Source organism: Bombus vosnesenskii, unplaced genomic scaffold, assembly GCF_011952255.1.
Source record: "Bombus vosnesenskii isolate JDL3184/JDL3185 unplaced genomic scaffold, Bvos_JDL3184-5_v1.1 scf7180000013302, whole genome shotgun sequence".
NCBI classification, from domain to species: domain Eukaryota; kingdom Metazoa; phylum Arthropoda; class Insecta; order Hymenoptera; family Apidae; genus Bombus; species Bombus vosnesenskii.
This window is the reverse complement of record NW_022882951.1, coordinates 2,510,049-2,756,845: the sequence shown is the minus strand read 5'-3', so window position 1 is coordinate 2,756,845 and position 246,797 is coordinate 2,510,049. Positions and strand designations below refer to the sequence as shown.

At 36.3% G+C, this 246,797-nt stretch overlaps 19 protein-coding genes across 25 annotated transcripts; 10 read left to right on the top strand and 9 right to left on the bottom strand.

Moving 5' to 3' along the window:
- Positions 1-3,505: 3,505 nt before the first annotated feature.
- On the bottom strand, positions 3,506-13,318 carry LOC117234054 (transcription factor E2F2). Of its 4 annotated transcripts, none has more exons than XM_033494892.1 (8): positions 11,337-13,312; positions 7,190-7,287; positions 6,953-7,110; positions 6,632-6,773; positions 6,343-6,556; positions 5,989-6,262; positions 5,538-5,898; positions 3,506-3,740 (listed from the first exon to the last, which is right to left on the bottom strand). In XM_033494892.1, the coding sequence occupies exons 2-8, from the start codon at positions 7,266-7,268 to the stop codon at positions 3,616-3,618; spliced, it is 1,353 nt and encodes a 450-aa protein (XP_033350783.1). In that variant the 5' UTR covers positions 7,269-7,287; positions 11,337-13,312; the 3' UTR covers positions 3,506-3,615. The 4 variants fall into 4 exon arrangements, with proteins under 4 accessions (XP_033350783.1, XP_033350786.1, XP_033350785.1 ...); XM_033494895.1 differs by having other exon boundaries at positions 3,616-3,740; positions 13,032-13,318; XM_033494894.1 differs by lacking the exon at positions 11,337-13,312 and adding an exon at positions 8,332-8,725 and having other exon boundaries at positions 3,616-3,740.
- Positions 13,319-13,495: 177 nt separating this feature from the next.
- LOC117234058 (protein archease-like) lies at positions 13,496-15,249 on the bottom strand. The gene is made up of 4 exons (XM_033494911.1): positions 15,099-15,249; positions 14,842-14,866; positions 14,443-14,647; positions 13,496-14,194 (listed from the first exon to the last, which is right to left on the bottom strand). The coding sequence occupies exons 1-4, from the start codon at positions 15,148-15,150 to the stop codon at positions 14,009-14,011; spliced, it is 468 nt and encodes a 155-aa protein (XP_033350802.1). The 5' UTR covers positions 15,151-15,249; the 3' UTR covers positions 13,496-14,008.
- A 3,753-nt stretch (positions 15,250-19,002) lies between these two features.
- Positions 19,003-24,636, top strand: LOC117234046 (circadian clock-controlled protein-like). Its single transcript, XM_033494880.1, has 5 exons — positions 19,003-19,157; positions 20,512-20,604; positions 20,937-21,203; positions 21,370-21,528; positions 24,111-24,636. The coding sequence occupies exons 1-5, from the start codon at positions 19,082-19,084 to the stop codon at positions 24,257-24,259; spliced, it is 744 nt and encodes a 247-aa protein (XP_033350771.1). The 5' UTR covers positions 19,003-19,081; the 3' UTR covers positions 24,260-24,636.
- A 675-nt stretch (positions 24,637-25,311) lies between these two features.
- Positions 25,312-29,371, bottom strand: LOC117234045 (circadian clock-controlled protein). Its single transcript, XM_033494879.1, has 5 exons — positions 28,906-29,371; positions 27,752-27,885; positions 26,496-26,668; positions 26,049-26,257; positions 25,312-25,761 (listed from the first exon to the last, which is right to left on the bottom strand). The coding sequence occupies exons 1-5, from the start codon at positions 28,982-28,984 to the stop codon at positions 25,610-25,612; spliced, it is 747 nt and encodes a 248-aa protein (XP_033350770.1). The 5' UTR covers positions 28,985-29,371; the 3' UTR covers positions 25,312-25,609.
- A 2,316-nt stretch (positions 29,372-31,687) lies between these two features.
- Positions 31,688-37,025, top strand: LOC117234047. The gene is made up of 4 exons (XM_033494881.1): positions 31,688-32,206; positions 34,228-34,490; positions 34,886-34,997; positions 35,099-37,025. Exons 1-4 carry the CDS (start codon positions 32,134-32,136, stop codon positions 35,389-35,391), a joined length of 741 nt encoding a protein of 246 aa, XP_033350772.1. The 5' UTR covers positions 31,688-32,133; the 3' UTR covers positions 35,392-37,025.
- A 2,102-nt stretch (positions 37,026-39,127) lies between these two features.
- On the top strand, positions 39,128-44,972 carry LOC117234128 (protein takeout-like). The gene is made up of 4 exons (XM_033495052.1): positions 39,128-39,429; positions 40,998-41,285; positions 42,172-42,321; positions 43,079-44,972. The coding sequence occupies exons 1-4, from the start codon at positions 39,264-39,266 to the stop codon at positions 43,228-43,230; spliced, it is 756 nt and encodes a 251-aa protein (XP_033350943.1). The 5' UTR covers positions 39,128-39,263; the 3' UTR covers positions 43,231-44,972.
- A 5,308-nt stretch (positions 44,973-50,280) lies between these two features.
- Positions 50,281-56,962, top strand: LOC117234143 (circadian clock-controlled protein-like). The gene is made up of 3 exons (XM_033495074.1): positions 50,281-50,590; positions 52,398-52,629; positions 56,173-56,962. The coding sequence occupies exons 1-3, from the start codon at positions 50,524-50,526 to the stop codon at positions 56,612-56,614; spliced, it is 741 nt and encodes a 246-aa protein (XP_033350965.1). The 5' UTR covers positions 50,281-50,523; the 3' UTR covers positions 56,615-56,962.
- Positions 56,963-57,440: 478 nt separating this feature from the next.
- On the bottom strand, positions 57,441-62,306 carry LOC117234144. Its single transcript, XM_033495075.1, has 3 exons — positions 62,150-62,306; positions 58,872-59,234; positions 57,441-58,168 (listed from the first exon to the last, which is right to left on the bottom strand). The coding sequence occupies exons 1-3, from the start codon at positions 62,208-62,210 to the stop codon at positions 57,864-57,866; spliced, it is 729 nt and encodes a 242-aa protein (XP_033350966.1). The 5' UTR covers positions 62,211-62,306; the 3' UTR covers positions 57,441-57,863.
- Positions 62,307-66,609: 4,303 nt separating this feature from the next.
- LOC117234141 lies at positions 66,610-71,805 on the top strand. The gene is made up of 6 exons (XM_033495072.1): positions 66,610-67,109; positions 69,043-69,083; positions 70,506-70,708; positions 70,835-71,006; positions 71,079-71,228; positions 71,418-71,805. Exons 1-6 carry the CDS (start codon positions 67,084-67,086, stop codon positions 71,570-71,572), a joined length of 747 nt encoding a protein of 248 aa, XP_033350963.1. The 5' UTR covers positions 66,610-67,083; the 3' UTR covers positions 71,573-71,805.
- Positions 71,806-72,957: 1,152 nt separating this feature from the next.
- Positions 72,958-78,124, bottom strand: LOC117234142 (circadian clock-controlled protein-like). Its single transcript, XM_033495073.1, has 4 exons — positions 77,754-78,124; positions 73,837-74,217; positions 73,618-73,767; positions 72,958-73,189 (listed from the first exon to the last, which is right to left on the bottom strand). The coding sequence occupies exons 1-4, from the start codon at positions 77,815-77,817 to the stop codon at positions 73,041-73,043; spliced, it is 744 nt and encodes a 247-aa protein (XP_033350964.1). The 5' UTR covers positions 77,818-78,124; the 3' UTR covers positions 72,958-73,040.
- A 4,572-nt stretch (positions 78,125-82,696) lies between these two features.
- On the bottom strand, positions 82,697-87,711 carry LOC117234136. The gene is made up of 5 exons (XM_033495066.1): positions 86,583-87,711; positions 85,365-85,637; positions 84,939-85,065; positions 84,506-84,664; positions 82,697-82,939 (listed from the first exon to the last, which is right to left on the bottom strand). The coding sequence occupies exons 1-5, from the start codon at positions 87,672-87,674 to the stop codon at positions 82,818-82,820; spliced, it is 1,773 nt and encodes a 590-aa protein (XP_033350957.1). The 5' UTR covers positions 87,675-87,711; the 3' UTR covers positions 82,697-82,817.
- Positions 87,712-89,004: 1,293 nt separating this feature from the next.
- Positions 89,005-91,532, top strand: LOC117234140 (protein takeout-like). Its single transcript, XM_033495071.1, has 3 exons — positions 89,005-89,234; positions 89,873-90,113; positions 90,573-91,532. Exons 1-3 carry the CDS (start codon positions 89,159-89,161, stop codon positions 91,012-91,014), a joined length of 759 nt encoding a protein of 252 aa, XP_033350962.1. The 5' UTR covers positions 89,005-89,158; the 3' UTR covers positions 91,015-91,532.
- Positions 91,533-95,166: 3,634 nt separating this feature from the next.
- Positions 95,167-102,631, top strand: LOC117234139. The gene is made up of 4 exons (XM_033495070.1): positions 95,167-95,670; positions 100,261-100,353; positions 100,816-101,097; positions 101,312-102,631. Exons 1-4 carry the CDS (start codon positions 95,553-95,555, stop codon positions 101,614-101,616), a joined length of 798 nt encoding a protein of 265 aa, XP_033350961.1. The 5' UTR covers positions 95,167-95,552; the 3' UTR covers positions 101,617-102,631.
- A 931-nt stretch (positions 102,632-103,562) lies between these two features.
- LOC117234137 (MFS-type transporter SLC18B1-like) lies at positions 103,563-114,619 on the top strand. The gene is made up of 8 exons (XM_033495067.1): positions 103,563-103,673; positions 109,024-109,119; positions 110,246-110,536; positions 110,967-111,087; positions 111,171-111,394; positions 111,560-111,735; positions 112,114-112,282; positions 113,081-114,619. Exons 1-8 carry the CDS (start codon positions 103,563-103,565, stop codon positions 113,381-113,383), a joined length of 1,491 nt encoding a protein of 496 aa, XP_033350958.1. The 3' UTR covers positions 113,384-114,619.
- Positions 114,620-119,011: 4,392 nt separating this feature from the next.
- Positions 119,012-175,442, top strand: LOC117234135 (titin-like). 2 transcript variants are annotated; one of them, XM_033495064.1, is made up of 11 exons: positions 119,012-119,272; positions 157,276-157,701; positions 160,196-160,361; positions 162,682-162,822; positions 163,684-163,808; positions 163,954-170,685; positions 171,834-172,242; positions 172,864-173,283; positions 173,632-173,833; positions 173,923-174,117; positions 174,313-175,442. In XM_033495064.1, exons 2-11 carry the CDS (start codon positions 157,356-157,358, stop codon positions 174,490-174,492), a joined length of 8,916 nt encoding a protein of 2,971 aa, XP_033350955.1. In that variant the 5' UTR covers positions 119,012-119,272; positions 157,276-157,355; the 3' UTR covers positions 174,493-175,442. The 2 variants fall into 2 exon arrangements, with proteins under 2 accessions (XP_033350955.1, XP_033350956.1); XM_033495065.1 differs by lacking the exon at positions 162,682-162,822 and having other exon boundaries at positions 119,013-119,272.
- Positions 175,443-175,548: 106 nt separating this feature from the next.
- LOC117234146 lies at positions 175,549-177,325 on the bottom strand. Of its 2 annotated transcripts, none has more exons than XM_033495078.1 (2): positions 177,128-177,325; positions 175,549-176,196 (listed from the first exon to the last, which is right to left on the bottom strand). In XM_033495078.1, exon 2 carries the CDS (start codon positions 176,193-176,195, stop codon positions 175,629-175,631), a length of 567 nt encoding a protein of 188 aa, XP_033350969.1. In that variant the 5' UTR covers position 176,196; positions 177,128-177,325; the 3' UTR covers positions 175,549-175,628. The 2 variants fall into 2 exon arrangements, with proteins under 2 accessions (XP_033350969.1, XP_033350968.1); XM_033495077.1 differs by lacking the exon at positions 177,128-177,325 and adding an exon at positions 176,548-176,717.
- A 32-nt stretch (positions 177,326-177,357) lies between these two features.
- LOC117234138 (heparan-sulfate 6-O-sulfotransferase 1-B) lies at positions 177,358-181,683 on the top strand. 2 transcript variants are annotated; one of them, XM_033495068.1, is made up of 4 exons: positions 177,366-177,922; positions 178,648-179,051; positions 179,445-179,624; positions 180,866-181,683. In XM_033495068.1, exons 1-4 carry the CDS (start codon positions 177,484-177,486, stop codon positions 181,181-181,183), a joined length of 1,341 nt encoding a protein of 446 aa, XP_033350959.1. In that variant the 5' UTR covers positions 177,366-177,483; the 3' UTR covers positions 181,184-181,683. The 2 variants fall into 2 exon arrangements, with proteins under 2 accessions (XP_033350960.1, XP_033350959.1); XM_033495069.1 differs by lacking the exon at positions 179,445-179,624 and having other exon boundaries at positions 177,358-177,922.
- Positions 181,684-185,253: 3,570 nt separating this feature from the next.
- On the bottom strand, positions 185,254-186,686 carry LOC117234145 (SPRY domain-containing protein 7). The gene is made up of 4 exons (XM_033495076.1): positions 186,341-186,686; positions 185,807-186,084; positions 185,644-185,746; positions 185,254-185,572 (listed from the first exon to the last, which is right to left on the bottom strand). The coding sequence occupies exons 1-4, from the start codon at positions 186,444-186,446 to the stop codon at positions 185,475-185,477; spliced, it is 585 nt and encodes a 194-aa protein (XP_033350967.1). The 5' UTR covers positions 186,447-186,686; the 3' UTR covers positions 185,254-185,474.
- Positions 186,687-187,051: 365 nt separating this feature from the next.
- LOC117234148 (60S ribosomal protein L35a) lies at positions 187,052-188,335 on the bottom strand. The gene is made up of 4 exons (XM_033495079.1): positions 188,268-188,335; positions 187,495-187,754; positions 187,204-187,362; positions 187,052-187,129 (listed from the first exon to the last, which is right to left on the bottom strand). Exons 2-4 carry the CDS (start codon positions 187,750-187,752, stop codon positions 187,106-187,108), a joined length of 441 nt encoding a protein of 146 aa, XP_033350970.1. The 5' UTR covers positions 187,753-187,754; positions 188,268-188,335; the 3' UTR covers positions 187,052-187,105.
- Positions 188,336-246,797: the final 58,462 nt, after the last annotated feature.

Sequence of the window (246,797 nt, the reverse complement as noted above, 5' to 3'; positions counted from 1 at the left end):
TAGATCGCGTTAAGTGAAGATCATAAAACTGCCACTAAACGAAAATAGAAAAGAAAAAAGAATTGAGGAAAGGCTCTGTTGTCGATTGTAAAATACGAGAAGCGTCTTATTCGACAGACTGCCAGAAGCGAGCCAGAAATTTCTTTTTTCGCGGATAATCGAGTTTAAAAAATGAAAACTGATGGACTGCCATCTTCGCGATAAGTTATTGTAAACAGATCCCGGTAAGTCTGAAAACGTCACAACGTTATTCGTAGCTTCGTCCTTTTTCTTTTTTCTTTTTTTTTTTTTTTTCTTATAATCGATGTGTTTTTTACAACGTAGCCCTTCTTCGAACAGAATAAAAAATACAATATGAATAAACCATTATTATTATACTTCTTAAAATCCCGGACGCGCTCAGACTTCGCCGAGATCCCCGCAAACATTCAGGTAGAAAATATCGCAACTTCTCACTGGCGTGTCGGGATCGTTAATCGAACCGTCGACCATCGAACATTCGTATCAATTATCATCATTCGATCATCACGTCCATTCACACACGCTCACGCACTCTCTTGATTCGCGTTTTCTTCTTCTTCTTCTTTTTCTTCTTCTTTCCTTTGTTTTTCTTTTTTTTTTCCCTTTTGCTTACCCTCTCGTTGCACGATGCGTATGAGAAAAGCACGATACCATCAATTGAATAGAAAGAAAAAAGAAAGAAAAAGAAACGAGAAACGAAACTAATACAACCCTCTCTGTTGCAGACAGGTATTGCGCGCTACGAACATTGTGCAAAATAACGTTATCCAAGGATTTTCATCTTATTTATTTCATTCGACGGTAAAACGACGAGAGGCAAAGTTATATTTAATAGTTTCTCTTTTGCTCTGAAAAATGAGCTATTCGTTATGAGTTATTCGTTGAAATAAATACACGTACAGCTAGAAGAAACATTTCGCGTTTCTATGCTTTTGGAAAAAGAGAGAAAATAAGTTTCCTAGTTTTGCAAGTAATCAGAATCCAGCGATTATTCTGCACAATATTCGCTTGACTATAAAACATATGTACTTATTACATATACATATACATCGTACATATATATATATATATAATATATATATAATAAGTGAATTTATAAACTAACATTTTCCTCGTGTAATGTATCAATAATTAATTATTAATCGTAATTAAAACTAACTAATCGATATATCGTGATAATCGCAATGAGGTGTCCGCAGCATCCGGTTTTTCTTTCTCTATTATTTCCGTTTTTGTCCATCGGGGTCGTCACGTTCTTACATTTTGCCTGTCTGTGTGTATGTATATATATATAATATATATATATATTCATATATTTTTGTATAGTATGTAAATTATTTACAGTTCTTTTGCAGAAGGGTGTGATCATTATTGTGTAGGCACTATGGCTTTGGACGTACACTAATTGTAAGTTGTACGTTTAGGGTACATCCTTAAGAGATTTCCAGTTGAGATAATTCCCTCCAATGCGCTCTCGACTTCCTCAAGGAACAAATATTCGTCATGTTGATCCTCCCTCGTACTTGATCAAATTTTTCACTGAAACACCGACTCTTTCAAACTTTCTTTCTTTTTTTCCACGCCGTTTCACGCGGCAGAAGTCAAGGCTGACACTGGTGCAAAATTCTCTTCGAAAAATCCCTTTTTTCTTATAAATCAGGTTCAGAATAACACTGTATCCTGAAAAAGAATCTTAAACGTTCTTCATCGTTACGACTCGAATTAAATATACGTGCGTTTGCATACAACGATACGCCCTAAGGTTTTCTGCTTTTACACGATTTTTCCTCTGCTTCCTATGCTCCTTCTTTCCCATCGTACGCTCGAGTTCGTCTCCGTGTTCGCTACGACATCGTCAAAGAAGCTAATCCAACACGACGATGATTCGACACGATGATCATGATCTATTAGCCAGACTGAATAATATTTTTTTCGCTAGGAGATCGTACTGTAAGATGATAATGTTTCGTATATGTACGTGTTCGTTATGTGTGTATTTTTTCTTTTTTTTTTTTTTACATGTCACAAAATGTTCTTCATCCGCACCGATAGATAAATTCAATTATTATAGATATACTTTTCTTTTTTTTTTTTTTCTTCATGCATCAAACTGTACAAATTGTCGCTCCCTATTCGGAAAATTCGACCGATTACAAAAGTATATAGAATAAAAACTATGCCTTCAGCCGCTCGCGCTTTTCATCTTCTTCGTCTCTTTCTCTCTCTCCCTCACACTCCGTTTTTTTATCATCATTTTCTCTTTTTACAAACGATTTCTTCGTCGATAAAGCCTACTGTACGCATCGATCGCCTCGACAAATATTTTAATAATTACAATTCGACCATTCCGGACGGCGGTCTCTCGGCGGTAAAAGCGCACGATTTAGAAAAAAGAGAACAATCAGTCAGTCCAAGTGACAAGAGAAAGGCGACCGCCCGGAAAACGTTTTATCCGTTGCTCTTATCTTTTCAATTATATATATATATATATCGATAGAAACATTATTCTAGGAGGGATCTTTTTTCATCGAAACTATTTTCATCTTCTTCTTTTCATACGCTATCGATTCTAATAATAATAATTTTTCATTTTATACAATTCGATTAATTAACCATAGAAAGAAACAAAAGAAAAAGGGAAACATCGTAGTTGTTCGTACCAGTCTCTCCTCTCTTTGAAACTTCAAATATATCTTCTTCCTCCTATATCAACCGTTCTTTTTCACAACTAGTCTTCATACTCTTACATCATTTACAATATTAGTACACACATTGCACAAGAAAGCGGCGCTTCAACTCCACCAGGGCTATTTTACGAACTTATTAATCCCATAAACTCAATCGGCTGCGACCGTATCAAGCTGGAAGTGTTCACCGCGCGCGTTCAACATTATCGTGATATGTTTCTCCCCCCACCCCTCCCCCACCCAAATCTCCGTTTATTCGATACTACTCTTATCCACGCACAGGCCGAATTTCGAAACTTACGGGCCGACCGTGATAACAACTATGTGCAGTCGATCTCTCGCGGAAACTGCTTTAAAAAAAAAAAAAAAGAAAAAAAAAAATAAAAGAAAAGAAAAATCACCGCCCGTGAAACACACCTTTGATAAAATACTATCCGGTACTCGAATAACACGTTCTATCTGTATACTTTTTAATATATTTACACACGTGTCCATCTTTCTTTGTCTTTACAAAAACTATATAAGAAGCAGAATTATTTATTATTGATAAAAAAAAAAAAAATTGTCAGAGCAACGTGTCGATTTCCATTGTAACGTGAATTTGATCGCGTTTGAAACATAATTGTCGGAGTATCCCTGTTCTTATATTTTCCTTATTTTTATCCCAATTTGTATAATGGGCCGATGGATGATTCGTACGTTACTACGTTTTCTGTTCGATCGTTCCCTTTGAAGTTAATAAAACAAAAATTGTCAATCGATACGAAAGCGCTAGCATTATTGGATTAACCAAGTGATCTCTATCCGTTCGAATACTAAGGAGGCGAACTCAGAGTGGTAGTCCAAAAAAGACAGGGGTCTTTGCTTGTATTGCGTGTCACGACGACGACGATTAGGACGATATCCTTTAGAATTTGAAATCAAAGAGATCCGAAAGTCCCTCCTCCGTGCCTAACGCGAACGAATAGTCGTTTTCGGAAAGAGGCGGTTCCAGAGACAGCAGGTGCTCACCGAAATCAAGAATACTTAGATCTGCAACAAAAGAGAGAGAGCGAATGCTGGGTTTGTCCCGTCTCATCGAACATTTTCGCGTTTTTCATTTCTTTTCTTTCTCCTAAGACTTCTATCTCTTTTAGTTTCATAGAACGTTCTCGAGAAAACGTCCAGTTACATTTGAACATTAAAACTTATTTGATTTATTTTTGGAACACAATAAGCAAGAATATTTATTATTTAAATTAAATATTAATTAGCGACAGTTAAACTGTTAAAATCGTTATGTTAATTTATTGTCCATTTAATTGTTTCGCGATGATATTCAAAGATTCATGTACATATTTTTATCACGCTTATACGTATAGTCACGTAATAAGTAAATTACGTGATTACGATTGGTTTTGTTATTTATTTTTAATAGTATTAAAATTTCGCGAGTTATTTATACAGCCTAGTAATAAATAAATATATTGCTATTGACTAATTTATTACAAGCAGAAACATGCTATAATCAAATTTCTACAAAATTATAAAATTAAAAGTTTAAAAGGTTGCCTACTTTTGTTTAGATTATTATTATTAATAAACTACCAATGTACTGGGTATTAATATAATATCAAGATAAATAGCAAGATATTCTGTGAAATAGAGTGGAAGGATTAAAAGCAATTTGTTTCAATAACGAGGTGAATGCCAGAAGAAAAAGAACACATATATAATTGCATTGAAATACAAACAAGCCAATAATTATTTTATCCATGAAACGTACCTTCGTGCGACACGAGCTTTGCTGTTTGAAACCGTTACCTAACTAGAACTCTGCCTGTGATGTGACTTTTATTTGGTTAATACACAAGTCACAGCCAGAGCTCCATCAGGGTACGGCTATCCTCCATTGTTGAAAAGGTAGAAGACCAAGGAAAAAAAGATAGCTCGAGTTAATGGAACTCGATAAATAATGAAAAGTCAACTCTTACTATCTTTTTTTTTAAGAGATTTTTTTATTAGAGATGTTCTAAAATTCATCAGTGACATGCATAACGTTTCTTTCAAGCATTTAAATAAAATTTGAATATTAAGATGATAAATATTTCTTTTATGCAAGAAAGAAACGTATTTGAAATATCTCGGAAGTATACAAACAAAAAAGTGCAGTGTAAAAAGCATTTATTAAAAAATAAAGTAAAATAAAAGTATATTTGTGTTAACAAGAAAGAAAGAAAAAAGACAAAAGAAAGAGAAATAAGAACTGGAGTGGGAACAATGTTGAAAAAATGTACAAGAGAAATATTAATTAATTAAAGCCTAATAAAAGATTAATTAGAATCTTGCACTAAATTGTTAAAGCCTTGTTATAAATTAATGTGTTAATATACATTAATAACAAACTTAAAGAACTCAAAAGTAATTGCAAGAAGATAAAAACAAGCCTAATACTTGTATTCAAGATATATATATATATATATATATATACACTATTTTTATTTACATATTTACGTTAAAAAGGTTGTATTCACCTTCTTGCAATTATTAGTACCCTGTACCCAACATTCGTGATAAAATATGCGATACATTTAAAAGCGTGTGTACAAAGAAGGGCAGCATAAAAAAATAAATAATCATGATACAACTTCATAAAAAAGAATAAAAATTAATATTCATGCGGATGCATTGGCCTTACTTTACTAAATCTTAAGCTCCGTTTATCTAAAACCATTCACAAATTTTATTAAAAAAAAGAAAAAAAAATTGGAGAAATAGAAAAGAAGGCAAAATAAAGAATAATAAGTAAATCTTAATAAATCCTGGTTTTGAAGATATACGCCATCCTACCTGAAGTGCTAATTTGATCCTCCGTTTGGAGTTGGAATTTGCCTCCACCCATTGGTCCATAATCATCAGATTCACACAAAAGTGCGTCCCTCATGCCTGCTAAACTGGTAACTGCAGATATAACCGGTGTGGACAAACGAGTATTCAACGAACTCTCGACAGAAGGTACTGGTTCAACCCGAACTCCGCTTTCTTCATTGGTTAGAAGTTCAGGAGGCAGACAAGGTATTTCGGATTCTTTTGACGAAGGCACAGGTTGCGTCGTCGTGTAACCCGGATTGGGGGACGTTTTGACTGTAGGATCATCAGGGCAGAGGAACACCTCTATCTCGCCATGAGATGACCTCATATGCATTTGAAGCTGTAAGCGTAGAAATAACACAATAAATAAGTGATAAAGAAATATGGATGGTTCTAATTTTCATTGATTTTTATGAAGAAAAATAGCTACCTTTTGCTGACCAAGGTTATTGATGGGTTGTGGAACATGAAGTGTGGCTTCTGGCGGAGCTTTTACTGCCATTATAGCCTGGTCTTTGTACATTGGGACAGAACGTAAATCGTGATACGTTACATAAGCGTATTGTCTGTCTGCACAGAGCTCCCTAAGATTTTTGTCTGCGCCGTGAATCAATCGATCCAGGGTGTTTTCCTTAGCTTCTAAATCTGCCACTTCCCTTCTGAGATCAGCGATATCATTCCTATCGTTTGGTAACTGACCACCTCTATAAAATAAAATAATTACATTTACCATTCGAGTAGAAGAATTCGGTATTTAATTCTTGATAAACGATGAATAACGTACTTCCATTGTATATTGTTTTTACTTTTCTTCTCCAAAATACCTATGCCTTCCAATACATTCGTAATGTCGTATATACGACGTTTCTGTACTTCTAACTTTTCAGACGCTACGTTCAAATCTACAACGCCGTCTTGACTGCTCTCGACTAAATGTATGAACTTTTTTGTAAGTAAGCTCAGTGATGTATCGTACCGCGTTCTTTCTACCGTTTTACCTGCAAACGAAGATAACATTTCTTTTCCTCGAAGATGTGAAGGATATTATTTTAGGTGAAAGAAGGGAAATTTACTTTTTGTAGGAGTGTGGCCAGCCAGAGAACTCGATCCAGATCTCCTACGTTTGCCTCTAGGGGCTTTGAAGGCAGATTGGCTAGGACCGGTAGTTCCCATTTCCAGATTCAGTCTTCGTTTCACTGCTTGAACTGATATTTGCTATAAAAACATAACAAAACAAAGTAATATTAATATGTTGCAATACTGATTTTACTATCATAGAATTTAATCATTTTTTTAAACAATGTTGATTGAAAATATCATATTTGATTAATATGTTTACCAGGAAATGTTGTTTGATCTAAAAATTATGTGTATGTAAATATAGCCTTATTTACTTCAGTTCGTGGTGGTGGTTGTGTGGGTTTCCTTGTTACTTGATAACAAGGTGTTTGTCCATATTGATGGTCTTGAAGATGAGGACTTGGTGTTTCTTCAGCCACTTTTTGTGCTTGAACTTCATCCAAAGAGCCATCGTCCAAAAACTCTTGTTTCACTAAAAGTAATTCATGCGTATACCAAGTATGTAGCTAAATTAAATGAAAATTATGAAATGACTAGTAATTGATACATACATAATTTAGTTTCCACCATGTCTGGTGTGACAGGCCTGGCAGGATCTTCCAAGACCACTTGTCTCCTTACTCGAGGCATCTTTATTGTTTAGGAGAACCTATAACAGCCATTTATAAAAATATAAAATAATAAGCTTATGGAATACAAAGTTCATTATATAAGATTGAAGATAAGTAAGATCGGGAAAGATAATATCAAAGTTATAATAAATAATAACTTCTTTAAACACTTTTAGTCAAGAATTTCAAATATTACACAAATATTTCATAGGAATCGGGTACAAAAAGACATATCAAGATTATATCACAATATGTTAGAAAGTTTTATATCGTATTACATTGGTCCTATTAGATGTGTATGTTTGTAATAACAAATCGTAAATAAAATTTTCTCCGTCTGATATGAAATACTATTTTTATTTTATATTAAAATTAGATCTCAGTGACAATTATAGGGAAAAGTAATTACTTAGAAATTTCTGTCATCATATATAAATATTACTACATACGATAGAAATACATAGAAATAATGTTATTGAATTCATACCAATAAAGATATTATCAAGAAAATACAAATATTCCTAAACATAATGTATATTTTTAAGAGAATACAATGAAAGATACATATTGTAAGTGTTCCATTTTGCTTCTAGAATATATGAAATACTACAATAAATTTATTAGCAAATACAAAATATTAAGAAATATTCCTATATTGCTTAAAAAAACAATACTATTTATTTTGTACGTTTAAAAAATTAATTACATTCAATATTGATAAAATCTTTTTTAATATCATTATATATATTTATCAAATCTATCAATGATGAAACGAATGTTAACAATAATAATAATTAACAATAATATTCATAAGTATTTTTTCCTACTTTTGATTGGTTAAATCGAACTGTCGAAGTTTTTAGAAAACGTGTCATACACTACACACCGTCCATGAAGGTTAATAAGTGTATACTATTTTGGCGGATATGTATTTTTTATTTCATATCGTTTGTCGTAAAAAAATTGTGTATTGTGTATTTTGAATGTATCTGTTACTGAATGTTCGTTAACAATGATTGCAAGAGTAGAAGAAAAATTGATAGGAAAACATGAAATGTAACATTATAACTTGATATTAGTACCTTGTTAACCTTGCCAGCAGTATATGCTTTATCAAAAATATACCATTTATATGTGAAAATTATTGACAGCGAGGTGTGCGGATCCGATAAAAATTTCTATCGATCGTCGTCCCTTCATTCTCGAGTTTTTGTCAGTGCCACCCATTTGTGAGTGTATTTTATTCGGTCGCGATAGCACATTTAAGGAGAAGCGACTTTTTAGATGCATATCAAAGAACAGACAGCATAGGGGAGAAGGTTTTTGTTCTTGAATCAAGCAACATTGGTAAATCCTAATAATAGAACTCGTATTCCAAAGAACTTCGCATTTGTCTTCGCGAAGGAAATGACAAACTTTCATGCTACAATAAAACAAAAAGATAAACAAGAAATAGACAAATAAAAAGAATTCTATCATTATACTATTAATAGAATATTTAAAATGTATTTCTACATTTTCTATTTGTTTTGGATACTTTTAAAATAAAATATTTTTATTTATTATATTTGAATTATATCTAAATATCTTTTTTTGAGAAAATATTAACGATGTTTTAGAAATAAAATGGTTTAGATATCTATAGTATAATAGTATATAAAAATAGTAGTTGCATGGAACAACGAAACGGAAGTGGTTGACCAAACGACAAGGTGACAATTTTGTAAGTACTGAACATCTGGTGAAACCTACAGATCAATTTCTGTATTGTACTTTAAGTTAAACGTGTACAGCAGCTGCAAAGGTCGAGACCAAATGAATGGAAAAACAAAAAGAAATTAAAACAGGCATTGTTCGTTATATGACTTTTGTATGTATTTGATTTTCCTAGATTTTTAAGAACCACTTCCTGTAATGTTTATAAAGACGATAAGGTTAGACGATGTAGCAACTTCGACGATCAATTACTTCATAAACAAATTAAGAAAATAACTATATATTATAAATATATGCAATATAATTTTCTATTATTGTTTAAAATCACTATTAAAATAGTTTCAACTATAAGCAGATAGTGCATATATTATTAATTCCAAAGATTAACTAATAAAATAATAATATAATTAAGATAATATAATATAAATTTTACTTTTAGAATAGTGACATTCGAATTATTATTTCTAAAAACAAGTGATTCAGCGTTATCAACTGTGGCAAGTATTTCAAAGTCGATTAGAATTCTAAACTAATTTCCAACGCGTCGCCTCAGAAAAAATTCCCTAGAGTCATTTCCTTTTGTTATCCATTTGTTCCGATCGTACATGGTACAACGTTTTTTCGCCGTTTAGAAGCAAAGATCACAGGAAAACAAAATAGCCGCGAAAAACAGGAGAAAATCGTTCCTAAGGCCCCCGTTTTCAAAAGTCTCGTTACGCGCCTGAGCGGAATGAGAGACCCACGGTGCGGACGCGTACGAGAATTTTCGAAAAAAAGAGCAAGCGTCCCGAGAACACGAGGCAGCGTTCCGGGTGTGGTTTAAAGAGGCACGCCGCGCCGCAGGATCGTCGTGTTACAGCAGCCTTGCGTTGTAAGCAGTTTTAGAAGCAAACTCCCGGTCGAACTGCGTGGTTGTCTCGTTTTCGCCTGTTTGGCCAAGTACACACCGTACCACACCGTATAGAACGAGCGATCGTGAGGCCAATAGCATGGTAAAGCGCATTCGAAGGTTGGGAGCAATGCACGATGCTGAGGCATTGATTGGTAGGATGTTATCTCGAAGATAAAACCCGACTGGTGTAACTTGCGTCGACGGCATTGGATGTAGAACTAGCCTAGAGCCCATCGATTGGTAGGAGTGAGGTCTTTAAAATACGAGATATAACGTCTGTTCACAAACGTTCCACACGAACGACCTTTAAGGAGGTATGCAATAAATCCAATGCTCTTGTTTGATGCAACAGTTTCTTTTTCAACTTTTTCTTTTCTATTTTTTTTCTTTTTTTCAAATTCATAGAACGTCCTGTATATGAAAAACGTGCAATGCACCACAGACGGGAAATATGGTAAAAGCTTCAAATGGATAATCGTACAAGCATGCCTTGTGTGCATGAGGCTTCAGGCCCCAGATGTTAGCGACGAACCTTACTGTCCTCCTTTTTTTCCGTCCTTCCGCTCGTGGAAACCGCACAGGTCGCAGGGTCTATCAGTGAGACCCGAATAATCGCTCCCTATCTCTTATCATTTTACAAAAAGAAAAAAACGTGCATCCATCACAGTGGATCTGGTCTTACAGATCGTTCGTTACAGAGTGACCGCGATCAGCTGTTAACGTTGATTGAAGGTTCAGAGGTTGTTTTCTTTTCATTTTTGCTCGACTTATTCTCGTGTATTTGCGATACCACGTAAAATGTTCGATCACGACCAAAGCAACGAACTTATACCGATTTTATTGAACTCGGGTAATGCGTACTCGCGATATAAATCCACACGCCACGCACCGAAGCGGCCATGCATACGAGAGCGAGCGAGTGAGCGCAAGCGGGCGGACAACGAGGGAGCGCGGTTATGCGAGCGCGCGCACACACACTATTCCTGCTCGATACACATACATAGAAACGCCACGATTCGCACGCAATACGTAGAGCCGTTTAAAGAGCCAAGCCGGGACTAGAGTATCCCTAGTTAGGCGTGCTACCGGCACGGTCATGAGGAAACCTAGAATCAGTGCACGCTTTCGCGATTGATCGCGAGAGATGCCAGCGACTTTCGACGCACCAAATCGGTTGCGCTCGAAATAACGGGCCATTCTTTCCTTTTCTTTTTTCCTTTTTCTCTTTTTTTCTTTTAATTCTTTCCTTTCTGTTTATGCGCTCCAGTAAGCACATCTTTCGTACGCGATAAATTGCGATAGAGAAAAGAAACGCGCACGGAAAAACGCGCTCGACTTTTCGGATGGGGACTTGGAGTATGAATGTTTCGAAACAACTCTGTTACTATTTCCTCTAGGCAGGGAATATTTTTTTTTTCCATCCGATCGGAACAAATGGATATCGAAAAACTGATTGTACGCGTGTTTATTTCCACTTACTTGGCTCTCGAGCGTGCGGTAGAAACTGCACAGTATTTTGAGACGGAGGCCCACGCTCTCTTCCGGGAGGTTCAGCCAGCACACGGCGCGGCGCGTGTCACAGCGCCGACGAGCGAGGCATATCCGTGCCTCCTCGATAGAGGCAAATACGTCGCCGTCGTGGTCGTGATCGTTGTCGTCGCGTTGCCGATATTTCTAGATGCAATTTTCACTGTATGCCTGTCGATGACAGGACAAGGAAACGTGTTCGTCTGGGGAAACGACCAGACGACGAGGCTTCTCCTAACCCGGTCTTCCGAGGCTAGCCCGTGCACGAAATGTTTCTCTTGCTTTTTCGCTTTGGTATATTATATACAGACTTCGTACATATGATTTACTATTCTCTCGCCCTCGCTCGTTTTCTCTCCCTCTGTCCTTCTTTCTCAACTTGTAAACGGTTGTCGTTGTCCTCGTCGTAGTCGTAGTCGTAGTAGTTGCGTGGCCTTTATTTCTCACACACACACTTTCTCTCTCTTTCTTTCTCTTTCACGCTCGTTTTTCTATATATCTGCTTCGTTCTGTCTCTCTACCGCACTGGTGCGGTATCCATTTTCTGCAGGGCCGATCTCAGCAATAGGAACGACAACCAAGCACCAGCACCAGCAGCAGCAGCAGCAGCAGTAGACTGAGGACCCGAAATAATCGTGCGTAAAGGGCCGAAACTGTACGTGCGTTCGCCGTGTTTTCAGCTTCCAAGGAATGTATAGGCTCTAAAGTTCACGATAAGCCCCGCCTCGACATGATCGGTCGAGCCACCGGCGAGGAAAACGAACCTTTTCTGTCGGGGTGTCGCGCGCGCACACGAGGCCGGCTCGTGAGCTGGGCGATTGGATGGACGGGGCTAGCTGGCGCGCTGGCAACTGGCTCGGGCTACGAGGCAGATAGACCCGTCTGTACCGGTAGTAGTAACACCGAACCGCGTGTCCGTGCGCTCTACTGCGCTCTCACCAACGCTCAGTGTCAATGTGGTAGTGGCCTTCTACCACTGACTCGATATGCTCTTGAACGCGTCTCTGTCATGGTGGTAGTACGTGCTTAGGCGCCTGTCATGTGTCGGTGCGTTCGTGGACGCGCGCGTATAACGTACCGGCGCACCGGCCATCTGCCGGTCGTACACAGGAGTCGAGTACGCGCGCCAAAACCGTCACTTCGCTTTTCTCCGTCCGTAACCACCGCGCCGCCAGCGATAGCAGATATCCAAAAAAGTTCCTAGATCGTGTCACCTTTCCTCAGTTTTTCATGAAAATTATTCACAGGTTCACTTGTTTTTACTTGCCTCTCGATGTTGTTTAAACGGCTATGATCTTTCAAGCATTCGTGATAACGTTTGTTTATATCCGTTAGGGTTAGATGTCCCACGATGGGTACAGGATGTCACGCTTTTCCGTTACAGCATGTCGTTTATGTTGATTGGAAAATGGAAGATTGAAAATTAGAGACACACCAGTTACACGAACTTTTCATGAAGATAAAAGACACACGCGCCAAAACTGTCCCTCTCGTTTTCCTCGAAACTGCCACGCAAGCTCCGGCATGTAGGTGAAAAATCCCTATATCACGACTTTCCCGAGACACGTTCAAGCTTGATGTATCGGTTATTCGTATTTGACAGTTTAAAACGTCACGATATATCGTTTTGATAGATTATTACCGTACCAGTCCGCCATGGTTAGGGGTGTACGCTTTCGAAACAAACGGCCACGCTTGATGTTGGCAGTGAGTCCCTTTAACAGTGGGCCTTATCGCGAAGGAAAGGGGGCAAGAATCAAACGAATAATTAACACAGTCTCCTATTATGTAATTTTCGAAGCTTTTTGATTCTCTTCCCTCGAGTACACGCGCTTCCGAAGATTGGGAGGATCCCACTGCCTATCGTTTCTTGCCCGAAACTAAGCGGGCGGTCGTCGCTTCCTTCACGATGGAGGGGTGTTGGATGCCAGGGCCGTACCACTTTGCACGTGCGAAAGTACGCTTAACTATGATTTTCTATTCTATTCTATCGTATGGCGAATCTCAACGTTAGTCGATGACTTATATTCTAATTCATATTTTCTTCTAACAATTTTATCGTAATAATACAAGCATCGATCTTTCTATTTTTTAGTAACGAAAATTTTCACTGACGCGAAACATAAAGAACATCTTTATTATACGTTTATAAAAATATACAAACATTTTTATATAATACTTGTTATACGTGTCTGGCATTTATAAGTTACTATTAACAGCTTTCGACAACAATCAAACATTTGTTGATATAGATACAATATATAGAGAATTAACAACCAAAATGTTTACGTTATTTAAATAAATTGTGTACGGTTATACATTGGTGGTATAAAATTCTTGAGCGGTATCCTCCACAAAACGCAGGGCTCCATGGTACGTTACTACGTACTTATGGATCGCCAAGAAGGGAGCCCGGTGTTTTCTTCATAACGTATTTATTTGAACCCTACGCAAGTACAAAAGGATCGTACCCTACGTAGGACGTAAGAGAGGGTATATACCCTCCCTTCTTGCTTCTGTATTCATACGTTCCTACATACTGTTCTGTCTCAAGCCTTAACCCGAGCCAAATTATACGGGGGCGCCAAGAAATCAAACAAGACACCAAACTGAACCCGAAACGGCTATATGTCTACGATCACGAAAAGTTCGGGACGTTCTGATTCAGGACGATCGAGGATCTGCATCGCTGAGTACGTAATCGCTTTCACCTCGGCGTTTTGCGTATGTTTGCCGATCGTGAACTCTTCTCCTAACGCCGTCGCAGAGATCTTGAAGTTCTCGCGGTCGAAATTAGTAATCTTCACTTTCTGACAACACAAAGCGATACTTCTTTTTTAAAAAATCACAAAAAACAGCGTTTTAAAGAACAAGGTACTTTATTTCGATCTCTGAATAAATAGTTAAACAACATATTAAACGGAATGGTCTATCGAATAAATGATATCATATAAAAGGTAAAAAGAGACGTAAAAATGCAAAGTAAAGCGTTTTCGTAATCGAGGAGGGATTTTAATTATAATAATGATGTAATCAAAGTTTAATGAATGCAATATACCTTCGCAACGATAAACGGTTCGGCGCTAAACATGAATAACAATTCGTCGAGGAAATGAAAAAGAAGACTTTCCATATCGTGTCCTTCCGCTTCTACGTAATGTAACTGTGTCATTTGAACTCGCTCTAAATCCGTCATGTACCCAAACATGGCCACCGCACATTGCTCGAAAGCCTCTTCCATGGTATTGCCCCATGCGTGCAGTCTATAATACGTCATGAGTATTACGATATATATTTATTTTAATAATATAATATTGTTAAAGCAATGTAGCGATATATAACTTGTCTCTGTATCAACAGTAATTATTGTCCTATTTTTCGTTTTAGGTTATCTTTGCAAGTAACCTCTACAAAATATCTGCTTTAATTGCGAAGGATTTACAAACTTAATACTTACTGTACATCAGCCGTGTGGTCCAAATCTGAAACAGAAAACGCGCGCATATAATTGCAATTGTCTTGTTATGTAATTTCTTGTACAATTAGGTGTGAAATAATGTTCTAAATTTTGATTCCGACTTGTTCACATGTGGCAAAATGGACGCCGGTATAATGGCGCGCCGGCTGCCGGTTATATCATTCTAGTACGATGAAAGTGTTTACTTCGTGAATTTAATGCGTTATTACGCTCAAAGTATGATACTGGGTACTTACATTCGTATTTAGCCGGAGGTATCGCAAAATCTTCTTCGCTTAACGTGTCCATGATTGCGCACAGCTGATCTCACGTACGTGAATAACCGATCAGCTGATTCTCTGACAGGTTTAATCAATGGCAGTCCCGGTTGTGCGTGTACGAGATAATACTACGTAGATGGCGTTACGTAAAAGGATACTCACGATCTTGATTACCGATGGAGCAAAAATGGTAAACGCAATCATAGAAAAAGTACGTATACATACGTATGTATATACATAATTTGAATTAATAAAAATTTATCAACATTCAAAGGTAGGATAAAGAAAAGATTAATTACAATTTTTTCATTGGTATTTCCAGTTAATCATGATATCACGTTCGTGTAATCTTTTTAAAGGCGCAGTATGTTTGTTTAGCTTTGTGTACTTTTTCCAATCTTTATTTTTGCAATTTCAATGGAAAAGTAGCTTACATATCTCCAGATTAGTTTCAATACACTTACGGTTGCTCTCTTGCCGGGTTTATCGAAGCATTTACTAATCACTACGCTACGCGCGATCGAGCGTAGATTTCGAATTTGTGTCATTTGTGCGCATTAGTTTTCATGATAGCGGCAATCACCGATCAGTGAATGGTGAACCGCATAACCAGCCTTTAAATGCCAACCAACAGACCTACATATTTTTCTTCTGAATAAATACGAGATGCAATTGACTCATTTTTCGAGAAGATGTAAAAGAAGCGGCATCTTAAGTTTTAATTAAATTGTTCTATTCTTATATTTTTATTTCCATATTAACTGAAATTATTTTGTCCTAATAATATATAACTTTGTTTGTTCAGATTTTTTTTATTGTAAATAGACAATGTAACGAAAATTTACGATACTGCACTGAAATGGAAATATATAATACACAAGAACATACGAAGATATTCAAAGTATAGTACTTGTTATAATATTTGCTGGATGAGATGAACTTCCGCACAGATTCCATTTCTTCAGTTGTACCCACAAAAATATGATTTTGCATAAATGTCCGCAGTCTATTATTATCGTTATATGTTAAAAACTACCGATAAATTCATCGATCTAATCATTCCAACAGAAATATCTATTTGATGGCTTTCCCGATGTTCGAACAAATTATCGAACGATTTCATCGACGATCATCGGGCCGCTTCGACGATTAACTGTGTCGATTGATCCTATCGATCAAACGAATGAGAGTCGGATAGGCTGATCGGGCATGTAAGTATGTGGTACAGTTTCGTTGGGCATTTTTCCTTGTCAGTCGCCTCCCCGATGAAAACTAGTTTCTCATATCGGTGCGACGTGATCCAAGGGCGTCTGGTTCGAGCTCTTCGTAATCCCCTGTTACATAAAACTGCGTAGACGGTACCATAGCAGTTCCATATGAACATCTTATCGTCATTTGTTTACAGTATCGTTTTCAATTAGCTACCGCTAGTGGCAGGTATGTACTTGCAAGGTCACAAGGTCATGGGTGCCTATATTTGCTCGCATGTGATTTATACGCGATCTTGGTACCACAGGCCATGTCTCTATCGTTATCTGCTTTTTTTGATCGATTGTCTTGTATACTCTCTTATTGGTAATTTTCTGTTGGATGATGTTGGACGAGCTTAATGCATCTCAGAATTTTTATAAATAGAATTCATGTAATTAGATGTTTTTATTTAAGCGTTTATCTCTTTTCCTAGAGAGACGAGTTTTCAAAGAAACGATCTGCAAGTACATATATTTTAATAATAAATTACAAGATCCGTTAATAACACCCTGTTTATCATGTTAAGACGTAGGCCATTAATGTATCTTGCACTCTAATGGTCATAGCTCGAAATAAAGTTTCACGTTTAACGGGGAACGGTACCAGGTGCAAACTAGCGACTTTAACGAGTCTCTGCATCACGATAAAGCTCGAAAAGTTGCTTTCTTCTCTTTATGGCTTAATTTACAATTGCTTTATTATACCGGGTGGTACGCATTGGATGAAAGCCATTAATTTTCCCAGTAATTCTTGTACAAGTAGTTCCTTAATAAAGAAAAGAGTTTAAAAACAATGTATGCATAACAATCGTACTGCAATATTAGAGACTCTTCAGTTAATAAATACAATCCATGATTTGATCGATTTGAAATTAACAATACCATAATATTATAATATTAATATTAGTATAATAGTAGTATATACGCAATTAACAGTGATATAAAATATGAATTAAAATTGGATAAATCAGGTATTGTCTTTTAAATTTAAAGAAAACAATGACAGCGCAATAGACCCTCGTTCAAGTCCGTTTTGTCAGCGTTCGTCGTTTTTTTTTTACGGTTCTCGGTATCTTGAAATCGTACTATAATTTTGCACGCAGTGTCGCATCATCTGATAATTAAATGATTGGTGGCATCAGAGTCCATTCGTTACACACGCGATGCATTAAGACAGTAATCAGAAATAGAAGGAGCTAGATATTGCTCGATGCGGAAGCGAATAAGTATAGTAGAGCAGTAATAACAAGAAATTTGATAATGTTCTATCATTAAACAAACAGCTCGTGATAATTACAAGATTATATCCATTGATCGTTGGTTTGTGGATATTTGTATATTTACACAAAATAGTGCAAAGGTATGTAAAATATACACTATCCGTATATAAAAGATATACATTTTTTCTAAATTTTGAAACGTGACACTCGTTATAACATTTAGTGAGTGAAACGAATTTCTGCCTAGATTTTTTCAAGCGTATTTATAAAAATATTTATATAATTTATTTTTATTTATATAAGTTATAATAAATAACACTCAACGGCTCATGAGAAAGGTTCTATTAAAAATATCGTAGGATTTCATTTCATATTTATCATCTGGCTAATATTAGACCGTTGCATAAACTTCTAATTTCCATTGATAAAACAAATACCTGTTTGCAGACTTTAACTATGCAGCAGGAGTTGTTTTTGTGTTTCTGCAATTTTGAATATAGTATGAATCTCATTTACATTTTTACGAATAAAAGTGTTTGTTCGAATTCCATGACTATTTCGTTTTAAGGAGTCATCCTATAAATATTTTATTTCTCAAAACAGAGGTGAACATTTTGTACCTTTATTTTTTTTTTTTAACAAAAATGTATTACTTCGTTTCGCAAACAACTCGACACTTTGGCTTATAAGCGATACAATATATCTCTTACACCATGCTTATCGACTCATTACCAATATAATTGCAATGTTCTATAAAAAGTCGAAAGCGATCTAATTCTACCGTAATAATCGTATTTAGTCCTTGCAAAACCAAAAATACTAAAATCTTCCTCCGCAACTTCTCCGCCATTCACCCTCCATAGACTTTCTAATCGAATCATTCGTTCATCTTTCTATAATATTTTACCAAATGTCCTACTGGACAAATTGTAAAATGTAAATAAATAAAAAAAAAAAAATTCGTTCATCTTCATGGTCCAACATCCCAGATCTACTGTCATCAAAATCGGCATGTACCCGTATAATTCGTCATCGTGGTTCGAGAAGTATATCGCAGTAAAGCAAAAGTGCTAGAAGGTAAACAAGCGTAGAAATTATTCCGATAGCGGTTCTGAGAATGCCTATGCAGACCATCGATCGCGAAAGCCAGCCGGCACGCCAGAGATGCCGATGTAGTGACAGAAAAGTCGAAGCTAGATCAGCCTCCTCCGATAGAACAACGTTACCTGTGTAGCTGGTGTTCAACAAAAGAAGAGCGGATTTACGCGTTCTCCGGAATTCGCGACACCGATCGTTACTTCGTTGCACTTGTGTGTATCATAGGCCAGGCGTAGCGCGCTGCTTCTCGCCTCTCACGTGTTGGCGCGTTTTAATGACATGCAATTTTGCAACGTAGCTCTCTGCCTGGAGTCCTTGGCGCTGGAAACTATATAAACGGACCGCTTATAATTGGCTAGGCTAGCTGGGAGATTTTTAACCAAAGTACGCCATGTCGTTCCACACCGTTCGTGCAGTTGTCATCGCGTTATGCGCTATCGCTATCGTCGCTGGGGATTATCAGCTCCGTAAGTTCACGTTTAGGATCGTTCTATTAATCTTCTGATCATATTCAGAATTCTCACTCACTTCTGGTTCATTGTTTATTTTCGTATTCGGTTGTTTGCGTATTATGGTTGTTTGAGGTAGTCAGGATTTCTGCGGAAGCGCGAGTGAAAGACACCGAAGTAAGTTGGGCTTCAAGACGCTTTATTTTCTCTGTTAGCTCTTTTTCCGTTGGGGTGGTAAGTTAGAGTTTCGAGCTTCCTCTTCGGAAGATTGATGACGGCCCTAGTAAAAGCGCGAGAGTGGTAATGATGGGTTGTAGGGGTAAGTTTTCCTTCTCCGAAAGCTTTTATTCTATTTGATTATACCGTATTCCTTGATTATATCGTAAAGTTTCCTTGCTAGTTAAATCGTATTCGCAATTATTACTATAGTTCTTTTTAACGCTAATTAAGAGCTAATTAAAATAAACTTCATTCGAATGGACAAAACTTCCCAGTCCAAAATTTACGTAGGAAGAAATTATCATAGGAAAATTGTTATAATTTTGGGATTGGACGGTGTAATATCTCGGTGTAATGTATCATTGCAATATAAATTGGATGTAAAATCGTAATTATTCGCGATAATCGACGCGCGAAATAGGTTTGTTTTTACCTCGAATTACAAGTAAAAGTTTCCTTTGTTTGTTCCGTAGAACTAGTGAGTTAGAAAGTTAACGTGGATCGTTTCAGCGTGTTAGTTAGTTGAATTTTAGCGATATCTGAAAACTGCCGTTCACTGTGTTTATTCGTTTTCCCTTATGAATCGCGGAATAACACGAATGGTTTTTCGTTTAACGAGTACTAATGTCATATTAATTAGGCAACTATGGTTACAAATGACCATGATACGTAAGTTTAACTCACGAAATAAAATTTTATTATAGAGCATTGTACTAAGGAGGAGATGCTTTAAATATTTGCTTATAATCGTTGAAATTTTCTCTCTCAAGATATCCCTAGTGTAAATGTTATTTTTCCAGAAAGACGATTGCAAAATAATTTTATCTTTTTGCTTAAACACTTGGAATAATAAATTAGTAATAAAAATTTGATAAATGGTCGAACGTTTTACGTCTCATTAAAAGAATGTTTCGATAGTTACAAAAATCTCTGGCATAATATTTAACAAATTAAACACGAGCGATTCTTTTTTATTTTAAAGTTAATTTGAAATATATTAGGAGATGGGCAGTGCGTATTTCCAATAATATAACAGAACGTATCTCAATTATTTGGAAATTACATATGCCGAAAATTGTTTCTCATTATTGCGTTTAATTTAATTTCAAGTCTTTTCTATCAATGAGTAATTTGTATTTATTTTATTCCTCAGCTGCAACCGTGAAAACCTGCAAAAGAGATTCCGATGACTTTTCATCTTGTTTGAGGCTAGCCATACAAGAAGCATGGCCCACGTTCGTTTCAGGTAATATAATTATCTCTAGCTTACATCTCTGTCATTTTCACGAAGGTAGATCAATTGATAAATTTATTCATCGAGTTGTTTTCATACGCGTCACAATCCAATAATTACGAGTACTTTTTTGCTTAAACTTATCTCGAATTCGTCCTTGCAACGATTGATTTTTCCATTTCTCTCTTGGATCGCATTAAAGCGAGAAGGATTACATAACGCTGCGTAATTTCAAAGACTACGTTAGACTTTTTACCGAATATAATACCATTAAGATAGTAGAGGTTGATTCGTTTAATTTTTTATTCACGAGTTACGATTAATTTTTGCAAACTTCGCAACAGGATTGCCAGAGTTCGACATACCCGTTTTGGATCCTTATTACACCGAGTCTCATTCCATGGAATTCGAAAATGGCCAGCAGGGTGGAAAAATGCTTGCCACGGACATTCGAACATACGGTCTTGCCAAAGCACGTTTCTTATCTGTGAAACCGGAGATGGTAGACGATCTCTTCCGCTTGGAAATCGACGTTGAGATACCAAAGATTTTGATCGATGGCAACTACAAAGCCGAAGGTTACCTGGCATCTTTTAGAGTGGGTGGAAAAGGTATACTGATTAATACAACAGACTTTAATATCTTCTTTGGATTTTACGATATAAAGGCAGAATTACGCTGTTTCACGCGACTATTTCGTTACTATTTCTTACAGCGTAACAAGACAATAGGATTTAAAATAATTCGTACCACGTTTCTCATATTTGCATCTAACAGGTTTCTTCAACATTAGCATGGAGGACCTCAGAGTCACATGGGACATCTCCGGTCACGTAGTAAACGATATATGGGTTGTGGAACACTTCAAACTATCGCCTACAGTTGGAGATATGAAGATCTGGTTCAGTGATCTCTTCAATGGAAACAATGAACTGAGTAAGTACATTAGACCATCGTTATTAATAATTATAGCGAATAAATTGATTTGTTACGTTAAATAAAAATACTGTGGAAAATAATGTGGATGACACGATCATTATACGATTGCGACAAAAAAGCACGATTACTAATAGAACTAAGTACTATGGTAGGTACAATTTGCTGTTTACTTAAGGTAACTGCCTTAAATCGACAGGAACTTTCATTAGTTGAACGACGTTGTCTCGACATTCCATCATTGCATAATGTTACGTTGCCATAAGTACATGTACACCGGGACTCGAGTTTCAAGAGAATCCTGTGCCGCTTAATTAGCATAGAATCGCTATATCTTGCTGTTATTTACTGCTTATCCTAGTACTTTTGCCTCTGCGGACTTCATTCGCTTTTTCTTACGATATCGTCGGGTTGTTACGTGACCATCGACTTTGGATGAGCATCGAATGTACAGCTTTGTGTCTCGCTGTAGCGCACATATTTACGTTATTACATCGTTGTTTAATCTTTTATGTCGAGGTAGTAAGGGCGTGTTGGGTGTTATTAAAGTATTCCGGTGTTTAACTTCGACGATGTTTATTTCGATTTCGAATGCGCGTCATTTTAGATCGTAACATGACGCACATCGAGCTCGAGCGATGACGATACAGAATTTTTTTTTTATTTAGTTGTTTACATTCACAATTTGTCCGATTTGGACATTTGGTAGAATGATACAGAATTGACACAGACTTGATACAGAATCGATACAAACTCGGTACGAATTAGCTGTGACTATCTGTCCGATTGACTAACCGTACTGATTGACTACCAACGACTACCGTCAGCTACCGTCAACGACAATGAACGACGACAATGATGGATTGTCCCTAGCTTTCCCTCGTTTTCCCTTTTATAAGGTCTCCTCGGAAGAGAGAGTTTTTTCCAAGGTGGGAATGGAAAGCAATAAAACGATAAATTTTCTTTTCGAAGGCCCATGGGTTTTCTAGTAAATCCCAGGATTTATACTTTTACGACGTCCTGTCGTCGGACGTTGTTTCACGGGCCATGTGGCCAACACATGTACTTCAATTCTGGATCTTTCTCTACGGCCACGAGCCGCTACAGTGTATTGGATTACGATGTAATTGTTTAAATAATTTTGTATTTTCTCAAAACAATGAGATTCTTGTTTTGGTAGCGAATGGAATTTATGCGGCAGTTTAGTGCGATTTATTCATCCGATGATGATGTCACGTAAAGTTGGTACTTGGGTGGTAGTAAGAAGGCTGAGTCGTAACCCAACTACTTATTTTCCTTTATAAAACTTTATTATAAATGTTAACACTTACGAAATAACACCGAACCGGAGAATAGAGGTTGTATGTAACTAGAAGAGGAACAAGAACTGCTCGAGCTGGGTGAAGTCTCGGTTTATATACGTTTTGGTTTTAGGATGTTGAGGGGCTGGGTGTAGTTTATGATGTGGAAAAGTGTCCGACGGTCGGGGGTCCATATCCTATCTCTGATGTGGACTAAGGTGCGTTACAGCCTTGGTGTATGCTATGATGCTAAGGTGGTGATGTGTCCAAAAGTGTCCGAAGGTCGGCGGTCGATGTCTTATCACTGATGTAGGTTGAGATGTGATTGATGTCACAATGGCATATTAATGGCTGTGTCAAGTAACTACATTTATATTTAACGTTTGTCGTTTGACAATGACTGTTGATTAATTTTCTTCTTCAGAGAATAGCCTTTAGCCTCTTTGTCTATGTAATTGTTGTAGATTTATCAGCATGAAAGTTAGCTTCTAATTGCTTCTTATAAAATGATTATAATGTATAAATCGATACAATATTCTATTCTTCAAAAGAGTCATTTTTTTCTATTTATTAAAATTTACAATCAATTCTCGCATTGAGAATTTTCAGTAATTTTTTCTGGCGTGGCGCAGTGACATGGCTAATTATTTATAATAAGTTAATACTTATTATAGATAAGTATAATTTATAAGTAAGTATTATAAATAAGTAAATATTACTTAATTTAGATAACTAATTGGATCTAGCGTTTAGGTCTAGCGGGTAGTGTCTCTTCAGCCAGCGGATCTGGTCCGACGTATCGAGTAGTCCAGTGATTAGGGGGTTTCGGTGTTTGTCGACTCTTTTGCTATATCTGTCGCTATAGTTTGCTATTTCCTCTTTGACTGTTGGTATCTTGAGGTCGCGATGTATTAGTTCGTTGATGACATACCAGGGTACATTTATAATGGATCTTAGCGTTTTCGATTGGAAGCGTTGAAGCATTTTAATGTTGGAATTACTTGCTGTTCACCATAGTTGGATTCCGTAGGTCCAGACAGCTAAAAGATTCATGACAAGATTTGACTATCTTCAGTTTCTATTTAAGCAATCGCTAAATAAAATAAGGCATTTAGAACAATTCCTATAAGAACTTTAACAAGGCTCCAATAATACGATTTTTATAAGTTCGACAAGGAAGATACATTACAAAGCATATCTTTCTGTGCACTTTTTTGATTCCGAATTTTTCTTAGTTATTATTTTGATTACGAATAACAAAATAAACAATTCTGTTTTCAGACCGAGCTGCTCTCGTCTTCATCAACGAATACTGGCCTCTAATATACCGAGCAATATTGCCAAAATTGACAGAATCTTGGGACACGTATCTGACCGAATTCACCAATCGTTTCTTCTCGAAGATACCTTTCTCAACTGTGTTTCCTTGAGTCACGTCAGAACTATAGCAATAAAATAATTGTAAAAAAAAAGGAAAAAACATAGATCTAAGAAGAAAGAAAGAAATTTGAAGAAAATTGAAGAATGGAACCTGGATAGATTTTTCGATGGAGTTAAACGTGGATTGAAATGGGAGAAAGGGACGCAGAACTGATTGAATTATATAAACGACGTAAGACGAATAATTTTATGGACATTTTGTAAGATTTATTTGATACACAAATTGTATGGGTTTCGAGGATCCTTTTTTAATTACCGAAGACACAGCTGCTAACAAAGCGGTGATTATACACATGGATTGTTAACTAGTGTTGTTATTGGATGAAGCATCATGTAAGATATAAATAAACGCGATGTCGAGTGTTAATCGAGGTAACTTTAATTCGATAATTCCTGATCATTTCGGTTTGATGAATTAATTTAATTCGACTAATTTAATCAATCAGGATAAGTAGGCAGATGCCTGGTAGAAAGTTATAAACAGATTACAAAGTGTCAAGGCTGATCGTACACGTTCGTAAAAAGTTAAGAGTAAATTAAAAAAATACACAAAAATATCTTTACAAAAGTTGTTTGCTATTCTGGAATTGTTACAATACTTCACAGACCTATGTTAAACAATTTTTATTTATTCAATTTGTCGAGCATGACAAACCGTTAATACTTTTGTTTTTTCGACATCTCTCGTATAATGAATTATTTAATCACTCATCGCTGGATTAAGCGATCAAAATTCAAATACAGGTGCAAGATACCGTAATCACAAAATTAATTAGAAAAAAAAAAAAGCGAAGAGCATAGGTACGTTCGAGTCGAAATATTTGCACAGATTCTTGTAAACATCCGTCTACGTATTTTTAAAATGCAAAGTACATGTAAATTATAGAGAAACGTATTCACAATGTTGTAAGCATAGAAATCTTGTAATACAAAACGATTGTACTTTGCAAAACGATTCTCCTCCTGTCATTTTTATTGCATGAGTGATCATTGCGTACAATATTATCGGGTCAAGGGTAAATAGTTGATAAAAAAACAAACCTACGCTTTTATAAATATATACAATATACATATATTTTGTTGCCTTCTCTACAATAAATTCAACCTTATACTATCAGTTGCACTGAAACGAATTAAACTAAACGTCGTAACAATACTGTTCCTTGTTTATCTTGTTCTACTCGAAGTTATTAACCCGAAGTTATTATTAAGTTACTCGTTACTGTATCGTAACCCTCGGTGAAACGCACTAATCTGGACTATTTGTCGTTTTCTTAGATTTTTTTTTTTTTTTTGTTTCTTAATCGTATCTTTCCTTTTTCCGAGAAAAAATGCGAAATTCAAGGCAGTAGGAAAACTTCGACTGGCACGTGACGTAACAATTGATTAACGATTCCAGCGAAGAGTACGGACAGCTTCCTTTTCAACTGCGGCTCCATCACTTTTAAAACTTCCTGTCCGTTTTCGCGGAGGAACAGGTTGGTTGCCTCGGCTGTAATCATAGTCAAATTTGTACAAATTATACTTTTAGTCATCGGTTGTTAGCGACATGACGTAGCATTCTGCTAGTAGTGTTCTAGGTAAAGTTTTACAATTGTTATCCGTCTAGGAGATGTTCTTAGAAATCGTTGTATCAAAATTTAATTCAAGTTACTTAAGAAACTCAGGGAAATGGATATGATTAAGGAGCATGGAAGACTAAGAGCTAACGATATAAGAGGAACAAAAATATAAATATCTATATTTATAAAACCATTCTATTTTCAACGAGACACTTACTAAGGATTCGATTGTTATTAAAAATCTTTCGGACCCTCATATTCACATTCTTCACTTCCAGAACAACGTCAAGGTTATCCACGTTAAGGTACGTTTTTCCATCCCTTTCTTTCGTCGAAACGGTGCCTTTGACCAGAGCTCTGACATCGTCAAACCGAGCGTGGAACGTTCCATTGCCACTGGCTGGTAAGATAATTAACACTCCTGAACTGACATATTAAACCAAAATAAATGACAATATCGCTGAAAGTTGAAAGTTAAAAGAAATTTTTTTTTTTGTTTCTATTTCGTTGAACATTTTAATGTAAATTGTTAATATTCCATTTCGTCTTTTCTTACGTACAATTGCCATACCATGTTTTATGTATGAACGTAAGAAGAAGTTAATAAAGTAAACGGTTAGAGAGCAGAATCTAAATAGAGCAGAAGCGTTTGCAGATCGTGAACCTGGAATAATGCGCGTCCAAAATGAGGGCTGGCATTCGTACAATGGCTTCGAAGGGTGAGCCGAGTTTGATGTCTTCCACGGTATAGTTGCTCGCTCCCTTTACGAACAGTTCACGCAGTTGAACCTTGTAACCGTTTGTACCACCTGTCAGGGAGAGAGTCAGCTCGTCCATCTGTCAGAATACGCGGAGTCGTAGCAGATACGTGGGATAACCAGTAGTAAACGGGTGAATATTAACATTTACTAAATTCCCTGTCATATTTTAATTTTCATTGCTGTAAGTCGAAAGCCATGACCATGAGAATTTATATCCCTTTGATCTCTGATTCCAGTTGTATTAGATTGGCATGAAAAGTCTGTAGATCAATTGTCCCTGGACATTTTTAACATCTTTTTTCCATACATTTCTAAGTATCTTAACGTAATTGACTAAAATGAGAAAATTTGCATGTCTGATGTAAATATTAGGTCGCCCCAATAGTTTCTTTCGTTTCATAAGCGAAATAATAGATGTACAATATTTTTTATTTTATATCATTTTATGGATTTATGTACGATCCCTTTTGTGGCAATAGAATAAAATGGATCAAACATAATTCAATAAAATAACAAAAAACAAAAAATGTTGTGTATGGACTACCTCCTTAGAAACTTTTGAGCAACCTAATATTTACATCAGACATGCAAATTTTCTCACTTTAATCAATCACGTTAAGATGTTTAGAAATGTATGGAAAAAAGATTTGAAAAATGTCCAGAGAGAATTAATCGATACGCAATTGATAACAAAATATCAAAATTTTCTAATATTAATCGTTAGACGGTGCTGCATAGTTCTCTTGCGTTAGGTTTCAATGTTTCCTAATGCATCGATAATATTAGTATAAAGATCGAAAATTCGTTATTTTTTACTATACTATTATAATCCCAAGCATACGAGAGATTTTTAATTAAAAGATTTCCCAATTGTATTATACTTTTCGTTCGTAGGTTCTTTCAAACTGCAAAATTCACGATTTTAACCTGTTACTTGAATTGCAAACAGCGATCAAAATTACAAGTGGTATAATTTAACGAAAAACGACTATTCTAATGACACATTTGCATGGAAATTTGGCTTGACGTGACGTTGCTAATAAAATTTGAAATATTTATTGGAACCAAACGAAGGATCACTGTGCGCGATTCTGTTAACGAAACAGGAAACATTAACTTTTAATGTATCAGGAGACTATTGAAAGCGGTGAGAACTTACGCGAAATGGTTCGACGGAAGGCAGCTCGATTTCCGGTATTCCGACACTCAAATACGGTCTCAAATGGTGTAACGCATCGATTAAACATGTTTTCAGCTTTGGATCGCTTCTCGAACACTGTTTCACGTATTCGGCTGTAAATAAAGAGAAATTCATTAAACCATTAAATCGACGAGTTATAAGAAATATTTTATGCGCGAATAAATAGTTTTCTTGAAATTGCTGATAGAAAGTTTTAACGAGTTGTGGCAATTGAACGAACGCAAAAAGAAAGAGGATTAAAACGAAAAAATTAGAAAAACTCGTTGAATCGATAATTATAATCAGAGAATGAAAGGGAAATTAACAATTCTCGATCAAAGACGGTAACAAGCGGAAACGCCGTGTCTTTTACACGAAAAGATAGTTGCCTGGCAACTTGTTAGTTTCAACCGCACATTGTGAAATTCAAATGAAATTTCTGAGGGATATTCGCACGAGTGACCTCTTTACTTCGCGTAGTGCATTTATGTAACGTTTACTTCTATCGCTCTAGCCTCGGCAAAAATCTACAACCACCTACTCGTAGCTAGAAAAGTAGAAATTCCTATCTAAAACGGTAAGGCCACCGTCGTCACAGTTATCGATCATGCACGCATTTCTGTAACATCTAACTCCACTATTATGAATAAAACATCAGTATCCACCTACTTTTATGTAAAAAGAAAAAAAAATTAAAAAATAGGAATTTCTACGTAAAAAAGAAAAACAAGGGAAAAGGTCCATCCTCATCGACAATTTAACTGCATTTGTGCAACATATACATTACTTCCACCATTCTAGAACCAAACAAAAATCGGCCTATTCGTTTTCTACCTTAGGGAAAGAACAGAGAATCAGCTCCATCCTCGTCGATATCCTAAATTAAAAAAATTAAAGTTCCTGAAAGTGATCAACCTGCCGTCGATTCGTCGCCGATACGATTAGCAAAACCGACCAAAATTGATCAAGAATGTAATTGAAAGAAATCTCCGATGCACCGTATCGCATCTACCTTATCGGACTTTCACTCGGTTTTCTACAAATTTGGCTCTAAACCTTCAGCTCGCTTGAATCGGCAAGCAAATCCATTGCCGTGCAAGAGGTCCAGCAGTCGAAAAACCTCAATTACTCACGATTCGAGTCGATGGAGAGAGTGGTGACACCAGTTACGACCAGTAGAAAACACAACGTCGCGATGTTCATCGTGCTCATCCTGACAGCTTCTTTCAACGCGAGTTTCAAAGAGGAAAAAGGTTTTCAACGTCGTTAAAGAGCTTTCGTGGACTCGGTCGTTCGGCAAAGAGGATTCACCAGGTATAGAAGCTGCTGACAGACACCGACACTTTCGACGAGCGAACTGAAAATCCCGGGTCCTGGTCAAACGGCACCGCTAGACTTCTACCGACTATGCAAGAGGGCATTGACAGATCGTAACTGCACTCGGATACTTTCACTGCTGTGCAACATGCACCTGCGCCTTCTTCGTCTGGGAAGAGAGACGAGTCTCTAGGCTAGGCCATGTTAGACCTAGTCGAAAGTATATACCCCAGATACTCTTCGATCTTTTCCAATCTTGCCGCGCTCTCAGCAGGACTGGAAAGTTGCTTCGCGAAATGCTCCAACTGCGTCCTGTTCACGCGTCTCTATTTTTATACCAATGGCGCTTGATATTGATTTTTTCCCCTTTTTTTAAGCTTTCCCTCGTCTCAACTCGTTTACGTAGGAGGATACTCTGGGATTTCTTTCAATATTAAATTATTGTTTGACGATGTTTGTTGTTTGCAGAGTTTCGTGAAATTTTTATTTATTTTATAAATGTGAGAAGAACAAAACTCTTTAGGCGTGATTTTTATTATCGATTCGGACGTGGCTGATATTAAGGCTAAAACAGAAACATTCGATTATCGGCCAATTTACTTTTGTTTTATCTTTAATTTAGTTAGTTTGTTTAGTAGCTTAATTTAGTTTTGTCTCGCGTGCCTTTTCTACGGACGAGTACTTAATTTTCAAATTTAAAATCGATCGTGGTCGATCCTCGTATTATCAAAATTATTTCTTTGCATGATTTTACCATTGTATAAGCTTTTCTCTTAAGGTAACAAGAAAAGAGAAGCTAACATAACGAACTCACTTTACAATTAGTTATTAATGGAAATCGCGGATTTCTAAATCCAATGCAGGTATTTGATATAGAAGATGATACAACGGAATGAAAGATTGATTGCTATAATATGACGTTCCTGATAATGCTGGCAGACAATTTGCATTAATTTGTAATCATGCTTGTTGTATTTTGTAATCAGATTTTCGGTAGACTGAACGCTCGGTATGGATTCATATAAGAACGTATATTTACCTTCGATTTCGCTCCTGTTTTGATGTGCAATGAATGCGAAGAGATGTACATGTTGAACGAACGAAAAGTAACGTTTTAGCGAAAGCTAGAAATTGTTATTCAAATTATTTTTATCGCAAGTCCAAAGTCATATGCTTTATCTTATAAAGTTTGAACAATTTTTCACACGTATGACGTCGAATTATCCGTGAACGTTCGTGGTCAGGTTTTACTCGATTGTATGCATGGTGGTCTTCAGGAAGGTGCAAGGAAAATTCAAAATCGTTTAACATTAAATAATTCGATTAAAGGCGACTTTTTTAAAAGAAAACACTTCTTTAAATAAAAAAGAAATATTTCATTTTCTGTAAAAGAATTCTCAAGTTCAAAACCGTCCATATCATTGCAGTATCTTCATATTCGCTCTTGAGACTGTTCCATCACGTCTAATAAAAGAAACTTTCTTTTTCTTTTTGAGTTTACGAAATCCGAATTTGTATCAAACTGATACAAATACAATTGAAAATTATAATGGATATCGCAAAGTAAGTTGCAACAAATGCTATAAATAATATACCTAACGCTGCGGTGCGTATATTCAGTCTTTAGAGTTATACTTCGAAGGCGATAGTCTCACATTTATTTAATTTCGAAAATAGGGTCCTTTTAAGTCGGTTATTTTGGAAATTTTGTTGCTACATCTCGTATAACGCGGATACATTATGTAAGGAACTTTCGCTTACTAAAGAGCTTACGTATTTTCTCACGTATGATACAAAAGGAGTCGCGATTAATTAAAAATCAAGTTAGTTTGCAATCTCTACATCATCCGTACATTCACGCGTTAGTAGACTCAATATTATTCGCGTCTATCCGTTCTTTCTATTTGATTCCGTTCTCACTATTTATCCGCCGTTTCTCGCACCTATTTCTTCGTTCTAATCTCTCATTAATACTTATTCGTTCTAATCTCTCGCTTTCTATTTATACATACCGAATATTTCACAATGCTAATACCGGTTACTTCGGTAATATCGATTATCGTTTGTAGGAGTAACGGTATTTAACGTTATATTTTACATTTTATAACGTTACCTTAAATAAAATATTTTCTTAACGAAAATTGAAAATAACGTAAAGATCATTCGCGCGTTATTAACATCTATCGATAAAGAAAAGTGACTAGTTTCCCTGGAGTCGTGTTAGTAACGTTTTATTATGAATGCAAAACAGATTTGAAATCTCGGAGAAAATTTTTACAATACTTAACGGGCAGTCCAGAAACGTTCAAACTTTATTTAGAAAATTTTCATTTCGTGCAGATGTTTTGCCACAAATTGTTACTCTTGCGTGTCACACGTTAACAGTACTTAACATTTACCACGAGCTCCATTGAATCTTGTTTCGATCAAGTGTCCCTATATATATCCATCTATGTATACGTTCTTTTCACTTTCAAATCGAACTTCTTTCAAAATGAAGCATAGTTCGTGAAACGTTGTATAAATCGACGACTTCGCCACTAGAAGTTTAATAAGAAGACAATTTTAGTCTTAGATATCAAAGATGTCTTACGTTAGCTAGCAACCTGTTTACAAAACAACTCCTTCTTCGTCGCTAGATCTAATTCTCTCCATTTACGCCATCGTTCAAGGATGTTGAAAATCCTTCAGAAAATTGTGATTGTACCAGTCATGTCACCATCCACGAACAAAAAAATACACGTTCGCTAGATCGCGAGAAAATAGAGCAGCAGAAAGTACAGTGTAAAATATTCCACCGTGGAAGATCGTTCAATTTTTTATTACTTGGTGTCGTTGATAAATGCGAACTGTGCCAGTTCTCGACGCTGGATTGTGTAGGATCGACCGAAAATCTTAGTACAAAAACCCAATACAGTTAACCTTTCTCTCAGATGTATGGTCGAGAGTGAAAGCGTAAGCATCGTTCGCGTTGCTCGGGATTACATTTTTCGTGCGTTTGGTCGCGAACGCGTTGCACCAGCAACACGTTATCGATCGTTGAGATGTCATCGCCGATCCAGATTTTCGTCATATTCATCTCCTTGTTTTGTGCATCATCGATAAGTGCAGACTTTGGTAAGCGAATGGCATTTCAAAGTTGAATTTCTTCCATCCAGACATTTTCGTTTTCTCGAAGCTGGAATCGAAACAGTGCTGTTATTGGTATTGGTATGATACGCGGATTCGATGGACCGAAGGATCGATTGGTGATAAGAATCGATCGTATCGCTAGGAATAATTGGAAGAATTAATTGTAGATTGGTTCGATAGTAGCAGTAGCTTTAATTTTTTTCAGTAGCTTATCGTCTTCCTTTTGGGATTACAAGAGTTTCGTTTCTTGCACGATGGTTCTTTATATATGGAATATTGTTGCTTATTTGGCTGAGTAGTATTTTGCTGGTTTTTTCTCTTATGAGTATAGAAAAGAGAAGGAAATGATATTCATGTTTCTGCCAGTGCGAGTAAAATTACGTTGGCCAAGATCGTACAGGCAAAGTGTAAAATCGTAAATGCAGTTTTCGCAATTCTTCATTGTTATTTGCTCGCGATGTTCGTTGTTTCTCTTTACGGGTTTTCACGTAACATCTTGACGAGTTACGCGAGAGAAGGTTTCGAAAAATGCCTCGTTAAAATATTACCACGATATTGAATAACACGACTTTCACCATGGGCCAACCTATTATTATCATCAATGCTTCCATTAAAGTAATAACAAGATTATAAAGTAAAGATAATAAGAACAAAATATTAATGTATTTAGCGAATCGACAAGAAAGTTTATTGCGATTAAACAATGAGTAATTGATTAAACTAATAACAGTGCGAGTTTTATGGACGAAAACTAAGGCGTCCTCAGGCGATCGATAATATCCTCGATATTTCAAGGTTCTCGATGAAAATGTGGTTTATCAATAAATATTGACAATACATATTGATCCTTTTAGCCGACAATCTCGAAATAATGACAATATACAGAGTGATTGGTAAACATTTTTTTTTATTTATTTATCAAAATTACAATCAATTCTCGCGTTGAGAATTTTCAGTAATTTTTCTGGCGTGGCGCGGTGACATGGCTGATTATTTATAATAAGTTAATACTTATTATAGATAAGTATAATAACATTTTTTTTAAATTCTTTTTTCTAATTTTTCTATCGAGACAACGATCTACAGTGAGATCCGTTATAACGTACCGCACGCGTACCGAACGAAAATTCAAAGTCGATTTTCTCGAAAACAAAGCTTCGAACGAAAAATTGTTATTCTATATTTTCGACTTCTTTTTTCGCGTAGAATCACCCCCTTTCCGCTTGTACCACCAGTTACAAACCACTTTGTATATTGATAGGGCCCTAAGGAATGCAATGAAGCGTAAGCGATGCGAGTGAAATTTTCTCAAATGATTCGGAACAATTGTAAGGAAATTGGGGTGAACGGACGGTCTGTTGCGAAAGAGGAAAACAGCATTTGATATATATTTTAATTTCCTTGTGGTATTCGAAGAATAATAAAGCGTACGGAGTTTCGATCTATTTTCACGTTGTTTAGAAGAGAATTGCTATTTTTCAGAAGAAATAGAAAAGTATCGGAGAGTATAACCGATTAATACCTATTTTACAATTAGAATAATAATTATTTACATCTGTCACTAACATGTTTCTAAATGGTAATTTCGTATTCTCTCAACAGTAATGCCCCCTCCCCCCATCTTGTTGCGTTACTGTTTTTTATTGAAATAATAATTAGAATATTGCACGATATTGATACCACGATAACACTTTATATCTGCTTTTTTTTTCTTCTAATTTTCATAATTGCATGTTGCATCAAACACGTTCAAACACGTTCAAACTATTACGAACTAGATTACTGTATACTTAAAATGGTAACATAATTCTATGGTTTTCATGTTTCCAATTTATCTTCTCCTTTTTAGTTCAGGTAATCTAAAACGCCGTATCTAGCTTCATATTTCTTTTCTTTTTTTTTTTTTCTATTAAGAATTCGAAATCCTACGCGAGGTTTATTTCAGCTGTGCAAGTTTTAATGGATTTCTTCAATTACAGCATCCTAACAGTACTTTCTTTTTTTAGAGGACTATTTCAAGAATTGTCATCCAAATGTACCAGGATTCGATGGATGCATACGAGAAGCGTTAAATGCGGTTCGACCTTACTTCAAAACTGGCCTTCCCCAATACAATGTAGTCACCTTTGATCCACTTTTCGCCAAAGAAGTATCAGCGTCACGCGGAAATGCCAAATTAGGCTTTACCTTAACGCTAAGGAACGTTACCGAGAGTGGATGGACTAACAGTAAAGTGACGAAATTCGTCAGTGACATACCGAATTACAAGGTAAGCAAAGATGCCTAAGCACTAAAGCCAAGTAGTAGAAAGCATAGTAGTTCCAACTTTCCCTTTTTCGAAATGTTTCCAACATAAGATCTTTATCTTTCTTATTGCAATGGTCTTTAAAGACTCGAAGGCAATCTATCAGCGCTGCTACAGCTGCGAACTAATAAAAATACACATTGGCCATCTGTAAATCGTTGCAACGAAATTTCAAAGTTTCTGCAAATCGGTTCAAAGTGCGTCTCAACGCGATTCCTCTCTTACAGCGTCGAAACTGTCTATCTCTTTCGTAATACAAACGATAGATACTAACGTAACAATCGCAAAGAGAAAGACGAAGATTTACTGCGATACTAGTTACTAGTAACTATTAATTAAAAAATGATATTAATTTTTAGATAGTGTACACTCAGAGTTTCCCAGCAAAATTCCTGTCAGGTTGGTATGAGTTTAAAGGGACAGCACTAGGCTCCAGTATAAACAATAAGGGAAAATTCACGTTGGATCTTTGTAAGACAGAGTTTCGATATTACCTTTTTATCTGCGAACGATTTCAGAGTAATTCAACATGCACGAAAAATATAAAATTATCTCGTCTGTCTTGTTCTTAGATGATTACTTTCAAACGACCGTCGTTACCAGAAAACCAGGACAAAAGATTCGAGTCGATGTGGATGTACAACAGATCGGGGATTTGAAGCTTCATATCACAAATTTGCTATCCGGTCATAAAATACTCGAGAATATTCTCGATAAAATAATAAATGGCTCGTGGCAGCCTGGATTTGTGCTTACCAGACGTATAATCAACGAACTCGTTTCGAAAGGGTACACGGAGATTTTTGACGGCTCTTTTCGTAATTTTCCTTTCGACAAAATCATCAAACCGAGACCTACGAGATAACTCTGCGAGGATTGTGTCACGATTCTTTGTTTAATTCTTTTGTAAAATGTAATTTTCGAGAGATAAAGACGATTGTGATATCGAAGTTGTAACTTTTTAATTTTGGCTCGTTTATTACGAAGAATAGAAATTTATTTAAGTAGCTTCCAAATTATTTTCTTTTTGTTCTATATGTGCTCTATACTGTTCTATGTGTTGGTAAAAATAGTTCATTATGCAGTTTACGTTATCTAGTTTTATTTCAAAACTACTTCGCGACTTATGACGCATTTGAACTTTAGATCGAAAAAATTATATTTTATACGAGACTTTTATAAAGAATCATACGTGTTTACAGATTTCGATATAATTTTATTGAAGAAGCTGGTGAATATTTTTGGGCATCACTTGGTACTTCGTATTTTTGGATATTTTGTATTTTTGGTCGACACTTTGGTATTTGCCAGAAATATTTCTTTATCGTTTGATTTTATTTTATACACGTTTTGTAAGAAATAGGAAAGGGGGAAAATGATAAAACATAAGTGAAAAAGAAGGATACGAATCTCATGTGTGAGGCAAAAGAAAGATAATTACAAATCAGCTAGATTCTTTTTAATTCGGAGAATATCGATTACTTATACAAGTGAGATCGATAAGAAGAGATGTGTTTATTATGTAAAAAGCGAGATTCTAATTAGAAGACTGCAAATTCTCTGGACTAAACTAAACGTGGAGAGACATTTTTTCATTTTTTTGAAGAAAGTCTTCATACAAAATGAATCACGAATGACATACTTATACGTTCCGATAAAAAACCAGGATACGGAAATTATAGGTTTCCGTAAACGTTTGATACGTAGAAAATAGCGATTTTAAGAGAAGTAGAAAGGGCTGATTGAATTTTTAAAAGCAAACACAAATTTATAGTTATTTCCTGATTGTCTCTTACGTATTTTTAGTTACTCGACCTCCTGATCTTTTGTCAGACAATTTTGCAACAGATAATGCAATTAATTCTAGTTATTCCTCTTTTTCAAGTGTTTTTATTTTCTTCGCGGTCTAATGCAAATATTCAGACCTGTTAGTTTCATACGAACGAGAAACTGAATTTTCATCTCTTTATTGGCTATTCATCGAATGAAAAATCCCATCGGTCGATACATCTATTCTATTCGTAACTTCTATTCTTCGATCGTATCTATCGACATGTCCATTGAGTAAGACCACACAATTGGCTTTTTACGATAGCAAATTACGATTCAAGGATTATTCAAGAGCTTCTCGGAAATCGCGAATCTTCTCTTCTTCCGTTCGTACTAACGAACGTAACGAAGCGAACACGAGACTTTCTTCCTCTGTCAGGATAGCTGTTCGCCTTGAGAGGCTGACGGTCTCTGACCTCGCATTCTCATGGTGCGTCGACTCTCATCGGACACTGTCGATAATTTGCGTTAAAAGGAAGACATTAGGTAACAGAGGTACCGACTTTGAAAATGCCCCTGCGAAACGTCGTTGTCATTTTTTGTAACGAAAAATAAATGGACCATCTTGTACGGTTTCTATCGAACGATCTTCGTGGATTAAAGTTGAATCGTTCTTTAATTCGACGATATGTTTGGAATTGGAAAAACTTGATTTTTTAAAAAACGAAACATTCGATGTAATTTTGTTATTCTTCGTTCTCCTCTTATTTCCAGCCATAGAAATCTCACTGGTTATCTACTTGTAGAATTAATTACGAGTAATTTTACTCTACTCTCAAATTTTCGATTCTTATAGGGGTAGAAGGTACGATAGTCAGGGAAACGCGATTAAACTTCGGAAAAATATCGCTGCTAAAGTATCGCTTCTAAAAGATATCGATGTTTCTAATACGATTTTATTACGAATCGTTAACCTTAAGATTTCAAATATTTTAGATTCGTGCGTTTGCGTATAATGTAACACCGTACGAAAGCATTACGGTTAATAACGCTCGATCATGATCGATTCCTATCGTGAGCACGAGTTACGGTGCTTATTAACGGTGCTTAACATTCTTCGCTAAACGCGCCAACTTCTCTGACGTCTACCATTCACATCCGCTTACTTTCATCGTACCTTGATCAAACTTTTATCGTTCGTTATAATAAATGTGTTCCGTATATATTAGTAATATATAAATGTGTTCGGTGTTTTAACGTATGTTAAACAAATATTGTTGGTTATATTGTATTTTAATAAAGTTATGTTATATTTTTCAAGTTGAAGCTATTTTTAAAACGAATTATTCCTTCGCAGAGGATCAGAAACTTTACTATCATAGTTCTCGAAACGATAACAATCTTCCAGAGAATTAATTTCTGTAAATTAATTTCTTTCTGTAGAAAATTCCCATTTACTTCGAAGATCAGCAAGCTTCTCAAGGGAAGATTAGTTCATTGACAAACTGTGTTTCCAAGATACTTTGTTATCTACTTTGTTAAGCCATATACCTAGTTGTAACTAGAAATTCGTAAGAATCTCGACAATGTCGGTGATTAACGCCACTTTTCGTATATCAGTTCGTCTCTATCGTTTTCCACGCGTAGAAGAAAGTCGCGACTATGGAAACTGTGAGAAAGTTAGCCACTAAAATAATTAACACGTATCGTGCTCTGTATCGATCGCGTCGATGCAATGCTTTCAGAGAAGAAAGAAGGAGGAAAGTACGAATTTATGAGAATTGTTTCTTCGGAGACCAGCTTGCGCTTTCTAACGCCATCACGAGAAACGCTGTAAACATCGACCTCTATACAACGTAACGATCCTGAACGAAATTAATCCCGAAGGAGACGAAATCTTTTTACCAGCTTTTATTTTCCATGTATCGATATACGACATTCGCGGCTATAATAATTTTGTAAAATAAGGATCGTTTGCAATTACAATTTTTCTTTTTAAATAACATCGAAATAAATTCGAACGGAATAAATATATTAATACGATACTAATTTATAATATACGCTTAATATTGTAATGCATTTGGATACTTTGCTTTGCAGAAGAAAACGCTATATCCATGCTAATTTAATTTCTCTAACGGATAATTTTTCGTATTACAATTAATTTCTAAATAACCGTAAATAGTTTAGAAAAAGCATTGTACAAATTAAAAAAATTGTAGGTTTAAAAATTCTAGTCCGCGATCTAATCGTCGAAGCCTAACGGTTGCTTCTTTATACGCGCGTTGAAGTCACCAGCGGTGCTATCGTTTACCGGCGGCGCTGTTTTACCGACGTTGACTTTCGACTGTGTCATTTCTGAACTCTTTCAAAAACTTCTGTACCATTGCGTTAAGTCTGTTCGTTGTTTTACGCGCATTGAAAAATACATTATTGTATCGGTATCAATATCGGTATGCAAATATCAATATAGTAAAATAAACGAACACCACATTAAATACAAGAATATTCTGTTACATACTAATAGAAAATAACATGTTACGATATGCAATGCTAAAGCGCTTGACCTATGCTTGTCCTAATATAATTTCGTCGATTTTCTTTACCTTTTGTTTCGTCGATTTTCTTTAGCTTTCGTTTCGTCGAGTTAATCGATTTGCTTATCTATAACTATGCTACAAGGAAGCCCGTGTAACGCAATGTTTTCGGAACTTAATTCACAAACAACTCGTCAGTGCTTAATTTCGAAGAAAGTCCTTCAAAAGGGAGGTGCTCGATCCATCGTTGGATTCTGTTTTGTTCTTCGTGTACAAGCGTCGAAGGCAAAGCGGGGGCAATGTCAAGGTGCTATAAGGCTTGGCGCATCCCTGACCGTCGGTCATTCCACGCGGAGAAATTCGATCGACACGGAGAAGGTTCGGGGAACGTCGACATACAGGAGCCAACGATCTGAAACCGAAGACAACGATGAAGAGCATCTTGTTGGTGTGCGCGTGTTCGTTGCTGATCGGCGTACAGGCCATCGGTAGATACAGAGGATTAGAGTTTTTAGAACCTTGCTCCAGCAGGGACTACAATATCGAGAGTTGTCTCGCTAGGTCAGCCAATGCTCTCACCGAACACTTCCGGCATGGTAAGAAATTATTTGCGTTAAACTTTTTGGCCAAGTTTAGTGGAATAATTAATTTAACCTAGATTAACGTCTGATTTTTAATATTGTTAATATTTATCATCCGCGTGTATTTACGTTTTTAACGGAATATATCGATTAAACGTTTGTTAGCAGAAATCTTAAAATAGATAGGAAAATTATACTCGTTGAGTATCCTTCGGATTGTAAATTTTTAGCGAAAGCAGGATTTTGAAAAAGTTACGCGTGTTTTACACTTTTTAGTGTTGCTACAGAGACTACCTCGGGAAGAGTGCCGGGATCAAAATCCTCTTCTAACGGTACCTATCTTGTAGAAATTCTCATGGGAATATCGATATTCTACTACGCATAATTACGTAATTGCGGAATTAACGTAACTCTAGAACTAAACTGTAAAGTTTAATCGTTAAACAAATGTTTAGTTTAATTATCTTCAGACATTTTACCTGTTATTTAACAAGTCGATAATCGTCTACACGTTTTACGATTTATTTCGATTTATTCCGATTTATTTATTGTTACTTAAACATACACTAATCTCGTATACGTTGAGTTCTTGCTTAATACGTATAAGATTTTAAAAGGTACAATGATCGCTTACGTAAAGGTATCTTACTTTTTCCAAATGTATCAAAATAATTTCTCCGATATTTATAAATATATTTGCAAATAAACAATTGTTCTCTTCTACCCTTAACAAACTGTTTTCTGAAAATATGAAAAAAACACGTTCTCCGATAAAATTTTATTTCGATCGTTTCATTCAACTCTAAATTTCGTTCGTATCTGGAATCTGTGACTTTTCTCTCGATCATTCGCCGCAAGACACCTGATAGATCGCAGTGACCAAGTTGCATTACACACTTGCCCGAGATCCGTAGACCCATTTTCTAAAAGTAGGATTCGCGTGTCATGCGGTGAAAAATACGGAAGTCGAAAGTCGGGAATTACAGATTGCGGGAGCACGTGGTATCGTTGAGAACGAGTGAAAAAAAGAAACATCGAGCGCCAAAGAAGCAGGTTATAACGGTGTATTCGAATGGTCACCCAGTGTCCTACATTCCACTAGAACTACGCGTTGCAGTACGATGGAATAGGCTCGGTTTACTCGAGAACATCGAATAAAACATCGCAGGAATTTTTAACATCGAAGCGTTCATCTTTATCTGACATTTATAAGAATTTTTTTTCTCGTTATTCTTGATAAATGATATAACAATAAACAAACGTAGACAGAGCTGCAATCGATCGATTAATCTTTTTCCTCCTTTCGCTGTTCCTTTTAATTATAAGCACAAAATTGACTTTCATTCACATCTGCAACACGTGAAATGGAAAAAAGATATCCTTTATATCTCTCTAAATATAAATCGAAACACATCAATTTTCTCGAGTATTTTCAACCATCCCAAAATTTTCTTTCGCATCGTTCGATATTTAAACGATATTTAAATTACCTAATTTCGACGATAACCAAAGAAAATACGAAATTAACTTCAAACTGCCTGATACAGATCGAACGTGTTAATTTAGCGATTATCGAACCTCAGGTTTACCGCAATTGGGCTATCCAGAGGTGGAACCCATTATCCTTGACGAACTCCATATCGCACTTGGTGGGGGACCGGATGGCTACAGGGCTCAGTTTAAGAACATTACAGCAAGAGGAGTTTCTACGTTACGAGTGACTGGTTTGAGGGCCAGATTATCGGAAGACGAGGTGCAGCTGCAATTAGCCCTCAGCATTCCGAAAATCAGAGCTGCTGCCAAGTACAGGTCTAGCGGTACCTTGCTGTTGGTGAAAGCCAGCGGTGCTGGTGACTATTGGGGTGAATATGGTAAGGAACGATAGTTATTTTTAACGTAATTGTCAATGGAGAATGTAGTGGTAATCTGTGATATTTACTGATTATTAACGTGGTAATAAAGAGTACAGGATGGTTGGTAACTGGTGGTACAATCGGAAAGGGGGCGATTCTACGCGAAAAAAGAAGTCGAAGATATAGAATAACAATTTTTCGTTCGAGGCTTTGTTTTCGAGAAAATCGACTTTGAATTTTCAGTCGGTACGCGTGCACTTTATCGCGTCTCGTTATAACGGGTCTCACTGTAGATCGTTGTCTCGATTGACGTTATTTTTTTAATTTTTTAAATTTTTATTCTATATTTTCGACTTCTTTTTTCGCGTAGAATCACCCCCTCTCCGCTTGTACCACCAATTACCAACCACCCTGTGTATACATTTTTAATTTATCATACATTCGTTCATTTCAAAGTATTGAGAGATAGTTTTCAATGAAAATATGGTAATAAATTGTTGAAAAAGTGTGAAAAATACAAGTTCTTTTCGTTTAATGCGACACAAAATGTTTACCTAAAGAAACGTAAAAAGATATGGACAATGTGTGCATCGTGAGAGACACTGAGCTTATCTTCGCGCGAATGGTAACGTTGACCTCTAATTAATTCGCCTTGTAGAATGCAACCAGTTTGGTATAATTGCACTTTGCTGTTTGCAACGCAGAGCGCAAACCTCTTGGTCAATGTGCAGATCTTCAAACATAAATTTTTGCTATTGGTAGGGAAATAGTATAATTTTTGCAGGATTTATAAGCGTATAAATTCTGTGATTAATGGAAAAAAAATTGTTTAGAATTCTACTTGTCAAGTATATAAAAAAAAAGATCTACTTAGATTTAAAAGTAAATCTTTTTATGATTACAGAAGGTGTAAAGGCAAAAGTATTCATCCGGGCGAAGCCATTCGCTGCTCAAGGTCGCAATTATTTAAGGTTGCAGCAACTTAAAATGGACTTTAGCGTGCAGAATATTAAGATGGGCGTCGAAAATGTTCGTGACAGCAACGCCATTATTCGTAAGTTTTTTTCTACAGAATTAATGGATTAAATCACGTAAATGTATGCACTAATCTTAACTAAGGTTTAACTGTTCAAAATGTAATTTAATTCGGTAAAAACTACGTTTCAAATTTGATCGACCTTTGATCGAATGTATTATAGCGTTGCCAATTTTGTAAAAAGGGTGACGAATATATCGATAGAGATCTTTACAGTCAGTTTGCTAGAAGAACGACATACGCGTATTAAGCGTACATATCTATTTATATTTAAAAGATTCTTGATTTTCTCAAAAATTCATTCTAAAAGCGAACTCTTCCAACAACAGAGTCGTCTTACTTGATAGAATTATGATATTTAAAATAAGAAAAACGTTAGAAGTAAAACATTATTTTATTTCTTTGTTTAACTACTAAGCGAGACTGTTACGTAAACGGCAAAAGCGGAGAATCTTCTTCACCACCAAATGATATAATTATTAGTAATTTACTTTAAGTTTATCTTAGTCTTTCTAATGGTGTGTTCTTCTTCTACAAATCAACTGAATATCTATCTAAGCAATCAGTTTTTGATGGAAATCAACGAGTAAATTGCTGTATGTATAACATGCTGTATGTACATGTAAACATTCATGAAAATCGTGGTATTATGCATATAAGCTTACATAAAATCTTGGTTCTATCGGATGTGAGCGTTAAAGTCGATCTCAAACAATCTTAATTACCGTGTTTAATCATGTATAATAAGAGTTTTTCTTTCTCTATGTTATTTCAGTGGCAGCATTAAATCTCTTCATTAACACCAACAGCCAAGAATTGTTAAAAGAGATGAAACCTGATCTAAGGAGGAAATTAGTTCAGGTAATGACAAGCTTCGTTGAGAGGATCTTTGCTCAGGTACCGTACGATGCGTGGATCATCGATTGAATCGATTAAAATTGCATCATATCTGTCCGATAGTCACTTAAGGAAAAAGGATCACCAAATATCTTGCGACGCATCGATTAAAAAATAAAAAGTTTATGCATACGAAAGATACAACGACGAAAATGTTATCTTTATGTTCTTTTCTTTTTTAGAAGATTTTTTTGTCCACTAGAAAACGGATGAAATGGGCAGCAAAATTGAGTTTTATAAATATTTATTAATTTGTATATAATTTGTATTTAAATTTGTATTTTGTTAAAATCGACGACTGAGAATCACAATGTTGAAAGCCAGTCTATTGCTAATTTTCATAAGATAGTGTCCTGCATTTATTATTATAAAGCAGCTGTATTGTGGTGTAAAACGTACCGTGGCTGAGATTAAAGTTATACAGTTAACTTTTACAGTTTTTTTATTAAACATAAGATTAAATTAGTCGAGCTGCGATAATTTCGAATCTTGAAGTAATTCGAACTTAAGATATTTCAACCTGATAAGCTTACTTTCGCATTATTTATGTCACTTATACGAATGTAAAATGTTGTAGACATTATGTAAGTGTATGTATGATAGTTTTAAGGAATGGATGATTTGCAATAACAATTTAAATGCCATCGAATTGGACTAATCACGTTATGTTATGTATTCGCGTGTTCATCGATTGCATTGTTACGATTATTTATGACTAACTGAAGAATGAGAATGACGGAAGCTGAATTATCGTTCAATATTCTTATCGTGCCAGTAAATTGGCATTCGTAACGATCGCAGCTTTCTCCGTTTTCATTTTTTAGTTTATAACGTGTGCTTTACACAATATATTTTTGTATACCTTGCTTCATGTTATACGTTTCGCGTTATCATTCGTTTTATATTCTCCCATGTGTTTTAACTATTTCGTTTCTACCGAATTCTATAATGAGCTTTCAAATCTATTTTAGACTGAAAAACAGATCGAACGACGTTATTAATACGAAGCTAAAAACAGTTTATTTTCTGGTATTTAAGAATTATGATGCAATGGTCGTTACATATGTATGTATGATTGCAAATAACACGTGTAAAATGAATCGAAATTGCAATCGCTAATTACATATTAAAATAGGAATTTCCACGAAGGAAAATCCTATGATTTATGAATTATTCACTATACGTGTACACGTTTCGTATTTAGAACGTATACAATCTTAAAATCCTCTCAGTACGTCGACGAATAGAATATTAGAGAGAAGAAGGCAGTTTGAAGAAATAATCGTTTGTAACATTACGGCAAACTTACACATTTAATACGAGAAAGCATCGTTCACTTTTGTCATACACGTTTGTTAACGAAATAAACGAAAAGTCGTCATTTTTCAAACTCAAACAGATGAATCCACGGCGTTTGCGAAAGGTATTTGCGCATCGTTGTATTTATTATGATATTTACGTACTAATTAATTATGTCCAGGTATATGGAATTTCGTATTATTTGGTAAAACTTTCATACGAGTGCAAAAATGTAATATTACGAAAACGAAATGTAAAACCCGATGAAAAGTGCATCATTGAGAAGCAAAGGTGCGCGTAATTATTTTTCGTAGCTACTATACGTACAAAATTTAATAGCCTTAAATATAGAATCGGAAAATGTTTTCCAAGTTAACGTTTTAAATTCTAAAATTGTATATAGTCGATATTCAACTCGTGCTATTTCCATTTACATGATATTTCACGCATTTGTAATATTTACAATCCATTTAACTAAGCTAATTATATTGTATTGTAACAATTCATGATATTTGAATAGAAATTTAATGCAACACACGGTAAAAGATAAATGACAACTATTACGCTGCTTGCTTCACTAAATTTAATAATTTCTTCAATGAAACGTCTCGTTACAAGGGAGTCTATTTGTCATCTTGCAATTTATCAATTTCAATGAACGAGTGTCGTGACTTCTAATAGAGTTCGTGGAAACTATACAAAATAGAAGAAACGAGAAGAATAATTAATGATTTCGACGTTTGCGACGTTCCGAAGTTCCGGAGCCTTTCGTGAAGATGATTATGCACGCCCGTCATTGTTCCTCGGATGGCAGATGAGGAAAATTAATGAAATTACCAATATGATTGGTCACATGATCTAATTAATATCGAATCATGCGCACGAAATGACAAAATAAACTTACAATGCGATCGGTTGATCGTTTGAAGATGACTTAATTTCACTGTTTTTCCTTTCCATGTCTTCTCTTATAATATGAAATATAATATTTGTACGTTGTACAAGGATAGAAGATATTCTCTTCTTGTAATAAAAACCGTATCACTTTTGCAACGTATCACGTCTGCAAAGAACGGAGAAAGGTGAAAAATAATATTTGTTAATTTTTAATCGTAAATGACATTGTTCGTCGCTGAAACAACTCGTTACCTTCAGATCATTTTTTCGGTCTTGTCCAGAAGAAAAATTAAACTTCCGATTTTTTTAACTCGTTCCAATGTAGTAAACAGAGAAAGTACCAAACCGGATATGATTGTTAATTACACGACATAAAATATATATAAAATATACATAGGTATATATATTGCACGCAAAAATTATTCAGGTTATAACAGATAAGATGCAGGAAAATTTGTATTCTTAATCTAAGATGTTGTAGTATTCCTCGATTAATCATAAAATAATTATTTACATGCATAAAAGTACTATACTTGTAAGAATATTTTCACGTGTAAATTAATACACACACAAATACATGTAAATAATATTTCTGCCAACGTTTATAAAAAAAGGTAATCAATAATTCATGTTTTTAAAGAAGCAGATAAAGACACTGGTACTCCTTGAGTTTATGCTTTTATTGTGGTTTAACTCGAACAACACGATTCGAAGGTGGCAATTTTTATAACGCAATCCTACAATTAACGAGAAAGTATTCGTTTTCGGCATTTGCTTTTGGATATGATAATGGAAAGAAACACGAATGAAATTAAACAGTAGGGGACACGAAACTTTTTTTCTCTCAATATCGACCATTTATTTCTTATTTTTCAACAGTAATTTTCTTTATGATCATTTTGATATTTCCATGACATTTTGCTGAAATTTTTTCTGAAGGAATGCTCGATACATTGATTCATATTTATACGTAAGCTTGTTATTATTTATGTGTAATATTATATAAGAAGCGTTAAAACATATCCAGAGAAATAAGTTCGTTATTTTTAATAATCTAAATTATAATATAATTGAAATAAATTATCGTTACATAAAATACCGTTTTTGAGAGTTTTGTTCTTTGGAGTAAATAACGTTAGATTACAACTAATGGAGAATCGTTTATCTTTGCTGAAATTTTATAACTCGTTATGGTAAATAGTTAAAAATAGGCATCCTTGCCAAAACTGTATTACATTTAATTATATTTCACAAACGTTTATAGAATTCGGCAAGAAATTTTAATGAAATTTGACAAACTCCATTTCGATTCTATATTTCAAATTGTCAATTAATTCTTTCAACGTTAAACCGTTTACTCATAAATAGACCAATTAAGATGTATTAGATTTATTTGTTTTCTTCTTTAACTCTTCTACTCCACTAATGGCATGTTTAAAGCAATGGATTTATTTTTTTTTACAATCTCTTTTTCTTTTAAAAATCGCTATTCACTTCTGAGAGAAACCTGTTTTTGCTAATTATTCACAAATACGAATTCAAGTAAGCTGGCAACCTATCTTGTTATTCATATTTAATTTGGCGAAGAGTCACAAGTGAAATTTTACTTCTAAATAGGTTTTCGGGATTAAATTTTAATTTGGTAAATGAAATGTTTTTTAAATGATTGCTTATCTATAGGGGACAGTATGTTTTTACGTTCAAGCAAAATTTCATTAAAAATTCCTAAATCAAGCAAATCTAAATACGAAGATATTCTCTTCTTATTTAAATCTCTGTCGGTCGTTTATATACAGCGTGATGAAGAGATCCTAATAACGGAGCATTGTTTCCCTGTCGTCGCTCCATAGCGTTGATTTCATCGAACAGATACGCTCTCGAAGAATCAAAATGGACAAATCATCTCTATGACGCGTTTCAATGTGGCGGACGCGCTAAAAAGCACGACTACGCTACCTCGATCTACTAATATTCTAAATGCGTATTGTCTTTCCTCTAGCAACGACTGCTGGTCGTTGCCTGTTTTCCAAGAAAGGGACGCGGACAAACGAAAAACCGGCCAACCGGCTCGTGATACTCGACGACGTCGTCGAAGGACAGGGTCAAAATACTATTTCTACCTTGATACATCACGTGCATATGCTTCCCTGCAAACATTTGCTTCTTTTCGAGCACGTTCACTCCACGTGTACGCACGTTTTTCGTAAAAATCATTCCAATTATACGCGATACAGTAAATTTGCGAGGTTTCTTTCCGTGGCGAAGGATGGCTATTTTTATCCTATCCTCTCTCTCTCTCTCTCTCTTTCTCTTTTTACTTTTCTTTACGAGGTCATTTCGTATTTCCGCATAATCAGAATTTTGTTCCTATGTAGAATAAAATGCACGAATATATAATTAAAAATTATTTACGAAAATATCAAATTATCTTGTAGGATAGATACGAGATATGAGTAAATATATAGTTTTGTATTGTAATCCTACATTTATGCAAGAATTGATAATGGTTATATCGTAAGTGGATTTTCTGATGTCGGCATAATGCACGGTGATCGGTAGATCGTGTATCTTTATGTATATTTATGGGAAATGTAATGCTACAACATTTATGGGCAATATATAGATATCTGATGTACAAAATAAATAAACATGTAAAAAATATTCAAAACACAGTTGTCCTTGTAATATATTCAGTAGTTAAAAAAGAAATATATCTGCGGAAATATCCTTGTTCGTAAAAATATGCATTTGCATAAACGACCGCAGTCTAATGATCGGAAATGTAACTTTTATACATGTAAAAAGACGTATGAATAAGCATGTGCAATTATTCGGTATACATCAGGCATTGTATACTTGAGCTAATAATGTTTTTCGCGTAGGAACAAGAAAGCGTAATTGATCGTATTTTTATAGAAATTGATACATAATTTCATTCTCTTCTTCTCTTCGGTATCGTATCTTCGTAAACCTTTAATTTTGATAAATGGTTTTCTTAAATTTCCTTAATACAGTCGCACGTGGTGAAATCGTAAAAGGATACAACGTAACATAGCACCGTGATCAGAAAGTAAAATTATAAAAATATCGAATGAAACACACGAAATGATAGTATGGTTTTAGTCTGTGATAGCAGCAATAGAAAGAAATAAAGCTAATAGACTTTTGTTGTAATTGTAAAAAAAATAAGGGAACCACCAAATTATTAGAGCCACAGCGCGATGATAAGAAAATAACGCGCATGTAAAAGATCATTTTTCTAACGATCTTGCCAAACGTATGTTTACAATCTGCAAAAACAACAAAAACTAGGCACGACTAGATTTTCATTTGAAAATTAGTGTGAAATCATCATTTAATGCAAGTGGCTTTAACAACAATATGATCATCCTACTGCATATGGATATTGGTATTAAGTAATTAAACAGTGCAAGATGACGATTAACCACCTACTTATTCAATGTTTTTATTGAAATAGTAGCGAATTGCGTCGCAGGCGAGATAGTTTATCAGTTTTTATGATGGAAATTGAAAAACACTGTAGGTGATGATGACAAGACAGAAAAAATCTTGGATAGGAGAAAAAGTTTTCCTTAGGTGTCGTTGCATTTTTCAGGAATGAGTCAACACGAGCCAACAGTTTTGTTTCTTTTTGTATTGCATAATGATGGAAATTAATCGAAAAAATATGAAGATGTATGGTTAACTCGTTGTAAGGAAGATCTATGGAAACATCATTATACGAATGAAAATGTGAATTGAAAATCTTATGAATAAAACAGAAATTTTAAATGTTCGTTGGCGAATACGAAGGTGAACAACTATAGATGAAATTAACAACGAGATGGAAGCAAAGTAAAGTATTATCATTATTATGCTCAGATTTTGAAAGGTTGTAGATTTTTTTATAATCGTTTAAACCATATTCTGCATTAATTTCGATTAAATGTTTCTTGTAATTTGTACGATACTCGAAATAAAATTCTTGTACTCGACACGCCAAAGTAAAATGAAAAAGTCAAATTTAAGAACGTATGTATTAGAAATTCAAGCATTAGAGCACTCTAGGATCCATTAGATCTTGGAATTTCCTCTTAGACACTGCTTGTACATCTCGAACGAATCTTTAAATACATCAATGTAATAGAATTCCATTTACTTAAAAGTCAACGAAGGACAAATAATTTATGTAACTAAGGTTCACTGACTTCCCCCGCAATCTATCATTTCTCGCTGAAATAATACAATTTCATGTTCGGATAAGCGAATTCGCTCAACAGGAAGTTCATTATCGATCACGTAGTGGCGTAGTAGGTACAAGACATAATAACGTGGAAACGCAACATCATTGGGAAACGGAAATGAAGTAATTTACAAACTATAAAAACAGAATAGATTTCCGCGATTAAAAAAATAAAGCTAGTCTGTCATACTTGCATAATGTAGGGTAAATGTTTCGTAATTCGTAAATCTCCGATAAACATTGAAATAGTTTGGTCGAGAACGAATTATAATTGGAAATTTCAAGAATTTTATGAATTTTTTCTTTCGTCGTTATTATATAATATTATTATAGTTATATCACGTGTATATTATTACAATACGCGTGTGTTATTTCATATGTAATAAATAACGTAGATAAACTAACAAAAATTGCAAATAAATCGCGTTAATACGACACTGACCTTTAACGGATTAAACTTCGTCCGAGTAATTAATGGAAAGATAAATTGAGTTGTAGAATGTATAACTCGCATGAATATGCACATTTTAACGTGTATAAGATAAAAAAATATCGCAACACACGCCTTGTCAAGATCACATGTTGAGAATTCGTAATGTCCTCCAGCACGTTGATCTGGATGCTCTAGAGCAAGTATCATCGACGAATAACAGCAGAGAGGGGAGAAAGGTAGAACTATAAGGACTTGAGACTGACCTCCGCGTTATTCACTTGTAGACCGACGATCTGATCATTCGTGGGTGACTAAACAGCCCTGCTCTTTCATTCGCGATCGTTCTCATTCGAGATTCTCCGTTACAACGATCGAGATATACTTTTATATTTATTTTAACTCTTTAACAAAATTTTCTTCCACCCAAGAAATTAATCTTTAAGAAGAAGAAATGAAGACAATCGTGCTAGCCGGATTGATCGTGACGATTTTTGGCGTTACTTTCGCGCACGAACTACGTAAGTGACACTTTGCAATTTTTATTCTTTCGATCAATCTCTTTTAATTTTATCGCTTAGGTTTTCATTTATAGTTCGGCTACTGGTTGAATTTTACGTGCAACGTAGCACGAATTTTGGTGATTTATAGTCGAAGGTTTATGATCTTCGATGATTTATCGATTTACGATATTTTTGGAATACACCGTGGATTTTGGAATATTTTCATACGTGATATTTTAACGTGCGATCGATAAGTTTTTAGAACGAGTCTGAAATTTTATTCTACAAGAAAATTCGTTTACGTGACTATTGTAGTTTTGTAGGAAACTGTTAAACGAAAATGTGTCGTATCGTCTGGATCAACGAATTGAAACACGCGAGTAATTTTGACGTTTAATTTGATTTGCCAAATTATGGATATGTGTGCACGATAATTTTATCGTTTGCGAGAATTTTATAAAACGACAAAGCTGTCATTTAAAAATTAACGTGATGGTATTGTCAAATCTCATTTCCTATTTAAGAAGCTACCTTACTTTTAGATTCAGTGTAGTTTTCAAATTATAAGTCAGATAGGGAAGATTATTTTAAATCGTAATTAGTCATTGGGTGCACGTAGTCGATGAATCACATAATTAATTTTAATGTATGTATGTACACCTACTACGTACGCATTTCAATGGACATTCTAATCTTAATAATTTAGCCGAGTATGTGAGCAATATAATACAGGAAATAGTTGCATTTTTCTCGAAAGTGAGATGCATAGGAACTGTATTTACAAAAAAAATTGTATTATTGATTTTCAAGTCTTTTTAATTGTGTATTTTCATATTTGAAAACATATTTGTTTTTTATCTATTCTATATTTTCTACAATTTTTAATACATGCAATACGTTAAATCACATAAGTTACTTATGATCAATCAGTTTTCTTCTTCTTTTTTTTTTATTTATTTATTAAAATTACAATCAATTCTCGCGTTGAGAATAATCAGTTTTCTAAAACGAAAAGTTTCTATTAATCTTTGTCACAGGTAATTTACATTGATTGTGTTTAGTCATTAATTTGTTACAAAGTACCACAAGGTAAACCTGACAAGAATTCATACATTTGTAAGTTGTAATTAGTATCGTCATGTTGCTTTTTGAAAATTTCAGAAGATAAATAATAACTTATCTCGAGTTTGTATTTGCATTACAGAAAAAGCAACTGGACGTATAGGCATATAACTAGATGTATGATTTAATTCTATGAAAACGATATAAATATTGAATATTAATTAACTTTCTAGTAATTGAATCCAAAGAAATTGTATTCCAGCAATTTTTATCGATTTAGAAGAATATTAAAGACATTTTTGAAATTTTTCGTAAAATTGCTTTTTCTCCGATTTATCGTTCACAATTGTAAATTAAACGTAAAATAAAAATTATTTATTGCTAGCTATATTTTCGGGATTACCGAGATTTTAAATGATTATATTTCTTCGTAGTCTTCTTTTTTATCTTTTCGTTTTATTCTTTCAGCTGACATTTGTTTGTTAACATATTCTACTTACTGTCGCATTTCACGCTCCATGTTCGATGTAATTTACATATTTATGGAAAAACGTTACTATTGAATTTATCTTCGATTAAATAAAAGTCATTTAAATTTTAATTTCCATTCTACCATTTTGTAGCAAGAAGAAGAAGAAGAAACATTTTCAAATGAAAAATTACAGTCGACATTTAGATTTAATCATCGATTTAGATGTTTCGTCATTGATATTGATTTCGTGATTAAATAATAATTAATACTTGTTTGTTAAATTGCATGCAGCCGATTTCATTCACGTTTGCAAGAAGAACGATCCGAACTTGGCCGATTGCATAAAAGCAAGTGTGAATAGCCTTAAACCCAAATTGAAAACTGGAGTACCAGAATATAAAATACCATCTTTAGAACCATTGGAATTGGACGAATTGGTAGGCACGTCAGGAGGGAACATCAAATTGATGCTGAAGAATGTCACCGTTCATGGCGCCAGTAACTTCACGTTATTGAAGTTGAAGTAAGTAGCAAAATCAATAAGAAAAGAAACTTTTCATAATTTGTAATATCTGAAAGATTCAAAGTGGAAGAAAATTGAAAAATTACGATTTATTCCTCTTAATCCAACCAGTTACATATTTGAAGTTAGAATTATTTCGACGAGATTAAATAGTGAAGTTCTTCGTGTTGTTTGCAGTTCGCGTGGTATAAATGTTCACGCGATAACTTTTCTTGAAATTCAAGATTATATTATATCGTTCAAAGATCTATCAATTGCCATAATTGCAACATTTCCCATCTTGATAATATCTTTGTTGCTTCATTCTCGATCTCACTGAATCCCGCAATTACAAGATGTTTCGATAAACCGAAGCGGCTGAGAATATATCCGATCGTAAACTATTTATGTTTCCAGTCAATATACAATGGTCATTAGATTCTAAATTGTTGTAAGAATACGATGATACGTCCTAACAAGTCTGATATTTCCACGCTTAAAGAGAGATACATTATATTTTGCTGTGATATTTTTAAATACTTTTAACAACTAGATCGTATGATATACATTTAAATACGCAAATATGCAGGGTGGTTGGTAACTGGTGGTACAAGCGGAAAGGGGGTGATTCTACGCGAAAAAAGAAGTCGAAAATATAGAATAACAATTTTTCGTTCGAGGCTTTGTTTTCGAGAAAATCGACTTTGAATTTTCGCTCGGTACGCGTCCACTTTATCGCGTTTCGTTATAACGGATCTCACTGTAGATCGTTGTCTCGATGGAAAAATGTTTATTCTATATTTTCGACTTCTTTTTTCGCGTAGAATCACCCCCTTTCCGCTTGTACCACCAATTACCAACCACCCTGTATAAGTTTTGTACGAGAAGAATTTCTATTTAAGCTTCGGTTCTTTCCCGGTGTTTGTAAAAATATAAAAATATTCACAGTATAGGCATTGTTGATACACGTATTTTAAAAAAATTAGAATTAAAAGAAATCCCATAAGTAAAGATATTACTAGCGAATTTTTATCGACGAATTTTCCACTTTTACAGTTGTAACGCGTTACGTCGTTTATTATAAAATTTAATGCGCTACGAATTATGTAAATGCGACTGATTTATGATATAATTAAGTTTGCGTAATAGAAAGTCGATAGGATCAGGGAAAATGTCAGATTCGAGCATCATTGTTGTGTCTGAGTTGTAATCTTGATTATGAACGATGTGTCTATATAACAGTGAAAGAATCGTTGTGTCTAGACGCTATAACGTGTCGTTGATTCATCAATCATCAGTTTTTATCATAGCATGGCATTCATGTTCGAGAAGTGACAAGATCACGATTATTTAAAATTTTAAATAATTAAAATAATTCACTTTAGCTTTTGTACCTCTGCGCCGTAAAGATGAAGTTATTAATATTTCAAGTATTCAGTAAATTTCACAAGTATCAAGTATCGTATATAATAGAATTTTGACTGTGAATTAAAATTGCTAGAAACTTGCTATGTTTTCCTTTACAATAGACTGTACAAAGTTTGTTTATTACGAAAATAATGATGTTGTTGCAAAATTCGATTTACCTACTGTCAGTACTGTAAGTTAATTATTCGAGACGAGTTTCAGTGAATATGAAGGAAGATTGCGTAGCAGGTTTCATAAAACAAACTTGGCTTCCGTCATTATGTCAAATTAACCGGGTAATGACACATGTTATGAACTCGGCGATGAACGACCTGCCTTGAAATGACATTCGGAAATGACGACGTCGTATAGCGTAGCAGTTAAGTATGTTCGCGAAGACGAACTTGGACTCGAGGAGAAACGAATTAATTTCAAATGTTCCAGAGAATTCGGATAATCGGAAACTTAAAAAATTCCATTCTTTGGTATCGGGATTACCTAATTTATCGTAATTTTTTAAAAATATAGAAGAATGAATTATAATGAATTATACGCAGTAAAAATTCGAAAAACGCGTGGCAAATTGTACAAACCGAGGAAACTGGTTAATTGGGATTCGATGAACAGATTGCAGGACCCTTTTACACTTTGACAAGTACCAGTAATTTTCACTGGTAAACTCATTATATTATTCTTTTAGTTATCTTCGCGAAAGTCATTATATCATTGCGGAAAAAAGATATAACATAAAGTAGGAATTTTCAAATAAAACTGTAAAACCAGCCAATTTGACTGGTGTGGTATTTTTAGTGTTAGCATCTAGCGATCGATCCGGAATTTTCCCGATAACCGATATCATCATATCGAATGATAGACGGTAAAAATTTGAAAAACGCGTGGCAAGTTGTTGAAAACGAGGAAACTGATCAAATGGGGTTCGATAAACACATTGTAGGAACCTTTTACACTTTGACAAGTACCAGTAATTTTCACTGGTATTGGTATAAGTAGCCTTGATACAAAATTAGTTTCAGTTTGAATACATAAAAAACAAAATAAAACTCATTATATTATTCTTTTAGTTATCGTCGCGAAAGTCGTTACATCATTGCGGAAAAAAGATATAACATAAAGTAGGAATTTTCAAATAAAATTGTAAAACCGATCAATTTGACTGGTATGGTAGTTCTAGTATTAATCATCTTTCACATTTTTTATATTTCCCCTTTTTCTGGTTTATATCTTTTTCAACGTTTCGTCTCATACTTCGTTATTTATCGTCCTTAAGTCTTGAAAATCAGATGCAATTCATTGGTGATGATTGATTCCCGACGGGGTGACTCATAAACGAATAAATAAAACAACAGTAAGAGATCCTCTCTTTGTATTCCGCATATGCGCGAGTGACCGTGACACGAACTGCTGTGACTCTAGTTGGAAATAATTTGTATGGCGAACGTGACAGGTGAATTGCAAAAAGGGATGGAAACCGTATGTTTGGAAACGATGAATGTCAGTGACGTGTAATTTATTAATCAAACGATTCTCCTTGTTTCTATCAATCAGAATCGTTTCTATTTTAACTAAAAGTTCTTTACGAGCATAGGAAATTATATAAAATTATAAAAGGAAATATTCTTCGATCGCCACGAGATTTTTATACATTTTATCCTGAGAATATCGGAATAGATCGAGATATACTGCACCGTAACGTATATTTTCGCAAAATATACAGGGTGGTTAGTAACTGGTGGTACAAGCGGAAAGGGGGGGATTCTACGCGAAAAAAGAAGTCGAAAATATAGAATAAAAATTAAAAAAATTAAAAAAATAACGTCAATCGAGACAACGATCTACAGTGAGATCCGTTATAACGAGACGCGATAAAGTGCACGCGTACCGACCGAAAATTCAAAGTCGATTTTCTCGAAAACAAAGCCTCGAACGAAAAATTGTTATTCTATATTTTCGACTTCTTTTTTCGCGTAGAATCGCCCCCTTTCCGCTTGTACCACCAGTTACCAACCACCCTGTATATACCATATCCGCGCATCTTTTTCAACCTGGCTCATCGGAGTCCACGTTGACGTTCAATGCTTTAAAATTTTAAGAAATTCTTGTATTCTTTCAATCCTTCATACACTCAATTTTCCGCAGAGCCAATTTGGACACCCTAAACTTCGTAGTCGAGCTAGACCTTCCACATCTTTCTATCGAAGGAAATTACGACGTGGATGGACGAGTAATCCTTCTTCAGATTCGAGGAAGCGGGCCGATGACTGGCGACTTTACAAATTGCAAGGCGCTGGTGAAACTGCAGATGCAGGTGTCAAAGAGAAGCGACGGTGAAAATTATCTGAAACTGACCGAACTTAAGACCAGAATCTCGGTAGGAGGTGGTAAACTGAATCTGCGAAATCTGTTCGGCGGTGATCCAGTTCTTGGCGAAGCTGTTAACACCGCCATCAACAGCAACTTCGACTCCTTTATGAAAGAGATAAAGCCATCTATCGAGAGCGCTATTTCCAACACGTTCACAGGGATTACAAACGGTATCCTGCAAGAGTTTACTTACGAGATGCTTTTCCCAGAATCGTAAAAACGTACCAAAAAATATCGTAAATCAATGATCGAGCACTGACCACAGTGAGATGATCTATGTCATTTTTAAAGAAATTCATTGAAGTATGTTAGTAAACGACAAAGAAGATTTCTTAGTATTCTTAAATCTGGAATTATGATTTTGCTTTCGAATTATGTTGGCGAGATTGCAGGAAATTATTGTACTTATTCGTTTGAAAGATGAAAAAATGCGAGTGTCGGGTACATTACGGATTTTTGTGCATTTTATGGGAAATTGAAAAATGTAAAAATATGCATAGAATACATGTAATACGGCAAATATATGAAATATCCAAATAGTATATGTACATAAGTAGTTTATAACGTGTGGATGGAACAAATTTCTGCATAAATTCTATTTTTTTTTGTTTTGTTTTTTTAGTGTAAATGCATCAATACTCGCAGTCTGGTGACGAAATATATAAGACGAACTTATACTTTTTCGCTACCGTTCGTAATAATCGCGTTAATATGTTAGTTTCTTTCATTGAGTTTTCTATCTTCCGTTTGCAATTATTATTGCGGTATCGTTTGTATTTTCTTTCTTAATTAATTTAAAAATACATTTGTAATATTGTAATTCTTCAGTTGCCATCTTCGATGTTTTGTGATTATTGCAATACTTTGCGATGAATTTTGAAAAAAAAAAAAAATAGTTATCTGTATAATGCTTAAGGGGGCAATGCGTGAGTCAAATAAAGAAATTAATTTTACATCACGTTTACAGTTACATCTGTTTTTGGTTAATTATGTAGAACGATATTAATACAAGAAATTGGTAAGATAATAAACAAAAGTATAAAATGATTTTATACAATTTATTATCACAATAAACAATTGTATCAAATATCTTCAGAAATGCGTATTTTTTACTAATAAGCGTGTAGGGTACATTTTTTACAGAATATCGTAGAACGTTTAACAAGGAGATAATTTCAATAAAATACATAAAAAGAAAATTAATTACAAGAATAACGAATATGTGATTTAAATCACTCACATAGTTGACAATTTTTTAATACGCGAAATTTATGTTATTTCAGTTGCTCTAAAGATGTTGACAAATTTGTCATCGATAAACGCCGTGGCTAATATATGGTTAAAAAAATATTCGAATAACGAACGGTTTATTTCATGGGAAACGTAACTCAACCGCTTATTTCGTTCCAACAGCTATTTCCTTTTATTTCACAGGGATTTTCGCAGCGATCTCTTAACGATCTCGTTTACTCCCGATCGGGGAAAAGTTCGTCGTAAGAGAAATGCTTGCAGATCTTGTTAGATATTTCTAAGCATCTCTGGGAAATGGCTTTCTCCAAATGAGGTCTGGTCATTTCCAATATTTCCCGATTATTGTGGCCAACCGCCTGTCTGAACGCATCTTGCAGAGTTTTGTCGAAATTTTCCGGCTCGTATTTGATGGTATAATCCTTGACGTTCAAGTGCGTGGTCATCGACGAGAAGTAGACATACTGTTTTCCAGCGTGTTCGACCAGGTTGTACAACAATTTTATCTTTACGTTTACATCATCTGTAAAGCGAGTTTGTAATTATCGTTACGGAAAAATTTTTCAGTTGCGGTTTTGACGGTGAACGCGAGGCGAGGGGAATGGCTAGAGCGGATCGATGACAGTCGATTTCTTCCGATCTTTTCTCGAAAGAATCGTATCTAAGCAATTATAAACCGACTTTGTAAAAATTGCGAAATTCAAAGGTTCGTATTTCTTAAACAAATTCGAAATCAATAAAATATCGATTCAAACTCTGGCTAATTTCACATGGACTGTAGCATATTTCATCTCTAAGTGGCCCGTTTGACACGGAGCAACCCTCTTGAAATTTATACAGCGCATACAATATGCGTACAGAATTTTTCTATGACAAGTATCCAAATATGTAGTTTCTCGAGCCAATGTACCCGTATCCATAATTTTATAAGTTCAACTTCACTTTGGCTTACACCAAATTTGTAGCTGTTTCTTACAACACGTTACAAGTTTTTACGAATAGAATCCAGAAATACTTCTTTTAACGCGCGGATATTGTTATTTTGAAAATGACGTATATACAAAGTTCGTACGTATTCTACAGTTTACTTGAATTATACTCGTATAATAATATGCCTTATGACTCGTGCGCATCGCCAGGAGTTAGACCGAACGAATTAATATTTTCTAAATATAAAAAAATTACATAACGATACGATGAAACGTACGTATAATTCTTTAACTTACTTGTGGTAAAGGTGAGAGGTCCTCTTCCATTTATAGGGATCAAGATCTTAGCGCTAATATTGTAATTGCCATCTATTTTAGCTTCATCCAAATTCAGATCGATGTCTACTTGGTGCTTCTCGAGATCTAAGTGCAGACTATTTATATGATACGTCAATAAGCCAGTGAGTGTTACGTCGGATCCAATGGCCTTAAAGTTTTCGACGTCAATAAGTGTCATGTCCCCGATTGCCATTGGGTCTGTTCGTGGAACATCCAACTCTGGTATACCAGCGGCGAGTTTCTTGGCTAAACCAGCCACGCTCTTGATGACGCAGTCATCGAGATTTGGATTTTTCATGCCGCAAATATGTATGTAAGGAGCTGCAAAGATGGTTATCAGATTTATCAATATTTATCTTTCAATCTTATTCTTCGAAACATCAGTTACTAGTGTTTTTGTAATATCGGGCCCTGAATATTCTTATTTCGATCTTTGTAAGATTTTATATTCTTTTATACTGTTAAACAGAGAAAAAAGAAGAAACGAAAAATGAGAAGTGGCAAAAGGAAAAGGAAATAATCAGAGTCGCCGTTGGCACGAGATATTAGAGCGTAAGAGGAAATGGAAATCCTGGGAACACTCGATGTCCGTAGAACCTAAGCGATTGGAAGCAAGATAGTTGGCCAGGTAAATATTGGGTTGGTAACTAAGTGATTGCGGATTTTGTCATTAGGTGGTATTGATAAAATCCGCAATTACTTAGTTGCCAACTCAATAATAAGAAAATAAGTTAGTTGATAAGGTAACTTAAGGATACTGTAAGGCATTTTGTTAAGGACACGGAAATCCCTCAAACCCGTTAAGGGGAAAGAGCAGTAAAAGAAAATTATTATTCTTAATCCTTTTCTTGTAAGGTATATTTTCCGTAGAATTATATATTTATTTCTGTGAAGAAAGTGGTTGGGTCGATAATTAAAAATTTATCATCCTGCCACTTGAAATTATTTATTACGTATTTTCATTCCTCTGAAGTTTAAAGTATACGAGTTCGTTCGCAATTTTTTGGCAATTTGATATTTTTTATTTCTAATCTTCTTTGTTTTCTCCTAATTCATTTTCCCTAATATTTTATCATAAAGACGAAAAATCAAGATACTTTATGCAGGACAGGAGGGAGGAGAAACATGGATTTCCAGGAACACACGCGTTTACTTTTTTTTTGCAAGGAAATTAATTTTAAATGTTGTACAAATGCAGAATGATTAGCAATTCCAAGTCGATTACGTAAAGTACTCTGATAATTAGTCTATTTGGATAGATATTCCCCTTTTTTTACTTTTTCTTAAGAATATTTTTCAATAGACTACCATTCTTCTTAAAAATTCAACACATGATATATAAAATTGTTATTCGTTTATAGGTGTTATTGACCGATTAAATAACGATCCCTCTAGGGTATGTTTCTGCTGGCACGAACGATTACTTTATTTCCTGTTTTTCAGATTTTTAGTTTTTATTTTCACATTTACGACTAAGACGATAGCTACGTGTAATAGCTTATTTATGTTATATATTCAATTCAATAAGGAAAATTTTATTCTTCGTAAAGAGATGAAAGGAGATAAAAGAGATGTAGATATTTCAAATTCTAGACCGATACGTTTGATGCATTCCTTTTTCTTTATATTTATATCTTATATTTAAGTTATTACATCTACTTACATATGTCGGTGTTCTATTTTCATGCAATGAATTTAATTGTGAAATACATCATTTAATATACAGTGTATAACGTAATGTACAAATCGCGTAAAATATTCTCACTTTAATACTACTTTTCAGTCGACTAGATCATCTTAGATAAGTTAACATACAATTTCGTAAAATGTTTTCACCTACGCAAATAAATATTCAACACTCAAGGTTTAACATATTTTACCAATCTGTTGTAAACTGTAATTCTTTAAATTCTATGCGCAATCGGATTTGCGAGCTTCCTGGTTTTCGACAGCATTGATAGTAATTGTATGGCATGCAAAGTTTTCTTCTGTGTTACGATGCACAGCCTTCATGTCGTCCATGATATTTATTCATTTATGGATATCCTCGACATATCCGTGTATTAATCATCTATAACCGCTTAATTAAAATATCAGTATGAAAAAGCCTTTTCCTCATTTTTTTATTTATCTTTATTTTATGTCCTGTTACATGATTCTGATTCATTAGCTCTATCGATACGATGCGTTTAAGTCACGATAAAATGATTTCTTCTAAATCGTATCTATCCGTATTATGCACTTGAAATTGTATTTTGATAAACGTTGCTTGTATTTTCGTTGAATTCATGGTTGTATTCGTTACAGTGGAATTATATTTGTTTTACCGTTGAATTGACTAAAATAATTCACAGTAAAGAATATTAAATTTAGAGGAAGTTACAACGTGTTTGTCTATTATTTTAGCAACGCTTCAAAGTGTCTGTTTCGCGTTGCAGTGCGAGTTTTCAGTGTCAATATTTAACGTAAAATTATACTTAGTGTACGTATATATATTTCTATATATTGTGACATTTGATACTTTATTCTGCTTTACGTCTTATTACACATTTATCGAATATTCGATAAACACTAATGCAGGATTATAGATTTTATCAAAGATTAATCACAATATCAAAGAGTAAATTAAATATTAAAGGCTTTCTCAAGTTTTACTGTTTTTCCTACTAACTGGTTTACCGGAAAATGAAGAACGAGAAGAGATTTGAAACAACTCCCAAACTAACTAACTCTAAAATAACAAATAAGCGAATTTTTCACCGATATTAATTGGTAAACTGTAGTTTAATTAACTGCTATGATTTTTACAATAATATTTATACAATCTATATTTGTCTGTTTATTTAAATTAACGTTTGCCTTCTCGGAATATATGAATTCTGCTTGATCTATACGAATATTCTATACAATTAATATTTAGTAATATAATAATATAGTACACAATATAATTTATATATGTAAATTAATTAACACACCACATATGTAAGTAACTGACGTTTTATTTTCAACTTTCAGCTATCCTATTCTTTTCCCTTCTTTCAACTTTCTGATCACCATAATTTTCTAAATCTTATGTCTAAAAATCTAGAATCTTATTTATAAGTATAAATTTTTATTTTAAAGAAATCTAAAATATTATTTAACAAGCTTTCAAGTGTATAAGAAGTTTAAGTGAGATATATTGTTTTATTAAAAAAAAAAACGAAAAAATCATATCGAACTTGAAATTTACTTACGAACTTCAGCTGCCACAAATCCAACAACAATCGTCAGAAAGAGAAGCGACCTGGACAACATTCTTTCGTTCTGTCAGATTCAATATTAAGAGCGGAAATGATCACAGATCTCCGTTTTTCTGCAGAAATCGGAACTGATCTTCGGCCGTCTGCCAACCTCTTATATATACTCTCAGGGTATGCTGAATCGACAACGATTCTGAATCACGACAACGAATCACGACAGTCGTGATTACAAAAAAACATAGGAAGAGTCTTCCCCCACTGAGTTTGTTTTATCAATTAGTCCGTTTCAATTTAGAATTTTAATGAGTATAATAAATATTTATGTAATTGATATTTCACGCTATTCCTCTTTTTTCCATCTTGTTTTTCTTCTTTGTTCCATGTGTTTACGTGTAAGTACTATTTAATATAATATTTATATAATTGATATTTCGACTCACGTTATTTCTTTCTTTTTTCCATCTTGTTTCTCTTCTTTGTTCCATCTGTTTGCGTGTAAGTGCTAGATTTATTTTGTTGTTATCGTAATATTACAATATTTTTGTTCCGAGACGACGGAATAGGAAATATTTGACAGATTTTTAGGTATATTATTTTTACAAAGAAGAACAAGGAATTAAATTATCATTGTTATTGAACTTATCTTTCATTGAACTATGATATGGTTATGGTTATTATAAGAGGGGAGGAAATATAAAAGAACGTGAGAAAGCGTATGGTTTGTAGCCAGAAGTACTTCTCGATTCACAGACCAAGAATTATGACTTGTTTTTTTAATTGTACACTAGTACAGAAAGCATAATTATTTTTTAAGTACTTTAAGTACTGTATTTAGTACTCTTTCTTTCCTACTTTTTTTGTAAGAAAAGTTTCTTATCGTTATTCTCGTGATAAAAAAGTGAAAAACTACAAGCGAGTAGGGTGAAATGGATTGGTAGTTGTCAGACTATCCTCTGATCTTTTGCAATATAATATTTTACTTTAAAAAATAACGTCTCTTGATTTAATCATTATCCTAATTTTACACCTCGAGTTTCATATTCATTTTCTAAATTTATTTCTTTGAAACTTATTATTAATATGTTTTATTCATGCTGAACAAACATGTTTATTTTCAGACATTTCGCAAGATACGGGAGATACCACATTTTATAAAATGTATGATATTTATCATACATTCGCGTATAAGCAAAGAAACAATATTTTCTTCTCCATTGATCCACGAGACAATTTCCCAATTATTCTTTTACTATAATTTTACTTTAATACGTTAATCGCTTCTTTGTATTATTTATACAGTGGAGAGGGAAGGAAGAGGAACGGAAGGAACTTTTTGAAACCATGAAAATAGCCGCGAAGCTGGGCATAATCGTCGCAGACGATACGATAAGGAACAAAGAGATCGCTTGAAAATCTACGTAGTATTTGGTTGGCAACTAAATGATCGCGGATTTTGTTTTGTAAATTGTGTTGTAATTGTAAATAAGATACTATATCTGGTACTATAGTTAAATTCACGCACATACGAATTATATTCAAACTGAGTAAACTATGCGCATAACTTATTCCCGTCATAAATCGATGATTTGCTGTAATCTCTTAATAAATCTCAAGAGTTGATTCTTCCTCTAGTAAAAACACGAAAACATCGCGAAGAGGATACTCGATGAGAAACTCAAACTTGTTTCTTAAATTCATCAATTTAAGAACGAAAAGAAAAGGGAAAAAAGGGAGGAAAACGAGAAAGGTAGAGAAACAGCTAATAAAATCCCTGATCGAGTTGCAACATTATTCCACGAACGTGGTACGATGATTAAGATCACGCTTCGAGGTAAGTGACCGGGTTTACTCGCATATTTTGTCACGGATCGCGGAATTTAGGGCCAGTACCGCGGCGATCGCTTTTGCAACTTTCGCCGTCGCTTAACGATCCTCGTAAAAACCGCAGAAATCGCCACGACCGACTGTTCCTCCCTTCTTTCATCCCCTTCCTTTGCCGCTGCACGAATACACTAATTTGCAATGGTGGAAGAACATCGAACTCACACGATCTCAGTGGATCGTTCTCTTGGAACAATCGTTTTTTTACGTGACCACTTTGTCGTTTCGATCGATTAGCATAGCTATTAACGATTGGTTGGTAGTAAAACTGAATATTTACTTGGTTGGTGGTACTGAATACTTACTTGGAATCGCGATTAGTATTCAAACGTCGACAACTCGAAGATAATTGCATGTGTACGTCATTGATGGAAACGTGTCTGGTTCGATTAAAGTTGATCGTTGGTTCTGACAATAAAAGAAGAAAAAATGTATTAAAAATTATGAGAATCCTTCGATTTTTTGTTCGGGAAACTAGGCTTACGGGTTTTGCTGAAGTTAAATGTGTACGTCATTGATGGAAACGTTCGATTAAAGCTGATCGTTGGTTCTGACAATAAGAAAAGAAGAAATGTATTAAAAATTATGAGAATCGTTCGATTTTTTGTTCGGGAAACTAGGCTTACGGGTTTTGCTGAAGTTAAATTGAATTTTTTTTTTTGGTTTTGGGATTTTTGATAAATCAGAAGCTAAAATTAGATGAAATCGAACGGCGAATTCCCTTTAAGAGGAGAAAAAGAGCTAAAATACTACGAACTAATGGTTACCCGCATAACTCTTATTGTCCTACACGCAAAAATTGTTATTAACCGAGCGATATGTGGCAAAATATATCCTAAATCAATGGCAATATCTGTGGACGACAACGGTAGGGCTTTCTGGTTCACGTAACAATTTTGGACATTGTTCGATTTGTTATGCAAAAAGTAACAGGCTGTTGTAACGATTGTTAATTGTTATGCCCTTGGTATAATATGTTTTACTGTTATTGCAACCCTGTGCAATTTAAAAAACGTGATATCAATTTAAATAATCTGATAATATGCACAAGAAATTCATTTAATATAATAATTAATAATATACAATAATTGGAAATTTGCAATTGTGTTTCTTCCAATGACACAGAAGACAAGTTAATCCCTTCCTCTTATGGGATTTTTGATAGTTAATGGTATGGCAATGGTGTTAATAAATAAAGATTGTTTTTATTTTATGAAAAGCGTAAAATGAGTCATTTTTTCAGAATACTTTTATTAATATGGTATTTCCTCTTCCGCCAAAGATTAAAAAATTAATGTACGTGGTACTAATAGTTCGAGTATTATCTACAATTCAGCATGTGACGAGTTAATCATCGCGCGTTTTGCAATTGCAATTATCTTCAAGTATCTTTATGTTTATTATAAATTTTCTATCTCTAACGTGGGCTATAGAATTATTCAAATCTCGCGTCCCCGTAAATCAGCCATGCCCGTTCCTCCTTTCACCCGTTTACTCTTCCATTTCTTTATTAATTTATTAAATCTCTGGATGTAGCAAGGAGCTACAAAAAACTACATAAACAAGTAACCTAAATGAAAGCGTGACGTAACGTTTACCGTGATTTACAACTGTTTACAAGTTTTTACTCGGTTCGTCAATTTCTCTCGCACAACATTCCTAGTTCTTGCAATAAATGCGTATACACTTGCAACTGTACATTCTTCACGTTATAATTCTCGTGTCTGTTATTACACAATGAATTCTTAAGATAAAGTTAAACGTTTCATACGTCTCTCTGCGTTCAGAGTCATTTGTATCGCAAATTTGTTATTCTTATTTTGATAGTATTTCTTCCCCATTCAGTAATAACTTCTTCTTTGATTAACGTACCCCATATGGAATATAATTTTTTTTATTTACACGTGTTTTTAGTACCATTTTCAATTACAAGCATCAACAACCCTTTCCAAGAGGAGACAAACAAACTACGATCACAGAACCTTAAGAATTCCGTAAATTCTCTCAATTTCAACTTCTCCTTCTACGAAGGTTTCGAGCTGCTAATTTCTACGTTTCTTAATTTAATATCTTTCCTCGATGTTCTCTTACTTCAAATCTCCCAAAACGTTTCAATTTTTTCGTCTCTCAAACGCTACAAACTATCTACACTTAAAAACTCCATTCTCCTGAATGGAGAATGGAGAATGGAAAACTCTTCATTCTCCTGAAATTATCTATGCCTAGCCATCCTTCAAAAATTCCAAATCCGCCTTTGGCTATTAAAACCCGAAAATCATCCCAACCGCACGAACCGTAAACCGTTGAAACACTTGAAACGTGCCTGCCCTAAAAGTCTCCCATTTTCACTCTGCCCTAATTTCCCTCGAGAATTCTAAATCTCCTTTGATTATTAAAATACCAAGTAACAAATAAAATACGAATTATTAAATCACGAAAATCTGGCGAAACGATGTTTCGTCAAGAGAATCGTCTTGTTCGAACGATCCACCGCCCCTTGACTCTCCACCCTTCTACCGTAACCACCACCTACCTAACTCTTTGAACTTTTAATCTTCCCCTAAACTGCTCCAACGTGTTCACTGCGGCGCGGTTTTCAAATTCGAAGGAAGCAAAATTAGGAAACGCGGATAAACAACTAGTGGCAACCCGTTCGTCGCGATAGTTGCCGCGTTCCGCCAAACAGGAAAGTCGAGTGCGCAGCCCGCTTGTTCGGTAGCGGCGAACGAGAAAGTTCTGGAAAGCCGCGACAGCGAACGCGTTAAAGAGATAGAACTCGAGCATCGAGCGAGTCGTGAAAATCGCGAAGAAAGACGGATGGATGGAGGCAACAGGCGATTCGACGGTGTGCAACACCGTTCTCCAGAAGTTAGCATCGGTGTGGCGCGAGCCACGGGGCTGGACCAATGACCGACAAGTGGCACGAGGTAATCAGCATGCTTAATGCGATAAGGCAATCCCTGCAGTCCTGTCCGGGGATCGTGGCTTTACATATCATCCCCGTCTTTCGATCGGTTAGACGCCAGAGAACCTGCTGACCGGCCGTGATGTACGCTCTTCTTGTGCGCCTTTGGTACGACCAATTTGTCTTCTTTCTCCTTCTTAGTTTCTTTCGGTTACGGATTCAAAATTAACTTAAGCCACTAAGGATCGATCTTTAACTGTAATCGCGTTTAACCGGTTAAAGGGAATTTTGGCTGCTTGTGTTACGTCGCAATTGTTACGGTTGTATTATCGTATTACACGATCGAGGGTCGATGGGCGTGTTATTTTTTTCTCTATTTTCTTGATTTTAATTTTTTTAATTTTATTAGCCGATCGTGAGTAAAAGTTTCCAGTGAAATATGTGTTCAGTGAGAGTTTGCGAATGTGCGGTTAGGGGAGATAAGTGCGTACTGTTAACGGGGTGTCTTTGAAAGCTTGAAGATTATATTGTATCGTACTATAGTTATCGAAGAATATGAGGATCTTGTTGATAGATTCGAACGTTGAGATATCAAAGTGGAAACATTTATAAAGGAATATTCGAAATCTACCATGATATTCTTTATTTTATAAATATATATTATATAAATATTTTATTTGTTTAAAAAGGGAAATATCCGCATCGATGTACTGGAAAATTTTATGAACGAGGCGACACTTTGCGAGCACTTGGGGAAATAGACGACTTATATAAGTAGAATTTCAAACCCACAAGGCAAAATTTTATTGAAATTAATGTAGATTCGTAATTATATATTGATCTTGATCCGGACGATAATCATAGCGCGAAAAAAGTGGTCGTCATTCATCAAATACTCGTGCAGACTGATTTTATTCTCGATTTTATTTTACAAGCAGCTAAGGATATTTCTTAACACTTCGAGGTGTTACGTTTTCTTCGTGCGAGTTAGATGGATGTGATATTTTTCATCAAATCAAACAAATAATTATTTATTCGTGTCTTCTAGCTTTGATCTTCTGAATTTATCGATGTCGTGAAACGATAGAAACATGTACATTACGCGTGATAAAGTGCATGAGAAACCGTGGAAAGTTTAAAAGTAAAAAGTTGTGGACATAAGAAATGTTTCTTTAATGACTAACTCTCGACGAAAATTTGCAAGATCGTAAAACGCGGAAGACATAAAGTTACACAAACCGCGGGTCGAGTATGTTGTGGTTTGGAAATGCTACACAGTGATGCAATACTAGTCTCGGTTCAAGCCAAGCAGCAGCTATTCCCTTTCTGTTTCAATCGATCATTTAATGATGTACTACACGCTCTCCAGTTGATGGATTATCTTTCAAATAAATGTTTCTAACTGACGTGTTTTCAGACGATTACTTACGAAAATATCTGATACATTACTATAGCAAATTATTTTGGATTATATAGTTGAAATACAATGTTTCGTTAATCATAGTAATTACAGATGTGTTTAAGGCGTCTTTATGCAAGGTATATAAGACAACCTTGGCATCGTTCGTTTAAAGAATCTTACCAGCATACAGTTTCTTCATGAAGCGTACACTTACGATTTACGAGCTAATCTCTGATTCGATAGAGTCCTTTATTCAAGTTCGATGTAAATAAATGTGACAAGTTAATTCAATAGTTCGTAGTTCGTAGTTTATTTATGAAGAAGTCTTAAATAAAAAATATATAAAGATGGTTTTATTTAAGGTTAGGTTAGTTAAGGCTAGTTATTTAAGGTTCGTTTTATTTTAGGTTAGGTTATATTTATAAATAAAACCATATATATATAGCTATATTCGTTTAAAAGTCAAACAATTTGTATAATATAAAATAATCACCTTTTATGCTACTTTTTCTTCTCTTTCGATATCTTTGCCCTAAATAAAGCACCATTCGTACTTTTCGCTTAAACGAAGAAAATTAGATCGATAAAGGTAAAGTACCGAGATTCTATAGTCTTTTGTTACAAAAACATGGAATGAAACTAGAGATGTACTTTACGATGCAATAAAATAGCAATTAATATTTTTCTATTTTTTTTCAGCTTAACAGCCACTCTGTTCTCCGCAGTCCTTGCTGTTTTGCGTGAGTATTTCCATAACAAAAGCATATAAAATCAGAAACGAAGGATTGCAAAATTGAAAACAGAAAAATCCTAAAAATTAAAATTAAAAGGAAAATTCCGAAACGATCTCTACTAAGAAATTCTATCCACTTCGAATCACTGTTCCAAGTAAAAGGAAATTTCGCACAAATCGCGCATCGAACGATCGGTCATCCGCGAGTTTCAAAGGAATTAATCTCCTTTCACCAGTCCTTATCCTAATTTTTGTGTCTTGCTTAATGCCAACGAGATCTTCTCGAGAATGTGTTGATAGGTATTAAGGATCGATTGCAAAATTTCAGTAGTGGCTCTCCATGAAAGACAGAAGTGAGTACACATGTAGCGTGCATTTTAAACGCGTTTCGACATCTATCGTGCCGCTTTCGGTTTTTTAAAACAGGACTGCATCCACGACATTGAACTCGATTAACAACAAGAAACAAGATCGCCGATTTGGTTCGTTTCGACGATCTCTCTCTTGAAATCTCTGGTCGATTAAGAATTCATCCCCTTGAACCTTTAACGAAAAACGATATTTCCGTAGTAAATTGGATGAAATAGAAGATAGAATTTCGTAGTAGAAGATACGCCGAAGACAATAACGAAAATAATAGTTAAAGGTGATATTGAACAAGCGACGGAACGAAAATCTTCTTGCGTTGTATAGTGGATTTCGTAATTAAGTAGGTGCAAATAGATATTGTGGAATAAAACCTTACACTTTTTATTTAAAAACGTTAGCTATATGAATTGGCAATCCTTGTTATAAGTGTAGTAACTTTTTTATCATTTGTACGTGTTGGACTTTGAAATTGTTAAAGAGATCGAAGATAATAAATATTTCCTTCTATTATTCTTTTTCATAGAACAAGTAACGTGAAATTGATCTGAATAATAAAATTAGAATTTAGAACGATACAGTTGATATAACGTGATAAATAAGTGCAATCTTATATTTTCTATTTCCATCAATGATGAATCAAACAAATCACAATGCAGGTTCTATTTTTCTTTGTATCCCTAAGAATTTAAATTTGCTTAAACGCGCATGATCTAATTGTTAATAATCACGCTAGCAAAATAGCAAATATTATGCAGATTCCAATCTCGTGCACAAAGTAACACAATTTTCGCTAAAACGACATTGTCAATTCCTGTTCCAAGTGATCCATAATGATTCCTTCTTCATTTCTGATTTTTAATTCCAGATCTCCAATTCTTAATCTTTGATTCTTGATTTCTAATTGCCTAACTTAGTCAACCTTTCAACTTCTTCGACCAAAATACGCGTTTGTACAAAATTGCGCGATACATTTCTCCGTATTACTTTGACCGTTCGAATCGCACGAGACGATTTCAACGCGTCAACAATTAATCCAGCTTGAGCAATCGTTCAATTTCAGCGTCTTACATAAAGCCGTGCAAGAAGAGCGATCCAGATATCAACAAATGCATCACCAGGTCCATCGATCAGCTTCGTGATAAATTATCAGTTGGGATACCAGAACTCGGTGCACCAGCCATCGAACCCCTAAACCTCAAACAAATTCATCTGTCTCGAGGACCAGTCGGAGCGAGGCTCGACGTCAATCTCACGGATTTGCGGGTAAATTTGTAGAACGGAACGCGATCATTTGCATAGATCGATGTTACTTGCTTGATCCTCACTTTCTTTTCTTTTCTTTGTTATAATTTGTTTTTTTTTTTTTTTACATTAATAATCGAAAATTAGGTGTTTGGTCCATCTTCGTTCAATATCCGGGACCTTAAAGCTGACGTAGAGAACGTAGTCTTCACCTTCAAGGTGAATTTCGATAAGTTGAGCTTTCAAGGGAAGTACCAGATCGACGCAAGGCTGCTTTTGCTGAAATTGACAGGGCAGGGTGATATCACTGGATCTTTCAGTAATTAAATTTCTTTATTTCATTTCTAAATTCTATCTACCGTTTTTGATTTGATTGATTTTTATTCCAAAGCCAATTACGATTCGGACGTCGTCCTACGAGCACGCAAAGTGCACAGAGATAACGACGTCTACCTTAATTTTGAGAAGATGAAGATGAAGATCAAAATCGGCAAGGCACATTTAAATCTCAGTAATTTGTTTGGCGGCGATACTGTTCTTGGTAAGCCAATTGTTAGCTTAACTATATATTCCCATCAGTAAACTACATTGGTAATTTTTCTTAATTGCTTTTGTAGTATCCTAATTATTTCTCAGATCCTCGTAACGGTGAATAATTATTATTCGATCGTGAATTATGAATTGCATTAATACGTTTTCGAGGTGTTAATCGCATTTTTCGTTCGATCAGCCGCTACCACCCACGAGTTGTTAAACAACAACAACGCTCTATTTCTGGACGAAATCACACCGGTGCTGGAAACATCGCTGGCAACACTTTTCACGGACGTGACCAATAAAATCACAAAGACTTTCACCTACAAAGAACTATTTCCGGACGATTAAACTGTTTAAATCGTTAAGATTCGGTTTCGATAATCTTGTAAAAATTTGTACAGCTACTTTTGTTATCTTTTATTGTCAATGTATATTCATACGGGCATACATTTGCATACGTCGTATATTTTATAAACGAATAAAAGAACACATTTCGACAGTATTATCTTGTTAAAGAATTATCAACGAATAATTGGAAAATAAAATAAATATATAACATTTGGAAAAGCATTTAGGCGTGCTTTTAAAATTTATTATTAAATGTTACTGTAAAATCAAGGTAAGGTATATTCAGCTTAGGATTTATTATAACACTTATTAGGCTTATTACAAAAGTTTTCGATCAACGAACGACAAACAAGAAACCAGACAGAAAATGCGTCAACATGATACGTAGTTGCAACAAATGATTTTACAATGAAGTTATGAAATTGTGTAATTACGTTCTAACATGTCAAACGATTTGTACAAAAGTAGGCGAATAATTTTAAATGTACAGAGGAATGTCCAATTGTAACGAAACATTTTGCCCCATGAATAATAAAATTTTATCAAAAGATCGCAAAATGATTTGCTTTAACAATTACACCTGAAAATTAATAACAAGCGTATAATATTCGATATCTATATGAAAGTACACATTTATAGTATATACAAACAGATTCTATGTTGTTTCATTGTAATCATATTTTATAACAAATAACGACGAATTAATTAAGATTTTACAATAACAAAAATAACGTATATTCAGTTATTTAAAGTATAATGTTCAAAATTAAAAATATCTTTCTCCTTTTTGGTTGTTTAAAAATGCTATTTCCAATGTAGGCTATGACGACAACAAACTACCATTCGTTACTTGCTATAGTTAATCACATCAAGCTATATCTAATATGCAGTATAAAAACGATCTAAGTACGTACTTACAATTTAAAAAATTCTCTGTTTTTCACGTTTCCTGTCGGACCTGATTTTCCATATCGAAATCGACAATTTTGTTCGTGATATTCCAGAACGTTGCAAAAATGTTCATTGAACCAGAAAGAAACGTTTATAGGACTTAAGAAATTATGCAGTATATGCGTGCTAATATTTATAATATCGAAAAGATTATTATTAGAAAAAAGAAACTCTAGTATTTAAGTTACATCTGGACAAATAACTTTGCTCAGTGAATATGCTTTCAAATATTTATAAGATTATTAACAAAGAAAATGTGCAAATGCGTCCAAGTATAAAATTACAATACCTTGCAAAATACAAATGCTTGCTACTTGACATAATCTGACACCAAGCATTTGACATTTTACAACACCTTTCGCGTGTATTAAATACAATTGATAATTTAATTTGCCAAACGTGTATCATTTGAAATTGATAATTTCGAGTTGAATAATATTCATAGTCGACGAGACAGGAGACGCGTTAAACGCACTCTACCATTACTTATGGGATCGCCTAACGTAGCGAACGTGGACTAGGGAAGTAATTCCTCTTTTGTGAGAGCCCCTAATGCTCTGGCGGCCAATGCTCTGCTAACAGTCGCGGCTGTGTCCTCGATAATCGGGCTGGCGATATCCAGGACTAAGCGTGGATTCGAGTTGAAAAAGGTGGCCGCTGCGTCAGCTGAAAAGACGAAATTGCAGCGAAAGGTGAGAAAAAGAAGGGAATGAGGGAAGATCGAAGAACGAAGGGGAAGTTGAACAAAAGCCTCGCAGATTGTGGTTGCCGGAGCAGATTTAAAGTTATCGAGCCAAAGAAAAGGAAGTATTTCATACTATTGAATTTCGATTGTTAGGAAGAATGTTATTATGTCTGTTTAACGGGAAATTTATGCAGAATTCACAATTGGCTTTTGTATTTGTATTTTCGTTTAAGCGATCATTCAAATTATCTTTAAGAAATATGGACAGATTTGGTATTACAGCGGTAGACGATTTTTTAAAAGAATGAAATTGCCTAGCGAATTAATCTCTTTTAACGAATTAAGCTCACCTTCCCTTCGTTTTTCGATTCGAGACGAAAGTTAAGTTACAGATTAAGCAGATAGTTACCAGCTACAGTGTGACTAGGGGGTGCTTTTAGTCTGATGTTTCCGTCTCCTACGCGAATCTTTGTCACCAGCTTATCGATCTCGATCCTTTGTATTCCGTTCTTATCGGTGACTTCTTTGCCTTGAGCGGTTACTTGCGCTTCCGTGCTAGCTGTAGCAATAAATCAATTCGATAGTACGAGAGGCGGAAATATTTAGATACTTAGATTCAGATACTCACTGAAGTTTCCTTTGAAACTACCAGCTCCATTCAATGGAAGTAACAGCAATCTTCCTTGTACATCGTAATCTCCGTTCACATGGACATGGGGCAGCTGAACTTTGAGACGAACCGACAGATCATTCGGATTGGCCTTCAAATCGCTAATAACGAAATTCGTTGCGCCGTACACGCGAATCTGGCTCATGTTCGCCTTGATCTTCAGCGAATCCAGGTTTCTATCCACCGTTAACGATGGTAGGAATAGAGGATCTAAGGCTGGCAACTTCAAAGACGGGATTCCCTTGGCCAGGTACGGCGTTATAGCGTTCAATTGCTGCACCACGCATCTGTCGTATTGCGGCAGGTCGAGCGCTCGTGGACAAGACTGCACACCAGGTGCTGCAAAGCAGATGTAATAGTGTAATTTTGGCCACGACGAAAAGTGAAACGTTTCTTCGCAATAGATGATATCGATGGAAGGTTTCTGAACGAAAGAATCTGGATTTTTTAAATATGGACGCTGTTACAGGGCATCCAAGTCTTTTCGTAGACGATAATTTGGCAGTTGATAATAATAGCAAATTGACAAGTTATAAATTATGTGCTTCTCCTTAACGATTTTATCATTTTTCGTTGAATAGGACAATCAGATAATTTATGAAATGTCTAAGAAATTTGTTTACAAAAATATGTCATTTGTTTCGTTATGAAAAATATTCGAATTACGTAAGGGAATCTGCTAAAGATCTCTTCTTTCTTGGAAATTAAATATTTGTGAACATGGATAGCGAAGTAAGAAAATGTTTGTTTTATATTATTACTTAGGAATTCAAATTATGTTCGTTTATCATATAAAACGTTTAATTAACAATTTCTTTAGATGCAATATGAAAACGTTTGCAGAAGAATGCGTCTAACCGACGTGACATAGCAAAACTTCCTTTTACGTTGCGAAAGGGGTCCTGACATTCCAATCGGTGAAAAGCAACGACTCGCGTGTTTGTAGAACCTATAATTATTTTAGCTGGACGCAGCTTAAGCAATTTAAATGACCTACTTTCCTACCAGCTAACCAACGCAAACGCTTATTTTAATATCCAAGACGAATTCGATTAACCTCACTCATTGAACGATTAATCGGAAACACTGCGAACATTGTTATAAGTAACACGTTAAAAAGGCAAACGAAATTCTGCTCAACGTGTACCTATGTAAACGAAAATCGCATTAGACTTTAAGCCTCGCTACAATAAATAATATACATACATTATTAAACAGTTCAGTATCTATGTAATTACTTTTCATCTATTATTTCAGTTTCCGTGATATTTCCCATAAACTTTTTACCATACCGATAATAGTCGTCTATTATTAAACGTAACAAACAAAAAGAGAGAGATTAGAAATAATTGCTCCTACCAGATATAAATCGGTTTTGAAAAATGATCGCGTCTTTTCATAATTTTTATTCTACAAATTTCCTTTCGTCCACCACCAGATATAAATCGATTTTGCAAAATGATCGCGTCTTTTTATATTTCTTATTCTACAAATTTCCTTTTGTTCACCACCAGATATAAATCGATTTTGCAGAATGATCGCGTCTTTTTATAATTTTTATTCTACAAATTTTCTTTTGTCTACCGCCAGATATAAATCGGCGTTGCAAAATGATCGCGTCTTTTTATACTTTTTTTTCTATAAATTTCCTTTTGTCCACCACTGTACGAACGACGAATATATGCAACGCACTACGTCAAGAGTCTACGAACAACGTGCAAACCTTGGGCGACTGAACGATCAACGATGGTTGATGACCAAAGAGTCACGGTGAGCGTCTTTTTGCCAGTTGCTGCAGGCCAGGCTTAAAATCGAAAGTAAATAGACGTTCTGTAGAAAGTGAAATTACGTTGGCGAGCGTCCATGCTCTTTCTACGACCGTAAAGGCGAATTCTCAATGCTGAAGAGTCCGAAGGCAGGAGAGAAGAAAACACACGCGTTCGAGAAAGGATCGATCGATACAGGGGATCAACGGGATAGGCGCGGCGCCGCGTTGTTACTGATTGATAGATCGCCCATAGCTAGAAAGAGCGGACCGTTGTGGACGATTGATCGTTCTTTGAGAATGTCCTTACAACCTGCAGCCGGTCCGTTCGACCCGAATTTCTAAACGACCGATAAAAAGAGTTCCATCGTAAAACTCGAAGCATGAAGTTGAGAGTGAAACGAGGTGACAATAACGTTGATTGGGGCTAAGGGTTGGTTTAACAGTAGAATTACCGTTCCTTCATGCGTATCCCACCCTATTGCGCGTGATTACAACTCGAGAGATTCGTACGACAAAATTTGAGAAATATGTACAGTGACTTGCGAAAGTATTTTAATGCTTGGTAGAAAAAGTATTTTATGAAAATATTATATTTTGCCTTTTGTTTCTATTTTCTTATATTTTAACATTTAGCTCCCTTCTTATCTTTTTATTTTTATTTTCTATAAAACGTCGAATAAGGATCGTCTGAGATTTCGTATGTAAAATAATTTAATATTTTGGAATATTTTGATGACATTATTTTCAACCTTCCCCCTGTAGGAAATTTTTCGCGTTTCGTTTGGATATCCGCTATCGTTGCTTCCTTGTTTCGCCAACGTTTTCTATTTTTATCGAGCAACAAAATTCATATACGCTCGAAAGTAAAAGACATTCGAAGAACAAAGTTTGATTTTGTTCTTTGAGCAATTTCTTTCGTCACGGTCGATTACATTCACGTCGAAAACCAGAACCGTCCAACACGTTCGTTACGTCACGCAACGTCATTTTACACGACGCACCTTTAACAGATGTTTACAGGTGTCAAGTTATAGCTACACAACATCGAAAGTTCTTCGAACGATAAATTTTTTAAATATCGCATCTCGCTTGTTCCATCTTTTTTCCCAAACGTCGTACGTATCTTATTGTTTTTTTTCTTCATTTTATCGAAGCAATAAGAACTTAGCTACGTTACATCGTAAATGAAAAGGATTTAGTGGGGTAACTTTTTCAGGAACGTTTTAACACTGTTGGTAGAAGAAATTTTGTCTTATAAGTTTTACACTTTAGATCCGTAGTAATTAAACTAGAGACAGATTTACCAAAAGGCTTTGTAAAATATGTACTTACGTTTATAACATTTAAACTGACAATATACTTGTAAAATAAAAGTGGTACAAAAATACTTGAAGTACTTTAACCATACTACTTAACTACTTTATTAAACTACGTATTTCGTGTTGCGACATAAACTACTCTAAGCAGGATATTCTCCTAAAGACGAACAATCTTAAATTATTTTATTTCTCAAAATGCTTGATATTCTTGTAAGATTCCCAGAAAATCCTCAAACTATGAGAAGTTAATTTTATTATGTACGTAAATACCTATCAATAACGAAGTCGAACCATGACAATAGTTACCATATTAGGAATCAATTTTCATTATTATCGTCCTTGAAACGTTTCTATACACGAGTCGTGGATAATCGCGTGCCCGTATCAACGTTTCAACACTGAGAAAGATCAGATCAACGTAGTAAAGGTATCATTGACGTTTCAGTTTACTCAGCCAGGACATGGCAAACGTTCTTCTTGGATGCAAGTTGTGTTAAACATCTTTCAAGTAACAGCTACGAAGTATCGCGACGTTTGGAATCAAGTAGCGTTTATTATGTTGCATTAGTAATTACCAAACCGCGGTTTTTTATCCATCTGTGCGAAATTCAAAGATGCGAAACTGTATAGAACGTTCATAATATGCACGAAATGCTCCTTAGAACATCCAATGGATGAAACATGTCATCGTTTCCCAAGATACAACGACGTTCGAACAAAACCAGATGCAAATGTTACTTCAAGTCCGTAACAGGATTCAGAGGCGCGAAGATGAAAATGGTACTCACGTAGTTCGGAAAAGGCAGCTCCGGTCCAGCTGGCAATCAGGAACAATCCGATCAACAACGTCATCCTGTCGCTGGCCGGTGTCAGGAGGACGTGATTTATCTCCACCGATTGAAATTAGCGAGAGCGATATTGAAAATGCGTGCGATGGCCCGCGTTGCCTGGGTATATATCAACTAACGCCACTTTCTCCGACTGTATGCCGCCCCACTCGCCGTAATGGTGAATTTATCACGGTAGAATGCCTTCTTTTAACTCAGTCAGGGCCGTAGCCATGCACACCGTATTCCATTTGATAGAATTCGCGGTGCTTCTACGCGGAATCGCGCGAAGGTAGGTCAGGATTAGACGCAGAAGGTAACGACGAGGTAACGTGGGATTTTTCATTGTTTTCGCTCGATACCCTGTATATTTTCTTCTTCTTCGGTGAGAAAAATTAATAAGATGTTTCTCTATTTTTACTCGATAAAGTATATTCAGTGTTAATCTAGGTCTTGTTTTGTTTATTCTTGCAGCGGTGAATTTTTTAGTATTTTCTTTCCACTTCTGTTCGTCAGAATAGTAGATATGAATGTTTACCATATCCGTTTAATAAAATATTTTGAATATCTTTATCTTTCCTTCAGATTGTATACTACCATTTATTATCATTAATTAATTTTATTTATTATTATCAATTGTTCTGGCAGAGTTTTTGGTATTTAGGCATTCCTGTTCCTTTTTATTTACTTGGTCCCTTTCCTATGTTTCTATTACCGTAATATCGTAATTTGCGAGACCGTAATGGCAAGCTTTTAGTTTTTAATCCCGTGCTAAAAACATGGCGAGTGTTATCTTCTTCTTCTCTCTAGTCTTTCTTAGAAGAGTAAATTTCGTACAATATCTCTGATAAATAAAATCAATCGTTAACGATATAACCCTAATATTGAATTCAACTTTGTCAATTCAATTTTATCTTTATGTAAATAAAAAGCAACTTCCGTTCTTAAGTTTATCGTATCGCATTTTATGTTAAAAAAATAATATGGATTCAAGCTAATTGGATAATCTGCGCTTTGTCCATGTTATTTTCCTTCGTTGCATGCATTTGCATTTGTAATTGGCTATTATGTCAGATACGTGCAAAGAAAATAAAAGTCGGGCCATTGAAATTCGTGCAGTCGGACTTTGGTGAGGGTGTTCGAAGGATGTTCTCGCGAGTAGAGTGCTCGAGCGAATTTTTAACGTATTATACTGAATCGATTGATCGATTGATCTTATCAAGGTTCCTTATGATCAAAAAATTGCAAATAATTTTTGGAAATAGCATAATGAACACAATTGCCGAGTAACTCCGTAAATTAAATATTTATATATTGAATGGAATGTGTAACTAAAAGGATTTTGTTTGTGATTTGAATTAATCAGGGTTAATCGTTTAGTAATAGATTTTAATTTCGATCTACCATTGTTGAAAGATTCAATAGCGAATGAAAAAATTAATTGGTACGTCGAGAATGAATTATATGATTAACGCACGTTGCACAATTGTCACAAGCTTCCCTGTGGCCAACTTTTGGAAAGTAAAACTCATTAATTATTTAAAAGACTTGTCATGTTTAGGCTATAAATTCCAAAGTAATCGATTTTACATTTATATAATATCATGCTTACGATAATACAGTCGAATCGAATGTAGAAAGTAGTAATGTCTCGCGCTAAAAATCGTCGAATTACTCTCGGTTAATAATTTACCTCTGTAAAACATGCTAAGTATATAATAAGTAATATATAGTAAGCAGGCGATATACGTTTATAATATATTCGTAGAGAGAAGAAACATACCGACTTGACAGATATTTTTAATTGATATTCATAGCACAAAAGAGTGTTTACTGTAAGCCAGTTTGTGTAAATTTTGTTAAAATAAGTGAGACATAGCTGAAAAAATTGAAAATATAAGAAACTTAATCCTTTTCTGTAAGGGAAATTTAAGAAATTATACTCTGTTTATAAAAATACTGATTTGTCTAGTTATAAAGAACGTATTCTGTATGTTTAAAAATTAATTTCTGCTATCTATAAACAAATACGTTTGTCCATAAATAAATGTAGGTAATCATAAAGTGATTGGAAAGAAAAATTCTCTGATAACAATCCTCTAATAGAATAAAATGGATAAAATAATAGCAAGTAAAATTCTCACTAAATTATAATCCATCAAACACCGGAATTCTAATTCGAATTTTTTTTGCATCAAGTAATTTCTTCCGTCAATTACGGTTTCCTTTAGCGGCATCCTCCCATCGCAATAATTTCTCTCGCAACTGGCCAAGAATCGCGATAATAATTCTCCTTGCAATGATTCGTCGTTAATCTAACAATCGTTGCGTCCTTGTCGCAAATTCCGCCTAATATTTCGTGTAATAATTCGTAATTTCGAAAGAGTAGGATAAAAGATAATAGTTCGAGCAAACGATTGTTCGAGAAAGATGTTATCGTTGGGTGTGAAACGATGGAAAAATTTCGAGTGCTTTCCTAAGCTTTTGCAATAGTTGGCACGCAAACCCTTGCCACATTTAGGTCAGAAATATCGTGAATCACTTTATGCGATGTTTTGCAGAAAGTTCCAGACGTAAAACTATTAATTATCTTTTTCTGTTAATGCTAATCGTGAAGTGACGCAAACCTTCTGTGTTTCGGATTGTTGAAACAGAATTTCTTTCTTTTTCAGACGCGATGGAATCCTTCGGCGTTGAAAGTTTCCTAACTATTTTTTTCATCCGTTCTATCGAAAATATATCGTAGAAATTTGACATTATTTTAACGATGTGTTTATTCCCTTTGTAATAAATTTCCTTCGCCAATATGTAACGTTGTTCGAAGGAGAAATTATTATTTTAAAAAATATAGTTTCATGTCTGGCATAAAATAAAATCAACAGACTGACAGATAGAAATAGATTGTAACGAACAATTTACAGGCTGTGAAAAACATATTAAACTTATTGCCTAGATAAATCTTTTTATTTCACATCTTAAATCTCCAATACGTTAGAAGATTCTTACATATCAATATGTGTATACATATATACTATAATATTAGTACATTTATGTATTCTTATGCATGAATTATTTCTACAATTATTATATGCATTTTGTTAAGAGTATATATTTCTATTTCGTGATATAAATTCTACATTTCTTTTACTTTATCATTATTATCGTTATTATACATAACGGTGTAACCATTTTCCGTAATTCAGTTCTAACTTTATAGCATATTCTCCATATAAATATTATCTATATTAATGGTATTAACCCTTCCATCCTGGAAAATAGCTCTTAGATGTATATTGCACGATCTAAGTTAAATCGTTGTGCGATCAATAAATGCAGGGGCCACTGTCTTGGTACGCGTTACATTTAATTCATTCTTTTTTACATCGTTCGTGTTCCATTGTTCAAATACCTAACGATCTAACGATCTACATCTCCGTATAACGCATAATTGCTATGGTCGACCAATGGTCGACACGGTTTTGACCAGCGATCAAAAAGAGAAGAAAAGTTTGAAAAAATTTAACACGTATAACGCGTGCCACGTTCTAATGCAATTACTTCTCTCTCGAAAGGAAACCATTTCCAAGTCCTTGAATATTATATTTCCATTTTAACGCTAAAACTACGAAACTAAGGAGAAACGACTAATTCGTGATCTTCAGAAATTTTATAAATTTGCTACGGTGCGTCTTTTGAAGATTCCAACGATAATTTAATTTTTTATATACTACTGGTATTTTACTCTTTATATTATCAAGCGTCACGCTAGTGTTTCTTGCGTTAAAAGGTCGAAAAACGTAGCCATCTTTTCTTTCGATTTACAGCATTGCAAAAATCAATAGCTAATCGATATTACTTCGCGTTATTCAACTATGCGTCATAATGAAAGCGTCGAAACATTATTTACCACCTACCATACCCTAATTACATGTAATAATTCTCAGCAACGACATTCTAATATTCTGCTAAAAATGATATTGATATTCTAAAGCTAACAGCATAACACTAAAACCGATGTTTCCATCGATATCTAATTCTAAGGAAAATTACGAAATGCAGAGCAACGATAAGATTGCACGATCGATTAAAAAACGAAAAGCGTAAAGAAAAATCGCTGCAGCCTCCAGATTTTATGAAATTTCTACACGTTTCACAACTACTTTCCCCGAGTCGATGAACGTTATTGCAACTCGCTGAATTTCCCAAATGCGATTATGTAAAATCCGACGGATCCCAACTGGTTTGACGATGGTGCCGCGTATGGTGTAAACGGCACGTAACGTTCGGGAACCCGTTTGCAAATCGCGCCACTGCAATCACACGGTGACACAACTCGGGGAACGTGATCGGCTACGCAGAGGAGTTTCCGGTTTCTGCGGCTAAAGGTCGTGAGATAACGCGTGTACCGGATCGTTTCCATATTGAACGAGCTGACAGTTTTATTTTTTAGCAACGAAGGGACAAATGATTTAGCAGTCTAAGTACAAATTCTACAAACTAAGCTAGATTGACTTGTGGTATATAAATTGTAAGGTATTTCTAATACGCGTATGTAATGTAAAACATGTGTGTAATAAATATATGTATAAACTTGAATATAACGTTAAAACACGAGCTACGTTGTAGAAGATAAAATAGAATATAACGTTACTAATAAATTAATCGGTTCTGTAACTATGAACAGAAACAAATAAATAAGTAAATAAATAGAAGCATGCATTTTATTGATTAATATTTCAAACGATTATTTAAGAAACCTAACGTTGAAGGAAATGAAAATATTTGCCTAAGTGAAGTCTAAAAATCTTTCGGTAATTCAATGTTAAAAATTCATGGGAAATTCCTTAAACCTGTGCTATCTTTTTGAACCTGTGTGTGCTTTTTCTATTGTCTTTTTTTTTTGTTTTTGATGCAATCATCTTGAAACAATTGTTTTGAGCATTATGCGTCAACGTACTTTATACGATATAAACCTGTGAGAATTGCAAAAGTCCAATTGAACGGTAGAATGTCCTCGACGCCACTTTAATTGACCGGAAGGTTTTTGTACATCCTATAAATCATCGCGTCCGCCGTTTTGTCGTTGAGGGCCTTGGTAGCCAGGTCATCGGCAAGCATGGCGGCTACCGCTTCTGCAGCCATCAAACCTATGGTCGAAAGTCAATCGTGAATCTATGATTAAGCGAGTTAATACGTTGGATGTCGCGCATGGATGGTCATGGGGTGCATTAAGACGTCCACTGAAAGTGGACACACTTTTACTTCGCTCGATCGATGTCAATACACCCAACTACTTTTACTTTCTTCCATTGTTTCCTAGTAACGTGCGCGAACGTGCATTTCTTTCGATAGCGAGCGAAATAATGCATCGCGACAACGGAATTAGTGAAATCGATTAGTTTTCGTGGAATAATTGATCTATAATAATTATGAAAATGTTTGTCGAATATTTATACAAGCTATTTTTTATGCATTTATGGGAGATTTAATGATATAGCCCATAGAAAGCACATGTTATGGGAAACTATATAAAATATCTAAATTAAAGTGTTGATCGTAATATCTAAAGTGTGCAACAAATTCGTCTTTAGGTTTCTTACCTATATGTCGATCTGTTTTCTCTAAGACTACTAATTTGCATAATTGTCCACAGGCTACGTACGAAAGATTATGAGGATATTTTTAATAATTAGACGCGAAGATGTTTGTGAATTTGTGAATTTATGGAAATTTAAAGATTTGTTGATTGTTAAAAAGAATCCAATGAACGTATTTTCGCGTTGATTCTTTTCAAAGGAAACGTTTTTCTTTCTATGATTCTCATATTTTATGTAATTACACGCATGCCTGCCACGTTCCACGATTTTAACATGCAGCATACATCATCGATCGTCGATATTCAACCGCAACTTTTTAAATCCATTCACGTCGCTTTTCTCTATAAAATTCCACATTTTCCGGCGTTTTTCACGTCGCCTGCTAATTAAGGAAGAATACCGGTTCTATGACGTAACGAGGACAAATGAAAAGCTTTTACATAATGTCCCGTAATTGCTTTGTTCCCACCGTTTGCCACTTACAGACGAAATAAATATTTCCTCAAGTACGTAATATGTCATTGTTATTAACTCCATCTTTGATCTAATAATCATTTTTAATCAATAATTTGTGGCAATAATTTTTTAACGACCAATTTTATTTCTACTTTTGCATTATGCAGGGTGGTTGGTAACTGGTGGTACAAGCGGAAAGAGGGTGATTCTACGCGAAAAAAGAAGTCGAAAATATAGAGTAAAAATTTTTTTTTTAATTTTTTTTAATTTTTTTAAAAATCTACAGTGAGATTCGTTATAACGAGACGTGCACACGTACCGAGCGAAAATTCAAAGTCGATTTTTTCGAAAACAAAGCCTCGAACGAAAAATTTTTATTTTATATTTTCGACTTCTTTTTTCGCGTAGAATCACCCCCTTTCCGCTTGTACCAGTTACCAACCACCCTGTATATTCACTTCGAGTTGAAATTTTATTTGTAACGCGTTATGTTTTCGTGGCTGTTTTAGACATAGCTTTTTACCGCTTTGAAAGATTAAAATCTCCTTTCAAAGAAATACTATATTTAGTATGACATGTTAATATATATATTGTGTGAGTCAGATTTAATTAGAAGAGTCAATGATTAGAGAATATATATAAATAACACAAAAAACTCACTGTGACTTAGAATGGACTTTACCGGTCCCTCTTCGTTCATTCCTTGAAGAGAGACATTTTGCTTCCTGGAATTCAATTTGCTTCTTGCTGCACGAACAATTAACGCATCCTGTCCACTGGCTTTTTTCAATTCGATCGTGAAGTCGCCAACAACATCGGCTGCATTCGTTCAAATCAACAAATATTATTTTAAAAATATCGACTAACTTTTATAATTATTCTTCTCTGTTTAGAATAGTTCTTTTAATTCTTTCTCGATCTTTAACCTTATTGTCATTCCCTTTGTAACAATAAATTTCCTATCATAAAACTTTTCTTTTCGCGACAAAATTTCCATCATAAGTAAAAATATTACGCACTAGGAGAAAGTAACAATCAAGAACCAACACTTTTTTCCCGCAGCCAATAAACTTGACACAAAGAACACACTCACTGAAGTTGCCATTCAGCTGCCCGTTTCCTCTCACTAGTTCCTGGCCAACTTTACCCATCAGATGATAATCGGATTTCACGCGAAGCAGGGGAATTCTGATTTTCATAATGACGTGCATAACATCATCCTTGGAAATCGGTAGAAAAGAAATTGAAAGATAATTAGAAACCTTACCGAGAATAATAATAAATAGAATAATAAATAGAATAACAGAATTCGGTAGAATAATAATATAGATTAATTATTTAAAATAAGAAAGGAGAAAAGTGACCATGTCGATTTGAAAATCCGTGAGAAATTCTTCTCAAGTTCTAACGAACGACAAAAAAAAAAAAAAAATAAAAAAAGAAAAAAGGAAAATAACTCCATAACTAAAACAAGTAGAGATACGAATTGCACACTAAGAAGAACATAGTGCGTACTTACATCGGTATCATTGCCTCTATGAGCGCGCTTGTATCTAGCCCCTTGAGCAAGTTTCTCTTCCCCAGGATTCTTTCGATCCATTCCACCATAATGATAGACCAATTGCATCCCTTCTTCGAAGTATCCTTGCTTCTCCTGATAGTTTTTCGCGTATCTAGACAAACCATCCAATCTCTTCGCCTCTATGGCCGCCTTAACCGCGTCGTTCCTCTTCGTCAAGGATTCTCCCTCGGTACAGTTGCGACTAATAACCCGTTTATTCTCGAGGATATCCTGTTTACATCGGTTAACTACTTTACCACAGCTTAGCAACAAGATGAAGGTATATATATACAGCAATATCTATTTATAATAGTAAATTGCTATTATGGTGTTTACGAATAACGAGGTTGACGTTAAATTGTTGGTTCGAGTACCTGCTAATTTTCTGATGATTAAATGCTGACTCTGACAAAGGTACGCATTATTGCCTCTTTCTAAAGTTTTTTCGATCAGCTTCCCGGAAAGAAAATTTTAGGATTTCACGGAGTTTAAAAGTTTGTCTGGCGGTTTATTTCAGAAATTTTGCTGTTCTTAACATTTTAAGAATTTTCTATTTCTTAGGAACTTTTAATGCCTTCGTAGGATTTTTAAAATGTTCTGCAAATTACATTCGAGAGTTTCTCGATACCGTTTCTAAGATTTCCCGCGCAACTTTTAAAAATTTCCATACAATGTTTCTAAAAAAATTATTATACGTTTTCATCGATTTCTGGCTGGATTTTTAACGTATTAAAAAAATTCGTTTCATCGTGATGGTAATTTTACTTATTTACAAGACGTTGGTCCTAACATAATCGCAAGAAAAATAATTCTACAATTCTATCTACTATCTCAAATTAACGTATCTGCGACAGTAGGTTCACACGTATCTTCGAACGCTGCTATTTAATGTAGAATTGTTATACTATCTCTCTGCCTAATCGCATTAGTATAGCGGCATACTATTTATTAAATACCAGGAAGTTATAGAAAAATGAATGTTATCCCTTTTTATTTTACTTTCTAGCGGAAACTCGCAACATCAAAAGCAGGAAGAGGAGTCGATTAACTTACAGGAAACACGTAGGAAAATTGTTATCATCGACTTTTCTACGAAATTAGCAAATCAAACATCTCCTCTTCGAAAGAACATTACACAAATCTTCGTTCCCTCAACGAGTAAAATCATTTCGTTACCTTTGAAGCATCCTTCGTACCAAACACTCTTGCATCCCCCTTAGATTTCATTCTGTCGTTCCCAAAACGTCTCACGCCGCCATTACGGTTCTCATCTGCGTAAACTATATCGATATAACCTGGTTGTTCCTCTAGACGTTTCGATTCTCTGCCATACGCCTGTTCTCTGCTAATCTGTCCAGAAACAAACCTCTGACCAGTCACCGTACTCTCCACGTTCTCCGATGCCGAAGTCTCAACATCCTCGTGACGTTCCTCGGTTCTTCCCCTGGCGAAATTCTCTCTTCTATAACTCTGTCTGCCGTGTTCTTTGTTCCGACCATCGTAAGCACCCGATCTGGATCTATCGTAATCCTGTTTCTGCTCAGAATTCTTCGAGTTGAAACCAGAATTGATTGCGCTCATCGCGTAAATCATTTGAACGTCCGAAGGATACCTCAAGTTCTCTATAATTCGACTGGTGTCCGATTTTGAGAGAACCTTTGCGTCTTCCATGCTGTAAGTCCCAAATCCAGATTCTCGATGCAGTTTGTGATTACTCTGAGGGCGATCAGTCGCTGGTTCCTTCATCTTCTCCGCTTGAATCTTCATCAAGAAGGGATCGTATTGTCTGAGTCTTTCGAAACGACTCTCTTGCTCCCTGGCACTAGCCACGAACTTGTTCTCTTGATTAGTGGCAGAGACAATAGCCTCGAAGCTTTCGTTTTGTTCCTTAGGTTCCTTGATCAATGTATGGAATCTGTATCTGATGGAGTCCAGATCTCTCAGGTCGCTGTAGCTCACGTAGCCAGCTTCTAGCTCGCTGAGGTTCGATTTCAATCGGCCTCGAGCTATGTGGATGCTGTCCAGTGTGGATTCGTTTAGTCCAGTGATCTCCACGTTCCGAAGAATTATTCTGTAGCTGGTATTTCCTTCGGATTGATCCACTTTGATTACCGGCACCTTTAGTGGATCTAGCTTGCCAGCTTTGGAGAATCCTCCTGATAAAAGCTTCGTCCACAGTTGTTGAGACATCTCTAGCAAGGACCCCTGACAGTTCGCCAGGGTCAGCAGACCCAGAGCAAGGAATATGACAGCTACAACCTTCGTCATCGCGTGTATTTATTTCTTGAACCCTTGCTCGCTACCGTAGATTCAGTTCTTTAGCGCTCGAGTACTTCTAAGTATCTTTAAATACTATTTTTGAAATATCTCGATCGAATATTTCGAAATAGCTGTTCAGAAGTAAACAATCTTCAAAGGAAGTGCACGAAAGTATCATAGGTGTTTTATATTATAACATTTCTAAGTGTTACGATTGAACGTTTAGAATCTCATTGCTGAAGAATCAGAAGTCTTCGGACAAGTTTCTATTCCACGCTTTTCATCTCCCAGACGTAGATAGGCTTAAACACCAAGAGAACAACGATGGCAACCACGATGAAGACCAGAAGGAAGCAGAAGAGGGCGGCGCACATCAACACTTTGGCACCTGGACCGATGATTCGTTCTTCTTCCAGGCTGTTCTCGATTAATCCAAGACTAATGTCGAGTCGACAAGATCCTTCACGATCATTACTATCACTGGTTAATGTCGTTCGACGTTTGTCCCTAAGGCGTGTGCTCGTGCAAAAGCGGCGATCGCGAGTGGATGATGCGTTTTATACAGCATCGTGGAAGGGCATCGGATCTGGGCCATGGACCACTCTGATTCTTCTGATACTCGTTAACTAGGCGTTCTTTCTAGTTGTCTATACAACTTCTTTTCTTTCTTCCTCTAGCGACTTGAACATCGCGTTTCGCCCTCGATGCGACGTAATAGGGGGCAAGGTCCTTCCCCGACCTTAAGTGGAAGACATTATGGCCGCAAATAGCGCACCACCGGAGTTGTTCGCTGTTGCGTAATAGCTTGTTCTTAAATGTACATCGCAGTATGTGGTAGCTGCGACATGACGCTTAATGGGGAGCGTAGTTGTGCTTTGTTCGATGATTCGGTGGGAAGGTTGGGAAAAATGTGGGGGGAAAATGGGGAGGTGCGACGAACTTGGTTTTTGGGTGAAGGTGAGGCTAAGTTTTATTATAAAAATATCGTTGAAGGTTTCCTTCGGATTTTTTATTTAGATTCGAACATGCTGATCCATTTTCGCGTGTTTTGTTACGCCTCGATGAAAATTTGTTAGATTTAGGTATTTTTACGTGCCCGATGTAACAATCGTATTATTATCACAAAGAAATAATGGTCAAATAAAAATGTATCTTATTATTTCAAGTCGGTGTAAAAGCTTGGTATTTTGATGGAAAATTCATATCCGATTAAAAACACTCGCAAGGGAACGTTCGTTAGGAAGATTCGAAACAATATCTTTCAGTTTCTCGAGTCAATGAATTAATTTGCGAGGAAATTCCTTCACGAAGGAATGACAAGTGCGATAAAATTGACGCAAGACAAATATCGGAACATTAAATTGCGTAACCCGTAAAAGGAACTGCAGGTGTAATAGAAATGACGATGTCAGCGGATTGGCAATCAATAACACGTTGGCAATTTTCGATGGCACAAAATTATTTCGCGATCGAACACCGTCGTGACAACAACAATGCGGTTCTACGGATTTTTCTTAATACTTTTGGTGACAAGTCGCTCGTCGATTTCTTTACTTGTTCCAGAAATCCGTAAGTACCCTATTTTTCTCGTAAATGTCGCTACGCGATTTCTACTGTATCTTCTTTTTTTTTTCATTCTATCTAAACGCAATATTTGAAATAATATTTACATTGTTTGACCGAAACTATATATTGTCTAAGATTAATCCAGTGTAATTTTATTCGACGAAGCAATTTATAGGAATATTTTAAATTAAAATGAAATATTTGCTTCTTAAATATTTCGCTGCTATATGACACAACGACATATTGTCAGGATAGATTCTTAAAACACCCGGTATGCAGACGTTATCATTGCAAACTGGAACACTAGCATTTAATTCACGATGAATCGTATAGAAAATCATGCGATCTAATTGTACAAAGAATTCAGGTCTAACTTGAATTCTGGACGAGATCGAAGGCTAATAAACAGCGAACATAATACTTGGATTTTTCTTCTAACGAAGCGAAAACACCTACTTTATTTATAATCGATGAAAATGAAATGTTTCATGCGAATTTTTATATAAAGTATAATTCGTATCGTTTCTTTTTCGGACATTTTATACGAGTAACGGATAAGAACGAAGTATTTAACGAATAAAACATCGAATTTTATTTTTCATTTTGAATCAACGAAATAAAACAATGTGCTTCCTTTTTAGCATCGTTCTTGAAGATATGTCATCAAAGTGATCCATTCCTCGACGATTGTATAATGCAAAGTGTCGTTTCCTTGAAACCGTATTTAAAAAATGGAATAACAGCTCTTGGGATTCCAACGTGTGAACCGCTTCGCTTAGAAGAAATCCAAATTGACCAAAGTTCCGGGCCAATCTATATTCACGCGAGGTATAACAACGTGTCCATTTATGGTGGCACTAACTTCGTACCTAAGAGCATCAGGTATGTCCTTGAATTTCAATCAATATCTCTATGTATTTTTCTTCCTTTCTAATACTCACACGTCGCTCGAAATACGTACGATATATTGGGTTGGCAACTAAGTGATTTTGTCAGTTTCACCTATTGATAAAATCCGCAATCGCTTAATTGCCAATACAATGGTTTGCAATTCCTTGTATATCGATTTGTCGGGCTTTGATCATTCGTCGGTGAACTTCGTATATTCCGAAATATTTAATCGCAATAATTTTCGTCGTATCTTTCGCCTGTACTGTATCATACCTGGATTAATGAAAAACTAACGAACCATGCGTCGCTAATCCTCTAGGAAATTAAAAGAACAAAAAATAATAATAAATATATATATGTAATGATAATAAAAATAAACCATTTTCTTAAAAAATGATCTCGTAATCTTAGGTATTTAGATTAACTCTACGAATAATATCTTTTTACCAGCTTCGACTTAGACAAAAATGTAGTACACCTGGAACTCTACATTCCACGACTGGAAATGGTAGCGAATTACATCATGGATGGTAGAATTATAATGCTACCAATCACAGGAAATGGTATCGGATACGGAAACTTCACAGACATCGATGCCATTGTCGCTCTACAGTTGGAACGTTATCGTAACGAGAGAACAGGGTTGATTCATCAGAAGGTGGAGGACATTTACGTCGATTTTGAGATCGGCCATGCCACTGTACGCTTAGATAATTTGTTCAACGGCGACGAAACGCTTTCAGCCGCCATGAATCTTTTCTTGAACGAGAACTGGAGCACGGTGATAACGGAGATAAGGCCGAAATTGGAGGAGACCGTTGCCATGTTGGTCACGAATTTCACGAATAAGATTTTCTCGGTGTTTCCGGAGGATGTATTATTGCCACCTTGAAGTAAAATATTATATATTTTTTTTTCTCTCCTGTAAACACGTTAACGCGATGTATCGATTGATTTTGTAAGTTTTTCTAGATTTTTATATCTTGTTTTTAAATACTGTTTTCGAAGTTGCTATAAAATTACAAATTGCAGTTATTTCTATTTTCTCCTAAAAATTTCTAAACATTTTTTCAAGATAGTTTCCAGATTTCTTTCAACGTTTCTCTAATTATTTGAAAATACGTAATTAGTATTCGATAATTAATTTTACAGTTTCCTACAACTCACGAGCCTAAACGAAGATAACCGCACGACGAGTGTGTAAATCGTAGAACAGCATTGTAGGCGCTAATAAAAGTCCTCGCTCAGTTTTATACCGAAAGTAAATCGTTATATCATATTCCTTGTATTCTTATTAGAATTCTATAATAAATAGGAAATAAAACTATCTAGTTTCCAGATTATAAATTTTCTTACTTCGAAACTTCAGTTTTTGAAAAATATATTAACAGTAGATTCTCAAATGGTGTCAAAAAATAAAAGCAATCACACGTGTACAATATTATTTTAGTACACGATAAATAAGACTTGGATGTTGATATTTTTGATTAATTTACGATTGAATTTTATAACAATATAAGTTCAGTTAACTTATATTTGTTATTTCAGGAATTTAAATAGATTCATATGCATGGTTTTATAAATATGAACAAGGCTCTTTGTTTAAATAACGTTTTACCCGCAGCAGATTCGAATTACGAATCAAGGGTCGTAATTCTTTGCTGCTCAACTATTGTCGTGAAGTAATGATACTATTGCGAAAGACGCTACGAAGAAATTAAAGACTGAGAAATCAACGGGTCTGTTGATGTAATTTTAGGTCAGCTAATCGGTTGCTTTTAAAAATTGTTAATTTACGAGACATTTATATTATCCTGTTTCCTTTCAGCGTCAATCATTGCCATTGGTATTACCGAAAAGATCCTAACTGCGCGAATGATTATGTGCGTGAAAACTGTTTTTGTTGCTGCAATGTTCCAATGCATTTGCTTCGTTTTCTTTGCTTGAGATAAGAAATTATTTAAAAGATTCAGAGATTAGAAAAATTAAGAAAAACAATGTTTTATAAAACTTTTATTTTATTTAATAAAGTTTACAAAATATTGATTTTTCTAAGCAGTCCACAAGAATGAGTAATTTCCTTTGCAATTATGTACCGGTGTCGCAAGAAAATAGCCTTTAAAAGCCTTTCGTTCATCTTCGCGAAAGTATGTATAGTCACGTTCAAGCCAATGTACCTCAGCCGACTACAACGTAACGCATTCGTAAATGATTCCCGTTGGGAGTTTGCATATATTCCGAAACACCTTCGCAATTCTGATAATACGTTTGACATTTTCAATAATCGATGTGCGATGGTACTGCCAAACAATGGTCGAAACAATTTCATGAATATCGCAGGATATAGTGTACTCGTTATCGCAATTGTACAGTTGAATAATTGTTACGAGATCTGTTTGCATTTAATTTAATTATTGGTGATAGATAATTGATACTCCTGTCTTCTTGTCTATGATAATTTTCTGTCGAATTTGAAATTTGTAATTTTTCTTCTATTTTATAATTTGTAATTTCTGTTGAAATTTGTAATTTTTTATTATTACCATTGCTCGTTTTGTTACAAGCTTTAATCTGTCGCTTATATCACATACTTACACTTAGAAACTTTAGAAAAATTATTATGAAGATTTTCCATATCCTTCTCAATGTTCCTTATTTCCAATTGTGGAACTGCTCTTTCATTTTTAAAGTATTTATGTACATTTATAAGAATCTCGTATTACAAAGCATTGATGTCGACATTTGGTTTCTTACGAGTTACAAATTGGGCAACAGCGACAAGTTCTTTCGGAATTTCTTCAAACACCGTGAAACATCCGAAAGTTTCAAGGTGCCTAAGCGACTAGTTGGATCATTAAAACCAGAATAGGTTCGTGAAATATTTACTCATATAACGCCTATGTTTTCCTTTGTTAAAAGTAGAGAATTCAAGGAACTAAATCATCGTTATTTTGTTTCTGATATTTGAAAGGAAAAATTGCTAAATATTTTCTTAATATTTTTATACCAAAGATATTTGCTTGAAAATGTATCTAAATAATTTAAATTATCTAAACTAACGAAAATCGATAATTAATTTAATGAATTAAATAAAAGACCGTGTTCACTAGTGGGGTATTTAGAAATATAATAACTAAATTCTTCCAATTTTTCAAGCAAAATCTTACATTTTCTAGCGGTAAGTATATGCATTTAAGGCAGATTCGTAAAGTAAAAAATTAAGTTATTTCTTTGTAACATCTCTATCTACGCAATTTAATTAAATTTAATTAAGGATCATACGTGAAATATGAATTTCTGATCGTGAACTTTTGAAAATAAATTGCAGATTTGGGTATATATTTATTCTATCAGATTGAAAGAAGTCTTGCAAAATGTAGCTTTCTTCGTTGCTTATTTCCGAGTAATTTGTCAAGCATGCAGTGCACGATCTCTATCAAGGACCAATTCGAAAAGACAATGCCGCATTATACATTCATGGCCAGCTATGCAACGAACATCGTGACTTACTATTATCAGCCATTAATACTTCTCGCCAGAGGCTTAAAATAAACTAGCAATTTTTACATAATACTTTCAACCATTAAATTCCTGTTTCTTCTCTAATTTTGTCCCAATCGATTTACTCTTATTACATATAACTCATATTCAAGCACTTTCTGTTCAATCACTCTGGGAGTAAAATTAGTTCGACGGGTTAAAATTTAGTTAAATTTAATCTTATCGCATTCTGCCTAATTTAATCGATGCTAAGCGAGGAAATAAAGACGATTTTATTAAATTTTATTAAAAAGAATTACGCGTCGAAGATATTGGGATTTATGGAAATAATATTTATCGATATGAATGAAAAGAAAATTTGTAAATAACCGGTTTAAGAATAACAACGGTTGAGAAGCACTTCATAGAGAATTCCAATGTTCGTCGTCCTTGCGATCTCGAAAAAAACAGACGATGATGAATGTTTCCCAATAAAATTTCGCTTGCCACAACCTCGATCCCTCTCCTATAAAAGCCAACCTAAACGTTTCATTTATTACACAATATTTCACGCACCGAACAATTATTCGCACGAACATCTATTTTTCCTTTAATTTCGACGATTCTCCAAAACTGACTTTCGTCATTTATGAAAATACAGAAGACAATGGCGCGGAACAAAATGAGTGAAATTACAAAGAAGAGCACGAGCAAGCGAAACAAGGTGGTTTCGCAATGAGCATTCTCCATCTGCTTGAATTAATATCATTAAAATACTCGTAATAGGTCGTCCGGATGATGTAGAGCTCTCGCAATGATCCAACGAAGCGCGATTGCGCAAATTATACCGTTCGTTCGGCAGTGCATAGGTATACGCTTTTTTGGGTCCGACTGTTATGTTTCCTCGACACCATATTGCGTAACGTTAGACTCCTAAAATTAAATGTCGTCTATAACAGGTAAATTCGATCTGAAAATTGCACGGTCTCGATAATTCTAATATAACGAGGGTTCTAGATCTACCTACGGTTTATCGAACCACATAAGCGTGTAATAATAGACTTGTGACAGAAATGCGTGACAGTGAATTGCAGACACGTTTCTTTATTATTCACGGTATGGCAATAGCGATGTTAGTTGTATGACAGACGAATATTATGACTTTTTAAATAACGTGACAGGATAATTAATTTAAATTGAAAATATGTTATAGACATGGTATTCGTTGATATTCAGTCGGCGTTAATTGTTATTTTAACCTATGAAACAATGCTGTAATTAATTCTATTTCATTAACGATATTTCAATTACCAACCAGGTAAAGGTAAAATATTGTTTTACTTCGGCTAACATATGAAATGGAAATAAAAGGAATGCGAAAACACGGAACCATCCGATGAATTATTTTTCAATTTTCGTCAGAAACTTATTTTTCCAGCTGCAAGATAAAAAGTATGGATTACACCTGTGAGATACAAAAAGCAGAGTCGAATACGATGGCGTTTACAGCCGAACAGAAGTCAGAGTAGGGGAACCCTCGCATATAAGACAGAATACGAAGAGAACGCGTGTTTAGTTTACGAGAATCGATCCATTCAGCTACCACCCTGATCCCTCGCTTCCATTCACCATTTTTCTTTATACATCTCGTGTCGCTTTCGAAAGAAGATTAAAAGATCCTCGAATTATCGAAAATTAAAAGAAAGAAACAAATTGATTAAAAGAACAGTGAATCGGTGTACCGGAACGGTTGATAAAACTTACAAAGTGTATTCGTCGACAAATTAAAAAGGGACCATCGACTGTTGGATATTTAAAATAGAATTTCTAAGTTGCACCTTAACGTTCGAAGTTGGTGGAAAAATTTAGAAATATTTCAAAACACGTACAACGTCCAGGACCGATTAAAAATCTACCAGGGGACCTCGATCGAGGTCGAAGTTCTCCGGAATGTTACAACAGCGAGGGATACTCTGTGTGGTGATATTTGCACTGTTCTCTGGAGAACTCGTGTCCTCTGACAAGGAGCAAAACAATCCTGTGCCGAATGAGCCGAACTTCGAGATACGTAAGCCTCTTTAGTGCCTCTTTTACGCTACGGTGGAACTTTGTTTATGCAAACTCCATTTACCGAGGATGTACGCGAATTTAACGAAATCTTCGTTGAATCTGCTCGTTTGAATGTGCGTTCCTACGATATAAACGAAAAGTCACAAGTGCCTGGAGGATCAGTGAATTCCCATTATATAAATAAATAGAATTCTACCACAATTTTGTGAGACGCACGTGTCTCGATCATTTTCTTATCAAGTCCGTAAAGTAATTTGTCAACGAAATTCATTTTTTGACATAATTTAACGGTGACAATCGGTCGATAAAATAATTAATTGGCAACTAAAAATCAACGACTGACGTTCGAGAGTTAATGAAACAAATGTCGTTATGCAACCACTTTCCACGATATTACGATGACTCAAGAGTCGACTCTTATTCAGACGAACGTTGGATAATAATTAGAGGGTGTTGGAAATTCCGGGATTCTATGGAAGGTGACAAGCGTCGTTCTCGATTAGCTGGCAGTTTCGTTTAACAAGAGCGTACGTAACTGGCGTAGAATGAAGTTAAATCACGTTACGAACGAGTAATTATTACTCGTATTTTCCTTTTACGACCATTGAGCGTATCTACCTTTCTCTTTCCACGCGGACGGCAATTGTGGGAAACGATTATATCGCGAAAGCGTATTGCATCGCACGCGTTTCCCTTTGTTATCAAATCCTTTCGTTTTCTCGAGGAATCGAGGCTTCTGTGCGACGCTTTGACCGTGTCGGTTGTCCGATTATTTTCATTTCCTCTTGGATGTTTATTGGAGACAGCTTAAATTAGAGAATTTCGTTGTGAGGATTTAAAGCGAGATTGAAGAAACGCGTGGGTAGTATAGGTGTACGTGTGTGAAAATTACTACGTAAGTTTGACTGACAATGAGTTGATTGTTCGATTATTTAACGTTTCGTTAGTTCGAGAATAAAATTGCAGATTTTGACAAGATTTTTAACGAAACTGAACAACTCTGACTAACTTTGCCATGCGATTATTTATTTTCTCTATAGAAAATTCTGCTTAAAACTGTAATCGAGGAACTGTAATTTTCACGTAGAATTTTGGACGAGTCCATCGTTTATTGCTCGTTGAGGAAATTTCTTTTGAAAATCAAATCGAAGAATTGCGAGATCTGTTGTAGAATTCTAATCGATTGGGATTAGGTTTGTGTTCGATTATTTTCGTTTCTTTTCGATGACTTGTCTTCACTCTGGTATTAGAGATTCTTATCGCGATAAGAAACATAAGACGAACGAATACCTACAAATTGAATCGGACATTTTTCTTGACATATTCCTGGCATGATACTTTCTCTTTCTACGTAGGTAGAGCACAAGGAAATTGCACATTAGTTGTGGAATGCTAGCGAATTTTCTAATTGCGTCGTTACATCGAACGAAGGTCGAGCTTTCAAACTCGTTTCGAAAACCACGGACGCTTCATCATCGATGAATTTACGACGCCAATTCACAGTACGTTGTTCAATGTATTCGCTTGAAAAACTGCTGGACTATTGCGGTGTTTCGTTTGATTCTTTCGAGCAAACAAAAACGCATGTTCGTCAAATCAACGAAAAATCAATTCCGTTAACCATTTGATCCCACGAAATCACTCGGCGATATTAAAATTCTTGTGGCAACTGTCACGCAACGACCCAAAACCGTCAATCGCCGAAAATTCATAATGGCAAAAATTCTAAAAGCTCCTCTTCGTCCTGAACCGAACTCTGTGAAAAATTCGATCGCACGAAACTGAGGAAAAGCCTCGATCTCTACCCTCCAACCCCTCTCACGGTCCACAAGAATGACCTGTCGTCGTTAAACGCAACATCGTCGTTCTACTTCGATAAGAATTACAATTTAAAATTCCTGGATCGTACAGAGGCCAGTTGGACCGGCCAAGCGAACGTTCAAAAACGTCAAAGGTATCGTTGGTCAGCGCGTCCGACGTAATGGTAGCGAGCATGGCGTAACGGCTCTCGATGGCGTGGCGAAGGTTATGTCAGAGATTGCGTAACGGGTCCGTGGATCGACGGTAATCGGCCGGAGAAAGTGGCAACGCGGTCGACGCTTACGTAGAGTCGGTCTTACGATGGCGTATCCTCGATCAACCGCTTACACGCTCGTCTTCGCGCGAGTCCGACCCTTGCTGCGATTCCTCGAGAGTGAAAGCCTATACACGCAACCGGGACGGTGCATCGAACGGTCCAGATCGTTTCTTTGGTCGTGGACCTTGTATGGCACGTTGTTGATGAGCGTGGTTTTGAATATGGTTGACGGTTTTATCGATTTTCGCTGTTCGCCAAAAAGGTGACGTTTGATCGTCTAGTTTTGCAGAGTTTCGTATGGTCGATATATACGTATGTATAGATATTTTGGATAGAGTATGAATGTAGATCCGAGTGTTCTTAGTCGACGTAGCAAACAATTGTTGAAATATTAGCTTTCCTATGTTCGTGATAAAATTCACAGGTGCGATGCTAAGGTAACCTAATAATTTATGGGAAGTTTTAGTATAAATTAATCTTGGTATTTATCGGTTGTATTACTCGAAGGTAATTAATATATGCACGTTGTACCACAGTATCGATGATACCCTACTATTGCATTCACGACGCTGTATATTATTAGGTCGTCCGATAAGTTTCTTTCGTTTTATGAGGAAATAATAGACGCACAACGTTTTTTGTTTTATATCATTTTGTTCTGTTGAGATAGACACCGCGACATTTCACAGACTTGCTTTCACGTTTGTGCGAAGGTGCATTGTTGTAAAAAACACTTTTCGGACAACCTAATATTTCAGCGTATTTCCAGGCAACTCCGTTTGAACTATTAACACATTCAATGTTATACCAGCGCGCATGGATTTTAGTTCAAACATGTTGATACATTCGCAAAGACCGAAACTGACTTATTTCCATTTACGTTTAATTCCACTGTTTAAAATTGGTTAAAACTTCAGGATGGACGATGGACGAACAACGTTGCGTCGAAAGTGACATAAAGAACGTAACAGGATTAAAGTATTCCATAAAATTTCAAATGTTACAACATCGGGCCATTGCGCGTTATTCTCGACCATTACAGCAATACGTCAAACGAATTTAACGCAAGAACCGATGCGTTTGTGTTTAATGGCATAAATTTCTAGCCAGTATGAAGCATTTTACGATTTAACGATTATTCAACGAGTAAACGAATTGTTCTCGAGCCAAATGAGAATAAAAGTAAGAAAACTAGTAAATTTCAGTATAAACGTTAAGCTTGTCAGCTCTTTGTATCCTTTTGTAACGTATAGCGTAAAAAAAAAAAAAAAAAGAAAATAGAGAAAACCAAGCGTCGTAAATTTTCTCCACTGACGTAACGTACAATCATTGTGATTGGTTCTCATTCGATGCTTTTAAGAATTTGTTGGGATAAACGCAGTTCCTACGTTAGAGGAAAATAAATAGTGCTATATATTCAAGCAAATTGTTCGATGACGAAACGAGGGAAAATTCCAATATAAAAAGACGTTTTTAAACGAAGTTATTATTATTTAACTCCTTATAATGCTACGTATTAGGTTGCGCGACAAGTTTCTTTCGTTTTATGAGGAAATAATAGACGCACAACGTTTTTTCTCTTATATCATTTTGTTCTGTTGAGATAAACACCGCGACGTTTCACAGACTTGCTTTCACGTTTGTATGAAGGTGCATTGTTGTAAAATACACGTTTGCGAAAGAAAGACACTTTCCGGACAACCTAATAATTTCAAAGTTATACATATTCAAGTACCTATACCTTATAAATTTTATCTCTTTGGTTGATATTGTAACGTCGTACTCTACCATTGCGTCATTTCTTCAATATTAGTGCATAGAAATTAATATTCTACAAGTTCTCTATTACGCATAGAAAATTTGCATTTATTTATCGATAAGAATCAATTTTGGGAACCTTTAAGGAATTCTCTGAGCGTCGAATTGAATTGTATGTCAAGATCGATCGACCATTGGTGCTTTGCATTTCTATCAGGAAAAAGCACATGGTTAGCGTCATTTGTAAACTAAATAACGAAAAAGATAAGAAAATGTCTACGAATTTTCAGGATAGACGCAAAATTGAAACGATGAAAAGTTTGAAATATTTAATTTAATTCGCGTACACTTCGTCGATTATCTTTTCCATCAACATGAATTTCGAAAACAAACAGAAAGTCCTTCGAGCGTTAAACAAAGAGCTTCGTAATTAAATTAAAAGCCTCGAAACGCAAAAGCCAAGCTAAACTCTTTTAAAAAGCATAGATAATCGTTAAATAATTATAAAATGCCTGATAATCGCTCGGCGAATAATTAACTAGCAAATTGGCTCGCTAGAAAAATTAGGTTCGTTTACCGGGAAGATCGGAAGTGAGAGTGGTTGCATAAAGGTACCGGAAGTAGGAAGACACGCGATAACTTAACAACCGAAGTTAGGATCGCGTGACTGAAAATTTCACGGGTCTGCCGTCGTGTAAAAATAATTGTTCAATTTTCTGAATCTATTCTTCCAAAATTTGTCCTTTTCCACAGCCGAGTACATATTACCGTGCAGTAGGTCAGATCCGAAGATAGACGTATGCTTTCAGAAAACTTTGAACCATCTGCAGCCGTATTTACTTAAGGGTAAGTTGAAGATTTAGTTTCGAGACCGAATTCTTTGTGTTGAATCGAAGCGAGTATTACCATTGCACATCGAAGTGAATCGACTCTTTCAGAAATTAAAAGTACGCTATCGAATTGCATTAGAGCGAAGGTGTGTTGTGTAATAGATTTCTGAACATCGGTTTAATCGCTACGTATAATATTTTAGTATTTATATAACCTGTGATTAATAAGCGCATGTAATTTGAAATTCTTATATAAACTAGCGGCCTTTCCATCACTTTGAAAGCTTGCCTTATTCGTGTCCTTATTCCCAAATATCACTTTGTCTACCGCTCGTACTAAAACGCTAATTGAATAGAAGCTCCGTTATACCTTTTTACAGACAAACGGAATTGCGAATATAATATATGCATAAAGAGAGAGAAAGAGAGAGAGAGAGAGAATTAATTATTTTCATTACACAGAATTCCACTTTCTTAGGTATTCCTGATCTGGATTTACCTCCGATCGAACCACTGATCATCCCGGAATTAGGAATGGAGAACGGTCAAGGAGCCGTTCGTATTAAAGCGCTGTTCTCTAACATCACCGTCATAGGAGCGGGAAATTATACAATTTCGAAAACACGAATCGACATACAGACATATAGGCTTGATCTTCATTTGGCATTCCCAAAGATCGAACTCGAAGGCCGCTACGAAGTGGTAGGAAACGTGCTGCTCTTCCCAATTCAAAGTCATGGGGAATTTTGGGCGCTTTTTGGTGAGTCGGTTACATTTCTAAAACTCTGTTCGAAAGTTTTCGAAAATTCTCTACGTAAGTTCTATTAAACACACACACACACACACATATATATATATATCCCCGTAAAATATCCGCAAAATATTTTTTTCTCCCGTATATCCTTGGAGGACAAAGTTTGAAAAATCTGGTTCTCGGATAATCCTACAAAAATCCAGGGAAATGTGTTTTCCAGGCGACGTTCAAGCCATCGCTCGTGTCCAAGGAGCAGAGGTGATCCGCGATGGGATTCGTTACTTGGAAGTGGCACGAATGCTGATCGATTTCAGCCTGGGTCGAGCACGATTCCGCGTGGTCGATCAGTTAAACGGTGACAACGTGATCGGTCAGGCGATGAATCAGTTCCTGAACCAGAACGCGAAGGAAATCATCGAAGAAATGAGACCAGCCGCCAGTGCCAGCATCGCCAAACACTTTAAGAATTTCCTTGGCAAAGCCTTGACCAAGATCCCGTTGAAAGTTTGGCTTCGTGACACGTAGTTTCTTCAGATCGTTCCTTTCGTTCGTCCCGAACGTTATCGAAGAAAGTCGCGCTTTTTCCTTATTTTCAAGCGCGATTTGAACGTGGAACAGACGAACCGTGTTGCACGTGAAACAGAAGAATGATTGAAAATCGAAGATGGATTTCGCTGGACTAAATTCGTATGTATCGTGCATTTCTGTGCATTTTATCGTCGATGGTAGGTAAAGAAGATTAATAGAGAGAAATTTTTTGTAGGAATTATCGAGTTGCGAATACTGTTGTTGTTCGGTTAGTGTTAGGGTGGAACTTTGATTGCTTGAACCGTAGTTGAAGGATAATTTATTCCAAATGCATCGTAGTGTATAGAATACAGAAGAAATTTCCAAGTCATCGTCGTAATTTTGATTCGTTTATTTTGATCAGTTTAATATTCTCATTACCGTTTACTTTCCTTTATTTTTCTTTTTTTTTTTTTTTTTTCGAAGTTTTAAGTATTTTTTCAGGTACTTTCAACCTTTTATCGCTTTTTCGTGAAATTTTTTAATTTTCTGTTCAAACAATCTTTGTCACACCGTATTACTTTCTGCTGCTTTTAACAAGGAAGTAAACTTATAGCGTAATATACTTATCGTTAATTTCAATATGCAATGATCTCTCGCTTAACTTTTGCGTTGTCTTATTTCCTGCTTTATATAGAGAAAGGAAAATAAATGAACTTTATCAGCGTGTTTGGATCAATAATTTATCACGCGACTGACTAAGACATTGTAGATAAGTTGTCAAAGACGAGTCACGAGATTTCAAGATAGTTCAATTTTCTGTGTACATTGTATAATAATAGCTGCCGGTTTTCTGACAGTTTCTTGTTTACAAAGCTATATTATGAAAATAAGTTGACTGTATTCGTCGCGTCTTAGTTATATGAAAATATTTGTAAATCTTATATTTTCATCGTGACTGTCGCGTTTACGTTTATGGAATATATTATACTTGGTTTATATACACGTTAATACATCCTACGAACGAAACTTCTTCTAGAGTTTCAATACACTAGCTAACCAGAATTTCCTTTCCGTACGTTCCACAAATCGATCGAGAGGGTAATTTTTGATCGAACGACCAATCAAATTTTCATAATAATAATCATCTCCAAACTTCTTCTATAGGTTCGTACACCAACCAATCATATTCATTTTCTAAAAATTTCTTAAATTAATAAGACAGCAAGTTTCTCCGCGTATCGCATTTACATAGAAATCAAGACAAAAATCGTCAAAGGCTTCGCTAATTCCATTTCCTCTATCCGTACGGTTAACTAGTATTTTGTTACAAAAAAATAATGAATCATCGTTGTCGTCGCTGTATCACATAAATCATATTCCCTTAGAATTCTCGCAAATCTTCGATAAAAAAAAGAAAAGCTAAAAAACTCCCTTATTGCGTCCACGAATGATCGCCTAAGAAAAAAGGAAGAAAATTCCTTCGTACGTCGACCAACGATCTATTAGCACGATCATGAAGCAATTGAAACAAGAAACGAAACGTAGAGGTTGTTTAATATTGGCTGATAATGGAAATTAGAATCGTGGTAGGCTGGTAGAATGCGTATCGTTCGACCTCTGACCCTGCTTCGTTCTCCCTCTTTGTCTCTTCTGTTGCTTGCCAAAGATTGTCTTGTTGAAAAGTAACTGGTTCCTTGGATAGTCGAGTCACAAGCGTTTCGAGATCAAACCGGGAACAAACTGTTACACGTTCGCGTACTCTCGTCGTTTGCCACGACAAATCGGTGATAAGGGTGGGCCGAACGATCAACGGTCAGTCGAAGACCGATCGATTCCGACGTTGGTGGTTGCTGATGCAACGCGACGAACACGATTTGTAACGCGCGAATCGTCGAGACAGAGGATCGTGAAAGCCGTTGGTGTTGTCTTTCGAAGGAAGTTGTTGGGAAAGGAAGGCCAAGATGATGGCACAATTCACCAAGAGGCAATGGCTCACACTGATCGTCATCAGCATCGCCGATTTCGCGAACGCGATCTGTGTATCGCTACAGGCGCCGTTCTATCCGCAGGAGGTGAGTAAAAAGACAGTAGGAAATCGAGGGAATTTCTACTTTCGTTCGAGTGGAACACGCGTGAACACAAATGTTGACCATTGTAGTTTAGTATTGTTTGTAAACAATTTGTTTGGACGCCATTTTTAAGTAAATCAAACGCATTCGTGAGTCAAAGTCAACCTTGTTGACCTTATTATCAGCGAACGAATTGAAAATAATTGTTCTTTCGAGTTAGCAATTAGTTTCTTCTTACAAAATGTTATTCCTAACCTTTTTTCAATTTGTATCGTTATCGTTAATTGATAGAACAAATAATGAAACATTGTAGCGTACAGTTATTGAAATTATATTGCGTTTACGAGGTTACTCGAGTTTGTGCAAGATATTAAATTACGATCAATGAGTCCTGGCGAAACGATAACACCACGATCACGTTCGATGCTATTCGTGGAAGGAAGAATGCTGTGATAAATGAAAATTATCATTACAACGATGGAATGTAAATTCGTTCAACTTGTTGAGGAGCAACCTAAAACTCCCTAAAATGTTTCGCCGCTATCGAATCTGTTTTATCAAACTGTGTCGACAGAGGCGTATCGGATAGTGGAGAAACACATTTGAAAATATGCGTCAAGAAAACGCTGTAAAGATGCGAACAAGGAAAAGAAATTTTGCATACGTTGATAAGTTGTTTTGTGATCGAAAGAACGTTTTCCATAATAATCACCGCTTATCGATCCGTCTGGCTAAGGGTTAAATATCGTTGCTCGAGTACGAGTTATCAATTTACGTGGTTCATTAAGAAACATAATCGCTATCCACGCGACGCTTGCTGAAAAATCTACAATAATTCTGCACACAAGAATCACGTTGTCGCGAAACATTCAGGGACATAGTGCAAAAAAAAAAAAAAAATGAAAAATATCGTCGTTTCTTACCGAGATTTTTTACCTATGTATTTCGTTGTTTATGCAGAATTGTCTTAATTAATCGCATAAAAATAGAGAAATACGAACTACGAGGATAGTCCTTCAGAATTCGCGATCGTTTATCCGACGGTACAAAAATTCAGTGAAGAAATTATCCTGATAATACACGAAGTTTGCTCGATCCGATTCAAGCGTTTGAGGGAAATTAATCTCATCGTCAATGACAGGCTAACATAAATCGGGACGCAATTACCAATTAACGCAGCATGCATGATCTGTCGAGTCATTAATTTACTCAGTTGCGTTTGAAAAATGCGAAGAAAGAATTCCAGTTTTTGACATCGATGTTTATTCGATGAATTTTTATTATGATAATATTGTCTGAGCGTTTAATCATCGTTTAACAAAATTGCAATGTCTATTGAAATAATTTTGCGCGTACGATTCATGGAGACCGTACAAATTGTGTAACGTAGACGTAAAAATGTCTCGTTGTGGCGTTGTTTACGTCAGTCAGATTTGAAAGTTTATCGATACTACAATTTTTTTCTTAATATTTATAAATAAATCTGTAACCCTGCTGGAAAACAAGTAATCTTTCTTTCATAAAGAGGAACGATGGTTTAACTCTCGTAAATTATACTACATTCTTCGTATGCTTGATAAAAAAGATTGTAAGGGAAATATGCAAAATAACAAATTGGCTGGAATATAGCGGACGTGGAAGTTTCTCTTTTGCTACACGGAAATTGTAATTGTAATGTTATCTAAATTATTGAAATTGTTTTTTGAGGTCATTGGTCTATTAAAATTGTATCGTCGACAATTAAAATGTTGCAAAAAAAAAAATACTGTATTTTGATACACCATATAATCCCGTAACTATTAACTTTAAATGGCTACGATTCTATTCGAAAATAATATTAATTAAGAAAGATTGAAATATCGCGAATTGTTCAATTTTACAAACTTAAATACAAGAGCTTCCTTTGGTGTCCAAATATTAATTTCAAGTACTTTAATCTGAGGTTTACGCTCCAAACTCAACTTGACTTAACAAAATGAAATTCTTCGATATCAAAAATAAACAAAATATTAAGAAAATCCTGACGAAACTGGCCACGATCATTGCTGATGCTTACGTGATGTTACTTTTTCTAAATTCCTCCACGTATCTCGTCATTTTTTGTTTATACGTTATAAAATTAAAGAAAATACAAATTTTAGATGTGAAAGTTCAAGAGATATGACGCGAATTAAAATGTTGCCTTTGATAATCACCGATAACATAACTTGGTTGCTTCTTGGTTGAATATTATTCCAATCATACAAATACAGTAATTCAACGGTTATAAAAAGGAATTTATTTTTGTTCTCTGTTTTCAATGATTCAAACTGAATAGCGGCAAATGTAATTTTTGAAAAGGTAGAACAGCAACTTCCCAGTATGTAAATTGAAATGTATCATCCGATAAACGAATTGTGCGATGCACAAGTGTATCGCGCTATAATCTCAGAAATACAAAACGTAGATTCCTCGTCGGATAAACGTTTCAATCTCTTTAACTAGAGATGTTAATGACATTTTCTGATAATAAACTAATGTACGAACTTTTGTATTGCTCTTGATTTTCTGCTTAGAAATTTCCATTTTACGCAAGTCGAACAAAGCTATCGTCTATACTCATTTTCTTCTTTGAAATCAATGAATCACCTTTATACGTTTATATAACACTAATTAGAGGAAATAATTTCGAACCGGCTTAAGAAATTTCGAAGATTAAAACGTTGAATCTGATATTAAGAAATTTCACAAGATTAAGACGTAGAAATTGTTTAAATTAAAATCTTCGTAGGTGATGTAAGATAGTTTGAAGTAACAAGAAGTAACTGTAAAAAGGATTTTCGCGATGAAACATGCGAAGCTTACGTGTAAATGATAATTCTGGAACGATAATCGGTCGTGCCACAAATAAATTAACCATGAGTTAGACGCTGCTAATTATGGAATACTGAAATAACAGTTTCGATTATTTTTTCGATGATTCACATCTCAGACAGGGCGAGAGTTATCGATGACGCATACTCGTGTACTAAGCGTTTTATGTACGATTCTAGATTGAAATTATCGCAAAGATCGAAATGTTACGCACCAAAGAATAGAACAGAATGTTGCGTTTCCTACGAAACTATCCTAATTTATTTTCTAATTGTATTTGTAGAAAAAAAAAATTTTTTTAACGAACTTTCTTTTCCATCTTTCTTTCCATCTTTCACATCTTAGGAACTGATCAAGTCGTAAAAATTTGTTTATCGAGTAAAATCCTACTTTCGTTTTACTACTTTAGTAAACATACTTGCTTATATGAAGATACATCGTAAACTTCGGCGTATTACAATGATGTGACTTTTGCATATTTAACGTAAATATTTACTTGTCCGTTTTTCCAGATTTCTAGTCTTGTATCGATCTCTCAACTACTTTTCCAGTCCTTTTTTAAACGACATTTACCTACTGAAAAATGATCTTAGATCGAATATTCCGATACCATAAAAGGTAGAAAAAGTAATTTATTTTTTATTAGTAATTTAATTTTTTAATTAAATAATTTGTAGGCTAAAAAGTTACACTATTATATGTAATATATATAACGTATATCTTCCTGCCACGTATCTTTGTAATTATGCTATCCTCTATATGTAAGAATTACTTCTCTTTGTTATCTCTTGTTATTGTTAGAGTTCTATTTTAGAATACACTGTACTCATAATGAAGGGAGATAATTCATGTTTTGATCTCTATTCCAGATTTTCAGGAAGTCTTCATTATAGTATTACCACATATGTGCGCATAATCCCACTGTACGTGTACTAAACACTTTGATTAGAATACAATCGTATGTACACAGCACAGCACGTGCAGATTCTAATTATCTCTTGCGAAGATATTAGAGAAATATGAATGGTAATTTAGATACAAGGAAGTAATTAACAACGAGCTTCGTTTTAATGACGATTAAAACATAGATACAAATGAATACAAGTTAATTCTGTCTCTAGCGCTGAAGATGTTTCGCGCGTTTATATTTTATTAAAAGAGAAAATAAAATAACATTTTGCAAGTGCGCCGTTGCCTTAAGGATAAAGTTAAGGAATTGGGAAAAGTAAATTTATGAAATGGGTAAATAACATTGAAATAGAAAAATATTTATTTATAAACGTAATTTTCAACTTACAAAAGCAATATCCTTTACACAATTTCCTGTCTACGTTTCTAAATCAAAGCAAGGATCTGACGCATCCTAATCACGTTATTTACTCCTGTAACACGAAATACACGATTCTTGTCGATCAACGAGTTTTTTTTTTCATTGTCAGAACCTCCTATCACAACGATTAACACTCTGCGAACGAAGATTTCACGAATGAAAGAGCAACAGGGCAACGTACACGCGTTTAAAAATTAACTTTGATCAGTTTCATCGACTGATCCACCGTTTTTGCGACTTAGTAGGTATAATTTGTCTGTGGTAGACAAGACACCGTGTAATATGATTACATGCGTATAAAAGACGATTATTCGTCGAAATGGAGCACAAACATTCGACTAAAAGTCAAACGGATCAATCCAAGTATGAAGTTTCATCAGCTTTCGTAGCCATAGCGAAATTCTCCTCGTAAGTTTCATTGAATACTGCTCCTTATCTCATTCCGATTAATTTAATAGCTACATCATCTAGAGTACAAATTTATTTAGGCTAATCATCCAAATGTACTTAAATATACTCTAAATTTGTTAATCTTAACTTCGAAGCATAAAGATTATATGTTTTTTCTGAATATTTTATCAAGCTATATTTAGGTAAAGATGATTTTGATTTGAGAAGATGTCGAAAAAGTGTAACACAAAATCGTACACGTTATATATAACTTTGAAATGTTATATACATATAATACTTTGAGATTTATTCGAATAATTTAGACTTTATTATTTTTCGAGAAACTTGGAAGCTTTTCCTGGCATTCGACCATCTCAAAATTTCCAAGTCTTCGTACGATTCGTAATTTTCATTTTCTATCTTCGTGAAAAATATAGAACTTCTTGTAAAAGTTATTATTTCGAATCAAACATCAGCGACAACGAGCCTACTGTTAAAAATCCAATGACAGAAGATTTCCTTGCTTTCTGAAATCGTTTCCTATCCACGTTCGTGATTCTCTGCTGTTGTGAAGTGTCTAAAGTTTATCGGCATTTATCATGGCCAGCGTTAATTGCAGTCGAACGCGTGATAATGCGACGAAATGCGTAGCAATAACACGGAATCGTCTAACATTTCGTATTCCTTCGCGTGAAATCGAAAATTTGTATGAAAAATTGCACGCGTTTATTATACTTTGATCGATCGTAATTCATCATTTTCTTATCTGTTCATTTGCAGGCTGAGAAAAAAGGAGCATCCCCGTCAGAATATGGATTGGTCTTTGGAATTTTCGAGTTCATCGTCTTTATCATCAGCCCCGTTTATGGACAATACGTGAGTAAAATAATTATTACACCATAATTTTGTATTGATCCTTGGATAATATTTATAACAGTTAATTATTATACACCAACATATATAACAAATCTTCATTCTATTATATTTACAATTTTAGAATTTACTCTTCAAATATATTACTTTCTTTATGATGAAATCTTCTTCTTTTATTAGTTGGTGACAGAAAGTTTAGTCGAATTTTTGCAAATTTTTTAGAAATTTTACGCTGATTTCATTTTTGCTATGTCAAAGAGAAAGAAACTAGATATATATATAGATTATACTTATAGTTGAAAAAGCATATTCAAAATGTATATGTGTATAAGAGAGACGTTGGTTCAAAAAATTGACAAGGATTGAAAAAAGAACAATTGAGCGAGCAATTCTGTTTCCTTCAAATCCTAAAGTTTTAAAGATGTAGGAAGATACGAGACCCTAAACGACGACAGCTTCGTATACTTAGATGTCGGAGATTGCCTACTTTTAGGCGGTCACTTTTATCAGCGTTGTTTTTCCCCTTACTCTGACGAAATACGCGGACGATCGCGTTCATGGGTCTAAATAAAGCTATTAAATTGAAATAAACGAAGGAAAGAAACCGTCTAAAATTAATCAATCGTTTAATCTATATGGTACACACAGCAAATGTCCTTCCTCCTTATCGTATTTACGGAGAAAAAGTCCCTTTTTCAATAAAAGAGTATCTTTATCGGTAAGAAAGAAAAGAATAACGCGATCAAAAGGTCTGAACGATAAAATATCGCCCGTCGGCTACCAAAACACTTGCACCATAGCTATTCGTATTTCTACTCGTAACAAATCTATTTTTCGCTTTGAACTATAGATCAATGTTGAAACCAGAGAAACGCGTAACTACTCATTTATGATTTGTTTTGACGAACAAGAAAACCAAGTTTTAGAATTCTAAATGTAGAGATATAATTTTAGACTTTTGTTATTCATCGGGTTTTCTATTTTTACGATTTAAAAGGAAGTTAGAGAAAATGGATTTTACTTACATTACCTACACACTAGAATATTCGTTCAACTTTTTGTCTACTTTTATCTACTTTTCCTCAAGTACTTCAACATTGATTGCATTCACTATCATTCACGTGCTTAGTTACATCGAATCGGACCAAAACTATTGTTCAACGGCGGCATCCTGACGACAGGAACCTGCGCCATCTTCTTCGGTCTACTGGACAAGGTGAACGGCCATTATCCCTTTATAGTCCTTTCGTTCGTGATTAGAATCGTCGAGGCTATAGGAAATGCGGCGTTTCTCACCGCCAGCTTCGCCATTATCGCCAAGGAATTCCCGGATAGCGTCGCTACCACCTTTGCCAGCTTGGAGACATTTTTTGGCCTGGGTCTCATTGTCGGGCCAACCGTTGGCGGTGCCCTTTATCAGGTAGACCAATGCGCTTCCAAATATTTTTGTATCGATCTACTGTTTTTCTTGAAATCCATTAAGGGTAGTACGTTGTGAATTATTCGAAGATGTTTGATCCTTTTTCCTCGGAATGATCGAGGTTAATGGCCTTAAGTAACATCTAGCGGTTCTAATTTAAAATAATGAACCTTTTACGATTTACTCGGAGAAAAAAGTGGAGCATAGAGAACTTGTTTGTATGTTAGGATGTTAGACACTCTCTGTTTCGATATTTTGTTTTGTTTAAAGAATGAGTATCATTGTAACGACTAACTGAATATCAGAATTTTCTCTTAATCGAAAAATTTAATAAATTTAATAGAATACACATGAATTATTAAATTGGATAATTAAAAATCGATATATGAATAAAGGGTATGTAATCTTTTTGTCAATATTTTCAATACAGGTCGGTGGATATACGACGCCATTTGTTGTCTTAGGATCAGCCCTCTTTACGACTGCAGTTATGACCATTTTTATTCTACCGGTTCACCCTAACAGCAGCGAAGCAACTCAAAGTACAGTGGGTAAGGTTTTAACAATAAATTATTATACAAGAAAAAATAGCAGAGATGCAGATAAATATTGTGAATTTAAAATATTTTTACAGGCGTGACGAAGGCGTTGAGAATTCCAGGCGTACTGATCGCCACATCATCCATAATCGCGACGAGCATGAGCATAGGATTTTTGCAAGCTACCCTTGAGCCACATTTAAGGCAATTTAACCTAAGCCCTATCGTGCTGGGCTTAATGTTTGTCATTAACGGTGGCACTTATGCCATTACCGCTCCTGCGTGGGGCTGGCTCTGCGATAAGCATTCACATCCAAAAGTAACTATCGAAATGTTGCACTAATTATTCATTAACCACCCTACTAATACTACTAGATCTTCACTAATTTAAATTCCTCGTATTTCACGATTTTCTACGTCAACTTATCTCATTCGTAGTTTTCAATCCTATGTGATTTAATTTCAATTTGAATTAAATTTCCAGGTGGCCACCGTAGCTGGATGCATTCTCGTGGTCGTAGGATTTTGTTTAGTGGGTCCAGCACCTTTCATACCGTGTTCGACTACGCTTTGGATGACAATTTGTGGTCTGGTAGTTCACGGCTTAGGCATGGCTGCACAGCTGGTTGCCAGTTTCACGGATGCATTGAGGACATCGATGTACGTTAACATAACAAATTATTAATTCTCTATCTAGTCTGCTTGCGTTTAGATATATTTATAGCTATTTTTAATAATGGACATTAACCCTACATAGCTGAACTCTTTCTTATGCTTAAAGAACCACGATTAAAGTTCTGCGTTTAGAATGAATTTTAGAATACGCAAATTTAAAAATGTAAACTCAAGTGCTTGCAACCTTGAAATTGAAAAGGGAGTTGCGAAAAATAAATTGAAATTAGTAAAAAGTGTTAGGATCGACAAATTAGTGATGAGTTACGTGTATTAAGATTTGTAGTTCAAGTTTTTAGCACTGAACAGAAATTATAACTACTTCATTGTGGCTTGACTACTGAAAATAATGTTTGTAATGTTTAGACAATACGGATTTTCAAATAATCTGGAGACCTACGGCCTAATCAGTGGACTATGGACCAGCACGTTTGCTCTTGGAGCATTTATTGGTCCGAGCGTAGCAGGAATTTTATTGGACAATATTGGATTTCGAAATGCTACTATGTTCATCGTGTTTCTTCACATGCTTGTGGTAAGATATCGTTTCTCTAATGGCAACGATTAAATTTAAACCCTTCCTCTCTAGTAATAAAGATTAAATTTAAAACTCCCCCTAGCGACAAAAATTAATTTTGCAGTTTCTTAATCATTCGATAACGATCTCTCAAAGTTGAATTTTAATATCAATATTTAAGATCCTTGTGAAAAAAAAGTTCCAAATTCATCAAAATAATCGCACCAATCAAATTCCCATCAAATTCAACACTTAACGACACGTTCCAAGAAATTCTAAAGACACCCGATTGTTATACAGTCGGACCTTCATTACGATGTTGCGAACACAGAGCAGATTTCTGAGAAATAGGTCCCAGATGAAAAAGATAAAAATTGCGCGGCCTTGCCGGCCGGATTTACACTCTAAAAGGAAGAATGTGAACGAAAGTCGTAGAAAACGATTTCACTAGGTAGAATGATTTAGAATGACGCATCATTTGAAAGAGTGTGCGTGTCTTTTCCCAAAGCGAACACATCTTAAAGATTTAAAGGCCAATTCTCTTGAAAATAAAAATATAGTATCTTAATACATCATGCATATCTTAATTAGCAATCGTAATCCTTACAGATTAAATATACAATTATATTCTGGAATATTTTTAACGTGTTCTCACTGTCTTATTCGATACGTTCCTTCCTTAAATTCGAAGGCGGAGATCACAGGTTTTATTTACCTATTATAAAAGATGGTCGCGATTCAAGAAAGGATAGAAAACATTGCCTTACAACGATCTTCAGATCGATTCTAAATAAAAATTCTCGGATTATCTTTCAGGGCGTGATGGCGGCAGTGTTCTTAAGCGTCTGCACACAAAGCCATAAACAATACACAGAGATCAGCGCGACGGAACACTTAAGGATACCGTTGACGGACAGCGAACGCTCGCGGAGCGGAAGTCATCGTCATGTTCGCGGTCAGGGAGTGCCGATCGATAGGCCCAGCGGCACGAACTCCCTGATCGTGTGCAACAGTTATTCGAACAGAGCCGGTGCTTGGTCCCGAGCATCGTACAGCGGCCGTTATTCCCATAGTTATGGTTCGATCGAGACGAAAAGGTATCTAGAGTTGACCACGTGATGGCTGCAGCCATTCAATGTGACACACGGATAGAAAAATCTCGGATAGGGTCGTGCCCGGCAGTATTGTCAAGCTTCGTGAGCCTAACTCAACGTTTGGGAAAACCTCTTCGGTCGTATTTACGAGGGTAGAAAGATTTATGGCGGAGTACGTTTTGATTCTTTCGTTGCCAGATAGTAACTAACGAGTAAAAATGGTAAAAAAGAAACGCAAGGTTATCGATGCCGAAGAAGAAAATTATTAAAAAATGTTCGGATTGAAATAATTTTAATAATTGAAATAATTTTATACATTACCGGTCGAAACTTTGAAACTGATATGAGTTTTGCTATTTTAGAATACTTTTTGATAAAAATTGTACGCGGTAGAAATGGGTTCACGGTGTGAAATATAATTCTTATTTATTTAACTTGTGTTTATATGATAAATACATCGAATAGGATTAATTTGCTTGGTAAAAACTTTTTACTATTCTTATGCGAGTGAAACTGTCTTACGAATCCATCTAACTCGATTATTAAGTATTCTAAAAGAATTTATCGTCACAACGAAAGAGTCAAAAACATTTTTATCGAAGGATCGAATTTAGGATATGTCGTTTCTTTATGGGAAAGTAAAGAAAAAGAAAAAATAAACGCGCTTCTGCCTTCCGTCGCTCGTCTCCAATTGAAGAAATGGCAGATTTGAAGGGATACGAGGGTTACTAAAGGCACAGATTTAGCCTCAGATGTCTCAAACAGTATTCTCAGGATGCAGATGTAGAACACATTTCTACGCTTTAAGTGTCAAGTGTAATCGATCGAGAACAGCTATTTTTAACGAATGAAAAATTTTGAAAGGAAGTGAAATCACTTATATTTCACTGATAAATAAATCAATAGATTAGAAAATAATTATTTTCCTAACAAAGAATTTAATTTTTATCATCGTTAATGGAGTTTTACTTGCAGTTAACAAGAGGCACGACCCTAAAACGGAAATCTCATGTACAAACAAAATCTTTTTGATAAAGAACAGCTTAATATCGACGAAAGTTTGTTGCTATCGAATTTTCGTCGCATCAAAATCATCAAAGACAAATTACGAAAGGATTGTACTTACATGCACTCGCGCATAATTTTAATTGTTATCGCTATCAATGTACTTCGTCGATGATATCTTTTCGGTTATGTTAGATATCATAGAATAATTATATTTCAACGTATCTTTAATAAAAAACAACATTTTTATTTAATATTCTCCGGTATCGCTGTAATTGATGAATCCTCTACTTAACATAAAACGTTGAGTTTCATAAAAAGTAGCCGTTCACGCAACTCGAGTCGTGACTTACATCCAACATAGATTTTCACTCTCGATCGCGAGTAACGTGTCGCGTTTTCTACATACCCTTAAAATTCCAAGGCATTTGCGCATTCGCGACACACCCACGCACGTATGTGAATTCTTTTGGAACAATAGCGATCCTGGTCTGACGCCGCTTGCGCGACGCTGCGTGCACGTGCATGTGCAACGACACCCATGGAAATCGATAGTTTCTCTGTCGATGATTCACCTCACCGGTACTGGTCATCCAGAGTTCCAAGTAAAACTAGTTCCCTGTTCTCGTCTTATTTTACTTTTACAACTAAATTGAAAACTTATTACAAGATATAGATAATGCTTTACAAAACGATATTGTTACGTAATCAGTTACATTAAACAGCGTTTCCTTGCTATCGAATATATTTATAGAAGTCAAACTATTTTGTGTTTCATTCTATTGGATAATATACTCTCGGTACAGTGATACATTTCCAAATATAACTTCATAGACAGACATTTCTTTTAGCCAGGTTTTAAGCCACTTCTACATTTTTAAACCACTTACGTAATGATGTTACCTTGCTCGATGACTACCAACCTTTGATGTATATCTACATGATGTTACATATCTGTAGTATACAGATTTTTTTTTTATTTGGTAGAATTTTACAATCAATTCTCATTGAGAATTATAAGTAAATTATTCTGGCGTGGTACTACAACTTGGATAATAAGTGTTTATCGTATGTTTGATTCTAGTTGAATCTAATGCTTAAATCTAAAGGGTAATGTCCTTTTAGTCTGCGGATCTGATCCGTCGTGTCAAGTAATTGGCTCACTAATGGGTTTTGGTGGATGTTAACTCTTATGTTATATCTGTTACTGAATTTGGATATTTCTTCTTTAACTGTAGGTATCTTAATTGTATACAGATGATTACAATTAAATCGACACGGCGAAAAGGAAAGTAATGTTTCTACCTAATAATAGAAATCGATATTAATTTTCTCAAAAACGACCAAAACTAATTTTCTTCTTCTAATCTAACTTTGATAGGTTTGATAGCTTTGTTTTAAGTATCGACAAGATACATACGATTCTTGATCGATAGTAATTTTATCCAATGTTCAAAGTCTACTGTACTGGATCCACTCTGCTATTATCGAAGCGTGTGCACCGGTAGTTTCTGATTTAAGACGACAGCGAACGCGTCGCGTCCCGCTACTTCCGGTTCGACGTCCGATAACTCGATCGTAAATTTCGCCAGCGAGTCACCCCCGCGCGAATTCGCAGCTCGTAAAGCAACACGTACGCGTGTTATAATCGTGACTGTATTGCCTGCTATGTATTCCACTCGGTTCTGTTTTGTTCTCTTCCATTCGCCGGTGTGCATCGACTTGCCCGGAAATTACTCTGTTCTCCGCGTGACGCGGCATTTCTCCCGAGGCACGTGCGAATTTATTCCGCCATTAAATATTGCAGACGCTCGTTGAATCGTGTGTCACGATTCTGTCACCGATCTGTCACCGAAGTTCTATCCAAGTTTAGTCTGGTAAACTGCTCTACCACGTTAGGAGATAAACGTGGAAGTAATAAATGTGGAGGTGATAAGCGATGAACGTTGAGAGATTGATAAGACGAGAGAGGAATGTCAAAGAAAACGGTAGATACAAATTAGAAAAGACGAATTAACAGACGCGAACAGAAGGAGGGTTTGAAGACGATGGACGCTGCACGAGGCGATCGTAATTATTTTTTCAACACACAAACGAGCACGAAAGCGAACCGAAGGTACGAAAGGAAGAGGAGTGAATTATTAACGTACGGTGAGGTCAACGATGTGCATCCAACTGTCCGTTGATGCAGCTTAGTCCCTTTTCCTCTCGGTTTCTTCTCCTTTCCCCTCGCCTTTTTCAACGAACAAATGCGAAATTCTTCCAGATAGAACGTATCGTCTAGGAATCGAGGAAGAAGCAGCACGGTCGAGGGCACAGCTACTGAGATAATCATCTGATCGATGATTCTTTTTTCTCTTCCCTTTGTTTGCACATTTGTAACCACACGGTTTCCTCGACTTTGATATTTATTATATCATTGGCGTTAAGAATATCAGAATTTCCTCCAATCGATACTACTCTCGTGTAAATGCTCTTCTAATACACCTCTTTATAACTTCGAAATCTTTTTCACATCTTACAAACAATTGCTAAAATATAATCTATTTTACTATTATACTTTTATTTTAATTGCCTATTTATGTAGTTTATATTTCTATCATTCGCGTATTAGCATAATGAATTCGTTAGCCAAGCACGATTAAAGTTAATGGTAGCGACTTTATGTAATCAGACGTTACACGCTGTCCAACAGTGAAATAATTACGTAAGCATCGACAAAATGTTTCGAAAATTTATAACGACGATCATGAGCTCGCGTATGCGGGGAAAGCTAGCGACAAAAGTACGAATTTATTGTTCCATTATGTCCAATATATATCGTCCAATTATGTCTGAAAATATATTACTATTACGCTTAACCACGTAATTACCGGGCGGACGCAAACGAAACGTAATGGGCCGTACGATTAACTTGCGTAATGCGAAGAAAAATTTGCAAAAAAAGTGAATGATTTACGCAAACTATGTAACAGTTCTGAGTTTTTCTTGGAACAACGATCGTAGAACATTTCCATGTTACCGTTTAATTCCTTATTCATCGACTTTTTATTTAGAATGAAAAACAAAAGTGGCGCCGCATAAGAGAAAATTGCTGGCAGAATTCAACACCGAGGAGTATGTTTGTCTCTGCTCAGTGAATTGGAACTTTTATGAGAACTGTTCAAAAGATTTATTATAGTGGAGATTACACCGAGTATTGGGTGTTTTAATCGCATTAAAAACCGCTTTATGATTTATATTATTTTACTGAAATTAAGGAATAATCTTGACGATAACTTCTCATACGATGATCGTATCGATTCTTCGTAGCAACATTTTCATTAAAATATCGAAGAATCAAGTTCTTCAAGACCCGAGAAACTAGAAATCATAAACAAGCGGAAGAGATCATTCATACGCCAATGCGGCGCCAGGATTAGGCGAACGAGAATACCCACAGGTGAATAGTGTTCAAGATGAAAAGGAACAGGTTCACGAAGGGGGTTGGCCGGTAATCCTGTACGTCTTCGATAATAATTTTGAGTGCTCCGGAGATTATTATACACTGTACACTGTACTAGTTTCAAGGGACACTTCCAAATTACACCTCGAGATAATAAATTATGAAAGGAAAACGTAATAAAATCGCTGCCAGGATGTCTCGATGTCGTGATGTATAGAATATCGTATAAAAAAAGAGCGGAAATAATTACATAAGACATTGCAAGGATAGTAATTGAACTTCGAAATTACATAGTAATTTCGAGTAAACATATTTCAATATACTTCATTATGTAAACAATATATTTGTTTTTACGTTAAGTCGCATCTGATTCATAATAGATAATTTGTTAGAAGATTGTGCAATAGATAATATTCATATATTCAGCTTAATTGCACTTTATATATGTAAACTGCCACTTTAGAAACAAATTGTAGCATATGGAAGTTGAATTGAATCTCTATCGGCGCTCTAACCTTTTGAAAGATACGAACACATATGAGAAAACCTAATACATATTCCTTCGATTCAAGCGCTATTTCAAAAAATACAAAACTGTAATATACGAGCATTACACTTTTCAGAGATTTCAAAATATGTTCCAAGTATTCTCTATCCCGTTTAATATCTGCAACTATACTTTAGATAAAAACGACCGAGAGATAAGAAACTCCTTTTAGCTTTGATGAATTCGTTCCTAAAAGAATTAAACCCTCGGAACAATAGAAATAAATGAAATAAAATAAATAAAGAACCACGAATAAAATTAGACCAAAGGAACATGAATCGTGAAATCCACCTTCTGCAATTTCCCAAAAAATTCAAATAAATTCCACAGCTTGCACCATCGCAATTCACTGAATTCAACGTAGAAACCCTGCTTATTGAAAAAAAAATCCCTTCTTACGCCACTGTAATAAACACCGGCTGAATCGGGTGTCAGATGAGGTGCTGCCACCTGAGCAGGAAAATCCGCAGGTGGACGAATCGGGTGTGCATGGGACGTCGTGAAAACAAGCAGGTCCACGTAAGAGGGTTGCCGGTTGGTTCCCCCACCATGAGACCCAATTCACCATGGTGGGGGTTTCTCGACGCATGCGCACGGTGTCCTGGGTCCTGTGACCGAGAGCAGCGGCCAGTTCGGGGGCCCAAAGTCTGTTTCCATCGCGAGGGAAGGCCTCGGATCGCGCTCGTCTCGTCAGCGTCCGGTCAGTCCGTGTTTTCCCGCGTTTCTTTCGTCACGTCGCGATTTTTCACCCCGAAATTGGTCGTCGTAAACTGCTCGCGCGAGTGTACACGTGATCCAAAGGATATCAGAGAGACACTCACGGTGAAACTTGTTCAATACGTTTCAAAGGATCCAGAAACGATCGTTGTGTTTACCAGTGTGCCAAGTGTCATGGGGATCTAGGAACGCCGGCGAGGGTGAGTCTGTTCGCGCTACTGGAAATTTTGCGTTCTACGATAAATTCTCGGATACTCTGCAATTGAGATTGAGAATGTTTAACGAGTGATCGATATTGGTGATCGTTGATTTTATTGGACCAGGAAGACGTGTGTTTTTCTGTCATGTTGAAGGTAGATCCTTTGAGAAAAATCAGTCGTGGTACAAGTTGGTCGATGTATGTACATATATGCATTAATTATAGGGATGTTCGTATCAGATAGTAGGCTGAGAGTAGGTGTTGCCGTTATGCTCGTAACAGCAGGCACCCTACGGAAACGAGTTAAGGTCTAGGAATTAATTTCATTGAGTTCCCTGCTGCAAATGAGTTGCGCTGTAACAAAGAAAGTGGCTGGCAGGAGCACTGACCGGTTATTCGAATGCACGATACGGTGATAAAATCGGCGATCTTTCGCTTCTAAACGCCCTTTGTTCAGTCTGTGTTGCATAAAAACGCAAAGTGCGTTAGATCGAACAGACTATATAGAGACGTAGAAGTCTCTTTACACGGAATGATTATAGCGTGGCTAAAAATAGACAGTCTCGTGTCATGGAAAATCTTAATTAGGGTCGTAATGTCAAACCAAACGATGCGAGTTACTGTTGCGATTAGTATTTATAAGAAAATCGGAAAGCTGTTGGAAACAATTTTCTCTCTCGCGATAGTTTTAATGATACTTCAAATCTAATAATTATCTGCATAATTACACTACGTGGTCTGATAATCGTAAGTTCCATTTAATTAGTTGTTATAGTAGGATTTTAAAAAGATCCTAACCATAAAAATTAATATCACGAAGCTCGTAAACTTAAATAATTAAAGAACATTTTTTTAAAGCAATACATAGGAATGTAACAAAAATAGGAGATCTTCTTAAACGTTACTATTTCCCCAGTAATTTAATTTAAGACGAAGGTCTATAAAATTTACTTTCAAGCTTACCGGGCGTCATCATCTGGCCTTAAATAACTGCTTATAAACCTCTCCAATGATCAACGATCCAAGACGACTCTTACTACTTCCTTAAGATTCTCAAGGACACTTGAAATAGAATTTCAAGATATAGAACAGACGCCGAAGATCATTTCAATTACATTTCAAGATTGTTTCATTGATCTTTCCAACGTTAATGAACAAGTTCAATGACAAATCTTTTTAAATTGATCAATGAAATTGTCCGTATTGTTCGATAAACAGCTATGACGAAGTTACGGCTTTGCATGGGTTAGGCAGACGATCGGAGGATCGGTTAGGGCATTTGAAATTGTGATTCCAGGCGTGTCCAGGAAGGGGAGGTTAGGCCGAACGGACGGACGTGCTCCTTTCTACGTGCGCGTCTGTACAGATGGAGTCATGCTAGGCTAATACGCCGAACGAATGCGTCGCGGCTAGATGGTGGAATCTTAAGTGTCTTCTAAGTGTCCTGAGATCTCTTTCGCAGGATAAAGAACCCAACAGTGTATAGACTCTAGAGAAATTATCGTATGTGTGCCATGGCTAGGGGAAGCAATTACCGGAATCGGATGCTTATATCTTCTTATACTTTCTTCGATTCGCTTCATTAGTTCGAATGGGTAGAATTTTTGGACGGCGGAAACATTTACGCAATTTTCTCGTTTTGAACTCGAGAGCGTGTATATGAAATTTTTAGAGATATTTGCAAAAGTTGTATAATACTTGAACCTGTTGAATTCTTTGAGCTATTTTCGATTCAATCGCATGTTTCTATGGCTAAAATGTTTCTTTAAATTTGAAGATAAAACAGAGGAATCGTTATTGATACGTGTAATCTCACGTAATCTCTGCATAGAACGTTCTCAAAACGTTAATAGTTTTTATCTGCCGAAACAGGAGTGAGATCGAGGCTTAAAAAAGCCTCGAGAAATACAACGCGGTTAATGACGTTGTCAATTTCCTTAGAGAAGTTTCAGTGGATTTTAGGCTAATTTAGAAAAAGCTTTTCTTGGCTATTGACAGTTATACCCATTAAGTAGAGTCTAAATCGATGACAATTAGCGGGAAGTCAAGATTTTCTTAAATATTGGTAATTATCTGCTTGTAAATGAATCCCAGGTACGGCGTAATTCGTTGAAAATTAAGATTTTCTTGGCTATGGTAATTATCTGTCAGAGTGAGTTGTAAGTTGTTGCTCAGTTTCTACAGTATCTTTATATATCCCTATGTACAGATCTACGTGTATAGTAGATACGCGCAGTAAATTCAACTTGAATATCTTATCAGAAGGAAAGGATAATTTTCACATGGAATTGGTCGACGAGATGAATTTAAATATTCCACTTCTATAAAAGATAGGAAATATATCTTATCGTATTTGGTATCTGTGATCTTCGTAATACAGAAATCAATCAAAAATTGATCCATCTTGTCTCACTGCATGTTCCAACCACCCACTGAATATCCGTCGCACTATATCACGAGGCGATCCTGCAGAAACAAAAATTTCCTCGCCATTCACGCCGACACCATTATTCATCAATCGTGTTCCTGGCGAAATTTCGCCAGGCTTTGGACTCGAGGCCGGTCCGTGGCTCGCTCAATCGTTTCCATGTGTTTTGCATATGAGATCGAAAGTGTATACGTGGTGCACACGGAACGTGGGGAAACGCTTTGTCGTATTGGTGGCGTGCACGTGTGTGTAGAGTAGCCATGAAATGCAGTCGAACCGGCTGTAGAAGACGCGTGCATCGTGGCCCAGGCAGAGCTGTGAGCTTCGTGGGTCCAGTGTTCACGGGACACGCTGGTTGCGGATTTTTTAAAGATCTTCCTTGTTACGGATCGGAAACGGGGGTTCGAACGTAAATAAAAGATCCGCGGTTCGCCTTGATGTCTGAAATTCCATCGACCTCCACGTTAACTCGCGCGCGCGAGTTTCACATGGTGAAAAGGTTTTCGTCGAATTCATTAGGAAAAGGAAATACCCTGACGAATCTGTGGTTTGCTCACGATGTTTGCGCTTCTCCTTCTTTTCCGTTTATTCCAAGCCTTTTTAATTATTCTTCTTGGTTCCTTGAAAATGATTTTGACTCTTAAAGAAATGTCATTGAAGCAGCTTCTCGTCTTAAAAATAACCACTGTTTCCAACAAAATCTCTCGTTCGACCGATTTCTCAACTTTTCAACGAATTCTACCTCTAACGAAACACTACCGAACCAATTCTTCGAATAAAAGCTAAAAGTTTCGAACGATTCGCTTTACACACATACGTAAGACGGCTGTCTTTATGCGTTGTTTTGTAGTACGGTCGAAACGCCACGAAGCAGCAAAGAAAACGAGAAGAGAAGAGAGTGAAAAGAAAGAAAGAAAGAAAGAAGAGAACGAACCGACTAAGAAAGGCGACGTAGGAAAGTCGTTGCACTGCGAACAGCTCAAGATCCATGATGCTGCGCCACGCGGCGAACAATGGACTCTGACGTCACTTCGAGGCTACACCTGCGGCGCTACACTTGTATGTGCAACGAGCCACCGACAAACCACCCCGCGGTGCGTGCTCCGATTCACAGCGGCCTGTTCGATTTCAAAACGGCCACCGGATCGAAAATAGCTGGCTACGTGCGTATGTGCCTTGCCACGGTTATGCTTCGCTGTTTATCGAACACCGCGAGTAATACGAGCTCCGTTCTTGCCTCGAAGGAGAAAACGAGACTCGATCTCACAATCCTAGAACGTTACGATCGGTCTCTCGAGATGTTAGAAACGAAGATTTTAATTGTACGTAGATTTTTTTAACGGTGTAAGCGGGGAATTCCATTTTAGGTCTTTTTGATATGAGAAGTTGAAATTCTAATTATCTAAAAAGGTACTCGAACGTTAATTTTCACAAATACAATACGAATAATTCTGCAACGGGAACTGTAAATGGAAAATGTACGAAGAAACCCTTCGTATTTGCTTGTTTTCTTTCCTCGAAAATAAGCATCCATTATATCGATCCAGAACGATTTACGGTACACTTTTGCAAGTGAAGCAATCAAACTTCATTTCGTCCGTTACGTTGGCTAAAAGAGTGAACCGACTTTCGTCCGTACGCTAACGAGGAAAATCATTTCTGTGGGGACTTTCATAACGATGAAACGATTTCAACGAATATAATGATCGGTCACAATCGTGGCTCGTACCGTTCGATTATGTAAAAGTTCGTATAAAGACCGTGTCGAATTGTGATCTGTGCGCCACGAAACGTGTTCCATACGCAACACTATTTACGTAAGCACGCACATACGACGATCAATCGCAAAAGGAACATTTATTAACATCGATGCATCTGTAAATGGAAAGCGCCATCATCCAAACGCGTTGCACGTAATGTTTTATAATAAACGTTATCACGTTTGTTATGTCATGAGATAGTCGGTTGACGTGAATTATTTGTAACTGCGATAAACGTTTATTTTTCGTTAGAGATATTTCTAGTTACAAATGATTACGGATAAATTGTAATTTAAAATAAACGATTTTCATTTATTTTATGTAATATATGCACATATATATGCATTTACAATTTCGACAATTATGTTGAGGGTATTCGATGTATAAACAGAGAAAACACGTGGATAAATTGTAAGGCAGAAAATATATTTAAATAGAAGTGTAATTATAAGTAAGAATACAATTTGAGCTGGTCCAGATCCGCACGCTAGCTGTGTTACCCAATAACTGAAAACTCCGAAGCCAACGTCGCCTGTCTACCGTTTACGGTCTGTCTTCGTCGCAGTCTTTTGTCTGCACGCTGTCGATGACTTCAGTGCTTGAGAAAACTAAAAAGACCAGATGTAGAGTTTTCTTAGAAGTGATGACCACTTCAACAGATTCGATAAACATCTCATTTTTTCTTTCATTCTTCACTCGAAAGACGTACATTTTTTAGTAATTTCAATCTCCTGTTCTTACTAATACTTTTTAGAAGTAGAACAGAGAATATTTTTCAGCTATTTTAATTTAAAAAGTTTAGTCTAATTTAATCTTGAAATTGTTTAAACGACCGCAATTTCTGAATCGCGCGATATTATATTTTCAACCAGGACAGGTATCTGATCTTTCGAGCTTCTTGGATACGTTCAATCCGCATTCTTCATCCTGTTCGGTATGCTGTTCGTATCCTGTTCGACAATACGCAAGTAATCAAACCGATAAACGTTTAGTCATTTATAACGCGTTACTTTATCTCGCAATTATGGCTGATTCGCATGATTTTCCTTTGAAAAAGGCAGTAAAAAGGCCCGAGCGAATAACGAAGGGCTTTCAAGTAAGACACGAATCGATTCATTGTAGTTCTAAAATATTCATCAACGATCATATGTTTTCACGTATGTGGAGAAATACCCAACGATCGAGTAAGAAGACCTTCATTTAATCTCCGATCTCGAATTCTGAAATTTTTCATTATTAATTTTGTATTGATTATTTTTAATCGATAATTTGATAGATTCATTCAAGTATCGATAATATCATAATTATCTAAATACATAATTTGATACATTCAAAGTTGAGATATTCTCTATCGTTAAAAAATGTTATCCAGAACATCTTCGACCCGACAAACACGAAATGTTTTTCTGCTATTTCACAGGGAGATCCACTCAATCGGTTTCATTTTACACGTAAACCGTTGAACTCGAAAGATCGTCCTCCTTTTCTGAAAAGAGATCTTATCCGACTCGAGTTTAAGACGTCCTCTTTTTATCAAATTCTACGCAAACAACTTTTTAAAGTCAAAACGATTCCTACGTAGAAAGAAACGTCGATCCAAACGATAGATGAGCGAAGACGGTCCGAGACGTACGATCACATTTTTCGCGTATCGTTGTAGGACACGACGTTTTTCGTACGTATCGATCGAGTAAGGGGAGACTTTCACCATTTAAAATTCGTCCGGCTGGCAGAGGCGAGTCATCGTTCAGCCAGTTCCACCGACCGGATCGAGAAGGAGGCCTCGCTAAATACCTTATTACTTTTGAATTAACATATCGGTACCAAGGTAACAGGACTTCTTCGAGAGCTCGGTCGCGGATTCTTCGGCGATCGTTGGACCGGCAGGAGCCGCTATTTTTTGGGTCACCAGAGAGATTCCCCTTGTTTGACGTTTACACTTTCAACACGTTGATCGCCACGTGAATTTTAGGTACATGTACATTTTGCCCTGCGAGCAAATTCAATAAATCGAAATATGCTGCAGCGTAGCATTTAACTTGTGCACTCTTTTTCACGCAAAGTTACCTAAACTATTATCGAACCATCGTTGAAAATTTTTTACACGCAACAATTTCACTGTTTGAGAATATCTTCACGCGTCGTTTCATTCTGTCTTTTAACGAAATAAACGACGCGTTTGAAATGAAGTCGAAATGAAATCCACTTGAAATCGCACGAGTAAGACAAGCGATCGCTGTCAAGTCAGTGACGGAGAAAAGGTACGCGGCTGAAAAGAAATCCGCGGAAATCGGGACGAGTCGAATTGAGAACACGCGTTCCAAGAATACTCGGACACCTTCGGTATCATTAGAACAAACTGTTGTCTTCGTAGATTTAACTCGTCTCTATTAATCAGTTACCTTACTACGGTGAGAAATTATACCTGTTGTTAATATTTCAAACTTTTGCATAAATTTCAGTGTGAAATCGTAAACGATATCCAAAGAATGGAAATTCGAAGCGATTAGATCGTGCGATATTTTCGCTAAATATTTTCAGAAAATAAAGATATTAGGGAAGATATAAAAACCTGATGCTAGGGTTCAACTTTAATTCTGAAATATTAGATATTCTCTCGATCACAGAAAAATAACAGCGGCCTATCGAACTCACTTTCATCGAAGACACGCTAAATGGACTGAAAGAAAAATCTTGTTCCATTCCATTGTCTCATCGAGACAATGAAAAAAAAAACCGGCTCGTCGAAACGAGACAAGGATAGAACGATACGCAGAAACGAATATCCATCGCGCATCACGAAACGAAACGGCAATTACCATAGTCGGATAGGGGAGACACTAAGCTGAAAAACGGCGAGTCGTACTCGAAAGTAACCAGCTGCGTTGATAGAAACTCAAATGAAAGCTGCTAAGTGAGTAATCAAGCAACAGGAGGATTTCTTCTGTCCATCCATGGGGCGCAACAGGTTTTTCTCCCGCCTAGAAATCCCCCAGTCACGAGGTCTATTCGTGATCGATCCTTTTAGTCGTGATATTCGAGAAGACAAGGGAAACGTTCGTTTTAGTTATATTGTCTATTATGAATAATTTTAAATTTTACACAGATGCCGCGTATGGAGGCTTTGCAACATGTATGACAATTTACGCTCGAGAACGTTCGTTCTTTCGAAGAAGAAACGTTCGAGGATTCAGCATGATTATATTCGATGAGTTTTATCGCTTTAATTTATTTGGCAATATCGTTGAAAATGTTTAGCGTAACGAACAATCGTTTCGTTCGTATAACTTTCAATTAAATTCATTCGTAGAATTTTTCCCAAATATTTCAACTCGTACTCAAACGGTTCGACCACGTAAAGCCACAAGAACAGGTTGTGAAAGGCCGAAGGATCTCATTCCACAACCGCGACCTCCGATAACTATACAGTATAAGCAACTAGACCAGCGGACAATCGTTGTCCTCGAACGGTTCAATTAGACGAAGAGACAGTTAGGTTGCGTTGTCGGTTGATTACGATTGCATCAACATCTTCCTGTCTGTACGCGTTGTGGTGCTCTCGTTTCCATCTGGTTCCGTGACGTTCCAGTTTCCGTGGAAACGGTAATCGTTGTTCGACGCGAGGGGTGTCAGGAAGAAGACGAGAAGAAAGAAGAAAAACAAAGGGAAACGTCCTTGACGATACCGTTAGGGCAAAAAAAAGGTTGATCAAGTCGCGTTCACACTTGCCACGAGTCGAAATCGGAATGTTAATGGCGGCGTTTCAGCTTCCTGTTGAGTTAGCGCTTCTAAGGAATCGTATTTTCCGCATTCAAATCGAACGATGTAAACATAAATGGAAAAACAAACGAATAATTATATAAAACATCGGCGGTAATAAAATTTTGCCATTAAATTGATTATCACCAATTGATCTGTACGATTCGAACATCTAATAATCACGTTTTACGCTAATATTAATCTCTTTGACGAGATAATTACCATACAATTGTCAACATTTTCAAGAGTTAACGAAACCATCAATAAGAAGCACGACACAAAATCACGATCCCTGAGATAACATAGAACATAATTACGTGGTTTAAGTAACGAAATTATCATTAAGAGTAATTGAACAATGAAAGATACTTAGCAAGTAATGAACGTTTAATCGCCAAGGAAAAGTGATCACTGAATTTCGCTGCAAATTACTTCTGATTAATTAGAATCTGATAAGTATACCGCCAACTACGACTCTCGTCTCTAATTATACTAATCATTGAGTGACTTCCAACTCTCTCATTTCCTTCCTCTCTTAATTTTACCTGTTTGCTTGTCTAACGATCAAGAATGTCGTTGATTGTCCGACTAATCGTATCTAACCGGATCGTACGAATCGTTTGATCGAACAACACGAAGAAATTGACCTCGATGATGTCATGGAAACTACGTAGAGAAAGATGTTCAGCTTTCCTCGCGATAATACGCGACTGTTTCTGATTAATCGACGATTTCTTGTTCTCGTATCCTTCTTCTGGCATCAATGTCGCCGTACATGATCGAACGTTTCACATAAGAAAGAGCTAATGAAATACGAGGAAAGTATAAAAATTTGGTCGTGAAATATCTACCTTATCTATTTGAAATATCTACTCTGTGAAAAATTTACCTATGTTCTATCAAACGAAAGAGAATAAAGCTGATCGAATGAATTAAATTAACCTTTCCATAGTGGAATTGTCGCGGTTACATCGATGTAGCCGTCCTTGATGATGCAGCCGAGATTCCATTAAAGGTTGAGCCGAGCTTTCTCCGAGCATAAGTCATTCCGAATTCCTGGCAATCGCGAACGAGCACGGTAACCACAACTCGAAAGTGCATTCGAATTCCTGCTTTTCCCCTTGCACGCGAAAATTATCGAGAATTTTCCTTTTACCACATAAACTGTTTCTGTTTCTTTTTCTAACGAAGAAAGTTTCGCTTTTACGTATACAGTTCCCAGGATGATTAAAATCGATCGAACTTCGTAGTTCCTTTCATGCAGAGTTACTTTCGATTATTTATTTCCTGTATTATTCATAAAAGAGAATAAAGATATCGGATAGGATACGTAAAATAATACGTTTTACGAAGCATCGATAGGTATAAGAAATTTACCATTGCGGATAATTGGCGTGAAATTTAATGGTGTAGTACTTTTAGTTGCTTTATTATCTACCCAGTGACTCTGTGTTTTCGTGTGTAAATCATTTTTCTGTGGGTGAACGCCGATGGTAGGAAATAATACAACTCATTATTGTTGCAAAAGAAGTTTAATAGGAAATGATTAATAAGCTAGTTAACGCCAAATTTATGAAGCGTCAAACAGCAGGCGTTGCAGAGTTATAAACGGGTCACTTTGGTTTTGTCTAACACGCGATATTATCATTTTTCCCTGGCTTCATTTTTTAATTCCATTCCACCTCTTTAACGTTATATCGCGATATGTATATTTTCCATATTTTATTTTATTTATTTATCACGGTGTCGCTACGTGATTCTGATACCGTAGAAAGTGATCTATTTAACTTTCAATTTTCAAATTAATGCAAAATACTGCGACTGTTGGAGGATTAACTTAAGAAAACGAAATTGATATCTGTTGTTGGTATAATAATTGACTTATATAAAAAATTGGTCAATTTATGGACAAAATGATAGTTATTTATTATCGTTCATTTACGTAACGGTTACGATGTTATAATTTATATATATTTTTCTTGTCACTTATTATACGGACAATCCATCACGGCTGTCTTCCTACTTTCAAAATATCTTTCTATTTTTAATTCGCGTAACTGTAATTGCCCGCATGTTCTTATTCCCCTAACAGGTCAACCGTTGATGACGGAAGTTCAACAAACGTGCACGACGCACCTAGTTATTTCGATTGTATAACCTACTCTCGTCTTTCGCGACCACCTCTCGTGCAGGCATTCAAGATCGTTCCACATATTCCCACAGGAATTCCCTCGAAATGCCATTCTTTCCTTTACAATACGTTATCACAGAAGAGACCTCGATCATAGTATCAAACCAGCCTATTCTACCCTCTTGAGGAACGCCGGATAACCAAACTGCTTTCCCAGCGATAAAACCAACGTTTCATTGCTTTCAACTCTTTACAACAGCCGACCGATATTCATCCTGGCGGGATTACCCGGATTGCTAATCTCCTTCGACGTTGGTAGATAAAATTTTATATATAGAATCCGCGTAAGAAAGCGCGGTTTAATATTGCAAAATTAATATATTCGTAAAAATTCGCATAGATGTCTCGTAGTCTAACAGCGAACATCCTAAACGTATCGAGTACAAGGATTCGCCACTTCCAAAGAAGCTGACGCGCAAAGTCCATAGACCGCCGTACCTTCCAGGCGGATGCAATTCATAGAAACCATGGTCGAAGGTGATCTTTCGCGTCTGGAACTTTTTAGTCTCTCGAATCTTGGCGCGATCTCTCCTCTTTCTCTCGACCAACGGCTCGAGCAACCTGGACAAGAGGTCCATTGTCGGATCGGCTGAGATCGTATTGTCAGTCGTGGGGAACTGAATTCTCTGGCCAGTGGAACGAAACTGTAACGCCAGCTCGGTTGTTGGACCGCATGCCTACAGCCGATCGGACATTGGCAGCATGCAAGTGAAAGTGTCGCCCGGGTCCCATTCTCTGTACGCTGAAACGCGCACGGTTCGCGTGTACACACGCCTGCCTGTTGCTAGAAATCCGCCATGCCTGTCTCTGTTGCCATAGCGAGCTAGTCGAGCACTATGATACCATCCTGTATTCCTGTTCCTGTTCTCGCGTTCCGCCCGGTATCGCGTGTCCATATGCAACCATGGTGAGAAAAGTGGACCCGGCTCGACGAAAAGGTGTTGATCTTCTCCCATAAAAGCGGTCGGGTTCGATGCACCGATGGTGTACGTGTGCTGCTTTAACCCCGTAACGTACATGCAATTTTCTCCAGCCAACCAGTTGAAAATGCACAATTTTATTTTTAACGGAATTATTTTTTGGTTAAATAATACATCAATAATAAAGAATAATGCAATACCGTAGCTTGCGTTTTCAATAGAATGGAACGCAAGCTATGAAGTGAAAGAAAGCAAGTGTTTCTATAAATACGGAAACGCTATCGTTTGTTACTACAAAAAATGGTTCGCTGCTCCTATGTACACGTTAAAAGATTAGGTAGCTTGTTGCAGGGATATTAGAGGTAGTGTATGGTTTTCGAGAATGCGATAGAAAGGATAAGAAGGTTTTGTAGGATCATAGGGCTTCTTGGACGAGGTTTTGTTTCTTCGTTTTAGGGAGCGATTTTGGTTAGATGGAATTATTGGGCGGTAGTGTAATTTTAGATCCATACTTCAGGTACGGTTCATACTTAATTTCATGGCTATTAAATATCGCGAAGGAATCCGGAGAACAGTAAAGAACAAAATTACTAGTATTCGGAATTTCGTATCGTCCCCTGCGTTAGGATGATCGATTCGTTGAAATGATCGTGTTCAAACTCGGACAATATGTTACACTAATCTATAGCAATTTCACCTCCAACTCCGTTTCACAATCTCTCCTTTCGCAATATCCATCGTATGACCACACGGTCGTACGAACCAGTTCCAGACCAACGTTTGCTTGTTCCGTCGAATACGAAAGTATTAGGATAGCTGAACGATAACGGAAGTAAAATTACTCGTACTGAAGAAGGCGCAAAATTAATTCTCTCGATCAGCGTTATACCCTACAAAGTTTGTGGAAGTAAGAGGAGAAGGGCGGCGATTCGAAAGCCTGTTCGACATCGAGTCATAAATTCTGAACGATCGCTTTCCATAATAGTAGCGCAGTTTTGCTGATCTTAGATGAATATGGCGGTAATGATAAATGATCCAATCCGAATTGCATTAAATTACTTTCTATCGAGGAAAAAATATTTTTCTTCTTATATTTGGATTTGTAGTAATTGGCAAACTACGGATGTTCGTGCGTCTACGAGAAATTGGAAAATATAGAAAATGCGCGTGATACGACGTAAAAATATATAAAATATCCAAGCTACGATATTCTTTTGTAATATTCGCTAGAGGCGGTAATTTTCTATCCAGATAATTTCCATTTTTTTTTTTTTTAACGATTCGTACAAATACGAATTTACATAATTATCTACGGTCTAGTAATTAGAAATGAAAGATATGCCATATAAATAGCGTGGTTATCTTGCTAAATAAATGGAAATTTCTTTTACCGAAGGTTTCTTCGTCGAATTCTAACGTAGAAACTGGTTCAAAAAAAAAAAAAAGAAAAAAAATAAAGAACAAAAGTTAAGGAAGTCGGAAATCAGTGATTCGAGTGGCAGATTTAATTCCAGACGCGACCGATGCAACTCGAATCGAATTCCAAGTGTAATCCACTTAAGAAACACCCTGCGAGACGACGTTCTCCGAGCGATTTACAGAATATGCAAGCGGCATAACGCCTACAACCGTGCTGGATTGCACGCTCACGGACGGCCTTGAAAATTGCGAAACCGCTCGAAGCGGAAACCGAAAGCGCAACCTCGAGGCTCCATAGAACGGTTTCTAAACTCTCGGCGTCGTGAGCGACTCCCTGTCTCCTACGAACGTGTTCCACTCGTCTGTTTCGTTAGGAACTATTTTATTACGACAAAAGGACGCGCAAAACGGTTAACGATCTTCGATCTGGAAGAAATAATTGGATGAGCCGGTATTATTAACGTGCAAACGTAATACTCGTGAGAGCTATTGTTTTATGTTGAGACCGGATCCCGATGGCTATTTCAGATTCTTATAATAGACTACATAATATAACGAGGTTACTGCATCGATTGATGCGGTTGCGTACAGGGCCGTATGCATTTTAGATCTTTTTCAAATTAAATTGGGAATAAAGTATCGGATTGTCCGCAATATTTGTAACGTGAGTAGCAGCAACGAAGGAAAAAAAAGGAAAAATGATTAGTTCAACGATAAAAATAGTAACAGACATGTGGAGAAGAAGTAACAAACTATGAAGACTATGAAAATGTGAAAGCACAAAAAATAAATAAATACACGACCAGCAGATTACAAAGCTATTCTCGAATGTGAACGTCCTTCGAATTCCTAGGATAATCTCAGGAAAATTGAACCAGATCACAAAGATTAGATAATGTTACTGTTATGTACGAGAATAATTATTGTAAATCAAGGCAGTGCACTCCGATGGAACGGTGCCAAGAATCTCGACACGCAGTTATAATGGAAAATTCATTGGTCGAGAGAGGAAAAGAACGAAGCTGGATCTCAGATGCGAATAGCCGATAGGAAGACAAATTGTTTCCACGTGAATCAGCCATGAATCCAATGTGGACATATGGAATCCAGTCGTGGGTAGTGCGTGTGTAAACTCTGGCACACCATTTGCAATATTCCAATACGTTTCGTTCGTAGCGTAAAATAATATATAATAATATTATCTCAATCGTGCGAAAGGTTCCAGTTTTGATTTATCTATAAAGTTGCTGGAAACTTGGTCGCAGCCAGCGTCAAGTATAGTTTCGTATTGGCGAGCAAAAGTTAGCTATTGAACTCGAGGAAGCCTTCGTTATTCATGAAGCTAGGTCGCCTTGTGCGGGCACGACGATTAATTAACACCGGTGATTACTAATTAGAGAGCACACTGTGTGCGAGATGGCGTTTAATATTAACAATGCTAACGATTCCCAACGACTCGTACACATTTAAATACAAAATCCTCTTCTGTTCGTTAAACACAAACGAATCGAACGTGAAAAATAAATTTATGCGGTACGCTGGAACATTCGTCTATTATTCTCGATGGTTGAAATTCTATGGAAAAACCATGCTCGATTCATTGAGCTTATGGTCGCTACCATTCGTAATCGAGATGGTCATGAATATTGAGTAGATAACAGGGAATTGTTTCTCGCGTACACGCGCGTTTTAATTTCGTTCCATTTATTTATGAGCTAACTGTGTTTCGTAATAGTTTATTAGCTGAATTCGTATATTTTGTGTTTTATATTGCCCCCGTATTTGGTAGAAATTAATTATTCTGTATAGAAATTGTTTGAGATAATATCGTGAAAATATTAATTGGGAAATTTAGATAGTAGCGCTACAAATGACGAAATTTTCTGACGATTATGGTTACGACGATATCAATTACGATTACATTTATATCAGTTACGATTTGATTTTCTCTACCAGAAACAATTTTCTTTGTCAAATCGATAAACTTTCTTCTAATAAGACTTTTTTTTATTATTATTATTTAATTTGTACTTTACAATTTGTCCAGCTGGACATTCGGTAAATTTTTCCAACTTAATTGCTAAATAACACGTGGATGGCTACTCCCAGCGGGATACCATCTTCGAGTTTGACTATTTTATTTCTTTAGTGAGGTCAGCGGGATGTTTTCTTTTTAGTCTTCTTTCTATGAGAGTAATAAGACTTGGACAGCGTAATTACAAAGAATTTACGTACAAGTACAGGTTTAAAGAAAATTCCATTACTTAGAAACGGATTTCATTACATAGAAACAGATTTCATTAGTGAATGAAGGCGTAGCGGCGATTTCAAGGCCGCTTTCACCTTCCTCAACGAAATACCATATTTTTCTACCCTCTGGTTAATGAAGAGTCGATTCAAGGTCATTAAGTAAAAGGCACTTAACAGTTCACGGTTCTTACCAACTGCACGCGGAAAATGTGACGAAGTACTGTTACACATGAATCAAACATGTTAATGGAATAGCTTCGACCGAGCCTACGGAGAATATCTGATAAATTATAAAATGGGAAGATAATTACCTAGAAGATAAATAATACTGCAATGGCAATGAACGTTTCACTCATTCGCAAACCGATTGTAAGTTTGTTTAATCGAACGTGTAACGCGATCTTTCTTTCGGACGACATTTGTGGAAGCTCGTTAATTGATACAACAAAACCACGATACATTCAACAAGGAAACTCGTAGAAACATAGTTGAAATCCCTAGAACATTTTGTCTTAGGACACTAGAATGTCCAACAGTTAATAAACAATAAATTACGAGAGAAAGATAGCTCGACAGCTGCAATTTTTTAATTTCTACAACCGATAAATCATTAACTAAATAATTTCTCTTTATTATACCCACTTCCTTGTGAACGTACAATTGCCAAATGTATGTCACGTTTATTGATCAACGAACCTTAACCGTTTACCTATCGACATTCTGTAAGTACAAAATTAGATAGTTCAGACAGTTTTAATCCATCGTAAACTGAAATTCGCTTGACATTTTGTAGCTGTTCCGTTTTATTGTCCGCGTGTTGGTCAAGCCATTGAATTAGTCACGTTCGTTTTTAAAATACCCCTCTGTGTTCATCGGTGGTCGACTTTGGTCTAGCAGAGAGAAAGGTCAGTTCCAAGAACCGTAAATTCTATACCTAATACCAGAATCCCGAAATATATCGGTTACATAGTTTGGGAATCGCCCTAACACGTACCCTACTTCTCGTTATTGCCATGTGCTCGCCACCACGGTCTGCTTACGGTGTCACGTGTTTCTTCTACCGTGACGACGTCTTAATTTCTGGCAGGACCCTACTTTGGAGTTAGTTGGAGAAATTAAATGTTGACAGACGAAACGAGCGCTTTTTTCTTAAACGACTGTAGAAAGATACAGTTTATTTATTAGAAGTTTCCTTTGGATATATCGAAAGATGATAAGCATCGACCAACGCCGCCAGATAGAAACGCAGATTGTGATCCATCGGTGAGTCACGCGCCGGTTTAAACGAGTTAAATATCAATGCCACATATGTTATGAAAAGGCCGCTAGAAATGGTTAATATTTAATCGATACTGTCAAAAAAGAAAGCTTATTAAAGAACCCTATCCTTTAGCTTTTTACTCAAAATCCAGCCTGACATGTTTAACTTCTAAATAAGATCAGAATAATCTCTATGTTTCTCCTATCGCTTTCCCTATAAATATCCCTTTCAAAGTACTAAGTATCCCTGGCATCGAGGTCTTTGTTAAGTTTCACGCTAATTTTCTACGGTATTGGCATGGTAACTGTCCGTATTATCGCAGAACTACCGCGATTGTATGTGGTACACCGGTTACATAACCCTGGCATTCGTGCGATGAAAACGAAGGAAACGATGAACCGCGGCGCGGGAGAAGAAGTTAATTGAAAATGGCAAAGTACGTTCGTTCGGATTGATCGCGAGGCAGCAGGTTACGAGCCGTTTCTCATACGTCAACGAACTTCTATCGTTCATAACTTAACGGTAAATTATTAGTCCTTCGTTTCTAAAGAAGAACGAAGCGAACTGCTTGCTCTGCCGGAACAGAAGCGTGGCTAACAATAAGAAAGGTGCAGGATATTTCACGCGTCGTCATGCTACACAAAGAGCTGGAAAGATGATTAGATAAAGGAATGCGGACTATTTCTGGATTGATTGTTTCTGATGGATCGAACGCAAAACAGTATTATACGTAATAGAAGCATGATCGTCGAGAAATTTATTACAAACGAATATTATAAATAAAAAGAAAAATCAACTTAACCACGACTTCCATTTACTTCCATTCTTCTCTAACAAATAACGTTTATTCCTTTAGATAGAATATGCTTTTTTCAACCGACTCTCTCTTTCTCACGCATGAACGACCTTTCAGTGGCATTTCCACGACATTTTTCCGTGCATATTTCGCGCGTGCACTATCCAACGACGCAAGAATGTTGCATCGACGGCTATGAACGAACGCGGAAGCGTTTTCTGGAAAGTACGTCGAATCGTGTAGCGGTGTGACGAACGGTGCTCGCGTTCAATCATCGCCGGGGCAACAGGCCGCAAGAAAGATAATTCCTCGATTAGGAATCGACCGTTTGTCTCGTGTTACCTCGACCGTGAAATGGCAATTTTCAAGGCTACCATGGGTGTTCCAGTCCCGATGATACGTTCCTGGGCAAAAAGAACCCTCATGTAAATTGTGTGTCGTTCGCTTGCGGTATACCTCGAGGAACGTTGATCTCTTAATATCGACGTTGATGCACCAACAGATACAGATTTATGATGGAAAAACATGGTGGAAACGTCGTTGTTCAAATTGGTTTTTCGAACCGATGGTATACGAGAGATTCTGGAAAATTTTATAACGCGACAACTCGAAAGAAGAAGGCAACGCACATGTTTTCTTTCGGTGCCTGTGTATATATTAGAGCGTGTATATGCGCTCGAATATAGTAGATTTACGACGAGATCGCAGAGAATGTACAATGGAAACGTTATTATTAAAAGCGATCTTTTTTTAACACGACGCATACGTAAAAGGTTCCAGAGAGAGTTGTACAAAGTGTCAACTTGAAAGCGTCGCGACGAAGATGATGTAAAAAATGTTTCTAACGCGCTTGAAGCGTGTAAATTCGTAAAAAAAAGCCGGTATGAAAATTGTTCCTTTTTTAAACGTAATGGTATCAAGCAGCTCAAAAGAGTTTCGTTACGTTTTAATTTTTAAAACCGTCACGTCGAAGACGACGTAAAAACCGTTTTCTTTTTCTTTTTTAAACGATCGGAGCGTGTAACGTGGGAACGAAAGAGTAGAAACGCGAAAGAGTCTTTACGAGTCGCTGGCTCTTCTCATTTTGCGAGAGATGAGAATAAGACGAGAACTGAATAAAGAGAGATTCTCTGTTGCGCTTAAAATATGGACTTCTCGGCGTAATTGAAGATTGTCTTTTGCATAAAACAAGCGAGAAAACGTTAGAATTAACAGTTATAACCTGTATCGTTCGTTTCAATGGATTTACCGCTTGGATCGCAACGACGATCACTTTCAAAACATTTTTGTTATTTCTTTTCGATGTTTCTTCTCGTTTTGACATTTTTGCGAAATGCGAAATGAAATTCGAAATTTTTGACGGGTTCGCATATAGAATAACGAAATGACGATTTTAAATGGCAGACGTAGTTTAAGGAGGCTTAACGAGTCGGCAGAATTTCAACGAAGCGTAATTGAACAGGAAGACTACGTTTAATTATGCCGAATATTTATCAGCTTGACGTCACAGTCGACGATATCTCTTCGCGAGTTTAGAATTATCTAAAATTAAAAATTATAAGTTGAAAAATTTGTTGTATGTTCCCGCGTAGCTATTCTCATTATTCAAACACATTTGCAATCGATAGAACGTTTAGAGCATATGCTTAACAGCTCCTATGCATTTTAAATAAGAAATCTAATGCTTTCACTATTCGAATTCCTATAGGCAAGTGCCTAATGCGATTCTGAATTTCCAATTACCAGTTACGTTTCATAGAACATCGGTAAAATACAAATATATAGCCGAATGTTGAGAAACAACGGTGATATTTTTGTAATTCTTAAAAAGAATGAAATTTTTAGGACGATATAAACGTATTATTATTAAGTTTTACAATTAGTTGCAACAAATTTTTGTCACATCATTGGGTCGTAGCCTGACGCGAATATAAAATTCTGACTAACAGCTGTTCCGATATTTATGAATATTGATAAACCTTTCTCGTGAGAATTTTTTCGAAACTTCAGTAATGTGATAGGACTCTGTTCGATTAATAAGCGAAGGCGGCATTACACCTTCATCCTGAATGAAATCGAAAACGATCGTCAAGAGCCCCGCCTATCTAGCATTCGCGCGCTAGACTCGTCCAACATGTAGCAAGGTCGTTTTGTCTTTTCCTCTCTCTCTCTCTGCTTTAGTCAGTGTGCACTTTCATTTCGAGGCAAACCGTCGGTGTCTTTCGCGACCGTTTATGGCTATTAAATTAAATTCCACGTCCGTCAGCCAGTTGGAGTCGTAGCCGGTCGAACTGCAGAATGCAGAATGCACGTACGAAAGCGTATGCGCGCCTGGCCATTAGTCAAGTTTTATCGGAATCGCGGCTAAACTACTGTCCAGACCTCGGAAGAGAAATTCTCGGCTGTTTCGCGCGACCAGCGCGCGTTCACTTTACGTTCAGAAGCTTTATTAGGTTGTCCAAAAAATTTCTTTCGTTTCATAAGGTGATAATAGATGAACAACAATTTCTGTTTTATACTGTTTTATTGGATTAGGTACGATCCACTTCGTTCTATTTCTATTATTACGTTCGTGCGTAATTCAATAAACTAATATAAAAGGAAAAACATTGTGCGTGTATTATTTCCTTATAAAACGAAAGAAACTTTTCAGACAACCTAATATTTTGGCTCGATAATAATTCGAACGGTGGCAATCCTCTGGGATTCTGAACCGGTATCATCGGGCGATGAAATATTACAAGTTATCGATGCTAATAAATTTTCTTACACGAAAGTAGGAAGTTCGGGAATAAAGCGAGATAAAATTTCACGAGATTCGCAGATTACGAGTTACAAGTCGAACGATCGTTCTATTTAACTTAAAATTGTAAAATTGTAGAAGCTGTTTGCATGACGGAAGTTTGTAATCTACAACTTATCGTCGGTGAATTATTATTGCTAATATTAGTTAGTATAGTCTGTAATTTGTGACTGACCAATTATTACGGAGAAAGAAAGGATAGAAAATATAGGACATAAATCGGAAGAATTTATGACTTCTTTGAACAGGTTTTGGTGGCCTGTTTGAATGGAGTAGCCATGGTCGAGCATTTGGACTTTCACAAGTCGAATAATTTCATACTCGTTGCGTGATCGATTTCGCCAATATTATCTCCGAACTTTCAATAGAATGTTTTTCGTTGTCCAAACTATTCATATACAGCTTCTAAGAAACTTTAAACTTTTGCAGCTTTTTACCATCGAACGTAATATACCGCTTTCGACTGCTATTTTACGCGTTTTAATAATATTTCTGTATTATATTAAAGATGAACAAAAGTGTCCTCGTATTTATAAGCGGCAATGTAAGTATATTTCCAGAAGAGAAGGGAATCGAACTTGGAATTGCATAGCTTATCGCAATGTTGTGACGTACAGTTGTGATTTCTCGTTGAATTATTTATTACGAAAGTTTATAGCCGCGTGTAGCGAATCTAAGGACCCAAAGTCGATTGCGCTGCATAGTTTTTTATGCAATATGCTCGCGTATTTGATATCGATCTAATTATTATTCCCATACACGCGGAAAACGCAGTATTTCTTTGGATCAACGGTGAAAGTCGTATTGTTACGAAATTTGGTCGATACGTTTGCGCAAATGAGTTTGATATTCGAAAACTGACAGGCGATAGATGGACGAAAGACTATAGAAAGGTGAGGTCGAATCCTTCGCTAGGTTAGCAATATTCGTGTTCACTCTCATTGATTCGTATCGGTTAAGTTGTTTTCTAGTTGAGCTATCAATCAAATTTCAATAAGAAAATGGATACGTTTAAACTGACATAAATGTTACGCACGAAAGAAACAACCATTTTCCGTAATTCTTATTAAATAATAATTCTACAAATAATAATTTTTGTTATCACAGACCACGGATAATGTGGTCTTCAAATCTGCAATTTATTAACAATAAATTGTGATGTATCTTTTTATAACAACGAGAAAGGTTTACATTTATCTATCTTTTATGTATACGGTGCATCTAATGTTTTAGTATCGAATAGGTTACAAAATTCTAGACTTTAAATGTATTTCTAGAGGAACTATAGCAAGTGGTAGTTTCATCACTGCATAGTGCATATAGTGTATGATTCGGTGACAAATAGAGCTTAAATTCTAGCCGCAGTATGTTCCATCTACACTCAAACACACGCAGGACATATTTACATATCCGCTGTATCATACTGTCCGACGACGAATGGTTCTTAGATTCCAGATACGGTATACCTCTTGGGACACTCCGATGTACAATTTCTGTACATCCCTGATGCATATTGTGGAATCTAAAGATCTATGTACTTCTAAAAGTATTACACAAAGGAAAAGTATAAAAGAAATGTAAAAGGAGAACGAATAGAAATGTAAAGTGGTCGAAACCTACACGCATTAATAACAAGACAAACTTCCAATCAACTAGTATATTTATATGACATTGTATAAAATTAAATCTATCTTCAAAACCGTTTAAAGGAGAACGATCGCCCTAGAAATATCTCTATCTCTACCTATTTATCAAACAGCCATCAAAGACATCTCGAGAGAAACGTACACATCTTAATGACAAAAAGATCGGAAGCAAGTGGTATTATATGTTTGAAAAACCACACCTGGTACATGACGCTTGCATATTTACTCCGCATATTACGCACCGCCATGTTATGGACGAACACGAACGCATACAAACGGGTACCCACGCGTGTTCCTGAAGCGTGCAAGGGAGATCTTTGACGTGTGTGGGTTGGCAAGGCCCCTGGAGGCTGTACAACGAGCTACCGGCACTGCGAGTCTACCTGTCCCACTTTCTAATCAAACTGATCCAGCCTGGTCCAGCTTGCTCGGTTTCTGTCTACAGATCGGATGTTCTTTCGAATATCTCCCTTGGCTAAAGACTACCGAACCGCTCCAATTCTATCAGCGAATCGTATTTCCAGTTGTTTACGCTTTCCGTGTGAGAATATTCGATAAAGCGTATATTCTTGAAAGAAAGAAACGATCGGTTAAAGCGAACGCGAATCAAGTTGGAAATGTACTTGAGGTGGGACTTTGATAACTTCTAAGTAACTTCGTGTCGATATCAATCTGCTCGGTAATTTGCTACTTTAAAGGCATCCTTTGAACGAAGATTCTCCGGATATATAAATTTCCGGGTGATTACGAAGAATTAGACTCACCAAGATAGATATTAGTCATTGGGATTCCTTCATGAAACAACAATTCTTATTCCTTCCGTCATGCAAGTACATACGACTGGCAGAATCATAGCAAAAGGAAACTAGCTGACTAGATTGGAATTCCCAATAAAAAGGATGGATTGTATCCTGATAATTAATTGGTGCGTAACCAACGGTTTCAAGAAACGAACGAATTACATACAAATTGCATTAGAAAATAAAAAATTTCTTGAAATAGACGCAACGTGTTTTTCTCGAATCGTTGAACAGGATATCTCTGATCGATGTAACTAATTGCCCATTTAAGTATAACTTCTTCGCATGCTGCTTCTTCATTGCAGCGGCAAACTGGGAAAATATGTTTAACAGCAAACGCAAAACATCCTCTGTGAAAAAGATCGTCCGTTATGAATTTTGTTTAAGCACGAGCGAAACGTAGGTAGCCACTTGAAATCGTCGGAACGGTGATTTACTTGCAGACAGGGAAAGAATTATTTTACAATTAATCTTTATTCTCGATTCGACTGATGAGTTTCAGGAATGTTAAAAACGGTGCCTTATTTTTTATTTGCGATTAGAAGGTGAGTTTTTATGCACTTTAATGAATTAATTTAAAATTAACGACGGTGTATCTTATAACGAATTCCAGTATGAAATTTCCTATTACGTAAGTATTTGTAATTTTGTCGCAGAAATTTAGAACACGGAAATTAACAAACGCAAGCATTTAAACATTTAGACATTCGAGAATCGAGGAATTTCAAAATTTAAAGATTCGATAAGTCAATAATTTGGAGGTTCAGAAGTATTACACAAATTCAAGCGTTTAAAAATTTAGAAACTGGAGAAATAAACATTTTGGAACTAAGAAAATGAGAAATTGGACAGTTAAAAGTTAAAACTCCATAAACTAAAAATCTGCAAACTTTTACTAAACATTGACAATATGGTCAAAGCACGGTCGATATGCATGCGTTCCGACACGCCACAGCTCATAATTCTTTCCAAGGAGAAAGGAATTGGTTAACTAAACTCGCTTTCCATGTACAATGCCGACGAATTAATTAAAATTATAAACTATCGCAACTCGTTGACTTCCTGTGTACTTTACGAACACCTTTCGCGAGTTGTTAATTTTTAACTAAAAACCCATTACAACGAATCCTTGAAATAATCTACTACACCAGTTAAAAACAGATGGAGGCTGGTAAGTGAGCAGTTTGAAAATAATTTCGCTTATAGACCACTATTTCCTACTAAACAGTAATTTATCTCTCAAGCACAATTAATCGAGATATTCTTGAAGATCTTTTATGACTTTAAATTAATCGTTTCACTTCGTTATGATTAATACGAAGATAACGGATATTAAATGGACAAAATGTTCTTTGAAAATTTAAATTGAAGACATTACATTTATCGGAAGAATCTTTCCCACTGCTAATACATTCAAGATAATTAAGATATGTATTTTTTAATTTGCTCGCGGTATTACAAATTATGCACGGCTACTGAAATATCTTAAGCCGTTCGTGCCTATTTTTATCGCTCCGTGTTTCCTCGTCGATTGGCATTTCTGATTAGCGAAGAAGAATGTTTATCTTTGTACATGTGTCTCGATACTTTTCGCTCTTCGTTTCGAAAGGTTTGAATGTTTAAAATATTGGCAGAATGGATCTACGAATGCCACTTCCATCAGCGAAAAGATTATCTGCCCGGAGAGGAAAAGAATTTTGCTAAAAACAAAATAAGAACTCGTTTAAAAGAAAAATCGGAGATAGGGTTCGAGTACCGAGCCCAAAACGATCGAAGAACTTTAATGGCGAAAAATTGGCCGCAAATTAGCGTCATTTTGATATCGTGACATCGGTGTGCGTGTGCAACGAACCTAACAGAACCTAACGAAATAATGAGTATGCGCATAATTATTGATTTCAGTGAAGCAGCGAGGCTGATTCCATCAAAGAATTCAACCTTCATTACATTTAGCCACGCACATCGCTTCGAAAGTAACGCGAACAGTGTTGCAATTAGAAACGTAATTTGAAAGGGAAACTGCTATTTTGAAAACTAAAACGACACTACGAATGAGATCCCTTCGCCTCTGCATACCACTCTATGTTAAATTCGAACATTTCTATTCGCTCGAGATCGCGATACTAACATAACGGCCAAGGTAAGGGAAAATAAAGTTGTGATTCAACTTTTGACGAAGATACGAAGTTTACAAATTTCTATATTTTACAGAAAAAGTTTGATTGGGCATAATAGTTTCGTTTATCGTTGCGTAATCAATAGACCGAGGTAATTCGTCCCTAGAATTACGAACACTAATAACGATAATATTATTAATAATATATTTGGAAACGTCCATTTGTATATTAAATGTCGATTCGATAGCTGGTGTCTTTAATTGAGAAACGACCGGTTGCTACGGTAAATAACCAGGTTCAGTGATTTACTTCAGCGTTGATTCGCTATTTCCAGGATTCTAGATGAACAGAGTTACATAATTGTCCCGGCAAAGATATTTAACAACTCGGCCATTTGCGATAGCCGACAATAATAAAGAACAAGTTCTGTTACCAAGCGCCATATCGGCACAGGTTGTTCGGAACTTTTCCCTTGGCAAATATAGTTCTACTCTAGACGCGTGTGCATAACCGGCCGGAATGCGAATACCTTTTTTCTTCTTTCATTCTTTTTTATTCCATCGCAAAACGACCAACATGCCGGTGTTTTATTTATACGCTCGAAAGGCTACGCACGTCCATGCTTATGAGCAGCGTATATTGTTCATGCGTGACATGTAGGTAGACACCGACGTAGATATGTAAAAATTCAGGGCGATCATGCGTAACAATGATCCAATGTGATTTCTACCACCGTACGGATGTAAATAACGAAGATGCAGGAAATTCTATTCTCGTCCATTCCATTTCAATATATAAAATTACCATTCTCATTAAAATTAGAGCGTAACACTCGAGAAAAAGTTGATCCTTTTAACGTGCAATTAAACGAAGGATTTTTAACGTATAATTTCATAAACTACCAGAGTATTTTAGAGTAGGCGTATGAAACGGTGCCTCGATCACTTCCTACCGCGATAACGTAACGTATCATTGTTCTTTGTCGGATCCATGGTATTCGCGCGTCAACGTTCTTCGGAGACTTCAACGCGTGGTAGACGAGTAACCAGTGATTTCAATGACGAGTTCATTACAGACCGCGACAATAGATTTTCAACGTTGTTTAACACGACGAGGAAGCTCCCATTTTTCACAACTCCAAGACATATTTATTCTCTTATTTTTGATAAAATTTGTTTCACTTCTCATATTTTTTTTTTTTAATGAGCGTTGCAAACACAAGTATGTACAATATTTGTATAGACAAAGAACATATAATCAGATTATTTTTCACATACATTTTGTTTGTTTCTCTATCCCCCGAACAATCGAGTGAGCGGAAGTTGCTTAATCTGATCTGAACGAACAATCGGAAATATTGTATCATACTTTATGATCAACTAACATCGCGTAAATTTTGACATTGTTTATAAGGAAATTTCATTTCTGCTTTTACTAACCAAGTTATCCACGCTGCAGTTCATTAACGCTTCGTTGTAAATTTATCCTGCAATTTAAAAGAAATTTCACCTGGACATCGCCTGCCATTGAATGGCTGCGTTCAGTGTGCCATCGGTGACCCACGATACTTTCCACAAGCAAAACTTTCATCGTATGAACTCAATTTGAATTCTCCTATCCAACAGCGGAATGTAATAAAATAAACAGAATATAACGATATAAATCATACATTATAACACAACTTCCCTAATTCTGAAGTCTTAGCCATTTTCTAGAAATATCTTACAATAACGATATCCTTATCAATAGTATTTTATAAATTCTAATGATAAATATTTTATATAATGTTCAATAACGTCTATTCAGAAGTTATAATTTTAATTTCACGCTTATCTATCTATTTATAACATGTCGATACAAAGACATTTTCATCGCTATATACGTGGATCATTAGACGTTTCCAGAAACATTCGAAAACTATCGAGGATTTAACGCAGCTGCTAATCGAAGACAAGATTTGAATCGACTGACGAGTAAAGGCGATAAACTCGACTAGAGAGAAAAAAATGTCGCTCGATGTAAATTAATCGTTCATCCATGAAGTTTACCTTGTTGATGCTGGTTTATAGATACGTAATTACGAGCAAAAGTGACTTCGTAAATTCGGATTATTTCTAGTTCGATGTTGTCGTATGCTAATTCGAAGGAGAGATTGCAATTCTGTTAGTAGACTCGATTGAATGTCATGATAGTTCGAGCTACTTTTACTCTTTGTTTGCCATTAAATTTGTCGAACGTGTATCGAGTTAGTTAAACAGGTTGCTTTTGCGTTTTATTAAATTATTGATTTAAACTTATATGTCAACAATACGTCATAGAGTGATCCTATATGTTAATGTATAGAAATTTTCTGTTTTAGAATATACGAAAAATTAAGTAGCTATCGAAGCTGATGCAAATTTGATATTTGTCGCAATATCGGATAAGGGTTATTGAAATTTATTGTTGCAAAATTATTGTTGAAAATGACAACGTGAGTTCGTGCTCGTCATCCATATGCAGATGCGTTAGTTATAAGAAATAGTAACTAAAGGATGATCTTAGTTACAATCGATGGATTTAATCGATAGGCTTAAGATGCCTTTTTGTTTTTATCCCTAGTTTTTGTAAGCGCGTTCAATAAAGGTTTTTTTGGCTCAGAACGGTATGATGGATTTATCCATTCAATAAAATAATAACTATTCTGATCTTACCTCTGAGTATAGAAATAACAACAATTATCATTTGCCATTTACTACGCATAGATATTTTTAACAGCCTTTGTGTGAATGATTTATAATCTCGGTACTCGTAGAAATCGAAGCTAAGATAATGGAATAGATAAATATTTCTTAATTTCGATTCATCACACATCGATCACTCTGAGACTCACCTCTATTCGTGTCACTCACTTTCAGTCAGCCACGATTCCCGCTTGCAGCACACGCACGGAATTTTCTCAACTTCTAAAACGAAGCAATCGTTCTTTTTAAAATTTCTTTCATTCATAAAAGAATATTTTTTAGTAAGTAATTATTATTAAGATACATAAAATAACGATGTATAATATTAGTAATGTAGAGGTTTTAAAAAATGATATTATTTAAAATTATTGATACAAAACGAAATTGGTTTTTTTGTTTATGCTATATCATATTAATGATCTACGTTTTAATGATAAAATATTCAAGGCTGAAATCAAGTTTATCGCTATCGATAGTTCAACGTTGTTAACTCGACTCATAAAACCGGAACTTCGAGTCCTTGCATCTATCTGTTGACTGTTAGACTTGACCATGCTACGATATGTGTCATTTTATAAGAATATACATATACAAATATACATATATATATACAAATATATATATATACTCGGAATATTAAAGTTCAATAGCATGTTACTTTGCTGTAAAAATAATAGATTAATTATAGATTGGAGTAAATTATTGCTTGAATAACCTGATTTAATATGTTTTGCGAAGGAGAAGAACTTATTTTATTCTCATTCTATAATTAACAGCCTGTACTACTCCATAGTAATTTATAATTTAAAATGAAAATATACGATATTATAATATTGTTGCCTCGGGAAAATTCGCCGCGAGACCTGTTTTTATTTACACGGTGTTACTTTAACAGCGTATAACACAAGTAGATAATACAATGCGCATCCACACTCGTCGATGATTGGACAGCGCCTCTCTTTTTAAATATTCGCGGACGTTGATAAAATGCATGATAACTTCATATCGTCGTAACAATATGTTGGAAAATTTTCTATTTTTCTACAATATGTCGCTGCTGTTCGTTTATAGGCACGATTTGATTATGTCACTGAGGCGAAACTTTATACTGATCCGTCATCTTGCAAACCAGATGATACAGATTATTCGAGTATTATTACATCGGACGTATCCAACTGCGTTTTACGAAAAACATATTTGTATTGAAAGAACGAAAAATAATTGCATCGGAGTACTTAGTTGGAGCTTCAATTCTGTGCTTTTCTTCGTTTTCTATAATTTCATACGTGCCAGATTCTAGGCATCGATTAAAACCAAAATATCTACTTGAAATTTTAACCAAAATTAGGTCCTATTTTCTACGATGACAGCCCCAAGCAACAATAATGCTGCTTCGATCACGAGCACGATATTAATTCTGAAATTGCTAAACGGTACCAAACATCTGGTAGATTAAAGTTCCCCAGAAAATGAACCGCGATCTCGGTCAGAGAGCAATTCCATTGCACAGAGACAGGTACACGAGCACGTTGCGTGGGTGTACGTATTGTCTCGCGAGGAATGTAGAAAGTAAAGTATCTTGGGTAACACAAGACCCCTTCCTTCTTTGTAGAAGCAAGAGTATAGGTTGTCGAGTGGCGAGGATGCGCCTTGCAGAGTCCAACACTATCATCATCATCATCATCATCATCATCATCCAGGCTGTCGACCGGCTTCGTGCGGTAGAAAGGTCATTCGGAACGGCTGACTGCGAGCACAGCCGGTGCATTCATTAGAAAACAACATTTACTTAGGCTAATTCCAAATTTTCTTACGTTTATTATGAAAATTTTGAGAAATGTTGTATTTTTTGTGAGAGAGTCACGTGTATGCGTGAGAGAGAGAGAGAGAGAGAGAGAGAGAGAAGTGGTTTTTGATGTAGGAAGTGGAAGAAATGTCAGAGGGCAAAATCGAATAATTTTATGATCGCTGTTCTTTGTAGATTAATGTTACGAAAGTGTCTGTATATCAGATACGGATACTTTCGTTTAACAATCCATTGTAAAAATTAGTCTGAAACCTGAGCGTGTCTAGAAATTAAATTTCAACATTTTTCTAACAATTCCAGTTTGCCAATTAAAAATAAAACTAGAGCCAAAGGATAATCATTGGCTAACATTGAAGACGATCCAACAGTAGACGTCTTGTTTCATTTAAGGACTTCAACATACATGCTTTAACAAAAATAAAATCAAAATGGCGAAACGTAATTTGCAAGTCTATAATTAACTGGAATTCACGAAGAAAACAGATTCAACTGAAAATTAAATTTCAACAATGTAGTATCAGTGTCTTGGACATAAATATACCTATAGTTCGAAGGAACTTATTATTTAAAATTAGAAACGACCCAACAGTGGATATCGTAAAATATTTGAAGAAAATCAAAGATTTAATTTCACTTTAATACAAATAATTTGGAGACGACATATATATCCAAATTGCAAAATGTAATACTCTCGTTGAATTAATAATATACCACAGAATGTACTATAGACGAAATAAATTTCAAGTAGAAAATATAAAATTAGTCGGTGATTTTGAGGAAGATCGGATCGATGCGCTGTAAAGTAAACCTCTGACATTTAGGAAATCCTAGAGAGCACCGTTGCACAATACATGCATCGACAAGCGCATAGAATGTTACTCTGTCTTTTGTGGCACGTGTAATTTATGCGTGCGCAGACTAGTTTTTAACACGTTCTTTCTTTTTCCAAAGTTTCACTCGTAGCCAAACTTCCATGGCACTGTGCATCGAATCTATTAGAATGACTGTTATTTACAAGCTTTCACCGCTTTTACTTTCCTCCTATGCATCGAAATCGTCGATTAAAAATCGATATTCTTACCATAGTGAAATTATATTCAACCATCAAACGAATATGCTAAAACTTTTTTACTACGTTATATTACATTAGAATTCTGCGCTTCATCAGGCTGTCAATCTTTTCCCAAAATTTATACGAAAAATGTAGCCTCTCTCTTTCTCTGTCTCTCTGTCTCTCTCAAATAATTATCTCGACAGCCAATTTGAAACCGGTAGAACACCTTTTAGAGACCTTGGCTATCCCCGAATCTTTTATTTTGATTTTATTCCTAGACTGCGTATATTTATGCAAATATATATTTGTATGAACACAACTAAAGAAATAGAATCTATGGAGAGATTCGCTTCATCCATTAAATATCATGGTAAGTATTATACTTTGGATATTCGATCAAAGATCGAGAATAATAAATTTTTGAGGAAATAAAATTCGGAAATTTGTCAAATTTGACCAATCGTAATTTTTTTATTCCTCGTTTTCTCTTTTTAAGCTCTGGAGTGTATCTCTGGCTTCGCTTATTAGGCTGTATGTTTTTACACGTTTAAATTTCTGATAATTACATTAAAGTCCGCATCCATTGTCGAATAATACGATATCGCAACAACGAATAATAAATAAATAGTTACAAATATAAAGAAAAGTAGGGAAAGAGTGGGCAATTATAAACGTTCGTTGTTTAAACGGTGGAAAATTGCATTTAAAAGTTAATTACCGGTTGGTCTAGGCAGCTCGTTAAGCAATGATTACCGTGCAGTCGCGTGTAATTAAAAAGCACGACTGTTGGCACACTTTTGACGCACACCTCGAAAAATAGCCAGTTTTTCATTGTTATCCTCGTTCGAGGGTAACGTACAATAGGGTGGTTATGTTATCGGGAACCATGAAATTGAACGGTTACGACGGTTGTAATTAAGCATACAATAGTTTGTAACCGGTCGTTCGTTTGCCTTTCAGACACTATGAAATTTTGCGCTTGAACAATGCCAGTAATTATGGATTCCTATGGATTTTCTTCCTGCGTTTATCCGTCTGAGATCGGTTAAACTGACGAACAGCTTTGATATTATCTTTCGAGAGGATATCGTGGTTTATAATTTTAGGATCGAACGATTATTTTTGATAAAAATATTTTCACTGATTGGTTACCAGGTATTTTATCAACGGAGAAATTGTCCAACGATGATATTATTTTATAGAAATTTCTACAAAGATAAATTTAATATTCACAAACGCCTAATAATATAACTTTTTATTTTGTCACTTGGCTTTCACTCTCTATGTAGCGGTGATATTTACCATGCAAAATTAAATACGTTCGAATCTACCGATCGCTGTTGACCCAGTCACCGTACTTCACAGTCCGTATTCCAAGGATAAAAAAATCGCTACGATCGTATCAAAATGGCGCGAGTGACGGGGAGCACCGGTTCCGGCTGTTTTCTCACTGTCCAGATTCCTTCGAAATCAGTAGAACGTTGCAGGCGCCTGAAACAACCGTCTAAAACAAAATCTTCTTGGAATCGTTTCCAATCTCCGAGGAACGTTTTGCACGCGGCTTGTACCAAAAGACGGATCGTGTAATTGCGTGTGAAACGATCGTAGGAACTCGCATGGAAGTAAAGGAACTTGGAACGGTGGGCGTGCGGCCAGGAAAAGGGTGGATAGTTACAGTCGCGTTTCAACGTTTCTCTAATGGTCATTCTCTACGGTACTGGCTTTGTCTAATAATACCGACGCTGGTGTATAGATTCACGTAAGATAATATCCTCTTCTCGAATGACGAGAATTCCACCCGAGGAAAACTCGTCGAGATCACGGAATCCGCTGTAATGAAACGTTCGCTTCGCCAAGCCGGAATCGCGCTCGCTTTCCTCCCACTTTGCTTCCTATTCTTTTTTCTCTTTCGTTTACATACAGTGACCGACACGAATATTTCGACGATTACTATAAAATCTTTCGTGCGTACTCTGCCGATCATAATCTTCAAATTCTCCATTCGCGATCTTCATCCTCCGGTTACTTCTGACTGTTCGTGAAAAAAAAGTCAGCTGACAGACAGTAATTATGTCAAAACTAATATTGTACTTTTAACGTGTTTACTTCGGTAATATTTCTGAAATTTCGAAAAACTTGTTACCAAACGTCGGAAAATTCTGCCATTGCCGTAATAACAAGCCATCGCTATTTTAACAATTATCGCTATTAAATTTCCAGACAAAAGGCTGGTTTCACGAAAATATCTCGTTTTAGTAGTTTCACTCATCTGCATGCCAGTTTCTTTCGTTTCACTTGCGATGAAGTCCAGGCTCGTACATAGATCGTTCGCATTCGAGTAATTATTAGCAGTCGATCGACTCGCGATCTTTCAGGTACGTCGAGATCTCAGTTTCTCTCTTTGCCTCGGGCGTACTCGCACGCGAGACAATACAGCCCAGCATTTTTGCACGCGCGTGCTTGTGCGACGCTCGAACGCCTTCGCGCTTTCTTTCGTCGCGCTCCTCGTTACGTCATTGCTCGTCGCTTAACATCGCTAGGATTCCTCTTCTATGAGGCGTGTCTCCTATTCACTCGCCATTTACAACGTCGACCGTAAAAAAGAAAAAGAAGGAAAAGTAGGATGAATATTTTAAGAATTCGCTAGGAGAATGCGAAGGTTTCAAAGGAATTATTAGATATTAAAAACTTATTGATATAATCAAGATAAGAAATTTAAGTAACCTACGATCTAAAAAAAAAAAAAAAAAGAGAGATAAAAAAGCTAATATGAAAGAGTTCCTGAAATACGTTCGATATTCGTAATTATTCGATAATAACTACGAAACAAAAGATTGTGCGAATGTATAACAATTAGAATTACCAAAAGAAACGATCATAATGGAAACGAACTGGTTTCTAAAGGAAACCATTATCCTCGACTAACGATTTCCAAGTTCCAGAAACGGTTTCGAGATTCGTCGTTAAAGGACATTCTCCGAGTGGACATTGATTACAATTTACGAGGTTCGCCTGCTGATAATGTTTCGCTCTGGCGAGTCCGAAGACTTTCACCTTGATCGTAATCGACAGGAAACCTTGCGCAACTTTTCTGCATTATCTATGCATACCAACCGTCCGATCAAAAACGAAATTCAACCACGCTCTATTAGCACAACCTCTCTGTCTGCTGTACGATAGAGTTCGGTATTTTTCACGCGTCGATCGTTCGCGGAAATTCGGCGCGTTTCGACAGGCGATCGCTCGTGCGTGCAGCGAATTCACGAATAGTTACGTCGATTCGTTTTCTTCTTATTTCATTCGTGTTTTGTAGTTTGCCAGATTCGAATACAACGTACACACACACACATATCTATATATCTATATATACAACAGTATCGAGAGATTCGAAAGAATCACATTCTCCATCAACGACATAACCTACCTAACCGACCGAAATAACAAACCAAGATTTCGATTTCTCTTTTCACAAGCTTCTTCCATCAGAAACTCACAAAACATATCCAACTGTGGGACCTGGCCGGACCTCTAACCCGTGGAATCGTGATCCGCGATTACGTTACCAATTACGATGAGCCGGCAGTTAAATGGAAAACGGCGACCAAACCAGTGGGATTATGTCACTTGAGAAGAGCGGAGCTTTGGCGAAGTCGACCTGGGTGGACGCTGAACGCGAGCTCTCCGAGGAGAGGACTCCACTCTGGCCCCGGGGTGAATCAGTCCTTTGTGCTTGCCTCTCTCAGGGTCAACCGCTTTCGGTGCAGTATATGCCTGCAACGTTTACACGTACACGCGCGAACACGACCGTCCGTCTGACCGTAGTATATAGGGTGTCCCGTAAGTTCTAATCAAAATTTCTACCCCTTAGAGGTGAAGAAATTTCAATTTAAATTCTTGCCACTGGAAGATTTAATTCATCGAAATGCCTATCTACGAGACATAACAGAGTTGCGATTTTACTCGAGTAATCGGTGAATTTTAAATTTCGCCGTGTATATGGTACTTCGTGCTCGGTAACGTTGATCCTACGCTTTCTTCTGTGTCTCGCCACTTTCGATATCGTTTTTTAAGTTCCGAGGCGGAACTCGAACCTTTCGTCGGAGGATGAAAAAGAAGTCGTCCGGTATATTCCGAAGAACCTTTATGTATCTTCCAGCTAAAGATACTATCATCTGAGATTGAGTGAGTAATTTAACGAAAATAAAATAGCAATGTAGCTTTTTAGGCTTGTGCTGTGTACTAGGTTGTCCGAAAAGTATCTTTCTATCGCAAACGTGGTTTCTACAACAGCGCACCTTCGTACAAACGTGAAAGCAAGTCTGTGAAATGTCGCGGTGTTTATCTCAACAGAACAAAATAGATCGAACGTAATTCGACAAAACAATATAAAACAAAAAACGTTGTGCGTCTATTGTTTCCTTATAAAACGAAAGAAACTTCTCGGACAACCTAATACATCCTAGTGGCAAGGATTTTTCATTCTTCCCTTATCGCCGGAAGAAGTACCAGCGTCGTAGCACTTTTTTCGCTCAACACAAAGGGCTTCTGCGTTGTTGGATTAAATTTGATCCAGACTACACGAAATAGCTAACAGCAAACCATTATACTGTAGAATTTTCAGCTGCAGTTATATAGCTTCTCTTTAAAGATGGCAGGGTAATATGTACTTTTTTGTAAGTGTAGCTTAAATCAATTGTATGAGTTTCTTTCTTAGATTGGTTTGTATCAAATTATGAGGTTTAATTCTTGGTGATTTTCAAATTGTCATAATGAAAGGGTTCCCGACAGAGACAAAGATCGTGCCGCTCGAGAGCGGCTTTTTAGGAGCCGTAACTTATTCTGCTCCCTTTTTTGTCTCGAGCCTTTTCGTTGGCGCGACGTTTCAGCAAAATCGAGGGAAAAAAAAGACCAGAGGAGACCGTGACTCCCGCTAAAGGGCGCTGGGAGGTTCGCAGGAAACGAAACAGTGGCGAAGAAGGAATACCGAGAGCTTAGACGAGGGACCGATACGGTGTATTCTTAAAAATATCGCAAATTTTCAAATTACAATTTTTAGTTCAGGCTACAAGGAATTCCAAATTTTGAAAATTTTTATTTCAAATTGTTTTGTTTCAAATCTTCCATTCAAAATTGAAAGTCGTTTAATATTCCCGAATGAAACGTAAAAAGCGAAAGACATATTTGATACGGGAAGAAAAAAATGTAATTCGACCTTGAAACAAGATTTTACTTTTACCACAAAAAGTCTCTCAGTCTTCTTGCAACGAAAAGACGAGATTATACAAATTATAAGAAATCGTGGAAAGATAAATCCTATTGAAAAACGAAGTCGTCTAGAAGATAAGGATATGTAGAGTGTAAGACGCAAGAAACGTGTGGACAGGATGTCTCACGGTTCTCACGTCCGTCTCGTTCATCTTGCGCGAAGTTTTGAAAATTGCTTCACCACTGACGTCATCACACCGGACTGACGTTAGCGTCTGCAAGCATTTGGCGTGTTTCTTGCGCGGATGCAATTTGATGCACTTTAACCCTTTGCGACCAGAATTTTCTTTGATTATGGGAAAAAGGAATCACAATTCGAAAAGAAATCAGAAAACAGTTGCTCTCGTAAGGAACGAACTATTGAAATCAAAACTCGCGATCGTTTCAACTGGTTGGGATTGTAAGTATACGTAATAGTTTTCTTAATTTTATATTATGAAATATATATTTGATATATATATATATATATATATATATATATGAAATTCACAATGTGTTACACTCTGATTATTTACAATATTTTAATCTCAGGTAAAAGTGTATCCTAATTATTCGTTCGTCTAAGATCTATTTCTGTTACATAATTCTAAAGTCATCAATTAAGACAATTACACGTGCACTGATTACCATGTTGCAATTACTACCAAACATCTAGAATATTTTTGCATAATATCGTTATAATTATGCGAATACAAAGAACTTGAACATAATTCCCGAAGCAAACCTAACCTCAAGTGGCCTTATCCCTTAACGATTCCCTCTTCTAACGCGATGGCTGATAAACAAGCGCCTGTCCGTAGTTAGAAAGCCCTATCCGCCGCGATCGCAATATATATATAGAGAAGAAAAGAATTATAGGATTTAATTAAACTGCACTACAGACACCGTGACCATTATATGACGGTGTAATTGGTATCACGTCCAGGTTGGTAGGAGCAGCAGTTGCGAGCCTGCGATAATAATAAACGCGATTCTACGATCCGCCTAAGGCCACCTAGCGATAACTCGAAAACACGTTGATCGATGTTGTATATACAAAATTAAAAATTAAAAAGAAAAAGAGAAACAATTGAATATTAATGGAACGCTAAAAAGTGTTTCTCTCAACCATTTAACCGTAAGCCGCGTCGATAAAATAGGAAGTTAACAAGTAAACAGAACGGCGGATGATATTACAGAATGTTTCTCTTTTAATTGAAAAGTTTAATCGTAAGATCGATGCATCGAGTAACTGAAACGCTTGTGAATCTGAAAAATTTCGGTCACTGTAGTTCGTTGTTTATTGAATTTAGTGAATTTTTAAGTAACAACTTAAATAGACGACCGCATTAATGAATGGCGTATAAAGTGGAAAATAAACGAGCGAACAATCGGAGAATGATGAATAATGCTGGAGAATATATTGTTTTTAATTGAAAGTTGAAAGGAATTTATTGTAAGATTTAACATTTTCAATCGCATTGAGCAATCGAAACGCAACGAACGTGGAAAATTCGGTCTCTTTCTTTCATCGACTGTACATTGAATTTCGTCAGCAAAAAAGATCGGATCGACTTACGCCCAGTTTCTCCGACGATAAATTACACACCACAATCCGAAATCGGTCATCGAGAAGCTGCTTACTCAACGAAGAGACGGAAACTACGAAATGCGTTTCCGATATCGATTACAATGCTCGTTGAAGGGCGCAGCGATTTTTCTGCGTGAAGTGACATGGCAGATTATTTTTTAAGAGAATTTAACAGCGAATAAAAAAGATTTCGCTATTAAAATATTTAAATTAAAAAAATTGTATAGCATATTATCTATTTGATATTATGCAAATTGCAGAATATTATTTGGTATATTACAATATAAATAATCGTATATCATAAATTTTAAGATACTTGATTAATATTAATAGCTATGCTTTAGCGAACACGTGAGTCAACAGTTTTTAATGATACCAGTTAAAAGATTGTATCACCTTGACATAAAAAGAGAAATTAATTGAAATCAAAACAGAAATCTCATTACAACTCGAAAATAAAATAAATAATTTACCACTGGCTCTGTACGTTTTCCAGCAACTGCACTTCATTCTCCATCTTTCAAAACGGAACACTCTACATCACTGCCATTCCCTAATGGATTTCCTTATGTAACTCGATTTCTTTCTATGCATCATCAGCAGATCCGAAAAAAATCAACTCAATCAGATGAAACAGACATTTTTCACATATAACGCAGCATCAATCTTCTTCTTCGACCGTACCTTAACTAAAACAGTCTGACAATGCTACAATAAAATCTCCAAACTCTTTTAGATACAAAGGTCAAGAAACGTTTTAACTACTATACACGATGGAGCAGTGATCATAATAATAACCGGGCAGAAGGTGATTCCACGTGAAGAAATAAATAAAAAAAGTGGAATAAAATTCTTCCGTTCAAGGTCTCATTTTCAAGAAAACAAAGTTTAAACCTGTCTAACTACGAACTGGTTTGGTACATACCTCCATGCGCATGATACATTTTCGAATTTATTTTTCTCGAAAATAGGACCATCTTACGAAAACGTAGTATATTAAATTTTTTACTTATTTTCATATTGATAATTTTTTACTCTTGTTCATCGGTCCGGAATTTGCCAAATTGAAGTTTGCTCGTCAAATCTGCAAAGTCGAGCTTTCAGAATACGGAACCTCGGATGAAACAAACGTTACATCGAACCTTTTTCTTATATTTTCACGTGGAATCACGCCCTGCCCGATTGTTCCACGATTACGATCCCATCCTGTATATGCAAGAAAGCTTGTTCTTCAAGTCTTTTGTTTTACGCGTTTGACAATTAAGAAGTAAAAACAAATTTGCTATCATTTTGCAGAGTACTTATATTTACGATATAACGTTGACAATGCAGATTCTCGTCAAGTATGAAATATAAATGGTCCAAAATTTGCTGTACTCGACTATTCTCGTCTTTCAACGGCATTCTTATTTCTTGAAATTTTTCTATTTTACAGAATCGAGACGCATGAGAGTCGATACCGGGTGATCGTGATCACCTGAGGGCCCAGCAGTTTTCGGCGAGGCATATCACGAGATGGCGGACGATGGTATAGATAATCCGGCGTTCGCCAACGAGGATGATTGCGCGACCGATTTGAAACAGGACAATGACCAACATCAAGTGACCTTGGACCAGGATCACAAGACGGAGGACGGTCCTGTGGAGAATGGGCATCATCGGACGCAATTTGTGTCGCAGCAATACGTGGAGGCCGGAAGGACCAGCCCTGATTCACATTACAGAACCGAGACAAAGATCGAGCTGCCCGACAGCAACGACAAGACCGTCGTCGAGCCGAAGATGAACGGCGTTCATGGGAATGGAAATAACAATGACGCTAGTTTCTTGAATAACAGCGCGACCAGCGTGCAGATCAATGGTAAGTTTCTTATTAATAATTGTTAATTGTTCCCAGATTTCCTTACATGTTAATTTACTAATAATATTAGCGAACAGATTTTTATATTTGTACAATTGCATCGTTGAGTATATCTTAAATCTTCGATTGGATCGAGGTTCGGTATGAAAAGTTTTAATGTGAAATGTTAGAATTTCATTATTATCTGAAACCTACTGAAAAACAAACTCGATACTTCATCCAATTCACACGGAAAAACTAATCGACGATGAAAAGCCTGCTAAACGATCGTTACCACGGTTCGTTCAATTCCATTTTCTTTTTTTATCCACTTCTGCAACATGTTTCAAGAGAGATCGTTTAAGAAGCAACAAAACGAGAGAAGGGAAAAGAACGAAAAAGGTGCGGACTTTACGTAAGCGGAGACCGCAGGCTCTACGTCCAACACGGAGAAAATTCTTCGCGACAAAAAGCGAACACGTGGCGACCTGCGTTGCATTTTTCCTCTCGTTTTGCACGCAGAAAGAGCCGCGTGCAATCCCCGTGACGCAAAGCGTAACCGCGATCGACCGCTTTTCTACGACCAAGTTCTGTCCACGATTAGGAAAACGATCGTTCGAGAATCACATAAATTTCATTTACATGCGTTCGATGAATAAAACATTAGCTGGAAGTGAACGATGAGACATAGATAACAATTGTTAGACTGCAACTTAGTCGCTTCGATTGAACCAGAATTATTTATTCTAAGCACGAAATTTTACATTTTAAGACTAGAATTATTTAATACGATTGCAGTAAGTTGATTAATTGAATTTCTTTACGAAAGTTTGAACGCATCGTCTCTGCAATTTATTACGTTTAAGTTATTCTAAGTCTATTGAACGAATTAAGAAATTTTGGATGGATTTTATTCCTCAAGTAAAATTCAACGTTAAAATGATACATATAATGATCAGTATGATATGAATGGAATATTAGGCCGAGCAAAAAGTTCTCTGACTGTCTTTGAGAAAATTTGTAATCTCACGTGTAAGTATAAAAAATACTTTATTGTATAATAAATGGAATATTCTTTAGTAATTCCTATTTAAAGGACGTATAATTCATATAAAAATAAAGCAGTTGTTGGTAATTTTGTAATATCTGTAGAAAATGATAAAATTTTTCTTTATCAGATCGAATAGCAATATCTATTTCAAGTTTCAAACATGCATGAAACTTGAAAGCAAAGAAGAACGTTATAGAAATGGTGGTCGCTGTTACTGAAATTTGCGTTGATCGCTCGATTTTACCAGATATCATCAGGACGAGCCGAACTTTCGATCGTTAATTACTACCACCACCACCACCACCAACAATACGGACAGTTCTCGAAGAAAAAGTTGTTCGAGGTCGGTGAAACGCAGAAAGTATATGAAAGGTCTCCTACATAATTGCTAAAGCTTGTAAAATACGTAAAATAATTGTAAAAAATGTACATTTACGTTTGAGACAATGGGTCCCTAAATCGTTTGTTAAAAATGGCTCGATAAAGTAGCATGGAAAACAAAGGAATTGTTATCTGTGATGAATATCTTCCAAACATTGTCATAGATTTAGAACCTTCTCGAATTAACTTTCACTCGATAAATGAATTATTGTATTCTATTTAATATTTGTCTTGAAACGTGAAACAAGCCGCTAAAACCAACTTTTCCATTATATAATTGTTAGCATAAAAAGTTAAAGGATATGTCAACTATTCCCAGGATATGTCAATTATTTTCCGCCCATATAATGCAACATACTTTCTTTGCTACGCAAAGTTATGATCGAAGGACGTTACTCAATAAAAGTATATTGACTTTTGAACTACGTTCGAGTAAACATGTAATTAACCAACTTTTTTCTCTATAAACAACGACTTTGCAGCACGCGAGGTTCCGCCCCATAAATAAATACTTTAATGCCACGTGTAATTTCCACACCTGTAAATTACATAACCCCGAAGGCACTATAACGCATGCATGTGATTGAGTATAAGTTTGAGATCACTATACTCACAGTTGTACTAAAAAAAAAAAAAAGGAAAGAAATCTATTTGAAAAATGACTGATAGCCATGAATGTGTAATATATTATTATTTATTAATTACATAAAATAATGTCTAGTTAGGTTACATAAATGATACTTCATGTCTTGGAACTGTGACTTAACGATCATTTTATAACACCATTAAATAATGGTTAATAGCTCTTAAATACTAAAGTTCCACAAATCTAATAATGAAACGGAGTTTTCCGGTCTTTCTCACCGATTTTTCCGTGATATATGAGGAAGAGTAGAATATTTACATGGATAAAGGCTCTCTTTTTTTTGTTGTATTAGAATATATTTCTTCACTTTGAATTCTTTGGTACACTCGAACACCTTGAAATTTGACAAGTCACCGATTGAAATTTCTTTCAATGAAAATTCGACGCTGATCTCAATTTCTACAATCGATATTTTAATAACTTCCTATTATCGATAGACACTGGAAAAAAGGAGCAAATCGAAGCCGTAAACTTGGAACTGGTCTCGATGAGGCCTTACGCGGGCAACAATCTACAGACAAAGGGTCAAGAGGCTTGCGAGGTGCCAGCTGATCCCTACGAAGAGTACTTCGTTCCAGTAAACGAGCATCGAAAGTACATCAGGTAACGAACGGCTGAAAAATATTCTTCTACTCTCTGTGTTCTCTTCCTGGCTACTGTTTAACATTCGATCGTGTTCACCAGTCCGGGGCGTTGCGAGATCGCTCGATTTTTTTAACGAAGAAATATGATAAACGAATATCAAGAAGATTGAGCAGAATAGAATAACCAAGCGGATGCATTAATTTTTTTTGAAAATAATCCTCTAGTTCGCATAAACATGAAACCTGATTTCGTTGGCATTTTAATATTCATCTCGTGTCTTTTACGCGTCCTCCATTTCTCCGTCTGCCACACACGTTAATGTATTACTAGATTTTACGCGTTTACAGTGGAATCTAAATTAAGCAAGCCCGAATTTAAAGCGTTTCGGAAACAAGCTCCTCAAATAAGAATTTACAAAGCTCGTCATTGTTTCAACAATCGAGAAGTAGCACCATTAATTTTCCGTATTGATAAATACCAATAGAATTAAACAATTAGTATTCTCGTAATTAGTAAAATACACGATAGAACAAACCATAAACAGAAATCGATAATTATTTTAATATCGCACGATTCATTCCAAATAAGAAAATGATTCAAATAATTGCGAATATATAGTAATAAAGAAAATGCAAATTAAAATGAAACAAAAATATTGCGGATACTGGCGGAGCGAACAAAGGTCCTCGGATGTTGCGGATTACATTCACCGATGAAGGAGTTTGCGAAACGAACGTGTCACAATGTTTCATAGCAGAACGCAGGAGTGACCGTCTTTCGTCAGAAATAGAACTATGCATTGACCACGAATTATTTTATACTCCATTATGAATAATTTTTATTCCGATTACCTTAGTGATAACAACAATGATAATAATTTTTGGCGATGTTCCCATGGCGGCAACAAAAATAAAAAGATTTACGTTATAAGAAGGCAACCACAAAACTATTCACAGTATAACGAAACATCAAATATTTCCGTCTCTTTGTGTCTGACACCAAGACCATTTTGCGCGATTAAAGTAACGTTATTAATGAAATATTGCAAGTTATCGGTATTGATACATTTTCTTGTATATGCAACAAATTTTGATAATGAAAGAAATAAAATTTTACAAATTCCGGGTTGTATAATTATCCTATACGACGTAAAATTGTAAAATTATGAGAAAGAATGTGAAATACAAGAAATTTTTACGCCAAAGATATAAATGTTTCTTAAATTGTTCATTCTGAATTCTTCGTCATTTTATTACACAATTTTTTAAACAATACTTTGGTCTGCAAGAACTGAGTAGTGTTGCGTAGTTGTTCCTTTCTTTCTTTGTTTTTTATTGCTTGCTTCTCGTTTGAGATTAGCGTCGAAATGATTTAAAAAGCATATGCATTTCAAAGATCTTTTTAGAAAAAGTTACAACAAGTTGATTTATGCTGTTTGCCCGTTTAGCACGGTCATATGAAATACCTTCGCGAGGTTACGAGTTATATGCGAATGTTATCAACTTGCTAGAAGTGCAAGTAGTGTGTTCGTAAGAGAGAAGTGCACGGAGAAATAGTTGGAACATTATTTTTCGTACGGAGCATATACGAACAATGTTTATTAATTGTGATTTTCATAAATAACTTTTCACTTTTGATAGTCTTTCTATCATCTTCCTTTCTCATAATGCATTGCATCATTAGAGATGAATGAACCAGAATCAATATAAAAATGATCCAAGATAAAAGCATTATGTAGGATATCTAATTTATCTTGAGGAAAAATAGTACAAATACTTTTGTTTATAATAGCGATAACATCTAATGTTATAGTAATAACATCTAATACAAATTTTTGTCACTTATATCACTCCCCCTGTGACGTTCTCAAATATGAATATCAAATCTCACAGTATCACTTATGCAAAATCGCAGCTCACAAAACCCGATAAAAGGACAAAAACCAAAGATGGAATTTCTCTTACAACAATACCTTCGCCCATTAATGCACATCAAAATTAATCAAAATTTCTGTCAATAAATCAGGGTTAACGATAAAAGATGATGAAAGATATAGAGAAACAAAATCTTCGAACCTACATCTGATCGCACAAACCATGAAACAGAGTACATGCTCCATGCGAGATCGTTCGCCTAGCGGCCTAGCGTAACGTTAGAGCCACAGCATTCAGCTTCACCGCCGCTGACCGCGAGGTTACAGCTCACACGAAACAAACACATACATATATACACAGATACAGGCACACAGAGACATACGTACATATACGTATAACATAGAGGCCAGCAGCAAGCTGAGTAGAGAGTTAGAGACGGTGTTTTCTGTTGTCACGATACCTAGCAGGGGTCCCGAGGCCGAGGTTGAAACAACCGTGGCTGGAGTGCGTTTTGATTTGGGCCCCGGCGTCGGCCGTGAGGGACTCAGCCTGAGAGACCCTGCCGCCGGACTGGTCGACTATTCCCACTGGCTGACAGCCCTCAGGTACATTGAAGGATGCTTACGAGGATGAGGAACGGGGCAGAGAGAAGCTGCTGATCGATGAACGAAATGGTGGATGCGCACGATTCGCGAACTAACCCGCTTACACCCCTGCTACTCGCCCTATTTTTCTTGTATTTTTCCCTTTTTTTAATCAACGATAGCAATGGCTGAGCCTGACGATACATGTATATGTATAAGCGACAGAATGCCACAAGCAATTCACAAATTTCCACCTTGCAAAATGCACCGGGATGATATACTAGAAAACAGCTACGATGGATAGGCTGAAGAATGTCAGTCTGTTATAATTTTCTTTCTTTTCTTTTTTTTTTTTTTGTATGCCTGTGACAGGTGCTTCAGGATTCACGAATCTTGTAATTGCTACACATAGCATCATCATCATCATCATCATCATCATCATCATCAAAGAGTCGATACACTCTAATAGACATTTATTCGCAAAGAAACGATTACAACACTACCTCAGAAGCAGACTCCCCACGCGTGGACACTGACCGCTAATATTCGATCGTCGCGATAAAACAGACTTCGATTGATTCGAAAACCGAAAATGATTTTTGAATCAAAGTTTAAGAGTCGAGAGGGTTGAAAGAACACGATGGATTATGGGTATGGAAGAACTTTAGTTCCGGAATAAAGATTAGATGATCGCGATGAGTCATTTAGAATATGGTGTCTGTTCGTCTAGGGAAGCTTCTAATACCATGGTCGCTGAAGAAGGTCTCGGAACACTGACAAGCACAGTGCTGTATAAAATACGCTTCTTTTGGGTCTAGGATGGGGGTGAATTGATAAAGTTCGTAACTATTGTTGTTAACTGTGGGTGAAACTGTGTTACAGAGGCGAGAAACTTTATGTAACGAAGGACAAGAGATCAAGGAGTTCGTACTGGAGAAGGATGGCTTGCTGGGGATGTGGACTGATGGTTCTACTGGTAGCGGTCATCATTGCCATTTTGGCCGCAAGTAAGAGTCTTTTGAAGCATATAGTTTCTCTAAACTTTTTTAAATTATTCATTTTTGAAGATGCGAAATGTAATATATAGTTAGAAAAAATTTTTTTAAGTTTTGAAATCCTACATAACTAAATAAAGGATTGATTCTGCCCTAGCTGGAGTGATCCTAACGCAAGAAGCATCAGAACCCTTGGAAAATCTCCAGCAAACCAATTCCCGGCAATTTGGTGACGTACGAACCGCAGGAAGTCAAGAGTACGTGAAAGATCCGCCATCGAGTCCGCCACCTGCGACTTCAAGCTTCCCACCCTGGCCAACTACCGATGAAACCATTTACAACACCGTTCCAAGTGCCTTAGACGGTATATTAAAACTAGACGACTTCCATTGGGACAATGATTTCAGCAATCCAAAGTCGAGAGTGTACAGACAAGTCAGTTCAGAGATAGAAGAAAATTTGAAGAATATGTTACAACAGCCCCCAAACAATACAACAGTCATCAAGGTATACGACATAAACAGGGATGGTGAAGTGAGGTTTAGGATAAGCTATCCGTCACGTTCAATGCCCGAAGAAATGCAACAGCTGATCGAGCAAACGCTACAGAAGAGTGGCAACATAATTGGACAATATCATTTGAATAGTTTAAGAGTGAATAAATTGGTTGATCAGTGTCAGAGTGGAAATCTCCAGTGTTCAGAAAGGTGCGAATACGATTACTCTAAAGGTCTGTTTGTTTGCTCCTGTGGAGTTGGAAAGGTATTGGACAGTGATGAAAAGAACTGCATTGATGAAAATGATTTGAGTAATGTAGAAATGGATGATGAGATACCGGAATCTAATACGGAAGTGGTGCACGATTATGTTCAGGGAAGGAGTAGAGGCCCTGGTACTGTATTTGAACCTAGAAGGCCTGATAATTGGGATCATTTGGACTTCACTACCGAGTCAACGCATAATAGACATGCCTCACCGCAAGGTAATGAACATGAGTTTCATGTACAACCACATGATTCTTCGCCGGGACCAGAGCCTACACAGATGACTACGACGGAACAGAATCATGAGTTTAATGGGGAATCTGATCCAATAAACTGGATGCATGATCATTCATCACATGGTCACTCGACTCCTGACCATTCAACACATGATCAATCAAATCATGATCATTCAGCACATGAGCATTCGGAATACGATTATTCTACTCATGATCATTCAGCACATGACCACTCGATGCATGACCAATCAGAAGATGACCATTCGATGCGCGAATATTCGAGTGAGTATCCTACCGAACCAAAAATTGAACCAGAATCTAGTTCTAAACCGGAACCATCTGTAGAACCAGAACCTTCTGCGGAACCAGAACCTTCTGCGGAACCAGAACCATCTGCGGAACCTGAACCTTCTGCGGAACCTGAACCTTCTGCGGAACCAGAACCTTCTGCGGAACCAGAACCTTCTGCGGAACCAGAACCTGCTGCGAAACCAGAACCATCTGCGGAACCAGAACCTTCTGCGGAACCTGAACCTTCTGCGGAACCTGAACCTTCTGCGAAACCTGAACCTCCTGCGGAACCTGAACCTCCTGCGGAACCTGAACCTCCTGCGGAACCTGAACCTTCTGCGGAACCAGAACCTTCTGCGGAACCAGAACCTTCTGCGGAACCAGAACCTTCTGCGGAACCAGAACCCTCTGCGGAACCAGAACCTTCTGCGGAACCAGAACCTTCTGCGGAACCAGAACCTTCTGCGGAACCAGAACCTTCGGCGGAACCAGAACCTTCTGCGGAACCAGAACCCTCTGCGGAACCAGAACCCTCTGCGGAACCAGAACCCTCTGCGGAACCAGAACCTTCTGCGGAACCAGAACCTTCTGCGGGACCAGAACCTTCTGCGGAACCTGAACCTTCTGCGGAACCTGAACCTTCTGCGGAACCTGAACCTTCTGCGGAACCTGAACCATCTGCTGAGCCTGAACCTTCTGCTGAGCTAAAGCCAAATGTTGAACCCGAATTTCCTGTTGAGCCAGAGCCTTCTACAGAGCCAGAACCATCTGCAGAGCCAGAGCCTTCTGTACAGCCAGAATCTACCTCCCAACCAGAATCTCCTGCAGAGGCAGATCCTTCTTCTCAGTCAGGATCTCCTGCAGAACCAAAGTTTTCTTCTGAATCAGAGTCTTCTACGGAACCAATGCCTTCTTCTCAACCAGAGTCTCCTGCAGAAGCAGAACTTCCTTCTCAATCAGAGCCTCCTACAGAGCCAGAGCCTGCTGCAGAGCCAGAGTCCTCTTCTCAACCAGAGCCTGCTGCAGAGTCAGAGCCCTCTTCTCAACCAGAACCTTCTGCAGAACCAGAGCCCTCTTCTCAACCAGAACTTTCTGCAGAACCAGTTCTTTCTTCTGAACCAGAGTCTTCTGCGGTGACAGAATCTACTTCTCAAACAGAACCTCCCACTAAACCAAAGTCTACAACTAAATTAGAAGTAAACAATATGGAATCTCCTAACACAGAAACTATGGCCAATATTGAACCAGAGTCTTCTGCTGAATCCAAACCTTCAATTGAAGTGGAATCTTCTCTTAAACATCAGTCATCAGCTGAAGCAGAATCTTCAACTGAAGTAACACCAATTGCTGAACCAAACCCTACTAATGACTCAGAATCGTCAACAAAATCTGCAGTAACTGAACATCCTGTATTATCTTCTCAGCCAGATTTTACTGTCAGACCTGAAAAACTTGGAACTGAGACTGTTATAGAACATGAATCACCAATTTCATCATCCACAGAACCCGAATTTCCCATCGATGAAAAGTCTCATCAAAATGTACCTATTATAGAACATTCTACCGAAATACAAAACACAATGAGGCCAATAGAGTCCGCAGAAGAAACTCCTGGTAAAACAGAATCCTCTACTGAATCTGCGACTATGAATAAAATGTCTGTTGAAACAATTACCGAATCAACTTACACTGAATTACCTAGTATGACGAAGGAAGCAGAATCTCCAGTTGAATTTTCGACTACAATATCTATGATCGAGAAAGAAATGGTAAATACTTTTACACCTAACGCTCCTATAAATATAGGATCAGAAACTACAATATCAATGATGCCTGAAGTGACCACATTGCCAAGTAATGAGAAATCTGTCGATGAAATAGCAAGTAATGATACACCCTTACCAGTGATACCTTTGATGCCTGATACCGAAGAGGCTGTAATGTCAAATCATTCCGAGGATCACTTCGAATCAACTGTTACGACAATGGATACGACAATGGTGAAGGATGATAATAAAGATAAAATAACAACAATGACCTCTATTAAGATGGATATAGAAGAAACAGCGAAGGTTGAACACGGCACTGAGACTAACATGTCACAGGATGAAGCAACTGAAGCTACTACAATGAATATAAGTAAGGAGGAATCTGAAATTATGAACTCTTCGTCCGAATCTAATTCCGTCTCCCTGTCTAGCACACAGTCCTCAGTTTCTGAGGAATTCACTCTAAAACCTGAAACGACTCCTCTTGTAGTAGATAACAAATCAGAAAACGTTACTGAAATAAATACCATCGTAGAGAACAGTACTACAGAAGCAAGTAACGAAGTACCTAAATCAATATTATCTGGCGAATCTTCAGTTGTGCCAGAATCACTTATGCATGAAACCAACGAAACTAACATCATTGAGCACATGCCAACGACTGTCTTTCCTAAATTACCAAAAAATTTTGGTCACAATGTAGAACCTTTGTTAGAACCTCTTAAAAACAATACAGGAGAGGAACACATTATGTTAATTCCAAAAACTGAATATACAGCAGAAATACATGATCCTCATGCGATAATTCCACAACTAATTCCTGAACAAAGCGTCCAATCTTCTAATACATCCTCAAGCGGTGTTCCTGAAGGTTCAATTGTAGAAAATAAAATTCAATCTTCTACAGAAGCTATTCAAACAGTTCTACACCGTTCCACGATTCATCCTGAACAGAATGTAGTTTCTTCAGGCGATCCCCTTCGTTATGAAGACAATTTAGATCATTCAACCAATCATCCTCTGCATCCAGCAATGTTCCCTGAAAATGCAATCGAACAAACTACAGAGAAATTTGATCCAGCTTATGATAAACACGTAGATGATATGTCTCCCTTCTTGCCAGATATTCAAAAGGAAAAAGAAGTAAAGAAAGCCCCCAGATTGGATAAAGATGAGCAGGATGTACCCAATCCTTTCGAAGGACACGTCGAAGATGTTGTTACTTATAAATCCACGGAACAAAGTATGAATGACACTAACGTGAAGGATTCTCTGAATGATGTTCACGTAGAAACACATGATGTCAAAATACCTGAAGAACAGGAAGAGGAAAAGAATAGTGTGAAAAATGTGATGACTGGAAATGAAGTGGGTCGTGGTTTCAAGAGTGATGGTTTGGACGTTGTTGAAATTAATAACACGGAGTCTGCAATTCAAAATGGACTACATAATTATGATATTAATAAGCCAATTGAGGATGAAGAGTATGCTATAAATGAGAAAGAGAGTAGAGAAGGTTCCGAGGAAGATGAAGAGGCGTTAAGAGTAATACCATTGGAGGAACAGTTCAAGGAAACTGAAATCGCTGTGAATAATGCAGATAAGAATAAATTAGGAACCACAACAGAATCTAACGTAGTTACCACTATTCCAACGGAAGAAAACGAAAAACAATCAAAAGATTCTATGAATAATGTTACTGCTTCTGAGAAACCTGAAGAAAACGCAGTAGAAGATCAATATAACGATATAAACGATGATACTTTGTCTAAAGGGTATCAACAGGATGACTCGGAGATACGAGGGAAAGTTAAGGATGAATCTGATAAATTAGTAACAAATGATGACGAGAAATCGTCCAAGATGACAGATATACCTTACACAAACGATAACGTGAACGTTACCACGAATGATACTGAAAGTGTCCCAGATAACCATACAGAAGATGCTAAATTAACCACGCAAATACCAGTGTTACCATTGGAGATACAGCAAGAAATGTCTACAACTGAAAAAATCGAAAGCACAACTGTAACTGAAGAGAATCCTCGAAAAGACAATAATACAGAACATGAGAATAGCGTTCAGGTTAGTATGGAGGATACCACGACAGTTCAGGTACCGACAACTCACATGATGCCATTAGAAACCAAAACCACTGCTCAGGTACCAATATTGCCAGAAGAACTGCAAACTACTGAAAGTGACGTATTGTTAACCACCTCCACAATGAAGCCAGACGCTGAAGTGAAAACTAGTGATTTAGAAAATGTACGTTCTAATAATACGGAAGTTGAACAGACGGACTCTTCAAAACCCAATACTGATGAGATGAATAATAATTCGGCTGAAGATTTGGTAACTAGTGGTGATGAAAAAGTGAATGCTCAGAATGGCACTGCAGTCGATCTGATGACCAGTGCAGTGGAACATGTAAACAACACAAGTATTAATAACACATTGTTAGAACCAAATATTTCAGTACTAGATAATACAAGTGAGGAAAATGTGACTACAATGAACGTAGAGAAAAATATGCAGAAGAATTTAACAGAAGATTCAACGGAAGTACATAAACAGACGTATGAGAGTTCCAGTACGACAGAGGATATTAGACCAGTTACCGAGATATTGGAAGATGACACCGAACCTATAGGATTCGATTATAAAATACATTTTATCACCACTACACCTAAGACTATGTTACCCAACTTGGATGCGGACGAATTGTCGGAAGAAAGCTTAAGAGTGATTCCATTGGAGAAGAGTTTGGAAGTGAAGAAGAAGTCAGTGGACAAGAAAGTTATTGATAAATACAAACACAAGAAGGAGAAGGAATTAAACTTGGAAGAGGACGAGGGTGAAAATATATCAACAGAGATTCCAGAATCGGCTACGGTATTCTCTACTGAAATACCACAAATATTTGCTGAAAAGGAAAAAGCTCAAGAAGAGAACCATACTGCGACTAATACAGACATCCACGTAGAAGAAAATTCTGCACCTGTTCCACAATTGAAGATCATCGAAACGACCAGCGGATCAAACCAAATAAATGTACAAACGTCCGAAACCTCTTCTAATGAAAAAGAGAGTCTGAATGACAAAACAAGCATAACAGTCCCAGACAGTTCAAAGAAGTATCCTAGCTTCATACCGGTTTCGGAGAAGATAGAAGAGCCAGAACCGGTTACAGAGCCATTCGTAGTTCTCCGAAACTTCAATTTCCATCGATCAGGCGTAGATTTTACAACAGAAAATCCAGTCATCAATGGACCATCTAACGAAGGCCATACAGCTATAGAACCAGGACAAGTGATTGAAATAAATGGAGAACCGAACCAGACAGGTCCACAGTCTTCAGTATTTCCTTCGAATCAATCGTCAATAGTGTCGACTGCACAGGAAGCAAATCACGTTGCGAAAGAGAGCATCGACACGACAGTTCCACCGTCCACGCAAACTAAATTACCGGATGCAGTTGTGGAAAGTACTAGCCATATCGATGTTTCTTTCCTCAATATCCCTCCAAGTACTGTTTTCTCGAAATGTACAACTGGCCAGTTCCAATGCGTTAATGGAACATCCAGGGATGGCGCATACTGCGTGAAACTATCAGCGAAATGCGACTCTGAGAATGATTGTTCCGATGGTTCGGATGAATTAAATTGTAAGGAGGAAGGTTGTCCAGGAAACTTTCAGTGCGCAAGCGGTCAATGTCTAAAGCGAGACCTGGTGTGCAATAAAATTGTCGACTGTGATGATGGAAGTGATGAAAAGAATTGCGAAGAATGGAAATGTCAATTCGATGAATTTAGATGTCCCAGTGGTAAGTTTTTGAAATGTATACTATCAGTCATAAATACACTGTGTGTACTCGAATGAAGTACTGAAACGCTACGACTTCCTAACTAGAAAATAAAAGTAATGGAAAACACACAATTTATGCTAAATATCAATAACTATCTTAATACTTGTGGACCGTGATATTTTTATATGAAGGATCATTAAATGCAAATTAGAAGGACAATTATCGGTGGAAAAAAGTGAAAGGAAAAACTTGGTATAATATACGATCGACTTAATGGCTTCTCGTTTAATATTCAATACAGGTTTCGTAATAATTTGAACGAAGAATGTTCTAATATCGGACGAGATGTTTCTTTCCTAGCACGGGTTATCGGTGTCACTAGTTATCATTCGAGCAAATTGCTTCATCTTTTAGAGTATTTGGAACTACCGGATGCTTCTCGAAATTGTAAAAATAGATTGAAAGAAGCTCTGTCTGTTCTGTAATAAATTGTGGCTATTTGTTTTATCTACTCGACTGACAACCCATTTAATTTGTTTCGCAAGTATCGTGTTTACTCTGAGATATATTTTTAAATCTACGGTAGACTAATCTAGGACAAAAGTTGTTCTTATTTAATGTAGGATCAAATTCATCGTCAATTTCACCTTCAAAATTAATTTGTCATTTTTATTCCTGAATTATATAGAACTTGACATTAAGTTGAATCATCAAAAAATAACAAATAAATAATAATACAATAATAATAATACAATAGAACACGAATTTTTTACAACTTATGTAGTATCGTAAATATAATAATTAGTTTATTAATAATAAATGGATTAAACAGAAAACAATGGTTATTCAACATGAACTAATCGTAACAATGTATTATAATTAATTAACAACTCTCGTCAACACAGATTCAACTCTCTTTCGACAACGCTAACAACACTATCTCGACAATGCAATCCGCACTCTCTGGCTTCTCAACTCATACTGCCGTTAATTCGTTTATGCCCCTTAGCAACCCTTTGTCTTTTGTCTTAGCCTCGTATCTTTTGTTTAAACCCCATCATGCACATGCTCGGCAACCGCTTGTTTATAATTCGCACGACACCCCCCCGCCCCCAGGCCCCTCGTCCACGATACTACACTTATATTATAATTATTTCTAATTTTAGGAAGATGCATCCCAGGCATCTGGCAATGCGATGGTCGACCAGACTGCGAGGATCACCGAGATGAATACAATTGTGCCGAAAGTTGTGGAAACAACGAGTATCTTTGCCCAACAGAAAAATGGTGCATACCATTAACGTGGCACTGCAACGGGATTAGAGAATGTGCTAATGGAGAGGACGAAAAATTATGCGATTGCGCTCTTGATCAGTTCAAGTGTCAAACAGGCGGATGTGTGCCTGAAAATCAAGTCTGTGATGGGATAGAACATTGTCCTGATCATTCTGACGAATGGAACTGTTTAATGACAAATATGACTATGGAGAAAAAGTCATCAGATGGACAAGGAGAAGATAACATCGAGAATAGTGGTGTTCAAGAATTTGGTGGAGGTTCTTTATTAAAAATAAGGTAAAAAAAATGTTGAAATTGAAATTACAAATCTTGGATTAAAAATCGAATAATCAAAAAAAAAAAAAAAATCCGAAGAATTTTTAATTGAGACTGGAATTCATTACTTTCTTGTTGAGAAAGTATAGAAATGGCATAGTGATCTTTTTAATATTCTAACGTATTTTATTCCGCTTCAATATTAGAAGTAATCTATTGTAGTCGATCAAGACCAGATCAGCTCCTCACGTTTCAAACCATTCCATTCATAAAGTATATCTAGTCTTATCAAATATCAGTGTTTAACTAACTCCGAGGGCAGTCTGTGAATTTTTAATCTACCGCTATCGACAAGTAAAACATTTAGCTTAATGAAATCTCATTTCACAATTCTATTCCAAGGCTTAATTCAATAATTTTAAATTTAATTAGATTTCTAATCATCTGATTAAACAAATAATATTTATCCATCTGTATCAGTTAAACTTAAAAAGCTATTATTGTTAATTAAATTAAGAAAATTTCTAATCATCTGATTAAACAAATAATATTTATCCATCTGTATCAGTTGAACTTAAGAAGCTATTATTGTTAATTAAATTAAGAAAATAACAAATCAAGTAGGACGTTGTATTTTTCCAGACAATACAACGATGAGTATCGTCTTGTGTGCTCCGATGGATGGAGCGAAGAATTTAGCAACTCTTACTGCCGATCTCTAGGATTTGCTGGTTCTGAGAGCACAGAGCTCCAGACATGGGATAAAATCCAGAAGATACTCAGACTAAAGTTGAATCCTAACCATCGTGCGCCATTAGTCACAAATTTGGAACAAGTGGAATTCTGCATCTCCGACAAGGTCGTGCAGATATCTTGCCAAGAATTTTCTTGCGGTTCTGACTATGGCGAAGGACCAACTGCCAGATTAGTTGGCGGAACACCAGCCAGCGAAGGACAATGGTCCAGCGTGGCCTTGCTAAAGGAACCTAAACACGGTGCTGCTTGCACGGCAAGCATATTGGGACCTATGCATGTGCTTGCCAGTTATTCCTGTATTCACAGGTAAATCATTCGATTAAGAGATTCATAATCTAAAAAAAAAAAAAAAAAAGAAAACAAAAATTCAAGGAAATCATTTCTTTTTTATTGTCAACTCTAGCAATAATAATAATAAGTCTTTTCGAATAATTTGATGTAACAGATTTTTCAATTTTTAAAAGTACAAATTGAAGATTTGGAAAATTTACAGTTAATTCCATTAACTGTTATTTCGAAGATTTCTTGCTTCAATGGTTTAACAGAAAGTGGATTAAATACAGAATTTTTCTCCGAAGATGGACTAGATTATCGATCCGAATTCGAATCTCGAACGGAATTTAATTACAAAGATATATTTTTTATTTTGTTTAGATATAAGCAAAGTAGTGGGTGGCAACTTTTCACCGGTGAAAACCTATTAAAAGCACATCCCGTGAGGAACATCATTCCCTACCCGCAAGTGAAATACAATCAATTTTTATACAACAATGATATCGCGTTAGTTGAGCTCGAGAAGCCTCTAACTTTCTCAAGGAACGTTAGCGCCGTTTGTCTTCCGAAACATCCTATTCAAGTTCGTATTACGAATATTTGGTATCAAGAATATATTTGAAAATATAGGTAAAGTGTTTAAAATATATGTGCATTTTTTATTAATTTTAGCCGAGACAGATATGCGTCATGGCAGGATGGGGATTCTCTGCGAATGGCGAAGTGGATTTACAAAAATATTTGAACTTCCTACCATTGCCAACGTTAGACTCTGAGAAGTGCAATGCAACTAGCCATTATGCAGGGTTCATCACAAAGGACAATATATGTGCTGGATTTACTGATACGAATAAAGGACCTTGCTACGTAAGATTTCTAATTTTCTCATATTAAAAAGAGTGTAACGAAAATAACAGTATCTATCAGCCTATGAAGTTTCTTTTAAATTATTAACCCAAGTGTCTTGTACTTTCCTAACTTGCATTTTCTAACTCTATCTTTCAACAAACTGAATAATTCATTTATATTGATATCTATATTCTTATTTTGTTTTTCTCTCAGAACGACGAAGGAGCACCTCTAATGTGTGAAACTGGCGGAGGATCGGTCAGATGGGAAATTCAAGGGCTACTGAGTCACCATAGCAGATGTTCGAGAGGTCATCCGGCAATTTACTCTAGCGTGGAACCAGCATTATCTTGGTTGCGAAACTCCGTACCCGCTTTGCAAACGCAAAGTTAAAGTGCTATAAACGTGATTACGTTCTTTTCACGAGGATGCGCGAGCATTAGATGAATTTTAATTTGATTTAAAACGAATCGACGACAACGATACACTGGAACGAACGAACAGTAGAAACGAAATAAAGAAATTCATTGGAAGGGGAACTATCCGGTAGAATGTCGAAGTTCCTGTTAAAATTCACGAGACATAAAAACTATGTACTTAATTTGTATCCGTCTGTATTTTCCAAACGGTATGTTCCTATTTAAATGCAAAGAACGCGTTCAACAGATAATAATACAATCGCGGCCATAATTGATTCTACATGAGAAAAAGTGTTCTGAATCGTGATCTTTTTTCCTGTCTCTATAATACCGATTAATAGGTAGTGCAATATTCCGTGGCGAGTTTTTGCGCTATATATAAGAAATAAAATTTATGACGGAGGTACATATAATTGGCGATACATGATATTTACAATTAAGACGTTTGTAAATACTGTATAAAGTGACTGTTTAATATGCTTAACATTGTAAGAGATTTTTTTACAAGTTAGCGAAATAGGTCTCCTAAGAATGCTGTTCTATACATATGAAAAGATGTGGAACGTTTAATACACTCGTTTACTCTGCTGAATAATCAACAGGTTTCATGTAACAACTATTTCTAATGGATTCTTGCTGACATACACTTTGCAGTTTACTATGTCAGAGAGATATTAACAAAGGTCTAGTGTTACTAATTAGTGTAATGTCCATCCTCTTATTAGATTCAAAAGAGTAACAGCAATATTTATTGGAAACGAGAGACCATCAGATAAATACACCCAGTTATTCAATCAACAGTTTGTCTCAGAGATCCTAAAGAAGGATTCCTGAAATGAACGACGGTATAGGTTAAGAAATAGATAGGGTTATATAAATGTATATAATATATAAGTGTTTTAATAAAATACATTGTTATGAAGAGATACAATAATAAAATATGTTTATGTATGCATAGTCATTGATGAATGCGTAAGTATTTTTACATGCTAAGATAAAAATAAATGTATTTTAAATGAATACAAAGCTGTTTTATTTTAAATATAAATAATTTTATTCGTGAAATAATAAATAACAATTTTTCTTATGAATTATTTATGCAATCCTTTCTTAATCTAATTGTTTTTTGGGTATTTTTGCTATTTCAGCTGCTGTCACAATAGCATCTATAGTAATCAATGATTTTGAAATACTAGTTATCACTTCATTGTACTTGGAAAAAACTTCATTTATATGATTATTTAATCCTTGAGTATCTTCATATAATTTAAGATATGATAGATTCAAATCGTTGAGTTTATTTGTCAATTCTGGAACATTTTTTAAACGATCAGTTTCTAACACGGGCACTAGTTCTTGCACCTGTTTCAACATTTCATAATTTTGCTTGATTTCTGGTGCCATTGCTAGTAACAATTGAACTTTAGCTTCTATTGGTATTTCAGAACTTTCAATTATCGGATCTAGATAATTATTTAATTCTGGTAATCGTTTTATCATTAGATTTGCTTTTTCTCGTCCCGACATTGCAGATGAGATCAGCGTATTCACATGTAAAATATTATCGACTACAGGATTCTCCAATGAAATATCATTAGTTTCATTTTTCTTTGCAAGTCCATATATCTGTTTTTCTAATTCCATAACCCTATCCTCGAGCAACTCGATGGTTGTCATTCTAAATGTCAAACAAAAAATCATTATGAATTGCTTATGCATATATTTCCATTAATGATCCATGAATTAATAAATAAATACAAGGTTAACATAATGGACTATAAATTTCTAAAAAATACTTATCTGTATGTGTCTTGTCAGAAAAATAGAAAGAATAAAATAGAATCAAGAGTGAAACTTTGTACTCATAACTATTTTCATTGTATTTTTAGCTATAATAATTAATATATAAGCAACAATTAAATCGAATATTGCTTCAGATATTTATTAACACGTCACCAACGTACCACTTCCTAATTAATTTTAAAAAGTTTGCAATAAATATTATAAATTTATATAATAAAATACTTACTTGTAAAAATTTAAGAGTTCCAAAAATATAACCAATTTACACAACAAACTTGTATGATGTGACAGTAACTCAAGATAGAAATTTTGACAGATGAAATTAGGTTATAACAGATTATAGGCTAAGTATGTAAGTATATACTCGACTACAATCTGAAGTGAAGCAATATGTAGTCGCTTCCATTTGTATCGCAACTTACTTCACAGTGATCGAAAAAAGGCGCTAAGCTGATGTATTGATAATTTTGAATTTTTATGTAATTAAATCCTATTAACCTCATTACCGCCTAATATTATTTAAACATAATAAACGATCAAATGTATATTATAGCTTTCATATAAATAATATATACAACGCCCAAATTTCTTTAAAATCAAACATCGATATGATCATTTCACCGCGCAGATACCAACAATTTCTTACAAATAAATTCGGATAAAAACTATCATACATTCAATATGTAAAGAATAAAACATACATATATCTTAATTTTCTCTATAGAAAGGAGATATTCATAAAAAACAATCATAATCATTAAGGTTTCCGAAAATGACCATTCATAGCACGCAGCTGTGAAACTTACCCGAAACCCTCGATGCAAAAAGACAAAAGATATTGCTTTAAATAGATGCACGGTGGTAGAGTGCATAAGTATGCGTATATAGGTGGCTGCAGCCGTATACACTTGGTAAGTTCGCATTTTTAAATAAACTCACGATCTCCCCTCTTCACTTAGAGAAACTGTTACAGACGAATACCAGACAATGTCCATAAGAGAATCGTGGCGGGGCGACGCGACGATTGTATGACGAAGGCGCGTGGTAGGGATACGGAGTATCTGTCATGGCCGACGTTCTCTGGGAGAGTAGTTTTGGTCAGGCCGCATCGGCGAGCGGTACGCGGTGTGTTTAGTGGTGAAAAAAAACATGGGGCGCGATAATGGGCAGACGGTCAAGCGAAGAAGGCGTTAGCGTACTCTCGGTCCTGGTAAAGGACGATTTATGCGAGAGGTCCGCGACGATGGAGTCACGAGCACGGAGGACTCGGTTACGTAGCGTTGTAGGGATATGTTTGTTTCTCGCGCTCACGGGCATCATTTATCTCGGCTACTTCTGCCCCGATCACGTCTGTGCTCTCACGAGCCGCGAGATCAAGGAGTCCGTGAGATTGTCCGAGGGTCTGTCCGCTGGTCCCGGCTCCGGTTTGTCTTCCGTTTCCGTCGAATTCGACAAAAATGGCCTGCTCTCGGTACATCCTGCCTTTAGATTGCAGAGTATTCAAGGGAGCCTTGGTTACGACGATGTGTTTACCAATGATACCTTTCAGTTTGACATCAACGGTCACGATGTCATCGTTTTCTTGCACATTCAGAAAACTGGTAAGTTGGGTTTGCATTGTTGTTTAATTCATTTCTTTTTTTTGTCTTAGCTGTCCATGTGTGTCAGTCCTCCCCATTTTATTTTTGTTGAATGCAGTTTATGAAAAAAGTGTAATTAAAATTTGTATGACAATAAAATTTTGTTATATGTAAAAATATTTATTTCTGTCAAGATATAAATTTCTTTTTCCATGACTGTTATGTTTATTTATATGTTTAACAAAGTTTGATTGTCTGCAAATTTGCTGATAACAGAAAAATTGGATACAATTACATAGACCAGCTACTGCAGAGATTATAGACTGCATAAACATATTTTTGATTGATTTTTCACTTTTCTTCGGACTAATCCTATGGTAACCAATCCTATGGCTTAATAAAAACAATGCAACATCCCTTCTGACCATTGTACAACTGAATCTTTGCATTATTCATTAGACACTGTGAAACCTTCAAGCTGTATCTTAGAAGGAGAAAGAACAATTCAGGGATGTTGCCCTGTTTAATATGCTATGCATGCATATCTGTGTTTCCTTTTTGTTTTCCATGTGCATACCTCCCATAAGCTTCTCTTTATCAACATACAGAATAATAAAATATGCATGTCATGAACGTTTGTTTAAATTATTAATATATATATATATATAAAGTAATAAGAGTACTAAGAAAGTTAAAATATTTGAAAATTATATTTGTTAATTTTTTAATGTTTCTTTATGTTACAGGAGGTACATTGTTTGGAAAACATTTAGTTAGAGATTTAGATCTGCAAAGACCATGTTCTTGTCAAAGAAGACGCAAGCGTTGTTTTTGTTTCCGTCCAAATCGCAATGAAAATTGGCTTTTTTCACGATATTCTACCGGTTGGAAGTGTGGTCTACATGCTGACTGGACAGAATTGACTAGCTGTGTTGATACAGAATTAAATAAAATTGAAGGGGATGGCATAAAACGTAGATACTTTTATATAACTATAATAAGGGATCCTGTTGCACGGTATCTGTCTGAGTTTAGACACGTACAAAGGGGTGCAACATGGAGAGGAGCTCGTCATTGGTGTGGAGGAACTCAAGCAAATATACCACAGTGTTATCCTGGATCTAGTTGGCAAGGGGTATCTTTGGAACAGGTAATATTATATTTATTGATTTTATTGATATTTGGTAATCTGTAAGCATTTTATATATTAGTATTCTTATGAATTCATCATAGTGATCTCTTTCATAAGTAAAACATTAAGTATGTTATCTGAAAGGCTTTCACATTTAGAAACACATTAAGATAAAGTATTTCTCCTTATCTTTATTTTTCTTTCTCTAAATAGATACAATTTTTCCTTCTTGTATAGATATGTTCTCTGCTATAAAAGCAGTAATTATTTCATTGATATAATATTGTAAAACATAAGAATTTATTTACATTGGTTCTGGATAATAAATATCATAAACATAAAGAAGCTATATAATGATAATAGGACAAAATTTTATTTAAAATTTAAACCTTTTTGACAACATTTATGTAGTTTATGGCGTGTCCATATAATTTGGCAAGTAACCGTCAAACAAGAATGTTGGCTGATCTATCAATTGTTGGTTGTTACAATTCTACGCTCAGCAGCTTGGAGAGAGATCGTCTCATGTTGGCTAGTGCTAAGCACAATTTGCAATTCATGCCTTTCTTCATGTTGACTGAATACCAGAAAGTAAGAACTAATTTTTTTGTTAATAATTAAATGCATGTTCATATATGTTGTACTGCCTGTATGTTTATATATTCTAGCATTGCCATTTTGTTAGTACTGTAATAATCTTTATAAATATCACTAAGAAATTATTTTTAATTTTAGTTGTCATTTTGCAATATAAGAAAATTTAAACCAATCTATTGATTAAAATTTTTTAAATATTTTATTGTATCATATTAACACTTATTTTATTGTTTTTAATTTATTCGTAAATTTTTGTTTGTCAACTATTTAAATTTTGGAAGTTATTATTTTGGCTACTAAGTTGCTTGGACCGCCTGTATTAATAAGACATTTTATGTTTTACCTAACAATTATCTCTTGGAAAGTAGCTCTTAATGTAAATATTTATCTTACCTACCCGTACATGGACGATAAATATGCTTGTAAATATTCCACGCTTTTAACGTTCCGGTCTTAAAAAGATCTTTCCTCGTTTAAAATGCATGTTGATGAAAATTATATTTTTATATCATTGTTATTTAATGCATCTAACATATTCATAATATTTGATAAAAAAAAAAGTAATAGAAAGTATAGAAAGTAAAAAAAAAAAAAAGAAAAAGTATAGAAAGATTCTGAAAATCGACTTAATACGAAAAATACGAAACGAAGCGATTATATAAGTTCTGCTTTATGTAAGTTAATACGTTTTTACCACTGTTTGTACTATCAAACTCTGATCTTCTAATACGTCGTAGTTCATAAATTGTCACGCTATTGATAACTTAATGCTAACTAATATGTATGCATTTTATTAAAACGCATTTAAATTGCATTAGATTATTACGCTACTACTTAATAGGAGAAAATTGTACGTCACAGATTTTTGCTTATCATACAAAAAGAATAATGTTTTATTAAAAAAAAAAAAAACATTTAAAAATGTTTTATTTGTATATGCTTCCTTTAACAAAAAAATTAAAAATTAGTACAACTGCTAAACTACGCGAAAATCTTTAAAATCCTCTTTAATTTTTTAATCTTAGTTATTCCAATGTATATATATTTCTAGAAATGACTTTTGAAAAAGTTAAAAAATTTAAAAGAAATTATTATCGATTTGCTTTTATACGAGTTGAAATGTTCAATTTCCTCGCGAAATTTGCGCGCTATATAAAAAATTCATTTAGTCGATTTGCATTTTATACGTTTATCTACGTGCGTACATGTTATAAAATTAACTTAAAACTGAATAGGTGGGACAGTATTCCTTTGAAGAAACATTCGGAATGAGATTTGCCGTTGCGTTTGAACAACATAACGCGACGTTAAGCGCTGCCACAATGGCTACCCTAAGCACGGAGCAGTTAGATGCTGTGCGTAGATTAAACAGACTGGATCTAGAACTGTATGATTTCGCAAAAAATCTTGCGTTCCAAAGGTTCAAACGACTTAGAGATCGCGATCCATACTTCGTACAACGATTTCAACACCTTGGAGAATTACCTTCTAGGCAAAGTGCAACGGAATTCAATTGGGATTCTGTCATAGAAGATACTACAGATGTTGAATGATATGTAAGTATGTTACTGATAGATAATATCGATGCTTTGCATTCATGGCCGAGCGAGAAAAATGTTGCTCTGAATCTGAGTATCTCAGGGAATCATCCTTGAAAGAAAAAAGAAATTTTACATAGAATTATTATATGCGGCGGTGGTCTGCATAGAACTTACCAAAAGTGTTTATAGAAAATAATGTGGATAAGACCAAAGAGAGCCCAGAGAGGATCTTGGAATAAATCCTTGGAATCCTCTTTCGGTAGCTATATATGAAATGAAATATATAATCACACAAATTTTGTTATGATTTATATAATGTTCATAATTTTTTTTAAAGAGTTCTTCCATTTAATGCAATTTTTGCTTAAAATATATCACATTTAAACTTTGACTTTGTTAATGTTTTTACTTCGTATAAGATAAAAGCTTGCAAACAGATTTTTTTAATGTGTATTACGAAGTCAATTCTAGGGAAAAGATACTATAATTATTTCTTGAATGCATACTTACTACTTACATGAAAAAATCTAATAGGATTAGGAAAAAATGTTAACTTTAATATGTTTTGCAAAAATATAAATGTCTAGTATTTCATATGATACTCAATATTTTATATGTATCTGTTTTAATATTCTTCAAAAGTGATAAAAATTAGTTCTATAATTTAGTAATAAAAATTGAAGCCGTGAATTCCAAAATAGCACCAGTCTATCAATCAATATTTCGAGAAAATCAATCTTCTTTTGTTTATTTTTCTTAATTCATTATCGATTTTGTTGATTTTTTGTTGTAAGTATCAATTGTACGTACATTTTCATTATATATATGTATATATATATGTATATCTTTTTTAATCGTTATTAAATAATCATGTTCTTTGTAAGTAGTTTCGTAAAACCGTAAACTTGTGCTGTTTTGGAAATTATCGAGTAATTTATTATTGTACTTTCAGCCAACTTATTAAAAAAATGGTATTTAACAAAAAAACATGTTTATTCGCCGACCCAAATTTTACTGCATGAGTCATCATTCTAGATTTCTCAGTGAATCTATATTTCTGTAATAAGTTTTCGAAGCATGTGCGATGATTTGAGTTCACCGGCTGGCACTCTGCAAGTTTTAATGACATCTTATCTTTATAAGCATTCTGCGCGCTAAAAGTTGAAACTGGTGTTTTCTTTAAATTAGAATAACTGCGTGATTAGTTGCTCATCGATATGTCGTCGTTGAAAATTGTCGTGCAGGATGGCATATTTTCATTGTTTAAAAATGTTATTAGACAGATTTGAGTAAACTAAAAACAATTATGTCAATGACTCATATAATGTCAAACAGTGGACTTATGCTGCTTTGGAATTCATGGCTTCAATTACTAATATGAATTGATACATAATCTTCTTGCTTTATTTTTTCGTTTCTACGATTAAATTTACTTTCAACACATACCGTATATGATGTAAATTCTACAATAGTGGTATCTTTAATCGTTATTCTATAGCAAATTAAAAGTATCATTTAAGAAATGTAATTATGCCTGCTTCTGTTTAAAAAGAATTAAAAAAAAAAAATGAAATATTTCTTGCTTTAAAATTACATCTGAGGTTATAAATTAGATTACGATCGATATTCCTAATTAACACGTGAAAGAGATAATAAAAGTGACATAATATACAGCATGTATAAAAATCTCTATTTATAGCGGTTTTCAATGGAAGGATAAATATTACAAATTAATTTTGTAAATATATCTAAAAGTCTATATTTTTTAATAGAATCATTTGCAGTGTTATTTGAATAAAGTGGTAATAGGATTAATAAAAGCGATTTATATAGCTTAAGTGATAAACTGTTCGTGTGAATGTTGGAATGAATGATCATTGGATAAACGTGTTTAATATTAGATGCTGATTATTTGTCAGTGTAACTGTTCACAAAGATCATGTTGTTTTAGCACACATTCCTTTCAGTTAAATTGTTTTAATTTGTTACTTACATGCAAACATTGAAAGAGTCGTATTTACAGCTTAATCAATCTTTCGTTCAAAGGTAATAATTATTGCATTACAAAATTAAGTAAATCGCGTTAAGTTGAAAAGATCATGTACTTGTTTAATGTGTTAGAATCACACGTGCAATAAGACTCAATGGGTTACCATTATAAATATTTCATCCAGTCATCAAATAAATGTAATATATTCTATGTACATTAGATATATTTAGATAACTAGCATTAAATCATTACGAAGCAAAATGCAAAAGCTCTCTTTAGCAGCGTATTCGTCGATTACGTAAGTGATCCACGAACGTTTCCAAACTTCTTCAGCGATTAATAGAAATGCGTGGCACACGTAAACTTTCACAAATGTTCAGAAACGTTCGTGAGCGTTGCTGATGTCGTCGTATAATTACATTTCAAATGAAATTCGTTATCATTTGTGTCTAGTGCAAAAAAAGAGAACATCATCGACGAAAAATGTTCACGGATGTTGTTGTTGTTCGTTAGCATTTATGTGGACCAGTGTTCATCATAAATGCTATGTAATATAATGCTTATGTAATATCTCCAAATGCTCACAAACATTTATGAACATTGTATGCGTCCGGTGAATACGTGGGTTTTAACGTGTACCATTAGTCTTCTGTATGATTACCACGTTTATATTGTAAGTTGAATCATAAAATGAGTGCCATGAGTGATATAAAACAAATGGATCTGTTCTTTTAGCTTTGCTATTAGAAATGATTTATATTAACTGGAAAAGTATATCGTCTTTTCTAACGCTCTTAAATTTCAGGCTTTCTATGGCCTATGTTAAATGTGTTTCTTTTTTGTTGACTTGTGGTTGATAGTAGTATCAATTTAATTTTTGACAAAATGAAGTATAATGTTTTTGGAGTATTATTTAAAAGTGTAGACAAGAATTAATTTGGTACTATTATCATTCAGACGTGAACAACTTATGGGCAATCTATTTATAAATATATATATAATATTAAGTATGTAATATGATTAACGATAATGATCATTTAAAAGTAACGTTAAGGACCAAAGATTTAATAAGTTTTTACAAAAATGCAGAGAGCTTGTTAAAAGCAATTGTAAAAAGGAAACTTTTATATGTTCTTAAACAGAGTGATCATTATAATTGCAATAAGTGAAAAGATGTATTTCAAGATCTTTCCACTTGATATATAGGTACAATAATATAATTAGAAGGTATCTACTTGGATGAAAACACAAATGATTGTTTAAGCAACTGATGCACAGGAACAGATTTTTAGCAATATATCGCTATTTTCGCGTACTTGCCTTCGTTATACGCTAACATCTTTGAAATAATTTAAAAATGATCGAACTTAAATTACACAGGGTGTGCAGTATTTTAAAATTAACATCACACATTTAGGAACGTCGTGTATATTATTTTATCGAATCTTTTAAGTTTCACTAATTACATGTATCTCTGCCATTTTTTCATCGTGTTAGTATGTTTATCTCATTACGTGTGCAACAGGATGCTTGTGACTATAACATTTATGGGGTTGATAGTTACTTGCATTATCAGCATTGTAAAAATGAACTCATACTCGTCAGATTAGCGTGAATGAAAGGCTAGCTTTAATATGTAATATGAAATTTTTAGCATGAATTTAAGTTGTAATAAAAAAAAAAAAGAATAATGAGGACAAAAATCCATGACAGTAGCCTAATAAAGCAAAATATAGGCCTAAGCCAATGGTACCTTATGTAAGCCAGCCAGTGTACATACCATACCATTAAATCATTAAGGAACAATAAATTGTTGTGTACACAATATTATATACAATCTTATACAGACATATATATATATATATATTATATAAAAATATTATATGTAAGTTGTACACATATTTAAAATTATGTTATTTGATTATTAAACAATTATACAAAAACTATATATATATGTAGTTATATTAAAATATACCAAATTCAAATTAGCCTAGGTTACATTTGTTGATATTATCATTATAGTATTATAAGCATTAATTCTTATAGATATCATTCTATAGGAATAATAAAAAAGAAAGATAAAGGCAAGATATAAATTAAAATGTTTATTTTGCAATTGTTAATTAAATATATTTGTACATTATTAAGAGAAATATTTCTTATTCATAATGCTATATTTTAAGGATTTCTGTCTAGATAAGAATAATTTTTGATTCCATACTTTAATGTTAGACAGATATAGGATGGACATATAATGCTTTGCGTGCCAAGGTATAAAGAGATTGACACTTATAATAGGTAGGAATGTCTTTGCTAGAGTAATGATTGCTCTAGCATAATTTTTTCAAAACCTGTGGGTGGGGGATGAGTAAAGTTATCCAAAATTAAGTCTAAAATGGCCCCATCGTCCACTATAAAGGAAGATTATTTTTTTTAAACTTGTTAAAACATTACTATATTCTTTTAGCTTGAAAATAATTACCATAGAGTACTGGATACACGGTTCCCTTTATACCCATTACTGGAGCACCTATTGGTTTTCCATTTAAGTAGAAATTAAGTTCTATGTGGTCATAAGACACACCCTGATGAACAAAAGGTTATTAATTTATGAACTGATATATCCCCCAGTAATTTATACTTACGATAATATCTCCTTCTTGGACTGGACTTTGAATCTTATGTATTTCTTGCTGATTATGCCTTACAATAGAATCAAAATTGAGAGCCCAACTTTCTTTATCATTTCCTCCAGTTGTAACGTTCAGATCTGTAGATCTAGTGGCTAATCCAATGGCCCATATACCACCTTGTTGTATTTTAATTTCAAAATAACTTTTACTTTGGACAAGAGGAGCATTTGTTAAGGCACCACCACGACCACACACTCTTAGACCATTTTTTACTATCACAACTTCATGTCCTACACCAATTGGGTAATATTTTGCTTAAGCACTGCTATTTCTCGTAAAATTTCTTATCGTTAATATAGATTACGTAAAAACAGAACTCTCGTTATGACCGGAATACATAAATATCATCAGTGACACTAAGTGCATATCCTTATCTTGCGGAACGGTTAAAAACGTAAATTTTATGCAAATACAATGATATGAATACTATTAACATTCTCAAACACTATTATTAACGTTATTTCAGTAATAGAAGGTAAAAATTACCCATGTAGGATGTATCTAAAGATATAGGATTTGGTCCTCTCTTCTGTGTTTGAGTTGCGGCGAAGCCAAGGCCGTCAAAACAGTTTCTCAAACAGCAAAACATCATCTTTGTCTCCTTTCCTTTTTGGTTTGTTTAGATGAACGCACAAAACATTGTGACACTGTTAGGAGAAAAACCCCTTTTTTCTCCCGTATAATGAAACGAACGGATCGCGTTATTTACTTCGATTACGCCGAAAATATTACACACCATACAGCGCGTAGATATGATAGTCAGTTAGTGCTGTGTGTATTTCAACGTAGAGATTGCACTTTAAGCTTCAGTGTGTAGGTAGATGCGTAGATGACAGAAAATGGCTTCCTCCCAAATTTATGCAATCAATATTAATTTTTTATTTACGTTTTACAGGTATGTTTCATTTTTTATTTAATATAATATCAGGAACTGATGCTTTTAATTTTAAATATTATTGTCGCATTAACTAAAATATACTACATATATTACATGTATGAAATTTAAGGTTATATTTAACCATCTTATAATTTACAACTCTGTTGGAATCAAATTCAAGCGTTAAGTTTTTAGATTAAAGCGTAATTACAATTGAAACTTGATTTAATATTAAAATTGAATAGGTTTAACATTTATGAAATATCTTAGACAGTAATAAAAAATAAATGAGAAAACAAGAAAAGAGAGAAAAACATTACATTTAGTACCAAACGGTTATTTATTTACTTATTTTATACAACAGAAAAATGTATTTATATCCGACTGGGGTACAGCATCTGTAATAAAATAACAATATTAGCAAATTCATACTTATATATTACTTAACTAGGTGAATCATTAAACAACTTACAATTCTGATACGGTGGCCCATAGCTTTAGCTGGCAGATTCTTCTTAAACTTAGCACGTACTGAACCACTGGTTCCATGTGGCCGGGTTACTTTCCCCCAAATAGCCCTAACTTTCGTTTTCCTGCTTTTCTTGCCAGGAACAGGTGTCTTATTTTTTGCCTACGAACGATTAACATATCACGATTACAACATTGCTCGACTTATATCCATGACTATATATCAATTCATATTCTCACGTACCACAGTATGAAATTGAAATAAAAGAATTAATGGAAACGTAATAAAAGTTACCTTATATACATAAACACATCGTTTTCCTACATAAAAATCTGAATCCCCTTTAGTCCTAGCTCCTTCAACTTTAAGTAACGCTGTGTGTTCATGTTGATTACGAAGCCCTCGTTTATATCCTGTGAAAATGGCCTTTGCATAAAGACGTCCGTGTCTTTTGAAAGGTCTTTTTTTCAAAGGAGGAGGCTCTACTGGCTTCTCCTTTGGTTTCTTGACTGCTTTTGTTTTCGCCTTTGATTCAGCAGGTGTATCTGCCATTTCTAACGGAAAAAATCACATTTGTAAAATTCGGAATTATATTGCAATAATAAATTTTATTGCGCAAAAAATCCATCTTTGATTAAAATAATCACACAGTATAACATAATTATTAAATAAGATCTAAAATTAATGCACTGTTGTAGGTTATGTTAAAGTAATATTTGAATTCTAGACAAGAAACAAAACAAAATTTCACTTTAGTATTAAAACAAAATGTTTGTAACACGAACTTTTTATAGAATTCAAAAAAAAAGAAAAATTCAGAAAAAGTATCTAGCGTTAAAATATTGGAATTTCACAGCTTTTGTTGTTATACGGCTAGAAAAACCATGCAGAGATAGAGTCTTAATCCATTGAGATCAATACGAAATAAGCCGAATATGACACTGAGAATAATTATACGGCGTTACGAAACAATTAACAACAATTTGTAACTATTATTAATCTGTCAATTTCATTAATTGTATATATTTTAAATAATAAATACGAGAGTCTGACATTACGAAACGTACCGTACGTATATCGTGAACTAAAAGAAACAGGAAACTGTAGCCCTCTTACGACAAGAATATAAAATACTCTGCTCGATTATATAGCATGTGATATTATCAATCGAGTACTAGTTTTGTGCAAAAACAGCAGATATCGTTGAGTGTTTCATAACGTGGCAAACGGTGTAAATTAATAAAGATTTAAATCGGATTTAATCATGATTTAATACTCGATTATTGTTTGAAATTATATAGTAATTATAACAGACGAGAATGGGATTGTTCATCAATTAAGAATCAGCCACGATGTAGGTAAACATTCAAGTTTGTGTGAAATTAAGAAAGTAGAAAATCTTCATATATTATTATTTTAGTAAGTAATAACCTATAAATTTTGAAATTTTATTACAAGCTATACATTTAGGGACTTTTTGAATATTTTTCTCTTAACTTGTTTCGCAGTTCAACAATTTATTATTTGTTGAATTATAGTTGATTATACGTACGTATATGATACATTATATACAATATATTATATCATGAATGGAACGAATACGTACATAAAATTTTACAAGACACCAGATTTGTACTACATGTACGTCGTTGGTACGATTACTATACGAGTTTAATAATTTAAGTTTTAATTCTGAATATTAACGATTTATGTTAAGAATGATGATTTATATTACATATCTAACAAGCTCTAGTCATACTCGGTATTTTATGAAAATAATAAGCATTTCAATGCATATATATATAATCATATATAAAAAGATTGATCACCCATTGTTTGAACTCGTCTTTATTTAAATCGGCATGCTTACGCGATATTTCTTATATTTTTTCTAAATCACGCTAATATTTTTTAGAATAGAAGATATTTCAATTCTTCACATCTACCTAGAATTTCCGATTCGATCAAGAAATTAAAATTCAGGGTTCACTTGGAAGTAAGTGTTTTGGAATTAATGGTTAATATCTTGCAACGTGCATAGAGTATGTCTAAAATATACGAATAGAATTTAGACGTTTGCTTTACAATATATCCAAGGTATGTTAAAACGATGCAGAAGATCACAGATGAAGTTCTTCACCGCGGCAATGCGAATATTATTCCTTCCATAACCATTTGAAAATTCCTCTTTTGTAGTTTCCATGTTTTTCGTTGAATTCTCGCGTCGCTTCGCCAAGCACAAAGCGCAAATGAGATATCGCACGACGCTCTTTGCGCGCATTTTTCTACGTGATTAAAGTCAAGAATATTGTGTACACTCCAAATAACGGACGCTTTGTTCCGCGAAATTAGCACGTACTGGCGAGCCAATTCAGCGACATGGACACGTCCCGCGGAAACCGGGGAGAGAATGGTATGAAAGCAACGATTCATCGATTTTATAGTACAACCCTTTTTGCCCTCGCTGAGATCGAATATATCGCAGCGCAAGTAACTGGTTTGTTATTTCGTAATACGTAGTACGCAGTCCCGAGCGATACCAAAATCACAATGAGAAACGAGGGAGGCTAAATTTCGTGAAAATCCGCAGTTCGTTGTAAAAATGGTTGCAAGGCTACAAATCTCTGATTAACCACTGAGAAGAGAAGCTCTCGAACTTTATCCCATCTTACAGGAATCATTAAACTAAAGCAAACTACTCGACACTTTCCAAACATTCGCACAAACCTCGCTCCGAAACAACGAAAAATTCCACTTTGCCTTCGCCAGCCGATGGAAAAAAGCGCGAAGAACAAGAACAACATGAAAACGGAGAATATTTCGTTTCCAATGAGAGTCCGCTCTTTACGATCCGCATTGTTCGCAGACGTGCTCGAGCGTTTTACGCCGATGGAGCGTACTTAAAACCACCGATATAAAAGCGTACGTTTATTTTTTGCGTTAAATCTGGCAGCTGAGCCCTTCGACAGTCCTGCGAGCCCGTCTAATTCAATTCACGCTCCTTCCTTTCGATTCCTTTCGTTACGTCTTTTCGATCTTAGGGTGGGATCTCTCGTAAGCGCGAGCATCTAGACGCTTATATTCGCTGCTTTCGATTCGACGCAGCGTTCTTGGCAGAAGAGAATTTTTTAACGTAAACATCCAAAGATCGATTAATGCATATGCGCGTAACAATTTGTATATTCGATTACTTCGACGTGTTCGTATTCGGAACGACAGTTCATCGGAACACGTATACACTGTAACGGTAACGCATAGACAAACGCGTCTGACGTTTATGAGAAATCCTAGCTTTATTTCTTCGCGACGACAGTTTCTTCGCGTCGCGACAGCCTAACCCCCTCAGATATAATATTTTAGGATAAAAGCCGGCCAGGGAAGAAGTAAAATCGCAGAACAACGCCAGGCCGGTGGATTTATGTCGTTCGTGCGCGGGTCAAGAACAAGATTTACGATCGAAGGGCCGCCCATTGCGGCGATCTCGAGGATGGCATTCAGAATCGCGAGAATCATCGGGGAATGTTCATCATGCTCACCGTTTCTCTAAATTTCTTTGATACATAAGACAGCATTCTATGAACTTCGTGGTTCACCGAGGAGGAGAAATAGTTTTGGCGAAGTAAGTTTGGAACTCGGATTTTTGTCGAGCATCTTGCGATCTCTGAATTACTTCCGGTTGGTTACGTCGTTGCATTGTGGTTAAAAGCGGGTTGCACGTGTTCGAAATGGTGGAAGTAGCTTAAGAAGATACATACGTTGAAGGCACGTATGTGTAAGTAATGGTGCTGGTAATGGGAATTTGTTGTGTAATATAGTTGCGTGGGTGTATGGAAGAATGGAAGCGTAGAACGTGATAGTTTGGGTGAAAGACGAAGGTTGATGTATTAAGGCCTACTTTGTTACTACTGTGAGATCCAAACTTGGTTTACATGGAAATAATTTTCAGTTACGATATATCTTATCTTAAATGGGTTATTCGTTTATTACATATTATTACAAATTATATATTAACAATTATATCATCGTCGTGATATAATCTGCTATTATTAAAATATTACGAGCTATAAATTATCTTTGGTCCGTCGTTTGAGAAATTGTTCATTTATTTTTGTCACCGATACATATAATTTTCATCTGTACGTGTAACATCAACTCTTTCTTTTAATTTATATATCTTTAATTCGTTTTACGATAATTTACCATCTATTCGTAAATTAAAAAACGATCGTTTCGCAATCTACATACGCGTGGCGTGCCAAAAATCTCCTAAAACACACATCTCACAATCCGAAAACCCAGGAGAATCGTTTAAAAACATCTCTCAAAATAATAGAATCGGCAATAACGAAAAAAATCCAGATATTTCTATTACTTATATTTACAGTCAACACCAATATTCCATTCTATTTGGCGAACAATTTTAAACTGTAATCACTACCACAGACACCCTGTGAATTACATTCATAAGTTATTCAGTTCAATGTCCAATACTGTCAATATTCCCGATTCATCGCGAAACCTGTACACTAAACAGAAAGCCAGCTAACTCAAACGACCTGATACAATAGCGCTTCTATTACGATTAAACAATATAAGCGCATCTTTCTCTGCTCCAAGACTCCGCTGCGATGGCAGCCTTCAATTTCACGCGTCGAACGTGTCAACGCTTGGATCGATCGATACAATCGCTGGCGATCTCGTTCCATCGGCAGGCATATCGAAGTCTCGCGTGAACGTCGCGGGAGCGGCGAACTGTTTGCTGAAGTTCTCGTTTCTCGTCAGGCTGAATCAAAGAGTGAGAAATATATACAGGGTGTCGCATATTCGTGGCTCTTCGGCTTTCCAAGGGACAGGTGAAAAAGCGAACTGAAGCGTTTACGAAAGGTCGGAACAAGATGCTACTGACGATACGATTGAAATTCGAAGAATCGCAAACATATAAACGTTGATTACAGACAAAAGTGTTCTGCGCCTATTTTGCGACAACCTGTAGAGAGAGAAAGAGAGAGAGAGAGAGAGAGAGAGAAGAGCATCAAGACGCGGATACACACGTATCAGATTCGGCGCTCGTTTTATGCGTTACACAGTGGCGAATAATCGGAGCGGAAATTCAGCAGGCATTGTTTCTGCTGGCGCAGTTCACTCGACGCCGCAGACTCTGTCATTCGAGCCGGTCGTTCCTGCTCGTCATCGTCATTATCATTGTTATCAACCCCCTCCGCTCGACATCGTCGTCGTCTGCGCCCGCTAGATACGCGACAAATGACGATTTCACCGGCTGAAACAGAGAGAACCTATTTTATTTTTCTTCTGGGGGTTGTTCTCTTCTTCTTTCGGTTTCTATCTCCCTGCGGTGATCGTTTTCTCCTCGATATCTCGTCTTCCCGTCGATCGTCTTTATCTCGCTCGCCGCAAGAGAACTTTTTGCGGTTGCTCTTGGATCACACGTCGTTAGGTTAAGGTTTAAGCACGATCCTCGCTGATTTTCGGCTGATTTTCAAAGTCGATTTTCGGTTGATTCGAAAGCCATTTCTGATTGCCAGAGGAACGAGTTCGTAGGTACAGTTGTATCTCGTGTTTCGAGGGATCGCGCGGTAATTCGGCGAAAGAAGGAGCAGAATGATCGTGAATCGTAGGAATTTTTATTCCGCTTTTCTCGGTGAAAGTTAAGGACAGGATTATCGCGCGATCCCGACACTAAAAATGTAAAATTTGTAAAAGTAGACCTTAGTACGAGGCAATGTAATTCTACACGATCCTATTCAACTATAGGAAACTAATCTAGTTACTGTTATGTAACAATTACCGTGCACTCGCATCTTCCATTTAATTAGCGAACACACGCTCTTACGTTGTCTCCGAACATTTGACCTAAAATTATCATTAAATTATTACGTCCCATAGCCATCGTAAATGTTTCAAACCTAAAAGGTAAAACCGCCTTTCAAAGTATGCAACCATTTCGATCTTCGAATTCACGTTCTAAATTCTCCTTGCTTCTAACACCATCGGCACCCTCGTTCTCCCACAATCGTAGTTCAGCCCTGTTCGATTCATTGAACCTGTCTTCGTCGCTCTTCGATCGTCCCGTCTCCGTTGGGATGCTTTTGTGCCTCTTCGTCCCACCCTCTCGAGGGACGCAGGAAACAATGTCATCTATCTTCCGCTGTGATCCACGTCCGGTGCATCGTGGCGAAATTACCGGTACTAATACACAGTACCGTCGTGTCGTCGGGCCACGTGCATTCACGGCATTCACACACGTAGCCGGCCCAACTGGTCCAGATGTACCTACTTATCTGCGTGTATCCTCCCCCGGCGCCGCTTTTCCGGAACCACGAGGTGACGCCAGCAGGACGCCATGTTGTCGCGAGACACCTGATAGTGTTGCATTTCCGCGGAGACGTACCTGTGGTTCTGGACCGCGTCTCTTTTTCTCTTTTTCGTCGATGCGACGTTGTGGTCGCGCGATTGTTTGCGATCCCAGAGTGATTTATGGTGGTTGATAGAGGAGGGAGGAGAGGTGAAAGGAACGTCATGAGATAGGGACAGAAGTTTGGTTACAGGATATTGGGTTTGTCCGTACATCGAGTCGAAGTATTTTAGTTGGAATTCGTAGTTGAAGTTTGAAATTAAATGCACGCGTTGTACACAATAATATGCGATACACGTGTTTCGTTTATTTCAGTCGAATGAAAATTTATAGCCGATAAATTCAATGATTCTTCGATATAGTCGATCAATTTCGACCATACGATTCGTTGATGATTCTTCGATGTTTCGGTGTGATTTATCACGTTCAATGAGAGGATGAGAGGAATTTGCAAGGAAAAAGAGATGGATCGAATATCGGTAAACGATTTGAAAATCTGAGCAAATTGCAGTCCGCTGTATATCGTATTGAAATATTTCGTATACACGAGTTCGCATGATATTAGCATCCACGCAACTTTTAAATAAGTTGTCTCACGCAAAGTTTCGAGAATGTAGTTTTTCGAGCAGAAGCGCCCTAAAAGTAACTAACTGCGCGCTCTAAAAGGAACTAACCTAATTTCTGCTTTGAAGAGGCAGGAGTAGAATTCTTTAGGCACTCCTGTTGAATTTATCGTCGAATGTAATGTCCTGGCATTATATATACGGCACGGAAGGGCTTCGTACGTTCACAATTTTATCTATCCATCTTTATGGGCACTTCTCCTTGTCTTAAAAGCACCTGAGAGAAGTTCGTAAAGGCCGTGCACGTAAAGTTTCCACTAAGATAATGGCCATGATACGACTTTATCATGAAGTAGTTGTGTTACTTAAAAATTCTCATATTGCGGACAAGTGTTTCCTTGCTGTTGTCATGGCCTCCTATCTCCTGATTGCGGCTATTTCGACAAGAATTCGCGAAAGAATATTATCGTCTATATAGTTCACGCAGGAGAAATAGAATTTCCTTAAATTTGACTAAACTTGAGGAATTTTACTAAACAGTCTTAGTAGTAAACTTAGAATAAAAATCGAAAGAAGACGAAACGATAGTATTTTATAATCAACCGTTAAGCAGCGACAGTCTTCTGAAAGTTCTCTTTTAGTAGCTCGAAGTATAGAGTCGAGAATAATAATTGTTAATGGGTTGTTTTATGCAGGTGCTTAATTTCCTGTAGCAACTTTCTCGACTAACTTTGCTGTCGTTATAATTTTTAATTTAATTAATCAGAAACTTCTTGCACGAAACGCGGGTAATGTTCTTTTGATTTTTCGAAGAACCGTAACCTGAAATTAGAGATGCCAAGAAACAGTCATAGTTATCATTAGCGCGAACCTCGAAACTTAATATTTATCGAAAAAGAGAAATAGTCATCTTATCCATATGATTTGACCAAATACCCTGCCTTACTAATACAGCGTATAATCGACTGTTCAAACTTTGTAAGCTTCCAGTACAGTCAAAAGAAAATAAATCTACGTCTCTTTAGCTGCAGTCACGTTTCAGGGATGAAATTACAGTGTCAAAGGATCAAACATCGATAACGAACGTTCGTACGATAAATATCCTACCAAAACCATAGCCATTTCGCGTTCAATTCTACAAACGGTATCCAGAAACGAGTCGCATCCCGATAAAACGTATATACTTAAAAGCAAAGGGAAAGGAATAAAGATATAAATCGGTCGGCAGTATGTACAACCGACGATGCCAGCCAAGATAGATTCAAGGGACGAATCCCTCTAACCTTGCATTTCCGCTCGCCTGCTCCTTGTGGACAGTTCGAACCGGGATCCATCAGCCAGATCACAGCCAGGATCGATAATACCATCGGCGGATACATGGACGAGCTGTCATAAACTTAAAAAGAGTATGTCGGGCACGTATGACGAGAACCATCGGGATCCATATGCGGCTATACTTCTTCGTACGTGCCACGAGGTAGATGGTAGCGTGTAGGGCGGAAGTGGAAGGCACCGCAGGCCTCGAGAAAGCTCGAAAAAGAAAATGCGAGTTACATTTCTTTTCTGTGCCCCCGAGAGATTCAATATTTCACCCCTTAGCGTCGGTAAAAGATCCTTACGCTCCAACTTTCTACGAGAAATTCACCCTTTCCCACCTCAGTTTCTTCGTGTTCGCCCTTCCGGTTCTCGCGTACATGCACACATGTGTGCACGTTTGTAGCGATCGGAAGTTTGAACAGAAGTCTCGTTCGCGCTAGTAACTTCCGTTTGATTCGTTTCGTGACCCAGATAGGCGCGAGACGATGATTTAATTTCTACGTTCGAACGGTACTCGCGTGCTTTTCGAAGAATTTGGGAATTACGACGGTGGTCTTAGGAGATTGGTCAGGCGTTTCTTCATCTTACGTAGCGTTTAAACGGTTCCTTTTCCCGTAGGTTGATAAAAAAGTTCGGTAATTCTACTTGTATGTAATTCAACGAAGGGTAAAAATTCACGCACACGTTCTTACTACGCTGCAAACACGAAAGAACGAAGGAAACTTCGCCAAACGTTTCCACCGTCTGAACAACGATTCATGAATACTCCCACTTACTCGTTCAACCCCAACAAAACAACACGCGAAGCAACATTTCACTCCCATAAACTGAAACTTCTTCCCGGTATATACCGTGTATCTATATCGCTTTGCAGCACCATTTTGCTCACCGTAATCGTTACAGGTTGATTTATCGACACGTGGCTTCAAATGCGATTATATCGCCGTTCAGCTCTTCCGGTTGTAAGAAACGTTCTACAGCGGTACGAGGAAACGGATGAACCTAGTGCCACGTATTCCGGTCTCGTGCAACCGTTTAACGTTCTTACCACACTAGGTGCAGGCTACAGCTGTAGTTTGCTTATTCGGCTAGGAATTATAGGAATTTCGGCGCACCCTTTCGCCCTGTGTTCCCTGCCATTCATTCGCAGTCAGTCCATTGGCGAATAAGTACGAGTTTCCAACAACCAGCTCTCACGGTTCAACGTCGAAATTAATAGTGGACCGTTGTTAAAAGTAGAGGGGCGAGCATGCGATCAATTCTAGAGTTCCACTGATAAGAATAACGTTCGCGAGCATCTGTAATCGCGTTATACGGCCGATCCTCTGATTTTTCAGGATTTTGAGGATATCGCGTGTACAGGCTTATCGTGTTGCAATTTGTCGTTGTTCGTTAGGGGAGTTTCGTTGAAAGAGATTTTTATACAGCGTGAGTATTGGTCGAGAGATTCGCATCTACGAACGAAATAATGTTTTCTAAGTTACAAATAATAAATAATGATACTTACCTTAAATCCTGATTATCTGTTATTCTTTCATGTATTTCTATGGACGTTCTGTAGAAATTGATATCGCGACCATAGATAAAAGTTACTGTATTCCCTGGATATACCGTGATCTATGGCGAACTTTTTGGAACTACGACCTCCGCAACGCGAGGTTAAAGCATATTGTTGTAGGGTAATGTTTCTTTTTAAGAGAAGGGAAGTAGTTCTTGGCAAACGGAGACATCGCGAGGCAAAAGCAAGTGTCTGGCTCGGATCGAGTTAAGAGAAGGATAGACTCGTGGGTCGCTCCAGGCATGACATTATAAAGGAACGATAAAACGTCGCTGAAATAGGTAGATATGTTTCCAGCCGACTCGTATGCTTTATTAAACGAAAGGACGATCTTTTTTGCTTCTTATTGTTCGAGTATAGGACACCTCTTAAGATTATCCTCTCTGAATTTGCTCGAAAGAATCGAAAATAGCATGTTACAAGCATTTCACGATCTCATTCACGATCGTTTCAACTTCATCAACTTAATTTTTTAACGCTCGAACTGCGTCAAGGTCTGCTTTATTTCTTTTCTGTTGTTCAAACGGTCGAAATGTAAGTAGTTCGCTAGTTCGCTGCGTTTCAACTCCCACTCTTTACACGCTTCATAGTGATTTCAATCGATCAGACAGCGTTGTCCAAGTCGTCGTCCAAGTACTGGTTCGCTTCCTGGAAGCTCAAAGAGCCGTTCGAATAACACGATACTCCGATTCCGCCGCGGGAAATGGAACATATTGTCGTTGCAGGCATAATATTTGGCGTGGTAGCCATAATAAGATCAGAACACGCTACCCCGAGGACATCGAGGGCAACTTGCGCCTTCCGTTGCTACCTTACATAATAGCGAACCTCTACGTTCTGACGTAATTAGCGCAGTAACAGTGGCAATTGAAACGGGCTCGTTTAAAACGGAATATTCTAAAGATTATGAGACGAACGAAGATATTCGATATGCTCGAAGGATTAAACGAAAAGAATTTGGACTTTCGTGGATCTTTGATGAGAATTTTCGCGCGGTACTGTCGAACTCTGAACTCTGAACGTCGATCGACGATTCATTAATTTCTCCAGTTCGTTCTTTTCTCCTGATAAATCGAATGTCTTTCTTTTTAACAGTTACACTTACCTTTGAGCTCGTCTTTTTTTATTTTTTTCTCTATGCTCGTTCTCTCAACTCGTTCATATCCTCGTTGCTAGACAGTGTGTTCCTTTCTCCGTAAATCCTTTTCTTCTTTTTTCTTCTTACGGTTCTATCGTTTGTTCTCGTCTTTTTTCTTTTTTTTTTTTTTTTAATTCGAAAGCATAGCGGAGGTTGGCCACGGAATAAAAAAAGATGGCTGGTAATTTACGACGGTTCTACCGTGACACTTTACGCGCGTAGCATTGCTCGTCCGTTCTATTTATAAAGCGAATATCATACATCACGATTTCTTCAATTACCGAGGGGATTTTATGGCTGCCGCGCTGCTTTGTGGCGATTCGAACCACCGGATGTTCGTGCAGCTTTCATGGCCACGCGATGTTCCACGACACCGCCCGAAAAATCTTTGAAATCCTTCGAAGGGTTACAGTGCGCTGTACGTCATACTTTCGAAAGATTGATGATTTCCTGCAAACTATCTAGTTTATCCGGTTTCCGGACGATGTTACAATTAGTTACGATACTAAGATCGCGTGTATCGGGAAAAATCGACGCCTTGAGAAATTATTCTCCCTCCGTTGTTTTATCTTCGGAACTTGGATTCTCAAAAATCTGTAAAACCTACAAAGAATTCTCCTTTTTAAAATTCTCTGTTCCCTCGGAAGACGATAGAACGTAAAACGAAGTACGAAAGAAAAGAATTGTTTTGTCGGGCATTCTACCTTTCTTTTGTTTTTTGAAATCTTTTGTCGGGTGTCTGGCCTTTTTCTAAAACACCTTGATCTTATCTATATTCCTGCAACTTCGAACTGTCCTCTTCCCAAATGCAGGATTTCAGCCTCGAGTTTCCGAGATCGTAACTTACGAGCTGCGACAGTAGTCAGGGATCGCGTCAACGCTAGTTACAAGCATAAAAGCAACTTCCTCGCTAGTAACGCGAACAGGTTGTCGCGTGGCGAAATCTGAGGAACGAGCGTGCCGGTTCTGCGTCCAAACTCTCAACGAAAATGCCATAACGGACGAAGAAACGGGTATGCTCGATGCACATTGTTTCGACGGCGTGTGAAACGCGTCGAGGTATGTTTTCGACGTGGGGGGGAAACTCGGTTCAGGGACCGGTAACATTGATAAAATTCTGCCCTGTGATCATCGTTGTTCGTGGCGACGACGGCTGGCTATTTTGCATATGCAGCTCGCTCGCGTTTTACGACTCGGCCCGAATTACGTCTGACAATGTGTCTCCTGGAGTGGAACGATGTCGTCGTGACGTTGTTCGTGTAATTTGCAGATGTGTTGCCGCGTTACACCAACAATGGAGAACGGCTGGTTATGGTGGCAAGTAGTTTCGAAGAAGAACGAACCGGTTGCTCGTGTGCATTCCATTTTCCTTCGAAATTACTATTGTTAGTCCCTTGGCTTACAAATATTTTTCTCCGTATTCAACGTACCGAATTGTTATGTTTTATCGATTGACATAATCTAACATCTGTTCAGTGACGGTGTATCTTTGATGGCCGTCGAAGGTTTTCAAGTTTCTTTTTTAATTTTTGCAAAGAAGGAAGCAAGAAGACTAAATAAATTCATAGATATTTACGATCTTTTTCCTTTCAAGACATAACTCGTGGTTTCAGAAAGCTCTATCCCGAAAGGTCAAGCTTTTAAGCTTTTGTACAATTTATGAGTCTTGTTAGCTTGAGCGTGACCAGAGAGAATGCTTGTAAGGACCAGATACCAGAATCGCTTGTATCGTAGCTTTAGAGGATGAAATTGGTCTTTTCCGAGGAATTCGTCCAGATTCTTTTCGTGGGATTTTGTTTGATCTTGTATGGAGACAATGTTTCATTGATTTTTAACATAAGACGTGTAAGTTCGTTCTGTCACCACCGTCGTACCATTTACAAAATAACGTTTTGTATCGATCGAAGATCAAGCTTCTCCTCGATTTTTATAAATTTTTCTCTTGTCAAAAGGTTACCATACGAAAATCGTCTCTTCTTTAAATTTAAAAAAATCAAGCCCTTGAATTTTCATCGACTTTGTCATACTTTTTATTTCACTACATTTTTCTCTTAACGCGAAAGTTCCGCTGCAAGATTTCTTTCTGCTTTAAATTAAAAAATATGAAATCCTTGAATTCTCGCTATAACTCAAAGTAATCGCGTGAAATGGTATTTCAAGCTTCGAGCCGTCAAACAAACAATCCAGATCGCGGTGAACAAAAATCACTGGAGGGTAAAGGAAACAGGTTGAAGTGTGACGCGCCTCGACCAAGCATGCTAAACCATTTTTCCCGTTGAGTTATCGTTGCATCGCGTCGAGTGACGGTCATGATTGTTGTTCGGGGGGACAATATGTTACCGCGTGTCCATTTGTAACGATATTTTCCAGGTCTCGGCCGCGTGACATTTCTCTCAACGCGTCCACGCGAGCATTTTTAGCATAGAGAACCAGTAGGCTATCCGTCGTTCCTTCGAGACTCTTCTCGAAAATTTAATTTTTTGTTAGAATCTTTCTGTTGGAGACTTAGGTAACTATATGTATAAGAAGAAATATTTATTCATTTATACGATTAAAATTCTCCATTTGACGAACGTTCATCGATTCAAAGACGTAGAATCATCCTATGACAGTCGTGACACGTCATTTTTATACTTTATATTATATTATTTTATATTTATATTAGGTTGTCCGAAAATCATCTTTCTTTTACAGACACGTCTTTTACAACGATGCATCTGTGTACAAACATGAAACCTAATCTGTGGAACGTTGTGATCTTTATTCCGATAGAACAAAATGGATTACACGTAATTCGATAAAATAATATAAAACGAAGAATGTTGTGCATCTATTATTTCCTTATAAAACGAAAGATACTTTTCGGACGACCTAATAGTAACGTTCGAGAACATTTACTTTGATCGACGAATGTTACAATTTGAAGTAAATTTAATTGGAGAATATTTTGTAGCGCGGTATTATATTGCATCGATAATGCTAAATCGATATCAGTAAATAAATCAGACAAATCAATAGTAAGGAGGATTTTTTGATTTCTAATTTATTGACTTTTTGCGAATTTACAAGTTTGCAATGTTTCGTGACTGTTGATTCATTTTGATTGACAAATATTATAATTTCACGTAGAACTGTTTGGAGAATATTCTGCGATATAATATTATATTTCAATATTATTTGAAGTGTTCTTTGATTTTCAATGTGTTGATAAGCTATGCAACTGATTTCAATTTGATCGAGGAATATTGTAATTCGACATGAAATTATTTGGGCAATATTCTGTACAATATTATATTGCAGTAATTATTCGAAGTTTTCTTTGCATTTTTGATTGATCGATATTTTCAGGGCTTATTGATTTAGAATGTTTCACGATTTAGAAATATTAATATTCAGTTAAATAAGCAACTAGGGAGGAATTTATGTTTTAAAATTTATCTTTAATCGCGCGGAGAAAAAAATTGGCATTGAACAATTTTTCTGTTACTTTTGTTCCAGTTTGCCAGAATTTTACGCAGAAGCTCGTTACAAGAAGATTTAATACCGCGATTACCTCAAGAACTTATCTGGAACGGTGTTATCTTCTTTACTGCAACTGGTAAGAGCAATAATAAAATGATCCTCCTTTTTCCTTATATATCTACTCTACTAACAAAGAATTTGGAATCACCTTCTCTATCCAAATGCAATTAACCGAAATTACTGGTATTAACGATATTAATTAATCATTCAAAGTTGATACTACAGATATGGAAATACTAATATCTCTTGGAAAATGATATTAACGTTATCACTCGTTAATTCGAAATTAAAGCAGATATTAATAGCAATTCCCTAAAATTGGCTAAATTCGTGGTTGCTTGTTCTTAAAAACTCGTTTCTCAAATAGATCTTGTCGAAGTAATTACTTCAAGAAAAACTCTACATTTTTATTTTTAGCTAGAAAAGTTCATCGAACGTCCAGCTGGACAAATTGTAAAGTACAAATTAAATAATAAAAAAAAAAAAATCTTTATTTTTGTATATCCGTGACCTGGAGACCGATGTTACAAAAAGAATAGAATTTAGTGAAATACTTCAAAATAAACAGATGCGCATATTATGGTTGCCCTTGAATATAAATTTTGTTTTGGGTTACAAGGTCTACAAACAAAAGAGCTATAAGTAGATTTCTATTGCTGTTTCTTATAGCCTTTAGCTAGAGCTACACACCAAGGTTAACTTTTTTGCAATGTCCTTTGCTGTAAATATATGAACGTGCTCCCTATCATACTTCTATTGTATTGTAACACTGAAAGAGTGAGGATCTGGATCAGCGTATACTATACCTGTACTTATACTTATCCTATACTTGTTTCAATATATTTTTCTATTATTCGTTTCTCTATCAGTCAACTTCGACAGATCTAAAGGTTTTCTAACCGCAATTATTTATATATTTATATATAAAAGATACGCATTGAAAACCGATTGTTCTATCGTTGATGAAAAATGCTGCATCGTTAAAATATTAACGTGTCTCGCTATTCTGCTGTCGATTTTTTAAAATTCTCTGGTTACGAAATAATTCGATAGCTCGTTATCGACGTAACGAAGAATCTGCATTAATAAATAAACGCACACAGTCGCAAAATTGCACGAAATCGACAGGAACGAAGGGGCATCAATTAGGATTCAATGAAACTAATTGTCCAGCTTCAGTTTCGTCCTTGATTTTTCGCGTTTTCCATCGGCTATCGACTTTCTCGAGAGCGGTCGCTCATTCCTAACCGATCACGATGTGGATTAACAAGACGAACGTGATGAATGGAGAGCTTTATTCGTTACGGGCAGCGAAACTTTTTTTCCCCCTTTGCCGCCTGCGAATCGATTTGTCGACCGGCACAGACATCGTCACCACGAAACTAGATTTATTGCAGCTTCCTGTCGGTTGCGTTTGTTTCTCGTCTTCTTCCTCATTCTGGTTTTTTAATACTCTTTCTTTGTCACCAATCGATGGTGGAAATGGTTCGGGGACAACGGCTATAATGTCCCTACTGATTTACAAGTTTTTTGAAATTACGCCTCACAGATCGCTCGAATGCGAAATTGCGATTAATGGGATATCGTGCAACGTGTAAATACTAATTTCTGTTTGTGTGAATATTTCGGACACTAAGGCCGGGCGGCGGTAACGTGTATAGAGAAAAATTGCGCGGAATGATAATATATTTCATAATGTTAGGTTGTCTGAAAAGTTTCTTTCGTTTCATAAGGTGATAGTAGATAAACAACAATTTCTGTTTTATACTATTTTATTGAATTAGGTTCGTGCATAATTCAATAAAGTAATATAAAACAGAAAACATTGTGCGTCTACTATTTTCTTATAAAAGGAAAGAAACTTTTCGGACAACCTAATATATTTGAAGGTCGTGAAAATGGGCGAGGTGTAACCCGATGTAAATAATCGGCATAAAATACACTAATAACATTAATGATTGAATCTGTAACTCGTAAAATTCTAAAGACTGTTAACGCAATTAAAATTTTGCAACTTACAACTTGCTACTGATCGCTTTGCTACTGTTATTTTGTCGTTAAATTATGGCGTAGTAGAGTACAGCTAATAGAGAAAATTAAATATACCAACAAGATAACATGTTTGAAGTACATTGTAGAAAACAAAGGAATAAGAAATTCCGGTAGTCTTTGTTTTCTTGAAATAATGGAACATCCTGTTGCATTTATTTGGTAAATTGTTGCAGTTTCGTATTTTTCATTCGCGCATCTCGACGTCTCCGTTTTATTGTACACGCGAAGAAAAAAAAATCTGTATCTTCTTGAATAGAGGAACCGTCCTCCGGCGCGATACACAGTTTTTACGAGTCCTGAACGGAATAAAAATAAAATTTAACGAAGAAGCGACGTAGGTTATTAATTGAACAGCATTTTTCCCTTGTTCTCTGGTAGTGAGCAATATTTCCTGAACCGAATAACCAGTACAATAAAAAAAATTGGTTTAATAAAAAATGGCAGGAAGAGCAAATCGAGAAAGAATTATTCGTTGTCTCTGTTGGTAATAAAGGCGAAATTTAATATCGTATGCAACAAACATACAACAGGCAAGGCAAACATAGTTATTAATTGAAATATTTTATTTCGTTTTGTAAATCGACTATTGTATTTTCGGCGCAACAAACTTCGAACATCCTTGTCATTCGTAACATTAGGTCAAGAGCGAAAAGTGGCACGAGTTCCTTAAACGATTTAAATAAAAACTTGTAAATTGTAAAAAACGTTGCCTTGTAAATATTTCTTCGGTCTATCAGCGGAAATAATTGAGATCGTTTATCCCTTCGAGAGAAAAATTTCCAAATGGAGTTTCACCTTTGAGTATCTTCGAACGAAGCATTTAATTTTTATCGAAACAACTTTGATACACCGGAAATAAAGAAAACGAATTTTTCGAAAGCTTGAGACGATAAGAAATTCGCCCTTGGAACGGGTGATTCAGTTTGCCTGCGAAAAGTTGCGATAAAGAAGGACTAGCAGTGGAAATATCTGCGACATGTCTTTCGCAAGATGTACATTTTACCTATAAGCTTTTTATCCGCGATCTTGGATCCATAAAGACGACAGGATAAAATAAACTGTTAAGGTAAACTTTCGTAGCTTGATATGGCAGCTTGAAAATGGCTAATATAATCTATCAAATGTGACAAAGATCTACAGCTACAGGAAAGGATAGTCGAGAAGGTAAAGGAGAAAAATAAATCGACGAAACGTAGTTGAAATTTTAACCGCGAGGTGAAAGTGTGCTTGAAATTGAAAATTGTTGACCTGTCTTGCAACGCGCGTGCTTATTCTGTTTCCCTTTTCGACCTTTTTCACGCGGAACGTGCACCCTGGACAGCTCGAAAAGCCATCGTCGTCGTATCTTCGACGTTACGCTCGTTGGAAACTCGTTTGACGAGAGGTAGGTCGAAACAAAAATGAAGCGTTGTTCCAGGATAGAAGATTTTCAGACGCTTTGTTCCTCGATAGTAGGACTTTTCACAGAAGCGCTGCGAACACTTTTTTCCCATGGTATACATCGACTCGTTCGTTGTTAAAAATTCGAGACAGATAGCGGCGAATAACCGAGAAAATATTTCTAACACGTAGATAGACATCTGGATCGAGCTATTTTCTTTTATTCATCTCACGTACCTTGATTCCATTAATCGCGACTGTCTCGTAAATCCAATCAACCAACGAAGAAACAATTTTACCGCGACAAAATTTATCAAAGCACGGATATCTCTACGTATAACGATACCCCAAAACAATTAATTCGGAATGCGAACCAAAACCGTACAGTGGCAAGAGCAACAAGAACCTAACCCTTTACCTTAAACATGGAATCCCAACTTTCTTCTTGAAGCGTAAAACACGATGGCGCAGTTTCGATGTAGTCGCGTTTGCAGCCGCGACAGAGATGAATATCGTCGTCTTATCGGTGCAGCGGGACACGTGTATCATCCCTGAGCAAGCTCGGAGTGGTCGCGATGCCTGCAGATGGCCCGGCATGATAAGTGACCCTAGTGTCGCGGGACCTGGGCTACTTATTTTCCCCGGAGGGGATGACATTACAACGACTACGGCTACGACGAAACGAACGAGGCCGCGGCCAGAGGGGCTTGCAACCTGCCGAGAAACAGAGAGAGAGAGAGAGAGAGAGGGTGTCGGTGGAAAAAGCGTGGGAAGAAAAAGGGGAAGTTGAAAAGAGGAAGGGAAAAAGAGGCGCGCCGATGTTTCCGTACGAATGGAAACGGGCACGCGATAGAAAAGGCCGGGTCTCTCCAATTTGCTGAGAGCTCTCCATCTCCCCGTGGCTCGTTCTCTGTTTCACTCTTCACTCTGGATTCTCCTCGAGTTTCTCTTTCTCTCTCGCGTTTGTTCGTTCGTTCGTTCGTTCGTTCTTTCTTTCGCCTACTTCGGCCCACGTTCACCTTTCTTTCGTTCGTGTGCGTTCACACTTCATCTCCTCGGCTATCTTATTACGCCTGTACCACCACCTTGCCTCCTCCAGGATTTCTCTTCGGTTTTTCGTTTTCTTGCGCACCGTTCGACCGAGTTGGCAAACTAAATACTCCGACCGGTTCACTGGCGCCTACTGACACGTTTGCGAGATACTTCGTTCGAACTATTTCGTCGAGCATAGCCCGTGATTACGACGTGTTTCGAAGATCCGCGGACGAGCAGTATGGGATACTTTTCGTAAATACGACAGATAGTACTCAGCATTGCTCGAATATCGCAGTTAGTATTGCGGATACTTTGTAACGTTGGTGCCACCCGTGCGCAGGATTGCAGGATTTCTGTGGCGAATGGCAGAGTGATTGTTAGGATACTGCGGATATTTATACAAATTCCTATTTTTATAAAAGTAATTGAAAGAATCAAACTGAAATTGAGATTCGTTCGTTTCACCTACTAAATATCGTAACACGTGATTTACGATAGATATTTCGTATATCTTTCGATGAATATTGCGCGTGTCCTACAAATTTTTCTATCTTCGCCATAAATGCATAAATATCGACAGTGTGATTAGCAGTGTGAATCAGCAAAAATTAGATCTCGATTTATTTTTGGAAAATTTGTAGATTTAAGAAATCTCAACTGTGTTAACCGACCGAGGAAAGATCTCAAATAAGACGCAGTCTTAACGAAACGTTGTTTTTTAATGGGATAAAAGAAACTATTTTTTATTAAATTTTCACGATCTTCCAGGTCGTAGTGTTTCGTTGAATCTCCTCTAACGCGGTTGAAGCTTTAATTTACGGAGAGCTTCTACTAACAAGCAAAACATGCTTGATGACGCCAGGCAATAAAATTTAACGTCGTCCAGGTGTCGACGCGAATAGTAGCTCGAATTACTTAAATTGCTAAATTACGTCCGAAGATAGGAACAATAAAGATCTACAACAATAAGAATCTAATTCCGTTTTAACGGCTCGAATTATGCAATTTGTGTTCGACTAACTATGTCGAAGCGTTCGTGCAAGATTACGTCGACGATACAAGGTGTCTTCTATCCATTTTGTCGCTTCTATCGCGTGTTAGATGTTACAACGGATAGGAAGGGATCGCCAATAAGGTTTATCGGAGTTTGATTCGGCCTTTTTCGTCCGGCCTGATATCCAAGCGCTCGTCTATATCACAAAACACGAGGTGGAGAGACCATGAGCGAAGCAAATCCCATTTCTGACGACTAGGCCGAGAGGAGAATAGATCGTGAGGTTTATCGAACCAAGATTCGAAGGTTTGTCCGTCGTTTGTTCGACGACTCCATTTTTAGATCGGTTGATAGAGTTGTTTAGACAGTTGGATATCTTTTTTCTTCTTATTTCGGTATATGAGTGATTGATTTCTTGAACACGTCGACTGCCGCGCGTGTTTTCAAAGAAATCTCCGTCAGGCCACGCGTACAGCAGTACCAAGCGTTCTCTGCTAGGTGCTCCCATCGATATTTTAGTAACGCGAATCGCTCAGGTGGTGGTCTCGAGAATGATCTTTCGTTTCGTTTGTTCGCAACGTTAAAACCACTAGCTGTTGTCGAATATAACGAAGGAAAGCGTGGTGTAGATTATTCCGACCAAATGGTTTCTTATGCCACCACAATTAGAAAAGGAATCAAATGGTACAGAAAACTTGGCATTCGATTCTTTCTGGGAATTTCCGTTGTAAACGCTTTGACGGTTTACGAAATTGCAACAAGAAAAAATATAAATATTAGAATATTTAGACGATTATTAGTTGCAAAATTATTAGGGTTGTCTGAAAATACAAAAAGTCCTTGTCTTCGACGGAGTCAGCGTAATATCGCCGTTCGGAAAAACGATTCCGGAAGAAGCATTAGACGCGCGTGCAAACTATGTTATGCAAATAAAAGACGTCGAATGGACCGAACAAAGGCACAAAAGAATTTGAAGAAAACAACGACTTATTGTCCAAATTGTCCCGACCAACCTCAGCTATGTATAGAATGCTTTAAAGTTTTACATTCTAAATAATTTTTTTAATAAACCATTTTCGTATTTTTATTTTATAACAATTCAACTATTACTACAATTAATTATTAATCAACAATTTATTATTATGGAATATATTTTCAAATACCTACGACGATCCTTCGCAAGTAATCGAATAAGCGACGCCCGAATATGCGTTACGTGGTCTGACCAGAAACTTTGCTGACACCCGAATACGGGTGTCGTGGCGGTCAACGTGTTAATATCGTCGACTCTATGGTCTGTAGGTGTTTTTGTGCCCTTCATAGCGTTTTGAGTGGGCGTTCGTTTATGGCTCGGATTCCTTCTTTAGGAAATTCCGAATTACATGTCCTCCTCGAGTTGTAAATCTAATGACTCCGAGGTCAGATAAAAACCCCCGGGAACAGCCCAGCCGGAAAGACACGATGGACAGACGAAACCCAACGGCTGGTAGGGAGAATCAGCAACGTAGGAGGACAGTTCATCAACAGACATCGTACCGTGCGGGTGAAATATTTCACTCTCAACAAGATCTTACCACCGCCGTGTTCAGAACATCACACTTTACTTTTATACAACAAGTGCAAATACAGTGCTAGATTACTCTAACATTCGATCTATTAAACCTCCTCCAGCTCGAGCGTTGATTCATTCGAGGTACGCGATATCGATCGATCGGTTTGACCTAACCGGTTGCTCTTTAGTCGAGAATTCGCAACACATAGAATATTTTGAAGCTCTCTATCTTAAAACTTTTTTTTTTTATGAAGAAATACCTCGATATCGCGGATAATTTGAATAGCCATTGGTACAGTTGAAATGTGTTACGAATGTGAATTTAAATGGAATTAAAATTTGATCGTATACGTTGAATTTTCGTAACGCGGCGTTAAATTTGTAGAAAAATGCAAGGTTTTAGATTCTCAGAAGCAGATAGGCGGTCGTTTTATCGGATATTGCTTAGAGACGTGGTCCATGGGTAGCATGAGCGAGATAACAATAGCGTTGGTTTTAAGCGCGTTCCTTAGAATCTCGCGAGGACGAGGAAAGAAGCCGGGGTTCGGCAGAAATTTCTGTAAAAGCCACTCAAGCCGCCGGAAGTGAAGCACGTTAAGCGATGTTTCCTCACGATTCTTCAATTTTCCCCTTGTTTTTCATCGAGTGCTCTCGAAAAGGCACGGAACGTGGATGGAAAATTAAGTTGCGATTTTACAATCGATAAAACGATTCGGTGGGACGCGTGACTGAAAGATTTTCCAATTTTCCTCCACCTTTCAATTTTTTCCTTTATCTTGTTTCTTTTATCAGTTTGATTTACCGATAAATAAATCCAGTTTGGATTTAATATTAACGTAATTATCGTTTTTCTCACAATGGAGTTTGAACGGAAGGCTCGAGTTACATCGAAAATTGAAATCGAAAGAAGAAAGATCTTAAAGGAAGACCAGAGCGGAAAAGTCACGTTTGCGCTTTTAACGCGAGAACAACTTTCAAATTCTGAATATCTAAATAAGATCGGGAAAACGTCAAAGAATCGTTGCAACCATCGCCATCCTAATCCCTGTGGCGTTGCTTCGTGCCACTTGCCTTATTTAAAAGCTCTCTTCTCCCGGTGAAACCAGTTCACCCTTATTCCATTCCTTTTCTCGATTCAAGCTGTTCCTCCCGGGAGACGAACAGTTAATTTGTAAATCTCCGCTAAGTGCACGATCGAATGGCTCCGTTCGTCTGGCGAGACTCGAGACGATCGTCTCTCCCTTTTGAGGGCGAACGGAAGCCTCTCTTTGCCGTGATTTCACCGTATCAATAGGCAGTAACTACGAAGTTCGTCCTTTGACCATCAGTTTCGTCTCGTTACGGGCGAAATTCGAGCTGGTCAAGCGACTTGTTTTGAGAAATCCTCGAGGAAAACGAAGCAGTTGCCTTGCCCCAGCCAACTAGAGTCATCGAATTTTCAATTACGTGGCTGGTTTGCGTAGTTGCAAACGATTAGCAATACGCGTCAGTGAAGCTTCGTATAACAAAACTTTGTTAAACAGAATTTTGTAAAGGGAGAATCAAGAATTTAATCCGCTGCTGTACGAAACTATTTCAGACTTATGAGAACGATGGTAATATCTTTTTTAATGTTGGATAAATTCAAGCTTGTTTCGGCGAGACACTGTTCGTCGTATGATTTACAATTAAATTTGATGGAAATAAACAATCAGAAGCGAACAGAGTTTTATTTGAACGAAACGGTTACACAATTCGTTGGGAATTCAAAGGGCACGTTTCCTGTTTTTCTCGCTCATTCATTGATTTGGCTTCAAAGTGAAAAGGTAGCTCTTGCGACGACAAAGTATTTCAGAAAATTTCAATGAAATTTACAATGCGAACTTTGAAGCACCGTTGCCAAGAAATATGGCGAATAAAGCGAAATTTTAATAAAAAATCTTTTCTACGTCATCGAATAACAAAGTGACTGTACTGTAACAAAAGAGGAAAAAATTGAACGATCTTTACCATAGTTCACTCGCTCTGTTATCTTGAAAATTGTTCTTGCTTCCTTTTAATATTATTAAATATCATTATTAAGTATAATGAGAAATTTTTAATTTAAAAAAAGTCTACTACACCTACCTGTAAATCGAAAACGAAATTATCTCGATTCACCGAAATTGACCTGAAAATATCCTATATTTCTTTATCCTGAAACGTTGCACGAAAATTATAATTAAATAACAATCAGCCGAACAAGGATTAGATTCAGCCAGAAGAGCGACCGACTTAATTGATTAATTCCGTACCGCATCCATCCATTCTAAAGATTCTAGTTTCGCCCATAACGTTCTCTTGTTCGAGTGGAAACTTCTCGACGTTGTGTAAGAAGTCGTTCATCATCCTGACACATAATTGACCTTTCACCTAAAGAATTATAGCTCGATGTCGGCTATAGTTACAATCGAGATTGGTCGCGGTTACATCGAACCTCCATTTTTACGATCTAATCTAGCGATTCCAATCCAGAGTTTCCGCCTAATCCAGAGTTTCTGCCTATTTTTATCATACGTTTGCTAATTTTTAATTTTTGGTTAAGAGACGACCCTTGAAGATTCAACCACTCGTTTGATCCAGAAAATAATAACGAAACAATAAAGTCCAAAGCAAAAATTCCTTTCTACGCCTCGTTTACGGTCGCGAAACGTTGCACCGTATAATCACAGAGGACGTCCGCGAGCTTCTGATTTCCAGCGAACCAACGTTCGAAGGGAGAAAGAAACTGCGAGTTAAAAGGAGAAGGTGACCTCGTAAAGAGAAACTGTTATCATAGTCATGGAGATGCTGCATCACAACCTTTTCCAACATCTTTTGCACCTGTAACGAATGCAATCGCTGCGCTTTCTATGCGTTGATACGGACTGGCGTAAGACAAACACACGGCCGGGATCCGGAGGTAAGAAAATTGAGAACGACGCGACGTCCTCGAGGAAAGAAGCTCGTCTCGCCAACGTCTGCATACGCTTACGGATGGTTACGCTGTGTTTACTCGAGACCGTGTCCCCCGGGAATACAGGATATGAGGAGTCGCGGTTCAGCCTGCCAACGATTTCTATATCGATTCCGCCCTCCTCTTCCAGCCGACGTATACCTGTTTCGCAGCTGAAAGAGAGAAGTTTGCATGGAGATGACGAAGAGGCAAAGGTGGATCGCGCGGAGCGGAAACTTCGCTGTTCTGCCCTTCGAATGGAATATCTTTTGAGGGGTTGTGGGCTGGCGCGCACCATGTTCAAGTAGCTGATCGATGGAAGTTGGAATTTTATGGGTATACTGGGTGATTGATAGGTATCGGTTAGCAAAAGAAAAAAAAAAGAAAAATGCTCGAAAAACATGCGTTGGACAAAAGTTCGTTAGTTTTGAACGGGGAAGCAATTAGTGTAATCGAAGGTTTGATAACTACAGTATACGCATAATCTTCCTTTACGAGGTGGTATCGTTCTGTATCTTTTAAATAGTGTCACGGGTATTCCTCTGTCGGTACTCTCGTAACGTGTAACGATTCATTGGTTGCGTCATTCTCATTAAGATTTCGATAAAGAAGATCGTTTTATCAGCAACGGTAACAAGAAAAATAGAAGTAACAGGAAAACCAAAAGAGTCCGTGACACTCTCTGTGACTATCTCTAGGCGCCGTCGGGCGGAAGGAATTAAATTGAAAAATCACAGCCGCGGGGTTGGCTCGCTTTGTCAGGTCAGATTACGCGGCTGTCTGGTCGAGATTATTCCCTCGATACGAGAGAGAAAGAGAGGAGACGGAGCGTTGCCTCGTTCACGAGGAATAAACCAAGCTCGATTAAGAAGATCGGAACGGAATTGCACTCTTCCGATGCAACGTCCTGGAGAAGGTCGTCGAGTTGACGCGGTGAAGTGGCTTTCCTAGGGGGGGAAACAGGAAGGTCAGGTTTTATCTTCGCTTGGAATTCCATCGCCTCGCCGCCCTTATCCATTCCGTAGCCACCCTTTCGTTCGAATTCTCGTTCTTCGGAGTACGTAGGCGAACGGTTTTTCCGTTCGAAATTCGGTCGGCGCTCCGCAATCTCGAATTTGCATCTCGTTCCAGCGACGCGGTCGGATCTGAGAATCGGCCGGGGGAATACGACGAGCTCTTTTCCGCGGATCGACGCACAGAGGGGGTGGTTAGAGGGGCGAAAGTTGACGGAAAGAAGGAGATTAGAATTGGAGCGGGCCAACGGGGCTCGATCGAACTGTATAAGAAATAGAGTTTTATTATCAGTTTTACTAAAAGGTAAGGAGATTTGGTGGCGCGGAAATTTTCAAAAAGTGTAGCTTAACCGAAAGCGACGTAGCTTATCGACGATTAAAAAATACCAGTCTATGATAGAAAAGACGTTTAAGAAATTAGGATAAACGATAGTTGCAATAGGCTACTTTATCTTTTTAGATTTTTACCAGCTTTTTTATTCGTATATCATCTTTCATCGTTTAGTTATTGCATTAAGTATTAACGTTGTATCGTGTAAACTCAGCAAATGAGTTTTTTTTTTATCGTTCTCTCATTTTTCTAATTTTTCACAAATACATAGTGCACGCACAATTTCTGCGCGGTTAAATAGCGTATAAGTAACGATGATTTTCTTGCGAGGAAGTTGATAGAAATTTTTATCGCGCACCGTCTTAAAAGAGCTGAGCTAAGAGTCTTAAATGTATGTAGTCTTTAAGACTGAATAATATAGTGAGTTAAATTTGCACTTTGTCATCTACTTCTGAGGCTTATTACGATGCCAGGTGATAAAACGCAGCTTTTCTTGATTAATTAGAAGATTTGCAGTTATTAAATGTGCAGATCCACGAACAGATCCACGAGTTCTTAAGTATGAAGTATTTCTGCTGTAGAAGTAATTGCATTAAAGTTTATTCCGCGATTTTTCTTCGATATCTTACACAGGAGAAACGTATACTTGAATATATTCTAAATTGTAAATATACTTTAATTATTACTCAGCCAATAAATCGTCTGAATCATTATCGAACGTAAAACGAAACGCTCGAGGATCTTGCTTTTAATCGTTACTCATCACGATTAGTTTCTTCCAATAATTTTACAAACTATAAATATTCGCAATCATATCAATTAATAATTTTTTTTACGAATAAATAAATATATTTTATAAATAATCGTAAACGATCGCGACTTTGACTAGTATTTTGTTAAATAATATTTCAATTTTCATAACTCTTCATACCAACATCTCATCGATCAAAATTTCATTTAACTGTATTCTTTCGTTTGGTCCCGGAAACGGAAGACCGTGGTTCTTAGTTCGATGCACGTCATGAAATTCACAACGGAACGCGGAGTGGCACACCGGCATGAAAATATTTCAAACTATGCGAAACATTTCTCAATAACAGGCCGCCTTTGCCAGCACGCGAGTCGAGTGTTCTCGTGTCCAGGCTGGTTTCGCCTGTATGATAATCGTACGACGTGGAACACGAAGGAAACATAGCGCTTGTTTCGTGTGTCGTTCTTCAGGTACTTTTCTTACGGGTGCATACACGTCTTTGTGACGATATTACGTTAGGGACGACGTGGATGTAATGAAAAATTTTGGTAATTTATGATAATAGAAATATCTAAAGTGTCATTGGTTAAAAGCTTCCATTTATTTAGTAACAAGTTCTTGACAGGTATGTGCATGTAAGTAAATAAATAAGCAATTAAAGTATTTTTGACACCAACTACGGCGTAGACTGACTTTTTATCGAAGTTAATGTACGTATTATATTTTAAATTACGTATAAAAAGATATTTAATACTCTGAAACACAAAACTAAATCTACCTTTTGTTTTATAAATAAGATATTGTACTCTGATGCAGTACAATTTTATTTAAAATCAATATTGATCTGATCTGATAAATATTTTGAGAGTTTATAACAAATATGAAATTAAGAAATAGAGTTATTTCGTAGGTTTGAGAAAATACTATTTTTAGAATTGTAGTTAATCTGATTGTGACGTAGATTGATCTTGAGATAGGACGAAGAGGTAACGAGGTTCAATTTACCACCGATCAAGATTCAGCTAGGATCTAATTTGGAATTAACTTGATTCTTGTGTAGATTTAAGCAAGAACCAATTCCGATGATAGTAGAATAGCCGAATCGTCATAATCAAAATTCTGCGACTCCTGAATCAACATAATTACGATCCCCCACTCAAACGTAACGAAATTCTAATCTAAACAGAGATCCAACCCAGGTCTAATTCGTGTTTAATACTTCGATCGAAATCTTGATCGTAACTTCGCGAAGTTGAGTTTAGACCAAGTCTGAGCGTGCCTGGGAATTTAATCCAATTTTCACGTTTCACTAATTCGAATCTGCTTTAAATTCATTAAACACAGAGTGAGCTCCATAATATGACATATCGGTAGATCTTCTGTTTCCATAAGTATGATTAATTAATAATAATAATAATAATATTATCGTTATTAATATTAGTTTATGATCGCTGATATTTTCATTGAAATATCCTTTAAAATTAAACATTTCAAGCAAGACTATCAATTAATAAATATATTTCTCGCGATATAAAAGAATTATTTGGCAATTAGGTAGATTCACTGTAATTTGAAGAGTCTGTTTCAATGAGTAAATATGAACATGAATTTGTTGTTTCCATATTATTTAATGTCTTTATCCGGTATAACAGCATTTTCTCATGACATCGTCGCGAGTGCTTTCGATATACGGCTTATCCGTGAAATGTTTGCCTTTCATCTTGGCCTTGCCGCAACAAGCCTGGATCTTTTAACACGAAATTAATCCACGTTAGCATATCGATCGGTAATTTTCACGATGTCAATATTTTAATATTATTACACGTTATAAATTTTGTTGAAATAGATCGTTCGAGTGATCGAAAATTTCTCGACGAGACAAATTTTATTTGCTAACATTTTACTTTATTTTACGCTGTACAGCATCTCGATTTTTGGAAATGCCTATAATTTATCCGGAACTCGTCTTCACTCGGACTAATTAGCAGAATTACCAGGTTACGCGGCTGTGTAATTAAATTAAATTAATCGCCAGTGAATATTATAACCTCGTTGAACGTACCAGTAGATTTGAAAACCTGTTTGCCAACTTATCGCTTATCTGCTATCAAATCGTTTAATGCCGTTTCGGTAAATGACGGACACTGATCCAGAAGGATACGTTTATGCACACAGTTGTTTGATTAGGAAACGAGATTTTTTTTTCAAAGTTTGTACTCTCACGATTTTATCTGTATTTTATTCTATCGCGTGAATTTTCTCTTCTATTTCCAACAACTGTGATTTTGCACAAAATCCGTCGTTATATATAAGATTTAATTAATTTTTACTATTAAACAGCTTTTCGAATGATCTCTCTCGCGTCATAAAGTTTTATATAAGGAATGACTCTTTTTGTCTTTGTCCTATTTCTGCTGTACGCTGCAATAATAATGTATACGTTATAAAAACATAATTATTTTCAAATTACTCGTGGTGTACAAGCTGGATGATTATTAAAAAGTGGCGTTTCTAGTCTGTGACGTTTAATCGGTGCAGCAAAGTAGCCCTGGAACCTTGTCTCTGCGAAATATATTGCATAACGTATTTCGTAGGTTGCATATTTTGCATAATTTGCGTTTTGCATATTCCACTTAGATGCTGTATGCACGAATGATATCGCATATTTCGGACGATGTTAAGCATATGCATCTCGCGGAATCAGTTTTGTCGTTCATCTCCAACGCGATAACACGCGTCCACCATTAACCGCGTAACGGGTGTTCCGCAACTATCGATTCAGGAATATCCTGAAAAGTAGTAGAGGAATTGATGAAAATTTCACAGAAATCAAATTATTTTGATTCTCTCTTTGGTCTTCCTCTGTATCCTTCAAACATAATATTTTTCGATGAGAATAGTACCTGCGCCGTTTTTAATTAATTTTTAGTAGCTTTTCAACTATTTGCAATTTAATCGTGAACAGGAGAACGTTCTATTTGCTATATGTTAGATATGTAAATTAATTTGGTGTTTCCAGACTAATTTTACATAATTTTTCACATAAGTCAGTGGTTGCGTTTAATTTAAACATTTCCTCGTCCTATGACAGTTTTGCCATAATTCGGCTTACAGTAATAGAAATGATTGATATTATTAACTTTTAGTTGTTATTTCTATTTTTCACTTAATATTCCGTGATCTATAAAACTTGAATTTCCTTTTATATATTTAATAAGAAACAGTAGATCGTTTGAAATTGTTACAGGCAATCCAAAAGCATATTAAATTTAATATTTCACATTTACGTGTGACATATAACTGAGTATTACATTTGCTTCTTTTTTTTTTTTTATATAAATTGATAACTAAGTTACGAAAATACTGGAAATATTCAGTTAGGAGAAATTGTTACAATTTTTGGGACAAATCTATGCGACATACGATGAAACAACACCCGAAACCAAAGAAAGGCACAGGCTTCATTGCGTAGTCAGTTTTGGCCTATCACAGATGTGGAGTTCGACAATTAGTCCCTGTTATTCGCATTCGCGTCGAATGATCGTTTTAACGGGCATTTCGATAAAATCGCCAGGGCGATCCTTTTGATTAGAGAGACGCCATTCAATGCGACATAACCGTCGAATTTCCTGGCTCTGTCTACAATTTTAGCGCGGTCAGGGAATTACAGAGGCCGCGGACGCGTGTTAAATTAACAAAGGCCGCGTCATAACGAAGTGACAGTGCCGCCATGCAGGAAACAATCGGCAAATTGTGTGGTTCAAAATGTTTCATCGGACCCAGGAAAACATTCTGAGGGCAGCAAGATGAATATCCCGTAGCACCAAGTCACGACAATGTATAATAATTTTGGTAAGCTTCGTCGTGCAGCGGATAACTCGGATGAAAGGGATGCTTCCATATTTGTTACGATATTTACATAGCAAGTCAAACAAATTTCTCTCTATCTATTCATTTTTTCATTTTCATTCTATTTCGTAATAACACGAATATGCGTAAATGTATCCGCGATATAACATTCTAACAATAATCACGTTCTAATAACAATATCGTCCCTTCGAATTTCTTCAAAACAACCTTCAAATCGTTCCAAATTAATCGAATAATAAGTCAAACCGATAGGAAATCGGCAATTCATCGATCGACAAGTCACGTCACATTATTGGCCCGTATCCAGCGAAAGTCACGCGTGCAAGGCCGACACACGCACGAAAGGGGTGGGAGGTGGGGTTAACGGGATCGATATCGAACTTTCCGCAACGTGACGGCAACGCGTAACGAGGCCCGACGTAACACGACTACGACGACCAACGACGACGGGACGACGACGGCAAAGTGGATTGTCCGTGATTCATGCATTGATGATTGGCGCAATTGTCATGTCAACGAGCAGCCCCGTGGCCGCTTTGATTCACTCATCGCGACCGTTCCACGTGAAACTACGGAATTCCATTAACGACGTCGCTTGTCACCATTTCGTCATGGCCAGTCTGACCCACTCCAAGCGGCCTGGCCTGTCCACTTGTTTTACGTCGTTGTAAAACAATTTCCTCGCAGTTTCTATCTTTTATTATTCTTCGAACGAACGAGTTTCTTTACTTTTCGCTTCCTTTTTATTCAATTCCGTTGTATCGTTCTATCTACATCCAGGTCATTAACGACGAGCTTGACTCGGTTTTCTTTAGTCAGACTTTGCCTGTAGCTTGTACGACGTTGAGTACTCGTACGCTATGAGCTACAGATTTTTTTAAGCTGAAGAGAAACCGCACGCTGAATAAATTTGAATATTTTTGGCATCGAACGCATATATGCGTCCGTAGTTGAAATCGAATGATTTTGTGAAACTACATATACGCGAAAATTCTCTTCGATCAATTTATGCGAAACTTGGATATTATATGATATTTACATTTACGATTCTATTTACCTAAATCCAAGGAACCTGAATTCTCCGCGATCCCTTTGAGACTGTAGCAATATTTCGTTCGGTATATTTGTCCACTGCAGCTAGAATAACCAATATTTTAATAAAGCGATATTCCTCGGAACGTACTTACCATGGAAAGGTAAAGAACTGCTGAATCTGATACGAGTCTATCGTTATCGTTGATATTAACAAAAATTCTTGATTTCACTTCCAAGGTCAGGAAAAAGGAATTTAACCTTATCATTGTCTGTCTGTAATTATAGAATTAATATAAAATGGTGAGCATATAAATAGGGAACAGGTAAGTGAACTTATTTAGCAACTATCGTGCGAAATAAATAATCGAAAGCGAATATAAAGCGAACGCAAAAGATATATTCTTAAATTCTTTATTATACAAAATCATGAAAACACGAAACTGGCTTACGGAGGGTAGATCGTTGAAAGTTCAAAAGTTCAACAAGTTCTACGAGCAACGTGTTCACAGATAACAAGTTAAAAGCAACAAGATTTGCGTATAGGATATGCAGAAAAATTGAGAAATTGCCTATGCCTTGCAGCTTGTCTAAACTTTTCTGAAAATTTGTAACGACGTTCCTGTCAAGAGTGAATTATTAAAATGTTTAAAGCGATTAAAATTAAGATTTCCTTAAGAGATCGAATCTTACAAATAGTATCATCTATGTGGAAATTCAGTGTTTTACGTAAGCTTAATATCAGACGGTAATCCATTATATTCTTTCTATTCGAATTATTCGTTATTCAAAATACGTTTGAAGTAAAAATAAAATGTTTTCAAAGAGACATTTTATAACAGACTCGTGTCTTTTAAAAGTGCCAATATCTTTAACATTTTAAAGCAATCTTTGTATCGTTTAAGGGAACTATATATAGGTAAATTTTCCTATAGTCTATTCGATAGAACGATGACTATCTGGCAATTGTAAAAAGAATTTCCCTCGAAGCATGAGACAACACATTCCTAAATAACAACTAGTTGGGATCTAACTCTGACAATGAAGTAATTCTATCGAAACATGGCAATGATCAGCCTGTAATATGTTCACTTATGAAATGTTTGAATTTACTACAATAAATTTTGTCTCTGTTGAAAATGACAACGTGAGTTCGTGCTTGCCATCTATATGCAGATGCGTTAGTTATAAGAAATAGTAACTAGAAGATAGTCCTAGTTACAAACGATAGGTTTAATCGATAGGCTTAAAAGATGCCTTTTTGTTTGTATCCCTCTTTTTTGCAAGAGCGCGCAATAAAGGTTTTTTTTTTAGCTCAGAACGGTGTGATAGATTTATCCATTCGATAAAATAATTACTATTGTGATCCTACCTCTGAGTATAGAAATAACAACAGTTTCAAACACTCTTTAAAATGACAAATATTCAGGAATTCATCCTGATAAGGAAATAATTTTGTACTCGCGTTTTTACGTCACGAATTACTCCACAATACAGGCTGAACCACGCAACCGAGCCGGGTTAGTAGCTCCGATTTCGTCGAAGATAAAAAAAGATCAGAGAAAATTGAAATATCTTTCAAACCAAGCATTTCTCGACCAAGTACCTTAATACCTTTTTGCAGAGAATTTTGTAGAAAGAGAAAAATGCATTGTTAGTGCGTGGTTAATAAAAAATGATAAAGTTCCGCTTAAAAAAGAAGTGGAATTACATCTTTTCGATGCATCGATGTACACTAAAGAAAAATAAAAAGAGTACCTGCGAACATAGACTTTATCGCGCCATTCAATTTTTCTTTCCACGATTTTTCTCTATCTTCGACGAAATCGAAGCTACAGCCGAGCCCAGTTGTTCGGTTCACCCTATATATTCAACGAATTCTTTAACTTCATAATCCTTCCGATCTCAAATTTACTTAAACGCGACTTTATCGAAAAGATCGATAAAAATTCTCGAGTTCTGGATTACCAATTTTCTCCTTCTGTCAAAGAGAAAACTACGCTCGTCTATATCTCTGCTTCACAAATTTTTAATCTCAGATTTTTCTGAAAATTTTTCTTCGCCCTCTCCCATCACCTGTTCACATAGAAATCAAGCTGCATTCCGAAATCCATAGCTTTTTACCCATACACTTGTCGCGCGGCTCAGAATCCAACATCCAAATCGCATCCGCATCGTTCTTAAGCGACCATCGCGCTCCATTATACTCGCGATGCCCGACGAAGATTGCTTCAAGCGGTCTCGTCATCGGTCCTGGAGCTCTTCTAATAGCTTCTCCCTCTGCTGAATCTCGTTCGGGGGATTACTCGAGTCGTTGGTGCCGGAAGATTCGACGGTTTCTCGAACGCCGTATTTCCGGCCTTGGCTCGATTTCTTCGATCCTGCAATCATCGGGAAAACAGCGCGCGATCGACTTTGTTAAGGACCCGTATACACGTGTATAACACGTGTCTAGAGTCGTTTTGTGCAGTCGATCCTCTAGATCTTTATAGTTGATAAAAAGATCAAAGGATTATTTAATGTAATGATTTATCGTTGTTTATAAATTCTTTGGGCATGAATTTATCAAAGTTGGAAAATGGTAACTTTTTCTTTTATCGTATTTTTTTACACATATATTGTACATATACGAATAAACGCGACAAATAAGACAAATTTACCACTTTTCGGTTAAGATGTCGAATCTAGTAAAGCTGAAGCGTCGATTTGTCGAAGTGTCCATTGCGGAAGTAATTTCGAAGCGACGATTTGTAATAAACATAAGACAAAGAAACTCAGAGTAATAGTTTCGGTATATTGCCACGATGGATACTGGTATCACAGTGTTGCGATACTATAGCATTGTAGTATTGTGCCATTAGATTGTAACAGTATTGTAGCATTATGGCGTTATGGCATTGTACCATTGTGGCGTTATACCATGTAGAAGGCCACGTCCATAATCCTTGTACTACCATGTTTAGATCATAATATTGAAGGCTTTAGATATATGCTATGAATATAATCGCATGAACCACAATTTCGGTAAATTGTAGCAAAATATCTCTCTAAATAGAGATATAATATCCATTAAAATCAAACGTGGTACGTCTTATCTAGCAATATTCTGTATTCTTAAAGATAAAATGGAAATTGAGGTGAAATTTATCAAGTCGCTATAATGTAGTCATCGACGAACGAATACGAGATACATTCTTTCTGTGTTTTCAAAATTGAATAAAAGAATCGAACAAATAATTAAAATTAAAAATGTACTTCGATATTCTCCATCTTTCAAACTTAACTCTTCATCCGCATGTTCGGTTGTTTCTCATCGGTAACTTTAAGTAATTTTTCATTTTTTCCATATTCTTTTTAAATGTCGCTTTGCTCCAAAAAATTAAGGCAACGTGTAGCATAGAAAAACGATTGGATGATATTCTAGAAACTCGAAAGAGTATTTAAGAATTTTGGAGGAATTTTCTAAAACGCAAATATCTAAAACAGAACTGCATGAATTTAAACGATTCGGTGTACGGACGACGTCGCGAAAAAATAAGGTTGCAGACGGTGGATTAAAAAGGAAATGAATAAAATTTGACACGTTACAATATTTTAATCATAAATATCCATCCTACTTACTAAAAATACTATTCATATAGTGTGATTTGATTATTTGCCAGTAGTATGTCTGAATGATACAAAAAATAATGTTGTCCATCGTGTATAATACTGTCGTACGAATAAATACATACAGACGGCATGCGGCATTCGAGCATCGTTATTCCTCTGTGCTGCAAAACCGACGCGACGTGTTCCATTTGTTTTCGTGCACGTGAGTTACCTACAAACTTTCGATATTATCGGATATATTGTTTATGCCAGAATTGATCGGTAGAAGTTGCGTTTAAATCGTCGGTTAAAGGATTCCGAGTTCCCTCCATATACGAGGAATCTTTTTCATGACTCTTCATATATGAAAACTTACTACTGCACTTTGTAATATCGCAAAATTTGAGATTCACCAGTTGCACGGTATTTTTAATATCTGATATTCATCGTTGAAAACTTTTAGTAACTTTTTATTTATCACTTATGTATTTTATAATATGGCAAAATTAACAATTTACAATTTTCATGTTATTAACGCTTTTTAACATGTGAATTTTACTGTGCAAAATGTTTAATAAGTCTTCGTTTTTTCTTTATTATGTCACAATGTTGCGACATTTAATTTACAACTTCCACATTATTTTTATGAATTACATGTATTGCAATTGTTGAATATTTTTATTCACTCTTTATTTATCTAAGCCTGTGTTATGTTACGATGATATAAAATATAAAATCCACGATGTTTCGTATTATCGTTACTGTGTGAATTTTTGATTTTGAACGCTCTATTATGTTTTGCGAAATTTCTTTGATTTTGGAAATTTTGTGAACGTTATAGTATCGAATAAAATGGTAGAACTATTTAAAGTATAATCGGGTTTAGAGAGGATTTAATGCCTTGTAATCGCTGTTAATTACTCTTATCGAATTGACAGAATAATTTACAGTAATCTAAGTCTAGTCCCAATTCCCCTGACGCATGGCTGCGTATCTGTTATCACGCTAAGATATCGGCAAAACCAAAATCCTTTTGTGATTTGTGATCCATGATCTTGTCGTTCGATAAGTAGTTTGCAACCGTTGATAATTATTACGAAAAATTATTTAGTAAAACCCCTTGTTCCTGTGTAGTTGCTGTTCTGATGTTTTACAATTCGATAAATTTATTTCCTACAGTCGAGAAAATACCTCCAGGTCGAATTGCATTTCTCTGTTGCTATAATGTCCATCTAACGTTATTATACATTCTCGTTTCTTTAGAATTGGTAAAGAAATTATGTTTCTCTGCGTCGTAATCGATATTCGATATTGTCCAATATTCTGAAAAATTCTTCCGAAAAAAATGAGCGAGATGTGTAACAGGTGTTTTCATATTATGATAAATATTCGATATTTTTAAAAATCTCTTCTGTTTCTAATAATAGCGAAAGAATCATTATTTTTCTTCTTTAAAAAAAAAGAAAAAAAGAAAGAAGGTAAAGCAATAGAAAAAATTAAGACAGTAAATATTTTAATAAATACAATATTGTTGAATATTTCTCTATTTAAAAAGTGAGTAATTAAAAATCTTACGACAACAATACATCTTCGGTTTATGGGTTTCTCAACGAATAAAAAAAATGTCTTAATTTTGGCGAGGAACCAAACGAGGAGCCTGGATAGAGGTGTCTGTTCCAGCTTGAATCCTGCATTTCCTAACTTTTAAAACGCTCCGTCCTGTGTGCGCTATCTCGATGAATCCATTGTCTAACGCTTTCAAGCTTCCCGTGTAAACAATCGTTGTTTACTTCCGGAACTTTGGAAACTAGAATCCCGGGCTGGTTGGCATTTAAACTTCGCAAAGACAGATTGAAAGTTGCTGTCGATCTATGAGCTTACGTGCACTTCGATCTACATACTCGATACGAGAGCCATCTAATGCACAGCCTGTTAAAGATCAGATTTAATATAATCGTTATTTTAAAAGTTTATTATAATCGCGAAAAATTATAAAAAAGAGTTCAATATATTTTTTATCTTCTTGATTTCAATTTTTTAATTCAATGTTACGTCGACTGGTGTTCCCTTTTTTTTTTTTTTTGCTAAAGTGGATAACGTGAAAGTTTTATTTTCATTAATACAAAATAGAGAAAGAAATATGATTATCGACGATAAAAGAAGTTTTGTTCGTCGAAACATGACGCGTAACAATCTCCTATTTCGGTAGAATATGAGATTTGCTTCCTAACTTTAATATCGATTATTACGTGAACTAATGTGTGCAGAAAAAGACTTGTCAGAAATTGTATCGAAAACAGGGAGGATACGAAAGTCTTTTGCTTAAAATGCTGAAACAGGTACTCGATAAAGCAGGATCGAAAGCAGTCAAGCGAAATTTATATCTAGTCTCCTGAATCGATTCAATCGAGTCATGAATGTCAATTTCTCTGTAAAATTCCAGCGTAAGGGCTGCTTAAGCGATATAGCTACTTCTATTTTTCGTGTCTCGTATCAGGGTATACTATCCATTCTCCGATATTACAGCGTGTATTAATCAAAGAACCATCTTTTTCCGAATAAAGTCACAGAATCGTTATTTTCCAATGGTTCGCACGTTTCTTCGTTTCGATATTCTTTCGCTCGTCGCTCTAAAACGTCCTAAATCTCAGTACAGGGATTTTCGAACGTGTTTTTTCTTTATTATTAAACATTTGAAACGAGGAAGTCGTGCGAGGTTCGCGTTATTTCTTATTCCAATACTTCCCACGACATACGCTATTATTTAAAAATCTAGTTGGAATTTGCATTCTGTCACCGTATTATATCGCAATTTTTCTCTTTTTTCTATTGCCAAAAGTCCTCTTACGGTACTCTTGCGATATTTTCTAGATTGTTGCAACTCCATTTTGTAATAGCCTTGCATTCTGTACTTTTATCGTGTTTTGTGATAAAAAAAGACAGCTAATCTTTAAATCCGATACTGTTGCTTCACGTTTTCATTCAGATGCTCCCTATAAAAATCACTTTCGACCACAGACAGAAATGTCACGAAGCTTTTGCATAATAATATCTAGCGGAACTTTTATCGTTTCGTTTCACGAAATATCGATACATCGTCACGGAGAGACGCTCTTCGAGTTTCGTTGAGCGTACCGCGCGATAATCGAGCATCGACCAGATTCAGTCGATCCATTGACTGGTTCGATCGGCCTTCGCGAATCGACAGGATCATGATAATTTATAGCAGTGGGCCGCGTTTAATCCTGCCGACACGTATCCGGCTCCTGGATTCGCACGCGGCTACGTTCTCGAGGGGCTGGGCCCTCGTGTCACTTACAAATTACGAGCTGCTTTTACACGGCCGCTGCTAGAAACTTCCTAGCGGATTAACGCGAACGTGTAAACCGTCCGGCCACGTTCGACAGATTAACGGATTAAGCCGAATTCCGCTACAATGACGAGCAATTACTGGCCATGTAACTCTCTTTCTCATTCTAGCCGCTCCTACGTTGGTACTTGGCTCTGTGTCTGTCATCACGTTTGCGTTTTCTCCATTCTTCATCGGCAATTCCTGCTTGCTCGGATCTCTTACCCCTTTAAATTTCCTAAACACGTATCTCGTCATACATGTAACAATAAATTAGGTAATAAAATTCATAGAATAACTAACGAATTAATAGAACAAATAAAATTCAATCTAGAGATATTCGCTTTATAAAAGGAACAATTTAGAATATTCTAATGAATCTCGTAAATAGTTGGAAATAAAACGATCAATGGAAGATCAAACGACTGCAGTCATTAAATCTAGAGATTGTGAAAGATTAATTCTCACTGTTTCCTATCTTGCCTTTGTGATAATTTATACACGGATTAGTGGATTTTGAAGGAAACACGTGACCAAGGGCAGAAGCACGTGGCGGAAGAGCTTCGTTCGAACGTTATTGGATCTGGCCGTAATCTGGTCGGTGGATTTCGCGCGGCTTCCGGTTTGGCGCGGTTCCCGCGACTTCCTCATAGAAGCTGTTAGTCGAATTATCCGGCTATACCATCGTCGAACTTTCGCCATGAAACTCTTGGCTACGTACAGTAACAAGACACGAGGAAAGATCGAACGATCGAATATCCTCCACGCGATATTCTTTCTCTTTTTTTTTCTTTCTTGTAAACGTTTTGCAAATTGCTGACGGCGCTTTCTAAAGACTTGGAAAATTCCGCGAAACCTTCTCGACTATCGAGGATCGACTTAACCTAATTGGGAACAGCGCGAAAGGATGGAATAACGGAAGAGATTGCAGAGTATAAGAGGATTTCTAAACGATTTCTCGTTACTTGCAAGAAGGGAACTTTGTAAAATGACTTAAGCTACTGCGGATATTGATTTTTTCCAACGTCGCAACTACCGGCGATTTCCTTATACGCATCTTTCGTATTTGCAGAAAAGATTTGTCGTGCACAGTCCCGTTGATAAAATCGTCGATCGTTTCACTTTATTAATAATTCAAACAGATTTAGAATTTTATTTCGAGAGAATGAATTACAATTTACAAATATCCTAAACGATAACCTGAACCAACCGGTTGTGAACTCGCTATTTTTCTATCGAGAAGTGGAAGAATAGCCCTACTAATTCCCCCCAAACTAAACAAAGCCAACGACGAGTTAAAAGAGGCAGCAAGCAAATAGACAAAAATCATCGGACAAAATCCACAGGAATCACATGGAAGCTATCGAAAGCAGCCCGGAATCTCCGTAAAGTCAGTCCCTCTATCCCAACGCAAACATCTTCGTTCCATGGTACTCGATCTCTTGCACCCCTAAAGCGACGTCTTCCGGTTCGATTCTTTAGCTACACTTCTACCATTCCCCGACCGCTTCCGGTTCGACACGTGTACACGAAAGGCTGCAAGAGGGTGGACGACGAAGTTGACCATCGACGACAGAGTTAAACGGGAAGTTCGGAAAGTTTACGAGACGGTGGCGTATTTGTCGAGGGATTCGGGGGCTCGACGATGCAAGACAGGTTAAACCGAGAGAGGCCAGAATCCAACCTCCGCCGTATCTCTGGCGGAAGTTATCCGGCTCCCCGGGGGAGGCGAACGGTAACTACCGCGAAATTGCATCGTCTCGATGATCGGTGAACGGAAACTCGACCCCGTGTACACTTCGGTTTAGGGCAAACTATCTTCGATGCTTGGCTATCGTTGACGTACTCTCTGTACCGCGAACGTATGGCCGACATTGTCGTCGAAATCGTGACCGTTTGGGTGTCGTAGGAGGTTTGTCAGTGGTACGGTGTGGACACCGGTGGTTGAGTTATGGTCGTTTTGTCCCATGCCTGATGAATTTATAGAGGTATGCGGCGCGCTGGTATTTGCAGGATGGAAATTTGTCCGGGTAAGGTGTATCGTTGAAGTGTTTGGTTACTGTTAGTACCGTGACTTATCGTTGGAAACTGATGAGCTTGAAGATTGTCGAAATTCGTATCTCCAGTGAGTGTGTGTAGTGTGTGCGAGAAAATATTGAATTATAATTGAATCGCAGGGAACGTTGCTGAACATTAGGGTGTTTGTATCGCGACCTAATGGTTGATGGACTTCGAGATCGTCAAAATTCGTTTCTTCGAGATATATATGGGCGGGAGAGAAACAATTGACAGGAGAAATTAGAATTGAATTGTAATATAGTGGCAGATTGGTCAGACAACTTGATTATAGGGTATCTGTGCGCGTCTTGATTATGTGTGAGAAATAATTGCATACGAGAGAAATTAGATATGTGTTCGGTAGAAAGGCGACAGATTTTTTAATTAAACAAATAAGAACGAATATAGAAGTTGTAACGTATGTTTGTTTTGAATTAGCACGAGAAAATTAAATTTCAATTGTCAGTTTAGATCCGTTTAAAATGTTTCAACGATTTTGTTGTTAACGCAGCACTGTTAATTTCTTTATACAGACAAAAATTGAGTAGCGCGAAAGGTCGATTATCTAATTAACGACTTGGAGTAAAATTTGCTTTTTTAAATTATTATACGAATACGATGTGTAAGAAATGATGATTTATACATATAAGGAGTCGTGTTTTATTATTTTATCCGGTTATTGCAAATGGAAATTGCTGGTATACCGATCTATTTCCCACCGATTAATCATTGTCAACCGCGATTCGTTTCCTGTCTCCGCCCAGCTCACTAAATTCGAACCAGACACTGTCAATGAAAAGCAAATTGACGACCACGGTATAACTTTGACTCTCGGCGACCTGCTCGCGATTAATGGGTCACTGGCTTCATTTTCAGATTTGTCGAATAAACTATCCGTTTGTGTACAGAGCTTACGATCTTTATTTTCTCCATAAATTCGTCGAATCTATGCGGTTGGACAATCTTATTTTCCAACCCATTTTTCAGACTAGATACATACTTTAATCTTATCTAATTTACTTTGACTTTTAAACATTCAATTAATTTAAGTTCTCGTTGAAATTTTAATCAGATTTCTTAACCAGAAGCTTTTACGACAGAAAATTAAAAATGAATAAAAATAACGTAATATTTGCCTTCTCTGAAAACCGGTTAATAGTTACGGTAATAATAATTTTACATTATTCTTTTCTGTTTCTTCTCTCTTTATCTTTCCCATTTTGAAGAGAGAGAGAGAGAGCAAATTCTAGGTTAAATATTTTCGTTTTTCCGGAAACTTTGCTGGTTCAAGGAATTAGGTATATGCTAATTTTAAGAGAGTAGAACAGCGTTTTATGTAAGCAGCGGTTACTTAAATATTCTGGATCTTTTAAAACTTTAAGCTAACTGATTTGTGGCTCTTGTTATAGACGTTATATGCAGAAGTTGCAATTTTTTGTTTATGCTATTGCCAACTTCGTTAATATTCTTCTGGAAATTTCTAGGAAATTCAAATATGCGAATACACATAGAATACTATTTTCCACATACTGTACGAAAATATATAAAATACCTTAAGTATACACGCTAGAATATCCAGTGGACAACACGAATCTTTATTTCAGTTCCATTTTTTTTTTTAGTTGCATTCGTACAAATACGAATTTGCATAAGATAACGCAAATTACATATCGCAAATGTTCTATCCGTGGCAACTTCGATATGCATCGAAAATAAGAGTCGGCTCGTATTTGCATGAAAATTTCAAAATTAGAAAATTTTCTAGAAAAGATATAAGCTAAGCGTGAAAGAACGTTAGTTCTGAATTTAAAAAAATGTAAAAATTCATATACAAAGAGAATGAAAAGAATATTGCTCGGTGCAATTTTCTCTTGAAAAGTTCTGGATATATTACGTGAAAGTAAAAAATTCCTATGCCATGATTACCAGCGCTTTAATGAACGACACAGGGTTGGATGGAAGGGAAATCAGCTGACAGTCGGTTAACAAAACGTGGATGCAAATGAAATCGACCCGCGAGTCAATATCGAACCACAGCGAATCCACCAAGTTTTCTGCGAACTTTTTACAAATTGCATTGCATTGCATTGCTACGAATTCCACTCTATGAAAAGTTTTCTCTTTTTTCTAGTAAATTTCAATGGAATTGGATTGTAGCTATATTTGGTTAATTGCCCCGTTTTCGTGGAAAAATTACAAAAGGAACGAGGGCCGCGTGGAAAAAATATATTAAATCTATTTTTGTGTTTGACTTACAATTAAACAATGGCTATGAGGAGAAGCTAATTTTGATACAGAATTGGTCGGCAACGTACTAAATTTTAAGATTGCTCCGCTATAAAAGACGAGAATTATCATGTTTTTCACGTGTGATTTTCAAACGAGGAAGATTATTTTGCTAGTAAAGGAATGTACGTTTTTTGATTTTTTTTCTTTTCAAACGGACGAATTCGTGAAAAACAAAACAGAATTTGCCGATGTTTCGTGCAGTTGCATGCGTAGATAGCAATCCGGAGTAGCGTATGGAAAACATTGGAATTACCGCAGGTCTTTGAAGTTTGAAAATTTTCGGAAATACCAATTTTCAAGCGACGCACTTTGATCAAATTGTAAAATTTTATACACCATCGTTCCGAAATATCGAAGCTTGATAGCATTAAAACAGATTACAGTGATTTTTGACGTTTCAATTAAGTGAAGTATGTAATCCTGACTAGACAAGATTATGGTAAAATAGTAATTTTTTTTTCTTCTTCCTTTTTAATCTTGTTCTACTATATCAAAAATATATTTGTCGTGATTTTCTTCGCATTTCTCGTTACAATCTCTTAATAAACAATTTATTTAAATTTACGCAACATTCTCGTTTCGGAGAACCGTTACCCGTAGAACCGTTGCCAAAGCTCTTATAGAAATCTATGAGATATCTTATAGAAAAGTATTACATCTCAGACACGCTATAAAAAGTCAATCTCCAAAACACCTAAAAAAAAAAAAAATCCATCTCACATTTTGCTATAAAATCTCGTCAAGGCATCAAAAAGTCTTCCATCACGCAACGACATCGATTTTAACGAAAACAATTTACTTCGTGCCACTGTTACAAGATTCGCCAGTTTACAAGACACGTTATTTATAGTCTATGGAGCCGTGTACGCGAGTTCGAACGAACTTTCGTAAGAATTAGACGGCCGATGGGAGAGCAGGGAAAGCTGTCGATGTCACGCGCTCAACTTCTTGGCAAATAAGTTTCGCGACGCGTTAAACGGCGAGTTTAGGACAGGCTGCCGGCCCCGTCTCAACTCAATTTCACCGATCGTTAGGAAGTTTCGTAAGAATTCCCGTCCGGCTTAACCGCGTCAACGAATCAAGGGAAATCGCGTTAGTTAAAAGTTGCTGCCCCTTCCTTCTTGTCTTCTTTCTCGATACACAGTTCCGTGGTCAATGTTGAGGGGCACGGGTTTTCTATGAAGGAAGTTCAATTTAGATAAATCTTCCGGTTTCTTCGATGAGTTTCCTCAGCGCTGCGATACTCTTTCGTTACTTACTATTTTCTTTAGAAAAATTTTACGTTAGCGGTTCGATGCTCGCTTCTTTTTCTTTGACTTCTCTTGGGAAAACGGAACTTCTTTCAGAGATCCTATCGTTGTGATAAAAATGCTGGCAATATTTGGGAAAGAGAGTAGAGGAAATAGAGTAGACGAAGAGAAAAAAAATATAGAACGAGAAAAACTATGTTGGAATTCTTTTTTTTTTTTTTGACGAAGGATCGTGTAGATAGAATCTTTTTAGGGTAGAATATCTCGCCTCTTCCAGTTCCCTTACACCTTCCAATTCTTCGGCAGGAAATTTACACGTACAGAAGAGAGAAAATTTAAATAATTGATCGTCAATTTGCATTCTAGGGTAGTTCAATGAAACGCAATGCAGCAAAAGTAAATAGAATTTTCAAAGTATCGTTATGCAGCAGTTTCGAGATATGCGCATTGTGCCAATAATAAAAATACATTCCTGCATTGTGGACCATTGCCTTTTATTTTTGCGACGAACGCTACTACGGACCAATAACGGGATCGATCGTATCCTTGTTTTTACCAATCGGAATTTTGAAAATCACGCTGCTGGAAATCGTTTAAAGAACAGCATTTCCCAACGATGCAATTAAAATTCCCCAGTCGACACCCAATGCCACGTTAACTTTTTACTATCGCGATTGATAAACCACGTTTCAACATCTCGACCGTGTCAACTCGTGGTTGCTTGAATAATAATCCGCTGGAAATAATCGAACACGCATCTGATAGGTATAGAGAGATATTTTGCAAATTCGTTGCAAATGCAAGTCGGTTGTTCGATGTTGCAAGATTAGATAGAATTTTGATTTCAGATTTTAATCAATTTGGGATGTGGGCGATGATCACGCGATCATCTCGATTTTGTACAAATGTGACGCTGAACGTCAAGTTGTTGAATTAATAACAGAGTTTTTATTTTATTACTATTCATCGTTAATATAGTTAATGGAAAATTCAATTTAATAGAAAAGTTCTTGTATTTCCGAACATTGAATCCGATTCCATCGCTGACCGTTACAATGGTCGATCGATAAATCGCGTATCGGGTGTTCTGTTCCGGTGAACGTGCGGTAATTCGCATGAAGTAATTAAACATACATCGATGTAAATAATATTTTGCGCTGAACAAGAGTCGCCGATGAGCGTAAATAAACATTACGTTCCGCGTAATTTCAAGTAATTTCATCGTTTAGTTATTCGCTAGTCGTGTTGCGAGCGCGTGCATATACACACAGACAGAGAGAGAATTTAACGATAAATCCCGCGATAAATTACAGTCAGCCAGCTTGCAAAACAACGCAGTTTATGTATATAAATTCATTGAGGAACGCGACGACGTAATGACCGCTGGGAAAACTAGAACGTATCGGTGTAACGCGATAATCGACCCATCGAACTTACGAAAATTCGATCGCGCCAGTTCGATGCTTCGATAAGTTAATACGCGGGGATTGTTTGTAAATCCGATGGTTATGAATCGGTTCGATGGAATATCGAACGTGTTTCGTTGAATTTACCTTCCGATTCCAGCTGTGCCGATACTTTCTATCCATTTCTAGATTTTTATTCCATGTATATACGTTTGCCAGATTGGGCTCGAAACAGAGTTCGCACTATTTTGTTTTCAGCCGCTTTCATTCCGTGTCTATTGTTACAAGATTGCGTTTCATATAGAGTTTCGCATTATTTTCGTTCTCACTGCTTTTTATTTGACATTTATGGCTATTATTTCTGCGCTATATTTTTTCGCCTTCTGTGCCTTGCCTTGTTTTCCCGGCTACCTTAACTTTCGCTAACTTAGGCAATATCAAATTTTCTTACAGAACGTCGTTGGTATATTCGTTTTATTAAATTTTCTTTCAGCGATTTCAGCCTTGAAAACGAAGAACCGAATGGATTGCAAAAGCGATAGAAAAGTTAAACGAACGATTGCCAATAATAGCGTTAAGAATCGTGCATCTCAATCGCCGAAATAATTGTAGAGGAACACTTAGTTTACGCTTAGAATTGATATGAAAATAGTTTCAGATTTATTTGATATGTGATTTACAAGATATTCGTCGATACATATTTGCACGCGTCTCAGCACTCTCTTTGTCTCACCATCTTCTTTGCCACACTACCAACGAAACAGTTGCATTCATCTGTTTTACGAGACGTTGTGCGCGCACATTCTCCCACCACACACTCATACTCATATATGCGTGTCACTACTACGCGGCTAATCTAGCGTAGCACACAAAATTACACATGTTTCAATAAATAGTTTCACATATTATATCTGAATAGCAAAAATATAGGAATTTCAACGACATCGTAGTATTTGCAGGAATAAATTGTAGCGACGAATTGAAAGCGTATTTGTTTCAAGCGAAAAGATTGAGAAGATAGTCATTTAATATTCTCTTTTCTTAATAGTAGGAATGTAAATCTGTCTTTAAAGATGGGAAAATTTCTATGAGACGAGTACACGTTTGATATTACAATGCGTGTAGCTTGTCTTGGAGAATAATCGGCAACCGGTCAGCTCGGCTTGGATTAGCCGTAACTTAACGTAGTAAAATCGAGTTAACGAAGGCCGTTAACATTATCCGATGGCCATCGGATGAACGAGCGCAGCTCTAGAGCGCGGCCTAACACACTTAAACCTGCTAATTACTTAACACACCTGTTCTGCACACCGCGCAACCCTTTATCGCGTAGCTTATCCAGAATCGATCGATTATTCTGCCTCTCGGTACGGATCCTTTGGGAGTGAAATTTTCTTTCGTCGCTGAAAACTGCCCCGTTTGAACTGTGCACTCCGATTCGAGATAACTTCGTGAACTATAATTACGAACTTCAACCGCGAGAAATTTTTACCATCCAGGCCGAATGGAATCGATGATTTTTGTAGATTCTTCTATTTACAAACTGGATAGATATTTGTGCATTTATGGAAAATTTGAAAGTCTAAAAACGTACAGAAATTATACGATATTTATTCCGAGCGTACGTTTCACAGCGATTCGGCGAATATTTGAACGATCAGTTACGATATTTAATCATCTTTAGTACTAATTATTATACGTTTAATGCAGCTACTCGTCTTTGAGCGGTTTCACGTTTTATCCATATTTAGAAATATTTTATTATTTGTTAGAAATATTTTCTATGGTAAGTGTGGGAATATCTTTGTGAACCAGCGTATCGTTCGAACTATTTCGAACGAAAGATCGCACGTGAACGCAAAATTGGCCTGACATCGAAACACGATAATGATCCGAGGGACATAATCCTTGTCGACAAGTTCTCGGTGGTTTTAAACATCAAACAATGCAGCCAGCGACGAGCGTTGGCCGACTGTAACCATTTAGTGTTACCTGGTCAACCGTTTAATTGATTAACCGGTTACACTATTAACGGCGACACCATCGATTGTCCCCTCTAGTGGCATCATCGCAATCTATCCCGATGAAACGGTTCATTGATGCTTAGCTGCGATACTACTCGTTATATTCCGTGAAATCGATCCCATTTCACGTCATGATGTGTTCCATAATTGCCACTGCGATCAGTATTTGCACTTGCGACTAAGTATGCAAGTTATAGAAGTATAGAAACAAGAGAGTTTTTTCTCTGTTTCTTTCTTATCAATGGCGTAATTTACGTATATATTTGTAAAAAATATTTTAATTCGGTAGGTACATCGTTTAAAGGAGGAATATTGTGAAAAAATGCGTTGAAATATTTGACTTTTGGTTATCTTGAGTAACCAAACGTTTCGTGAATTAATGATTTTGTTAAAAATCCTTAAATATGTTTAGTAATTACGAAGACCAGAAATCTGATATCGATCGTTTTCACCGATTTCGTAGTTAAAAAGCTAAAAAAAAAAAAAAAAGGTGAGGTTTTTCGTGAATTGCAATATTCTTTTTGTTAATTAATAAAACTTTAACTTTTAAAAATTTCCATTCCAATAATCAATTTTTACAGATATCTAAATTTGCAATTTTTAACATATGATATTCTCGTAGCGAAATGTATAAACAAAAAACGTAAAAATATAAACCGCTCTCCAATGATTACTGTTTTATTTTATTCGAAGCGAATATTGGACGATCTGCGCGTTTATATCGACTCGAAAGGAGCATCGAGTACCGTGGAAGCTCGTTCCAATTTCCATTACCCGAAGATCTCTCTGGAGCTTGACCTAATACATATCCTCGATATACCGGATGTACCTTTAGATGTAAACACGTAGTTGATTTGGTAGGCTGCGCAAATTAAACTTTGATTAGATCGAATATAATCGAGCTTCTGTCGGATTCTCTGCGTCTCTGCTGTCCGTTGACAATGCTGTTTGTCTCTCGTTTATGCGAAATATAATCCATGCGATATATAACGAATATGTTTTGAACGAGAAAAACGACCTATTAGCGTTATCGATGAGAAAAGATTGTGTCTTAAAATTTTGATTTATATTAATACGAAGAAACGATCAACGCTTGGTCTAGAAGATTAGTATTATCATTAGTATTATTATATAAAATTAGTACTATTAATATAAAAATTCTTTTTATATTAAAAAAATATCCACTCAAACATTTAACGTTAAGAAACATTCGCTTCAAACTTCAATCCGTTCGATCTATTTAAGAAAATTTTATCTTCCCTATCCTTTTCTATCTCTAAATCACTTTCAATCATCTCGTCGACCAATTTACATTTACATTCGATACATACAAATTATATCCATCACAATTGCCTCCGACCCAAATTGAATTTCAGATACTCAGAAGTAATCGAAAAGCCAATTTGTCTATGTATCTTCTCGTTTAATAACACGAACGTTTCAAACATAGCGTTTCAAACCCATCAAAATTCCCCTATCTCCATTTCTTTCCCTAAATCACTTATAAACTCGACGATCAATCCAATCACGATCACTTTCCCATTTACCACTCACTCATTGGTTCCAATAAAATTTCATGGAGATTCGCCATGTGAAGGAGGCCTCCACAACGATCGTTCCCTTGACCAGCTAGGAACTCGAGGCTCGTTCCAGCCTATCAAGCGGATACGCGATCGTACGCGCGTAACACGTCCAGCATACGTCTAGCGAACGGTGTTGGTGCAACGTCGAGAGGATTATGTCCTGTTCGAGAAACGATCGGCCAGTGCACACACTAGGCCCCTTCATCCTCTTCGCGTTTTGCTTCTCTGTGTTTCATGCAAATGCTGCCTGATGCCGTTTAATGCCTTGGACAACCGACAAAATAGTTTTCCAATATGATCAACTCTTTTTGCGGTTGCACTTCGTCGTTTCATTGTTTTATTCTCTAAAATGTGTATGAGTGGCGAACGTCGAACGAGGCTTCGGTGTTGAATTCGCAAAGAAGCCGGCTGAACTGGATGCAGAATATCCGATACGAAACTGGCAAGCTGCAGTGCATAGCCGATATTTGATATCAGATAATATCGTGATACTGATACGTGCTAGATATTCTATGGTCTAGTGATATTGATTAATTTTGAAACGAAGTTTCGACGATCGGCGAAGAAAGTTTGCGTTGAAACAAACGTGTTGGTTCGAAGTTTGGTAGCCACATTCTTTCAGAGTCTGTATTTGTTGCATTCATTTATTCCAATAAGCTGCGTTAATCATAGAAAAATAGAGGAATTCTTTCCAAATCATCTTCGAATAACGAAATTGGACGATGCAGTGAGAATATTTCGTGCTCGCGTTAAACAACGAATTACGCATTAGGTTCGTCGAATCCATTTTTGTTCTCAATGCGTCGAACATGATTCTGACTCAATGTTATTCTTCTCTTACCTTCTCTCTACTTTTTCATCCTGTAAATTCCATGATCTCTCGATTAATCATTTTCTCAGTTACGCTCGATACATATGCTTTGTTATTTCCATAATTTCGCTAGATCATCGCAGTTACAGACAAATTATCCCCGAGAATACCAACTGTCAGCCCTATTTTCGAGTTAGCTACAACGCTCGTTGAAAGCAATTAGAAAATTCGAAAGAGACAAGAGAGTAGCAAACGTTTTACGCCGTAGTAAGCGTGCCTTTCGTATTTTGCAAGTATGCAATCATAAGTCTTTGGTATTACGCGTCATGCACTCGCTCTCTGCTATTCATGTATGCGCAAAGACGATCACGTAAACGAGTTGGTAGTTTGCGCACGGTGAAGTTCAGTTAGGCAACTAGCTCGTAAATCTCCGTTCGCTCAGAACTCGGGATTACCTTCGAGGACTCATTAGAGCCGGAATTGCCTCCTTATTTGGGATCATCTTTCTTCGCGTGAAACTGCCAACGCGCGACTTTCTCATCGAGATATAATGAAACTTTAACTAATGAGCGAACATCGGAATAGAGTCGTCGATTCTGTTAGTCACTCGGTTAGTCGTAATTCTTAAGTCACCTAACGTTTCTTGCTTTCCTGATTTTCTCATATTGATACCTTAGAGGCGTCATTGAAAATTGTATGGAAACAAACAGCAGCTGAGATTTACCGAAAGCAAACTGTCTTTATCGCGGTATTCCAGTTTTCTGATAGATTTCAGGCAGGTAAGGGAAAGGTTACTTGCTTGAAAAATTATCTGCGTGGAATATAATTGTAATTGATTTAACGAAGCAGGAAAGAAGTAGGAGTTTCGAAGAAAAAGGAAAAAACCGTGGTAATGGGAATACTTGAGGAAAATTGATTTTATTCGCCAAGCTGATCTTTGTTTGATGGCTTTAAATGGGGGCTTTTTATTTGGAAATTAATGGCGAGATGGTGAACGGAAGTTTAAGCAGAGAGAAAGAGAGAATTATTGATATCAGAGTTGAATTATAAGAAGTAGAGGCGAAGTTTCAGGAAAGTATTGGTTCATGATCGGAGGAAAGTGAGAGTATAAAGTTCGTTAAATGCGAATACACACGCTATTCGAAAGAACTTAACTGTAATAAAGACGTAGAAGAGAATGCATCAAATGGAATGAAAACTTGGCGCAACCTAAAGGTAATTAACCTCTGTAACCTGAGTGTAACACATATACCGCATACTATGCGTCTTATCGTGTTTTAGGTAGATTAGCATAAATAAATTGTCATCCTGTTTTTGGGGACATAATCGACTTGTTTTAACTTACAATTAGATTTATTCGTATTTAATTTATCTTATCCTAAGATCTAATTTACCCTATTCCTATTTCAGTACATACCTAGCTAGATTTAACAAAGATTAATTGAAATTTAACTCGTGTTCGTCTAATTTAAAGTTAATTTAGATTTACAGGAGAACATACTTCATTGTTGCCAAGCTGTTTAATTACTTCCCTTAACGTTTCCGCTGCTACTGACGCGCAAGTTCCTTTACGTAAAATTTTAATAACAATAATATTTCAATAAGGACAGGCACTCCTTTTTGGAAATATTTTACAAAAGTCATTTGCAATAAAAATGAAAATAACGGCAGAATATTTAATACTTGTTAAATGTTTTATCGGTTTTGTAAGAGAGAAAGAGAGAAACAGAGAAAGAAATTGGAGTTCTGGAATGGCTGAAAAGAATAAAAAAAGCAATAAGGAATGGAACGGAAAGATAATACAGTACTAGAAAGGAAAGAAAAAAAAAGGGAAAAAATATTTTACTATCCTTACGTAATATCGAACCATAATTTTAATAAAATTCTTAATTATAACTTTTTCTTTCGTTAATAACATTTCAAAGTTACGTATTCACGTGTTTGTCAATTCTCGCGTTACATCATGCAGACAACCAAGCAAATAAACCCATCAAACTTCTCACAAACCGGAGTAGATCATCTGCAAGGCTCACAACTTGCCTCCATCCTCTCAGAACTCAGAAATTGGTTCAGTTGGCAGGAATTGCCAACTTCCGACAGACCAGGTTATTCTCCGGATAAACCGAGATTTTTGATTTTCCACCGCATTGAGACTCCCTTGTTCATCTACCTTTTCCAATTCTCTTCCTCCTCTTTCTTGCCTTGTTAACTCGTAAACAGCAATAAGTTTTAAGCGCAAAGACCAAAGTTTTAAACACATATTGGAAACAGTTTCCATCTGTCTTCCATCTGCAAACAGATAATACATCCAATTGTTATTTAACTTTTTCTCGTTAGAAATTTCAGAGAATAGGAAATTATTTAAATTCGCATGCAGTTACATGTACCACGCAAAAGCGATTCTTATTCCTTTTTATGTTTATTTATTCTTTGATTGAAAGATCTCTATATTACGATGGATCTTCGCAGAAACTCGGTTACCGATATTCAATCATCTTCTTCTAAGATCTCCAATAATTTTCCTTCAGATTTCTCCTGAAAGTTACAGTTTATTACAACTTCGTATCGTTTTCATATTTTTAGAAAATCTCCATCGAGAAAGTAACTGTTGACGTCGTGGTACTAGAACGTTCTTCTTAAAGGAACCTCTTCCTCGACGTTGATTTGCTACGTTTACGATTCTGTCACGATATCACGTAAACAGGAAGATACCAACAGACGTTCACGAGATGGTTCCCTCTATGGAAAGGTTTGGTAAATTTGGATCGAGAATCGAGAGCAACATACGTGATGTCACTGTGTTGAAAACACGATGATGTACGTGTAATAACGTCGTCTGTCTCGATTCTTCGTCTTTCTTTCTTGTTATCGGGTATGTTTGACGGGATTTCTCGATTCCATGACATGGACATCGATAGCGAAAAATATTATGGGATTGATCGACTTCCTTCGAGAAATTTAAGGATTCCTTTTGGAAGAAAAATTGTGGATTTATCGAGTCGTATTACGTGCTATTAACGCAGGACGAATTAATATTATATAAATTACGAAGAATGTAAACGTATTATATCTTGCAAGAAGAATTTACAAAGTTTCAATTTATAATAATTTTTATCGTCATCGAGGAACAGGACAGATTCTTTTGTAATTTTGTCATGAATTTATCATTTGCTCGTGTTTTCGTCGTTTAATTCATTATTAGAAGAAAAAACAGAAACGATAAGATGTAAAACAGCCGACAAATTTCTTCGTACAACGTATTTTGCCAACAGCATTTCTTACGATAATCTCGAAAGTTAAAAATCAGTACGTCGCGTCGTCGTGCGTCATCGAAACAACTTTCAACGTAAGTTTAATCATTTTAACGTGGAGGGGAACGTGTAATAAGGACGCACAATTACGCAACGGCGGCGTCCTGTTCTCAAGCTGCTTCCCATCGTGTTCTCCACGATTCCACGAAGTTTTAATTGTTTCTAATCTTAACGCGGATCACGGCTTTTGTGGTGAACTTAATTTTCTGGCCGCGTTACAAACGAGAACGGGAGAATTCGAGGATCCTCCGGGCAAATTCTTCGGAATTTCTCACGAAACAACCGTTCTTTAATCACGTCCGCGATTATTTTCATCGTTAGACCGCGAAATTCGCCGAGTTACCTCTGGAACGCTCTTCAGACTCGCCTCGAATTTTCAATTATTTTCCATTTAAGATCTTCGACTCGAGATTGTAAAGGGCAAAAATCACACGATATCTTCCAAAAATAATCGGGCTGTTTACGAAATTGTCAAACGTAGAAAAGATTCAAACGAATTGAAAAATTAAATTCCGACATATGTTTCATATACATCGTCTTTTTTATTCTTCTCTTCGGTTGTTCTCTTCTTCCATTTACGATACGTTTTACGTCTTCTCAAGGATGGAGCCTACGAATCGAACCTTCGAAGTTCAATTATACATTTTTTGATATTTTTGAGTTTGCTCTTTTTTACTTTTATCACGGCGGAAATGGTTTTTGAAATTGCAGTTTCAAACTTTTTTATTTGTTTCGATATTGGAGTTCATATCGCGAGGATTGAAGCGTTTAATGAAATTTTTTTTAATCCTGCAGGCTATTTTTTCGTGTACCGAAGTTTTAGGAATTTTTTAAACATTCGAAACATTTTGAACATTTGAAAATGCGAGCTCCGGAAATTGTACATGTACAACGAAAACGAAGATGACTTTCTAAAGCGTTTTGACCCTAAGTTTCGGCCAACGAATCTTGAAATAACTATACAGTTATCGGAAACCAGTTGTAGAAAATTCTTTCCAACATAAAATAGGAGGACATTCCACGAAAATTACTTTTGGAAAAGTCAGAATCATCGAGTAATTCTCAATTTGCTATTTTGAAAGTTTGATCAAAATTATTTCTTTCGCTTTGGAATTCAATGGACCGTACCAATCGTCGAAGAAGTACGGTCACTCGAGTTTTTAGAAAATTTTGCAAATGTTGTAATAAAATATAACAGCGTGTTAGTACTTTTCGTAGCCGCTGTAATTTCGTCTTACTCCGGAAGACTATGACAACTAACCTGTTCCGTTGTTCTATATCGTCGGCCGGAGAATCGTGGCGAAGAAAACGTTCGGTGACGCGTTTACGTTGCACGCCCGACGTTTCGTCGTTGAATCTCTCAAGCCTGGCTCGACAAAGGCGGAGACATCAAGCGGTGCAAGCTTTGCAGCTGGGCGTATAAAAGCAAGAAACAGCCGGCAGAAGAAAAAGTCTGTGACAAAACGAAAGAAACGAAGAAAAAGGGAAGAAGGCGGCGAAGGGATAAAGGAGGATGGAGGGCGAGCAGGCTCACCTATCTCTTCTTTCAATAAGATTCCGCGTGAACGGTAGCTCATGCCAGACGCGGAGTCATGCCGGCATATTGAGTATTCGAGCTGCCTCCTTTTCCCCGATTTTTTCTCTTATTTTCTTTTCTCTTTTCCTTCGATCTCCTCCCGCCTTCTGTTACTTTTCTATTCTTCGGTATACTTGGCGAGAGGAGGATCGCCACGGTGATCCTCGTCGATTTGCCAAAACGGCACATCTGGCCTACTATTTTCGCAAGTTAGCGGCCTCGAGCGTATAGCGCATCTTGCTTTCGAGAAAACGATTTCTCCTTTTGCTTGATTTATCGCGTTGTCGTGGAATTTTCCGCTATTGTATCGCTATTGAAATTTCCCTCTCCTGTTCGATGTTCGGAAGTACAGTTACTTCAAAATTCTTTGTTCGAAAGCCAACATATTTCAGATATAAATCGTTCGATTCGGTTGGTGGTAATTTCAAAGTGGTTCACGATATCGAATAAATATTTCTAACGTAGGTAGAATATACGAGTTTGGCGCAATGATTTTTTTTTTTTCTTAATTACAAATCTTGGAAACGTTACTAGAAATTCAGCGGTAACTTTATCAGCGAACAACTTTTTTAAAGGATCGATGGAGTTGGAGCGTGAGATTTGGAGTTGCTGAGATGCAGTTCGATGCTCGAGAGGATTCTTTCCTTTGATTTTGGATGTAGTTCTTTCGGGAGGTTTGGTTTTGAGGATTTCGTAGCTCTTTCGATTCTAAAGGTAGCTTCTGTGGCTGCGCTTCCGCGATTCTATAGTAACGATCGAACTTGAGATTCTATACATCAAAGTAATGAATTAGAAATAGAAAAGTGTTCGTCGTAAGGCACAATAGAACATTTTTACGATATATTTAACATTTCGAAGAATAAATAAATGAAATTGTGGGATAAGGAAAGAAGAGATTCCCAAAGGATTTAATAGGAAACTTAGACATCAAATTAATTTTAGATACACGAACACTCTAGCGATTTTTGTTAAAATCCAGTTAACTGTATTTCCTATAAAACGTATTTTTCATCGACTAACAGAAATTCATCTCTCGAATTAATAGCCCGTTGCACTTGGGAACTTGAAATCAATTTTTCTCACGTCCCAACCTTCTTCCCTTTTCTACACACAGTTTCGTCTATCTTTGATTAACGGCATCGCATCTGTGGCTTTTATTTCAATCTTACTTACCGGTGTACAGGTTATTACTTCCTATCGAATACCCAACATCGATCTTTGATTAAATCTCTAATTAATTTCGCGTGCTTTCTTACTTTCCTTTTATGAAGAAATAATAGACGCGCAACGTTTTTCGTTTTATATTATTTTGTTATAGCGACAGATATAGCAAAAGAGTCAACAAACACCGAAACCCCCTAATCACTGGACTACTTGATACGACGGACCAGATCCGCAGGCTGAAGAGACACTACCCGCTAGACCTAAACGCTAGATTCAATTAGTTATCTAAATTAAGTAATATTTACTTATATATAATACTTAATTATAAATTATACTTATCTATAATACGTATTAACTTATTATAAATAATCAGCCATGTCACTGCCAGAAAAATTACTGAAAATTCTCAACGCGAGAATTGATTGTAATTTTAATAAATAAAATAAAAAAAAATATTATTTTGTCGAATTACGTACGATCCGTTTTGTTCTGTTGAGATAAACGCCACGGCATTTCACAGACTTGCTTTCACGTTTGTACGAAGTACGCTGTTGTAAAAAACACGTTTGCGAAAGAAAAACACTTTTCGGACAACCTAACGTATATGTTTCCTCTGCTTTCTTTCTCAAACAAGTAATTCAAAGTATTATCGTAAGTATAAAGTTGTATAGAAAGACAACAAATACGCCCTTTATTTTCCTAAATATATAAATTTAGATAAGAAGGCAAAGATATGTCTCAATCGTACAACTCTATTCAGATCGGTCAGAATCTTTCAAATAATTCTCCCAACCCCATTTACATTCTTATCTCTTTGAATTTCAAACGAATCAGCAAACGACACCAAAGATACATTATCTACAAACTCCAAAGCCTTCTCTGCCCTTTTGATCCATCTGAACGTTCCACTCGCAATCCCAATCAGTTCCATGTCATATATCTTCGTCGATAATCTCTCTTCGCCGATTGTAAGAGCACAGTACGAAATCTTATCAAACCACGTTATCGTAGACACGGAGGATCAATGATAGCACAAGGATCGGTTCACGAGAAGTATCGTAAATGATACGTTGCGGGGTTGTCTTACGGGTCGTTCCACGCCAAATCGATCACTTCGTATTCGATGTCTGGGATTTTATCGTAATCCGTACGAAAATAGGGTGAGTTCGAGTCATCAAAATAAAGACATCGAAATAAATTCTCCGTATCAATAGAGATAGAGATCTCCAATCCGTGGTGTTTTTTCTTCTTTTTTCTTTTTTTCCTTTTCATAATAGAAAGTACCTTCGCAAGAGAATTTGTTAGCTTGTGAATGCGTTTTGCTGGTGATAAGGGTGGCATTATTCGTTCGACGATGAATGATTGGCCGGCGGAGATCGAAAGACTGTTACAAATTCGTCGCTAAACACGCGTCACCGTTAGACATTTTTCGAGAAAATTCAATATGTTCAAGCATGTTCAATCCATCAACCGACGCGGCTGTCGCCCCCTCGTGTTCTGCGTGAAATATTTCTGGCCGCGACGTTATCAGGTGCTTTTTCTCGTTATTAAGGATTGTCACGTCAGGAAGGAAGGACGGGAAGAGGTATTGATTTGGGTAGAGAGTTGTCACGGGTGTTTTTGGCGAGGGAAGAAAGATGAAACGATTATTTGCATTATTTCGTTAGATACTTCTCTTCCAAACGAGTTCGATCTTCACATTCCTAAAAATCTAATAAATCAGTTATACATCTTCCACTTATTTCTATCATCGTTCTCTTCTGCCCTAGACTCTTTTCTCGTCTGTATTCTCCCAGTTTAATAGATTTTATCTTTACGTCATTTTCTTTTTCTACAAATTCCCAATAATCGTCTCTGTAACTTTCTAACCGTCTTTCCTTAACATTGTCAGCTGTGTATGACTTTATCTTATTAGAAATTTGACACGTAAATGTAACAATACATCGGAACTTTATTACGTAATAATTTCGTGAAATTAAATTACATAAAATTATTTGAAATTACTTAATCAGAATAATTATTTAAAATAATTAAAGAAAGTGCAATTTAGCATTCGGAATTTGGGCAGAGGTTAACGTTGGGCTGATAAACTTTATGAGCAGGTTAATGTCGGAGGAAGTAAACTGTGCATTATATCGCCTCGTGTACAAACGAGGTTGCGGGGTGGTCAAGTTTGAGAGGAGAGGTAAACGTTGGCAAGCAACATTTTGCGAACCGTCAGAATCGTCGTGTCCACGATCATCGTCCATGGTAAGCGTGCTGCGAACAGATAATGTCGAGGAAATTAGCTATCGGTACACCTGACCGATCCTCTATGTCGCGCCTGGATCACCGTAATTCTGCTGAATCCCGTTACAACGTATCGATCTACGATCTCACGGTGAACGAGCTAGTCGTGAGCTGGAAGTTAGATAAGAGCGTGAACGATCACCGAATAATGTCCGGAACCATATATTTTACGACGTTGCCACTACTCATGGACAGAGGGTGAGACAAACCCTATAGAAAAGCTGGCCTGTGAGATCGCATCGAGTACGTTCTGTAGTGTGTAATTCTTGGTGCATCGAATTCAACGGAGCTTCGCGCATTGTTCTATGTTACATTTCTTACAATTTTAGTCGTGAACATTTGCCTGACAAGGGAGTAGAAAATGGTAGATGCGTACGTATCTTATTTAGCAGCGATAACTCAAGTTTGAAGATTGAAATCGCCGTGAAAAGTACGGTCTCTTAGGAGCTAACTGGAAATGGTTAACGATTAATATTTATTCGAATCTGGAAATATTCTGTAGCAAATGTAAATTAATTGATGGGGAAGGTATTGCTCGGAGACAGAATTCGTTTATTGTATAATTTATAATTTCACTCTGGGGGTGAACCGGAAACTTTCAGGTCCCGTAGCAACGTTTACGCGCGGCAGACGATAAAAATTCGAGGGAAACTTTTAATTTACAACTTCCGAAAGGGACAACACGGGTTTGCCCGAAACTTTTCAACTCGAACTTGCTAACTTTCTCTTTTTCTCTTTCTTCGCTGCTTTTTTCTTTCTTTTTTTTTTTTTTTTTGCCCCCTCGCCGTCCCTGGTGAGTAAAAGTATTTTCGAACTACACTCGTGAAATTGTCCTTCGACGCAGTTACGAGGATTTTTCGAAACCGAGACTTGCAAGGTGAAACAAAATTTTAAGCGACAACTTTAAATGGAATTCCCTTGTTATCGCCTGCTCGGGGTAAGTTTTCCTTCGAACCATCGTTTCATCGATTTAGTAGATCGTTTAGTTTTTTGTTTCCCACTAATTCGCAGTCTAAATTTGACGAAACTTCTCCATGGAGACTGGCTCGATTGTACGTGAAATCTCGAGGAACTCGCGCAGAAAATGTATCTTCGCGGTGATGTTGGTCTTAAGGCATGCTTCATTAGCGTCTGTCTGACAGACAAACGTGATTTCAAGCTCTTTGCTTCGATATTGTATGATATCGTATGATAGCAATTTTGAAAAGGTCGATCTAAAACGTGAATCGAATCGGAAAATTTAGAATCAACGAAAAACCTGAAACAAGCGACCAGATATTCATAAAAATGTAATCGAACGACAAAATTCCGAATCGATTAGAAACACGAATCACAGAAAAATATTTTGAGTCACGTAATTGCGAATTAATTGAAAATTAATAAATTTAGAATTCATCAAAACTGTAAGTCGGATGATAAAATTTCGAATGAATTACGGATATGAATCAAATCGGGAAATATC

Coding starts and splice junctions, on each gene's coding strand:
- LOC117234054 (XM_033494895.1), bottom strand. CDS start 7,268: ATGCCTCGAGTAAGGAGACAAGTGGTCTTGGAAGATCCTGCCAGGCCT. Junction 6,263..6,342: donor AAAAACAATATACAATGGAA/GTACGTTATTCA, acceptor TTTATTTTATAG/AGGTGGTCAGTTACCAAACG. Junction 3,741..5,537: donor GGATCAAATTAGCACTTCAG/GTAGGATGGCGT, acceptor CTTTTGTTGCAG/ATCTAAGTATTCTTGATTTC.
- LOC117234143 (XM_033495074.1), top strand. CDS start 50,524: ATGAAGACAATCGTGCTAGCCGGATTGATCGTGACGATTTTTGGCGTT. Junction 50,591..52,397: donor TACTTTCGCGCACGAACTAC/GTAAGTGACACT, acceptor AATTGCATGCAG/CCGATTTCATTCACGTTTGC. Junction 52,630..56,172: donor TTCACGTTATTGAAGTTGAA/GTAAGTAGCAAA, acceptor AATTTTCCGCAG/AGCCAATTTGGACACCCTAA.
- LOC117234139 (XM_033495070.1), top strand. CDS start 95,553: ATGTTACAACAGCGAGGGATACTCTGTGTGGTGATATTTGCACTGTTC. Junction 100,354..100,815: donor GCAGCCGTATTTACTTAAGG/GTAAGTTGAAGA, acceptor CCACTTTCTTAG/GTATTCCTGATCTGGATTTA. Junction 101,098..101,311: donor GGAATTTTGGGCGCTTTTTG/GTGAGTCGGTTA, acceptor TGTGTTTTCCAG/GCGACGTTCAAGCCATCGCT.
- LOC117234148 (XM_033495079.1), bottom strand. CDS start 187,752: ATGGCAGATACACCTGCTGAATCAAAGGCGAAAACAAAAGCAGTCAAG. Junction 187,363..187,494: donor GATGTGTTTATGTATATAAG/GTAACTTTTATT, acceptor AATCGTTCGTAG/GCAAAAAATAAGACACCTGT. Junction 187,130..187,203: donor TGGGCCACCGTATCAGAATT/GTAAGTTGTTTA, acceptor ATTTTATTACAG/ATGCTGTACCCCAGTCGGAT.
- LOC117234135 (XM_033495064.1), top strand. CDS start 157,356: ATGGCGGACGATGGTATAGATAATCCGGCGTTCGCCAACGAGGATGAT. Junction 173,834..173,922: donor TTCCGAAACATCCTATTCAA/GTTCGTATTACG, acceptor TATTAATTTTAG/CCGAGACAGATATGCGTCAT. Junction 174,118..174,312: donor CGAATAAAGGACCTTGCTAC/GTAAGATTTCTA, acceptor TTTTTCTCTCAG/AACGACGAAGGAGCACCTCT.
- LOC117234146 (XM_033495078.1), bottom strand. CDS start 176,195: ATGACAACCATCGAGTTGCTCGAGGATAGGGTTATGGAATTAGAAAAA.
- LOC117234058 (XM_033494911.1), bottom strand. CDS start 15,150: ATGGACACGTTAAGCGAAGAAGATTTTGCGATACCTCCGGCTAAATAC. Junction 14,867..15,098: donor ACCTCCGGCTAAATACGAAT/GTAAGTACCCAG, acceptor TTTCTGTTTCAG/ATTTGGACCACACGGCTGAT. Junction 14,195..14,442: donor AACCGTTTATCGTTGCGAAG/GTATATTGCATT, acceptor TTGTGTTGTCAG/AAAGTGAAGATTACTAATTT.
- LOC117234145 (XM_033495076.1), bottom strand. CDS start 186,446: ATGATGTTTTGCTGTTTGAGAAACTGTTTTGACGGCCTTGGCTTCGCC. Junction 186,085..186,340: donor TTTAGATACATCCTACATGG/GTAATTTTTACC, acceptor CAATTGGTGTAG/GACATGAAGTTGTGATAGTA. Junction 185,747..185,806: donor TCCAAGAAGGAGATATTATC/GTAAGTATAAAT, acceptor TTTGTTCATCAG/GGTGTGTCTTATGACCACAT.
- LOC117234137 (XM_033495067.1), top strand. CDS start 103,563: ATGATGGCACAATTCACCAAGAGGCAATGGCTCACACTGATCGTCATC. Junction 109,120..110,245: donor GCCCCGTTTATGGACAATAC/GTGAGTAAAATA, acceptor TCACGTGCTTAG/TTACATCGAATCGGACCAAA. Junction 111,088..111,170: donor AGCAACTCAAAGTACAGTGG/GTAAGGTTTTAA, acceptor ATATTTTTACAG/GCGTGACGAAGGCGTTGAGA.
- LOC117234138 (XM_033495068.1), top strand. CDS start 177,484: ATGGGCAGACGGTCAAGCGAAGAAGGCGTTAGCGTACTCTCGGTCCTG. Junction 179,052..179,444: donor AAGGGGTATCTTTGGAACAG/GTAATATTATAT, acceptor ACATTTATGTAG/TTTATGGCGTGTCCATATAA. Junction 179,625..180,865: donor TGTTGACTGAATACCAGAAA/GTAAGAACTAAT, acceptor AAAACTGAATAG/GTGGGACAGTATTCCTTTGA.
- LOC117234136 (XM_033495066.1), bottom strand. CDS start 87,674: ATGACGAAGGTTGTAGCTGTCATATTCCTTGCTCTGGGTCTGCTGACC. Junction 85,066..85,364: donor ATAGAGGCAATGATACCGAT/GTAAGTACGCAC, acceptor CCGATTTCCAAG/GATGATGTTATGCACGTCAT. Junction 84,665..84,938: donor GCAGCTGAATGGCAACTTCA/GTGAGTGTGTTC, acceptor GAACGAATGCAG/CCGATGTTGTTGGCGACTTC.
- LOC117234046 (XM_033494880.1), top strand. CDS start 19,082: ATGTCGTTCCACACCGTTCGTGCAGTTGTCATCGCGTTATGCGCTATC. Junction 20,605..20,936: donor ATGGCCCACGTTCGTTTCAG/GTAATATAATTA, acceptor ACTTCGCAACAG/GATTGCCAGAGTTCGACATA. Junction 21,204..21,369: donor TTTTAGAGTGGGTGGAAAAG/GTATACTGATTA, acceptor TGCATCTAACAG/GTTTCTTCAACATTAGCATG.
- LOC117234140 (XM_033495071.1), top strand. CDS start 89,159: ATGCGGTTCTACGGATTTTTCTTAATACTTTTGGTGACAAGTCGCTCG. Junction 89,235..89,872: donor TTTACTTGTTCCAGAAATCC/GTAAGTACCCTA, acceptor CTTCCTTTTTAG/CATCGTTCTTGAAGATATGT. Junction 90,114..90,572: donor TTCGTACCTAAGAGCATCAG/GTATGTCCTTGA, acceptor TCTTTTTACCAG/CTTCGACTTAGACAAAAATG.
- LOC117234047 (XM_033494881.1), top strand. CDS start 32,134: ATGTCATCGCCGATCCAGATTTTCGTCATATTCATCTCCTTGTTTTGT. Junction 34,491..34,885: donor GTGACATACCGAATTACAAG/GTAAGCAAAGAT, acceptor ATTAATTTTTAG/ATAGTGTACACTCAGAGTTT. Junction 34,998..35,098: donor AAAATTCACGTTGGATCTTT/GTAAGACAGAGT, acceptor TCTTGTTCTTAG/ATGATTACTTTCAAACGACC.
- LOC117234144 (XM_033495075.1), bottom strand. CDS start 62,210: ATGTTGTCCAGGTCGCTTCTCTTTCTGACGATTGTTGTTGGATTTGTG. Junction 59,235..62,149: donor ATTTGTGGCAGCTGAAGTTC/GTAAGTAAATTT, acceptor CCATCTTTGCAG/CTCCTTACATACATATTTGC. Junction 58,169..58,871: donor ACCTCTCACCTTTACCACAA/GTAAGTTAAAGA, acceptor CTCGCTTTACAG/ATGATGTAAACGTAAAGATA.
- LOC117234142 (XM_033495073.1), bottom strand. CDS start 77,817: ATGACGTTGTTGATCGGATTGTTCCTGATTGCCAGCTGGACCGGAGCT. Junction 74,218..77,753: donor AGCTGCCTTTTCCGAACTAC/GTGAGTACCATT, acceptor TCTGCTTTGCAG/CACCTGGTGTGCAGTCTTGT. Junction 73,768..73,836: donor TAGTTTCAAAGGAAACTTCA/GTGAGTATCTGA, acceptor TTATTGCTACAG/CTAGCACGGAAGCGCAAGTA.
- LOC117234045 (XM_033494879.1), bottom strand. CDS start 28,984: ATGAGCACGATGAACATCGCGACGTTGTGTTTTCTACTGGTCGTAACT. Junction 26,669..27,751: donor CTTCCGTCGAACCATTTCGC/GTAAGTTCTCAC, acceptor GTATTCTGACAG/ATGGACGAGCTGACTCTCTC. Junction 26,258..26,495: donor TTGGACGCGCATTATTCCAG/GTTCACGATCTG, acceptor TTAATATGTCAG/TTCAGGAGTGTTAATTATCT.
- LOC117234141 (XM_033495072.1), top strand. CDS start 67,084: ATGTACGCTCTTCTTGTGCGCCTTTG. Junction 67,110..69,042: donor GCTCTTCTTGTGCGCCTTTG/GTACGACCAATT, acceptor ATTTTTTTTCAG/CTTAACAGCCACTCTGTTCT. Junction 71,007..71,078: donor TGATATCACTGGATCTTTCA/GTAATTAAATTT, acceptor TTTATTCCAAAG/CCAATTACGATTCGGACGTC.
- LOC117234128 (XM_033495052.1), top strand. CDS start 39,264: ATGAAGAGCATCTTGTTGGTGTGCGCGTGTTCGTTGCTGATCGGCGTA. Junction 39,430..40,997: donor CACCGAACACTTCCGGCATG/GTAAGAAATTAT, acceptor ATCGAACCTCAG/GTTTACCGCAATTGGGCTAT. Junction 42,322..43,078: donor TGACAGCAACGCCATTATTC/GTAAGTTTTTTT, acceptor ATGTTATTTCAG/TGGCAGCATTAAATCTCTTC.